At 35.3% G+C, this 288,358-nt stretch overlaps 1 pseudogene; it reads right to left on the bottom strand.

Annotated features, from left to right (window-relative positions):
• Positions 1-91,095: 91,095 nt before the first annotated feature.
• Positions 91,096-287,543, bottom strand: LOC100066802 (mitotic spindle assembly checkpoint protein MAD1-like; annotated as a pseudogene).
• Between the last annotated feature and the right edge of the window lie 815 nt (positions 287,544-288,358).

Genomic DNA, 288,358 nt, shown 5'->3' with positions numbered 1-288,358 from the left:
ACCAAATGGAGAGTTTTGAATTGAAAAGTATAACAATGTTGTGAGACATAGATAGTTACTTAGAAATAGTCTGAGCTCTTAGGGTATTATTTAATCTTTGATAGGTGAGTCCAGAGAGGCACTTAGTTTAAGATTATTTTTTTCCCCATTACTAAGGCAAGATCTTTTTAGTGCCCTAACTGATACTCCCTGAATTATGAGTTTTTCTACTCAGGGCTGTTGGAAAGAGGCACTACTTTTGACACATGAGCTCCCAGCAGTATTACCACATAATCATGTCTGATAGTTCTTTTCTCAGCCTTGGATAGTTTTCTCACATACATTTGATGATGAGTATTCAACTAAATGTCTAAATGGAACCCTCCACAGACCTTTGGAGTTCTCTCTCTTGCAGCTCTCTTCTCTCTGATGCTTAGTTCTGTGAATTCTTACCGTCTTGTCTTCCCTAGAATTCCATCCCAACTTCTTCAAACCAGAAAGACTGACAGAGTTTGCATGGTTGCTTCCTCCCTGGATCATGACTCAGAAACATTCTCCAGGAAATAATATGGTAATCATATGGCTCACCTCATTTGCTTTTCATCATTTAGGGATCATTCTCCTGCTGTCCAATTTCTTGAGTGCCATTATTTTATTTGTTTTGTCCCATATTTCACCTGTGTTATGAGGAAAAGTAAATCCATTTCCTGTAACTCCATTTTCACTGGAAGTTGAGACTCTTCTTTGATTTTAATCCATTGTGTATTTATATATTTCTAAACTGCTTTCTTGTAGACAGCCTATGGTTGTGTCTTAATTTACCTGCTATCTAACAATCTGTGCTTTTCATTGTAATATTCATAAAATTAATATTTAATGTAATAATCTATAAGTTTGGGTTATACTCTACTATCTTACTATTTACTTTCTATTTGTCCCATCTGCTCTTTGTAGAGTTTTCCTCCCTCTTTTCTGGTCTTCTAATGGATTTTTTTAAATGATTTTACTTTATATTCACTATTGGTTAATTATTTATATCCTTTATAATTTTAGGGGTATTTCTAGGTTTTGTAATATATTTAGCTTATCAAAATCTATTTTAAAATGATATTATACCACTCCACTTATAGTGAAAGAATCTGACCGTGGTACATTTTCATATCCCCTTCACGCTTTTGTGCTATTGTTGTAATATGTATCTGATCCACATGTGTTATAAACCTCTTGATACATTGTTTTTGAATTTGTTCAGTCATTTTTAAGAAGTATAAAACATTAGTAAAAACATATCCATATAATTTCCATTATCAGCACTCTTCATTCATTCATGTAGATTTAAATTAACATATGGTATCATTTTCCTTCTGCCTGAAGTATTTCCTTTCAAACTTCTTGTAGTGTCATTTTGCTGGCAATTAGTTCTTTCAGCTGCTGTTTGTCTTAAGAAAGTCCTTATGTCACACTCAATATTGAAAAATATTTCCTCTAGTTAAAGAATCCTAGATTAACTTTTTTCTTTCAATAGTTAAAGATGATCTTTCTTTTGTCTTCTGGTTTATACACTTTCTAACAGGCATTGTGCAGTCATTCTCAGCTTTGATCTTGTCTTCAGTACGCCCTGCTTGGTAATTTTTGCTGTTTTTAAAAATTTCTCCTTATCTTTGGTATTTAGGAATTTGATTTTTGTGTACTTTGATGTGGTTTTCTTTTATATTTATCCTGCTTGGTTTTGTTGAGCTTGTAGGATCTGTGGGCTTAAAATCTTCATCAAATTTGGAAATTATTTGTTTATAATTTCTTCAAATATATTTTTCTATCTTCCTCACATTCCTCTTCTGGGACTTTGATTGCATGTGTGCTACTCTGAAATACTGTTTCACAGTTCACAGATGCTCTATTTATGTTTTTTTCAGTCTTTTGTCTCTCTATATTTGACTTTAGATAGTTTATATTTCTTTAAACAATCTTTTCTTCTGTAGTCTCTATTCTGTCTTTTTGAATGCCAGTATACTTGTAATTTGGGATATTTTATTTTTAATCTCTAAAAATTCTATTTTTGTCTTTTATATTTCTTCCATTTCTCTCTTCATCAATCATGTTTTTCTTCTAGCTTCTTAAAGCTTTTAAGCATATAATATCCTTGTCTTCTATTCCATCATCTCTTGTCATTTTTGTGTTAATTCTAACTAAATGGTGTTTTTCTTTGTTGTGGATTTCATTTTTCTTCTACTTGCTTGTTTTTTTTTTAATTTTATTTTAGGCTGGACTTTCAGACAAATTCTCAGTCACTAGATTTTGGTAGAGTCCTGTAAACGGTGTTTGATTTTGTTCTTATGTTCAGATAAGTTTCTTGGAATTAGTTTAATCATTTCTAAGATTGTGTTTCTAATTTGTTAGCACAGGGCGAGAGTAGTCAAGAGGTAAGTTAGTCTTACTACTAAGTTGATATATTCCTGAAGATTCTGGCTATATATTTATTTGGTCTTTCCACTCTGACTTGTATAAACATAAACTATTCCCAGCTCTCTGTGACCTTCAATAATTGTTCTGTCTACTACTGATTGAACTCTGGAAATGTTTAAGCATATGGCTTCCTGTTCTATCTGAAAGTTACTGTGTGCCTGGCTTCATGGACTAGTACCCTACACTTGCATAGATTGACGTTAATTAAAATAATCAAAGAAACTCCTCTGAAAATGTCTTGAACTCTTTTCCTGATAGTCTTGTTCTCTCTGGCACTCTGCCCCCAAAATTCTGACTGTTCAAAATGTTCTATGTGAATCTCCGTCTTCTCACCTCAGACACAAGATCAACCTTGCTGTGGAAATCCCGTCCCTGCTTTGCAGTCTGAGGGGGTGTCTCTGCACCATACTCAAAGTTGGAAAGTGTGAGATCATAGAGCTCATCTTGTTTGATTCATAGCACTCATCTTGTTTGACCTCTCAGGGATCACAGCCCTTTTCTACCTTTTTTCCAATTTGTGAAAATAATTTTCTCATGTCATTTTGTTTAACTTTATTGCTATTTATGGAAATTGATGCTGGCTTTGTCTGAACCACAAATCTCCAGCAGACTAGGCAAAGCTTCTTTGCATTGTGGCTAGTTTCCAAAAGCAATAAGCAAGACAGGGAAAACTCCAATGGACAAGCATTCTTTAAGCCTCTTGGGTCATTTTTGCTACTATCCCATTGGCCTAAGTAAGTCATACGGTGAAGCTCAGAGTTAATGAATGAAGGGATTAAACAAGGGAATGGATAAAGAGAGCGGTGATTTATTAGGGGCCATTACTGTAATGATCAATCACACAAAATTTATCAGCAATTACAATAGCTGAATAACAAGTACCAGGGGCTATATTGATTTACTTCAGCAAAGAGATCACATCTGGAATGACAGCTGCAGTGGAAGACACCACCTGGTATATATACACTAATCCACTATCTTCTTCCAAGACCCATCTCTCTTTTGCATTCACTGAAAAGGTAAGTTAAATAAGGTTTTAATGAGAATTCCCATCCATGCATTTTCAAATTTTTGAGGGTGACAATAATCTCTGCAACACCACAAGGGGTATAGTTTTGCAATTGGCTTATCATTTTTACAAAAAATCGAGCTTCAAATCCTTTCAATATTTATTCCTACTACAACAACTCTCACTCCAAGTAACAGAGAACAATGTAGAGATTCTCTCATTTGCTGAGTGTAATTATTCTAACCATATACAAAGAAACTGGGAAAATAAAAATGGGATGATTCTGTGGACCCTCTGGCTCCGTTATACTACAGGCTTGGGTAAAAACCTACGTATCACCTAAACTCAATGAGTATCCATTCCCAGCAGTAAGCAGAATACAGTGGCAGACTGGGTTCAAAGCATCATCATTAGTTTTAGATTAGAGGTTGTTTGTCATAACCCATGGGCTACCTGATAGATGACCCTTTAGAGATGACTAGAAGAAAGATGGGGCACACATTTGTGATTTTATCATATGGCTCTTCTTCAAGCTTCATGGACTACTCTTTATTTCAGGAACTATGAGTCCACAAACAGTCTCAGATATTGGAACAGAAAGACCATGACAACTTTTGTTACAATGGCTCATGAGAGGCCTAGTTTCAACAGAACCAGATCTTTTTCATTGAGGTAAAGTATACACAACAAAATTTTACCACTTTGTCCATTTTTAAGTGTACCACTCAATGGTATTACGTACATTCACATCATTGTGCCACCATCACTACTAGAACTATCTATCTCCAGAACTTCTTTCATCTTTCCAAACTGTAACTCCATACCCTTAGACACTCCCCACAGCCCCTGTCAGCCACCAGTCTCTTTCCTTTCTCTATAAATTTGACTACTCTGGGTAACTCATATAAGCAAAGGCTTATCATCTTCTCAGGCATTTTTTGGGTATGACTCTTCCCTGGGTCTGTGCATGTGCTTTTTTTTTTCTTGATTCCCCATATGCATGGCTGCTTTTAAATGACTTAATTTCCCTAAGACTCTTACCCTTGTTTTTTCTCGGGGCCTTAGCTGTTGGATTCCTCAACAGTAATCTCTTGCCCCAGACATTTGCAGGTCTGTATTCCCCTAGCAGTGTCAGCTGCCCGCCCCCCCCACAGCTTCCTCTAGCCTGACATCTGAGCTGTGCCACTTTGACCATCCGAACTCTGAGTTAGGTGACATAGAGTCCAATCACAGGGGCAACAACCAGACAGGTAATCATGTTGCAAATTTCATCTGCTTTACTCTCTCTGGTTTCTGGAAGGGAGCTGGGGACTCTACTGCTGTTTCCCCCAAACCCAAATTCTGCCATACTGGGGAAAAGCTGGGATAGAGATGAATAAAACACCACGAAATTTCCTACCATTTTGAAGGAGGCTTTTTCTTCATTGGGCATACTCTTGGTTGCTGTAGATCTTTGACTGATTTGTAGCCAGTCTCAAGCCGTTTATTTAATGATTCATGCAGGAAGGAGGGCTTGGAACTTCCTAGCCTGCCATCTTGCTGATGTCACTGTTGAAAGACTTAGGTTTTAAATTGTCTCAATTACTTCTCCAAACTGCTGCTTATTATTGTAAACCATGGCATCTTTGCCCAAATAGTTAATACTGCTGCCATGTGCCTCAGCATCACTTCATTCAGCATCTTCCACTTTCACCAATAGACTACAAAGAACAGCCATTACAGTTAGCTTGAAGCATGCTTTGGTCTCCTGTCACCAACGTGTTTCTTAATACCTTGATGGAGGAAATGTCTTCAATCTCCTTTGGGAAAATATTTAAAGGATGATTAAAGATACAATGTAATAAATCTGCTCAACATTGTCTTCTTTGGATTTCTTTACATTACATCAATCGTTTTATGGCATCACAACTTAATTTTGTGTCACCCATGGTAGGATTTAAGTTTTAGTCAGCTGCTTCAGCTAGCACATTGTATCCAGAATATCTAGACTGTCACACAGACCTGTAAGTTTAGCTTGAATTATTATAAATTATGTTCATCATTCTCTGCTGTGACGCTATTGGAATCTGTCCCACAGATTTATCACAGTTCTTGCCTAGGTAAACTTGTGAAAACATTTCGTTCATTTTGACTTTGTAATTGGTCCTTAAAAATGCCTCTTGGATTTTATATGAGAGAAAATTAAACATGTTTTATTAATTCAGTTATGTTGGTTATCTGTCACTCTTAGTTGAACCTAATACAATTTACAAGAAAATTTCTGTATAAAACACACTGAAACTATTTGTATCAATTTCTCAAGTTATTACATTAAACTTTGAAAAACAATTTGTGACTTTTAAACATGGTTAAAAAATAAACTAAGGGGCTGGCACAGTGGCACAGCAGTTAAGTTTGCACGTTCTGCTTTGGTGGCCCAGGGTTCACTGGTTCGGATCCTGGGTGAGAACATGGCACCGCTTGTCGAGCCATGATGTGGTAGGTGTCCCACATATAAAGGAGAGGAAGGTGGGCATGAATGTTAGCTAAAAGCCAGTCTTCCTCAGCAAAAAGAGGAGGATTGGCAGCAGATGTTAGCTCAGGGCTAATTTTCCCCAAATAAATAAATAAATAAATAAAATAAACTACCCTAAAATGTGAATCTCATATTTAATATGATAGATTGTTTTGAATTCTTTAAAAAGTAAAGTGTCGGCAAAAATTGCAGTAAATATTATGAATTTGTCACTACTCTTTGACTTAAACCTATTCTGAAACTCAACACCATGCAATTAATTCATTATGCCTATTATTTTCAATCCTGTTGTTAATATATTCTTAAATTAATAGCCATAAATATTTTGATACCCTCTTAGAGTTTCATAATATTATTTGAATTCTGTTGTAGGAAAATAAAAGATAACTCTCAGGCTACCCTGGGTTACTGGAGTTCAATTGTCATCTAACCAATTATTCATTAGGGACAGGGACTCCAAGATGAAGGAAAACTATAGCTACTGTAAAATCCTAGCTCTGTACACCTTTACATTAACATTCTAACTGTAGATACATTATTATCCTTCCTATATGCACACAGACACACACACGCACCTCTTCATGTACACTTCTAGTTAGAATCTGTGTAGGTGTGTGTGCACCTATATTGGAGAATACATTTGGTAAACACCTTTTGTCATTTAGGCTGCATTTAAATGCTTTGGAAGAAGTTAAATTTCTCTTTGCATTGTAAGTTTTTATTCCTCTTGCCCCCTACCCAAGTTTTTGGTAAACACTTGCAGGCAGAGTCTATATTTTATTTCCCTTTCATTGTTTAAATGTCAAACACAGGATCTCGCTTTAAATAGACACTCAATAACATTTTATGGGAAAATTATAAAGAGTGCCATCATTTTGGTTTTTAATGATGATATATCAAATTCTTAGACCTGTGATCATTTCCTCTGTGTTCGAAAAGACTTTGTATTTATAACACTAGTATCTCTTTTACAACATATCTTCCTATAATTTGTCTTGTCTGAGCATTGAATTATGAACAGTGAGGACAAAATTAGCCATTTAGTGTCTATTCTGTAGACTGCTCTCTTCCTATATGACACCAAGTGTAGGTTAATCTCTCCTTCCTTATACACTTGGGTAGAAAAAATTTATATAACATGTGGTCAGCATATGGTGGAATACCTTCAATGTGTAGAGTATGTATATTTATCTAATGTAGAGTATGTATGTTTATTTAATAAGAATTTTCACTATTTGCAAACGTAGATTATTAGAAAACGTATCCTGTTGCTCATAAAAATGTTGACTCGCTGTATCTTCCAAACAAAGGTTTTAAGTAGAATCTTTCATGACATGAAGAAAATTCAAGTTCTTCTTCCAATAACATATGGTAGGTATCTCAAACTCTTTAAATATATGCCCATTTTCAATGACCAAGATCAACAAAAAATCTTTGAAATCATTTTATTAATATCTTAAATTTCACAATAAGTAACATGACTAAAAAATCATCAGTTTGAAAATACTTCTTCCACTTTTTCCAGATTTTAAAAACACTTTAAGAGGAATGTGTGCTTTATCCTCCACCCTTTGAATCTCTGCCTTAAAATGTTTGAAGGTCGCTGTCATATCTCTGGAAATCTTTTCTTCTCCAGGATAATATCTACTGTTCTTTCAATCATTCTTAAATATTGTAAGTATGATTTTTGTGTTAGGATTTGAACGTACGCTGTAAACAGCTTCTTTTCCTTATTTTGAGACTAAAGAAACTAAGAAGATACAGTTTGTATTCAAATTTACTCTGAAATCAACCACAAACTTGGTTTGGTCAAACTTGGTAATGGTCAAATATTACCATTTAAAGCCTGAATACTATGCAAGTATTGGGCTGTTCTACAAGTAATAACAATTCAAGCTGTGTGAATAAATGCAATATTTTTTAGAGAACGTGTAGAATGAGAAAAGAAAGCTGAGAACTGAGCCTTAAAGACTTGATAAAGAAGCCTGAAAGGGAACTCTGAAGGACAAGGTGAAATGGGAGCGCATCGTGTAAACAGAGTGGGAAGTTGTGTGTCAGACAGGAGGGTGTGTTTGGCCAAGTTTAACATTGTGATATAGACCCAGATAGACTTCCCATTTGAAGACTGTTTCTTAAGTCAAAACATTTTTCAAAATCATAGCTATGCATCTTTAGATGTACTCCAAAAGTTGGCATTTGTTGCCAAATTACCAATAAGTTAAACACCAAAAAAAAAGAAATAAAGGAAATAAAATCTGTGTCCATCTCTTTTTATCCCTAGCATTGCTATTCTCCCATCCACCCAGACTCAGACAGTATCCATTTACGTTTTACTGTCAGTTTTTGTTCTCTGACCAAAGCTTGTGCCCTTACTTCCATTTTAAAATATTCTAACAGATGGAGACCTTTCTATATTCCTTTCTTAATAGAAAAATAATATTCATATTTCTCTACTAATTATTCATGAACTATGAGCATTTCAATGATTTGTTAGAAAGCAAAGAAATAGGAACATTGTAAATAAGTCTTTAACAAGAAACACTTTCTTACTTCATTTATAGAATATGTATTGAATATGTTTAAATGTTTATAATTTTTAGACCACAATATACATAAACTTTTGCAACTGCAATTCTAGTGAAGAACTCTTCGCTCAATATTAAAGAGAAAAATCAAAACAGGATTCTTGATTTTCCCATAGTTAGTAAGTTCATTAAAATTTTATCTTTGGGTTCTTTAATTATTATTAATAATAATAATAACATACCATGGATTTGTCTAGCTGAACAGCTTTTAAAGACAAATTACTTACATTGACATTTAGAAACAGCTTCAAAAGCAACCATGGAGATCATTAAGTTCAGCCACTTCATTTTCCAGATAAGAAAAATGAGAATCTGGAAAATACAGTGCCCTGTGCCCACAGGTAACCAAGTCTTAAACCAGGCCTGGACATTAATCCTTGGACTCCAAATTTTGTTATTTTTTTCACTGCAACAGTAGCACTAATATTATAAACAAATTTGTGACTCTTTTTGTTACTAGAAAAATGTTCATTTGATGACTCAGCAAAACCCTAATTCTCTCCTCTTCCCTCCCCATTTTAGAGATGGACAAGTTGAGGTTTACAGAGAGAGGCTAACAATTCAGGGAACATGTAACAATAAAATAGAAATAAAAATGCATAAGGATTGCTTTCATTTTCTCGAGGATTTTTCATCAACAAAATGGTTTAAATTATAGATGAGCAAATTCAAAAGAAAGGAAGAATTTAAATGATGCACTTGTTCTTTTTTTCACCTGCTAACAGGTGCTAAAATCTGTTTGAATTCTCTGAATGGAGGTTTCTGGAGCCAAAGTCTTTTACCATAAAACCCAAGATCAAAAAGACTATGAAATATTGAGGCTGATTTAGTTTTCAAATGCAAAGCAGCAGCTGGATTAAAGCACAAGGCCAGTGGAAAAAGCTGGAGAGAAACAACTGACATCTTCTGTCATGGGCTGCGCTCCCAGACAATGAGCAGACTGATTGGATCATGGAAATGGGGGAAGTCATTATGTTCTTGTTCTAGGAAGTTTCATCTCAGGAAACTGATGTGTGGCAAGCTGCAGCAGGTCATTCTTTTACTCAGCAAAGAAAAAAGAGGTGATTGATACTGGGAGGACATAGGTAGAAAAAGAAGCATTTTGCCAAGATTATATTTACTCCTTAAATAACACCATTTACAAAAGTTTTTAGTTGACGAAAAGTTTTCTACAATACATATGTGTATATATATATGTATATATGTATAGATATACATAAATATATATATTTATATATATGAATGTATATGCATATATTTACATAAATATGAGTGTGTGTATTTATTTATAGGAAAGAAGAAAGGAAGCAAAGAAGGAAGGAATGTAGGAAATTCAGACAAAGACAGTCATTCCTATATTATCCTGACAGTCTCACTAATGTTATTTTTTAATATGTATTTTACTTTATAGATGAATGAAAATTCAAAAGAAGACCTAGTTTACATGTTCATAAACACGTATAAAGTTATGGGAAGCAGCAAATAGAACGCTGTATGAGCTGACTCTGAAAACGTAAAACACCAGGTAATTCAAACAAAGAATGCTTTAAAAATATGGAGATTGATACACTCTCAACTTTGATGAAAGTCCAACATAAGAAAAATCTGTTAAAGGATAATTTCATTGTGTGGCAAAACAGTTGATAAATGCATCCTCTGTTATGCAATTTGATGTCCCTTATCTAGTGATAATCATTGTATTGATTGCTAAGAGGATTCTTTTTTCTCTCAAAACAGGAAAAACCCAACCAGCTATGGAATGTATTAGAGAACAAGCTACATGTTGCTAGTTGAAAAATAAAAAAGAAAAGAATTTTCAGCTGCTCCAGGTAATTGCAGACTTAGATGTTGTTCTTGTTTTCTCCGGTCTTGGCTCTTCTCATTTAAAATGAGAAGACAGGGTCAGGCCCAGTGGCACAGCGGTTAAGTTCTCACCTTCTGATTCTTGGAGTCCCAGGGTTCACCGGTTCGGATCCCGGGTGCAGACATGGCATCGCTTGGCCAAAGCCATGCTGTGGTAGGCATCCCATGTATAAAGTAGAGGAAGATGGGCATGGATGTTAGCTTGGGGCCAGCATTCCTCAGGAAAAAGAGGAGGGTTGGCAGTAGTTAGCTCAGGGCTAATCTTCCTCAAAAAAAAAAAAAAAAAATGAGAGGACAAAAGTATGGCCAGTGCTGGGGCTGGCCTAGTGGCATAGCAGTTAAATTCACTTGCTCTGCTTCGGCAGCCCAGAGTTCACCGGTTCAGATCCCAGGCACAGACCTATGCACTGGTTATCAAGTCATGCTGTGACAGGTGTCCCACATAAAAAAAAAAAAAAAAAAAAAAACAGAGGAAGATGGGCACAGATGTTAGCTCAGGGCCAATCTTCCTCAGCATAAAGAGGAAGATTGGTGGCAGATGTTAGCTCAGGGCTAATGTTTGTCAAAAAAGAAAAAAAAAAAGCATGGAGTATTAACTCTAAGGAAGTAGTATAAGTTTAGTAGTATAAGTTTAATATATGAGAAATATTATGATAGGCTTATAGAGCAAGGAGGAAGAAGACTGGCCTCAGAGAACAGCTAACATCTTAAGGGGTATATATGAGAGTAGGGTAAGTATTAATTATTATTATTGGCATTGATTAAAAATATGGAGTCTAGGGGCTGGCCTGGTGGCATAGTGGTTAAGTTCACACGCTCAGCTTTGATGGCCCTGGGTTTGCAGGTTCAAATGCCAGGTGTGGACCTAGCGCCACTTGTCAAGCCATGCTGTGGCGGCATCCCACATAAAACAGAGGAAGATGGGCACAGATGTTAGCTCAGCAAGTCTTCCTCAAGCAAAAAGAGGAAGATTGGTGGCAGGTGTTAGCTCAGGGCTGATCTTCCTCAAAAAAAAAAAAAAAGAAAGAAATGAGTTAGAAAACATCACTAATGGAGACAGAGAAATTAAAAAAAAACCTTAAGGGGCTATTATGAACAATTGTATGCCAATAAATTGGACAATCTAGAAATGAATAAATGCCTAGAAACATATAACTCTCCAAGACTGAATCATGAAGAAATAGAAACCCTGAACTGACCAATAACAAAAAAGATGATTGAATAAGTAATCAAACACTTCCCAACAAAGAAAAATCTGGGAGCAGATGGCTTCACAAGTGAATTCTACTAAATATACAAAGAAGAATTAATGCCAACTTCTTAAACTCTTCTAACGAGAGAAGAAGAGGGAACCCTTCCAAACTCATTTCATGAGGCCATCACCACCCTGACACGAAAGCCAGACAAAAATATCTCCAGAAAAACAAGACGCAGGCCAATATCCCTGATGAATGTAAATGAAAAAATCTTCAATGAAATATTAGCAAAACAAATTCAATAGCACATTAAAAGGATTATGCACCATGACCAAGTGGAATTTATCTCTTGGACGCAAAGACGGTTCAACATATACTAATCAATCAATGTGATACACCTTATTAACATAATGAAAGGATAAAACTCAGAGGATTGTCTCTAAAGATACAGAAAAAATGTCTGACAATATTCAACACCCTTTCATAATACAAACTCTCAACAAATTAGGTATAGGAGGAACTTACCACTATACAATAAAGACCATATATAAAAAGCCTACACCTAACATAATACCCAAGGGGGAAAAACTGAAAGCTTTTCATCTAAGATCTGGAATAACTCAAAGAGGCCCACTTTATAGCTTAATATGTTCTAGAAGTCCTAGCTAGTGAAATTAGGTAAGAAAAAGACATAAAAGTTGTCCAAACTAGAAATGAAGAAGTAAAATTACCTATTTACATATGATATGATCTCATATGTAGAAAATCCTAACGAGTCCACAAAAAAACTGTTAAAACTAAAACACAAGTTCAGTAAAATTGTAGGATACAAAGTCAACGTACAAAAATCAGTTGCATCTCTATATACCATCAATGAACTATTTGAAAAGGAATTTAAGAAAACAATCCCATTTACAACTGGTTCAAAAGGAATAAAATATTTAGGAATAAACCAAGGAGGTGAAAGATGTGTACATTGAAATATATAAAATAGTGACAAAAGAAAGCAGACACAAATAAATGGAAAGACATTCCATGTTCATGGTTTGGAAAAAATAATATCGTTAAAATGTTCTTACTACCCAAAGGGATCACTTTGACCACTACAGATTCAATGCAATCCCTATCAAAATTTCACTGGAATTTTTTTACAAAAATAGAACAAACAACCGTAAAATTCATATGGAACCTCAAAGGCCCCAAATAGCCAAAGCAATCTTGAGAAAAAAGAACAAAGCTGGAGGCATCACACTTCCTGATTTCACAATATATTACAAAGCTACAGCAATCAAAGTAGTATAGTACTGGAATGAAAACACTCTATATAGACTAATAGAACAGAATAGAGAGCCCAGAAATAAACCTACACATATGGTCAACCAATCTTTGACAAGGGTGCTAAGAATCCATAATGGGGAAAGTATACTCTCTGCAGTAAATTGTATTAAGAAAACTGGATACACACGTGCAGAAGGGTGAAATTGGACCGTTATCTTACATCATACATAAAAATCAACCCAAAAGGGTTGAAACACTTAAACATAAGACCTGAAACCATAAAACTCCTAGACATTGATCTTTCCAATGATTTCTTAGATATGACAACAAAAGCATAGTCAACGAAGCGAAAATAGACAAGTGGGACTCCATCAAACTAAAAACTTCTGAATAGCAAAGGAAACAATCAAGACAATGAAAAGGCAGTCTATGAAATGTCAGAAAATATTTGCAAACCATATCTGATGAAAGGTTAGTATCCATAATATATAAGGAACTCCTACAGCTCAATAGCAAAGAAACAAATAACCTGATTATAAAAAATGGACAAAAGACTGAATAGACACTTCTCCAAAGACATACAATGGCTAAGAGGTATATGAAAACATGCTCAACATCACTAACCACCAGGGAAATGCAATTCAAAACCACAATGAACTATCACTTTACACCAGTTAGGCTGGCTCTTATCAAAAACACAAACAATAACAAGTTTTGGCAAGGATGTGGAGAAAAGGAGACCATTGTACACTGCTGGTGGGAACGTAAACTGGTGCAGCCACTATGGAAAACAGTATGGAGGTTCCCCTGAAAGTTAAAAATAGAACTACCATATGATCCAGCAATCCCACTTTGGGGTATATATCCATAGGAAGCTAATTAAAGCAGAATGTCAAAGAGATATCTGCACTCCCATGCTCATTGTAGCATTATTCACAATGGCCAAGAGAAGGAAGCAACTTAAATGTCTCTCTTCAGATAAATGGATTAAAGAAAAAGTAGTACATATATTCAGTGAAACATTATTGAGTCTTTAAAAAGAAGGAAATCCTACCATTTGTGACAACATAAGCGAACCTGGGAGATATTATGTCAAGTGAAATAAGCCAGACACAGAAGGACAAATATTATGTGATATCACTTCCATGAGGAATCTAAACTAGTCAAACTCACAGTAGCAGAGAGTAGAATGCTGGTTGCCAGGGACTGGCGGAAAGGGGAATGAGGAGGTACTAGTCAAAGGGTACACAATTTCAGTTATAAAAGCTGACAGTCCTACAGATTTACTGTGCAGCACAGAGCCTATAGTTAACAATACTGTATCGTATACGTAAAAATTTGCTAAGAGGGTAGATGTTATGTTAATTGTTCTTATCACACACACAACAATACTAACAAATAAAGAGGGTGGGAGGAAACTTTTGGAGGTGATAGATCTCTTTATAGCATAGATTTTGGTGATAGTTTCATGGACGTATACTTATCTCCAAGCTCATCAAGTCGTAGACATTAAACTAATACAGCTTTTTGTATGTCAATCATACCTCAATAAATGATTTAAAAAAAAAAGAAATATTATGTGAGCCACAATTGTGAGCCACCTATATAATTTTAATGTTTTTATTAGCCATGTTAAAAAAGTAAAACGAAACAGGTAAAAACAAATGCAGTAATATATTTTATTTAAATAAATATATCCATAATATTATCATTTTAACCTCTGATAAATATAAAAGTTGTGAAGATATTTGACATGCTCTTATACGAGGCATTCAGAATTTGGTATATATTTTACACTAACAGCACGTTCTAGTAGGGGGCAGCCACATTTTTCTGTGCTCAATAGCCTCGTGTGGGTAATGGTTACAGTTTGGGGTAGCACGGTTCTGACCACTGATGATAAAGCACAAAAAGAAATAGAGACAGTCCCGGTCTTCAAAGAGGATGACACAGAAAATAAATACACATGAAGAAACTGAAACCGGATAACATGGTGCCCAGTAACCAGAAGAGCAGACATAGCTGTTTCTTTGGCTTTGACGAGGAATCTCTGACAAGGTGACCAGCACTTATATTGAGAATTGAATAATGAAAAAGTGCCTATATAAAAAATTTCTGGGATGAAAAGACGCAATCAAATATATATGTAGTGCAATGCTCCTGAGGGGGGAAAAAAGGCATTTACTACTTTGAAAAACAAGGGGAAAAAGAAAGATCAGCGTGGTTGATATGTGCTGGATGAAATGGATGAGGGGAGGAAAAATAGTAAAGGCCAGTTCAATAGGGCCTTAGCACTTGAGGTGAGATGTTTGGCTTTTATTCTCTTTGCCGTGAGAGTCATCAGAGGGACATAGGCTGAGGGATGTAATTTAGGAAAGAAACACTGGCTGCCTAATAATGAATGGGCTACAGCGTGGGGAGTGGGAAAGTAGAAGTGGAGGGCTTACACAACAGAAATTTATTTTCCCACTATTCTGGAGGCTAGAAGTCTAACATCAAGGTGTTGGCAACTTGGTTTCTTCTGAGGGCTTCTTTCCTTGGTCCATAGAAGGCCATCTTCTTATGGTGTCTTCACATGGTCTTCCCTCTGTGTCTCTGCCCTAATGTCCTCTTCTTGTAAGGACAACGGTCATAGTTGGTTAGAGACCACCCATACGACCTCATTTTATTCAAATACTTCTCTAAAAGGCCTGTCTCCAAATACAGTCACATTCTTAGGTACTGGAGTTAGGGTTTCAACACATGGATTTGGAGGGGGCTCGCAATTCAGCCCATAACAAGTATCAGTAAATATTTCAAAGGTGTCCTGTGGATCACAATTTGGCAGATATGGTATTCTGATAAGAAGAGATGTGATCCTGCTTTTCCAATCACATGGGCTCATTAACTGTCTCCCAAATATACTTTCTGATTAGTCACATATACCCCTTCTCATTCCTATCAACTTATCAAAATTCTGCCTATGTGTCAAGGCCTGACATGTCATATATCCTCTTCTTGGCGAAATTTGTTTTGAGATGTAAAATGTAACAGAAAAGGTTTACCAAAATCCCTAGCGCATTGCTTTAACTCTTCCAATTTTTCCTTCTTCTCTTTCATTTCTCGCCTCCCTTTTTCCCCCTTTCATTTCTACTTTCCCATTCTACTTCACCTATATTTTCTATTCCTGGGTTCATAAACATTACTTATCAATTATAAAATAGTTTGCCTAAAAAAACTAAAAATAATATAATTACTACGTGTCCCAACTTTTTATACCCAGCAAATGGCGAGAGAACAGTTTCGAGTTTCTGATTTTTAGGATATAGGTTTAATATAAGCCTTAAGGAGAGTTCTCACCTGCTTGTTTAACATAAAAAGAAGGAGAAGGAACAGGATATATATAGGAACAGATATATATATCTGCTTGATTCAGAGCATGGGGCTGCAAGTCAACTGAGAATAATTTGTTATCAACTCAACTACTAAATTCTTGACAGTTGACACACAGGTGAAATGAAAGAACAGTTATGGAGGTAATTAAAACTAATGAGGACTTATTTTTTGTAAGTGATGTTTAAAGTGGGAGTTAACCAGATCAGGTAATGGAACTGATTGATGTATTAATGGGCTGAATGAATCATTCATTTGTTCATCCAAAAATATTTAAGAAGAGAATTTTATGAGCTAGAAACTGGAGATAGAGCAGGGAACAAAAAGATAGAATTTTATCCTCATAGACTTTATATTTGATAGGAACCTGCAGATAAATTAATGAATAACAACATTGAAATTAAAGGTAATATTATTATGAAGGAAATAAGCAAGTTGATTATATATATAAAGGATTATTTGGTGGCAGATATTCTAGACAGATTAATCAGAAACTGCTCTGTAAGCAGGTGACATTTATTTGATTTCAAGGATCAAAAAATGAGCATCATGAAGATTCTGAAGAATACAACTATTTAAACAATTCTATAGACACTGCTTCTATATGCTTATGAATCAATTAGATATTTTCCATAGGGAGAAAGAAATTTGCCTCTATTAGACATGACCACAGTATGCAGTGCAACCAAAAAGCCACAAAATCTCAGCAGCATACAATAATAAGCTTTTGCTTAACTCAGAAATTTGTGACAGTCGAGTGTCCATGAAACTCAGTCGGACTTGGTTAGAAGAGGTAGGCTCTGCTCCACATGTGTTTCATCCTCCTGGGACCAGCACGCTAGGCAAGGCACGTTCTTAGGATGACCATGACAGGGGAGCAAGTTGGTAAACAAACACTCACAAGCACATTTCCAGCTTATGCCCAATCATGTGTAACAACATCCAGTTGTCCAAAGTCCCTGAATTTGTCGAGCTCAACGTCTAGGATCGAATTGGTGCACTCCTCCTATGGAGGTGAGAGAATGATGTGAATATTTCTGAACAATAATCTACCCTAACACATCAAGGAGAATAAAGATAAAATTTTAGGGCATCCAATAGCACTCAAAGGCAGACCATATGTACCTTTCATCCTACCTTACTATTTTTCTGTTATTTTACTACACAAGGTGAATGCATGCAGGCATTGTCCTCATGAGAAATAGTGACACCATGTGAAGCCATAGGCACCTTTGTGGCTAGAGTTTGGGTACATAGGACTATCCCAATAGGACTATCCCTTGTTCACAGTCCTGAACAGAGCGCAAGACCACAGCATTTTTCCTCGATCAATGTGAGGATTGATGGGCTTCAGCTAAATGAGTCCTTCTAGCTTCCTCAAAATTTCAAGTTTGTAACAAGGTTCATGTTAATACTAAGAATTTCCCTAGCCATTTATCCTGGCTTAGTTATTATCCAGTCTCCATTTAGTGATAAGAAACTAACACTTGATTGACAACTGTTCTTAAGTATCCCTGGATCTGAACAGAGAAATGGCTGACTTTATGTGATATTTTCATATTACATAAAATTTGTAAGTTAATTTGTAACATTGTAAACAGTTAAAAGCTGGAATAAATAATTGCAAATATTATTTTTTACAGTTGTGAGGCAGTTAGTCTCAGGCATAAATTCTAAAGTTTCATTCAAAATAAGTTTATGGCTTTAAAATAGTTAATTAATGATATATTTTAGTGAAGATGATGTACAACTTCAAATATTAAATGGTTGGCATTCTGTTTTTTAAGGCTACAAATTTCAGCGGAGGCGTTTGTAATCCAATTTTACTCAACACCCAAGACTCAAGTTCAATATCTTCAAAATAAGGCTACATTGCTAGATTAGTAGAACTTATAAGAATATTGTTAAGGTAATTTTTAGCTCTCAAGTCTACTTCTTGCAAGTGCCGTTGTAGGGATCCAGAACTAAAGGTAGACAATTGTAGTACCAAATCCTGCCACAAGAGGGTAGTCTTCCCACAGGAAAATTTTAATGGTTTTCTTGTCCTTATATCAGCATTACACTATTAAAATTCAAATTTTAGAAACCATGTCGATTGAAGTTAGAATTTATGACCTACAATTTTTATAACCACAAGTATTTAAAGCTGTTTTGTTATGATATAATATAGATTAAAAGGAAATAAGTAGGGATCAACCATGATACATTAGTAATCATAACACACTCTTAGTAGCAAGGATCTCCTGTTTAAATAAGTAATATTTTTCCAAGTATAATCATTTTGCAAATAAAAGTATATTTGTGGAATTTTTGAAGGAAAAGCAGAGAATCTCTATTCACACATGGATTCTGTTAGTTTTGGTAAATTATCCTCTCATCTCTACAGAACAAACCTACAAATTTTCTTTTATTTTTGCACTAATTTACAACATGATTGGTTTTGCTTTTCTATTCTAATGAAGTACTTGATTGAAAATATTTACCAAGATCTGTACCAAGAGAAAATTTTTATTCCTCTGTTGTGTTTAAATTTGGGCAGTCCAGTGTATGAAAGCTCTATTGCAGTATAAAATGGGAGACATGAATTCTCATCCCAGGTCTATTACTAATTAACCAAGCAGTATAATTTGTGGAAACCAATGTATTCTTACTGACTCCCTCAGTTGCTTCATCTGTAAAATGAAGAACTTGAATACCTATGCTTGGAAATGTTTCCTTGACTTTTTTTCCTCTAACATTGGTATGTCCTTTTTACACTTGGAAGAAAATCACAGAGAGCAAGAGTTAATTCATGCTGTACCTGATTCAGCTGTATTCTAGCATTGCTTTGATAAGGATATTGTTTCTCTGTGGAGCAGATTTAAATGCCAACTGATTTCAAACCAATAGTGTTTAAAAGCTCCTTGGTTTATCTTATTTTTTCACTGCTCTTTAAAGTTCTCACTCAAATCATGAAAGGACACAGGAGCAGGACTTTAGATAAAAGTAAAACGAGAGCTTGATAACTGCCTTCTTTTTGGCTAAAAAACCAAGTCCACGAATTGTATGTAGTAAGAAGAGTGGAGAAAACTCTGTCATAATCTATAATGTCAGCCCCCAGATGTACTCAAATTCTCCAGTCAGCACACCAAGCAATGACTTTCTCTTTATGAAAAGTAAGGGGACTGCATGTGGGGACAATCTAGTTGTGACATCCAACACCCCGTATTGCTGAGGATCAAGGCCACAGGTTCAGAGGCTGTCTTCTTCTTCAGCAAGTGTCATATTAACAAAAAACGATGAGAAAAACAACCTTTCCAGCTCTAGGGACATGATTTTTCAGTCAGGGATGCACAAATAGCTGGGCTTCTTGACTGGAGCTTCAAAATAGTGTCTCAAAATCAATTCTAATTAGCAATAAAAGAGCTATTTACCTGGAAATTATGTTGGTACACAGGTGTGTTGCTGCTGGAAAAAACCATTCCACCACTCAACTCAACAAAGTGCATATGTTCATCTTGTTTGACTTGGTTTATGATTATAGGCAGTCGTGCTGCCAAATAAATTGTTTTCGAAATGTTAACTACCTTATGAAGAAGAGCGGCTTGCTATCTTTTTTGTGTATGGCTTTGCTTCATTCATTAGATACCTTCTGTCCTCTAAATTTTTCCAAAGACAAAACTAAACACAATCTCAATTCCTCGCTCCCTGTGAAGACAGAAGGTGGTGAATCTGAGCATAAAAATGGGGCAAAGGGACCCCTATTTTCAAGATAGAAATTTAGCTTCTCTGTTCTCCCCATGACTCTTTCTGCCTAAGGCTAAGGAGGCAGAGAAAACAAAGGGAACAGAAGGAATATAGGGAAGTGCACCAGGCAGGTGGCTAAAGCAATTCTAAGATACCCCATGGATCCAGAGGACCAGAAATAGATGCTCCTGACCAGAGATTTATATAGCTTTGCCTCACTGACCGTAACAATGTAGTGTATGGAAATTATTGCAATAGCTTTTTGTTATTGTCCTCATCAGCAGACAAAGGACTAAATAAATCATGCAAGGAAGGAAACTATTACTACCTGGTCCTAACTATACGGCAGGTGCTCTGTCAGAGCCTCAAGAGAACTCAGACAGGCTGACGCTGTTCTCTCCATTGTTCAAGTGAGGAAACAAAGAGAACTTGAGGAATTTGTCAAAGTTCACACATCTCATTAGTGCCAGAGCATAAATTTAAACCCAAGTATGTGTGCTTCAAAGGCCGAGTATCTAAAATAGTTTTCTAAGAACTCTAAGTTGCTTCTCAAAAACAAAAAACCAGCCAATCCTCACTGACCTGTTCTCACCTTTTCCATAACACGTTTCTTTGTCTAGAAGTCTTCAGTGGAGTTTTCCTTTCGTTACTGAAAAGAATAATGAATTCTTTGTCAGGGAAGCACATTCCTGAATCAGGCCACCTCGTTTCAATGAGATCTCTCCCTCAGAAATATATTCCCTCTCTTTTTCTTGCCAGGGAAGGTAAAAAATGCTTCATGAATATTCAGAAAGAGAGATGTTCTGATAGCTGCTATCACTCACCTATAAGGCAATATTGTATGAAAATAGACTTTTCAGTGCTCTGAAAATAACTGAAACTGTGGAACTGCCATTGAAAGGCCACTAATACATCGAATTGGTATTCAGAATGCCTGTAGGCCCAGGTCAGTTCTCATGAATGTATAATATCATATTTCAAATCAGCCTTGATTAAAATTCTCTGATTTCAACCATAGACCTTTATCAAAAACTTGAAAAGATATTTTAATAACAAACTTTAAAAGGAGCTGTGGTCATAATAGCAAAAATCTAACATTTTCCAAATCCGCTTGATATTGTCCTCTTCCCAAAGCAATAGAAAGTAATTGTAACAAACAAATAAAAATGAAGCCATTCAGAAGACATACTCAAATGACTAAACGAGCATGCATCAGAGGAAATGAGAATGAACACCATCAGCCCTGACCACTTCCGTTTGCTTAGGGCATCAGAGGGGTGTTCTTCTTCAGTGACACTTGGCATTTCATTTGAACGGTTGTGCAAAATGCCATTAACATTGCAAGAAAGTGGAATAAATACATTTTCTTAAAAATATTTCATTATTTTTAATGAATGCTGCATATGTTGTAAATAGAACAGACTTCGAAAACATTGTGTTCAATTCCGAACATAGTTCAGAAGGAGTTCAACATTAAAGCATTGTCAATGTTTCTCCAACGAAGGTTATCTTTGCTCAAAAGTTTGGAACTAATGAGGCTCCTTTCTGATTTCCAATAAACAACTATTACCACACAACTTCATCTCTTGAAACAGTTTGGTTCAAAAAAGAGCATTGGTTTGACTATTCCAAACATATTCATTAAATTACAAATCACTATCTTGTAAAGCACTAATTTTACACTATAACTAAATTTTCACTATTACACTATCAGTAAATTATTATTACTCAAGTGTTTAGGGATGTACACACACACACATAAACAACACACACACACACAAATACATGAATTTGGCATTTACCATTACAAATGGCCTGAGGTACAGCCTATCTTCCATCTGAGGAAGTGGAGACTTTTTGTAATAGGCGGGGGGGCGGACCGTCTAATTTTCTGTTAAAAGAAATATGAGGAAGACGCCTTAGCAAAAAATAGAGAAAGTAGTTAAGAACATTGTTTCCTCATCCAGTGGGTCTCAACCTTCACTTCAGTCAAAATCTGAGGAAATTTTTAAAATACTGGGTCCTGGGTTCCACCCGAAGAAATTCTTGTATAAATTGCCTGTACAATGTTCTGGGGTTTTAAAAAATCTCAGGTGATTCTATTATGCAGCCAACCTTGAGGACCACTGCCTGAGCCTTGTGTTGTGTGGCAATCGAGAGTCCCTGTTTCCTCCCACAGCTCTCATGCTCATGGATTCAAGAGGCTGCAGCTGGAGACCATCTCAGACTTTCCCAAAAGTACAGTCAGTAGCTGGGGGGCCACCACCCTCCAAAGATCCAAAATATCTGACTGTCCCCACTGACATCTGTCCTGGCGTCTCTCATCCCTTTATTTTCCATCTCAGGATTTAACTGATTTCTGACATAGAATTCACCGCAAATTCTGGTTGTTTTATCCATCTGCCTGTTCATTTGATTGAGTGTTCTCCCTCATGATACAATGTAATGTATGAGAGCAAGAACTTTTCTCTTTCAATTTCTAGCACCTTAGCACATTGCCAAGCTCACAGCAGGCCTCCAATAAAGATATTTTGGTTGCATAAACAAAAAATAATTAGATGAAAGAGTTGTAGAGTAAGAGACAGTAGGTAGATGGGTGGTCTTCCCAGAAGAGCATGGGCTCCTAAGTTCCTTCCCACAGATGCACTTCTGAAATAGAGGTGTGCAACAGTGACAGAAAGTAGTTGTTGCTAGGGTAGACCCCGACGAAATCTACTGCTCCTACAGCTGGGACCTTACCTTACCTTATGGAACTGGAAGGATTATGTTTTAGATTTAATATGTGTCCTTTTAATGTACTCCAATTTAAGGAGCAGGTTTTGAGGCTATTACTTTTGCTTTAGGAAAATTCATGAAGAAGAATCAACCCTGTAGGTCAAACACTACGATCAAGACATTATCCTTTACCATTTCCCACTGGCTGTGGAGAACAGGCTCAGGATTTTCAATAGACTCTCTCAATGGATCAAATTCTAGCAGTTATAATCTAACGCTATTATAGATATTTTTCTGGGAATTTTAAAGAACAAAAATTTCCACAGTGGAGCTATTTTTCTGTTATCCCAAAGCATAATATATAAACAGAGTTTTAAGAGAAAATATATATATTATTAAGCAGTAGGTGGTATAGGTCTGTTGTATGAGTGTGTCTGTGTGAGTGTAACATATATAATTTTGTTTTATTTGCTTTCTGTGTATGATATATACATATGTGTGTATATAAAATAGTATATGTGTATTTTTGTGTGTGTGTTTATATATATATAAAATTGACTCTGATATGGGAATTTTTATGTTATATGTTAATTCGTATTATACAAATGAGGAAACTGAGCTTAAAACTATTTAAATATATTGTTTAATGCCACTTAGCAAACAAAGACAAGAATCAGAATATTTGCTAAGAACTCCAATTATAGTCTCCTTACAGTATTGTATAGTTTCTTGTTCTCAAGATTTGTAAAGGGTAATGATCCAAATATATTTCATCAAGAGCATATCAAATCCTTCATTGACAGGCAACGGAGACATACAAAATTTTACTGCATAGCAGTCAAAATAGTCCAACTTCCAAGAAATAAATCCAGATGAACAGAATAATTTTAATAATTTTAAATTACTAAAAATAGTAATAGTTTAATCTTATTGGTATAAAGGAATACCCACAAGCAAAAAAATAGTTTAAATTCTCATAAGGTATTTATATGTGGCATCTCTATTGTATTAGTATGAATTTTTTCATTATAATAGAATATACAAAATTAAGTAAACCAAGGATTTTATTCTCTCTAAAGAAAGCTTATGCTACTATGTTAATGATGCCTCACAGTGGCAAACGATATATGGAACCTAATGACTTCCTGGAAAAAGATTACTTATATTTTCTTAATTGCTGTTTTTGCAGTTTGGTGTTATGTTTGTTACTCTTAATGAAAAAAAATTGGCAATGAACAGAGATGGCTAAAATGATAGTGGAAGGTCCAGGAGTGATGAAGGAGTTACTACCCCAAATTGAAATATTTTCTCGTAATAGTAGAGCATCCTTTTGGATAAAATATTATTCTGTAAGTGGGAAAAACATAAATATGATATTAATACTTTGGAAATTGTGGTTTATTCTCTTACAAATAATAGAGGAATACAAATATATCATAACAATAGACTGAAATGTAAATGTATGCTTCAAGTTACTTAGAAACGGCTGCCCTTGCAGGAAGTATACACTCCATATTTCCGCAAAGAAGTAGAGCAATTTGGGGAAAAGTATCTTAATGGCAGCATCCTTAGGAAAATTTACTTAGTGCACCATACCCATAATGATCATACCCAGAATCTCGATGGCAGGATGTTTGACATATAATTTAACGTAAATTGTAGAATATTTATATCCAAAATACAGCACAGAGTAAATAAATGTCTTAGGATACATTTCCTGCTTCACAGGTGCTGTCTTTACTCATCCCTGTCACATATTCTTCACTTAGCAATTCAAGCTGGGCCTCAGTGATGGAACCCACCAGACAAGGTGTGTCTCTAGGGCAGAGAGTAGAGATCTGGTAGTTTGAATGCTGATTTCATTAAGGTAGACAGTCAAGCTGTCTTCTTAAAATCCACAGAGCCTAGCCTCAAATAATGTGAAAATTTTTATATGTAGAAAAGTTATTTAAAAAATTTTAATTTTTGAATAAACTTCAAAAGCCTACTGCTGACCCTATTGATCAAAATATGCTAAGATGTTGACAAAATTCTATTTAATTTTCTGTAACCATGTTATTTTTCTTAGCTGATTAACTGCTAGCTTAGGTCTCATATGCTAACGTGAACAGCACAGTGCATTTAGTTGAATCAAATCTGATATGTACATTTATATACATTTGATATGCAAAACCTTATGATTAAATCTCTTCAAGTGTTAGAGTATTGGTGGTGGATTCAGAACACTGTATATTCTTTAGTCATGATGAATAACAAAGAATATAATTTTGATGTCTGATTGCTTGCATTTCTTTCTAACATACCCTGTTATTTCTCAAAAGAGATAAGGCAAATAAAGCAAGGAAAATAGGATAGTAATAACATTTTACATGAAGAAAATTAGTCAATCAATCATAGGAATAAGAGGTTTCATAACACCTATTAGGTCATCCTGTCAACCCCTGAGGGCCGGTGCAGATTGTGGCTGAAATCTCCTGTCTGGTTCTTTATCAAAAATAGTCCCCAAAAATGTCAAATAGAAGAGTATTTCTTCTGATGTATTAATGCTCAGTGCCCAGTATAAATGCTATTAACATTCATTGCAGCAGAACTTTCACTGTTATCATGGTCAGAGATCATTTTAAAATGTTTTTGTATGACTGCTAATAAAGAAATCAGTAGTTCTAAAGGCATTTATTAGTTGAAGAAAAATTCTGCACATTGAAAACACAAAGGTTTGTTAAAATACATCTTTTGTCTGTTTATTCATTTCTTTAAAGACACATTTCAGACTCTACAGGCCTCATTCCACTGGAACTTTGGGAAAAAAAGCATTAATAATAAATAGTAATTAAAAACACAAAAATGAAAAATACAAAATTGAAAATCTGTGGGCAAAACAATGAATCTCTAAAGGCCAAATTGAGTCATAGTAAAACAAAGGGGGTAAAAAACTTGGAGCCCAAAGGCCTAATGCTCTCAAATACAGGTTTTCTGAATTGGCCTCCAACGAGAGGACCTCGCTGGGATTTAGGACAGAAACCTTTCGTTGGCTCAGACAGGAAACTCTTATGTTGCATGACTATGTTCCCCAGGATGCGTGACTCTCTCATTTTCCCATTTTCACACCATTAAGTATGATATGGTTCCTGAATACTACTATGATTCACTTGTGAACCTCTTAGCTTTTTGTCTTTTAAAAATTCCGCTTCTACTACTTGTCACATTTTACTTGCAGTTTTAAGATGAGATAATTTCATGTTAATTTCAAGTATCTGTTTCATCTTAATATAACTGCTGTAATTTTGCTGATTTTTTAAAACCACACAATTTCCATATTCATCTGAATTTTTTAACTGATGTATACTTTAATTAGCGTAAATGTTCTTTCAAAGTAATATCTGAATAAAATATGACTGTGTGTGGTTTATCATATGAAGTTACATAGATAGCCACAGAGTAAAATAGTCATGGGTGATAGCAATTGATTACTTATAAAATAAGGTGAAAAATCAAAGTAGTCAACATTCGGTTTCAGACTTTTTTGTGAAACATCAGCCATGATAGAGGCGCAACGTTGCAGATGAAGTAGGGTAGGGAGCATGGAACTGTGATGCAGTGACTCAATACAGATGGTAGGGTAGGGTGCAGACCACTGTGTACCTGCGTGACTCCTGCTCAGACTAATGACATGCCAGACATGTCACCTAAGGCTGTGGGCCTTTCCTCCTGGTGCCATCTACCCTCCACCTGAGCCATATCTGTAAGGAAACTGTAGGCTTTGTTGCCAGAGGAATAGAGGAGGCACTGGGAAGCTGCTACCATTCCCTTACATATATGTCTCTCTATTAAAGCAATAGCCTAAAGTTAATTTTACTTCCCTAGGCTCCAAAATTATTTTTCAAAACTGCTGTGCAAAAAGGTACACCGTGTATATGTGTGTGTGTGTATATATATATATTTATTTATTTATTTATATTTATATTTTTTTCATTGAGTTTAAATAGTTGCAAATAGAAATGGATTCCATTTTGTGGAATACAGAATTTATACAATTTTGTGAACTCTTTACAAAAAACAATACAGAATTGTAAATACAAAAATAGATATGAAAGAATATAAAGAATGAGACAGAAATCAAAACAAATTACACATTTAAAAAACTGGTAACACAAATATTGAAATATCCAGAAAAACAAACCATTTTTTTAAATTTACTGTCCGATACTTATCTATAATATTTTCTGTTGTTGGCAGCATACTTTTTGATTGTGTCTTCGTATGACAATGATTTTGTCAACTTTCTGCAGAGGAAAACATAGGCAATCAATCTGGCTTTTAACATAGTTGGTTGAAATTTATTTGTATTGTTTTGTTTGGGATACATAATATCTATGACTTTACAAAGATGTATATTTACTATTTGTAGCTGCACAGGTTTTACCCTAGACACTGTAAAATACTAAAATTTCTTTTTGGGCAATTCCCAAGGAAAAAAATTTAAAGATGTTATAGCGTATTTCTAATTGTCAAAACTGCATTATCAAATATATTTCTGAGAGGAGAGCATTTCTGTTTAAAATAGGCATCAATAAGAACACTCTACTAATTGTATACATCTAATGACTGGAAGAATTATTCTCAGACCATTTCTGGCTCTGGACTTCTTAAACGTTGTTTCTCCTCCATTATCCACATATTTCAAGTGCTGGATGCCATTGGACATGCTCCTATCACAACATGAACTCTGGCCTTGTAGTGATAATGATGAGTTGTCACAGTGAGTGGTGAGAATATACATGGAAGCGATTTTTACACAAGAACAGCTAGCAATAATAGCCCTACACAAACTGAGTTTGCATTGTATAAATTTATCTCACTAAACCCAAACTAAATGTATCACCAACTGAATTTCCCCTTTGGATCAAAAAATTCCCAGGGCCACTTTAAAATCATATATGGAAGGAATGTGATGGAGGGTAAGTCGAACTGGAATGTGACAGAGGTCTTAACTGATTGCGGTTAAAGTAACTTGTTTTTGAAAATTTAATAAGAACATATGGCCTCATAAACATGTTGTTAGAGCCGTTCTCAGGCTTGGAAAAAGCCTGTGTAAACGAAGGGCCCTGAACTTAAGCTTCATTAGCTCCACAGAAAACTCTGCCTCCAACTGCAAAGATTATGGTGTTTAGCATATTGTATATATTGACACTTTTATGCAGGAATTTAACATCTCTCTTTTAAATGTATCCAAAGAAATCTAAATATGATGATTCAACGGTACCATCATTCATTGTAAAATATATGAACAAGGTTTTCTTTAAGAGACTACATTTAGAGTGTTTGTTTTTCTCTTTGAACTATTTTTTTCCCTTTTTTCCAAGAAATGTTTTATCCTAAAGAAATATATTTAATGTTGGATGTTACTTTATTGAATGTCCTCCAATATCTCTCCAACAATGACAGTGTGGTGGTATACAAAAATGTATGTATTTAAGCTTTTGTTTATTTTTAATCTTCTGTTTCTGTAAGTTCCTATGTTTATAAACTATTATGAGGGGCCAGCCCAGTGGCGTAGTGGTTAAGTTCGTGTGCTCCACTTTGGCAGCCCAGGGTTCATGAGTTCGGATCCTGGGCGTGGACCTACTCACTGGTCATCAAGCCATGCAGTGGCGGCATCCCACATACAAAAAATAGAGGAAGATTGGCATAGGTGCTAGCTCAGGGACAATCTTTCTCAGACAAAAAGAGAAGGATTGGCAATAGATATTAGCTCAGGGCCAATTTTCCTCATAAAAAAAAAGTATTATGAAAGTTTTTTCTAGAATGGATAATTATTCCAATTATTATTTGCACATGATTGAGTAAAAGAACACAAATACATTACATATTTGATACATATTAAATTTTTATAAATGTATCTTTTAAAGAGATAGATTTTTTCATGAATTAATGAATTACTTTTTCATTAAAATTACTTTTATTTTTAGAAGGAGACACTGTTCAGCTTCCAATCGTTTCCTACTTTTCCTTTTTACAGATGTAGGAACCAAGAAATCTTCATAATGAATGTAAGATGAGCATAGGAGTTTGGTTATAGCAATATCAATTCAACTTTTTCTGAGTTATATGCTACATATCACACTGTGATCTATTATTTAATTACTTGATATATTTCATCAATTAGATTCTCTTTCAATTTCACTAAAATCATCCTAACCTTAAAGATAGTCTGTTTTACAGCTATTCAAATCATGTACCTAAGTAAACAAACAATGAAAAACTTTCTAAATAAGTGCTACTGATTATTAGTTATTAATTATACCAGTTACTTAGTTAAAGGCAACATTTTACGGAGCTAAAGTTATCAACATAACTCTCATAAAATTGGAAATGGCATATTTTAAGAATTTTAGGATATATTATTTTACAATATTTTAGGGATAAAAAAGGTAGTCATTAAAACTAAACTCACCACCCTTCTTGTCTCACTCTGTGATACATCTGAATTCTAATATCCAAAATGATCCCACTTCAAGTGGCGGGATTTTCCTTTTACAGAAATGCATATAAACAAGGGAAAGACATTAAACTTTAATGCCAGTTCAGCATACCTTCACTAAAGGATCTTCTCAGACATCAAATTTTATACTACACATTATTTGATGACCTTGACCTTTTTATACCCTGAGGTGGAAGATTTGGGACGGGTGAGGAATACGTCTGTCTTATTATTATTTTTTTAAAGGCAATTGTAAAACATTAGGTGGGAAAGAAGAACTGGTATAAATTCAGATTGCAAGCATATTCTCAAGCAGAACAATTTTAGGAAAGGGTACACATCAAAATTGCAAATCTGGGATGGAAACTGTTTCCTCACTCCTCTTAGGAGTTCCTTCTCACCCATTTTGAACACTTATATCTTATTTCCTTTGTGCTGTTTATTTAGAGAATAAGCTGCAGCCAAGAAACTCTGAACTCTGAGTCATCTCTCTCCCAAATCCTCAAACCCAAATGACTCATTTGGCTTTGGCCTCACTAAATATATATGTATGAGCATAACTACTAATGCAGTATATCATTACTGGGGGAAAAAATCCCCATTTATAAGTGAATTAGTTTAGTATTCATTTTCAATCACTGTAAAAATGTATGTAAACATATGGCCATTTGTTCAACCAAAACACTGGAACAGTGCTTCTCGAACTTTAATGTGCATACAAATCACTTGGATGTCTTGTTAAAATTCAGATTGTAATTCCAAAGGTCCATAGTGGGACCAGAGATTCTGCAATTCTAAGAAACACTCAGATGGTGCTGACATCCTGCTCGTCCATGGACTAACTACACTGTTAGTAACAAGACCACATTTAAATATGCAAATATATGTATATAGCTGCTACTGGGAGTCTGGGTCCATGTATATGACAAGTCTTTTTATTGTGAAATAAGGAGAACTAGTATATGGTTTTATGAAATTTTGCTACCTACATACCACTTGCAGAGAGAGTAAGACAGACTTTAATCTAGATCTAATGATGAGACTAAGATCTAATGAGAGAGTTGAAATGACAAAAAGATTTGTATATTCCACTTCTCCACCCAGGCTGATAGCTAACAGTGGTTCTCTTGCAACTTCATATCAAATCAATTTCCCTATATAATTGATTCCTTAATGGTTCTTTCAAACTAGATTATATTTTGAAGACAATTTTTATAGATTAAAAAATGATTATCAACCCTATCAGATCTAACACCCTTATTTTTGTAACAAGTATGTTATAATGCTCATCCTATCCTTATTTTTCTAATATACATTTTAAAAAATCATAGATAATAAAGTCAACCCTCAGACACAATTGAAATAATTAATATATTGTCCTAATGTAAATAAGTGAAAGCTTTGTATATGTATGTATAGTTTCGGATTGTAAATGCTCAAGCTGAATGCTGGGCGGTGGAAGGTGTAATGAAGTAGGCAGCTATTTACATTTATATGTATGCTCATCTTCCCTAGTGGAAAAGCTACTGATGAAGTTCTATTGTATTATCAGATCGAATAACATGAGAAAGCAGCATTGCTATCAGTGGTATGATTTTCTGAAAAGTGTAAAGTTTTGATTTTTCAAATGAAATAAGATACAGTCTTTATCTTGATTTACATGGAAGCTACATTTTTGGAAAAAAATCATTGTATCCTAAAGCTATTTTTTTTAAAAAAAACAGCTTATATAGTAGCCATTTTAGTTAAATATAAAACTATTGGGGTCTTGGCTCATATAATTAAAAACATATTTCTTTATCTACTTGAATATAAGAGGGACATCTGAGTGGACATTAAATTCGGAACTATTCTTTTTTGTTCCTTGTATCTAGCATCCCTGACATCTAACCAATGAGTGTCAATATCACCTACTATTTTTCGTGACAATCAAGAAAAATATTTCCTACAATTTTCTAAAACACTGTGGGGTGGTACCACTCCACTGAATCACTGGATTAAGAATATTTTTTGAATGAGAAAGTAAACATGGCATATACTATATTTCATTTAGTTTTATAATACTTCTTTCACTCACCAAGCAATCTGGTCCCTACGTTGTATTAGTTTTCTATTATTTTATAACAACTATTACAAAATTAGTGGCTTAAAATAACACCTATTTATTAGCTCACAGTTGTATAGTTCAGAAGTCTAGCATGACGTAGGGTTCTCTGCTCGGGGTCTGACAAGGCTGAAATCAAGGGCTCGCCTAGTTGTGTTCTTATCTCCAGGCTTGACCAAGGAAGAGTCCACTGCCAACTATGTTCAGATCATTGGCAGAATCCAGTTCATTGTGGCTACAGGACTGAAATCCTCTGTCAACCAGGGGCCACTCTCTTCTCTTAGAAGTGGCCAGCATACTCTCTATCTTCAAAGTCAATAACATAACAGAACATCAAGTCCTTCTTGTGTTATGAAACTCTTTGACTTTCCTTCTGCAACCAGTTGGAGAAAACAATTTGCTTTCAAAGGGCTCAGATGATTAGGTTAGGACCACCTAGGTAATCTCTGTTTTTTAAAGTCAACTCTGACATATAATATAACCTAGTTATGAAAGTCATTAAGTCAGGAAACATCATAGAATTCTGCCTACCGCATAAAGTCATGAATTTACTGAGTCTCTGTTCACTAGCGTCATCGAAGACCTTTCCATTTCCAGATTCAAAAGTTCTCTTTCTTGAAAACATGTTTGCTTAACAAGTTTATATCATCTATATTGAGTCTCTTTCCTCTCAACTTGTGCATGGCTTTTTGTTTGTTTATTTCACCTAATTTTTATTTTATTCTCAGCCATTTTCTTTCGTTGGATCTTTATTCTCTACCTGTTTACCTCATGAAGATTGGTTTTTCCTAAGTATGTTCACCATTCTTTCTCAATCTCTTTCTTATCTTTCTTTCCTTCTCTCACATCACATTTATTTCCATGCATTAGACAACTAGGTTTGAAAATTCTTCTCTGTTCTTAAGTGTTCTTTCAAGTCCCAACTGGACGTCTTTGCCCGAATGGTTCATTGTTGTGTTACACTTAGCATGACTGAAACAGAGCTCTTTTACTCCTGGGAACTGAACCACGTTACTGCTTGAGATTCACTAAAATATAGTATTTACCATCTAAGGCTCTGAAGCCAGAATTCCTTGGTCCAATCTTGGCTTTGCTTCTTATCAAATGCATTATCTTGAAAAAATTATTTGACCTCTCTTTATCTCAGTTTCCTAAACTAAAAAATTGGAATTAAAATTTAAGTTCTTTAGCTTACCAAATGTGAATGCTATGTCATACTCCAATGTCAATTTTAATCAAATTTTGCCAATACTAGAAAAAACATGATTCCTAAAAATATTCACTCTATCCTCACTAATACTGCTGCCAATACTTCTTGATTTTCTACTGCAATTGTATTTCTAAAACATTCTATAGAATTCCTATCTCTTTCTTATTCTTTCTCCAAGTGATTCTTCTGATCACAAATGAGATGATAGAGTTTTATGTGTTCATTCATTAGTTCATTCATCCATTATTCATTCATTTGTTTTGCTTGAAGCAGAAATGAGGTCATACTATTTCCCTGTTTACAACTTTTCATAAGGCATCATTACCTGCAGATGTTAGGTACATGTCTTATGGCATTCATAATTACCAAATTTAAGTCAAAAGATTTTATATCAATCCTGAATTGGAAATCCAATTTCCAACTATTCTGAGTAGGAGAGATCTTTCAACATCACATTCAAAATCTATAGTAATAATCCTCCAGAGTTGAGTGACTGCTGGTTGTGGCATGCACTGTCCAGTTTGACAAAGTCCTTACTGAGTCAGCTTTCTGTTTGGGGATCAATCATCTGAATGCTTTTGGAGGAATTTGAGTTTTTAATTCTTGTCTACTAAAAATATATAAAGGCATTATTAACATGACAATCTAAATACTTGGCAATTTGGCCACAATCACCTTTCTAATCTCATTGCCTGTCATTTCCTACCTAGCTCTAACAGCCAAACCCATTGGTATTACTCCATTTTATTCCCTGGATGATAGCATTTTAAAGTTATATGAGCCTTGGTTCACTCAATAGTCTCTACCTGAAATCTCTTTTTTAACCTGAACTCTTTTTTCAACTGTGGGGGACTGGCATTGGCCACCCCAAGATATGTCTCTTTGGCATGAGGATTATTTGGGACTGGTTACTTTTAATAAACTGCAGACAGGAAAGGAACTCTGAGAATCAGAGTTTACTTACCCTTTGTTAAGAGACATTTACATTGTAGAGGAAATCTCCATCTGTAAAGGTATCTCCCTCTTTGTACCAGAAGAAGGGGAGGATGACCTTATCTCTAGAAACTCTTAATCAATGCCAAAGGCAAAGACTTAAATCTGCATTTATTTACTGTACTTGTGTGGTAATCTCTCATAATCAACTCCCCCTCCACCCCCAACATCCTCCTTTGTCCTTAGCTGAAGATGATATTTAAGGTGGGGGCTTCAGCCATTTTGGTGAGTTGCTCAGCTTGTCTGAGCCTCTCCCATGTATACATGTTAGAAAGCTTTGTTTAATTTTCTCCTGTTATTCTGTCTCATGTGAATTTAATTTGTTCCCCGGCCAGAAGAACCCACAGTGGGTAGAGGAAATGTCTCCTCCTCTACACAACCTATTCATTTTCTCAGGTTCTGCTTGAATAGAATCTACTCCAAGAAAATAGAATTCTCTCCTCTATGGTCCACAACATTTTATGTATTTCTATTTTATAACATATGTCCTATTTTCTAATTATTTGCATGGATATCCATCTTTCTATAAAGAGTATGAATTTACTCACAGGAATATATCTTCTTACTTATACAATCCTGGCTTGGTATTTGGAATATAGTAGATTGTTAATAAATGTAGTGAATAATTTTTCAGTTTTTAGAGTAACAATACATAATTTCAGAAGCTGAATGAAAATTTATTGACTTATGTTCTTCTAGTGTTTGGGGGATGTGGAGGTAGTTAGAAAAAGGTAATACGTGAAGTAGATAGAAGATTTTCACAACTGCTATCTTTCTACATTGTCCACAAATTAGAAAGTCTTTTAGAGTTGAATTACCAATTTTTTTAAACATAAATAAACAGGGAAGAGAAGATTGTAACTGATTTTTAATTATTGTGATTAGGTCTTTAGATTGTTTCTGCTTTGCTAACTTGCGCTAATAAAAGGAAGTGAGAATTGAATAGAAACAGAAAAAAGAAAAGCAAAGAAAGGCGTTCTCTAGTTGAGAATTTTCTGGGAGTGTTAGGCAAAGTCAGTAAAGCCTAAAGTTCTGGAGAGAACAATTGAGATGGCAGGTTTCTACTCTTGGTATCTCACATATCTTGAATACACCCAATAAAGATTTGTCATTGATTAGTTGAAGTTAAAGAGAGGATTGAAACAAGTCTAACACGTACACATCGAGTAACGATTTTAATGATTTTTTAAAAAAATTCATTCCTTCTGGAAGTTGAACCTTTAAAATTATCAGCACATTTGCTATCTCCTAAGGCAAGCCAATTTTGTAAGAAACCATTGTGAAGCACGATTATAAGCAACATCTTTTCTGCTGAAGAAATGTGTAAATAAGATTGTCTCAGTTTCTCATGTTAAGAAGTACTTTGTAACAGAAAGCGGCAATTCCAACACTTTGTTCCTAAATCATGTCACAAAATAATGTTGTAAAACGCTTTTTAGAACTCATATAAAAATATGATCTCCAATTTAGGTCACATTTTAAAAGATAACTTCATTAGAGGCATATTTTAATTCCTCATTACGTATCTTAGGAAAAATAAGTTTTCTTGTATAAACTGAAGAACATCCTTAAAAAGAATAAGCCTGCAGTTTCTGAACATGTGTGACACAGCACCAAAAGACTAAAGAACACTCATTTTCTGCAGACTAGGCTAGCAATATGTTTTCAAGATTAATTTTTAAGTCATATCTCTTCATTGTTTTAAGCAATTTTAATCCAAATAAAAGGAAATATCTCCATAACATAAATATATAAGTTAAAGGCAGTATCATTCACAGAGCTAAACATGGTTGAATAGTAATTCTAACAATAAAAGAGTTCATTCCTTTTTCATTGTTATAATGACCCTATTTTAAGAGAAAATGGAATATATAATATTATATGCATAGTTATAGTTTTAAATTTGGACTGTCCATGATAATTCACGATGCTTGGTTGCCATATCCACAGCAGTAAATTTTAGCAGCTGGTGTAACCAAGAGGAAAAAAGTTCATCACGAGACTAAAGAAAATTCTAAATCTATATACCTGTTTTTGCAAGCTATTTGCAAGGATTATGAAAATAAATCTGTACACATAATGACTGATTTTAGATTATTTACACCACATTAATTTAGACAATCAGCTTAGCAAATAAAAATTCCCTGCTCCTCCCTACTCCCTTTTCAATCCAGTAAGGTTTATCTTCAGGCTGGTTCCCATTTGCTGTCTGTGCCCTTGAAATCTACCTCTCAAGCCTCTTCCTACAGTTGCTACAGCTTGGATTTCCCAGACAGAACTTACATTAGCCTTCCAGGGCCTAATTCATAAAATATTTCTAACACTGCAGATTAGTTCTGAGCCATTTTACAGCTTTGGAAAGTCTATACCATAAAGAATGCTCCCTTTCATTCCAAAGCCATTTGCATTTTATTTGTGCCTCAAAGGAGGAACAATCCAAACTGATTAGAATCCGCAGACACTGTGCATAATGAAAAATTAATTGCATCAATCTTTTCACTGTAGTGGTCTTAACAACTCATTTTCAACTGGTCATTTTTCCACCTGCTCACCAGGGCCCAGGCAGCTGAGGCAAGCATATCTCTGACATTTACAGAATACCAATGAAGCTAAGGTCACCAGTACATCATGCAAGTGGGAGCTGAGAATTCTGAAAGAGATGTAAGCTGTTTGGATGAGCTAGAACTATTATGTGACAGTGGAGGGCAAATACATGCTATGACAACCCATCCAGGCACGGTTTGAATTAACAAAACAGAAAGGAAAGGAGAAAGTCTAAATCACCAACAGGAGAGGTTAGAGCAGTGCTACCTCATTGGAGATTGAGCGTTAGGTGCTGCTGACAGTGGTGATAAATCAACAATTGCATGCTAGCATCGTTGTAGGCGATTTGATATGGCAGGTGGCAACAGCAGTCCAATGCGTATACATCAAAATGGGGTGTTTGCTTTTGAAATAGCGCTGTAACTCACTATACTTTGCAAAACTACTCATTTCAGTTATTTTTTTGACAATATTCTTCATGTTGTTATTGATAAAGATTTACAGCAAATCCTTCCTCAATCAGTGTATGAGGTTTTATAATTTAAACAAACTCTTACACCTACAGGTTTTGAATAATTTTCCAAGTGTTTCTTATAGTTTTCTGGGTCTTCATACCACAATAAACACTGTGTCTTCTGGATTTTCTCGATTTTAACATCAAAATAAAGATATTGCAAACAAATAAGCAAGTTCAAGGCAACATCCAAGATCAGCTTAATTTCAGATGATGACTACGGTTCCCTAGGACATTGCTATTCAAAGTGTGGTCCACAGACCAATCACCCAAGAGCTAGACAGAAATGAAGAATCTTGGGCCCAGCCTCAGATTTTCTAAATTACAATTTGCATTTTAACAAGATCCCCAGGTGCTTTAAAGCAGTGCTTCTCAAACTTTAATGTGGTAATATATAACTGGAGGGACTGCTAACCCCAGATTCCAGGGCACACCTCCAGACATTGTGACTCAGTAGGTCTAGGTTGGGGCCCAGTAATTTGCATATATCACAAGCTCCCAGGTGATGCTGATATGCTGGGTTTATAGAAAACACTGTCTATTGCACTTCCTTAAGAAAAGCTAAGGACAAAATTAAATAAAAATCTCACTTTGGTTATTTTTCTTCACTGTTCAGAATATGTCACAGTAATGACATTTCATTTGTCAAAATGTGTCATAATAATAAAAGACATAGAGCATCCTTGACCCTTCTTAGTAATCTTTCGGGTCTCAGTGGATATCTACCTAATATGGAAAAACATCAGACAAGGAATTTTAAATTACACAGAAAGGCTTTCAGATCTTAACTTTTAGGCCTTCATGCTAATGAGGAGAGGAAAACATCCCTGTGACTTACATTACCCTGGTATGGGGGGACAGTGAAAGGAAATCTCAGGGAAGGGGACCCCAGCCAGCCCCATAGCCCTGACTGGTTCTCCAAGGAAAAGCTTGTGGGAAGATGGTATATGTGTCTATAAAAGAGAGGACTTTAACCTTGATGGAGGAGGATTTTAGTTATAAAGTATGAAAAATCTGACATAAAAGGTTGACCTAAAGAGCTATATTATTTTGGGAAATCTTGTCCTTCCACATAGTGGAGTTTTATCCCAAGTAAATGAAGATATATACATGTGTGGTTATTTCAAAAATATCTAGACCAGCGCCTAGACATAATTATCTCTCCCTGATACCTCTCCAACTGGTGTGGAAGTGTTTGTAACATTTAAAGAATCACTGCTCAGAAAGGAACATTTCCAATGTGGGGGACAGGAATTGGCCACCCCAAGATATGTCTCTTTGGCATGAGGATTATTTTAGGCTGGTTACTTTTAAAAACTGCAGACAGGAAGGAGGCTCTGAGGAGTAAAATTTACTTACCTTTTGTTAAGAAACATTTACATTGTAAAGGAAATCTCCATCTGCAAAGGTGTCTCCCTCTCTGGACAGGAAGAAGGGGGGTTGACCTTATCTCTAGAAACTCATCAATGCATAATAATCTTATTCCTGTTTACTGTGCTTGTCTAGTAACCTCCTGTAACTGACTCCCTCCACACCCAACATCCTCCTTTGTCTTTAGCTGAAGATGATATTTAAGGTGGGGGGGGGGTGGCGCTTCAGCCATTTTGGCAAGTTCCTCAGCTTGCCTGAGCCTCTCCCATGTATGCATGTTATAAAGCTTTGTTTAATTTTCTCCTGTTGTTCTGTCTCATGTGAATTTAATTTGTTCTTCAGCCAGAAGAACCCAGAGAGGGTAGAGGAAATGTCTTCCTCTCCTACACCAATTACATACTCTATTTACAACTTCGCTATGACTCCCCATGACTCTTGTACTCCTTTATACTTCCTTTCAAGAATTTTTCAGATCTCTAGTCATCAATTTTATGCAAAAGACAATTCTGGTTCTTATGTAAATAATTCATCATATATGAAAAAGAATTAGATTACATGGTAAATACAAATCATCCAAGGTATTCTTTGTCTACAGAGTCATTTTCATTACTTTATTTTTGACATACAATTGGTAGTGATTACAATGACTCCAGTATTCCCTACACTATTTACAGGGATGAGTGGTACAATATTAATCATGCTATAGAAAATGCACATTACTTTGCTAGCCAGAAACCTGACTTATACATTGTTTATCAATAATTTTATCAGAAAATGCATATCCCTATTAGGGTACAAGGGAGATTTTACATCCCTGAATATTTTTATTTGTGTGCTGATAAAGTAAAACTTTCAAAAAAGTAAAATCATGATGCTCCTACCAATAAGGAGTTTTTTAGCCCATTAATTAATAAGGAAAGCATAAGAGGTTAAAACAGGTTCAAAGCAGAATCTGTAGAACATGTATAGAGGCAATTAGGAATTCTGGTAGGAATTTGCTAATAGGTGAAAAATCGGTTCATAGGCCGAAGGGCAATAAAATATATTATTTGGAATAATCTTTTTCCAGGGCTAAAAGAAAATTACATCTCTTGCAGACAAAGTGTATTTATATTTTTACAGACAAGAATCTTTTGCATTACTATCAGCAACTTATGGAGATATAAAATAGCCCAGAAGAAGACAATCAAACAAGCATACACCTATAGAATCAGATAATCCTAGAGAATTTGCTAGACAGCCCCCAGTAAGCTTATTTTCCCATTTCTAAGTATTCCACAACAATTCCTAAAAATGCTAAGTATATTTAGGAAATACTAAAAAAAAGTGTTCATTGTTTCACACAAACACTCAAATTTCAACTGACAAATAGAAGTGGCAAGCAACAGGGTATGTTGGAGTATATGAGGAAGCCGTTTGGTGTAAACCTAATTTGGCCTGACTTTGTTTTTCCAAAAGGGCCTGACTGTGGCCACTGAGCATGCATTGTATATCTGCTTTGAACATTTCCTATGGCAAGAACAAGTGCCCTTAAGATAAAGGTGCAACTTCACCCGCATTGGCATTTCCTTAAGGATAAGCATTTTTCCTTAGGCTAGGAACTGATTGCTGAGCTCACCTTTGACCACCCAGCTCACCTGTGACCACCCAGCTCGAGACAACAAACCTGCCACCCTGCTGTGTCCACCGAGACAGCAGACCTACCTGCTGTGTCCATCAATCGCTGTGCTGGCAGAACAGTATCATGACTATTGTAAAAGGGACATTTCAATCATATGTGAAATATCCTCTTTGGGGATATATAAACACTCTATATACCCCACTTCTTCGGTGCCCTTTTTTCCTTTGGGAAAAAAGGCCCCAGGCCATGATCCACACATTTTAGCTCAGAATAAACTCACCCAAATTTTCATTTATAGATGGATTATGGATTATTTTCGTCAACAAATACAACTCTAGATTCAAAAATTATATGGAGTTGAATCAAAGGAAAGGATTAAAAAAGGTCTTTTAAAAAATAAACACTTTATATGGGATTCTCTATTACAAGAATAAACTTTAATATCTAAATGTGTTTCGTTCCTTGAGAATTGCCTATCCAGAGTGAGCTTTCCTCTGAGGAAAGTACATACTCTCTCTTTCTAGCTTGGAATTAAACACCTTAATGTTGCTAAGGGTGTATAAATGAGGGTTTTTAGAACAACTTAACAAGAATTTATCTAGTTGTGATATCCCTGTAAGTGTTGTAAAAATTTGTGAGGAAAAATCTTTTAAGTATCTATTTGCAAAAGACAAAATATACTGATATTACTTATTTCTTTTATGAGATTCCAAATATGGCTTTTTACTAAGCAATTATAGCCCTTTTCCACTCATTTTAGAAATAAAACTGGAATAGTAATACATATCACCAAGTAGAAAATCTATCATTTACGTTCATTAACAGCACAAGTCCTCAATTTTTGTTTCCCGTTGTTGTTGTTGTTGCTGTCGTTGGCGTGGGGGCAGAAGCCTGCCGTAAGACTGTGCACATGCACTTCTGCACTTCCGCAGCCCTTCTAACTGACCTGGCCTCTTTGAGGGAGTGAAGCAGGGTCAGATGAAAATATGTAGAGTTTTTGTTGTTTCTTTTTTTCCCTGTGCACCAGGTCATATAATACAGGTACAAAGACCATTGTTATTCTGCCCCCTCCCCCCCGACCCTGAATTTCTGAGCCAATGTCTCTTGAGTTGTCTATTTCATCAGGCTAAAAAGAAGAGCCATTTGCAAAGCTGTAGGGTTAAAGAAATCCTCTTCTCATTCAAAGGAGGCGTAGAGACTGATTATAGGTAAAAGAGTCCTGTCTCAGAAAATTCAAGATGGAGTGATTGTGAAGTACTTTAATCTATTTGCGTGAAAACGTCATCTCCATAGCTTCTACCTAGTTATATTCATTCATTCATTCTTTCATTCATTTAAATACTTTGCAGTATAGTACTGGGGTAATCTATGAGGTATTGCCTTTGAGAAACCCAGAAGGAATGGAATTCAGAGCACAGTGGAGAAATTACTCTTAGAGAGAAAATGGCATTTCTTTCATGATAGAAAACCAGGTGGGAGTTGATGGTGTACATTCATAAATCTGCTAACAAAAAGCCTAGAGAAGTCCCTCTTGACAGTTTATGTTTGCTCTGGGCAGTGGGAGACATTGTCCTTGTTCAAAACAAAAGGGATAAGAAAAGTTTAGGAGTAAAACAGGGTTGTCTATAGCAATCCTTGCCTCCTCTGGCCTTGCTTATAGGCTGGGACTGTCAATTCTACTTTATATCACTACAAGTTTCCTCATCCCACTCTTCAAATGCACTTTTCCCAAAGACATCCCCCTGGGCTGTTCAGTAGACAGAAAAGTCTCAATATACAGAACAAATATTTAGGCAGTCATTCTTGACAGGCATGTAAAAAGAGTTCTGATTTTATACTCAATCAGGAGCCTATACATTTCCCCCTGTATTTCATGATCACTCCAGCCTCTTCTGTGCATAGTACTGTGTCACGGAAGTGAGAGAATTCCCCCCTCCTTTTCCTTAAGGTTCTTATGGCTGGTCAAATAATTAAAAAGGTAGGCTAGCAGGAGAAAATCAAACAAAGTTTAATAGCACGTATACATGGGAGAAACTCAGGAGAAACTGAATAACTCAACCAACTGGCCCAGGCTGCCTGTTTAAGTATCTTCAGCTACAGACAAGGAGGACGTTTTGGCTAGTGCTTTGGGGCTTTAAAGGGCAGGAAGGCAACCCACATGGAAATGGAAAAGCAAATGTTTGGTAAATAGAACTTTGATAAGAATCGACTTAGCAAGGATCCTCCCAGTCTACCGAAAACCAGAATTACCTATGGTGATGGCCTGTCCTGGGGACAGGCCTTTATTTTAAATTTCTTTTAGGCAGTTATGGGAGAAAGGTTGAATGTTCTTCCTGAGTCTGAGCCTTTATTATCTCCAGCTCAAAATATTCCACATACCAGAGTGGCGCATGTTGGGTGGCCTGCCCTGAACCCCATCAACTGTCAACCTATAAAAGTCAGAAAACTGGGGCCGGCCCCGTGGCCGAGTGGTCAATTTCTTGCGCTCTGCTTTGGTGTCCCAGGGTTTTGCTGGTTCACATCCTGGACGTGGACATGGCACCACTCATTAGGCCACGCTGAGGCAGCGTCTCACATGCCACAACTGGAAGGACCCACAACTAAAATACACAACCATGTACTGGGGGGCTTTGGGGAGAAAAAGCAGAAAAAAATTGGCAAAATTGTTAGCTCTGGTGCCAATTAAAAAAAAAAGTCAGACAACAATTTAAAAGTCAGAGTATTTATTTGGGATCAAAGAATTGCAATTTGAGGAGCACAGATTCAGAAAGAAACTCAAATAATGTCCTAGTTACAGGAGAGAGGCTCAGAGATTTTATGGGAAAAAAAGGAAAAAGATGAGGTAAGATGTTTTTAAGAAGAGTTTGTTGGTGCTGACAAGCTAAGCTGCTCTTGACTATACATGATTGGTTATTGATTCTATCTTTAGAAAGTCCACAATTGTCAGTCTCATGATCAGGATGTCTGTTCTTCTGACTTCTCAAGCAATTGCTTGTAAAACAATTGCCATTTTGGCCCAGTCCATTGTTCAAAGAACAAGGCAAGCAAGGCAGTTCCCCTGGAATGGCCGCTCCGCTCTCTTTTCAAATGGCTCCACTTACATCAATTTGTCACAGTACTTACGTAAATTAAAACAAAACACCATAAAAGAACAAAAACTCCTTTGCCAAATAATTTGGTGGGAGAGGCACAAAATTGATGAGTTTAGTTGAAGTTTATTTCTTTTTCACTCTTTTCATTAAAAAACAATCAGCAACTTGACAGAAAAATCCTTTTAAATATTGCATATACTATTCCCCATCAAAGTTTGAAATGTCAACCATGGTGAAAATGTTAGGATTGAGGTAAGTGAAGAGCTTGACAAAGTCTTACAAATTTTACCCCTCCTCTCTGCTCACAGCTGATTCTGTTATACCCTTCTCCCATCCTCTTTTAAAAATTGTTGTTTTAAACCTAAAATATGTTTTGAAGGCCAATTAGATTAAGACGCTGTGGTCTTACTATTAAGTTATTTAAAGGACATAAGCATGTCCAGATCTTTTGTTGCGTTGCATCACTGTTGTTAGATACACATAATTAGGTTCTTAACATATTTCATGAAGCCCTTGATAATGTGTATGCGCTATTCACTGTAGTCACATAGATTGCCAAAACACACATTCACACAATAGACACTAATGGTTGCAAAGGAACCATAAAATCTATTGAGTAATAAATCTACCTTCTAAGTGTATTTCACACACTGCCTAACTATGGAAACCTTTGATAAAACACAAATGTGTCTGATTGCCCAAATTATGGATTATGTGAAAAGTACCGCTTTAAAGCTCCTAGAATGGTTGTTTTCAGTATTCTAAAAACAAAATAGTTCTGCCTTAATTCTACTTGGTGCTTTAAATATAGCTTGAATGGTGTGCTTAATTCTATACATCATATTTTAAGAACATTGTAGAAAGTGAGTGTGCCCAGCTGATGGTGATTAGGATGGTGAATGTTCTAAAACTATGTTATTGAAAAATAGTTTAAGAAACTGGGGCAATAAGCCTTTGAAAGAGAAAACTTGAAGTCCTGTCATTTGAGAGGAAGTAGACACACTTAATGCAGCTGCAAAAGGCAGAAATGCAATCATGGATGAAAATTAAATGGAAACAGATGTTTTCAGCCTCAGCATAATGGAAGCCTTTCCTCAATTTGAAATTTTCAGAGATAAATTGAGTAGGTCAGTGCTGCCACTGTAAGCGGCCAAGCAGAGCTAATGATGAATCTTTTTTTTTTCTTTTTTTGCTTCCCTAATTGCTACCTGTTCTCTAGACTCAACATGGACATTCTCTTCTCCAGAAAAGTCTCGCCTGGTCTCCCACTTGAGTTGGATCCTTGTCTTAAGTGTTTAATTGGAATAGTATTTTACATTCTTTATTATATTTACCATACTGTCTGGATTTTTATATGCTTCACCCAGCGGTCCACAGTTCTTTAATACCAGCATCTGATATAGTAGTAGATATGGAATCACATTCAGTGAAAAGATTCCTGCATTTTGATCTCTAAGAGCACATCAAATAATTATTGAGGACCTGCAATGAACCACCTGATGTGTCAAGTAGGAAGAGCTTCTTCTCTTTGGGGTCTCATAAAGTATGTGTTGATAAGTGGTAAAATCACATATGCTGGCCAGTTGAGCACACATGGCACCATCTCTCTGGTGACTGAAGAAGAGATTGCTTCACATGACAAGAGAAGAAAGTTAACAGTCTTCACAAATCAGTTGCCATAGTCTCAGTAAAGTGATTGATCTTTAAAATGTACTAGGTAAACACTGCCGCCTTTCAAATGTCCGCAGCACTTTTGAATAGCCTTTTGAAATATGCTCATTCTGGATAACACTAGCCTCCTCCTGGGGATAACACACGCCTTTTCCACCTCAAGCATCATAATCCTGCTTTTTGATGTACCTGCCAACTTGGATGTTCAACAGACTTCAAAATAAACTCTCAAAACTCTCTCTCCTATGGTCTCTCCATTTTATTAAAGGCTACCACTTCTAGAAGTCTTTCTTGACTCCTCTCTTGCTTCTATTTCTTGCATTTGATCTGCTAGCAAGTCCTGTCAGCACTATCTCCGCATGTTAGGGGTCTATCCTCCTTTATTATTTGCCATTGCCATTGCAGATCAAGCCACCATCGCCTCTCACTTGTTTTAACTTCCATGGCCTCAGATTGAACTTGAATTCTCATATCCTTTTAATCTTATTTTCTAGCTAGCTAAAAAATCGATCCCTTTGACAATTTCCCATTGAATTTTTTTTTTTTCTTCTTCTTCTTCCCAAAGCATCCCCAGTATATAGTTGTATATTCTGATTATAAGTGCCTCTGGTTGTGCTATGTGAGATGCTGCCTCAGCACGGCCTGATGAGCAATGCCACGTCCATACCCAGGATCTGAACCAGTGAAACCCTGGGCCTCTGAAGCAGAGCACGCGAACATGAGGACTGAGCCACGGGGCCAGTCCCTCCCATTGGATTTTTGATAGAAATCTACATTTGTTTACCTAACCAAAATACTCTGCATAATACGACCCATGCCTACCATACTTCAGATTGCTTGAAATTAATGAAACATATATTTCAAGACTTTGCAATTGCACTAGCCACTTGAACCTAAATTTATCATAATTTAGTATCCTTTTAAAAAAATAGGGCTCCCAGAAGTGTATAAGCTTTGAAGAACCTTCTCTAGTTAAGTTTCTTCTCATCATTTAGTCTCACCTAAATATTTACCTTTTGGGAAAGAAGTAATTCTGCATTTCATATGTTCTTCTCACATTCCTTCCTCTCATGTCTCCATATTACTAAACATAGTCTATAATTGCTTGATTTAATTGTTAGCATATAAGTTTTCTTGTTTTGCTCATTAAATTGTAAGTTCTGAGATGGCAGGGGCAACGTCTGCCTTATGCATTCCTCTTGCTCCATCACGTAAAATACAGCAATCTGTAAATTTTGCTAAATAAATTAATGAACGAAAGATAAGTCAATGTATGTAAGATTTTGTATGTGAGACTTTAAGTTTATAACAAATGCCCCCAACCCTCTTATCTTTCTGAATCTTTAAAGACTGTAAGAAAAGAAATAAGTAACTTCATATTAGTTAACAGTATTTGAAAAGACTGATCATCTATATGCACTATATGCAAGCAATATGCAAGCAAAGGATACACTTGTCCATCTTTTGATAACTAAATTATTCAATATTCTAAAAACATGATTGCTTAGAGTTTAACTCCGTGGTCTAAGTATGTCTTAAGTAGTATGAGAACAAATTAACACACGATGGAGAAAGCATTCAACCAAACACCAAAGCTGTACTGGAAAAGGCATATGTTTCACCCACGAAGTAACTGTGTAAGAATTGTGGTTTTACTTCTCTGTCACTAACACAGACTTAACTTTGAGGTCCAATTCTGCCCTGTGAGAGAAACTTAACCTCAATAAATTCAAGTTTTTTCTTCTTGCAAGTTGGAGTTAGTGCTAAGGTATGTAGTGCTCTTGTGTTTGGGGGCTATCTGGTCATCTGTCCATGATGGTCTCCTCTGAGCAGAATACCACCCTATCTTGTCCTGTCCACTCACCTACGCGGTGTTTGGCTGTCAGTATATGAGGTCACAGCTGCATTTCTCTTTCTTCTCTTCACAAGCCCTCTCCAGGTTTGGCTCTGTTCGAGTATCACCAAGTCTCACTTAGGCACAAGGGAAAACATTGACTAGTCCCCTTTGGTCTGCTTAGTGGATATGTCCATGTGGTTTCCCACTGTTATATTGCACATGGGTCATGATGGTAAATGTGAACTCTCCCTTTGCAGCCCTTTAGATATTTCTTCTAGTCTCCTTTCTCACTATTTGTAGGAGAACCAGAAGAATCTACTGGACAAGTCTTTCTCTATTCTCAAATCTCAAATCTCTCTGGTGGTATTCTACTGCAGAAAACACAGTGTACACAATTGTTGTTTTCCCTCTGCTTGCCCCTTCCACAAGTGCAGAGAATTTTTACTAGTCTTTGAATAGAGCACTATTTATTTACTGATTGCATTTTCTCTATATCCTCTGGGGAAAACTTTTTAAAGCCTCAAATATGGGAATTACGGATACTAAAAAAAATTTAAATGTGTACTTTATGCTACAGGCTTCAAGAATTTGAAATACAAACACCAATATTTAACTGTTCCACAGTTCTGCATTTATTCTGAAGCATCCTCATTCTGAGGCATGAAAACATAATATCCAATTACCCAACTAAGCAAAACATTGTCAAGAAATATCAACAGGAAAAAAGGGTTAATATGTGGTCTGCTACAAAAATGACTCAACTCTTTAGAAAAAAGTTACTAATTTAATTGTTTATATGTAATCCTTATGTTAACAACAGAATGGATCCTCTCTTTCTCTTTCTCTCTCTCAATCTCTCTAAAACGGTACTAGTCACCCAGCAGAACTCTCCTAATGCAAATGAATCGTTACTTTGTATAACAAGCATTAAAAGAAGCCTTAAAGACTTTTTTGAGCACCAGGACTCTGAAAAGAAATAATTTTAGTCCTAAGATGTACAAATCTAAATTTTATTAATTTTCTCTCGAATAATTATATTTTATTTTAGAACATTTTAAATATCAGATCTGTGGCCTATTCTAACTGGCAAACTAGAACTAATGCTTGGCTAGAGAAAGCCACTAAGTAGAAATGACTTAATCTTTCACATACATTGACACTGTGGAAACAGGCCAGATTGGCAGGAGGAAAGATTACATCAATTTCTCAAGCTATTCATTCATCTACAACTTGGAATGCTGCTTCTCTCAGCTATGCTGATTGTTTTGTTTCCAAACCTCTCTGACTATCCAAGTTTTTGGTCCTTTGCTTTCCAGCCTCATGTCTAAACAATTTCTCAAGTTTCCTCCTAAGGAGAAAATTCAATATTTCTGATCTGAAAACCTCATTTTGGGGAACATTTATTGTATACTTATTTATTAGCTATACATTATATATATGAGAAAACCCCTTTTCTCCTTTTATCATTTTTAAGGAAGAAACTGGGCATTCACATCAAAAGTTCTAGGAGTGAGTCAAAGGAGCAAAATAAGAGCAGAGGTACGCCAGCTTCTGAAAATGGAACCGTACATCTGTGCACCATATGTCTATCCGAAATATGCCAATTGTATGTCATGAAAGAAGAAGGGAGACAAAACCTGGCTAAGCCAGTGAAAAACTGTCTTGACCGGTGAAAATCACCTTGTCTGAGTAGAAAGATCCACTCAAGAAGCTGGACCAACATTGAGCAAAATCAGAGAATTAATTTGTCATGATCTTATGTTAATAATTCAGCTAACCTTTTTTTAGCCAACATTGCAAAGTTTGGAGATGTACAAATAAAGCAATGTTTTCTAGGGGGATATGGATATAAAGTTTTCAGCTTATTAATGATAATTTTAGATTTCATTATCAGTTTTTCCCAAATGAATTGACATATGAACTTTGTACCTAAAAAGTTTTAATCAAAATAAATTATTTTGATTATTTTTTTCCTATAAATTATGTATATTCCTAATTTGGAAAAGTATGTCATATAACAAATACTTTATTAATATTGCTTTGTTGGCCAATACATCAGCTTCACAAGGATAAAACACTCAAAATATACATCCTGAACCAAAAATACTTGGTCACTCCTTCACATTTAAAATAAAATCTTAAAAAAGAATGAAAAAGATGGGATAGAAAGCTAAAGATAAATTATCACCTCTCTGGTTTTGTCTTTTATGTTTCACAATTTCTTGTGACCAACTTATTTACACAGACTATTTCTATCTCTATCTCCACAGGATACTTGCCTACTACAACTAAATTTTGAAGTCTTTACCAATGGACAATTAACATAAGAAATTTGGTTTATGTTTTAGATGTGTAGATCAAACAGGAATAAGAGAAATGGCATCAATTTACTATTAAAAATAATGACAGTTCCAAAATGTGAATGGATATGCGATACAATATTGAAAAAAGAATTTCTCTATTGCAGCAATAAAAATTTATTAAAATTTTTACAAAATTCTCCTAGTCACATTTGCAAGAAACTTATAAGGTACATTAAAATAACCACAACAAGAAATATGTGAGATTATGGTAAGAAGAAACATCAAATTTTCTCAAGAATGTTAAAATAATTGAAATAAAAGAAATACACATGTTCATCAATGGGAAAGTTCAATATTGGAAAGATATTTATTTTCCACAAATTAATCTATCCATTCAATGATGTGCTAAGCAAAATCCTAATACGTTTTCTTCTGGAAAATTGTTCTTGGTTTTAAAACTCTTAAGAAAAACTAAATGCATATTAAAAAAGAATTGAGAAAATATTTGTCTTATCAGATAGGAATGTATATTTGTTATTTAATTAAAATAGTTGGTGCGTTGGTGCAAGTAGACTCTTGGACCAATGGAAGGGAATAAAGAATTCAGAAATAGACCCATGCATGTAAGGTCCCCAATGATCCTCATATCTTGTTAGTGATGTCCTTGTGTAGTTCCCTCCAAATTGAATAACAGTGACCTTAGTATCCTACAGGAAATTAAGGAAATGTTGTGTGACTTCTGACTCTAAGTCATAAAAGACATTGGGGCTTATGAACTGTTCTTTCTTGGATCACTCATTTTGGGAGAAGTCAGAGCCATGTCTTGGGGACACACAGGCAGCCCAACATAAAGGTTCATATGATGAGGAACTGAGGCTTCATGCTAATAGCCAGCACTAATTGACAGCAACGTGAATGAGCCGTCTTGGAAACAGATCCTCCAGTCCCAGGCAAGCCTTCAGATGAGTGCAGCCTCAGCTGACATCTTGACTGTAACTTCATAGGAGACTCCAAGCCAGAGCCACCCAACTATGCTGCTCTCAAAGTTATGGACCAGAGAAGCTGCAAGATAATAAATGACCGTGGTTATTTTAAGCTACTAAGTTTTGAGGTAATTTCTTAAAGAGTAATCAATAGCTAATACAGTTTTCTGTACCTGCAAATAGGATGCAGCCATAAAAAAATTAATGCATAACAAATTACACAGCCTCAAATGCCACATGACAACTTCTGTGATTATCACAGTATTCTATTGGTAACATAATTCAGACCCATTCAATATAAAGGGAGAACACACAAATGCATGAGGAGCAGGAGGTAAGGCTCACTGGGGACCATCTTGGAGGTTGGCGACCACAAGCACTACCGTTTAAAATTAGATACACATATAGGGTTGATCATAACATTGAATTGTTGGCCCAGTAACTTACTGGAACCATTCTTGGCCAATCTTGTGTGTGCATGTCTGTGTAATTTAATTACATTTTTAAAATTAATGCTAAGTCCATGTCCCATTCGTTTTTCCTCCAAAGGCATGTACTTTTACATAGTTTATTTAAACACACACACACACACACACACACACACACACACACACACACAAGATATGTTTTACTCTGTTTACTTATTTTCTGTACTCAAATGCTCAAAGTTATTGATTGAAGATACATTCATTTATATTTGTTTTATTTATATACATATAAACATATATGTGTATATATATACAAATATATAAACATGTTTATATACGAATATATTTCCTTCCTCCTGAATTCCAAATATGCTATATGTTATTTATTATCCCCCATTTATGGGAATTTGTTTTGTTGATAAATACTTGCCATAATAAACAGTACAATGATAAATATTCATAGGCAAATCTCTTTATACCTGTAAGAGATCTTCCCTGGTGTACATACTTAGAAATGTAATTTCTGGGTTTCAGTCTGTGTATATACACAAACATTTCCTTACATATTTAAAAAAGTCTCTCCAGAATGTCCGTACTAATATACACTTTCACCAGTACTGTTGAAGCTTCCTGCTGCCCCACACCCTTGCCAATAATTAGTATCAGACTTATACATTTGTTTTTACCAATTATGTGTAGAGAATAGTATTTCATTATTATTTGAATTTTTTTATATTTATTACCAATAAAGCTGAACGTCTCCTCCTATGCTTGTTTGATATTTGGGTTTGTTCTCTATTATTATTATTATTTATTTTTTTTAAAGAAAGAGGACTATTCCTTTTTTTTTTTTTTAGATTTTTTATTTTTTTCCTTTTTCTCCCCAAAGCCCCCCAGTACATAGTTGTATATTCTTCGTTGTGTGTCCATCTAGTTGTGGCATGTGGGACGCTGCCTCAGCGTGGTTTGATGAGCAGTGTCATGTCCGCGCCCAGGATTCGAACCAACGAAACACTGGGCCGCCTGCAGCGGAGCGCGCGAACTTAACCGCTCGGCCACGGGGCCAGCCCCTGTACTCTATTGTTTTTTTAATTTTGTCTTTCCTTATTTTTCTTTTGAGTATTTTTACATGTATTAAATACTTCTTATACATTCTCAATAGCAATCCTTTGTTGATTTGGTATGTTGTGAACACTCTTGCCCATTGTATCCACTCTTAACTTTGAACTTTAAAGCATTTGATAAATGTTAACACGTTTATGAGTAAAAATATATGTCACAAACCTAGAAATACATGATAAACTGACGTCATTGATGACCCCAGTTAATGGCCACTCTTTATCCCTGCTTTCTCTTCCTGCAAATATGTGATCTCCCCACATTTTGACTTTGGTTATGACTTATTGTTCTAAGTCAATCACTTTTGGGCTGTTTGTTGCACAGCAATAACTCATAGAAAGTATATGAATCAGTGTTCAATGGGGAAGGAAAACCCACCATGAGTTATGAGATTAGGGATTTATTTAAAAATTTGACCTCATAGAACTGCCAGAGGAGCTAGAGTTCAAAGTTTCAGAAAGGAAGTTGAGTAAGAGGAGTCACCAACCAGATAATCTTGAAAACCTGGCACATCTGACCACTGAAATGAGACTGTTAAGAAAAGCCTCTTGGAGTGCTGTCCGTGAGGTGCTGCCTCTGTGGGCCCACAACTGAACATCTGGTGGAGGACCAAGACCAGTGTTGATCAATCGAGTCAGCAGTTTGGAAGAAGAGCTGTATGTGGGTGGAGGAATCTGAAGACAAATTTTGTGTCTGTATGTTACCACACCCAACTATGACAACCTTCAGAGAGTAGTAGTTGCTCCTTCATATCCATCTTCTAAAAACTCACCAAACATCTCCTTTTGGTTAACTCTAACATATTAATTTGACAAAATTTCAAAAAGTACTGTCCACTGTAATCAACTTGATTTTCATAAACACCTCTTTCAACACATTTAACGTTTAAATAAAAATAGCAAAATCATGCCTCTCCCTAATATGTAGTTACCAACTCTCATACACCTGTAAGCACACAAACCCTCCCCTCAAAAGATGTTTCGGAAGCTCCACATGCCACTTTATCAATCTTTGAATGATGGTTCATTTTCTTCCAGTTAAGTGGAACTCCCTTTTTGACATTCTTTAACTAAAAGAGTGATCAATCTTATGTTTGATACTAGTGAAACAAGAGATGGGGGTGGGGAGTGGCGGAGGAGGAAAAGAAAACACAATTGGTTAACATCAAAGTAAAGAAGAAATGCTGATATATCCCCAAATTCATTTCTCTAGTTGTTTATTTGGTCACAGGTGAAGTGATGTTGATAATGTCTTTCATTAGCTATTGCATATTCCTTTGTCTCTCAGCAATTGCCTTGGTTGGTCATGGTTGCTTGGGTAGTGTGATAAATTATACCATCATTCCTGAAGTGTCAGTGCCATTTGCAGTCTTGACTCTTTTGAGATTTTGAGTGATCAATCTACTTTTATCACACAATTTGAGTATACTGAGGAACACCCCAGACCACTGTGAGACTAATCTGAGTTAAAACTCCATTATTTCTTCTGCCCTCCGTAGGCATCTAGTCTGACTAGTAGACCACAATGGTGTTTGAGGTTACCAAGAATTAGCGTCACATCAGAGCCAATGCCTAGTAACCCCTCCAAAGTTTGGTTATTTTCACATTGGCAGGGCAGAGTTATCCCGGTAAGTGACCACAAGTCATTTTAGGGAAGACTAGAAGGAAGATCTAAAATTTGCCAGTATATCAAGATGCCTTCTCAGAAGGACATATCTTTTTCTAAATAGAGACAATGGGTCTGTGAACCGGCTTAGTTCTGAGAATTGTTTAAGCGATTCTATAGTGATTCATATCGGACTTCTGTTCAACTGCCCTGAGCTTTTCCGCGTGTAGAAATCAATAAAATTTTAGTAGGTTGCCCACCTATTGCAGTCCAGGACATCACGAACAATTAGCCAATGCAAATAATCTCTGTGAACTCACTCTGGCAATCACATGCACCATGTCTCTAGTGAGTAAATGCTACCTCTTGGCCCTTGCCCATTTCAGTGGCAGTATTTCTCACTGCTGTTCCTGAGCTGCAGAGAATAGCTGTTATAGGTCTGCTAAAGGATGCCATTTTTCCATTTCCAACGTATTTCTCAAAGTTTGTGTCAACAGTGTTCTATGCAACTTCCTATAGGATGTAATTAGGAAGAGAATAAGCACATCTTTACTTATGTAATGTTTTTGTGAGGAAGATTGGCTCTGAGCTAACATCTGTTGCCAGTCTTCATCTTTTTGTTTGAGGAAAGCTATCGCTGAACTAACATCTGTGCCAATCTTCCTCTATTTTGGGTGGGATGCCACCACAGTGTTGCTTGCTGAACGGTGCCAGGTCGGTGCCCAGGATCCGAACCTGTGAATCCGAGGCCACTGAAGTGGAGAACGTGAAGTTAACGACCACGCCAATGGACTGCACCAAGAATAAGTAAATCTTACACAATAAATCCACTCCAGCTTTCAATCTCTCTTTGCCTTTGTATTGATTCCTCTACAATGTACCAAGAATCTCGGGCATGCCAACAGAATTTGTATCCTGGTTTCAGAGCAAGCAACCAACCCATGAGAGTCTTTTCCAGCCAGTTAAGAGAATGGAAGTTTTATGGCTAGATCTATGGGAAACTGACAAATGAATCCACCACCAAGAATCAGGTCTGTATTTTGGGATTGCAATTGGTCCACACAGTCAGCGATCAGGAAGGGGAGCTGGATGTGAAGCAGATGAAGTGAGGAGAACCTGAAAATTGCCAGGTTCCTCTGCATTTGTTTGTCTCCACATCTAACCTCATTGACCTTTAGAGAACACCAGCTACTCCTTCACTCATGACTTCCAACTTCTAAGCAATTTCTTCCTTCAGCCAACTTAACTTGGAACTGCATAGGAAAATGCATTCTGGGGAACACAGTTCCAGCCTAATCAAGTTGACATAGTACAAATCACCTCAGAAGGTAACTTTCTTAACCTCAAAAAATCCATATATAATAAATCCAGGCCAAATAGCATATTTAACAGAGATACATTACAAGTATTCCCTTTGATATTGAAAAGGCAAGGAAGACTATAATCACCACTATTATTCAATGTAAAAATCCTGATCAATGCCACCAAAGAAAAAGAAAAAAAATATATAGCAAATGGATGAGGCAAGAAAACCTTATGAAATGATCATTTACATAGAAAGCCTTAGAGATCAATAAGATCATTAATGTTTTTGATGAATACTAGACCAAGATACATAAATCAATAACCTTTTTATCACTACAGTAGCTAATTAAAAATATAATAGGAAATCCATATTATCCGAAACTGCCAAAAAAAAAAAACCCACTATAAAGAACCTAGACACAACCCTAACCAAAATCCATATAACATTGGCTACCGTAAAAAATTACTACAAACTTGGCGGCTTAAAAGAACACACATTTATTCTCTTACATTTGGAGAGGTCAGAAGTCGAAAATCAGTTTCACTGAGCAGAAATCAAGATCTCAGGAGGACTGAGATCCCTCCCCAGACTTTAGGGAAGATTAGGTTTCTTGACTCTTCGGCTTCCAGTGGCCGCTGGCATTCCTTGACTCCTGGCACATCTTTCCAGTCTCTGCCTCCAGGGTCACACTGTCTTCTCTTCTGTCAAATTTTCTTTTGCTTTTCTCACCTAAGAACATTTGCGGTTACCTTTAGGCCTCACACAGATAATCCAGCATAATTTCCCCATTTATATAAGGTAACATTCACAGGTTCCAGGCATTAGAACGTAGACACCTTGGAGATGTTTAGACAGTTTTTAAAAATGTTAATGTACATATTGGAAGTCTCAAATAAATAAGGATAACATGTTTTTGGATGAAATCACTATATATTACCAAGACATCAATTTTCCTTAAATCATTCTATGCCACTCTGTGATTCAAATCAAAACCTAAGCTACAATTTATTTTTGCAATTGTGCAAACTGATTCTAAAATTTCTTTAGAATAATAAAGATTCACAAGTATCCAGGAAAATTCATAAAAAGATATTCACAGTTCAGGGAATGCTTCTGTACAGATATTAAGATGAATTGCAAATTAATGTCAGTATAATGATGTGCTGCTAGAGACAGTGGAATCAAGTAAATTAAAAGAACAGAATAAACAATATACAAAGAGATGCATATGCCATAATTGTTATTTGATAGAAATCTTAACAAAACGGTTAAAAATTATGGACTTTTAAATAGTCTTGTGAAAACTAGAATAGTATATGGATAAAAACAAAATTAAAACCCTAACTTACTTCATAGCAAAATATAAACTCCAGGAGGGTAAAAGACATAACCCTGAAGAATTATGAACTAGGAAAGAAAATGAAGAAGAATGAGTTTTGACACTGGAATAGGAAAGGATTTCTTTCTTTCTTTTTGGTGAGGAAGATTGGCCCTGAGCTAACATCTGTACCAATCTTTCTCTATTTTATATGTGGGATGCCACCACAGCATGACTTGCTGAGCAGTGTGTAGGTCTGTACCTGGGATCTCAACCAGTGAACCCCAGGCCACCCAAGCAGAGCGCACAAACTTAACCACTACACCACCAGGCCAGCCCCAGGAAAGAATTTCTTAAAGATGATGCAAAGAACAAAATCCAAAAGGGGAAATTTGATTATATCACAATCAAAGATAACTCTTTAATGATTTGTACATCTATCTATATAGTACCTGTATTAATACACAGGAAAATATTTGGAAGGATAAATAACAAACTTTTAACAGAACTGGTTTTCAGAGTACAGTTTTTGTGAAGATTTTACTGACTTCTCAAATACAATATTTGAATTTCTTTTATGGAACATTGATTCATATATTACTTGTTTGATTAAAAATACATAAACGAAAAACAATTACCAACAAAAAAATGTCTGGAAGGCTCACCTATTATTTGTGGTCTCAGAATTACAGACTAATTTTATTTTTTTCTTCATACTTTCCTTTATTTTTCATGTTTCTGCAATGAACATGCATCATTTTATAACGAAATGAAAAACAAAAATTAATTTAATTTCAATATAAAAGAATGCCTAACTTTTATTTTTCATTGTCTCATTTATTTATTTTACTGAAAATTAAATACAAAGGTAGTTTTTGTAGTTCTAGAAATTAATATCATTCTCTGTCAAATCATGGCTGACCAGTTTAAAATGATCTCTGATCTGTTGTAAAATATGAACCAAACCTCGCATACTACTAGAACAAATTCTTTTTTCAGGAGGCAGGGTATAAAGAACATAACATAATAATATTTTGCAAGGGAAAAATTTCCAGGAAACCACTGACACCCGATTTTAAGTTGCTTTTACAAATTTTATATGATCACAAATAAAACTTTAGAAAATATCTACCATATTGTGTATCAATTTTCATTACAGCAACAGAGTTGCTAGTCGAATAGGAAACTTCTCAGTAGGAAAATAATATAAAGCTATTTTTACATTAATGATAACAATAATAACCTATTGTTTTGAATGAAATCTCTTAGTTCCTCTGCTCCATGGCAGAACTGTATCAAACTAGCGAACTCATATTAGACTCAATGAGATAATCGTGTCTTAGGCGTTCAATATTCACAGTTAGTTTTAAATGCTTATATATATTTTATAAAACAGTTTTATTCTCCAAGAGGTAACATGAGTCACTGACTGAGAACTAGTTAGTGTTAAACCTAGAATGTGAGTTAATGCTCATCTCATACAATCTGTTCATTTTTATAGATGAGGAAAAGGTTGAGTTAAAGTCTTCTTTAGGTCATAAAAGCAGAGGGCTTTGATTCTTCATAAAGTGCTGTTCTCACTCTAATCACAGTACTTCCTTTTTCCATCTTGATTGTTTCCAGAAATGCAGGATCTGAACTTTCACAACTGTTATCCCTTTCTCAATTTATTTGAAACTCGCTAGAGAACAAACATGATGGCTATTTGACAATTGCACCCTTGAAGAAGGTGATGTCTCTCGTGACAATAGAGATTTGCTTCTTTTCAAACCATGGAGCCCAAGGGCTATGATAGTGTGGAGCCCAATAAATGAAAGACTGATGATGAAATGATTTAATACAGACCATGTAAAGTGTCAATTATTAAATGGTTCATACCCAGTGATAAGGGACAAGGAGAGAGAAATTACCACTTCAGTGACACGTAAGAAAATATGTTCAGCAGAGATGAGACACCTGAATTATCAAGTTGGATATGACCTTATTAGAAGAGTAAGAATCACGGGAAAAGACAGAAACAGAAAAAGCCCTGCTCTGTGCTGAATGACAGTGTGAGAGGTTATCCTGGGGTTTCCTGACAGATTTAGTCACACAGCTCATTCTTGAGCAGAATTTGCGTCCTATAGAGTTCTTTCTTTAAGACACTATTTTTCAATTCTCAGTATACTTAATATTGATTCTTAATAGTATTTAAACTAAGATTATAATTTTTCAAATTAGAAATGAAAATAGACAGCATATAAGCAAATTATATTCTCAATAGTTCGTATAATCCAATAATTAATACTGTTTAGCTATATAATAAATAATCTTATCTGTATTTAGTGCTATTGATAATTTCCATGATCTTTTTATAATATGTTTGGATTTGATTATCATATAAAATAAACTATTCCAACTGGCTTTTCCCTCCTGTTTCATGTTAATGCCTGGCCCTATTTTTCTGGAATATGATTAAATTCTTCTAGGGGAGGAGAAAAAAGTGAAGATATCAGTGTACATGTCACAATAAAATATAATAGTTAGCATTCTATCATTGTCTTCAAATTTTGATTGGTATGAATGCTGGACATTAAAAAACAAAACCTTCCCCTCATTTCTCAAATAGTGTTTTCATAATGGTTAAATTAACATATACTACTTCAGTTAGAGATGATTTATAACACAGAGGGAAAACTGGTTTCAACCATTTCAAAGGCCTTAGTCTATTTTATATCAAATATATGAAAATGTATCCATATTTCACTTTACAGTTTTCCTTCCATAATATTTTGAAAGAACTTTTCTTATTTTGCTTTAAAAATTATTTAGCCCAAAGTAAGTCATTTAATAGCAATTGCTTGCTTTTATTACAATTAACATACATTCTACGAATTCTTGTGAATCAAGAAAAATAGCTTTCAAATTGAAAAAATAAATATATAATCTTTGTTATAAAACAAAACATACTCTTATCATGCCATCAGTAATTGCACTTCTTGGTATTTACCCAAAAAACCTGAAAACTCATGTCCACACAAAAACCTGCACATGTATTTTATAGCAGCTTTATTCATAATTGTCAAAACCCAGAAGCAACCAAGACGTCTTTCAGTAGGTATGTAAATAAATGGTGGTACATTCAGACAATGGGATATTATTCAGTGCTAAAAAAAAAAAGAGAGCTATCAAGCCGTGAAAGGACATGGAGGAAACTCAAACGCCTATTACTAAGTGGAAGAAGCCAACACGAAAAGGCTATGTACTCTGTGATTCCAACTAGATGCCATTCTGGAGAAGGCAAACTATGGAGACAGTAAATATATCAGTGGTTGTCAGGGCTTGGGGAGAGAGAGGGATAGACAGGCAGAGCACAGAGGACTTTTGGGCAGCGGAAATACTCTCTATGGTATTATAATGATGCATGCAGGTCGTTATACATGTGTCCAAACCGATAAAACATGCTACACCAAGGTGAACCCTAATGTGTAGACTTTGAACATCAGTGATGTGTCAGTGCAGGTTCATCAGTTGTAACAAATGTACCCCTCTGATGCAGGATGCCCATAGTGGGGGAGGTTGTGTGTGCACGCAGGCAGGGCATATGGGAACTCTCTGTACTTTCCACTCACTTGTGCTATAAGCTCAAAACTGACTTAAAGAATAAAATTATTAATTAAAGAATATATCATTGAAACCTTATGAATACAACATTTTACAATTAATGAAGTTAACATGATGTTATTTTCATATATACTCAATTAAAATTTTTAGTTTTTCAATAAACTTTTATTGAAGTTTAAAATATATACAAAAAATACACATTATGGTATATTTTGATAAGTTTGTATGATATTAACACATCGAATTTTAAGATATAGAATGTCCAATATTAGCTTTACTTCCCTTGTATATTTAAGGGTCTCTCTCCTGCATTCCTGCTGCTGGGCTCCTTTGGGGAAAAAAGGCATGTCATGGTCATCTATGAATTCCTAGAGCTGGCATTTACAGGCACATAGTAAATAATTATTGAAAATGTAAGAATGAACAAACATAAAAAAACATTAATTACAACAATCTCTTCTTAGACAATTGTCCTAGATAGGCTAGTATTAATTCTTACTTATTGTTGATAAATCTTTATAATAGAGTATCAGTGGAATATCAAGGAAAAAAGTGGTATATGAAGAAATATTTTGTCATTGGCATTATTTAGAATTACCATGTGCAACCTCTCTACTCTCATTGCCTGAAACAGGGGAGAACCACATCCACTGCCCACAACCCCTTGTTATGTCCCACTGGAGATGACCTACCATATTCCATATTTGAGTTTCATTATGACAGTAGAACACTACAACTTAAAGCTTTCTTCATGACAAGTCAATCTCAAGGTAAGTTGGGAAAAATTTAAAAATTATGGTTAACATACAAAAAGATCAGAAAAAGTTATGAAAGTAGTGATTGTGTTATTATAGTATTTTGGCTAGTCTTTCCGACAAATGTAAGCGTTTATCTCTCTTGCTCTCTATCTTCCTCTTTCTCTCTCTTCCTCACTCTCTCTCGTTGTAGTTTATAAATGTTCCTTAGTGTAAGCCTGGACTTAACCAAAACATGCGATGTTCTCCCACTCAAGAAAAATATTCTTCCTAAATTGGGTTATGAAATCAATAAAGATCAATGGTGATTGTTATCAATAAGCTCATCCTGTTATATTTTATGCTAGATTTTATCTATCTATCATCAATCTACCTATCTATCTATCTATCTACTTGGTAATAACACGCAATCTTTACTACTTTTTATTTTTATTTATTATTTACTTCATATATTATTGATATTTAAGGGATGAAACTTGAAGTGTAGATTTGAGAAAGGGACGTATTTGCAGGTAATCTAGTTGAAATCACCTTTCACATGACAATGCTGGTTGTTTTCTGTTCGGAATGATTTTCTTTTAAGAATAATTTATGGCCCTAGTGGCCGAAGTACTGTGCATATGAAAAACTTTCTTGAATGTCATCCCAGCAGCTTTAATCAATCATTTAATTTTGTTATTTATAGATTTATAAAGCTCATAGTCATGGTTCTTTGTTCTTTCTATGAAGAACCTAAAAGAATCAAGGCGCTATCAGTAAAGTACCCTAGAGTAGTGTCTAAGAGTGTAGTGAAATGAACCAGACATGACTCGGTTTAAATTCTGGCTCTTCCACTTATTACTCAGTGTTTTTGAAAAACTTATCTTAGTTATGTATACCTTAATTTGTAAAAAATATGCAAAATAATGATAATATTAGAATGCACTTCAGGATTATTCTGAGAATTAAATCAGTTGATATTTGTAAGATGCTTATTTTAATGTCTGGTACGTAAAAAATGTTCTCTCAGTCTTCGTTATATATTATTTATGTGTTTTGTACTGAGGCTGTTATTAGACATTTTGACAGTGTGTAAAGAAGGAAGTTCAGTAGCTGATTCAAGGGAGTACAAAGGAGAGAAAATTATGCCTGAATGCCTCTGGTTTTTCAGCCAGCATGACATGAGGGCATCGTCAAAAGCTGCCATACCCTAATCAATGTCTAAAGCCATCATCAAACTATTTCCTTGGATCAAATAAATGGAGACCCAAGACATACAAAATCCTCCCTACAAATGACAATCGAGGACAATTATAACAATAAGCCTACTTTTTCTACAAAAATTTTAGCAAAGTTACATTAATCCTCACTTCCATTTTCGTCTTACTTCTGTTCACACTCGAAGACAAAAGTATGAAAAAGGTTTCCCTTCCTGTCTATCAGTTTAGTACAGTCTCATAATTCAGCAATAATTTAAGTAAATTAGCTAATAGAAACTAGGTAATGAGGATGATAGTCCTTTCAACTTCCACTCGTATTTTTTTTCTTACTCTGTTTTTTGCCCCATGTTTGAAGCATTTTTTTTTTTTAAAGTGCTTCCAACCTGAGAGCAGAAATGACAACATGGTGTGTTGGAAGCAATTAATGCCTGTCTAGAGAGCACAGTGAAACATGAGTACCTTCAGTGTAACCCAGGTGAGCATTAATCAGTACCTCTGCGCAGCCTGAAGTGACTTTTTGTGATAATAAAAAAGGAATTTTTCTCCAAAATGTATGTCAAAAATGTGTGTTGCAAGTATTTCTCTGGAAAGAACCAGTTTTGATGAAAGCATTTTCTTTTTATATGAAATGAAACATTTTCTGATTTGACACACAGCATGTCAGTTCTGGGGTGGTTAGGAAAATACACCACTTATAACAAAAGATGAGTGGCGGGGGTAAATTATATCAAAGCCCGTTACACAAAGAGAATGTTCTTCAAAGCTAGGTATTACCACATATATACATAAGGGTTATCAAAAACCCATTAAATTCCACCCTTTTAGGTTTTCCAGCTGAGATTAATTTCCCAACATAACATCCCCCTTTCACAGAAAACCATCCTTTCTCAGAAACCCTTGTTCTCATGGGACCTTTCTACCATTTCCCTGATAGCCAGGGGCTAACCAGCAATCCTTCACGATCTTGTAAGGCATTTCATTTAAATTTATATTGAGAAATTTATAGTCTTATTAACTTGTCTTCCCCTGAGATTCATTTTGCCGTGTTTCATTGGTATGTCATTTTAAATAGGTGCCATTTAAAAGCTTGCCCCATATTTTTACGGGCTACACTACAATCAAATGAGGTTAAATCAAGACTTGAATGCTTCCATGTGCATAGCCAAAGAAGATATGTTTCAATACTTTGGGTTTGTATTACTTATTCCCACGTGCTGCTTGAAGTTCTTGAGATTGCTCAATATGTGTAACTCTAAGTCTTGTAATAAAGATAATGATTATAAACGGTTAATGATTGTGCCCATATTAAAAAACAACACAGTCAACGACTTAATAATTTAATGTTTTAGCAAGTATTTTTTCATCTCAATATGGTCTACTTGATCACTGAAACAGTGTTTCTTGATCCTGGCAGTGAGTTGAGGCATTTCTTTCCTCTTTTCCGAAGCCAGATGTTTCCTTGGAAATCTGAAGATCCAGCAAAGAGCCGTAGTTCACCTCAGTTATAATAGAGTCTTGAAACCTCCAAATCTACATGTTCTTGCACAGATTCTCTTTTCTTTATATTCTGGTGAAAAAGATTAAGCCATTTTGGAACAACTGATATTTCTCAAATCTGACATGCTGGGAGTTTCTCTCTATGAGGACTTTTGCAAGCAGTTCAAAAAACATCCATTTACAATAGGGACCCTTAGCCAGTCATCCTCAGTAACAAAACTGCTTAGATGATGGTGATAATGATTGCATTCGTTTCCTAGAGCTGCTGTAACAAAGTACTGCTAACTGGGTGGCTTAAACCAGCAGAGATTTATTGTCTTATGGTTCTGGAAGCTAGAAGTTCAAAATCAAAATGTCAGCAAGCTCATGCTTTCTCCTGTGACTCTAGAAAAGAATCCTTCTTTGCCTCTTCTTAGTTTCTGGAGGTGGCCAGTGACTCATAGCTCTCCATAACTTGTAGCCACATAAATCCAACCCTCCAATTTCTCCCCCTCTTTCTCTTCCCATCTCCCTCCCTTTCTTGCTCTCTTTTTCTCTCTTTTTGTTTTCATTGAATCTTCCCAGGTTATCAGGAGTGTAATGTCAGTAGAAAAGGTTATATGAGAGAAAAGAAACAACTTATAAGAAAAAATTGGTGTAGGCAAAAGATGTGATAACTTGGAAATAAAAGATTAAATAAATTTTGACATCAAGTAACTATATAATATTGAGCACAACAATTAATCACCTTGGGACTGTTTTTTCATTTATAAAATAAAAAAAGGGTTATTTAATTATTGGATATATAAAGCACGTATACTTCCAGAAGATGTATTAACATGATGCCAGAGGAAAAATAATGTTTATTTGAAAATTGCTTTCAAATTGCTAGCTATTAAGCTGCTTTAATAAATTTCATATGTGTGTTCTTAAGTGATTGCCTGTTTTGTTTTTGACCCAAAAATATTTATCAAAATGAACATTAGAAGATAAAAGCCAGAAAATTGTGGAAAGAGTGGTGATCCTCAAACTAAAAAGTGTTATCTTTAAAGTATATGTAAATTAAATATTAGAGGATAACTCACTTGTTCTAGATCCTATTATTCCAGTCATTTGGAATGTCTGTAACCATGTGAAAATGTCTAAGACCATTTTAAATGTAGTTTAAAGGTTTATTTACTTGTATTTTTGAAAATGCAATCAGTTTCCCCAAACTTATCTGGTACGAATATTTGCAATTTTTTGAGTAAATATGCGTGTAAAAAGAGCACTCAATGGGACTATATAGACCATTAGGGGAACATATGTATTGAGGGCCTACTACACATGAAGATCTCCGTTAGGGGATTTGCATGCACAATCTTACTCAGCCTTTATCAAAGCTCCATAAGTGGTATGAGATTATTCCTAATATATAGGTGGAGAAACTGAGGCTTAATGAGTTTAGCAAGTTAATAAAATTACATAGTGTAAAGAGGATTAAAGTGAACTGCAAATTCTGGCATATCTGAATCCAAAGCTAATTTTGTTTCCTCAGTATGAATGTGCCACCCCAGACAACAGTCGAAATGAATGAACCATCGTTCTTGCCCTCAAGCCATTTGTAATGCCCTTTGTGAAAGTTATACGTGTAAAAGAGTTACTACTTTTCACATTTCTCCACATTATAATGCTACCATCCTACTCCAAGTCACCATCCCCTCCATGTGAACTGTTATATTAGGCTACTAAGCAGTGTTTCCTGATCAACTCTGTTCCTCTCCAATCCATTCCTTTCAGAAACAGCCACAGTGATATTTTTAAAAATATGAGTATGATCACTGCAGTTCCCTGTTTTAAAATCCTGTAATGACTGCTCAGTGCTCTTAGAATAAAAGGCTACATGATATGATCAGGCTTTTCTCTCCAATCTTGGTGTACATCTTACTCACACCACTTAAGCTGCACAAACTTTCTAGAGCTCAGTGCTTTCACACACACTAGTTTTCACATGGACAGTTCATTGAGAATCTATATATATTCCAGCCCTCAGCTTAAATGGCATTTGTGCAGACTAGGTTATTCTTATCCTTTACAACACCTCTAATTCTTGGCTAATTTTGTGTTTAATATCTATTTGTCTCCCTAAATAGTAGTCCCCTCATTAGTAAACTCATGAGTTGTGTCTGTTTTTTTTTTTTTTTAACTGCAGTACCCACTGTACTTGGAATAAAGCCGGTGCTCATTCACCCAACAAATTTTGTTGAATATCCACTCTGTGCCAGGCATAATTTTAGATACTGGGAATATACTAGTGAACAAAATGAAGAAAAATTCTTGTATTCATAAGCATTCATTACAGTGTAAAAGAAAGATAGTACATAATAAACATAATAGTAACATATACATACATATATACATAAACATAATAATATATAAATGTGTGGTATTCTAGAAGTTGATGAACATTACAAGAGATAATGATGTAGCTCATAGTAGGTAGTTGAATTCAGAGAAGTTATTTTCACTTTAGTTTAGGGACGAGGATAATGGGGATTGTGAGTTTAGGAGAAGGGTTGCAGTGCTAAATAGATGGATAGGGTTGGCGTCATTGAGAAGGACGTAAAAGTGCTCGATAAATATTTTTTCAAAGAATGCATGAACCTTAAGAAAGTACAGTTTCCAAATGCTCCAAAAGATGCACAATAATGTCATGAGAATTTGTGGAAAAATAAATATATCAATAAGGGGTAAACTACGAAGGGTTTTATAAAGGATGTGAGACGTAGGTGTTGAAGAATGTATAGGTTTGAGGGATTGAGATTGAACATGAATTATTAGGAAAGCCTTTCAGCAAAAAGAAATGTCACAGGCAAACATAAGAAAGTACAGAAATACTCAAGGACTAGTAAGTTTGAATGGTATAAAAGCGAGCACAGGAAAATACTCATAATACTTGCTGAAAAGGCACATTAGTACTTGATTGTTGAGAGCCTGAATACTATAAAAAGACCAAGCTTAATACTATAAGCAGTGAGAACAATTAGGCAGTTATTTGGGAGTGTTTATTTGTATGGCATGTCAGTAAAGATTGGAGATCCTTAATGCCATTTAAGAAACTATTTAAATAATCGAACAAAAAGGCAATAACAATTTAGATCAGGGTGATGGCAATTTAATACAAAGCAGAATTTCCAGGCTTCAGCAATTATTAAGACATACATGGTGACAAAATTTTAAAAAGTTAAGATATGACTTCTAAATATTAATCCCAGGTGATTGTAATAAGGAAGATGCCAGTTACTAAGAGTGGAGTGGGGATAAAGATCTTGTGTGTGGGAAAATAATGAATTTTGTTCTGATTATATTAAACATGACGTGCCATTGTATTTTGGGGTCATCATCTTCAGCATCCTATGAAACCCAATCATAGAACTTGAGGAAAGGATTATGATATGTACGTTTGTTAATTACCTTTAACTATGATCTCTAGGCAACTATAGGACTGATGAAATATCTCAGAGAGAAAATGTAAAGAGAAGAATAAAGACTTAAAATGAAACCCTAAAGAACACAAATTGGATTTGGAAATGAATGCAATAGCAAGGAGGAAGAGATGTCAGAGATGAATATGAAAAAGTAGTCCAAGAAATAGGAAAATTAGAAATGTGTAAACTATTAAACCCAAGGAATGCAATGATGTTAAAAATGAGACAGTTTAAATGCTACAGAAAAAGATAAGAGCTAAAGAATGGTCATTGGTAATCTAGAGAGAATAAAGATACTGATTACTTTGAGAGGAGTATTTGTTGAAATATGGAATGGAGTGGTAAGAATAGCCTTTTGTGGAGCCAGCCCCATGACGGAGTGGTTAAGTTTGGTTTGCTCTGCTTCAGTGGCTCAGGTTCGTGGGTTCAGATCCCAGACTTAAACCACATATCAGTCATGTTGTGGTGGCAACCCACATATAGAATAAAGGAAGATTGGCAGAGATGTTAGCTCAGGGCTAATTTTCCTCAGGAAAAAAAAAAATCACCTTTTGTGGTGTATTAAGGACTGTCTGGGTTAATATTTGAGAAGAAAGTAGAAATAAGGACTGCAGACATCCTTTAAAGAACTTTGAAAACTGCATAAACACAAGAGATAATTATGTAGCTCATAGTAGCTAGCTGAATTCAGAGAAGTTATTTTCAAATTAGTTTAGGGAAGACATTGTATTTATGAGGACAGAGGAAGTAAAGGATAGAGAGAGAAAAAAGAGAAGAAAGTAATTTTCTAGAGAAGAAAAGAAATAATAGAAATGAATGGATTGAATGGATTACCTAAAGAAAGAAATAATGGAAATGAATGGATTACCTAACATCAGGTGTGAGAGGTCACACCTGAGAGGAAAAGAAGACAAAAAGAGGAGAATGGAAGAGAAGTTTAAAGACGAAACTTAGATAAAGCATTACAATAGGAAGTCAAGAAGACATGAGACAGGATTGGCTACAGACTGATGTGTCCAGGAATGAAAGGGCACTGAAGACCAAACACCACCAAGAAACCAGGGAGACAATCAAGGGTCAGTAATTATTGAATCAAGCAATGAACAGAGGACAATGTAAACATATATTTGGCATTGAGTAGGTTTGGCAAGTGGTAACAAAGATCTGATAATAGGAAATAAAGTTCATTGCACTTTCTAGTCAACTGAAGAGTGGAAGAAGTAGACAGGACCTCAGTCCCAGAGAAACTGGTTCCACAGACACCACTCACACTAGTGAACATCATAGGGGTCCATTTTCTAAAACTGGAGTGAAAAATGACCAGAACAAGGCTAGAATTGATTGACTGGAAACTGCAAGTTAGAAAACAGGAAGCATTGATTCTCACTTGTTTTTAAAACTCCTCGTACTTTGAGACACTTCTTTCCCTCGTGTGATAACAGGATTTTCCATCATGTCAATGATACAATCTAGAGCTACAATTTGTGATAAGGTAGTTACAGTTATGTTTGCAGAGATAGGTGAGACTCAGAAGAGAATCAATGGGTTTATTATGCCAAGCAACAGTGCAAATTTGACTGGTTCCTGATCCAAAGATTATGGGGTTTGTTTTTTTTTTTAATTTTGTAGCAATAACCAGCAGCTTGACAATAGAAGCAGAGAAAAAAGATAGTACTAATTTCTTAAGTCTGATCATTATCAAGGGAGCATGACAGAAGTTAACATGGAAATGTAGTACTAATTTATTGATGATGACATCTTTGAGTAGGCTAACCATGGGGGGTTTTCTTGGTATCTATATCAAAGAGATGAGGAAAAAAATGATGGAATAATAGAGGTCATCCACTGATGGACTGGGAATGTTGAGATTTAAGAGTAGGCAAAAGATTTAAGCCTGAAGGGAGTAATTTGAGAAATAGAAAAGACAAAAATAGGAAATAGTTCAAAGTGAAGATTTCCAGAATGTAAGATCGTGGTGGTAGAGAATGTCTCAGATATGATAGATTCCAATGTTATCAATCATTCAATCATTCAACACACTTAAATTCACCCCTACTATTAAATTCCAGGCATTCTTCTATATATTGGGTATAAAGCAATGTATAGAACAGAAAAAGTCTCTGTACTCATGGAGGTTAAATTCTAAGGTGGAAAGATTGACAACTAAAGGAAACAAGCATAGAGATTGGGTGATGATAAATTCTATGGAGAAAAATAGTATGGACTAAGAGCCAAGGAGTCAGAATGGAGTTGGAGATTACTATTTCATGGTGGCTGAAGAGAGAAGGCCTTGCTGATATGCGAATAATGATGAGAAACCTGAAAACATGGAAGAGCGAACTGTTCTGAGAGAATATTTCAGAGGGAGGGAAGAGTATGTTCCAAGGCCTAAGGCAGGACCTACTTGATGTGTTCTAGGAACTGGAGTAGAGTAAATCAGAGGAATAGAAGCGGGAGAGAAGTTCAGAGGGCTAGCTCAGAAGAGGCCTTGTCAGCCACTTAAGACTAATGCTTCTTTGCCCAGTAAAATTTCTCTACTTTGGAGAGTTTTGAGAAGATGGCTGAAATAATCTGACTTTCACTTTAGAGTCTGTTGCTTTTATGGGAAGAAATAAGAGTATAAGAAGGGAAAACAGCTGGAAAGTTATTATAATAATCTGAGTGAAAGATAATAGTGCTTTGGACCATGGTGGGTATGGTGAGAAGACAGATATAATTTGAAACTTGAGCTAAAAGGATTTGCTGATGGATTTTACCAGAGGTTTGAAAGAAAGAGTAGTTAAGGATAACGCCAAGGTTTGGGGGTGGGCATTTGAAGGAAAGCAATATCCATATACTGAGTCTTTCAAAATTAAAACTCTAATCCCAGATTTAATTTTGAAAATTTCCTTGTGGATTAGTAACTTTCATATTTAATTAGCATCATTTTAGTTAAATTTCAAGAGGGAGTAGGGATAAATAAGCATGTCCTCTCTGCTTAATGAAAGCTCCAATAATTCGTTTTCTACATGCCATCTACCTGGGACGTGTGTGGAATTTATCTGGTTTACTCAATTAATGCAAACAACAAAATTAATTATGCAAAATTTTCTAAGAAACAAATTAATATTGGGTTTTATTCAAGTTATTTTAATTATCCTTGTCTAAATATGTCTTATGATAATGTTTAAAGCCATTTTTTCAAGGCACCTTTTTAAAACTTATCTCCCAGTTTTATTTTGCTTAAATTTTTACCTCTAAGGTACACTGGAGGGAGAACAGAAGAGGAAGAGGAAGTCAATAAACAAATAAAAGAAATAAAAGTTTAAGGAAGGATTAAGGACACGCCTTTTGCACACATATAAAAGTGTATATTCAGTGGCAGTTCTCATTTAGTATCTGACCTAGTATTGATAGGGCTACTTTTATATACAATAAAAGAACAGAAGAAAACTGCATTTCAAACTGTGTGTCCTACAGTGATGGATGACTATGTGTGCTCCAGCACTTCAGGGATGGATTAAGCTATTGAAAAAGCACTCAACATTGGCTAAAGAACAGCAATATACGTGAAATTCTACAGTTAATGCATCATTAAATAATTTGCTGCAACTGATTTATTGGTGCAATATACTACACTGTGTCAAACAGTGCAATATAATAAATGATATCAAAAAATACACTCCCAAAACTTTTGTTGTAATCGGTCTTTTGAGTTTAGCTTAGCACTTATCTGAGTACTGAAGGCATCCTATTTTCCCCTTGATAATATCCACAGTCTAATGGCTTTTGGCTATTGGCCTACATTTGCTGAATCCTGTAGTCTCAAGAAAATTATCTGATTTACAGTAGAAGACTAAGAAAAATTTCCAGTATCACTGAAGGCAATAGCAATTGGTAGACTTTTCCTAGTTAGTGTATTAAAAAAAGGGATCTAACTTTTGTTGTGAGAACACTAAAGTCTAAGGAAACTGACCTTTAACTTGTAAATTCTTATTGATTAAATGACAATTAGCCTTTGTTGCCATAACAAGCCACCCAAATCATTGTAGCTTATTAAACTCAAGATTCTGTGGGTTAGCAATTTGGACTATGGTCAGCTAGGCAGTACTCTGCTCATCAAAGTGCTTTGTTTCTGGATGTTGGACGACTCTTGGCTGGGGGGATGGGGCAGGAGGATGAGGGGAGGGTAACTAAGCCATAAGTCTCTCAACATCCAGCATGCTTGCCCAGGGTTGTTTACATGAAGACAGTTACAGGGTCCCCAAGGTAGAAACCAAAGACAATCCTCATGCACAAGACCTTTTGAGTTTGCCTACATCATGCTTATTAATTTGGCATCAGCCAAAGCAAGTCATGGGAGGGCACTCAAAGTTACATGGCAAGGCCATCTGAGTACAGGAAGGGTATATGAGTTTGCTAGAGCTGTCATAACAAAGCACCACAGACTGGGTGGTTTAATCAAAAGAAATTTATTTCCTTACAGTTCTGGAGTCCAAAAATCTAAGATCAAGTTGTCAGCAGGGCTGGTTTCTTCGGATGCCCTCTCTCTTTGGCTAATACATGGCCATCTTCCAGTGTCTCCCCTGGTGTTCCTTCTGTGTCCAAGTCTCCTCTTATCAGGACAGCAGTCACATTAGTTTAGGGTCCTTCTATTTACCTCATTTTATCTTAATTACCTATTTAAAGGCCTTTTCTTGAAATACAATGACATTCTGAGATAGTGGAAGTAAGGACTTCAACATATGAATTTGGGGGTACACAAGTCAGCCTTTAACACAAGGAAAGAAGCTGTGGCAACTTTTTTCCAGTTTACGATTTATCGATCACTAATTGATCTAGGAAAACATATATGTATAGCAGACAAGTGCTTATGAGGACGTCGAGTTTCTGACTTGAGAATATGTCTGTAACAACAGAATATTTCTAATGTTAGAGATGAAATTTTAGGTTAAGGCAGGGATTCTCAAACACAGCACAATTGATATTTTGACCAAATAATTCTTCGTTGTCTTATGCAATATAGAATGTTTACTAGCATCCTTGGTTTCTACCTACTAGATGCCAGTAGCACTATTTTATCAGTCGTGACAAACAAAAATGTCTCCAGACATTGACAAATGTTCTCAAGGAGGTAAAAATTTCCCCCAGTTGAGAATTACTGGGTTAAGAGATAGATTCTAAGCAGGGGAAAAGTCATTTCTTAAACTGACGTTTAAGTTAATAAGAAAGAGGAAGACATGAAATTTTAGCATCTGCTATAATATTTTTCTAAACATAAGTTTATTTATCAGATTTTATATTTTCTACCTTCTAGAACAGAATGATGAAACTGAGAAGATACACATTTTGAACCAAATAGAAGACCCTCACTAAGATGTAGGTTAGAACGCCACGATGAAATTTCCTTAGAGCACTGACTCCAAAACAAAGGTTATCTTCAATGGTTTAAGCATTTTCTTTTCGCTTGTTCAGGAAAAGAAGAACAAAAATATCAATGAGACATTAAAGTATGAGAACATGTTTTAAAATAAGTAAATGAAAACATAAAAAAACCTCTTTTGACAACAAGTATAAATGAGTTGATCTAGTAAAAGGAAAATAGTTTATTTAACTCAAGAAATAAAATCTAATGATATAAGACTCACAATAACACATCTTCATCTGCACTGCATAGATGATGAGCAAAATAAATTATGCAAATACAAACAAAAATGGAGGAGGCAATATTAATCTCAGGCATAGTAGATTAAAATAAAAATCAGTTGATTATACAACAAAAGTGATTTAATATAAAAGCGTAAATTAAAATAGAAACAGATTAATATAAACCTTTATATGTAAAATCACACATTAATATATGCAATTCAATCAATGTGGAATGTATCAAAACTTAGTTTTACTCTGAGCTTTTATCATTATCGCCAGAAGTCAATAACAGATAAGTAGATGAAAATTTCTTAAGTATAGAATATTTGGATAATCTAAATAACATATTGAATTGTGTTTGTATGTATATAAGTCAAGATTTGGTTACAGATATCTGAAAGTTAGGTGGAATTTTTCATCCTAAAATTAATGTATCTTTTCTTAATGCCTATAAAACATTATATATTTATCCCATAATAGATGAAAACCACACAGGATTTAGTTAGTCTCCGATCACAGTTTATTGATTTGGAAACTCATTACTGAAGAGTTTTAAAAACAAACATTTAGTGTAATATGAGTCTTATGAAGACAAAGTGAAAAAAATGAATAATCTTGCAATAGCTCTGAAGACAACAATAAGCCAAAAATAAATAAATAAAATTCTGCAAAGAATCTCAGCTAACTAGAATATAAATGGACCTGGAGCAGGGGAAATACTTTACCTCTGATCTTACTAAGGCTCATACTACAAAAAGTTGTATTAATTTTCAATTCTACCATAAATATATAAGAACGTTTTGTCCTGCATCCTTTTTGTTCCACTGTCACCATATGTGTTAAATCTTTCCTTGACTCCTTACTCCTTGTTATGTACATTTGGCTGTAACTTCACTAAAAACTTTTATCTGTTGCATTCTATTGTGATGGTAAAATATTTCAAAATACTAACCACAATATTATCCTCAGTCCTTGTATTTATCAAATGCCTTCACTTGGGTACTAAAGATTCCTCAGACTGATTTCCCAGTCTAAACAGCCAGATATGAATTATTATTCACTGCTCTGTGAGGCAAAGACAATTATGAGTCAGGAAAAAGGGAAAGAATTTCCTGATAATTAAAATTTAAAAGATGTGCACCTACGTATTGAACTTAAATATTTGTCTGCATAATTGATCAGCACTTTTTCCACTCTGTTCAGACCCTATTGACTATAGGAGGGAGTTAAAGGAGGGACTGCATAACAGGAGCAGTATGTTCAAGAGAATAAAAGACTCTTCACCAGCAGACACAGACTGTTGATAGCACTCAAGAATTCTATGAAACCAGAGTTCTCGTCCACTGTCTTTCTCCATTAAGGATCAACATTTAACAACAGCCAGTGTGTTACCTGGTTATTTGCTTTTTAGGTGTCACAGACAATCTGAGACATTCAAAATCATCTGAGAATTAAAGATTGGGACCTATAAACCCAGAGAGATTTTGGTGATTTGGAAAGGATCCTACACTCAACTAAGTTGACTAGTTGGAATATAGGCAGAAAACACGTGGAGCACATTTCCGGTATTATGTATGTTAGTCTCTGCTCATGTGTGAATTACCCGTGGTTTACTTGTGATTTAGATTACCTTTCTTATCTAAAGATGCTTTAAATCAGATTTGGCTCGATAGACACCTCATTGAGTTCATAAATGTCAAGTATCTCCTGACTAAGTATTTTATAGTGAGATCTATAATATTTAGACACTAGTTGTAAGTTAATCAAAGCTGGTATTTAATTGTGGAAGTCTGAGAATAATTCTAAATTCTTGGCCCAGGAATGTATCAGACGACTTCATCACAGGTATGTAACAGGGAATTGTGCATAAATCACCAGCTCCTACACCACCACAAGGATTTATTGTGAAACTAAAAGGAATTGAAATATAAAGTACCTAGATGACTGACTAACACATCCTCATAAGAGTTACTACTACTATTATCAATTCTAATTAGCAATAAAGTAACATCTTTTAAATGCACTGATTAATATCAACTAGTAATGCTAGTAGAGAATAACAAAATAATAGTGGCATGATTTGAAAATAAATTACTAGCAACCAAAGCAGAAAAAGTGAAATAGTTTCCCTCCTAGGTAGTGGTCTGAGCTATCTGGGATTGAAATTTCCCTTACATTTCCAACTGGCTATTTTGGGGCACACAGAGCCATCCTTGACTCCCATAGACGTGAGGTGTGGTGCCAGCATTCATCCAAGAAAAGATAGATCAGAGTGCCACCCCTACCTCTTGTTAAAGGAGAATTTGAGGAAAATGTCCCTTTCTGGACACCACTCCTTTCAGGAATTGAACATTAGTTAATTCAAGGCAAATTTGTGACATGATCGTTTAAGTCTTCACTTTGTTTTTCATAATTCTCCCTTCCCAAATTTAGCCCCTTTCACCTCCACGTTTGTGGAAGCTAAGAACTTTATGCTCACGAGCACCTTTAGTTCTTAACTTTCTGATAACTCTTTACCTCACAAATTAAACCAAAGAACTAATGTCCTGATATAAAGAACACTTAAAATTCACAAGAAGAAAATCTCAAAATTTTAAAAAGCATGTAAACAGATAGAACCCATTAAAATAAGTACAAACATAATCCCATGGCATACAGTTCTTCATACTTGAAAAAATTAAAATTTAAATAATAAAAGATGTTGCCATTTTTCACCTATCAATTGGCAAAAGAAAAGATAAAAAGGGCCATAATACTCAGTTCAGAATATCTGGGGAAAGAAATGCTCACACATTGAAGACAGGATTTTTTTAATAGAACAATTTGGCCATTTCTATAAAAGAATATGTTTGATATAATTTCAATTTTTAGAATACATCCTACACATATATTTATGAATTAACAAAAATATGTGTAAATGATGTGCTTTGAAACATTGTGTATATAGAAAGAAAAATAATAGGAGATAACAGAAATGACTTCAAAAGGAGGTAGATGAAAGAGTTAGTATTATATCCATAAAATCGAGTGATATGAAGCATTAAAGAGAATAAGGTATAATTAATTATATTAATATAAGTATATGTCCAAAGTATGTCTTTAAGTGATAAAAGAATTTTCAATGCAGACGTCCTGATAACATTCATATAGTGCTTACCACAAGATGAAAGAGCTAGTGGGGGAAGTGTGGCTGGGGTCATTTTTCAATACATAGTTTTTTTTAATTTTTGAAATAGTTACATAACATTTATTACTTGTACAATAATAAAATTTATAAGGTAATAATCCCATTAGTGCTGATAAATATAATATTAGGTACTCATTTAATGTCCATAAATTTGAAAGCAACATCTAGACGAAAAGATTCCTCATGCATCAAGGCATTTGAGTAGGTGTCATAATCTTAGAAAGGTATCTTTGGCAATATAATATGGATATTATAGAAATTATCTTGACACTGAAGGAATATACTTTTATTTTTAAACAAAATGGAGGAGTCGGTACCTTCTTCAAAGGCCTTGATCCTATGGAAAACTGAGCCTTCAGATGGGGCAGTGTGGTCTAAACCATGGTTTTAATAAAAACGTTTATGGAAAACATGCATACAATTTCTGGGAGATCTTTGAAAATTCAGGTTCCTGGGACCCAATCCAGACCTGTTGAATTCATAGATGACATTGAGGAAATTATATTTTAATAGCTCCACAGTACAGAATAAAGTTTGAGAACTTGTGTTTTAAACTTTGTAGACTTGAGCACTAAGGGAAAGGAAGAAATGGAAAAGACTTGCATAAGTCTTTATAATTATTGCACAGTTCTAAAAAGTAACAATTGGGAAAAATTTAAAGTACTATTTCTTTACTGACTCTAGCCACTTATTAATTAAAATTAAGAAATAAGTCTTCGTAAAATACACTCATTTTAGTGGGATTTCTTTAACAGTTCACTATTTATAATTTTCTTGGTTGTGGTATAATTGAGGTTTTAGATTTGTTGTTCACAACCATAGAATTCTTTGATTTTATGAGAGAGACTTGTATATACATATTTAATATGGATGGCATGATTCCATCATTGTTGGTTGGCAAGATCTTTAAGTATATGCATTTCAATGTTCTTTTACATTAGGCTTAGTAATTTTCATCACTCTTTGTTTCTTTCCCTAAATGATACTCTGTGATTTTGTTATACAGTGATCAGTTTATAAATCATGTCTAAGAATCAACAATACTTGATAAAAATGATGAAACCATAGTTCTGTTTCATATAATCACGTTTTGGAATCCTGTTTTCCACATTCCTTTTTGTTCGTTCTCATGTGTTATCTAACTTCAGGATCTCGAGCATATTAGGCTTTTAGTCTTAAAAGTAATTGAAGGAATTTATTTTTGCCAACATAAAAGCTTTTGGTCCAATTTACTCATTTTGCATAATTTTATTGAAAAGCTGTTCTCCAATTCTGCCAGTCTCAATCACTTTTGTTTAAAGCATCTGGTGTAACAGCTGTTGAAGCCTGTCTTTTGCTTCCTCCTTCCTTTTTCTCCTTGTCCCCTCTGTTTCTATCATATCCCCTGATCATCGTGCCTCAATATCTTTATCTTTTATCCTAAAATGACTCTTCTAAAACACTCTCAAGGACTACTCCTATTTGAATCAGACTGGTATTTTTTTCTTCAAGAAATTATCATGATTCAATCACCAGTCTTAAAAAGAGAGTTATGGTCTACACTTTAAATGATTATATATGCAATTGTATATATGTGTGTATAATGATATATATAAAATATGTTTATATAAAAATGTACGTAATATACTTTATATAAATATACCCAATAAAAATATAAAGTCAAAGGCAGGTTAACCAATTGATGTCACCTAATATTTTAGAAAAGTGTCATGAAATTTTGACTGCATTCCTAGGAATTTTGAACTACTATATTCTTTATCATCCCCAACTCCATATTTTGCAATTTAACATTAAAATATTATGAGAGTTATTGTGAATTGGATATAATATGTAGTACTTCTATTCCAAGAACTGTTGAGTACTATTTGAGGATGATTATAAATATATATATTAAAAACAGTAAAGTTAGGTATATATATTTCTGTGACTCTATATAATTGTACCTTGATTTTCTACACATATAGCTTGAGTTGGGTTGTTATCACTTTCCTCATCTCATAGTATTCTAGCATTCATAGAAATCCAATTGACAGAGATAGTGTTGTTTAGAGAAAAACGCTTTGTTTTGAATCTTCCATCTATTTTTTTTTTTAATCAATTAGGTCATTCCTATTGGTCTTTGCCATTGCTTGCCTAAAGCCAGTAAATGAACTTTAGGTAGTTGCTAATGGCAAAAACATGACCGCTGAATTTGAACATTTTAATACCAAAGATATTTGATTGTATTCCCTTGCTCCTCTTCATCCTGCCAGGTCAGTAATTTACACAAAAAGTGTGTCTTGTTTTTGTCAATGGTTACTATTTGGGTTTAAAATAATTCATCAGCTATGCAGAAGAGAGTACTAAACATACAGCAAAGTTTTTACACACAGCAATGTCAAACGACATGGCTGGTGCAGCAAGAATCATGTGTGTGTCTGTGTTTATGTTGGCAGAGAAACAATTTCTTTCTAACGTGACTGATATTTATCAGTTCCTCTAATTATCCATGAAAATGTTACTGACATGATATACCAAGTCTAACACTTCTCACGAGTATGTGAGAATGAAGGCATGCAGATGTTACAACATACAACAGATACAGCTTGACAGGAAATGCTAGAATGCTACAAGTCAGCTGAAAACAGGTTAAAGCTTCAACAAATACACTACTCTTAACAAAAGCACTGTCTGTAAATGCAGCAAATAATTAGCAGCTGGCTTTTCAAAAGGCAGACTCAGGCAAGGGAGCTCTTGGGCACACAAGCAAACAGCCCATAGGTAGCTCCATTTTATCAGGTTAATTGACAAAATTGTTTCTAATTAAATTAATTAAAGATGGGTTGGATTCCCCCCAAGGTGTGTCTGTAAAAGGATTGAATATGCTGTTGAAGGCAGTTACTTGAACTCCTGTTTGTGTTTCGTGGAGTCAATATCTGTTTTCAATAACTGGGTTTGGAAAGAAAACATAAATCCAGGAATGTTTGTTGCTGTTTGTTTCTTTTCTTTTCTTTTCTTTTTTCTTCACAGTTTTTTTCAGTCCACTCTAGAACTAAGACATGTCTCTAGATAACACTGAAATTTAAAATTTACATGTTAACACATACGAATATGTTACATATGTCAATTGAAGTAGGTCTATGAGCTTTGTGGACTTGATGTCTATGAATTGCACTACCCATGAGCAGTCCTGAAGGACCATGGCATGATTTTACATTGTAATACTGCAGAGATGACTACCTGAATCAGTCACCTAGCTAATGTACAGAGCCAAATAAATCACTAAGGAGGCATTGACTTACACACTATATGCAAGCAGCATGTGAAATGCAAGAAGTAAAAGGTGACCCAAAATTGGTGTCTTCCCTGCTTTCAAGACTTCACTGCCTAGAGGAAACCATCCTCGTTGTATCTCTGCCATTGTCTTTTAAGCGTTACCATTATGTAAAATGTGCTTTAAAAAGAAAGCTTCTTGTTTGTGGTGGTGATGGAAGTGAAGAGATTTCCAAGGAAACGATGATGTATTTGAAGGTCTTAGAATATATTCCTAGTAACTATTAGCGTTATGCTGTATTATTATCACTATATTCAATTATCAGTTTATTGGGGTGGTTTACAAACTATTTTATTATGAAGCCAAGAGGGTGGGGTTGAAGGGAGGAGGTCAGTAGTTGGGGGACAGACAGAGGAAAAGGTTGAGAAAATACTAAAAATAATTCACGACCTGGAAGAATTTCAGAGAGTGTGCAGATTTCTATGGCGGCCTTTTACTCAGTGTCCAAGCTAGCTTACCTATGTCTTCGTGTATGGTTAGTGTTTTATATATTTATATGTATATATATATATATATATATATATACACACACACATATAGATATTATATATATGAACGCAATTTATTTTCTTTATTCTGTAGTCGCCATGCTGTACATTACATCCTCAGAATTTGTTAGTCTTATTAATAAGAACTTCGTAATCTTACCCAATTTTCAAAACCTCTCTCTCATGGCATCACAGCCTATAAACCACTACAGCAAAAATACTCAGATGAGTTAAAACAAGCATAGAGAACCAGAGAGCTAAACCCCGTGCTTCTAATTTGCCTTGCCAAGTTACCCGCTGGGATCTGCGGAACATGGATGGGAAATCATTGGCTTAAAAAACTCCGGAATGAGATTGTAGAGCTCATCTTTTGCAACTTCTCCAGACCTTGTGTATCATGACTCTTCATGTTTAATGTAATCCACCCTCTTTTGTTCTGACCCATGCGCCCTATATCTCCTTCACATGTAACCACTGGCAATATTACCATTAACATAACAGCCTTTTTTCATTAATTAAAGAGAGTTATAGAATTTCATTAAAGAGATGCGTTACCATTATGTAAAATATACTTTAAAAATTAGATTATAATTTGATATGTAATTTTTTATTTATAAATGTTTGCCAAGAGGAAATTAAGAATGGTGGCAACCACATGCAATTTTAAAAGCATATTTTTTTCACCATGCCTTTTTCCTATGACAAGAGAGAAATGGTGTGCACCATAGAGCCAGAAGACATGAAAAGCAGAAAAAGTATCTAAAATCCTTCTGTCTCTATTTTCTATGTATACTCTTTTCTGCTGGACATATCTTGGTTAAGAATAAAGTAAAATCTTAGAAAACCTTAAAAGAATGTTTGTTGATCACTTATCATGTGCTAGGGAAATAGCAGTCAAAAAATAATCCTGTCTTAAGGCAATTTGAGTTTAGCAGAGGAGACAGTCAATAAACAAAAATAGCAAATTAAATATTATATTAGATCTCTAATCGCATTTTGGGAAAAACACACAAGGAGTATATGAAGTAAGAAGGTTGAGGGCTTGTGGTAGTGATGAGGATTATTTTAGGCTGGTTACTTTTAAAAACTGCAGACAGGAAGGAGGCTCTGAGGAGTGGAATTTGTTTGCCCTTTGCACATTTGCGTTTGTGAAGGAAGTCTCCATCTATGGGTGTGTCTCGCTCTCTGCACCAGGAGGAAGGGGGGATGACCTTATCTCTAGAAACTCTTAATGGGGAGGGCAGGGACTTAAGTCTTGTTTATTGTGCTTGTTTGGTAACCTCATGTAGCTGACTGCCCCCACCACCAACATCCTCCGGGAAGCACAGTACATCCTGACTTAATCTGGTCTGACTCTCATCTAAAAGTTGTAAGACCACCCAATAACCAGACCTTACCTGCACTGATGCCATTTTAATGAACTTTTTTTTAACATATTCCTTCTTTTGTTTTGTAAAGAGATAACTCACATACCTATGCCTTAAGTTTAGCCCTACTCTCAACCCATGTTTGCAGTAGCAGCTCTGACTGCCCATGGGTCCTGTCTCCATGCAGCAGCAACTCTGACTGCCCATAGGTCCTGTCCTCATGCCAGCAGCAGCTCTTACTGCCCATGGGTCCTGTCCCCATGCTATTCCACACTATTCTCTAAATAAAAGAGCATTACTGCCAGATCTTGAGAGTCCAAGATATCTTTCTTTCGACTCTTCAGCTTGCCGACCACGCATCAGTAGGAAGCTGATTATTGCACTAAATAGGGTGATTATGGTAGAACATACTGAGACTGAAAAGATACATTATTAGATTATAATTTTGATATGGTTTATCTGTATAAAATAACAAAGAAAAGGTAGACTATGTAAAGTTGATCTCTAATCCAATATTAATGGAACTATTATGTATTCCTTGGATTTTACTATACCAGGTTTAATGTTCTACCTGGTTTTAGAGGAGACTTCTAAATGATGTTTCTTGTTATCTATCTATCATCTATCATCTATCTATCTATCTATCTATCTATCTATCTATATATATATCTTAAAGCTGGATAAAATTCAAATACAGCTTCCCATTATAAATGGAATATATCCAGCACTCCACTCAGGACAATGCATTTTAACTAAGACATACATAGTGAGCCAACGCAACCATCTGTCTACATAGCAAAATCTGTGTTGGTCAAAAGAGCATTCCCTAAATAATGATTTAAAGCCTAAAATAAAATACTTCACACCAGGAAAGAAATAACAGCTTAGATCTTATTTTAAGAAATTTTTTTTTTTTTTTTTTACTGCTAAAAGACATATCCTAGTTTATTGTTTTTCTTTTTGGAATCATCTTTCTATACCTATAGTCAAATTCAAGCACTAGATTGCCTTATAAATATTAATTTATAGTTAATTAGTCTTTTTATTTGAAAGAGTGCTGCAAATGTCTGGTCCGTCAAAGCATGCATACTAATTATAAGTAAATGCACCTTCACAATCTTCATAAGGAAATGATAGTTTAATCTTAGGACTGTCACTTCTTATTGGGATGGATGATGTCTGGCAGTTCAATGTCAAAACGAGTTGTCAGAAGGGACTATTTCAAAGGCTCTTAGGTTCTTAATTGACAAAACAATAAAACAGAGAGACAATCCACAGTTCAATGAATAGCCCCGTTTATACGGAGTTTTCAGTTCTTCATTCTACACAGTTAGCAACTTTGTACTCGAATAGAGGGAATCCTAAATTATAGGCCAGGATTTGGGTCAAACCTCTGAAGTTCCTAAGGGCACATGCTAATGCAAACTTGCTTACATTTGAATTGTTTTAATTACCATGTAGCTTGGATGTAACTGCAGTTTGCTTATAATGTTTTTTGTTTCATTGTAGCTTTTCTTGCACTTCCATAGTGTTGTAAAATATTTACAAAAATATCTGGTAGATAAAAGTGGCTATCTGCTCAATTTTGAATCTTACCATACACTACTAGGCACAGCCAGGGTGGAGAGTTCCCTTCCTTCAATTATTACGAGATTTCCGAAAGGTACTAGGGAGAGCTCTGGAGGAAGATTAAGAAAAACATTTTAGCCTACAAACTAGTAACGTCTTTAGACTTACAAAGGCAACACCAGAATGTGCTAGGCATTATAATAACTGTTTTATATGTATATTAATTCATTCAATCCTCACAGCAAAATTGTAAGGAATGTACTATTATTCTTAATTTTTAAATGATAATATTGCTGCTTGGAAAGTTTACACTCATTGTAAATCACAGAATATGAAAGTAGAAACTACATATTTCTATGTAAGTTAGCTTGTCACAGGATCCCAGAGTCTTAAACACAGAGCTATATTGATTTTAAATGTTAAATTATGTATCTTTCTTTTTAGAGAATTTCTGGCATTCTTTCTCTTCAAAGAGCCACTAAATTTTGGAAATTCTTCAAATGAGAAGCAAACTTTTCTATATAAAGTATAAAATTAGTAAGGATGTTTGGAAATTTCATAAAATAAATCAATAGCTACATGTACATGTGAAATTTCAACTGAAATTTCCAACCCACTCTTTCCCTGATGTGATGTGCCCCCCTTCTCCTACATTTTCACTCTTCTGGGGCCACTCTTCCTCACTCAATTTGCTCCAGTCACACTGGTCTGCTTCTGCTTCCTGAAAAAGACCAGGTATGTTTTTTACCTTATGATCTGGGCTGGAGAGCTTGGTTTACCTGTCTAGCTCCTCTCTTTATGTCTCCACCTGTCTCTGTGCTCTCTCAATGGTTCCCATGCCCTCTGGCTTCTGGTGGGTTCAGCCAATGAGGGTCATCAAGAGAGGATCAGGAGGAGGAGAGAGGGAGAGGCCCACTTGTTTTCACCCAGGCTCTTTCGCTGTGGGATCACTGCAAGTGGGCTGAGTTCTTCAACCAAAGTCTTCCAGAGCTCCTGTGAGGCCATGATCTTTCTACATTTCTACATCGCTTACTTTGTCTTCCCTTCACTGCTGTCTTATCCCCTCACTGTGTTACTAGCCCTGGGATCCTGCACTCTTCCTGGGGCTTCCCTATATCCTGTCCACACACTTTGTAAATAGTCCCTTTATTAAAATCCTCTCCAGTTACCCCTTTTCAATGAACTGTGTATTCTCTGCTAGGACTTTGATTGATTCAGAGCACATGCACTTACTATTCTGTTTGCCAGGAACAATATCCACTTTCTCTCAGATATCCACATGGCTAATCATTTATTCCCTTCAAGTTGTCTCTGAAATGTCACTTTCTCAATGAGGTCTATCCTGACATTTTTATTTAAAATCACAATCCTTACCCCATCCCAACACTCAGATTCCACTTACCTAAATTTTCTGCCTTATAACAATCATCACCTTATAATGATCTACCTAATTTGTGTGTTTATTATGCTTTCTGACTTTGCTCATCATTAACATATAACAACCATGAGAGGAAGAATGCTTTCTATTTAGTTAATTTATGTACTGCAAGCTCTAGCAATGTGCCTGGCGCGTAGTAAGCAATCAATAAATATTCGCTGAATGGATTTAAAAACTTAATGTAGAGGAAGTAAGTTTGACAAAGGAGACAGCATGGTATGGTGCTAAGAACATAGTCTTTGAAATCGGATATACCTTTTTTCAAACCACAGCTCAGCCATCTGCTAGCTCTGTGAAGTTAATTTAATCCTGCTGAAATTCAATCTCCTTCTCTCTAATATAGGCTAATAATACCTTGCAGAGCTCTTGTGAGGTTACAGGATACCCAGTATTCTATACCTGTAAATATCACTCCTTTGCTATATCTTATTTAGTGGTGTTATATTCTTCCCATATTACATTAAATCTAAAGAGTTGGAGCACATGATTAAATACAAGTAGGATGGCTAAAAATGCTTGTATCACTCTACTTCTTCTCACCCTGATAGTCTTCACTCTCCTCTTCATGTTGTGTGCCTTCCACACATTAGGGAAATAATTTATCACTATATGAGCTCCATTGACAAAGAGTAAATATTCCAAGGTACACTTACTAGATTTCTCTCTCAAAAACTGACAGAATATCTTCCATATAATGTCATATCATAGGAAAGAACTTGAGGGACTATGGACCTAGTAATTCACCTAATTTTCTTGATAGTAAAAGAGGGAAGCTAAGGAATTAGGAATCAGATTAAAATTTTTTAAAAAACTTGCTCTGAAAAATCAAGTAAAAATTTACTGAGGCCCTTAGCTCACTAATGTTTTATCTGTTTTGACTATTAGTTTCTGGGATGTAAATTCAAATCTCATTCTTGTCAAATAGATAAGAACTTTATTTTATATAGTGATATTTTATTTCCCTGATTAATGCAATCAAATATGAGTTTTGATAGACAATTATGATTTTTTTACCCTTTTTCAAATGTATCCCTAGTCTAAATATTTTTTGTGAACCAGGCAAATCTACAATGTCAAATGGACCTCTTTGCTCTGATGTCCTATAAGCTCCTCAAACTGAAAACATCCCAAATTGAATTAACCTTTTTCTCCCACAAACCTACTCATCTTCTTTTATTGTTTAACTGAATTGCTTAACTATTCAAACAGTTGCTAAAGCCAAGAGTCTAAGAGTCATCCTTGCTCCCTCTTTTCTGGCTCAGTCTTCTACATTGATTCATATATCCATCAGCAAATATTTATTGAGCACCTTCCAGACCCTATGATACATCAAATATTCCTGTCCTCATGAAACTTAAATTCTAGTGAAGTAAAAAGCTCATAAATATGCAAATCCATCAACAAGCAATATAATTTCAGATGGTGATAACTCCAAAGAAGAAAATAAGAGTGCTATTATAGAATACGAACAGAGAGTGGGTGAGGAACTACTGAGGAAAGATCTCTCTGAGAAGATGACATCTAAAATGAAATGATCATTGTCAGGTGAAGTGAGCCATGCAAAGATCAGGGGACAGGAACTATTCTGGGAAAGAAAAGAGTTTCTGTACATCTACGTGTCTAGACACATTCATGGAACGGAAAGAAAATTAGTACTTCTGAATCTCTATGAGTGATGGAGAGCATATTATATGAAGCCTGATATACTAGTAGGGACAGAGTGAACTGAAGATTTTGTAAATTACATCAAGATTTTGGCTTTTATTCTCAGTGTGAGGGTAAAATATCCAGGGAGTCACATCCATTTTCCCTATAATTAACATTTTACATTAGTATAGTATATTGTTACAATTAAAGGACCAATATTAATACATTATTATTAATTAAAGTCTATGATTCTATTCTGGTTTCCTTACCCTTTACCTAAAATCATTTTTCAGTACCAAGATTCCATCAAGGATACCACATTACACTTAGTCAACATGACTCAAAGCTAAGACTCTCTTGACTGTGACAATTTCTCAAACTTTTCTTGTTTTTGATGACCTTGATAATTTTGAGGAGTATGTTCAAGTATTTTGCAGAATATCCCTTTATTGGGACTTGTCTGATGGTTTTCTCATAATTAAACTGGTTATAGATTTTGAGGAGGAAGACCACATAGGAAAAGTGTCATCCTGATGATATTAGATCAAGAATACATACCATCAACATGACTTGTCGCTGTTGATATTGACCTTATACCTGGCTGAGGTGATTATATGCTTTACACCTCTTGATGGCCAGCAATGGCACTCTCTTCCCTTGCTACAGCAGTGAACTACATAGGCATGCTTCCTGCCTACACAGAGCTTACTGCAGTCAAAAACCACAGAGGGCTTATTACAACATGTTGCCTCAAATAGATTGCAGTTTGGAAGCCAAACACAAGTTAAACATCATTGCTCAACTTTTATGTATACTTGACCCTAAAACGTCATATTGCATTGAAAAGTGCTTATTTGTTCTGTGGTTGAGAAAGGACACATGCTTAGAAACATCTTAATAGTTCCTTATTGGAATTAGCTTTATTATAAATAAATTTTTAAGTTCAAAATAGAATTTTTAATTCATTTGTAGAAAATAACTTACGTGCCTTTTAAATTTTTCTTGCTTTGGAATACAAACTAATATCCATCAAAATAAAATAAAACAAAATATTTTATAACAGAGAATTAGGATAGTTCAAGGATGTAACTAAGTGAATAAATCAGCAGACTTCTATTTGTTTGATGTAGCAGACAATTACATTATTACACTTCATAGGATAAACCTAGTTAACAAATCATGCACATTGTTCCCTCATTTCTATTCAGAGGATCACACAGTTAGACTATATTCTTTGATAAGTATTTCCATTTGCAGACTCAGAAATCAGAATTGTACTTTTCTCTGTTCATTTCTCTCCCCTCCCTAATGCTATTTAGATTAATAAGATAAACACCATTCTAAGTTATTTGCACTTGGCCAAGGTAAAGTACGTGGAATGAAATTTTATTCTTTCCATCCAATACAGTTCTTACTGAAAAGAGAAAAAAAAGAGTAAAACGTGGAAAACAGGAAAAAATAGACATGTTAGGATGCTACTCTAATTCATATTACTTTTACATTCACTTTATTCTCATATACTAGAAAAACAAATGTTTGTAATGTTGTATCATGTCTTAAATTCTATCTTATTTTGCAACTGTCCTGAGTTCCTTCTTTATTTATGTAAATATCACGTGCAGACTAATTTTATTTTTAAGCCTGCAGCCCTACATCTTTTTGTCTGAGTAGGCCATTAATATTTTTAACTATTTTTGTGTTTCATTTACTCATGGTGTTTTTTCAAGCTTTAGCCTTATTCTTATAACTAATGTAGATTACTTTCAATGCACTAGAATTGTTCTAAACATGTCATCTATAATTTTCAGTCATCCCAGTTAGCTGCCAAATAGAAAAAATAAGTAAAAGGGATGAAAATATTAACTTCTCATATATTATATTATTGTGGTGTGAGTGAAATAGACTGATCACAAAACCTTGGGTCTAGTGTAAAGAAGTTTGAAATTGGACAGAACTGAGTTTGGTTACTGGCTCTACCTCTTATTACCTGTGCTCTGCCCTCGACAAGGTAATCTTTCTTAACTTCAGTTTAAAATATAGAAAAGAGAGATGGATAGTTTTTATAACAATAAAATTTAAAAAATACATGAACTGTTTTTTGAATAATATCCAGAATATTAATCTGTGTGCTTTTCTCTTCCTCTTGGTCTCACTTAAGAAAAAAATGGACCTCATGTACCTCTTCTCTTTCCACTTTGTATAGTTGGATTTGAGCCATCTATTACAAAGGTGGACACAAGGCATGTGGATATGGCACTAGTCAAAAAGATTCACATGCATGTTTTTAAGAAGAGTAGAAATTAGATCAATGTTCATTTGAGGAAGTAATAGAAAAGAAGGAGAAAGAATACCACAGCCTTGCAAATTCAGATTCTATGGAACTAGAGAGAAAAAAACTGAGCCCTTTAACTTTGGTGAGCAAGATGGGTGGAAGACCAGAAGTGGATGGATAGGTCAAAATACCAGGAATCTGTATGGAATAAAACTCAGGGCCAATATGCACATTTTGTTACTGTCCTCTGGCCAGCGCCCACCCTACTGCCCACTGCTTGGAGTAATGAATGCCTCATTGAATCTGGGAGATTCTGTTTATTGCATTAATAATTTAATGACCCCTCAAGCCAAGAGAATAGAGGTTGAGAGGACTTGGACATTCTTTTCTGTGATAGTATGCAAAGGAAAAGCTTAGCCCCAAAAGATGGGAACAAGGCAGAATCCATTTGAACTTGTTGTAATCTAGGCTGTAGCAGAATAGGGATGTGCTTCTCAAATGATCCGTAAGAAAAGGCCAATTTTCTTTTTCCAATTTGTCAAAAACTGACAACTTGTAAAATACAGTAAAAACAAATTGCAATTATGCCCTTATAGCCAGAAGTAGACATTATTGTAGGTTTTAAAGTATCAAGATACACATTGTTCCCAGTGTGGCATTTAAAAACTATGTAGTAAAAAGAAAATAACCATGTATTTATCTAAAAGAATAATAGAAATATTTGTTTATCAATTTGTTAGCAAAGTGAATTCAAACTAGTAAAATCCAGTATTATTTTCTTGGGAGCACTCTGGTACCATTAATTGTGATATAACAAATTATCAAGGAATTTTATTACATAATTTTCAGGGCTAATGAACTATCATACAGGCATAAGACATATTGTGTAGATTTTTGAAAGAGATTTAAAAGGACTGGTTGAAAGATGTATAAGGTTAATTTTTAGCCTCATAAAAAGTAGCATAAAATTAGCAAAAGTTCCCCATTGTAATAAGAGTTTTGAATGGTTTCTTCTTACTGAAAATTATAAATCTATTTTAGAAATGAAAAATTTTCCAATATGTAGACTTCTGAGGAAATAGCTTTCAAATAGATAGAGGAGCTTAATCTCCCTTCTCATTGTATTAGCAGATTTGTAGGTACACATGATTTTTGTCATATCATGTCATAAGAAGGTGATTCATAACCACCGAGATGCAATATTTCCCCAGTTTAGGTCAATTTTGCAGGAGGCATTTTTAGTTCATTTCAAGGTTATCACTTGAGTAAATGAAAACATCTTGCCAGTTTATTCCCTCTCCTATTTTATGTGCTTTCCTCGAAAAACAAAATAATTCTGTGTGGACTGTTCCTTATTAAATTACATTTGCCTTGCTGGATTGTAAGGGAGCTTGTAACAATTCAGGATTTGTGAAGTATACTTGATTAACAGATGTGCGCTTTTATTGAGGAATGTGCTTGGGTGTTTTGATCAGCAAAGGTTTAGAAATATCAGGGAAAAGGCTCTTTTAGAAACATAGCTGACTGTTAGGTGGAACTGAAGTTTACTCTCAGGATTTAGAACTCATGAGTGCACTGATATATTTACTAAGTAGAGTAAGATAAATTGTAGAAACGTCAAAATTGGGTTGACTTCTGAGTTTGACATCCTGACACATTTTGGGTTTTTAGTAGTTCGTACTTGAAGGTGAGTCAACAGACATATCAGGTAAATTATACCATATTTGTTCATGGAGACCCCTGAGGAAAATCTGTTGTTTTTACTGTGATGTACTGGGTAGCACGAGTCTATTTAAGAATGGATAGAAATATGCTGTTAGACTTTATATTTTAATCTCTTAGTATGTCTTATAAATAGTGCTAATTTTTTTCTTCTTTGTTGACACTCCTTAGCTAAGAAGGAGAAGCTAATTTTTAGAGCTAACTCTGAAACAAGAATACTCCACTATGTGTTTCATTCCCCTTGAGCCAGAATAATGTGTACATTTGCTCTGACTGTGATTTTTTTTTGTTAGGTAAATGCTTCCTTATAATGATTTTAAACCTTTAAGATGCTGACAACCTGGAAGAAATGGATAAAGTGCTAGAAACATATAACCTTCTAAGACTGAATCTTGAAGAAATAGAAAATCTGAACAGACCTATTACTAGTAAGGAGATTTAGTAATCAGTAATCAGTAACAAAAAACCTCCAAACAAACAAAAGTCTAGGGCCAGAAGTCTTCACGGGTGAATTCTACCAAAGATTCAAAGAATTAATACCTGTCCTTCTTAAACTCTTCCAAAAAGTAGAAGAGAAAGAAACACGTTAAAACTCATTTTATGAGGCAAGCACTACCCTGGTACCAAAACCAGACAAGGATGTCACAAGAAAAGAACATTATAAGCCAATATTCCTGATGAACATAAATGCAGAATTCTCAATATTATCAAACCAATTTCAACAATGCATTAAAAGGGTCATACACCATGATCAAGTGAGATTTATTCCAGGGATGCAAGGATGGTTCAACATCTGCAAATCAATCAATGTGATACATCGCATTAATAAAATGAAGGATAAAAATCACCTGATCATCTCAATAGATACAGAAAAAGCATTTGACAAAATTCAACATCTGTTTGTGATAAAAACTCTCAACAAAGTGAGTATAAAGGGAACATACCTCAACATAGTAAAGGCCATATATGACAATCCCACATCTAACAGCATACTCAAGGGTGAAAACCTGAGAGCTTTTCCTTAAGAACAGGAGCAAGACAAGGATACCCACTCTCACTACTCTTATTCAACATGGTATCGGAAGTCCTAGCCAGAGCAATTAGGGAAGGAAAAGAAATAAAAGGAATCCAAGTTGGAAAGGAAGAAGTAAAATTGTTACTATTTACGAATCACATGATATTGTACATAGAAAATCCTAAAGACTCCAGCAAAAAAATGGTAGAACTCATAAGCAAATTCAGTAAAGTTGCAGGATACAGAATCAATATACAAAAATCTGTTCTGTCTTTATGCTCTAATAAAAAACTATCAAAAAGAGCAATTAAGAAAATAATCCCATTTACAACTGCATCAAGAAGAATAAAAAACCGAGGGATAAATTTAACCAAGGAGGTGAATTGCTTGTACACTGAAAACTATAAGACATTGATGGAAGAAACTGAACAAGAGACATATAAATGGAAATATATCCCACGCTTATGGATTATGACAATTAATATTGTTAAAACGTCTGTACTACCCAAAGCAACCTACCAATGCAATGCCATCCCTATCAAAAGAAATCATAAGAACAAAGTTGGAGACATCATGCTCCCCATTTTCAAACCATGTTACAAAACTATAGTAATCAAAACAGTATGGTTTTGTCATAAAAACAGACACACAGATCATGGAACAGAATAGAGAGCCCAGAAATAAACCCACATGTATATGATCCATTAATTTATGACAAAGGAGCCAAGAATACACAGTGGAAAAAGGACAGTCTCTTCAATAAATGGTGCTTGGAAAACCAGACACTACATGCAAAAGAATGAAACTGGAAAACTATTTTATACAATACACAAAAAATAACTCAAAATAGATTAAACACTTGAATGTAAAACCTGAAAGCAGAAAACTCCTAGAACAAACAGAGATGACAAAATCCCTGGCGTCGGTCTTTGTGACATTTTTTAGGACTTGACCCCAAAAGCAAAGGCAACCAAAGTAAAAATAAACACATTGGACTACATCAAATTAAAACCTTCTGCAGAGCAAAGGAAAACATCAACAAAATGAAAAGGCAACCCACAAAATGGGAGAAAATATTTTCAAATCATGTAAGGGGCTAATATCCAAAATATATGAAAACTCATACAACTCAATAGCAAACAAATAATCCAATTAAAAAATGAGCAGAGGATCTGAATAGAGATTTTTCCAAAGAAGACATACAGATACCAAACAGGTGCATGAAAAGGTGCTCAACATCACTAATCCTCAGGGAAATGCAGACCAAATCTACAATGAGGTACCACCTGACACCTGTTGGAATCAAAAAGATAAGAATTAAGTGTTGGTGAGGATGTGGATAAAAGGGAACCCTTGTGCACTGTTGATGAGAATGTAAATTGGCAAGATCGCTATGGACAACAGTATGGAAGTTCCTCAAAAAATTGGTCCTGGGCACCTGTTCTCGCCATCTCTCACCTTCCTGTTGTCTGCCCCAGAGATCTGTGATTCTCTTAACTTTCATTGCTGGGGAGAAAAGGCAGTTAACACCATTTTCCAAGTTGCTAATTTTAAGTCACAGCATCAAAAATAGACATATCTGTATCTCCTATCTCACCACAAGCACCTTTTAGATTCCCAAACACCCACTGGATGGCAGCCAGAAGAGGGTGGCAACACGAGCTGCTTGTTTCAGGAGCCCATGGCTGTGAGCTCTTCCACATGCAGTGTGCCATACAAGCATCTTCAGGAAGGTGGAAGGGAGCCATTCAGAGACAAAGGTAGGGAGCCGGACCAATATGTGTGCCCCCAGGAGGGAGGCAACACAGGGTCAGGGTAAGGAACAGAGGCAGGAATGCTGCTCCTTCTCTACTGTGGACTCCTGCCAAGTCAACCTCTCTCGGCCTCCATTTTCTCACCTTTTTCAGCAGCAGGACCCGTTTCTGAAGTCTCAGGCCAGGTCCTCGTGGGTCTTCCGCTTCTTCCTCCCCTCCAGCAGCTGACTGCAGACCTGGTAGACTTCCTCCTGGAGCTGCTGCCTAAACTTCTCCAGGCCCGGGGGGGCTGCTGGTGCTGCAGCTGCTCCCTTCCTTCAGGGCAAGCTCTCTCTGCTGCAGTTGGACAATGAAACTGGAAAGGTCTTCAGGGTCCTAATGTTCAAGCCTGTGATCTGCTCCCGTCCCTTCCAGCTTTGCAGCTTCTCCAGTAGTCTTCTCCAGCTCCAGGTCAATGAGATTTCCCTGCATCTTCTCCTAACACCCCTGCAGGCCCTCCAGTTCTTCCCTGAGCAGCCTGTCGGTCTCTCACATCTCCGCAGGTTCTCCTCCCTCAGATGCTTCAGCTCCCTCTCCCTCTCGGGCAGCTGCACCAGCTCAGTCTTCATGTTCTTCACAATGGCAGCATCCTGTTCCTGCAAGGACAGCTTCTGCTTCAAATCCTTAATCCTCTGTTCCTGGTTTGCCCTCACTTCTTGACTGGCTTGGAGTTCCTGAATTTTTGATTAGCTTCCTGGCATTTTTTTTTGTGCTGCAAGTCCATCTGCTCCTCCAGCTCCTGCTTGTCAGACTCCAGGCTCTTCACCTGCATCTCCGCATTCATCACATTCCACTGTGATTCCCATATCTTCCCCTTTGACAAACTAATGGTTTCTTAGGCTTCAGCTGAGTGGTCCTCCTTCTCTTGCAGCTTCTTGCTGGCAGCATCCAGCTGCTGCTTAAACAACCTGCTGTGCTCTGCCTGCTTCTTCTTAATATCCTCCATCTGAGCCTCCTGCTCCTGAAGCTGCAGAATGCACATCAAGGGCTCTTGGTTGCAGTAAACCTCATGTTCTTAGCTCCTAGCACTGGTGCTAGCCACTTGCTCCAGCCCCACTTAAGCCCTCTTGTGACTCAGCTCCATCTGCATCTTTTCCAGCTCTGTCTGGGTGAGGTGAGACTGAATGGATCTGTTCTGCTGGTTCCTCCAACTGCATGCTCTGCTGGTACTGCATCTGCAGAGAAACTTGCACAGAGATGGAAACACCCAATCCAGACCCTCCCTCTACTCACTCAGAAATGAAGCTGTTCAAAGACCTCAGGATGGTTAGGATGGTGGTGTTTTCCCCTAGGTCTTCTGTGGCCCCTTCCTTCTTACTGCCCCAGGTCCTTCCTCCCTGTGTCCTTCCTCCTATCCTGCTCTCCTTCCCCGCTTCCTTCCTTCCATCTTTTCCTCCTTTCCTTCTCCCTTTTTTCCTTTTTGTCCTATACTAGAGATAACATTGTCATACTGATTTTCCATTCTCAGTTCTTCCTTTCATCAAGCCCCATGAAGAGGGCTTATAACATGCTGCTAATTTTCTCTTTCTTAATCTGGGTACTAGTTACATTTGTGAAAATTCACGAAAGTATAAAATTATCATTTGTTACTTTTCTCTATGTAAAATTTTAATCAGATATTTTTTAAATGGGCTATATATTATCTCTATTGAACATTGAAGCTTCACCTACTTTTTGATACTAATTCTAGAATTCCCTCACCACCTCTTTATAACACATCTGTTATTTCTGAAGGCCAAGTTTATGTTTACTCATTCTCTTCAATGACTGTATTCTCAAATGTTATCCTTCTTATACTCCACTATTGATTTTGTTGTGGGTATTGCTGTAGTTGTTATTTAAGTCTTTATTAACAAGTTTTTACAGTTTAACATTGAAAATATCTTTTAAAGTTACATTGCAAAATAAAAATGAAGTTCTCGAAAAATTGCACCTTGTTCAACTTGATGGTGTATGAGAACATGTGAAAATCTTTAAAGGTGCCTTAAAAAAATCCAGACATAAAAAAAATTATCAAAAAGGGACATTGTTACATAAATACAACAACAACAAAACTCCTCCTGCTATATAGATAATGCAGACAGTTCTAATTATCTAGTCCAGGAGCATATAGCGAGGACTTAGAAAGTTTTCAGTTCCATTCCTTAGTTCATCTTTCTTTCTTCCTTCTTCCCTCCCCTCCTCCCTCTCTCTCTTTTCTTTCTTTCTTTCTTTCAAAATACAGGAACTGGAATCAGATTCAGGTTAGATGTTTTTGGCAAGAATACTTCATAGGGGTTTGTGTACTTCCATTAGGAAAAACAAGTTAGCTAGTTGTCCATGTTTTTATGGTTGCTAGAGGCTGTTGATTATCATTGCCTAAATTCAAGATTTCATTAGGGGTTTGAAAAATGGTCTTTTCTATGATGTTTTCTTTGTTAGCTGCAATATTTTCGTACAGAGAAACATCTCAATAATTATTTGGTTATTTGTGATATAATTGTCAAGATAAATGTCTGATAATTTTCTTTCATTCACTAGTTTTCAAATAGCAAGTTAGTTCTAGATATCTTCCAAAAATGATGAATGGGAATTTAAAAAAATTATTTTTGTATCTTGATAAACTCATGAAGTTAGACATATTGTGTTTCAATATATTGTAGCGGTTGTTCTTGTTAATGCTCAAATTTTTCCACCTTTGCCCTGTGGGAGCCTTCAATGGAGTTTATGATGCAACTCCAGCAGTCTTTGATAGCATCCTTGCTTTCACATATGGCAACATATTCTGTATGTTTCTGAGATTCACCAATTGTAGGAATTTAGTGACTTTTGTTTTATCTATCAATCTATCTGGATTGATATATATGGATATATACATCATATATTACTATATGTATTAATATTATTTTGCTAAAACATTTGAGACTAAATTGAAGAAATCACGATCCTTTATAATCTAAATACTTCATCATGCATCTCTTAGGAACAAGAATATTATCTTGTAACCACACTAGAAATATCAGATTTAAAGTAATGATAAAATACTATCTAAAATATATCCCATATTCAACATTTGCCAATTCAATTATCCTAATTTGTCCTGCATAGCAAGGTTTTACCAATCTAGGATCCAATCCAGAATAATATATTGCATTTAGTTGTTATATCTAAGAAATATTACATTTTAAAGATATGCATCATGAGTTCAAAACAATATTTCCAATTCAAATTTAGGATTTCAGGGGTTGTTTTTGTTTTTGTTTTTCACCTAGTATCTTAAATCTTCCATCTGTAGAATTTGTCTTCTACCTGGAAAATTTGGCTCCCAAGAACAACAAAAGGATTACTCATTTGCATTCACTTTTTTCTTTTGATGGCAAGTGATTTTAATTTTCTTATTTTGTCATATTTTATTTTACTTATTATTTTAAGATTACTCAAACCAACTGAAAAGTTTCAAAGCTAATAACCTTTACAAATTTATACATTTTCAATATTTTCTGACATCTGAGCTGTATCTCCCTTAGCTCAAATCTTATTGCCGTAATCTCATGTCAATTACTTCTAGTTGAATAACAAAACTGGATGAAGTTAGAGTTGCTAGGCCAGCATTAGATCAGTAATCCCTTGCACAGCCTCAGAGCAGATGTATTTTGCTCGTCTGGTGGATCTGATGCTAATGTCTTTTTGCCCTCTTGTGAATTAAGGTAGTGCTTCTTAAGCCTGACATGTATACAAATCATCTAGGAATCTTGTTAAGATGCAGATTCTGATTTAGTACATCTGAGTGGGGCCTGAGTGTTCTGTATCTCTAACAAGATCCTAGGAGACGCTGATGATGCTGGTGCCTGGATCACACTTTGAGTAGCAAGAGTTTAGGGTTTTCTGGGCTAAAGAATTTTTTCAGATGATTGATGTGCTACATTTTTTCTCTTTGTCATCTTATAATTTAGAGTTTTGCGGATGTCGGGGTAGGTAATTGAAGATGTAGCAGTATCAAAGTAGAGGTGGCTGTTTTCTCTGGCTTTCATTTTCTCGATTTTCCTCTTCTTCTTTATTGATAACCTCCCCATGCTGTCATTGGTAAAGAGGCTGTCTGCCGAGTGGTTGAATGCAGCCCTAGTGTATGTTCTAACTAGTCTACTTCCTTTACCTTAACCATGGTTGTCAGCACTGTCCGTCACTGTCCAGGGAAGCTTAGTGTATCATGATTGAGGGTCATAGTGACTACATGTCTAGTAAGATGACAATCACCACCATGTGCAGTAAGAATGGCATTATTGGATTGTTTTCCAGGAGCAGTCTTTGAAGATTTTATTTTTTTCTTTTTCTCCCCAAAGCCCCCTGGTACATAGTTGTATATTCTTAGTTGTGGATCTTTCTAGTTGTGGCATGTGGGACACCGCCTCAGCGTGGCTTGATGAGTGGTGCCATGTCCGCGCCCAGGGTTGGAACTGGCGAAACACTGGGTCGCCTGCAGCGGAGCGCAGGAACTTAATCACTCGGCCACGGGGCCGGCCCCTCCAGGAGCAGTCTTTGAATTTACCTTTTCTTCATTTTCTCTCTGTTGGTGGTGCTGTTGGTAATTTGGGATGGTTAACAGCCATGATGGTTGTGATCTGCTGCATATTCACTGCCTTGAACTAGAGCACCACCTGTAACATCAGCTGCTGCTGTTCCTCATCCCCTTCAACGACAGCAAACTACATCATTTCTCTACCTCTTATACCACAAAGTTGCTTCCTGATTTACCTTCTTTATGATAATGTTCTGCACAAAAATAACCTCCACAACGTCATTCATTTGCTTATATCTTAAGTATTTTCTTATAGTAGATGCCACTAGAAGATGTCATGAATTTGAGGTCACAATGGCTGCTTCCTCTGCACCTCACCTCTGCCTGTGGTGCCAGGCTTGGTTTTCTGAAATTGGAGGATACCCAGTGGTGACTGGCAACTGGGTTCCTTCCTCACTGCTCAGCTACTGAGATGATGACTAAGACCTGCTGCCACGCCTCCAGTTCTGCTTTACGGCAATGTGGACCAGCCCAGTGATGGTGGATCTGCTAAGGACTTTATGGACTCACTCTTCACTCTCAGACCGATCAGACTCAACCTTAGTTTTCTTATCTGCAGCAACAGGATAATCATACCTCCTTCACAGGAGAAGTAAAGAAAATATATGCAAAGCTCATAACAGAAAGCAAACACAAAGTAATTGCCAGAAAAAGAGACAATTTTTAAAAATATTTACTGAAAATTTTCATGAATTTAGACAGACAGGGTTATGACTTTAGATAAATTACTTAATACCTAGTGGTCACTTTCCTTATTTATAAAATACTCAAAAAACAAATCATGCTTTGCAAAGTAAAGCTGATATTAACACTGTCCTTTAGTAATCAGGGTCTCTAGATATGTGAAGGAAAGTTAATAAAGACAAAGATGGTTATGACTGGCATCTCTTGGAAAACTTTATTTCCTCTAAGAGCCTAGGATTACAAGGAAGAAAGACATAAAAATTTTGTAGTTTTTTAGAAATATATATATTTGTGAAGAAGATTGGCTCTGAGCTAACATCTGTTACCAGTCCTCCTCTATTTTATGTGGGGTGCTGCGAAGCATGCCCTGACCAGCACTGCTAGGTCCATGCCCGGGGTCTGAATCCACAAACCCCGGGCTGCCAAAATGGAGCACAAGAACTCGACCAACATGCCGCTGGGCTGACCTCGAGAAATTTTTTTTTAAGAAATATTTTCCTCCAGTGCAATATTTCACAACCTTGTCTCAAATTCAGTTGTCTCTCATATCGCAAAGTTTTACATGTCAAGAGAGATAATTGAGAACAGTTTTAGGTGAGATACAAAGAGTGTGCCAACTTTGCCCTACAATTTGGAGGTGTTTATCCTTATGGTTTTGCCCTTGTTTCTTTTCATTTTTAGCTCTAGTACCTTGCAATATTTAACACCCTCCACATGCATGTAGAAAGACATCCCTTCTAATGGAAGTGGAACAAAGGAGAAAAAGATGAATGTAAGTGAAGGGAAGTTTATATGTGGATGTTGAGAAATTTGTAAGCGTTCTTGTGCTTATTCTCTTCTATTTCTCTGATGACTTTGGGATATAAGGTCATCTGTGATGAGTGAAGTGCCAATAGTCCAGAGAAGATTTTAAGATAATATATATCACTTTTGAATATACAGAGAGAGGCTATATGAACAACTTGTGGCATCGAACATCCTGGACCTTGCTTGATGACAATGGCATAAACAATTGCTGTAGAAACATCTGACAGGTGAAAATATCTCCAATGATAAGATTTAAGCTTCCTCCCTAGTAAAGTTCATTCGGTGGTAATAGACTTTGGGAAAGTTTCAATGTTTATGATAAAGGTGAGTTGAAAAGTTTAAAATAAATCATCAATGTGTAGAGCAACTGGTTAAAAAAAAGTTGATACCTAGGTAGTGCCCAATGATAGAGGTAGTTTCAAAAATGATTAAAAGAGTGTTCCATTAAAGGTGTCCACAGCTACATGATCCCTGTGAGGTGAGTGTTCATGTGGCTAAGCCCATGTTCCTGCCATCAGAGAAAATATGACTGAAAAAAGAAGTTCTAAAAGTGATCATAGAAAAATACATTTTTCTTCCTTCAGAAGAATGTTTTTGAGGTGCTGCTTTTTGATAATGAATGATGCTGCTTTCAGTAAAAGCGCCCTCCTGTGGTCTTCTAAGCTTAGCCCCTTCAGTTGTCTTGCCATAAGTGACATGGATAAACTTTTATCTCTTTCAGCTTAATTACATTTGATCTCCTCTGAATTCTGATAGAAAGGCTCATACTTATCCAAGATCTGGCAATATTTCCTAGGTTTCTTTTTAGGGGAGTGAGAAGGCCACATTAAATTTGGAAGAATTTTGGGAAAAGAAAAATGCTCACCTTCTTGTTTGCATTGTTGAATTAGACTTTTAACTGATCTCCATGGTTCCAGCAACCTCTTCTTTCCGTTCTGTCCATCAAAGCAATCTTTGCAATTTGCATATTTGACCATGGCAGTCCCCAGCTAAACAAACAAACAAATGAAAAAACACAGAATGTTTTAATGGCTCTCTATGGCCAGTGAGTAGCATCCATAATACTCAGAATCTTTGTTCTATTATTTCTGACTTTTTTCTCACCACTCCTTCCTACACTCTCTCTCTCTGTGGCCACATACAACTATAATTCCCCAAACACACTTTCAACTTCATTTTTCCACGTAATTGTTCATTCTGTCCCAACTTGCCGGAATGCCTTTTCATATCCTCACAATACGCACACACTGTCACAGATTAGCAAACTGTGGCTCTGTCCTTGAATGAGTCAGGCAAGTTCATCTTTCTGTCGCCTATAGTTGTACTTATTAAACCTTGTGATTACAATTGACGCTATGTTCATGTTTCTCCCTCCTCCTGCTCATTAGACTGCGTGCTTTTTGAGGGCAGAGACTGTGGCTTAGTAATGACTATGGGGTTCAAAACATAAAAAATTATTTTGTTTGAAGAATTAGGAAAACACATGGCCTGTCTGCTTCTTTTTATTAAAAGTACAATCAGCCAAATTCTTTTTCTGCATTTCCACAAACATCCCACAGACCTCTAAGATCATAGCTATTGATATGACAAAGGTTTTCGTTTCCCTGGGAAACTCCTTTACAATTCAGTGTTCATGTTGCCCTTTTGAAATATTTATTTCTACAAAGTATGATAGTCAAGTATTCTCATTCTTATTTTGAAATTTATTTTTCAGAATCAGAGTCAATAATATAGAGTCGCTTCTTTTGGTTTCTCCCATTTTTTGCTTGATAAAGAAAGAGAGTAAATAATTCACAGATATCTGAAGGAAAGTTAAATACTTGTTAAAAATTATCACCTGGACTGCTTGTGTTGGGTGTCAGACTAGTTAGAGATCTTGTGCTTCGTTGCTCTGGACAGATGTCATTGAGAATTCATTGGTGTATTTAAATCTTTTGTAATATGCTTGATAAAATAACATATAAATGGGGAGAATGAAGACATGGACAAATTTCAAGTGACTAACCAGAGAGCCAAGCCTTACATTCTCCAAACACTCATTATCCCCAAACTTGAAAGTAAATCAATGAATCAAGATGATGCATGAGTGAAAAAGAATAATACTGGGACTGCCACCAAAGTTTCCTTTGTAAAAGAAAAAAAAAGACCAAACAGCCATGTATAGCAGCACTGACAACATTAGAATTTCCTTCTTTTGTCACTTCTAAGTATATTTATTGTAGTTTGGTTTGGCTCCAGTCCTCCTCCCCTTGTTTTCACTTTGAGTTTGGGCCAGGCTTTTTAGCTCCAGGGAAGCTAGTTGAGGTATTGAAATAGCACTTTCATTTAAACACTGCTAATTGCAGCCAGAATCACTAGTTCATAGACCATGGAAATTAATGATGGAAAAGACTTGTTAGAGCATCTCTTCCATCTGATTCCAATAATACAGGATTATTTTTTACATTATGTCCTGGAGTATTCTGCCTGGTTAATTTTAAGTGACTGAAATAATGGGGCTTTCACCATTTCCCTTGGGAGAGAGCTGTGTAGCCTAATAAACTTAGGACATCGATCTGAAGATCAGCCTAGATTTTCTTTTTACTTCATTTCATGCCATTACTCCTAGTTATACACCCTTGGGTCACCCTAAACAATTCCTTTTCCTTCTCCATTCAATACAGCAAATTTCCTGGCTACCATCCTACAAAGAACTCCAAAGATGGTTTTATTTTCATTTATGGAGAAGGATATGGTCTTGGGTAGTGGTGAAGCAAAATGCAGCTATTCATTATTTCATAAATCATTCTTGTCCAAAAGAAGACAAGTATAGACTTTACAAAAAATTAATTTAAAAAACCGCAAGAATATGACTGCTTGCATTATATCTGTGCATTCTATTCATCAGCTTTAAACGTATATTGAATGTAAAATTCTGTCAAAATGTTTTCCATGACCTTTGAATATACCATTTCTATTCAGATTATTGACTCTTCGAAATCTTGACACTGAAATCTGATTTTGGACTGAATTTTTCTCCTCCATTGTAATGTTCACTTGATCTCTTAATGTGAACCTGCTATTTTTATTTATTCATTTAAAATATACTGGAACATGGTTTTTAATAAGTATTTGAATTGATTTTTCATTGTGTTACTTAGAGTATATCTGATTTTGTATTATAAAGTGATAAAGTAGTCAATAATATACTGTATCATTTAGATTTATGATTGAGGGGAAAATATTTGGTTTCTATTTATAAATGATAGATAATAAAAAGAAACCATTATTATTATAAATGATGTATAATAAAAGGAAAATGTTGTTGCTGTTATTGCAGATTTATTAGCATGGTTGATAAATTTATGGAGTCTGAAAAATAGCATATGTTAAAATCTTGTAACAAATTATCTTTCTGTGTATTTTATATGGCACTGATTCTAAATGAAACAGTTATGAGCTAGTTACACACTACTCACATTGTAATAGGCAATAAGGATAATAATCATCATTATTTTTTGCAACATGAACCTATTTAAAATAATATAGTCTAGGAGAATAAGTTATTCACCCATATTAAGTAAAATAAATGGTCCTGCTGACCGAAATGAGGCAATGGAAGCAATTTATTATAATCAGACTTTTCATGGGAATTCAGCTTAAAAAGTTTCAATATATTTCAATGACAGATAAAATTTCAAAGAAATTTTAAAAGATTTACATGTAATTCCTATTCTCAAATTATGTACACAAGAGAAGAATTTAAGAGTAAATAAATTAAATTTCTAAATCTTCTGCAGATAAACATTTTTCTTGTATCTTTTTATTTTCAAATTCAATGAGATGTCATTCTGACTCTTTAAGACTAGATCCACTCATTTCATTAACTCAGAGATAAGAAAATTTCTTTTTGTAATGTCTCTCCATATTGTGTTTTCTTGTTCAACACAGAGTTTTCTGCTTCATATGTTTTTTTCATAAATTTTAATCCTTTAGGTGGGGGTCAAATTAAAATATCTTTACTGTACTGATACAACAAAGTTTGAAATAGGCAAATAAATACAGAATTAAGAATTCTCACACTATCTCCTAGTTCCACACTCTGATGGGGAAAAGTCTACATTTTTTATGATTGGTTTCAACAAAGTTTCAGTTTTGCTTTTCTTACTTTGAAAATAAGCTTGGTTTATCTCATAATTGAAATATTACATCAAGACATAAACTAAAACCTGTAGTATGTATTTAGAGAAGCATAAATTTATCTCACATAAAGGGTAAAATAATGTACGTCCACTCTTGCCCATGAGAGGGAGAAATAAAAGCACTCAGTCTTGTAGGCATTTTTTTTTTATGGTGTAGGGATTCAGATGTTTGATGTATTCAGGAACTCAATAGACTTTAACAAAATTGTCTTTACAGTATCACTGATAAGTTTGGATAGTAATTTCCAGGCTCCTTTTAATAGAAAGTGCAGCACATGGAAGACTGTTTAGTAGAGAAAGACAGGAAAAGGAGGGGAAGAGATTAGCAATTGGATGACTAAAGAGTCAGAGGGAGGAGAAGTAAAAAAGGAAATATTTTGAAATGCCAAGGAGCTTGGCAAAGTCACTGAGACACTAAGATTTATATAAATATAATATTTTTTCTCTACCCTAAAAAGTAAACTAGTCATTCAATGTAAATATACAACCATTTTAGTTATTCTCTCAAAAATCTTTGTTAAGTGTCTCTCTGTTCCAAATTAAGTTTATGTAAGTTTTAAGATTTGAGCAGATTTTTCTAAGAGTCTGATCCCTCCTGGGATGGAATGTTCTAGTCTCAGACCTGTGGTGATAAATGACTGGTCTAAGAGTCCTGGTCATCCATCAGGTTGCCATGTTGATAGGACCCAGCTTAGAAAGCCTCCCACAGTCATGCCTGCATTATCCCACTATTATCTGAATCCAAGGCTCTTCTCTTCCTAATTTTAAAAAGTTGTAGAGAATAATTTCCAGCTAAAGGTAGAATTTTGAAAATAACTGTGCAGCTACTTTAGCTATAGCTATAGAATTGCCAGGAGTATCGTCAAGGTAACACTCTTGTGGTAAACAAAACTGTTCTGTCAAGGAGCAGTTCGTATGTCTGATAGTCAAAGGTCATAGTAGTGAGCATACTAAATAAATACTCATAAGATAGGGTTGAAATATATTTGAACGATTCTGGACATGGCTATGAATCGCTCTTTTAGTATCTATTACATATATGTTATATGAACTGTTGGTGTTTTCCTGAGGAGATTAAGGATAACCATAGAATACAAGCTTAAACTCTCCTGCAGTCCATTCGGGGAAAAAAAAAAATCAAGTGGTTTGTTGAATGCTCCTGAATCTATTTATCTACCTCTATTGCTGCACGAATACTGACTTCTATTTTTAGGTACTGTAAGAAATAAGACAAGAAGCAAGGTCTTCAGAGACTCATTAGAACCATTAGAAAAATGCTTCTAGCAGCTCCTATCAAAACAGCAGAAATAAATAACCTTTGTTCCTGCGACGTGGATTCACCCTGTTTCTGCAGCCCCATTTCCGGATGATGTATTACAGTCATTATAGTCACCTCTGTAGGACACTGTGTACACAAAGTGTGAGAGCCTCGCCTCACAGTTCAGGGTATTTCCTGATATATGAACCATCTGTCCTTGTCAGATTGGCCAAGGTGAAAGAATAAACTTTAAATATGAACCACTTCTAGGCAACACGAATACAGGAAAAGAAAATATTTTGTCTTACTTTCTCTTGCCATAAAGTAAAGGAACATACACTGCAAGAGAAAAAGGAGTAAAGGATAAAATGCCTTAAAAAGAAATATTACTTGTTTCATTTTCAAAAAATTACTATTTAACAGAGACGTCCCGTAAAATCAAAATGCCGAAATCTGCTATTTGAAGGAAGTTGCACTTCATAATAAAGAAAAATGTTCTAGAGATCTGTATCAGAAAGGATTAAGACATTCTGTGTCAATGGTGGAAAAGCTGAAGGAATGTCCCACTTCTTTCTTTGTTCAATGTAGTATTACCTGTGTGACTTAAGTAAGTTTATGAATGTTTGCTAATGAAGGGGTATTATTGCACATTTTTCTTTGAGGAATTCCAGGAAATTCTAGCAGAACCGAATATGGTATTTTAGATTGTATTTTACTATTTATATGTAAAACATAAAGTATGTTTACATTTTAAAAACCAGTTACTAATTTGTTATTGTTATTTGTTATTTAACCTTCTAGTTGTTGTTGAGGGAAGCTGTGACTGTATCAGCTTGAGTCTTTCTGTCCCAGAACAGTAATCCTAAAGAAATGCCTAGAAGTACTTTTGCCAGATTTTTACTATTCTCACGAATCCTTTTTCCTTTGTTTTGCATATCTTGTTGGAGTAAATAATAGTAACAGGTATGCATTTGTCCTTCTAGATTGTCATTTAACTTGTCCATGTCATCAACGAAGGGTAGTGGTTTAAGTCAGTGTCCAGCAAGGAAACCAAAACAATACTAAGTAATTCAATAAAGGGCACTTAGGAAAGAGATTTAAATGCAAGCATGCCTAGAAGTGCTAACAGTGGTTCATGAGGACTCCAGAGGTTAGCAAACACAGCAAGCAGCAACCATCTGAGGGATGGAAGGACAAAAGAAGAGACGAGGTGACCTTAAGGCCAGGATCTGTGACCGCTCAGCGGAAGCACAGGGAATCTGCTGGGGGGAGCTGGGACTACGGATGAGAAAGAGTCACACTGCTCAAGGTGCCACTAATGCAGAGAGTAATACAAAAGTATTGGATTTTGCTTTTGCTCCTAAAACAGTATTTGAAACATATATTTTCCTTTTCCTTTCATTTTGAGCCTACTCAATTTGGAGATCTTTTAGTTTTTTTGGCCAAAATATTTGTCTTTGTCCTTATATGAGGTATTTGTTACAAGGAAATGATCACTTGCTGCCATTAGCATTTTCAGAGAAAACTTTGGAAATTCTATTCCTAGGATTTATTTTTCTAGAACCATTTGTTAACGTATTGTAGAATAAAGTAATTTTGGAATGCCTGTTGAAGTGAGAGGCAAAGAATTCAAGAATGGGAAAAGATAACTAAGAATAATTACTTATATAGCTTCCCTTAAAACAACTCTCAAGAGCTAATCCCATGGTTTTAGCCACACGTACCTACTAATTACAGAAACTGACTTTTCATAAATGTAGACTTGAAAAATATGTCAGACTGGCTTAATCTGAATTAATCAAGCATCATCATTTAAAACTTTCCACATATTTCATATATTTATACAAGCATGAGTTCATTCAGGCTATCATATAGTTTACTTTAAATATATGCTTCATTTTATCAGCACTAAAAAAATAAACAGAAATGAACTAAAAAAATTAGAAAATGGAATTGGAAATTAAAACAAGACTGAGTGCAGGTATAAAATAGATTTAAATAAAATATATTAAGGCTATATATTGATGTATATAACATTAGATTATCATATATATTCTATTACATATAGAAAAATGTTAAATGAAGTTAATTTTCGTGCTTTTATTCTTTGAAGAAATCTTGATACGAAGCCAGGTTACTTAATATTTCACATAACAATTTCTTCTCAGAATTGTGTATCACTAATATTTTGCATCTCATATCTATTAGTCAATGAGAGTCATATTGATGCGGGATCGGTGAGCCGAGGAGTCGAAAGAAAGATTTCTTAGACTCTCAAGATCTGGCAGTAGTGCTCTTTTATTTAGAGAATAGTGTGGAATAGCATGGTGACAGGACCCATGGGCAGGCAGAGCTTCTGCTGCTGCCGCTGCTGCTGCCCCCGCTGGCATGGGGACAGGACCCATGGGCAGGCAGAGCTGGTGCGTGGGGACAGGACCCACGGGCGGTCAGAGCTCCTGCTGCTGCCCCCGCTGGCATGGGGACAGGTCCCATGGGCAGGCAGAGCTAGTGTGTGGGGACAAGACCCACAGGCAGTCAGAGCTCCTGCTGCTGCCCCTGCTGGCATGGGGACAGGACCCATGGGCAGGCAGAGCTCCTGCTGCTGCCCCCGCTGGCATGGGGACAGGACCCATGGGCAGGCAGAGCTCCTGCTGCTGCCCCCGCTGGCATGGGGACAGGACCCCTGGGCAGGCAGAGCTGGTGTGTGGGGACAAGACCCACGGGCAGTCAGAGCTCCTGCTGCTGCCCCGAGTTGAGGGTTAGGGCTAATTTTATAAGGCAAGGGTACGTGACTTATTTTTACTGGAGAAAAGAAAAGATGATGTAAAAAGTCATTAAATGATTTCAGTGCAGATGGGGTCTGGTTATTGTGCGGTCATATAACTTTAGATACGAATCTGGCCATATAGATCGGCATGTAGGTGAGGATGCCCTGGGCTTCTCTCCCTGGGGCGGTCCTAATTCATACCATAAAAAAAAGTCCACTGGGTCGTATAGTTTGGCATGTAGGCCAGGTCACCTTGGGCTTCTCTAGCTGGGGCAGCCTTATTCCACATCAATATCACTTATTTTATACTTTCTGAGACTTCCAGGAAGCCCAGAGCTATATTTGAGATTTGTTTGTAGTAAATACGTTTAGCTTATCTGCAGATAGAAACTCAGCAGTCTCTTTTACGTGGTACATTTTTTAATCCTTGTTTTAATGTGTTTCTGCCTATATTTTATTATTACAAGTTTTTAAGGCCTTTTTAGATTACATAGTATGGAAAGAAAAAAATATTTATATAAGGCTTAAGAGCAATGTCCCCAAGATGGTCAGTCCTGGAGGTTTATAAGAAGCACTCATATAATGTTAATTAGTCCTTTAATAGCTTTCTCTTCAGTACCTATCACTTCATACTGTGTGCTTCATCCATTATTGTAATTATTTGTACACCTCACTACAATAACATTGGTATTCTATCTTTTTCTTTAGATTTAAAATAAGGAAGAAAATAAGTTTTTACTAATTTTCAAAAATATATACATTAAAATGATAAGGAACAGAAATACACTGATACTCAGGTTTATAATAATGACAATAATAATAACACTTGCATAATTTCTGTCTTAATAGAAATTGCAGGGCTTCCCTCCTCTTCACACTAAAGACTATAATGGCACAAATCAAATAAAAGGGGTCTTTTAGTATCAAACCTGTCAAAAACAGTGACACGTTTTAATTTGTTGCCATTGTTGTCAAATCAGATTTGAATCCTTGTCTGAGTATCTTTCTTCTCCAAGGTGTATAACCTCAACCTAATCTATCACCTACCCTTCTCTTTCAAACACCCTTAAACTGAAGTTCTCTGAAATAGTTGTATAAGTTCGCAAGGTTACCACTTGCGTTTTACTTTGATAGTTAATGTAAGTATCTGGATGAAGAACCTGACATAATCTGTACTAATCAAGCTTGCTTTGGTTCCAATAGCACAACAGGAGGCTATTGGAAATGCCCCCACCCCATCCCTGTGCAGGATAATTAAGCTGAGATTGGTTTGAATTCTTTTATAATTATCCCTCTCACCATGCAGTTGGGCTTGAGAAGTTAATTACAACCATTTTCATGCCTATAATGCAGAAATGATCTCTTCGTTACGTACAGATTTGACAAGTCTTTAGAAGGATGTTAGATGATGGTGCCTGCTATATATATTCCCTCCCCTTGACAGTAGCTGAATGTCTATGAGGCATTTTTTAATGTTTTAGAAAGTATTTTAAGAATTTCTACATGAGCACAGAGAAGAATCAGGTGAAACTATTCAAGGACTTGAGGTTCACAACAAAGATTCTTAACATGAGGCAAGAAGTCTTTCCAAATTGTCCTAGGTGTTATAACTGAATGTATAGCAATTTGCTGTTTTGAAATAGCTATATTTGGTCTACTACGAAATGAAGGAAAACTTATTTTAACAACTTTCTTCTCTCTGTAAAGTTGCATTGAAATTTACTATAAGAAAATCTCTAAAGTCATCTGAAATTTCTATTGCAAAATATATATGAAAATGATTGAACAATACTCATAATTATAAAACTGCATTGTTTTCAGGATAGAACAAAAGTCATAATTTCAATGTGTTTTAAAGGGACCACAACATTGTGGTGTGCTAGTTTGACATTGTATTTGAACAATGTTTCTGGATTTTGACAATGATTTTTATTGGGTATACTATATTTCTATGTAAGAATTTGTAAAATCTATGTAGATTGGAAATCAAACAGAATGGATTAAGATTAAAATATAGGTCACCAATTCATATAATTTTAAATGACAATATTATTGCCGTGAAATTATCAATTTTTGAAGGCTCTCTGCCAAACATCTAGAAATTTTCTTTGCAATATCACACCCCCCAAAACTAAGAATTCATAATATAATAGGGGTTTTTCAAGGTCCTGTTGTGCTCACTTTATTTCTCTTGAACCGTGGAATGTCTACTTATAACCTTGTAATTAAATCAGAATTGTCCTTAAGTATACACAGTATGTCAATATACTGATTTTTTCTTAGAAAAAAACCTCAACTATCTAGAAGTGTCTAGGAAAGAAAACTTCACAATTTCAACTTTTGACCAGAGATCTCATGGTTACTTTGAAGTGCTCGTGATGTCAATTTAATTTTGCCATAAATGAATATGGAGAAGGGTAATCACCATTCAAAATACAACATTCATGTATTTCGAGGATTGTGTTTAGGCCACATATTAACCCCATTTTATCCAAACAGTATAACTGCACTTCATTCAAAATTGACTTACTAATCATTTTCCTTAAAACCTGAATGATATCTCAGATTCACAAAGACCTACCAAAAGTGATCCACATTTCTAAAAAATTTGTGATGATCAGCTGTCTAAAATATTTGGGCAATGACTGGTTTATATGTGCCTAAGCTTGAATAAAACTGGTGGCTGAATCTAAAAAGACAAAGATTTACAAGTAAGGTAGTTGTTCTATAGTAATAGAAACAGGAGTCATGGTGATGACATAGTAGTAATAGAAATAGTTCAAAATGGGGAAAATGAAAAGCATGTAGTAGTCTTTGCTTCATAGCATTTCTGAGATTCAGCCAGGCATATGTCACCAAGTCTCTCTGCTTAGGAGCATGAATTGTGTGTAGAGTAGGACCAGGTCTGCTCCCAAGGATTGGTATTCCTTGATTCTCTGCTCCACTTTCTGAGCACTTGGCTCTGAAAGTCATCCGTGCTTATTTTAAGAAATGGCCTGTGTTTACAGGTGAGTAGCATTCCTAGACTGTTTCCTGCCCATAGAAGTATAGAGACCCAGAAATTTTAATACGTCTTTCATTTTTTTCCTTCCAAGCTAGTAGTGCTTTGGACAGTACAAAACTCTTAAAAAATCTGAAGATTTTCCATTAATCTTACTCAGGTTTTCATCATTAGACACATGCTGTACACACAACTAACTTCAAGGCATGCTGCTCTGTACCTTTGAGCTCTCAGTCAAACTACTGAGGATCAAGGCCCATATGAGTTTTAGAAGCACTTTGGTTTGGACAAGAATGTCTAAGAGGCATTGCCTTAAATCTTTCTGATAGATTACGGGAGAGTCTTAGAGCTCAACCATGGATATAATCTTTACCCTCAATTTCATTACTGTCCTGAGGCAATTTCTTACTTTGAAAACATTTTGCTAGCTAAAGAGTTGAAAGGGGAAATAATTTTATTTTCCAACCAAGCAAGTCCTTAGGTAGAAATATTTCCTCTAAATTTTCCTTTAAACTGGAGAGTTCCTTCAATACATTTTTCTTCTCCCAAAGTTCATAGACAGTTAAAAGAGGCATTGGCACTTTCTACATTCTGCTGGAAATCTTCATAGCTGCTTTTACAAGTGAATTAGATGTGTTTTCCTTTTTTTTAATTGAACTAACATTGGTTTATAACATTATACAAATTTCATGCGTACAACACTATAATTTGAATTCTATATAGATGATAGCTTACAACCAGAATCTAGTTTCTGTCACTGCAGCATTGACCCTTTTTACCCATTTTGTCGTCCACTCACTCCCCTTCCTTTCTGGAAGCCACCAATCTGTTCTCTGTATTTACATGACTGTTTTTGTTTTGTTTGTTTTATATTCCACATGAATGAAATCATATGATATTTATCTTTCTCTGTCTAACTTACTTCACTTAACATTAATATCCTTAAGGTCCATCTGTGTTGTCACAAATGGAAAGATTTTGTCTTTTTTATGGCTGAGTACTATTCCTTTGTGTATATATATATATATATATATATATATATATATATATACCACATCTTTTTTATCCATTTATCTGTCGATGGGCACTTACATTTTCCCATATCTTGGCTATTGTGAATAATGCTGAAATGAATTGATGGGTACATATATATTTTTGAATTAATGTATTCACATGCTTTAGACAAATACTCAGAAGTGGAATAGCTGGACCATATGATAGTTCTATTCTTAATTTTTTGAGGAAAATTCCATACTGTTTTCTATAATGGCTGCACCAATTTACATTCCCACCAGCAGTGTATAAGGGTTCCCTTTTCTCCACACCCTCTCCAAAGTTTGTTATTTCTTGTCTTTTTGATAATAGCCAGTCTAACAGGCATGAAATGATACGTCATTAGGTTTTGCTTTGCATTTCCCTAATAACTGGTGATGGTAAACATCTTTTCATGTGCCTAATGGCCATCTGTGTGACTTGTTTGGAAAAATGTCTATTCAGATCCTCTGCTCATTTTTCAGTTGAGTTGTTTGTTTTGTTATTGAGTTATATGAGTTCTTTATATGTTTTATATACTATACTGTTATCAGATATGTGATTTTCAAATATCTTCTACCATTCAGGATGTGGTCTTTTTGGTTTTTTTTGATGTTTTTCTTTGCTGTGCAGAAGATTTTAGTTTGTTGACGTTCCATTTGTTTATTTTTGCTTTTGTTTACCTTGCCTGAGGAGATATATCCTAAAGATATTGCTGAGACAGATGTCAAAGTACATACTGCCTGTGTTTTCTTCTAGGAGTTTTATGGTTTCTGGTATTACATTCAAGTTTGTAATCCACTTTGAGTTAATTTTGTGTATGGTGTGAGATAGAAGTCTAGTTTCATTCTTTTGCTTGTGTCTGTCCAGTTTTCTCAACACCATTTATTGAAGAGACTTTACTTTCTCCATTATGTGGTCTTGGCTCCTTTGTTGTAAATTAGTTGTCCATATATGTATAGGTTTATTTCTGGGCTCTCAATTCCATTCCATTGATCTTTGTGTCTATTTTTCTGCCAATACTATGCTGTTTTCTTTACTATAGCTTTGTAGTATAATTTGAAATGAGGGCATGTGATTCCTCCAGCTTTGTACTTTTTTGTCAGGATTGCTTTGGCTATTTGTGGTCTTTTTTTGGTTCCATACAAATTTTAGGATTTTATGTTCTGTTTCTATGAAGAATGTCATTGGGATTTTTGTTAAGGATTGCATTGAATGTGTATATTGCTTTAGGTAACATGCATATTTTAACTGTGTTAATTCTTCCAATCCACGAGCACAGAATATCTTTCCATTTCTTTGTGTCTTCTTCAATTTCTTTCAATGATATCTTAGAGTTTTCATGGTACAGGTCTTTCACTTCCTTGGTTAAATTTATTCCTAGGTTTTTTACTTTTTTTGTTGCAGTTGTAAATAGGATTGTTTTCTTAATTTCTATTTTACTTTGTTTTTAGTGTATAAACGTGTAAGAGATTTTTATGTATTGATTTTGTACTCTACAACCTTACTGTGTTTATTTATTATTTCTAATAGTTTTTTGGTGGAGTCCTCAGGGTTTTCTCCATATAAAACTATGTCATCTACAAATAGTGACAGTTTTACTTCTTCATTTCCAATTTGGATGCTTTTTATTTCTTTTTCTTGCCTAATTTTTCTGACTAGAACTTTCAGTATAATGTTGAATAAGAATAGCAGGAGTAGGCATACTTGTCTTGTTCCTGATCTTAGAAAGATAGCTTTTAGTTTTTACCATTAAGTATGATATTAGCTGTGGTTTTGTCATATATGGCCTTTATTATATGTGGCCTTTATTATGTTGAAGTACATTCTTTCTATACCCATTTTATTGAGAGATTTTTATCATAAGAGGATGTTGAATTTTGTCAAATGCTTTTTCTGTATCTATTGAGATGATTACATGATTTTTATTCTTCATTTTGTTAATGTGGTGTATCACCTTGATTAATTTGCAGATGTTGAACCATCCTTGCATCCCTGGAATGAATCTCACTTGATCACATTGTATGATCCTTTTAATGTATGTTGTATTCAGTTTACTAATATTTTGTAGAGGATTTTTGCATCTATGTTCAACTGAGATATTGGCCTGTAATTTTCTTTTTTATGTTGTCCTTGTCTACTTTTAGTGTCAAGGTAATGTTGGCCTTGTAAAGTGAATTGGGAAGCATTCCTTTCTCTTCAGTATTTTGAAAGAGTTGAGAAGGATAGCTGTTGAATCTTCTTTGAATGTTTGGTAGAATTCACCAGTGAAGCAGTGTGGGCCTGGACTTTTGATTTTGGGGAGGTTTTGATTAGTTTCTATATCCTTACTAGTGACTGGTATATTCAGATTCTCTATGTCTTCTTGATTCAGTTTTGTAAGGTTGTATGATTCTAAGAATTCATGCATTTCTTCTAGGTTGTCCAATTTACGGGAGTATAGCTGTTCACAGTAGCCTCTTATAATCCTTCATATTTCTATGGTATCTAATGTAACTTCTCTTTCTTTCTTGATGTAATTTCAATCTTCTTATATTTATTGAGACTTGTTTTATGTTCCAAAATATGGTCTATCTTTGCGAATGTTTCATGTGCACTTGAGAAGAATTTGTATTCTACTGCTTTTGGATGGAATGTTCTGTATGTATCTATTATGTCCATTTAGTCTATTGTTTCATGTAAGGCTGATATTTTCTTGTTGCCTTTCTCTCTAGATGATCTATCCATTGATGTAAGTGGGGTGTTGCTATTACTATATTACTATAAGGGATGTTTCTTACTATTATTGCTTTGCTGTCAATTTTTCCCTTTAGGTCAGTTAATAATTGCTTTATGTTTTTTGGTACTCCTGTGTTAGGTGCGTATATGTTAATAAACGTTATGTCTCCTTGATTGATTGCCCTCTTTATCATTATATAATTTCTATCTTTATCTCTTGTTACCTTTGTTGTCTTGAAGTCTATCTTGCCTGTGATAAATATGGCTATACCTGCTTTCTTTTGGCTGCCATTTGCTTGGAGTATCATTGTCCATCCTTTCACTTTGAGCCTGTTTGTCTTTAGAGCTGAGATGGGACTACTGGAGGCTTGTTTTTTAATCCATCCAGCCACTCTGTCTTTTGATTGGTGAATTAAAGCTATTTACACTTAGGGTGATTATTGATATATGAGGACTTAGAACTGCCATTTTATCTTTTGTTTTCTGGTGGCTCTACATGTCTGTTGCTTCTTTTTGCTTTTGTTTCCATCTGCCATTTTAGTTTGGTGGTTTGCTATGATTTTTTTCTCAGTTTCCTCTTTGTTTTGTTTGTGTCTCTGGTCTAGCTTTTTGTTTTGTGGTTACCATGAGATTCGTATAAAGTGTCTCATAGATAATACAGTCCCTTTTCTGCTGATAGCATTTTATCTTCATTTGCCTATACAGGTTTCATCCTTTTCCCCTTCCCCTTTTATGTTTTCGTTTTCATAAATTATCCCTTTTTATGTTATGAGTTTGTTATCAATTGAAGTAGCTATAGTTATTTTTAATACTTTTTTCCCTTTAACCTTTATGCTGTAATTGTTTAACAATGTATTCTGATATACAGTTGCAATTTTCTGACTATGTTTATCTACTTATCACCTTACTCAAAGTTTTGCGTATTTTTGCCTTTTCATTTCAGGTGGAAGAGCTGTTTTCAACATTTCTTGTAAGGCAGGTCTAGTGGTGATGAACCCTCTTAGTTTTGGTTTGTTTCAGAAAGACTTTATTTCTCCTTCATATCTGAAAGATAACTTGACTGGATAGAATATTCTTAGCTTACAGTTTGTAACTTTCAATACTCTGAGTATGTCATTTCACTCTCTCCTGGCCTATAGAATTTCTGCTGATGGCCTAATGGGGATTCCTTTGTAAGTTACTGGGTTTTTTTTTCCCTGACAGCCTTTAAAATTCTTTCTTTATCATTGAATTTTCAGACTTGTAATACATTGTCTTGGAGAAGGTCTTTTTGCATTGAGATGATTAGGAGTTCTATTAGCTTCATGAATTTGTATATCTATTTCCTTTCCCAAGTTTGGGAAGTTCTTAGCTATTATATCTTTAAATAAGCTCTCCACTCCCTTCTCTCTCTCTCTTCTCCTTGAGGGATACCATTATCCTTATGTTGCTTTTTCTGCTAGAGTCAGATAGTACTTGTAGAGTTTTTTAATTTTTTAAAAAATCTTAGTTCTCTCTCCCCTTCTACCTGAATCATTTCTAGATTTCTATTTTTGAGTCCATTAATTCTCTTTTTCATATCGTTCTGGTCTGATCTACTTTCAATGCATTATAATATATCCTTCATCTCATTTATTAAGTTCTTCAACTCTAAAATTTCTGTTTGGTTCTGTTTCAGAATTTCAGTCTCTTTGGTAAAGTATTCCTTCTGTTTATTAATTTTGCTCCTGAGCTCATGGGACTGCCTTTCTAAGTTTTCTTGTGGCTCATTGAGTTTCTGCATGACAGCTATTTTGAATTTTCTCTTTGTTAGATCACGGTCTTCCCTGTCTTTAAGTATGGTTTATAGAGAATTGTTTTTGTGTATGTGATACTGTGTTACTGTGGTTTTCATGGTGTGTGCTGAATCATTCCTCTGCTAGTGCATTTGAAGTAGTGAACAGCTTTTTTATTTATGTAAATCTTTGTTTATTTTGAATCTAACAATTCAACACACGGTAAATAGAGGACTTTCTTTTGTTTTTCAGTAGGTGGCTCTATAGCACAAGTTTTTTGTTTCTCTTACCAGAGCTGCCTCTAACTAGATTTGAGAAATTACTATCCACTCTCCATTACCTCTGCCAGAGGCATCGCTGGTGCCCTCTTTGTCACTGCTTGTGTCTCTGGGGTCACTGGTAGCTTGTTGCTACTGGTGTCACTGTAGTCACTGGCATTGGCAGTTGGGGCACTGGAAACGTGGGCACCTCTACCATGTCAGGGATTGCCTAATTATGGCCACTACTGCCACAGCAGGGGGAGAGGGATGATGTGGGAAGCCAGAGTTGCAGGAGCCTCCAACACCTACAGGTTTGTTGAATTCATGGGTACCACTGCTGTGGGCAGAGGGGCTGGAGTTTTGGGCACCACTGAGGGTGAAGGGACCAGGATCATGGGCCTCATAGTCACTACTGCCTGGTTCCCTGTGGCCATGGGTACCACTGTGGCCAAAAGGATGGAGTAGTGTGCACTCCCTCTGCTGCTGCTACCAGGTTTCCTGGGGTTTTGGGCTCAGTGGCCATGGCCAGGGGACTAGGATCACAGCCACCACCTCCACTGTTCCCCCTGTTATGCCTCTGTGTGTTCCAATCCACCCAACCTCAGATGTACAGATATGCGGATCTCTCCAGCACCCTGGGGTGTTGGGCAGAGGAATCTTTGTGAGTTATGGATGTTTTTCTAGTTGCAGATTGAAGGGATAGACAAAGGGAGCATCTCACACCACCATGATGCTTACTGACAACCCTAATTAGGTATATTTTTGAATTTCCCACATTACTATAGGCAACAGTGTTGCCAAATAGCCTGCCACGTTATAACGTGTGTCAGTCACCCTTTCTCAGTATTCAATAATTTCCTCACTGCCTTTTAAGCTTCCAATAACAGTGTCCTTGTTGCTCTCAGGACTTTTCTACCTTCCAGTCTAAAACAAATACCAAATATTTTAGGTTTGGTACAATTTTTAAGAAAGGGCATAATTGATAATGTAACAATAAATATCAGAGACACCACTTCATCCTATGGCTTTAATTCACATGCCACCTCCATGTGCCCATAGCCTGTAGCAAAAAATAAATAGATTTTTGTTGTTGAAATACTGTCATTTGCCCTAAATTCTCTAACCAGTAGTTTAACTTTTGCTAGAGACTCTCCAGCCTCTGGCTAGTGCTAACTTGTAAATTCTTCCTATTACTTTCAGAAGCTATCTTAATTTTCTTCTTCAAAACCTTTCCCGAAAGATAGATTGCAAATGAGGGTAAAATAAAATAAGTATAAACACATAAGGAATATTTTTATATTACAAACATTTAAAAACATTGTATCTATCAATTTCCGTATATATATACATATATTCCCATTCTATTTGATTATAGCTTAGGTTATTATTATTTGGAAATAAATCATGTTTCATTAATTATTCAAATCAGGATTCTTTTATATGTTGAGCCTATTCTATATCAAAGCACTAAAGGAAGCAGAAGATTGGCCTACTCATTACTTGAGAATTTTCCCCCTTAACGCATTAAACTCTAGGACTCCATGTCTAACTACAGATTTCCACCCTCCCCCCAGTTCCTGAAACTACTCTGTGATCTCATTAATCCATGAAACATTGTATCCTGGCCTAACTACACCATCATGACCTTAATTTTTCCTTGTCATGGTTAGATATGACAACCGATTATTTCAAACTTTATCCCTCCAATCTTCTAAATTTCCTCTTCTCTTTCCTTTTTTATGATGGAGTTTGAAGAAACCTCAAATTATGACATTATAATTTAATTATTTGTGTTTTTAAAACTTTAAAAATATTTAATACATCACAGTAAAGTGAGAGCTGCATCTTAATGTTATTTCTTCCCTTCTATTCTCCCATTTTTTCTACAACTTTAATTTTAAATTGAATAGGTTTTAATCCAAACTATAGTTGAGACTCATACCAAAATTTCCAGTTGCTAGCTAAACACCTGTATTTTTAAAGCTATATCAAGTTTAATACGTAAAAGAGAGCATGGAAATCTTTTCTCAGTAAGTGATGGATAGCCTTCATTTTACAGTCTATGTAAAAGTGGCTTTATTATTGCAATCATTCAGGTTCAAACACTTGGAATCTTCTTTGAAGTCAGACTAACTCTTTCAAATATTGACTTTACATCAATTTAACACTTGCCAAATTTTTTAAATAGAATTCATTAGTTTTCTTTCAATAATACATAATTATTATAATTACCATTATCATTATTAATACTGTTATTAAATCAACATAGGCTCATGATAAAAAATATATGAAGCACAGAAAAACATACACACATAAAGACTTCAGTCCCAACTTCTTCAATCCCACTATCCAGTAATAATCATTGATGACTCTTGCTAGTATGTTCGTTCGTGATATTTCTACATATATACAAGAATATATGCTTATATATTTATATTATGTATGCATATTTGCAATCATATGTGTATATACATATTTATAAAAGTAGAAATGCACTATAATAACATTCTGCAATTTGCTCTTTTCATTTAATGTTTGGTATTCATAATTTAGTTTTGGTGCATTTCCAAAAATTGATATGACATAGTTTAGTCCCTAATTGACGAATATCTCAATATTTCTAGTTTGTATTATACACAGTGATCAACCAAGGCCTTGGTAGAGACATGTTTGTGAACACATATGTTTTCTTATATTAAAACCCTAGGAGGAAAACTGCTGGTGTATACATTTAAAGGTGAATAGATAACACCAAATTGTCTTCTCAACAGGTGAAATCACTTTACGCTGTCAAAATAATGCATAAGAGTACCTGTGTCTACATAAGCTCTCAGTGATGGATATCATCCAAACCTTTAACTCTTGACAATCTAAAAGAGTAAGAAAAACTAGAGCTTTGATTTAATTTGCATTTCTTTATGAAGGAAATTTATAATCTTTCCATATGGTTATTATTCATGAACATCTCTTTTGCTGTGAACCATATGTTTATGTTCTCAGTTCAAATTTCTCAATTACATTTTAGGCTGTTTTTTACTGATTTCTGAAGTTCATTGCATATTAAGGAAATTAGCTCTTTATATTATATACAATATAAATATATATTTATATTAAATATATATGAATATTATATTTTATATAAATATAATATATATATAAACTCATTATAAGTAATGAGAATATAGTATGACTTTAACTTTATTTATGACCTATTATCTCTTTTTCTCCTCCATAACTTCTCTATTCCATGATAATTCTAATGTACCTGCTTATCGCTTTCTTTGGCTTTTGCTCAGAGCTGTTATGATTATTCTTAACATTTGAATCTCAATTAAATCTGAATGTATTTTATATAAGGAGTGAGGTAAAGAATGTGTTTTATTTTTTGACAAAATTTATAGGTAGAATACAACACCATTTATTGAATAATCTATCATCATTGCACTAATTTAAAAGATTTCATATGAACTAAATTTGTCTATGACTGTATTCTGCCTTTTTTGATCACTGTATCTGTACCTATTGCATTTCCAAATTGTTTTAATTATTGCTTAATTGCATTTTAATATTTCCCATCTTTTTTTTGAAATTTTCTGTTTGTATTGTTTAATTTTCTAAGTGAGTCTTTGTAACTTTTTCTATGTTCATCCCTTCCCATTACTCACTACCAAGATCCTACTGGTATTTTGATTCTAGTTGCATTGAGTTCACAGACTAAATTGAAATATAGGTTAAACAACATATTTAAATTACGAGGACTTCCTCTCCAAGAACAAGGCATGGTTTTCTATGTTTTTGAATCATTCTTTTATGAAATGGAATATCTATCTCTATCTCTATATTTCCTCTTATTCTTAGGAAAATTATTTTCCCAAAATGACTTTCTTTGACTCATTCAGATGAATATATCCTTTTCTTTCCATAATTTTATACATTTTTATATTTTGCCACATATTTTCTTATTTGAGTTATTCCTATACATGTTTTATATTGAATTTCATTCTTATATTCCTTAAGTGAAATATTTGTATCAGAGCTATATCTAGTATATCTTTGTAGCCACTATAGAATATTCCATTATAATTTATTCAAAGTAGGGCTCTTCAATATTTAATGCTAAATAAATTGAGGTAATTATACATTAAAATCCCAGACAGGATTATGGCAATATCTAACTCATTGCCTTTTATCTAGACTCTTTTTTTTCAGTGAGGAAGATTGGCCCTGAGCTAACACCTGTTGCCAATGCTCTTCCTTTTGCTTGAGGAAGATTGGCCCTGAGCTAACATTTGTGCCAATCTTCCTCTATTTTGTATGTGGGTTGCCGCCATAGCACTGGTTGATAAGTTGTGTAGGTCTACACCCAGGATCCAAACCCACTAACCCTGGGCCGCTGAAGCAGAGTGCACTGAACTTAACCACTATGCCACCAGGCCAGCCCCTATATCTATATTCTTTATCTTTCCACCAGTGAGCTACTTATCTTTATAGGGAAAGGCTGACCTTCACACAGTTAACACAACAATTCTCGCCCCTCAAGCGTCTTCTGTCTGGCAACCCTGTCTTTTCTCTCCTTCCTGCCTCTCTGTCTTGTCTTCGTTTTAGTGACTTGATAGACAATTCTCTTTCAGAACACAGACAATTGGTCTCTATCCTTATCACTAGCCAAACATTGCTTATGTGTATACAGTGACTTTGTAATCCAAAATAATAGATTCCATTGTCATTTTTCCTTTTGCATCAGTACTTATCTGTTAAGTCAGAACCAACACAAAGTCCTTGAATTTCCTTTTTTTCAGTTTTTTATTCTATAAAAATTAATATTCATTGGCTCAATTCTTATAATGTTTTATTAGTTAAATTAGTCCTCCCTCAATTAAGCTATATTGCATCTCATAATATTTTGGTGTATAGTTTAGTCTTTCTGATTTCTTGAGATCAATGTCTACATCATTTATTTTGGGTTTTATTTTCTCTTTAATAATAAGGCATGTATGGTTAAATTTTCAGAGTGAAATTTTAGAAGTGTCCCAAGAATTTTAGTGTGAAATCATTTTATTGCTTTCTGCATAATTGATCATTTCAATCTTATATCTTCTTTTTTCTAGAGGTTATAAATATTTCTTAATTTCAAGTTGCTATCTAGTACTTCTAAGCACCATCCATTCTCGATTCCTCTTGTTGTGGTTGGCCATAAAGCAGTTATTTTTGGACCTTGGAATGAGGGCCTACTACACGGGCACTCATTTTATGGTTAGAAAGACTTGTATTTGGTCTAATGCTCAACTGTTACTGTCTTGAAATTCTTAACTTTGAACAAGAGACCCTGAGATTTCAGTTGAGGGGCTTATTACCTCAATTTGAATTAGAACTGTACCTATCTTGTTGAATTCCTCTTTTTGTTCTCTGAACTAAGTGATTCTTATTCCATCTTTGGAGAGGAGTGTAGTGTCAGCGCCCAGCCCCTTCCCATTAGGTTGTCTTATTGCATGCAAACATCTATGCATTCCATAATCCCAGTATATAGCACTAATTGACAATTAACTGGTGTAGGATATCAATGAAACATTCTAAAATCCTTTTGCTTCCTTGTTTTTTGTTAAAACACGCAAATATTCAAACATATTTCAGTTGCTCTATAATTATTAATATTAGTTAAGTTGTTTCTAAAATCTTACAATTTCCTTATGCAAATTAATGTTTCATAAATGTTGTTGAGTCTCTTGCGTAACCTGGTTGACCTACCATTTGATTTTTAAGGTTTGCTAACTATCAATCGTGTAACAAACATGTAGTTATAAGTGCTTGGGTGCAATTTAATATTTTGATTATATCAATTTACTATATATTAACTTGCCTAATTAGTCACTTTGGTTTAAAAGTCACTTTATCAGAAACCTCTGGCTGGTCCCACAGAACCATTTATATTAAAGGAAATGTAATGCTGGAATATATCGTGAATACAAATTAAGTATGAAGATAAATTACTGCATATCTCTTCATATTTGTTTGTTCTCTCTGAAAAGTGTTTGCTCTTTGCAACAAATTTACAAGGCAAAAAAGCCTAAAAATAATTAGAAATATACTCTGAGTGTCCACTATTTAGGCTATCTGCAAACCCCTAAAATAAGGAAAGAAATATGTTGCAATGAGATCTCAAAATTGTAAGTTACATAGTAAGTAATCTTTGAATTACTTGGGAATATGAAGTATAATTATCAAGTAATTTGTAGGAACATGTAATTCTCTTGTAATTATAGAGCTATTACAGATGCCCTACAAAATAGGACGCTAGTACAGCCTTACCAATCTAGAATCATTGCCTTATTTTAACATTCACTGACTGCGATATTCATGAATGAAACATCTGACTTCTAAGTGAAAAGCTCCAGATGCATTATGTACAATAGCCATTCTTTCAATCAAAAGTACGGTTTATTCTCATCATATGTAAAAAGAGATCCCTCCCACCATTGACTATAAAATCATTCTGAATTGCTATTCCCCATCTGTAATTATTATATGAAAAAAGACATAAATATACAAAAATGGTTTACAATCTTTTATTTAGTCTTACCTTTCTCAAACAAACTCTGCTTTGTGTGCACTCTTACAACTCTCTCTTATCAAAGAATATTTGGAACTGAGTGTTCCAGTATATCTTGGCAGAAATCTGCAAATAAATGAATATGTTTTCAGTAAGTGCTTTCAGTAGAAATGATAATAATGTAACAAGAAGAGTGTAAATTATAGCACTTTGAAATTTTTAAAAATGTAGATGAAAGGTTTCTGTCAGATTTATTTTTGTGTGTGTTCTACCTTTTCTCTGAGAATATAGCTTGTTGTAGTCCCTCGCATTATGTGATGGACGCAGCTCTAATTCTTCATTTCACGTGGCCCTATGTCTTATACTTCATTTCTATGTCTGGGCATTAAAACTAAAAGATTTCGGTTGCTGATACTGGAAGCCACCAGAACCACTCATGTTCTCATTACTGTGATTCTCAATTCTCTCTTTTTTGGCCAATAAGGATTTCATTTATTTTTCTATGGGCTTAGCTAGATATTTCAAAGGTGATCAGGTCATGGAATCTACCACATTGCTGGAAATAGAAGCCTCTATATTGATCCTCTACATTTAAATGGTATACAAAAACAAGTACATGGATTATGGTTTAAAAAAATCCTCAACCTCCATGATTCTTGATCAATAATCACTGCTTAACTGGATTCTTTTAAAACTTTGCTCAGATCTTCATTATGTGACCATAACATAGGGCATCTGATAAAAATGTATTTTTTGTTTCTTTCCAACAATCAAATTTTATTTCAGAACCTCCACTAGAATCTTTTTCCATCATTAATGTATGTTTTTATATTTTATTGAAATATATTTGAAATATAACATTGTGTAAATTTAAGGTGTACAACATGTTGATTTGATACATTTATATATTGTAACATGATTGCCGTTGTAGCGATAGTTAGATAATGATAGTTAATCTCTAGCACAACACTTCATTTCCATTTCTTTTTTGTGGTGGTAATAATTAAAATCTAGTCTCTTAGCAAGTTTGATGATTATAACACAATGTTGTTGTCTATATTCACTGTATTGTGTATTAGATCTCCAGGACTTATGTTTACTGGTTGTAAGTTTGTACCCTTAAACAACATTTCTGCTAGAGTTTTGAAGAACTGGTTCCAAAAATAAATAACGAAGAGCTATTATTTACCTTGAAGAGTTGAAGAACAATTAGTGAATGGTACTTTCAATATTCCTTGCTTAAATTGTAGTGCCCTAAAGAGTTGATTTGTACTCTACATTCATTTAAGTAACAGCAAGTTCTTTGAGTTATTTTATAGCATTTCTCAATGAACGCTCTCTTATTTTAATTATTATTGTCGTTATTTTTTGAATTTCAGTTCATATGATGTAAGATCAGTGAAGTAAACTGCAACACCTGACATTTTTCAAGTTAAAAAATAATCATAAATATGGAATTTTTGAAACAGATACAACAATAACAAAGATATGTTATTTGTCCCTGTAGTTCCACAAGATTAAAGAAAGTGAGGACTAATGAATTGTTCAGTAACATGGATCAGTGGCAATGCTAGATATTGTACATGCCCTTCTAACTCCCGTTCATTTTTCTTTCTACCATATCAAGCTGCTTCAAATCTTTAGTTTTACTTAAAGTTAGATTTTATTTATTTTATTTAAAGGTAAGTTTTAGATTATTTTTGCCCATTGATAAGAAAAACAGAAGACTTAGAAGTAGAGGGATAGAAACATTCTGGGACGATATTTTAGCCAGCCCCAAACGAATTATCATCCTGACCATGTTCTATCCTTTTTGATTTTGCCAAATATTTAGAATTTATTAAAATTAAGTTTACATTGGAAAGTGTCAGAATTTAGTTACCTTTTCCCTTTTAGGAAGACTAAGGCTTTACACATCCGATATGCAAAGTCAGATCAGATATCATTCAAATTAGTTATTTTTAGGAAAATGATACACTAAGGATATAAGAATAATGGAAAGGAAAATACTTAAGTCTTGAAATGGCAGGATATTAGGTGTTTGACTCGCATTACTTTGTACTATGATTTCCTTTCAATTACACTAAAATATAAAGTGGCAAATTATATTTAACATAATTTATAGTATTTGAAAATAATTGTTTAAAATTTATGTACAGATTATTTATATTTCATTTAATTTTTTCCAGAGTCTGTACATTTTCATTTAAAGTTGATAGAACATTAATTGTCATATTCAAATTAACACCCTAATGAATTGGGGGGTGTGTTACAGTGAAAATAAAGATGCCTGGATTCTAGCTCTCATTCTGAAAGCATGCATGTGAATTTTGAGAAGCTATTTAACCTAGTCTTTCTCTCAGTTCTGCAAAACAACTCCCATGCCCGCACCAAAACATTTGAAAAATGACAAAATTGTACTAAATGACCTATAGGGTCCCAGGTCTAATGTGCTATGATTTTAATGCATGTGCATGTAATACATTTCTACACAGCTAAGGTGCATTGGTATTCAGTGTGCTACAAGATTCCCACTTCTTATTTATAAGACGTAGATTCAGGGTAATGTACTGTGGCAGGAAATACATAATAAATACATGAATGAATAATGCAGAGTCCTCGATCCTTAACCCTTGCCAACATCTCTCATTAATTGAATGGCTAATTTTGAAGTAAGCAACAAATACAGTATCTGGTTCATATAATTTAACTTTTAAATGAAGAGGCTCCTACTGAGAACTTAAAATATAACAATTGATTATGTGAAACAAATCATTATGCCCACAACCTTCAAATCTTATTCTTTTTTTTATCCTGATATGTTTATTTAGGGGAAATTCTAGACCATATTTGTGTCCCTTCCCAACCCAGAGCTTTACTACATATTCCCAGCGATTACACAAACCATAAACAGAACAAAAGGGAGTTCCTATTAGTGAAGCACATAAATGTCCTCCCAAAGTGCAGTAAGAAAGTAAACAAAACAAATTTGTATAAAGAATATAGTCTCAGAGGTTAATAGTTAAGAAACATGTCCTTTTCTTTGATGTACAAGCAAGTGAAAAACATGGACAAATGCCTTAATACTGGCTATTTACAGATTTGGTGATTTACTTTCTCGGTTTAGGCAGACTATGAAATTTAAATTCTCAGCTGAGCCTCATGAGTTATGGCTTCACACTTTATTTCTCCCTTTATTTCATGCACGAAAATAAAATCTATAAAGCAAAGCCTCATTATTTCATAGAGAAAGTATTCACTGTGTATGCCATGGTGATACCACTCTTAGCATCTCTGGTTAAATGTGTTAAATGCACGTTCATCAGAGAACAGAGCGTGACTGTTTACTTTGATCTCCCCACTGAAATATTCATCCAGAAAAAAAATTGAAACAGTTTCCCTGAAAAGAACTTGTTCCCACTTTAAAACTGTTGTATTTTTTTGCTGAATTGTAAGAATTTTATATATAAACTAAATAAAATTCCTTTATTAGATAAATATTTTATCATTTTTTTTCATAGTTTGCTGTTTGTCTACTCATTTTCTCACTGTTGTCTTTTCTATAATAAACTTTTTATCTTGGAACAGTTTTAGACTTATAGAAAAATTGCAAAGATAGAATAGAGAGTTCAAACATACACTGCACCCAATTTCCCCTATTATTAACACCCTATATAAGTATGGTATATTTGTTAGAATACATGAACCAATATTGATACATTATTATTAACTAAAATCCATACTTGATTCAGATTTCCTTAGTTTTTATCTAGTATCTTTTTTCTGTTTAAGGATCCCCTCAAGGATACCACACTGCACTGAGCTACCATGTCTCAAAGCTAGGGTTCCTCCTGCCTGTGACAGTTCCTCAGACTTTTCTTGGTTTTGTTGACATTCATAGTTTTGAGGAGTCTCGTCAGGGATTTCGTGGAACACACTCAGTTGGGATTTGTCTAATGATTTTCTCATGATTTACCTTGTTATGGAATTTTGGAAGGAAGACCACAGTGAAAAAGCGCCATTCTCAATCCCTCATTTCCAGAGTACGTGCTAGCAATATGATTTATCACTGCTGCTATTGACCTTGATCACTTGGCTGAGGTGGTATTTGTTAGGTTTCTCCACTATAAAGTTACTCGTTTCCCCTCCTGCCATTTGGAAGGAAGTCACTATGTGCAGCTCACACTTATGGAGCAGACACTAATGATGGTACATTATCTATACAAATTATTTGGAGTTCTCCTCCACTGAAGATTTGTTTCTGTTCCTCCCATTTATCTTATTGCAGTAAATACATATAAATGTTACCTTTTTAACTGGACACTTCAGTGGCATCAAGTACATTTGCATTACTATGCAACCATCATCACCATTCTTCTCCAAAACTTTTTCATCTTCCCAACCTAACCTGTATACTCATTAAACACTGACTCTCACTTCTTTCCCCCCAGCCCCTGGCAACCACCATTCTGCTTTCTCTCTCTATGAATTTGACTACTCCAACGACCTCATACAAATGGGATCATACAATATTTGTCCTTTTGTGACTAGCTTATTTCACTTAGTATAATATCTTCAAGTTTAATCCACACTGTAGCATGTGTCAGAATTTCCTTCCTTTTAAGACTGTGTAATATTTCATTGAATGTATATGCCACATTTTGCTTATCCATTCACCTGTCAATGACAGGTTGCTTCCATCTTTTGGTCATTGTGAATAATGCTGCTATATACATGGGTGCGCAAATATCTGTGTGAATCCCTTCTTTTGATTCTTTTATGTATATACCCACAAATAGCTGGAGAAGCTGGAATAGCTGTTAATGCTATGTTAATTCTTTTTGAGAAACCGCCATACCATTTTCCATAGTGGCTGCCCAATTTTATGTTTCCACCAACAGTACACAAAGGTTCCAGTTTGGCCACATTCTCAGCAATATTGGCTTTCTTTTTTAAATAATAGCTCTCCTAAAGGATGCGAATTGGTATCCCATTGTGGTTTTGATTTGTATTTCACTCATTTCCCTAATGATTAGTTGTGTTGAGTATCCTTTCATGTTCTTATTGGCCCTCTGTATATTTTCTTTGGAGAAATGTCTTTTTAAGTCCTTAGCCATGTCTTAATTGAGTTTTTTTGTTTTTTGTTATTCTTCTCATTGAGTTGTGGGAGTTCTTTATATATGCTAGATATTAATCCCTTATCATATATATGATTTGAAAATATTTTCTTCCATTTGGTGGGTTGACTTTTCACATGTGGATACTTTCCTTTGATGCACAAAATTTTTAAAATTTTGATGAAGTCAGTTTATCTATTTTTTTCTTTTGTTGTCTGTGCTTTTGATGTGATAGCCAAGAAATCATTACCAAATCCAATGTTGTAACACATTGCACCTATATTATCTGCTAAGAGTTTTATAGTTTTAACTCTTACATTTATGACTTTGATCTGTTTTGAGGTAATTTTTGTATATGGTGTAAGCTAAAGATCTAATTTTATTCTTTTGCATGTGGATATCTAGTTTTCCCTATACTATTTATTGAAAAGACTGTCTTTTCCCCATTAAATAGGCTTGACACCCTTTTCAAAAATCATTTGGCCATATATGTGAGAGTTTATTTCTGGCTTCTCTATTCCATTTGTCTATATGTCTGTCTTTATGCCAGTGCCACACTGTTTTGGTTACTATGGCTTTGTAGTAAGTTTGAAATCAGGAAGTTTGAGACCTCTAACTTTGTTGTTTTTTAAGTTTGTTTTAGCTTGTGGGACTCCTTGAGATTCCACATGAATTTTAGGATGGATTTTTCTATTTCTATAAAAAATGTTGGTATTTTGATAGGTATTGCATTGAATCTGTATATCACTTTGGGTAGCATTGACATCTTATTAACAATATTATGCATTCCAATCCATAAACACTAAATGTCTTTCCATTTATTTGTGTTTTCTTTCGACAATGTTTTGTAGTTTTCTATGTGCAAATCTTTTGCCTTCTTGGTTGTTTATTCCTAAGTATTTTATTTTTTTTGATGCTACTGTAAAGGAGATTGTTTTCTTACTTTCCTTTTCAGGAATGTTTGTTGTTAGTGCAAAAACATGCAACTGACTTGGCTGAAGTCACCCACTAACAAGTGCCAGAGTTTCAGCTGGCCCTAGACATGGAGCATCATGCTCTACACTGCACTGTTCCCTCCATCCTCTGGTCATTTCTGTATGACGACTGAAACAAGAAAACAGAGTGGCCTTGTTTGACCTCAGCTGGGCATGTGCACTTCTGGTGACTCAAAATTTTCCAAGATCTCCAAGAATTACCACAAAAGCACCATGAAGATTGATTCTGAAGTGACAAATAAACTTGGAAAGTAGATGAATTCACAAATCTTCAAATAATTAGACTGTACTCTACATGCATCTGTTTTGAAAAAAGAGGTTGTTTAATTTTTAAAATTCCACTTGGCCATTAGCACCACACTAGTACCCTCATTTTTTAAAAAAGATATTCACTGAATTCTTATATAAATCAGGCTGTTCTCTAGGTTTTAGATATATAGAGATGAAGAAGTTACAGCTTCTGATTTCTGACAGCTAATGATTTAATATGAGAGAAAGGTATATAAAGAATAACCACACAATGCCATGAGTACATGCTTCAGTTAGAATGATTTCGGTTAAAAAAACTTAAACTCAGCTCAAGTGGATTTGAACAATAAAGGAATTTATCGCTTTACATCAGTGAAAATTTCCTGACAGAGTTTAATCTTAAAGCTTGACTTGCTCATATATCTGCTTCCATTTCTTGTTAGTTGCTTACTTCTACCTTCTGTTGTGTCTCAGCTCAAATCTCAGGATAGTTTCCTTTTGGTACCAAAGTTTCTAGGGCAACTGAAGTCTCATATCTGCACACCTGACTGTGCAAAAGCAAGAATAAGAAAGCTTTCTTCCCTCATCCTTTGAACTAAAAGTCTTTAGCTGCAATTTGATGACTCCATCACAGCAATTACTGTTGCCAGAGTATTGAGATTGCTCCAAATGAATTATGCAAATAAGGACTCATCCCAAGAGATAAAGATGGGGTTATTTACATCCAACACAATAGTATAACATATTGTGTGAGGATGGAGTCATGCTAAGCACAATCACCAAGTGCACACTAGTAATATATTATAGAAATGGGTATAAAGTAATTTGGGAAGACAGAGGAGTACAAATAATTGTGCTTTCAAAAACTTACATTTTTCATACAAAAATTTTGCACTGACAGTAAGGATGTCACCTACAAGGTTAAACCTACCAAATGGAAGAGAAGAAAGACATTGTATATGGGAAGAAACTTTGTGATGGTCACTGCCAAATTTGTATTGTTATAATACGATGTGGAAATAAAATAGCAGAAATCTTCATACCTTATCCAGGCAGCTGTCTATAAAGGCACCAGAAACATTGTAGAGATTTTAAAACTTCACATTAAGTATTTTGTTCTATTCTGGCTTTGATTTGTTTCTTATTAAGTTCAGATATAATATTAAGGATCATGCCCTGTATCTCAGTGAAATGCAATGTGCATGTTAGGATAATCTGTAAGATAGAGTAGGAGAATATACCTAAAATATTGTCAAGTCTAGCTCATTTAGCCATTCATCTTGTTGCTTGGATGAACTAGAGATATATTAGAAGGTGATGAAAACTAATATACTTGAAGGAGTTGTTGTAAAAATTTAAACAGAAAGAATAGGGACAATATAAGGGTATAATTATGAAATATAACCAGATTCCAGTAGCCTATTTCCGGACAGTGAGAACATTACAGACTATAATAAGCCTAATAGAACTTTTTATTTCATTCTTTCCAGTTCATTTTCTTTATTGAGTTCACAATCACACAGGCAACTACTTTTTTTTTATTAACTAACGGATACATTTGGCATTTTATACTACTATAATCCACCCCAAGATTCGAAGATAGACTGTTGTTTTAAGACCAGCAAATTTTAACTGTTTAGCAATCCATAGCGGCAGTTTTAAGACCAAAGTAACAGGAATAGCAGAGGATATTCATTTACTATTACATATAATGTAACAGTATCTTAACTTTTCTCAGAAAAACTTTAAAATATTAAGAGACCAACAGGAAATCTTTAAACATAAAATTTTCAGAACAACTTTCTTGAGATCAATACTTCAGTTTCAAAATCACAATCAAAGTGGAACGTTTGTTGGAATTTTCTACTTTTGAGTTTTTCACGTATTTTATTAGGAAAATTTTCAAACATAAAGTTTGAAAGTATTTTACACTGAACACTAATATAAGCATCACCTAGAGTCAAGCATTAACATTTTACTAGACTTACTTTGTACAACGTATCTATCCACTTATCCATCTCTATTTCCATATGTTATTCTATTTTTCTTTTTTGAGATATTTCAAAGTCACAGACATCCATACAGGTTACCCTGCAAATTTCAACATACATATCATTAACCAGATTTTACTATTTGTTTAAAATTATTTCTAGGTAAAAGCTATATACAGTGAAATGCATAAACGTAAGTGTACCATTTGATAAGTTTTGATAAATGAATACACCTGTGCAAACCAAACCCCTATCAAGGTATAGAACATTACCATTAACCCAGAACATCCTCTCATGCTCTTTCCTTAAAATCAGCAAGGAATAAAGGTACATGGGACAAAGTTCAAGAGAAACCAGGTGCAAGCTTGCAGGTATCTCTCCCAGTGGAGTCATATAGATGTGTAGTGATTTGTGACAATACGTGTGAAGCGTTGCCAGTCAGGCAAGCTCACTCAAGCTTGGTGTCCGGGGATTTCACTGGGGATCAGTAATGTAGGCATGAAGCACCTGCATGACTGATCTCAGCTATTTAGACTACAGACCCCCAGGGCAAAGACATGCATTCAGCACATATCACCTTGTAAGAATAAACTTCTTAATCAAATTTGTGCCACACGGCCCAAGGTGTCAGGCATGCAAAATCACTCTTCTCAGGCAGAATTTTCCAAGGGCTGGGAGCTTCCAGGAACCAGCCAAAGGCCAGCCCTGAAGACAAACATTTGTAAGAAATGTGCAGGGTTTGAGCAACCCAGGCCTGTAAAGTAATCCTTTCTCATACATTTTTCCACTGGATTGCTTTGGTGTTTTTGTCAAAAATGAAATGACCAGTATAAGTATGGATCTATTTCTGGACATCATATTCTGTTCTGTTGCTCTATTTGTCATGCTTTATGACAGTACCACACTATTTTGACTCCTGTAGCTTTTGTAGTATGCCTTATTGTAAGTCATTTAACTGTATTTTTCTTTTTCAAGATTTCTTTGATTATAAGGGTTTGCATTTCTAAATAAATTTGAAAATCACTTGTACATTTTTCCATGTAGTCATTTTTTATGATTTCTGCTGTGATTTCCCAACTGTTCATTCATTCCAAATATGTTTTCTTTTATATCATTCAGCATACTTCTTCTAAAATTTGTATGCTAATTTCAACATCTGGGTTATGTTGGTGTCAGTCTCTGTTGATTATCTTTTCTCTTGAGAATGGAAAACATATTCTTTTTTCTTCATATTTTGAAGTAATTTAGGATGCACACTGGAGATTGTTAATGTAATGTTTTAGAGATTATGGATTTTCTAATGTTCTTCTGAAGTTGTTTCTGTTCCATTTAGTCTGAAATTTACTGGGTTGAAATCACACTGCAAAATCTGCCTTTGAATGGCAGCTCAAGTCTTGGTTAGGTTATTTTATCCTAAGATGAAATGCTTGGAGTCTATCCCACAAAGTCATTATTCTAGAAACCTGGACATAGTTTATAACCTCAATTTGGAGGTGTTCTCCCTTTCTTACTTTTTCTTGTACAATATGTGCCCTCACTTAGTAACAGCTGTGGCTGTCTTAAACTCTTCCCTCTGGTCTAGCTTTTAAATCAGGAACATTATGCGTTTTCTACTGGGTTTTCAGCCACCATGCATGGCGTAGTCTTATACTGCCTTCAATCTAATAGCCAGAGTAAATGAGAGACTCTATCAGCATCATTTCATTCTTCCTAGTGTAGACTACCCCCTGGCATCTTCCCATTTTGGGTCATTTACAGTGCTTTTGGGTAGTCTTTCTTTTCTTTTTAACATTTTATCCAGAGTTATATTTATTGTCTACAGAAGATCATTCAGATAGGAGCTAACTTGGCCATTGCCAGAAACAGAACTTCCTTTGGAATTTAGAATCACAGATGGTGAATAATCTGTTTAGAATGCTAAAAATTGTAGCAACAATCTCCATAGATGTCTTGGAAGTAACATTGCATAGTCTGTATTACTGAGGTCTGAATCATATTCCAGTAAATCTTGTTCTTAAAAAAGATAGTTTAATAGTTTTTCATGCATTTGATGCCCAATCTCACTCAAAACTCTACTAAAATAAAAATAAATGATTAAATTGCATAATCACGCACAAATACAAAGAGAAAGGGGAAACAGCAGAAAACAGTTTGCAACACAATTTTGAAAAATAGAAAGTTGAAGGTTTAAAGGTAACTGAAAAAAAAGAAGCCTACATATTGAGACACTAATGAACCGAAAAAATGAACTGAGGCAGCTTAAAACTTTCAGACATTGCAGACCCCAAGTAACTCTATGAGTATGAGACAATGGTGGAGCTGAAATGGAGAGGTTACTTAAAACCATTTATAAAATTAAATTTGACTGTTCTCTATCCTCTCCCTTACCCATTCAGCTAACTGGATACTTCTAATCCTCAAGAAAGAGAAAAGCAGCTTAATTTCTGGGGAAAAAATTTGTACCAAATAATTTTTAAACACTAGGATATTAGACACAATGTACATAAAGAAGAGGAGTCCTAAAAACGAAAAAGTTAGATTGAGCAAAAGCCTACAGATTCAAAGGAGAGAAATTTAGTTTTCTTACCATGCTTAGCTCTCAGAAAGCTAGAATGCAGGTGAGCTAACATTGAGGATCAGATTATCAAATCAGACTCATACAAATCAAAGATTTTACCAATATCAAAATTTGCTAAATAATTTAAATTATAAAAGCAGTTAAAAAGCTCAGACAAGGCAGTGAGATGTCTGGGATATCAAGAGTAGCACCCTAAGTTCTTCTCCTTTGGTCTATGACACACAGGTTCAGAACAGAAAACAACCGCCGTGTGAGATTCACAGGCTCACTCACAGAGGGAACATGAAAATTAACACAAATCTCCATATTTTGTCCCAGATATGTAATCCATGGGACATCCTCCAGAGAGCAATGCTTCATTGTTCCTTGGTTATTATTTACTATAGGTAATCTTGAGCTAGGGGCATTCTGCTAAGGACATTTCATAGTTAAAATCGCCTACTCCTAGCAAATATAATTAGTCTGTTTACTGAGAGTTCAGATTGACATGGAGAATAGACCAGGTCACTTGCCTTTCTTTCTTCCCTCCAGGCCTTCAGTAAACGAAGTCAATAGATTGCAGGCCTGCTGCTTTTATAGGGTTTTCTCAATGACTTGGCCAGTCACATCCTCCACAGGGGAGACACAAGTTCAAAAGCCCAACCTATGCCCATAAGCTTCTAACCATTTTCAAAGAGGTTTATCTTAAATATGAATGGAGGTTTCCAGATCATCAGACATTTGAGACAGCCTCTAACATAAGACACCAAACGCAAACAATCAAAAAGAAAATCTGAACTGAATGTAAACAGAGGCAATCAAGGGGTCAGAAAAAAAAAGGCTTAGAAAAATATCAGAGATAAATGGAAATATTTAAACTGAGAAATGACGCTGGGGTGTAATAAAAAATAAATGTTCATAAAAATAAGAAATAGTTCTTAAAAATAAAAGCATTATTACTGAAATTTTTAAAAAATCAATAGAAGAATTAGAAGATACAGTTTAGGAAATTGTTCAAAAGGCAGAACAAAAAGGAAAAATACTAGAAAATATCACATAAAATCTACTGATCCAATTCAATAGGATACCCAGAAATTAAGAACATAGGAAAAAGAGGGATGGCAATAATTAAGTAAACAACACAAGAATTTTTCGCCAAAACATAAATATAAATCACCCAGACAGCCAAGAGAATGAATGAAAAGAATCCTTCATCATAATTCCTTAAACATTTTCTTAAATGTTTAGAATACTAGGATTAATGAATAGATCTTAAAAGCTCCCCAGAGGGTATAGATTAACAAATATAAAGGACTGGTGTCATAAATCAGGAGATTAATATGTCATAGGGTAGAATAATAGCATTCTCAGATACTCAAGTACAATAAACTAAGTTTACATTAAGAAACTACATAACTAGAGTATATAATCCATGTAAAGGAAGGCATCAACTAAAACAGCTAAAAAATATGAAATCCAGAAATTTGCATCCAATCAGGATGGAGATAAAGGAATTTCAAGGACGATGATGAGGGAAGTCCTTGGATGAAAAACAGTAGTAAGCCTAGAAACTCCAGGGCAAACTGGAGTTAGATGATGAAAGTTTTCAAGGTTGGGGTGGGGCTGTGGAGAATATCTGAGGAAATAACCCTATGAAAAGCAATTAGGTAAAAGACACTGATAAATAGGTGGAAAAATAAGAAAGCAAAAAGAAAAGCATCAAATAACTTCAGAAGAAACGTCACATTTTAAAGAAATGAAATGAAAACATAGTATACTATGTGACTATTGTTTGAATCAGTATTTACATAGTCACAAAATTTATTAAAATATCCATTTTGCTCACAATATTGACTAAACCAAATTGGAAAATATAATTAGACAATAGTGATATTGGACGTTGCAAGGCGTGTGTGTGTGTGTGTGTGTGTGTGGTGTATTTGTGTGTGTGATGTGTTCCCTGATCTCTTTCTATACCTCTCTTAACTCATATACAAGTTTGAGTTAGTTGTTCCTTCAAGTACATATGATTTTCTTCACCACAGTTCCTTTATCAGCAGTTGTTACACCATATTGTAGTTACATATTTATATGTCTATCTCCCTCAGGAAGTTGTAAGCCCTTTGAAGGGCAGACCTTGTTAATTATCTTTGTATCTTCCACATGTACCAGATTATCTTTGGACAATGGACCTGGATCAATATCCAAAGAATATGTGGATGAATGAACATATTACTGCTTTCTGATTACGTTTACCTCTAACTTCGAAACAAAAATGAAATTACATTCTGCAGCTTAAAATATTACCTATAATGAAATACTTGCAATTAACATTCACTTCGGAATGGTGTAGTGAATTTGCACATTCTTAAAGGTAATAAAGATGTGGACAATTAAAAAATGCTGACTAAAACTGACCTTGAAATTATAAAAAGAAAATTAAAATGTTTAATATTTTCTTTTAAAAAGATTCTAATACTGTCTTCCCTCTTTCCTCCCCAAAAGAAAGATAGATAGATGATAGATACATAGATAGATAGATACATAGGTAAATAGAAAGAAAGAAACAAACAATAAAGCAAATTTGGGAAAGTTTGAAAGCACATTGCTTCTCCCTTTTGATCCATAGCTCCATCTATTGAAACATATCCACATTCTGATCTCACTTTCTCATTTTTCCTGAGAAAATGAATTGATATAGTGGAGACAGTCAATGAGCTGTTCAGGAAGACATATTATTAATTTTCTTAAATGAAACCGCTAAAGCTAATAAGATCAATCATTTTATATAAAGTAACTTTATTCTTTCTCCTAGTCATTAAAGTTATATCAAGAAAGAAAAATGAAATAGGCTAAATTAATAGAACAAACACTGTTTAGAAGAGAATCCTATAAAATGGGTTTTATCTTATTTGCATATAGGATATTGTCACAAATTGGGTTCTCCAGAAGCAGATGCCGAGGTGGACAGTGATGTGGAAAAATTTTTCATTAGATTCAAATCTGGTGAAAAGAAGGATATAAAATCAATCAAAAGCAAAATGAAAAAAATAATTTAAATTTGCATTATGATAAAAATTAAATTTGATCCATTTCATTCATTCCATGCTATGTTCTTTTTGAAAGCTCATAGTTTTAAAATTAAATATGAAAGTATTTTTGTGAAAACATAGTTTATCTTAGTGTTAAATTTAACCAAGTAATTTAAAATAAATAAATAACAAATAAATATTTATTATTATAGAATGCAATATTTATAGCTCACACTGCTCATTAACAATTTTAGTCATTATAATTAATAACACAATTTGGTTGAGAGGATTAATAAGTCATAAATCTATGTAATAGGCATTTTTTAATATATGTATCAAAAAGTAAAGAGAGTTTTACTTCATACATGAACCTAATAAATGTCCTTGAGTTTAACAGATGTATACAATTAGAACAACAGCAATAAAAACCCTATCAAGAACACCATAATTTGTTCTGATAACATAATTAAAGTTTTTAGAGTAGAAATAGGAGCTCAAACTTTTCAATTATGCTCACAGATAATTTACTTCCTACATTGTGTCAGTGTTTTTGCTTTAGGACCTGAGGGCTGTGACTAACTCTTGTTAATACATAAGAAGTGGCACACAAGAGACACCTTTAAACTCATCTTTGCATAACTTATATTTTAGTTGGCTTCATTCCTTACATTTTGTTTTCCTCTTCCTGAAATCATGTCTTCCTTTGCTCCTGGGTTTTTTCCAAGTGCGTTCTGCAGCTGTTGGTTCAATTCATGATAAACAATTGATTACACAGATCATAGAACAAGTTAATCAGTCTGGGCCCTTGGTAATGAAAAATGAAGCTCAAGCAAGTTAATATATCAGTCTTAAGTAGAGAAGATATCTAAAACTAATTAAACACTGGTCCCAGTGACAGTGATTTAAGCTCTACTCCTGAAACCTTTATACTCCCCAGAACCACAGTTTTCATAATGGCAATGTCAAATTGCAATTTCATCTTTTGAATCAGTATAATTGAGCACTATGAGACAAACACTACCTTACTAAAGCAACCTTGAAATCAAAGTTTATAACAAGTACAGAATATCATATATGGACTCACGTTATCTGACCCAATATTTCTCCTTGCCCTCTGTACCTAATTACTAATGAGTAATTTCCCTTGGGATGATGAGTTCTAGAAAATACTCAAGCCAGTTGTAGGGAATGTTTGGTACCTGTTCTCTCAGTTATTATTATGAGAAAAACAAAACTTTGATAGAAGCCCAAAGTAGATTTAGACATCTTTAATGTATAACTTCCAGGAAAGCTGGGGAAGTGAATATTTAACTTTACCTATAGTGGAGGCAGAGAAGGAAAAAAGAGCTTGGAAATTTGCATTGAGTTAACTAGATATTAGCGTCGGCTACAGGCAGAATTATTTCTATAATAAATTATTTGTTTTAAGACACCTAAACCTAACTCAATGACTATATAGAGATACTAGGAATCCAAGGTTAAAAATTCAACTCAAACTAAACCTTGAAGCCAAGTCATGGAAAGTCTTTCAGTATATTATCTCTGCTCTGGTTTGATTTATTTTCTTTCTTCTTCATACGTTTTATATCCTTCTACTCTTCTTCCTACAGGGCAGGGCAGGCCAGATACTGGTCACTTTATAGTTACATGGAGATAGTGAATATCTCGGTACAAATTTTAAATTCTGAAGACATAGAATCTGCTAAGCCCACTTATGAGTCAAAATGTTTAAATCCAATCAGCTGTGGCTAGGGTCAAGAAGATATGCTAACATGGTGGTCAGGGCTACAGACCTGTTGGATTGGGGGTTATTTTCCTGTGTTTGGGTTTACTAGTAATAATTTTCCATACGCCTCTCCTCTAAGTTCAGAATCAATTGAGAAATCAAACAGTGAGTCAAAGAGAAGGATATCAGTGGCCAGCCTGGTGGCGCAGTGGTTAAGTGTGCACATTCCACTTCGGCAGCCCAGGGTTCGGTAGTTCAGATCCCAGGTGTGGATATGACACTGCTTGGCAAGCCATGCTGTGGCAGGCATCCCACATATAAAGTAGAGGAAGATGGGCATGGATGTTAGCTCTGGGCCAGTCTTCCTCAGAAAAAAAATAAAGAAAAACAGAAGGATATCAAAGTATTAGTATTAATACCAACAAATTAATATGAATAAAGACTGGATTGGAAATTTTGACTTAGATATAGGCCATAGTAAAGTATTCTTATAATCTCATAAATTATTAAATTATTGAACTTTGGACAATCCAAGCAAAGGAGATTTTGCATCTATAGACAAGACATACTCTACTTAGAATCATTATCTCCCATGCTTCGAGTTCCAAAACTCAGAACAAATAGAAAAATGGGCTTCCAGATTTACCTCTAGAAGGGGTCAAAATGTGAAGTACAAATCTTACAGAAGAAATAACAGCTGAACCACCAGTTTTTCAGGTGGAAAGATAGGAGACAGAAAAAGAGCAAGAGGGGAAAGAAAAGAAAGAGAGGGTGAGATTTTCTGAATCTTAATTGGATAAGTAATTCTTCTTTCCTGGGAGTGGAGTAAGAAAATGTAAAGAATTGTAAGGCATATTCTTTCCAGAACAAATGCTGGGCCAGACAAGACTGACTAACTTTACAAGAAAAAAAAAAAGTTTCCCCTATAACCAAAGAAAATAAAATCAGGTAAGACCAAGTTCAGACTGGCTAAAGCCCATGAAGTTGATTGTCAAGAGTCTGTGAGTGGTACAACGAACAGATATGCAGAAAGTAACTGGTCAGCTTCAACAGTGTTGGCCAAGGGAGAAGCGCGTCCTCTGGTACCTCATAGGGTACCAGTCAACGCATTTGGCACATTTTTTCACTCGTGACAAGCTCAGAGATCATTTTTCTATTGAAGTAAAAGTTCTATAGCCCTATGAGTGACAAATTAAAAACAATAACATTTTTCGAAGACGATTAAAGTAATACGTGTTTGAAGTTAGGAAGTTGTGGTAACAATAAAACCAGAAATGAAAGAGTAGCTTTAAGAGACAGAAAGAAGAAATTTTAAGACAAACAAAATTAATATAGTTTTAAAACAAAAGCTATATTAATCTTTCAGATTTGGAACAAAAAAATTTCAAGTTCACGTACAAAATCCTCCATAGAATATCTTCAAAATAACATTCCCCACTATTAATCATTTTTAGTTTGCTTCTTTCCCAAGGAGTTTGTCATGTAATTAAATTATCAAATTTCTCAGGACTTTTAGGTTTCTAGGAGTTGTACTTCATATGTTAAAACTGGAAATTTGAACTTTAGGAGAGTGGAGATAATTTAAAAATAGAAGGAAGGAGGAGAAGAGGTTTTTTCTTGGAAATCATTTGGACATGAATGAATGAATAATTATTAGAACAAGAACTAGGATCAATCATGTCACATTCATCTAGTGACTGTCAATCCGCATTAAGAATGTCTCCAATATAGTTTGTTATCTGAATGTTGATTCAGCATTTATGTGTAACCCTGATCCCACATCAATTCTGTTAAAGCAGAATTGATTTTGGATTTGCCTTTATATAAAAGAAGCATGAGATTACTTTCACTGAATAATCCTGCTTTTCCACAAGTTATCCTGAGCTCAAGGCAAGTCTCTTATTAAAACCATGACAAATCTTAGAGCAGTCAATTTTTCATTTTTAAGATTTTACTTTAATTAAAATTGAAAATGAGCCTTTTTTTCTTTAGATTTGTTTGTTTGTTTGATTGTTTATTACCTAACTACAACATAGAGTTAAGTATAAAATTTCTCAGGCAAAGATGAGATTCATTTCATCTTTTCTTACTTTCAACTTCTAAGGTTTAAATTCAGGACTATACCTGAAGAAATGCAAATTTACCTAGTAGCTAAATAAAGTGTGCATTCAGTCCTACTATCCCCGAAATACCCAAATCACACAGTATATGAAGTTAAAAGAAAATGGTAAATTGAAAAAAAATGCAACATATGTAACAAAGCTTAATGAGTTTAACATATATACAGAATTCATAAAGTAATAAAAAAGAATCAACACACTGATTGAAAATTGGAAAAAGGAACTAAACAGACAATTCACTAGAGAAATAACAATTGCAGCTAAAGTATTGAGCTCTTTCTATGGAACAAGAGCTGTGCTAATCACTTAACCTGAATTGTCTCATAGAATCCTCAAATAATCTATTGTTACTACAGTGGTCCCCCCTTATCCACAGGGAATATATTCCAAGACCCTCAGGGAATGCCTGAAACTGAGGATAGTACCAAATTCTATATACACTATGTTTTTTTCTGTACACACATATCTATGATAAAGTTTAACTTATAAATTAAATACAGTAGGAGATCAACAATAGTACTAAAATAGAACAATTATAACAACATACTGTAATAAAAGTTACATGAATGTGGTCTCTCTATCTCAAAATATCTTATTGTACTGTTTTCACCTTTCTTCTTGTCACCATGTCAGGTCACACAGCGCCTGCATGATGAGATGAAGCAAGGTGAATGATGGAGGCATTGCGACATAGTGTTATTTTCTGGCTGCGGCTGACCATGGGTAACTGAAACCTCAAAAAGCAAAACTGTGGATAAGGGAGGGCTACTGTACAAATAATAATATATGATACATCATTATTGGCATTATGACCATCGCTAATACTCATAATAGTATAATTCACAAAAATGCAAAGTCAATAAATTTTGGCAATTAAAAAAAATTTTTAAATAATTCTATTTTTTTCACACATCCAATTGGTAAAAGAAACAAATAATCAAAGCTTATTTAGAGATAAATTCTTCTCATGAGGAAATATTCTTTCATATTCATTGTTTTTGGAAATATACAAACTTCCTGGAGTCCAATTTGAACAAATAGTAGGAGATGGCCCAGAGTGTGCATATAACGCTCATAAAATAATTCGTCAAAGCAAGGGACTACGTTGGAGGCGAAAATACAGTACCTATGAAAATGTTAAAGCTGAGATATTCACATATTTTTAACACGGAAAATATGAGACAAGATTTCCTTGATTTAGCAGAATCTTTCCTGAGTTTATGAAATATGTCAGTATCTTGAAAATGTTTTACTGATTAAAACATCATGATCAACAGAAAAGTCAATTAGCCATAAAATGAAAGTTTGAGGAATATTGCTGCCAATTTTATAAAGAAATAATTAGACCATGAAATATAGAGAGACGAATAATAATAATTAGACCATATTTGAAAAAAAAGCATTTTTTCGAAAAATATCTGTAATATAGTTAGTATTAGAGAAATCTATGGCTAAGAAAATGATTACAGTACATGACTATGTACCAAGAATAATCATTTTTCTTATATTTTTGAATGATCAGAAAATAAATATGAAGAATTATTATAAATTTTGCTTTCATATAAATAAGAATGTATGATAGTACCATTTTTGAAAAGATTTTAATGTTTTAGAAGTAATTTTGGGGGTTGGCTCTGTGGCTGAGTGGTTAAGTTCGTGCGCTCCACTGCGGTGGCCCAGGGTTCGGATCCTGGGCGCAGACGTGGCACTGCTCTTCAGGCCACGTTGAGGCAGCGTCCTACATCCCACAACTAGAAGGACCTGCAACTGAGATATACAACTATGTACGGGGGGTTGGGAAGGTAAAGCAGAAAAACAAAAAAAGAAGATTGGCAATGGTTGTTAGCTCAGCTGCCAATCTTTAAAAAAAAAAAAGTAATTTTGGATACAAGTGTTTTATAAGTATGCTGAAATAATAAAACAATCATTGATAACTAAAATAAATATTTTTAAAATAGCATTTTAATTATTTTAAATGCTATCTTTCACTATCAAAATTATCTTGGATTGGATGATTAATGACATGGCATATCACTTCACCCAATAACAGTGACATGCTCCTGTCAGTCTGGGATGAATTAGACTGCAGGATTGATGCATGCAGTGTGATATGAGGAATAAACAACGAAGATTTGTAAAATTATGTAAACAACTGTGATAGTTCTTTTACAAGTGTGTTTAAAAACATGTGAATATATAAACTAGATATTGGATAGCACACTTTATAAATAATTTATTCTTTTTGAGTCACCCTATTCTAGGAGAGTAATAAAAGTCCATTGGCCAAGAGAAAACATTAATTATTCAGGCCTATAAATTACAACAGATTATCCCAGAATGAGATTGAGGTCAGTTATATAACAATAATAACTTGCATCTATAGGACATTCTACAATTGACACATTTTACCTACACCCTCCTTGATTTGACTCTCACAGCTCTGTAGAAGGCAGAGCATGTTTGACTCATCTTCTTTTACAGAAAAAGAAATTGAGGTGAAGTTTAAATGACTTGATCGCGATCAACTTAGAGCTGGATTTTAGCTTAGATCTTTTTTCCAAATTCACTGACTATGACTTTACAACACATAATTTCTCATTATTCCCTAACAGTTAATAGGAGAAGTTTTCAAAATTTCTAACACCTAAGTTATAGTTTTTGAACTTGTGATTGATGGTTTCATCACGCAGGCAGTAATTTCCCACTAAAACACGGATGAGTAACAACTGCAATTAAGTTTCTTTTTATGGTCTCTTGAGATTCCCTAGATGTCTCCTTTTATTAGTATATTTACAGCTGCTTAAAACACTTACAATAATGGGATCTTTTGAGAATTCTATGTCATTGGGATTGACGTAAGAAAAAATGTTTTCAAGCTTGACAATTATGATTTATGTGATGTCATTACCATTCTATGTAAAACCAAGTTAATAAATAGCAAGACTATTGTTATCAAGACCAAGTATTGTTTACGAATGTCCTGTCCTTTATTTATCTTCTTTCCGACTTTAGGGAAACTCAAGCTACACCTGCAGAGTCAGCTCAGTCGTGGTCTCCAGGACCAATCTGATCATCTGCAGAAAGGATTTAGCAACACCCAACATTCTGGGACTGGATTTTAAAGTATTATGTCTAACATCATATAGCCCTGCTTACAGTTTGCCTTGTGTGTGTGACTTATGTCTGATTTTGTAGTTTTCACTTCATTTGCCTGTTCTGGATCTACTCATTGTTTTTGTGGATTTTTCCCCTTTGCAACCTGTCTAGTTTTTCAGAATCCCCTTAAATGTTTTTTTTTGGAGGAAGATTAGCCCTGAGCTAACATCTGCTACCAATCCTCTATTTTGGCTGAGGAAGACTGGCCCTGAGCTAACATCCGTGCCCATCTTCCTCTACTTTATATGTGAGATCCCTGCCGCAGCACGGCATGCCAAGTGGTGCCGTGTCTGCACCTGGGATCCGAACCAGTGAACCCTGGGCTGCAAAGCGGAACGTGCACATTTAACCACTGTGCCACCCGGCTGGACCCCAGAATCCCCTTGCCTTTTGAAGTTACCCTTCAAGACGGTTATGTTTTAGTTCTGGGATATACATATGTAAAGGAATAAAGATGATATGTGCTCGTGTGAAGTATGTGTAATGTAAACCATCCAAACGATAGAGATATTAGTATAAGTCTACATTTCAATAATGAAAGCAGAAGAAATTGTTCATCATCTAACTTATTCTCTGTCTTTGCTGTTAAAATAATATAGTTACCTGCTGGGTATTGTTGTACGTGCTTCACAGAGAGTAGATATTTTAGTATTCACAATAACCTGACAAGGTAAGTGCTATTATTCTGAATTTACGGAAAAGAACTGAGGTGTAAAAGAGAAAGCATCCTAATAAGTTGGAGAACTGTGATTCAGAGCCAAGAAGTCTGACTCCAGAGCCAACACATCTCTTAATCCCTATTCTATATAAATCCTAACCTGAAAGCACCTCCTTCTCTTCCATATGAAGTGTTTTCTATCAGTGAGTATCAAAATTAGTACTCATTGCCATGGAGTCTATTTGTGCCTACATATATTCTATAGGTCATCCTTCCTTCTCCTCAATCAGAAGATTATTAATTTATTCCTTAGTTTATTAATTTGTATTTTCCCCTGGCTGAAGCCTGCAACTAATCAGATCTACCTTCTTTTTTTTTATACTGGTAAATTTGCATTTATGATATGACCCTTCTTTTAAGAGCATCACAATCTTTTTAACAATATGACCTAAATTAAACATAACAAAACCACTTGATAAACAAATTAGAAACTTATCTGCATACAGCCTTATTCAGGTTTAAGTATAAATTATGATTATTTTCCCTTTATTGCTGTGTTTGGATAACATTGTTTTACAAATTATGGGTACATTCTATCCTATTATATATTAAATAACTTTTCTAATATCTTTTCATTTTTTTCCTGGCTTCTATCAAGACTACCTTGAATGATGATTTCTGAACATTGAAGAAATCTGCACTGTGCATGCAGAAGTCATGTTCTATCCATAGCATATCATTGCAATCTATAATTACTCATTATGACACCTTCATTATCAAACGTGATTTCAGTGGAGGGTGTTGTGTTGGGACACTTGACATCCTCTGTTGCTTCTGAAGGTCAGTCTACTTGGTTTTTGACAGAAGACCTTATGACATGTATTCGAAAGTTTACTGCACATAATTGTATCTTTGATAACTAAGAATCAGCAATAGTCATATCTGGTATTTTCCATGATGCTATGCTATGATGCCTTCAGAAGATACTGAGTGGCTCTGGGCTCAGCTTTTAATTTCATTCAAAATCAGGGCATTTGAGCTCCTTTAACATCAGTTTCTCCTCAGAATTTATTGAGATCTCTAGACTTTTTTGCATTTCCTCAGCATTGTGGTTTAGTCTCCTGTTCAAGAATCCTAACTGTTCTAATTTGCATCATCTTTTCCTATTTCCTCTCTCTTTTCTTTTCACTCTAATTTTCTATTCCCCTATTTACGAATTCACTTAGAATTTGATAGACAACCTTAGAGCTGGTGCCTGTCACTCAACATTTAATAAAGTAGGAATGACGACCAGGCTGTGAAGAAGTTCCAGGGGTAGGAACTCGACAAAATTACCAGGTCAGTGATTTAACTGTATTCTCTGCTTCTCTTAACTCTTCTCACCTTACTACAGATGATGCATAAGCCAACCGGCCACTGCCTTGATTTGGAAACTTTCTTGTTCATGACTCCAACCACTGGTTTTGCTCTATAAGTAGTGAGACTGCATAGTGTAGTGGTTGGATCTTTCAGCTCTGGAGAAAAGCTTCTTGAGTTTGAAGCTCAATTTTGCCACTCATTGTGTGACTTCAGAAAAATTTTCTTTGTCTCAGTTTCCCAAATCTATAAACTGGGGATGATGTTTAGGATAATGTTAGCTAACTTACAGTGTTCAAGATTAAATAATTTAACCATGGTAAGGAGTCAGAACTATCATTAGCACAGTAAGGATTATGTAAGTATCAGGAATTATTGATAGCTCCATATTTATTCCTCAGTCTCCTTTGCTGCATATTCTCTGTCCTCCATCTAAATATTAGCCATATTACACAGTTATATAGGTACACTGTTCCTCTTCTTTATCTATACACTCTTACGTAGAGAAGTTCATTAAGTTCCCTGAGTTCAAATAACATCTATGTGTTTATGACTCTCAATGCTGTTTTTAATGCTCTGTACCACAGTTTGTAAGAGATTATTATCTTTAATCTGTCCAAGGATCCTTCTCCTTCTCCAGCCTTTCCCCTTCCCCAACAAGAAGCAACTACATAATTGCATTTCCTATGCATTTTGTGTGTTTTACAAAATGCTTATGTACATGTATTTCTAAGTAAGCTGTATTGTGTTATACATCTCATTGTTTCTTACTTTTTTCCTGCTAAATACTATGCTTTAAGAGCTATGCTTATTGCTTTTTGTACAGCTGATTTGTTGCTTCTAGTTGCTCCAATGCTTGTATCTACCACTTGCATCCGCCACATTTTTACCTATTTCCTCTCCCAGTGAAGAACACCCATGTTACCTCCCACTCACTGATGCTCTGAGTAAAGCTGCAGTGAACATGTAGGCATATGTCTCTTTGTGGATCTCTGAAATAATTTATCTGGAATATTTAGCAAAAGAATTGCTGAGACACTGCTCCTCAAATATCACTATTATTTACATTTGCAAGAGCAATGCCTGTTGCAGACAGCATCTGATAATATCCAACTTTTCAACTTCTGGCAGTCTAGTAGTTATAAAGTGATTTTTAGTCTTAATTGACAATTTATGGTTGTTAAAGAGTTTGAGAATATCTAGATATGATTCTATGTCTTTTTTTAAGGCAGAATAAAAATCCTAAATATAAAACTATCATTAAAGAAAAGGACAATGCTCCGGCATAATGGGAATTTGAACTGTGGCACTAGATATTTAATAATACCTTAGGTGTACAGTGTAATATTGGTTGTGAAAAATTCTGCAAGTCTATTGTTCTCAAGAAGTATCACACACTGTTCCCATTGCCACAAGTCCCAGTTGCCAGTAGGAAAATGTGATTATTTCAGTGAAGATGGATGCATGTGTAGACATTCTCTGCAACTTAACTTATATTTCTTCATCTTCTGCACTTCAATAGTACAGATATAGAAGTATATATTCCATCCAACTCAACAAATTAGATAATATTTCAAACTTCTATAAAACACAATTAATTTCTCAGTAACTCTTTTCCTTCCTGTTGATTGCAAAAAGAGAAGAAAATCTTAAACACTGTTCATTTTCAAATAGAAATATGTCATGAGTTATTGTCTAAAGGAAAATATAATCTGAAAGAAACTAACTGCTTGAGATATTCACTTAAATTCAAATGGCATAGATACTGCTGATCCTATAAATTCCTTTCTTTTTTTCCTTACTACAAGTTCTGCGCTAATTCTTATTTTTCTCCCCAAAATTGTTTTCCAGCTATTTGAAATAGTTTCCATCCTATGCCAGGAAGCTTAGCAATAAGAAAGATTTATAAAATAAAATTAGCTTTCAATTCAGATTCAAGCATATAAACAAATCAGTTTTTTCCTAAAACGTATTATCTATATAAATTCCCAACACATTCCTTGTTGTCTCAACTCGCAGGATAATATAAAATTTTTCTTTTCTCTGACAATTTTAACTCCCCAGGTTATTTCATTAAAGCCTCATGACTTTATATACCATCTATCTGCTAAATAATCTCAAATTTATATCTCCAGTTCCAATTGGTTCCCAAGCCTTCAGACTCATACATCCGACTGCTACTTCCACATATTCACTTTCACATATAACTGGCTTCTCAAATGTAAAACAAAAAAGAAAAGTCTTGAATTCCTCCTTGCAACTCTGAAAATCCTCCAGTCTTCCACATGTCAGAAATTGTCATTATCATCACCAATTTGCTCTGGCAAGAAATTCTAAGAGTCCTCCTTGACTCTCCTCTTTCCCTCACCTACTTCATTCTGTCTTCAGGGAGCTAATTCTGCAGTGCTGAATGAAGCATGGGAGCGAGTCATGCAAAGATTCTAGAAAGAGCAAGTCCACAGGCAATGATTTTTTTTTTTTTTTATGTTTTGTCTACGAACATTTGGTATTGTATTTGTCACGCAGTATGAAAACAATAAACAATTGTCAAATGAACGTATTAGTTGATCAATCAAACAAAATATGAAAATATTTTCTTAGCTTATTTCAAACTAAGCCTTTGAAACCATGAAACTTCTAGAAGAAAACATAGGCAGTACGCTCTTTGACATTGGTCTGAGCAGCATTTTTTCAAATACCATGCCTTACCAGGCAAGAGAAACAATAGAAAAAATAAACAAATGGGACTCCATCAAACTAAAATCTTCTGCGCAGCAAAGGAAACCATCAACCAAATGAAAAGACAACTTAACAATTGGGAGAAGATATTTGCAAACCATATATCTGATATGGAGTTAATATCCAAAATATGCAAAGAACTTGTACAACTCAACAACAAAAAAACTGAGAACCCAATTAAACAATTGGCAAAAGATCTGAATACAGATTTCTCCAAAGAGGATATACGGATGGCCAAGAGGCATATGAAAAGATGTTCAACGTCATTAACTATCAGGGAAATGTAAATCAAAACCACAGTGAGATATCATCTCACCTGGTCAGAATGGCTATAATTAACAAGACAGGAAACAACAAGTGTGGAGAGGATGTGGAGGGAAGGGAACCCTGCTACACTGCTCGTAGGAGTGTAAACGGTGTAGCCACTATGGAAAGCAGTATGGAGTTTCCTCAGAAAATTAAGAATAGAGCTACCATATGATCCAGCTATTCCACTGCTGGGTATTTATCCAAAGAACTTGAAAACACAAATGCATAAAGATATAGGCACCTCTATGTTCATTGCATCATTATTCACAACAGCCAAGACTTGGAAGCAACCTATGTGCCCATCAAGGGTGGAATGGATAAAGAAGATGTGGTATATATACACAATGGAATACTACTCAGCCATAAGAAATGATGAAATCCAGTCATTTATGACAACATGGATGGGCCTTGAGGGTATTTTGCTGAGTGAAGTAAGTTAGAGAGAGAAAGTCAAATACCATATGATCTCACTCATGAGTGGAAGATGACAGCAACAACAAACAGACACATAGCAACGGAGATTGGATTGGTGTTACCAGAGGTATGGGAGGGAGGGTGGAGGGAGAAAGGGGTGATAAGGCTTATGGATGAGGTGACGGATTCTAATAGGTCTTTGGGTGGTGAACATGATGTAATCTACATAGAACTAGAAATATATTACAATGTACACCTGAAAGTTATAATCCACCATTACTGTAATAAAAGTAAATACATAGAAATAAAAAACAAAATAAAATAAATTTAAAAAATGCTTTCCTCTTGTTGGCTTAAAACATCATCAAGAAAACCTTTTTTTAAAATTAATTTGGTGATTAATTTATTTCTGGTTTAGTACCATAAAAGTGCTCTCTAGTTGCACTATGTAAATATATTCAGGCTTCTTCGTGACAGGAACTGTGTCACTCATTCTACTCTATACCCAGGAGGGAATATCTGCAATTAACATGTAACATGTAACATGTTCAATAGATGCTTATTGAATAAATTAACGGGCCAATGAATTACACTTAGGTTTATTTAAAGCTTTTGTTCACAATTATACTTTAGTTTAAATTATACTTTTATTTGGATAAATAATCATAATAAACAGAAAGAACATGAAATAAGAGAACAGAAAAGAATTTTAGGACTATATAATTCAACCTTCTCACATTAGAGACAAGAAAACAGAGTTTCATGGAATTTGTTTCTTTCCTAAGTATTCATATTTAGTTATTTTCAGACCAGAAGCAAAGTCAGGCCTGCTAATTTCTAGATAAGAGTTCTTGCTAACATTTTCCCAAATAATTTTTTTTTGCCAAAGTTTAAAACAAAGAAGTATTAATATTCAGGAATCTCTTCTGAATATTTGAAAATAAAGATCAACATGTAAACTGCAGTGGGGGTGATTTGTTTGAAGCTACTGAGATGCTAATTGTCTGAAATTATTATTGCCTATATTCATTATATTGAAAATGAATGCAGAAGATAAAAATGGATATAAAATTGAGCATCTGGGAGGATAGTAATGAATGTTAGACAGCTGAAAATAAATGAGTGCTTCAATGACCAAACTGATGCATTTTCATAGTGTGTACTAAAAAATATCACATTAACAATTAAATAACATGGTTGTAACCAATATATAACAAAAGAGTTAAATGGTTAAATGTGGGAAACAGAATGTAGGATGTAGCTTTTAGAATTTATCATTGTTTTTCACATCCATAGCTCTAGGACTGGGAACAGTAAGAAGACAAAGAAAGGGACCATAATGCACTCAAAAGAGTAATCTTCCTGTTAGACTTCTGCTTAGAATTTATTGCTTCCAGAACTGCATCTAATTTTTACCTCTCAAAACAATGGTGCCAACATATATAGCATGGATCTTAGTGCTGAGGAAAAACAAAATTATTCTCCGGAATGCGATAATTGGGACAGACGGAAACCTATGATTGTCAAAATGGGAAAAGCTAATCAGAATTAGATGGGACTGTTGACCAACCATGGTGGTTCTGAATTTAAACCTAGAAAACTAAGATGTAATAAATAGTTACTTGCAAGTGGGGTAATATTTAGAGATACCTTGACATAATTTCTCTTTTGCATTTTCCTGAATGTGACATTTTTCCTACTCCAAGAAAAATTTGGGGCTGGGGTTGAGATGATGGGGGATTTGGATCATCATAGAGATATAAAATGAAAAAATATTAATTGTCACACTCCAACATTCTATATATGATTTTGCTGTAAGGTAACATGGTTGAAAGATAGGTTTTGTAGAGAGCAAGAGAAAGCAAGAGTTGTCTGAGTTCCTTTAAACAACACAAATCAGAGCAGAGGAACTCAAATAACAGCATTTGTGATAGATAGATAGATATGGAAATAGTTAAATAGAAAGATGAATAAATGGATGGATGGATGGTTGGATAGATAGATGATAGGTAGATAGATAGATAGATAGATGAATAAGTACATGGATAGACTTTCAAGTCTTCCTCTAACAGTATTGTTATTGTGTAGTTTAGTAAAAGGTTGTTGAAAGAACATGAGTTGGTACGTCTGAGAGACCTGGATTCAAAGGTCAGTTCTGGACACTTAGTTGATTACTATTGGCAAATTGCTTGACCTCTTAGAGACTCACTTTTCTCATCTGAAAAATGGGGTTAAATGATAGTACGTAGCTCACAGAGTCATTGTGAAAAGCAAACTGTTCGAGATAGCTACTTACTTGACTAGTAGCCTTAGAGATGTTCTTTAAAATAAGTTTGAGTTAAAAGTGAAATTATAAATTTTATTTATAAATTCTTAACTTTACAGTTAACTCAGCCACTGTTCTATTGTATGTACTAAATTAAAACAGAGAAAGTTTTCAATGTTATATCATTCATCTTCAAAATAATCCTATGAAGAAGGTGTTCTTAACTCCTATTTTACAGATCAGAAAATCAAGTCTCTAAGAGGTTAAATAACTTGTCAAATATTATTTAGTTAAGAATAGAAGAGAGACAGAGAGAAACAGAAAGACAAAGACAGAAAGAGAAAAAAAACAGGCTACCTTTAAAGGTACTGGAATGGAGCCTATATAACTGGACAACTTTTTAGATAATCTGTACTTCGAGGTAATTAAATTTTAGCATTGGAAAAGAAGTTTAAAACAATCTTTTCCACTATTTTTTTCAATGAAAAAAGTCAAGTCCAGGTGCAATAAGAATTTGAAAGACATACATATTTATTTCCAAGTTATTTAACTATATCACTCAGCTTCCTAGCTATGAAATAAAATTGTATTGTAATTGAATTTTATATAATTTCTGCAGATGGAAACATACATCCATATATAGATAAATTACATGGAGTCACCATAGCAAATGAAGTAAATGCAAAATTGAAAAACATGCAGGAAATCCATTTTCTTAGAAATAGATAATTCCTATTTGTTTAAGTTTTACTTAGCACTTACCCTATACAACACATACTTTGCTAGCCATTGGGAATAAAGAAAGAAATGATATATTATCTGACTTTTACCTCTTATTCCGGGAAGATAAAGAGCGTTCATTAAGAATAACAATCTTAAAAAGCAGTTCATCTTAAAAAAGGAAAAGAACAAAGCCTACCTTTTGGGGAATTTATTTTAATTTTTATTTTTTTCGGATGTACATCATATTTCAAATTCTGTATACATTACATCATGTTCACCACCCGAACACTAACTATAGTGCATCCCCTCACATGTGACCCTAATCACCCCTTTTGCCCTCCCCCGTCCCTCCTTCCCCAATGGTAACCACCAGTCCAATCTCCAATGTTATGTGGGGTTTTTTTGTCATTTTTATCTTCTACTTATGAGTGAGATCATATGGTGTTTGACTTTCTCCCTCTGACTTATTTCACTCAGCATAATACCCTAAAGGTCCATCCATGTTGTCACAAATGGCCGGATTTCGTCATTTCTTATGGCTGAGTAGTAGTCCATCGTGTATAAATACCACATCTTCTTTATCCATTCATCCCTTGATGGGCACCTAGGTTGCTTCCAATTCTTGGCTATTGCGTATAATGCCGCAATGAACATAGGGGTGCAAGTATCTTTATGCCTTTGTGTTTTCAAGTTCTTTAGATAAATACCCAGCAGTGGAATAGCTGGATCATATGGTAGATCTGTCCTTAATTTTCTGAGGATACTCCAAACTGCTTTCCATAGTGGCTGCACCAGTTTGCACTGCCACCAGCAGTGAACAAGGGTTCCCTTCTCTCCACACCCTCTCCTACATTTGTTGTTTCCTGTCTTGTTAATTATAGCCATTCTGACCGGAGTGAGGTGATACCTCATTATAGTTTTGATTTGCATTTCCCTGATAGCTAATGATGTTGAGCATCTTTTCATATGCCTGTTGGTCATCTGTATATGTTCTTTGGAGAAATCTCTGTTCAGATCTTTTGCCCATTTTCTAATTGGATTGTTGGTTTTTTTGTTGTTGAGCTGTATGAGTTCTTTGTATATTTTGGATATTAACCCCTTATCTGATATGTGGTTTGCAAATATCTTCTCCCAATTGTTAGGTTGTCTTCTCATTTAGTTGATGGTTTCCTTTGCTGTGCAGAAGCCTTTTAGTTTGATGTAGTCCCATTTGTTCATTTTTTCTTTTGTTTCCCTTGCCTTGGCAGACATGGGACTTGAAAATATGCTGCTCAGACCAATGTCATAGAGCGTACTGCCTATGTTTTCTTCTAGAAGTCTCATGGTTTTGGTCTTACATTCAAGTCTTTAATCCATTTTGAGTTGATTTTTGTGCATGGTGTAAGGGAATTGTGTACTTTCATTCTTTTGCATGTGGCTGTCCAGTTTTCCCAACACCGTTTATTGAAGAGACTCTCCTTTCTCCATCGTATGCTCTTGGCTCCCTTGTCGAATATTAGCTGTCCATAAACGTGTGGGTTTACTTCTGGGCTCTCAACTTTGTTCCATTGATCTGTGTGTCTGTTTTTGTGCCAGTACCATGCTGTTTTGGTTACTATGGCTTTGTAGTATAATTTGAAATCGGGGAGTGTGATACCTCCAGCTTTGTTCTTTTTTCTCAGGAATCCTTCGGCTATTCGGGGTCTTTTGTTGTTCCATATAAATTTTAGGATTCTTTGTTCTATTTCTGTAAAAAACGTTGTTGGAACTTTGATAGGGTTTGCGTTGAATCTATAGGTTGCTTTAGGAAGTATGGACATTTTAACAATGTTAATTCTTCCAATCCAAGAGCACGGAATATCTTTCCATTTCTTTGTGTCTTCTTCGATTTCTTTCAACAATGTTTTATAGATTTTGGTCTTTCACCTCTTTGGTTAAGTTTATCCCTAGGTATTTTATTCTTTTTGTTGCAATTGTAAATGGGATTGTATTCTTAATTTCTCTTTCTGCTACTTTGTTGTTAGTGTATAGAAACGCAACGGATTTTTGTACATTGATTTTGTATCCCACAACTTGACTGTATTCCTTTATTATTTCTAAAAGTTTTTTAGTGGACTCTTTAGGGTTTTCTAGATATAAAATCATGTCATCTGCAAAGAGTGACAGTTTCACTTCTTCTTTTCCAATATGGATCCCTTTTATTTCTTTTTCTTGCCTGATGGCTCTGGCTAGGACTTCCAATACTATGTTAAATAAGAGTGGTGACAGTGGGCATCCTTGTCTGGTTCCTGTTCTTAGAGGGATAGCTTTCAGTTTTTCTCTATTGAGAATGATATTTGCTGTGGGTTTGTCATATATGGCCTTTATTATGTTGAGGTATTTTCCTTCTATACCCAATTTATTTAGAGTTTTTATCATAAATTGATGCTGTATCTTGTCAAATGCTTTCTCTGCATCTATTGAGATGATCATGTGATTTTTATTCTTCATTTTGTTAATGTGGTGTATCACGTTGATAGATTTGCGGATGTTGAACCATCCCTGCATCCCCGGAATGAAACCCACTTGATCATGATGTAAGATCTTTTTAATGTATTGTTGTATTGGATTTGCTAGTATTTTGTTGAGGATTTTTGCATCAATCTTCATCAGTGATATTGGCCTGTAATTTTCTTTTTTTGTGTTGTCCGTGTCTGGTTTTGGTATCTGGATAATGTTTGCTTCGTAGAAGGAGTTAGGAAGCCTCCCCTCCTCTTCAATTTTTTGGAAGAGTTTGACAAGGATAGGTATTAAGACTTCTTTGAATGTTTGGTAGAATTCACCAGGGAAGTCATCTTGTCCTGGACTTTTATTTTTTGGGAGGTTTTTAATTGCTGTTTTGATCTCCTTACTGGTGATCGGTCTATTCAAATTTTCTACATCTTCTTGGTACAGTTTTGGAAGGTTGTATGTTTCTAAGAATTTATCCATTTCTTCTAGATTATCCAATTTGTTGGCGTATAGCTTTTCATAGTATTCTCTTATTATCTTTTGTATTCCTGAGGTGTCCGTTGTAATCTCTCCTCTTTCCGTTCTGATTTTATTTATTTGAGCCTTCTCTCTTTTTTTCTTGGTGAGTCTAGCTAAGGGTTTGTCAATTTTGTTTATCTTTTTGTAGAACCAGCTCTTGATTTCATTAATTTTTTCTATTGTTTTTTTAGTCTCTATTTCGTTTATTTCTGCTCTGATTTTTATTATTTCCTTCTTTCTGCTGATTTGGGGCTTTGTTTGTTGTTCTTTTTCCAGTACCTTTAGGTGCACTTTTAGATTGTCTGTCTGGGATTTTTCTTCCTTGTTGAGGTATGCCTGAATTCCTATAAACTTCCCTTGTAGAACCGCTTTTGCCATATCCCACAGATTTTGGCATGTCGTGTTTTCATTTGTCTCCAGGATTTTTTTTTTTCTTATTTGATTTCTTCATTGACCCAATCATTGTTGAGTAGCATTTTGTTCAATCTCCACATTTTTGTGGCTTTTCTGGTTTTCTTTCTGTGGTTGATTTCCAGTTTCATACCTTTGTGGTCAGAAAAGATGCATGGTATTATTTCGATCTTCTTAAATTTATTGAGACTTATTTTGTGGCCTAATATGTGATCAATCCTGGAGAATGTTCCATGGGCATTTGAAAAGAATGTGTATTCTGTGGTTTTTGGATGGAATGTTCTGTATATATCTACTAAGTCCATCTGGTCTAATGTGTCCTTTAAGGTGGGTGTTTCCTTATTGATCTTCTGTTTGGATGATCTATCCATTGGTGTAAGTGGAGTGTTAAAGTCCCCTGCTATTATTGTGTTACTGTCTATTTCTCCTCGTATGTCTGTTAATAATTGCTTTATATATTTAGGTGCTCCTATGTTGGGTGCATAGATATTTACAAGTGTTATATTTTCTTGTTGGATTGTTCCCTTTATCATTATATAGTGCCCATCTTTGTCTCTTATTACAGTTTTTGATTTAAAGTCTATTTTGTCTGATAAAAGCATTGCTACCCCCACTTTCTTTTCTTTGCCATTTGCGTGGAATATCTTCTTCCATCCTTTCACTTTCACTTTGTGAATGTCTGTAGGTCTGAAGTGTGTCTCTTTTATGCAGAATATAGGTGGATCTTGTTTTTTTATCCAGTTGGCCACCCTATGGCATTTGATTGGAACATTTAATTAGGGGAATTTTTAAAATCAATCTCCAAAGTTATGAGGTTCTTCTCTCCACATATAAACCAAATCAAATGTTCCTAATCCATGTTAAAAAGCAGAACAAATATTTTGAGAATGATTTCCTACATTCAGTAGAATCTTTGAAGCGCAAGGTGTTTTGCTATAAATTAATTTATTGAGCCTTTTATTATGGCAGATGTTACATGAAATTATTCCCAGGCTGTTAGTGTTTAGAGGTAACTAGCCATCACAGCCTCAAGATTTGAGGCTAAGGACAGGCCATGTCAGGAGAACAATAGAACAAGAGATGCTAGTTAGTTGAAGGGCACCAGCTTCTACAGGCTATTGTAAGAGTAATAGAAAAATCATTCAACATAGCTGTGGCTTTTGATTTCTCTTTCCAGGGATTTAGACCAAAAGAAAGAGTTGGGAAACTTTCACATTAAACATGTTCCTTATTGTCATAATTATTTATATTTTATACAGATAAGCATTTTGGTTTTACATTGTATTAAACGTTAGTATGTTCCATCATTTTTAATCATTTACAACTGTCTTTTGTGACAATTATCAATATAGTATCATTTATACATTAATACAGATGATCAATCTTAGAAAACACACTGATGTAAAGTTTCATTTCAATCAGAGATTATAGATTAAAAATTGTAATAAACTGAAACCCCCAATTCATTACAACTCACTCTAGAGTAGAGCTTATTACAAGTTTGCAAGATCATGTCCATGACTCAACAGATGAAATATTTAAATAATTTTACCCTATGAAATTTTTACTATGAGGTATTTCTCAAAAATACTTTGTTTAGCAGATATTTAAAGAGTACATTTTATATGTCAGGCAATTTTGTAGGAATTTTAGCAGTAAGACTGATAAAATATCCCCAAAATAAACTGATAATTATATAATACACCAGGGAGTGAGAAGTCCAACAGAGAAAAGTAAGGCCAAGAAGGGGTGTAGTGTCACTGTCTTATATAATAAAATCAGGAAGGCCCAGATGGTAAGATAACATCTGAGCAAAGGCCTGAAAGAAGTATGGGGAAAATCATGTGGAATCGGAGGCAGAGCATTTCAGGCAAAAGAGCCCTAAGGCTGGAGGCCAAAGTAGCTTGGGAAGAGAAAGTAAGGAAAAATGTTTGGAAGGAGAACAGAGAGGGAGTAGGGGAAGGTGATGACGTTTACATCATTGTAGGCCAAATAAGGCTTTGGATTTTGTTCTGAGTGAAGTGGGTTTTTAGTAAAGAAATGATATGCTCAGACACATATTTTAGAAGGACCACCTTAGCTGTGTTGTGGAGCAGTCTATGAAGAGAAGGACTAGATTCCGGGAAGGCAATCAGAGGCTTTTGCAGCAATTCTGTTGAGATATGGTGCTTTTTTGAACTAAGATGATAACTTCATAACTGAAGCCAGTAAAGTTACTGGTTGATTTCCTGTGGGGCATTGTGAGTACAGACAACAATTTAAGGAATTTATGATAAAGGTGGGGATATAAATGGAACAATAGTTGGAGTGCGATGTTTTTTCTTTTCTTTCTTAAAAAAAGAGATATAAGAGACTATCTCTATGATCTTGGGAAATCATTCTATAGAGAAAGGGGAAAAACGATGATTCAAGGGTAGTGGTGACGGTGCAATATCCTTGTGGAGAGAAGATAGGATAGAATCCAGGGCAGGAAGGAAAGACTGATCTCATACAGGAACAAGGACAGTACACTCACTGAAGTAAGAGTGAAGAATATGGATTCAGAGGCAGGTAGCATGATAGTTTTAGTATGTCTTTATGCATGATTTCTTTTTTAATACTTTCTGTTTTCTGGAAGAAATAAGAAGCAACATCATTAGCTGAGAGTAAAGGATAGATGTGTTGGAAATGTGATGAGAAGAAAAGTGTGACATAGTCATATAAAGAGAAGGAAATTTAACAACTAGGGAGATGAGATCAACTTGCTAGGCACCACTAACATTCTACTTATGATTACTGATTATGATTAAAGTGAGATGAGTTGGCATCATTGTGAGTTTTTCTCCAGTCACATTTAGCTTTAGAATTCAGGAGAAAAGCACATAGAGATGGTTTTGGCCAGTCAGAGATTAGTCTCGTAAGTATGAGAGAAGGAGAGAGGAAATAGGAATAAAATTATCTGCAAGGAAGTAATTATACTAATGGGTCATGGAATTTAAGCCAAGTAAACATGAACATGAACACAAGGGAGTGTGGGATATTAAAATGTTGTTAGGTCAATGGATAGAAGGTCCCAGTAGAGTCAAAGAAAATTTGGAGTTGAAGTTCAAGGAGAGAGGTAGAAAAATAGCAAGGGTGTTCAAGAATGAAATGCTTGCACATGAGATTACAAACAGGATGTAGTTATTTTTAATTACAAAGTTATAGTGGAAATTGAAGTTATTAATAATTATGACAAGAATAGCATTCTAGAGAGTTAGAGTAAACTAGATTTTGAAATAGTCAAAGACAGAGACCAAGTGCCTTTGGGATCCTGTGGTTGTTGCTATAAGGAGCAATAGTAGATAATATGATCTCATGGCCTATGCTTCAAGGCTGGGATTTTTACGGACAAGAGACAGTAATATTCTAGAAGCAACAATGATGCATATTGGAAACTACCACATCATCTCCAGGCCCAGTGACACGAAGGAAGTGGGATAGCAACCACATTTGAAAGGACCAAAGAGAAATTAGTGTCTCCAAGAGAGAAGCAGATTTCAGTTAGATCAAGAAGTGGAAATGGAAGACAATGTTTAGAAAGGAAGGTGGAGATAAAGGAAATTTTATTTATGTCAGATGATAAGTTCCACAGGACAGAGAAAAAGGTTTTATAGACTTAGGTATGAGTTGGGGATGGGGTTAGATTGGGCGTATCAGTCTGGTGGAGCTGAGAGCCCAACTGGTAAGAGTTGACCATGTAGATGGCCCAAGTCTGCTTGTGAGGAGTGACGGATGAAGAATGTGGGGTATGATGAAATTCATTTGCAGGTGTCTGGGGAAAATCACGATGTTGAAGATGTGTGTGTTCAGGAAAAAGAATAAGTGGGAAGGTTTCCAGCAGCCTGGAGCACTCCAAGGCCAGTTTTTCACTCCTGCCCAATAGCAATATTTATATTTCTTTATAGATTCATTGTTGTCTTGCAAGCATTGACCTGTTCTGTCAAACTAGACAACTCCTTGAAGACAGAACTTAGTCTTACATTTCTTTAATATGCTCTCACTGTGCCAACTCCAAAGTGCTCAGTACATAATAACTTGGTAGACGCAAGCACATGACATGGTAGATTATTTCAGTGGCAATACATTTTCTTTATCCTAAAACAAAAATGCTTTTGGACTCATACATATACTTTACCAAACAGAATATTGATGACCTACATAAACTGGAAAGGAAGCCATCATGTAATATCAGAGGAGCCACATCATTTGCACATGCTATGTTGGTATAAGACCACATAACTTCCCCAAAGTGAAAAAATAAGCCTAAGGTATTGTACGTAAGTAAAATACCATCAATCTCTTCCAGGAATGACCTACCTTTTCGATTATAGAGAAAACAAGGAAAGAAAACTTGTTTTTTGCCCATGGTGGGGACAATCTTCTCATTCCAAAGGAAAAGACTTTCAGTCCCTACCTTCCTGTCTTGTAATCACACATCTTCCACAGCCTTTCCCTAAACAGACATGAGAAAGATACAAAAGAACTGTAATATGATTCTTTGAAAGAGGAAGGGCAGGACTTGAGTGTTGTCCTTAAAGGGACTAGGAAAAAGGAGAAAAGAGAAATGCACATCTATATAAAATTAAAGCAAGATTGACAGTAGCCAATTGATTTTCAAGTCCATTAACACTCATGCTTATAAAGAATAGAAGAAATGTCTGTTAACTCAACATTGCCCTAACCCATCTGGCCATGAAAGTTCTTTCTCACTCAACATAGTTTGAAGGGTGATGTACAAAAATAATGGAAGAGAGTACTCTTCCATAGAAAGCAAATATTGAGCACCTTATTATATTTATCAGATGCAACTGCTTCTCTCATAGGAACACATGGCAAGAAAACCCAAAGGTAAATAAAAGGAAGAGGACTATCTACATGACTGTATGTCAATTGTTGCTCACTTGTCTCTGTCTCTTTTAAACAATGTTCCCCACTGAGGCACCAGCGAGGAGCCTCCCAGCATTACTAACTTGCCAACCTCCCTTCTAATTCACTTCTAATTGACCTCTAATTGCTGACCTCCCTCTATTTGACTTTCTGTCCATAGGACTTCACTGACAATGAAGTCACAGATTTGCATAATGTATAAATGTTTATTTTTCTTGTTTTTTACACAGAGTAAACAAACACATGTGTGAATTATTCTAAATCAATTAAACTTTCCACTTGCCAGTGAAGGTAGAAAAGGTCATACTCAAATAAGGTCCAATTGACATTTTCTTGCTGGATAAAGGGGTTATCAAAGATTAAAATTAATTTCCCTAAACAGTGGGGTGAGTAACTATAAACAATATCAACTGTTTTACTCAAGAAATTACAATGACATTTCAATAAATATCTTCTCTCTCCTATTAGTGGAGGAGGTAGGGGAAGGGAGAATCAGTAGTCGCATTTTTGGAGTGCTAAAGCAAAGACATTTTAAACTGCATGAAACTAAACAATCAAAAATGATCAAAGCCTTTTGTAATATCCATTCCTAATATAGGACAACTATAGCTACATCAGGTATTAACCTTGTGAAGATAAATTTTAGATGACATGATTTGATATACACAAGATTATGTAAAAGTAAGTGTTGTTAAAATTAGATTCTCTGAATAGAAAAATAAGCGTTGATCTAATTGGTGAAATTAGTGATTTGAATTAGTTATGAGTCTTAATCAAGGAAATGTAAAAGTGTATCTTTCAAGTAATTAGTAATCTAAACTTCTAATTCATTATTATCTAATAAAAGTTTTAATCAGTCGATAGAAAAAATTCTGTTGATTAGAACAATTGCCTTTGTAAATAGGTGGCTCTAAAATGCTTGAAAATTCTCAACCATTTTTAATCCCAGTCCTACTCTTATAATGTTTAAAATATACCTTTTTTCAGCCAATTCCACTACTCAATATTTTCCTTAAAAACACGTTCTCAATCACTTCAAGTAAGCTAGGCTATCTTTCTTTGTTTCATGACTCTTGGGCCCCCTTTGCTGTTGTTAATGTAAAGCATCCAAAAACATGCCCTTTTATCTTCTATGATCTCTTTCCGTGCTCCCCTCTTCCACTCTTTCTGGACATTCCCTTTCCTTTGCGTCTTGTGTTTCCGTATAGTTAAACATAGATTCCGGTCAGCAGATCTTCCTCAGAGCAGGACATTGTCTTAGAAGAAGGCTTGAGCTATTTGATTTTTGAGTGTTCAGAGGACCATTTCTCCAGTTTTCTTCCATCCACCATTTCTGCAGTTTTCTTGCACTTATGCAATTGAAGTCTGAGGAACTCTGTATCCCATTTTCAGCTTTTCCTGAATTTTTTTGCCAATTGGAGAATCCTTCAATTTGTGATTGAGTGACTTTGGAAACTTGATTTATTGTTTCTCCAGGTCTCAGGCTCATCAGAACTCTACCCACCCTCTGCTTCCTCACACACAGTTGGCCATGCCACAGGGATGTTTTCAGTGTTAGTAAACATGCCTGCTCATGGTTGGGGGCTCATGGAGACATATTATCATTTAGTCTTGCTGTAGATTTTTTTTTTTTTTTTGGTCTTTATTTTCTGTCCTGGTTGCTAGGTATGGCAGATTATATATTTTCAAAAGTGGTCACAACAATATCTACCATCCCACATGTACTTCCAGAACCTTGTCATTTACCATCAGATGTAGAATCTACTATATTCACTTCCTTCCTAATGAACTTTAGTGAGATGTTGTGACTGCCTTAATTAATAACATATGATCTAAATGATGCTATATGACTTCTACGTCAAGATCATAAAAGACAATATGAGGGAATGACCATGTGGATGAGTGGTCAAGTTCACATGCTCCACTTCGGTGGCCCAAGGTTTCTCTGGTTCAAACCCTGGGTGTAGACCTAGCTCCTCAAGCCATGCTGAGGTGGCATCCCACATAGCAGAACCAGAAGGACCTGCAACTAGAATATACGACTATGTACTGGGCGGGGGGGGGGGGGGGGGGCAGGGGGGGGCTTTGGGGAGAAGAAGGAAAACAAAGAAGAGATTGGCAACAGATGTTAGCTCAGGTGCCAATCTTTAAAAAAATAAAAACAAAATAAAACAAAGGTAATATGAATTCTTCCTTGCTCATGTTTTCTCTCTTTCTCTAAATTCTTCTCTCTCTCTCTCTCCCTCAGTGTTTGTCCTTGGAAAATAATCAGCATGCCGTGGGAAATCCCACACTTGAGAAGACATCTTTAGGTGTTACAACTGACACCCCAGTTGAAGGCTCAGCTGATAGCCAACCTCAACTGCTAAACATGTAAGTGAAGTGAGCAAACTTTCAGATGATTCCAGCTCCCAGTGTTTCAGCTTCCCCAGCAGACACTGAGTGAAACAGAAATGAAATTTTCCTGCCAATTCCTGCCTAAATTGCAGATTCAAGAGAGGGAAAAAAAAAATATTGTTGTTTTAAGTCACTAAGTCCTGGAGAAGCTTGTTACATAGCACTAAATAACTGAAATACGTTTTTTGCTGTTGTAGGTGGTAGACTTGGGAAGATTAAAAATTACCCAGTAACCTCAGAAGTGCTTAAAGTTAATGTAGTCCAATGTATAAATCTTATTTAATAGCTAGTACTTTTTGTGCTCTCTTTAACTTTCAATCTGGTTAATGATCTAATACTAGAAAGGTCATTTCATTTGTTTATGAAGTCTGTGAACAATTTATTAGTTTAAACAGAAGCACAGGGTACAAAATATCAACAACTTATATCCATTCTGAACTGGTAAAATAAAATAAAATAGGATGACATCAACAACATGGTGGAGTGAGCTGTTCCCTTTATATTTCCCCCTTTGAACTACAACTAAATGGACATTCATTGACCTTTGGAGGAAACCCACACAGCACAATAGGAGGTCTGAGAGACCCACAAAGCTATATATCTGAAAGTGGATTGGTTGGCCCTCTGAGGAGTGGTGGAGACAGGTGAGTACTCCCTGCCCTTTCTTGGAAGCCCTGTGTATGTGCATAAACACTTTCCATCCTGGCACAAGCTCCCACAGTACCACTGCACCCAGAAAGTAGGAATGAGCCCCGGGCTGACTGTAGGAAGAGGAGGCAGCAGCCCTTAGCCCACTCGTGATCACTTTCCCAGTGGTGGGGGAGCCAATGGTCCCTCTGAGGCCCTGAGAAGTGGCCCTGGATTGTCCCTGTGAGGAAGCCCTGACCACAAAGCACAGCAGCTGGCAGGACCACAAGAAGAGGCAGGGGCAGATCTATGCACCAGGGCAAGTGCACTCATGGCCTGTGCAAGTGCCCAAAGTACTGCTGAGCCCTGAAAGTTGGAAGGCACCCCAGGGCAACTGTAGTGAGAGGCAGCAGCAGCCCTTAACCTGCTCAAGATCAATTTCCCAGTGGTCAGGGAGCCCACAGTGCCCCTGTGGCCCCAAAGAGTGGCCCTGGCTTGGACCCTGCAAAGAAGCCTCGTCCAGCAAGCACTGTCTACACACATGCCCAAATGCTGTCCAAGCCAGTGAAAGCACCCATACTACCTCCACAACTTTCAGCAGATGGGGTGGGATCAGAAACTCTACTCCTGCTTCCTCCTAACAGTAGCAGGTGGAATCTGTGACTTAATACTACCACAAATGTGCTGACAAAATAAGATTAGTTCTTCAAACACCATGAAGCAACAATTCAGACCAGAGGAAAATAACAATTCTCCAGAGGCCAATCCTGAAGGCATAGAAATTTACAATCTAAACAACAGAGAATTAAATATAGTTGTTAAAAAGAAACTTAATGAGCTACAAGAAAACTCAGAAAGGCAGTTAAATGAGCTCTGCAATAAAATTAAAGAGAAGAAGGAATGCTTCACCAAAGAGATTGAAACTATTAAAAAGAGCCAAGTAGAAATTCTGGATATGAAGAACACAGTTAATGAAGTAAAAAATAATCTAGAATCCTTAAAAAATAGAGCTTATGTTATGGAGGAAAGAATTAGTGAGTTAGAGGATAGAAATATAGAAATGTTACAGACAGAGGAGGAAAGGGAGCTAAGATTTTTAAAAAACGAAGGAATTCTTCAAGAAATATCCAACTCAATTAGGAAAAGCAACATAAAGATTATAGGTATTCCAGAGAGAGAAGAGAGGGAGAAAGGAGCAGACAACTTGTTCAAAAAAATAATTGCTGGGAACTTCTCAAACCTGGAAATGGGTCCAGATTTACAGATAAATAAAGCTAATAGAACACCCAACTTCATCAGTGCTAAAAGACCTTCTCCAAGGTATATAATAGTAAAAATGGCAAAAGTTAATGATAAATATTAGGAGCAGCAAGGCAGGAGTAAATAACCTACAAAGGAAACTTGATCAGGCTTTCACTGGATTTCTTGGCAGAAACCCTACAGGCTAGGAGAGAATGGAATGATATATTCAAAATACTGAAAGACAAAAACTTTCAGCCAAGAATACTCTATCCAGTGAAACTTTCCTTCACAATACAATGGAGACAAAAGCTTTCCCAGATAAACAAAAGCTGAGGGAGTATGTCACCACTACACCTCCCCTACAAGAAATGATCAGGGAGGCTTTCATAGCAGAAAAAAAAGGAAAAGGTCTACAAAGTTTTGATCAAGAGGTAAATAAACAGACAAAATCAGAAAACTTCAGCTCTATATCAGAACAGGGAAGCAAATACTCAATTATAACTTAAAAGTGAAAAGGAAGGACAGCATCAAAAGTAACTATAAATACTTCAATTTAGTCACACACTCACAACACTGAACAGAATAATTTGTGACAACAATAACTCAGAAGGGGAAGAGGAAAGGGATGGAACCTGCTTAAACCAATGGAGATAAGAGGATATGAGAAAATGCACTATTTCATCTATGAGATCTTTCATACAAACCTCACAGTAACCACTCAACAAAAACTCAGAGCAGAGCCACAGTTCATAAAAAGAGAGAAAACCTCCTCAGAAAACGACCAAAATAAAATGGCAGTCAGAAATACAAAGGAAGAGAAACAATGGAAACATACAAAAACAAGAGATAAAATAGCAGTATGAAGCCTTAATATATCAATGAACAGTTTAAGTGTAAATGAATTGAATTCTCCAATCAAAAGACACAGAGTAGATGGATGGATTAAAATACAAGATGTAACAATATGCTGCCTCCAGTAAACACATCTCAGCTATAAAGACAAACATAGGCTCAGAGTGAAGGGATGGAAGATGATACTCCAAGCTAATGGCAAACAGAAGAAAGCAAGTGTTGTCATACTTACCTCAGACAAAGAAGATCTTAAGTTAAAAAAGACAATGAGAGACAAAGAGGGACAGTACATAATGATAAAAGGGACATTCTACCAAGAGGACATAAACTTATAAATATATATACACCTAACATAGGAGCATCAACACACATAGAGCAGACCTAAAAGGAGACCTAAAGGGAGAAATTAAAAGCAACACAATAATGTGGGGGACCTCGATACCCCACTTACATCAAGGGACAGATCATCCAGACAGAAAGTCAACAAGAAAATGGTGGATTTAAGTAAAACACTTGATCAGATGGACTTAATAGATATATATACAGCATTCCATCCAAAAACAGCAGAAAACACCTTCTTCTCTACTGCATGAAAATAATTCTCAAAGATAGACCATATGGTGGGAAATATGGAAAGCCTCCATAAATTTGAGAAGATTGAAATCATATCAAGCATTTTTTCTAACCACAATTCTATGAAGCTAGAAATCAACTACAAGATAAAAACTGGGAAAGTCAGAAATATGTGGCGATTAAACAACATATTACTGAACAACCATTGGATTAATGAAGAAATCAAAGGAGAAATTAAAAAATACCTGGAGACAAGTGAAAATGAAAATACAACATACCAACTCTTATGGGATGCAGCAAAATTGGTCAGAAGAGAGAAATTTATAGCAATACAGGTCCACCTCAACAAGCAAGAAAAATCTCAAATAAGTAATCTTAAAACACACCTAAGATAACTAGAAAAAGAACAAACAAAGTCCAAATTCAGTAGAATGAGGAAAATAATAAAAATCAGAGTAGCGGGGCTGGCCTGGTGGTGCAGCAGTTAAGTTCATATGTTCTGCTTCAGTGGCCCAGAGTTCGCAGGTTCAGATCCTGGGTGCGGACATGGCACCACTTGGCAAGCCATGCTGTGGGAGGTATCCCACATATAAAGTAGAGGAAGATGGGCACAGATGTTAGCTCAAGGCTAGTCTTCCTCATCAAAAAAAAGAGGAAGATTGGTGGCAGATGTCAGCTCAGGGCTAATCTTCCTCAAAAAAAAAAAAAAAAATCAGAGCAGAAATAAATGAAGTAAAGAGTGAAAAAAGTAGAAAGGATGAATGAAACTAAGAGCTGGTTCTTTAAGAAGATAAACAAAATTGACAAACTCTTAGCCAGACTCACCAAGAAAAAAAGAGAAGAACCTCAAATAAATAAAATTAGAAATGAAAGAGGGGAAATTACAACAGATACTGTAGAAATATAAAGGATTATAAGAGAATACTATGAAAAACTATATGCCCACAAATTGGATAACCTAGAAGAATTGGATAAATTCTTAGACTCATACAACCTCCCAAAACTGAATCAAGAAGAAATAGAGAATCTGAATAGACCAATCACAAGTAAAGAGGTTGAAATAGTAATCAAAAACTCCCAAAAAACAAAAGTCCAGGACCAGATGGCTTCTCTGGACAATTCTACCAAACTTTCAAAGAAAATTTAATACCTATCCTTCTCAAACTATTACAAAAAGTTAAAGAAGATGGAACACTTCTTAACTCATTCTATATGGCCAACATTACCCAGATACCAAACCAAATAAGGACAACACAAAGAAGGAAAATGATGGGCCAATAAAGCTGATGAACATAGATGTAAAAATCCTCAACAAAATATTGGCAAACCCAATACAGTAATACATTAAAAGGATCATATTCCATGATCAAGTGGATTTATTCCAGGGACACAGGGATGGATCAACATCCACAAATCAATCGATGTGATACACCAAATTAACAAAATGAGGAATAAGCATCGCGTGATCATCTCAAGAGATGCAGAGAAAGCATTTGACAAGATTCAACATCCATTTATGATTAACACAAAAAACCTCTCAATAAAATGAGTATAAAAGGAAAGTACCTCAATGTAATGAAGGCCATAAATGACAAATCCACAGCCGACATCCTACTCAATGGGGAAAAACTAAAAGCCATTCCTCTGAGAACAGAAACAAGACAAGGGGGCCCACTCTCACCACTCCTATTCAACATAATGCTGGAAGTTTGGGCCAGAACAATTAGATAAGAAAAATAAATAAAAGGAATCTAAATTGTAAAGGAAGAAGTGAAACTCTTGCTGTTTACAGAAGACATGATTCTACATATAAAAGACCCTAAAGAATCCATCAGAAAACTATTAGAAATAATCAACAACTACAGCAAAGTGGCAGGGTACAAAATCAACTTACAAAAATCAGCTGCATTTCTATACACTAACAATGAGCTAACAGAAAGAGAAGTCAAGAGTACAATTCCGGGGGCCAGCTTGGTGGTACAGTGGTTAAGTTCGCTACCCTGTGGTAGCATCCCACATAAAAAAGAGGAAGATTAGCACAGATGATAGCTCAGGGCCAATCTTCCTCACCAAAAAAGAATAAAATCCCATTTACAATCACAACAAAAAGAATAAAATATCTAGGAACAAACTTAACCAAAGAGGTGAAAGACGTATACACTGAAAACTATAAGACATGATTGAAAGAAATTGAAGAAGAAATAAAGGAAGGGAAATATATTCCATGCTCATGGGCTGGAAGCATAAACATAGTTAAAATGTACATACTACCTGCAATCCTAATGACATTCTTCATGGAAATAGAATAAAGAATCCTAAAATTTAGATGGAACAAAAGACCTCGAATAGCCAAAGCAATCCTGAGAAAAAAGAACAAAGCTGGCAGCATCAAAATATATGACTTTAAAATATACTACAAACAGCATGATACTGGCATGAAAACAGACACACAGATCAATGGAACAGAACTGGAAGCCAAGAAATAAAACCACACTTATATGGACAGTTAATCTTTGACAAAAGAGCCAAGAATATAAAATGGAGAAAGGAAAGTCTCTTCAATAAATGGTGTTGGAAAAACTGCATATGGACAGCCATATGGAAAAGAGTGAAAGTAGATTATTATCTTGTACCATACACAAAAATTAACTCAAGATGGATTAAAGACTCAAATGTAAGTCAGTCCTGAACCATAAAAATCCTAGGAGAAAATATAGGCAGTACACTATTTGGCAGTGGTCTTAGCAGCATCTTTTCAAATACCATGGCTACTCAGGCAAGGAAAACAAAAGAAAAAATTAACAAATGGGACTACATCAGACTAAAAAGCTTCTGCAAGGCAAATGAAACCATGAACAAAATGAAAAGACTACCCACCAACTGAGAGAAAATATTTGCAAATCGTATATCCAACCAGTGATTAATTTCCAAAATACATAAAGAACTTATAAAGCTCAACAACAAAAAAAACAAACAACCCAGTCTAAAAGTGGGCAGAGGATATGAACAGAAATTTTCCCAAAGATGATATATAAATGGCCAACAGGCACGTGAAAAGAAGTTCAACATCACTAATCATTAGTGAGATGCAAATCAAAACTGCAAAGAGATATCACATTACACTGATCAGCATGGCTACAATTAGCAAGACATAAAATAACAAATATTGGAGAAGATGTGGAGAAAAGGGAGCCCTCATACACTGCTGGTAGGAACACCAAGTGGTGTAGCCAATAAGGAAAACAGTATGGAGATTTCTCAAAAATTAAAAATAGAAATGCCATATGACACAGCTATTCCACTACCAGGTATTTATCCAAAGAAATTGAAATCAATGATCCAAAGAGATTTATGCACCCTTATGTTCATTGCAGCATTATTCACAATAGCCAAGATGTGGTAGCAACCCAAGTGCCCTTCTATGGATGAATGGATAAAAAAGAGTTGGTATATATATATGGTTGTATATATATATATATATATATATATATATATATATATATATACTACTCAGCCATAAAAAAGACAAAATTGTCCCATTTACAACAACATGGATGGTCCTTGTGGTTATGATGTTAAGCAAAATAAGACAGACAAAGACAAATACTGCATGATTTAACTCATATGTGGAAGATAAACAAATACATGGATAAAGAGAAGAGATTAGTGGTTACCAGAGGGGCAGAGGGCTGGGAGTGGGAGAAAGGGGTAAAGTGGCATATATATATAGTGACAGACAAAAATTAGACCACTGACGGTGAGCACGATGAAGTCTTTTCAGAAATTGATAAATAATAATTTATACCTGAAATTATACAATGTTATAAACCATTATGATCTCAACCAAAATTATTGAAAAAAGAAAACTAATTGGAATGTGAATAATAAAGATTATAATAATATATATGAAAAAATATGAAGATTACTTTCATTTAAATGGCAAATGTAATTTTATCCATTAAACTATTTAGGAATATTTGAAATATTTTGCTTTATTTAAGATTATTGCAAACAGAAAATATAAAAACATTTTTCTGGAACATTCTGGAAGTTTACCAATTGATCAATTCAATATTTGCTGAGTTCCAAATATCTATGTTTCAGTTACAGAGATTCATCTTTGTACAAATTCTTGTGGATTTATTATGCTAGAACTGCCATTCCTGAGGCTGAAAAAACAATTGAATTAAAATAAAATAGTTAAGATTAAAAATAAATGAATAAAATAAGTAGGTACACAGTAACAAAATTTGCAGAATTAGATCATAGTGAGATGTTCTTAGATATATATGGTTATATCACTAGTAAATATGCAAGTTTTATATTTGCATATTTATAAAATAGAAAATATATTTTATATTTATATTTGACTCAAAGTTTCAATCAAATGATTTAGAAATTCGGATTTGAGACATGGTATAAATTGATATTGAATGGGTTTATTTGCAAAATTCCACATACATATTGGTCCAGATGAGACTGAGAATATAAAAAGAATAAGATAATTTTATACTAGTATGTCCATTGTGGCAATAATATAACTAAAAAGAAAGACATTTTTGTAAAATTCGTGTGTTAAGAGTGCGATACATTTGATATGAGACTATTGACATTTATATTAGATTTATCTTAAAAATTAAAGTTTTTAAAAACATATTTTGAGAAATTAAAAAATATTTCTTCAATTGGAAATGAATGTAATAAAGGATAGCATGGTTTGGAATTTAATAAAAATGTTATTTAATTTAGTTTCCAAAGTTGACAAGTAAAAAGTACTTTCTATTAGATTTTTCAGAGTGTGTTCTGATTTTTCAGTTTTATTGCATAGAAGAATTCATTAAAAGAAAATAACTGAGAAATATTAAGAATTGGGTGATATAGTGTTTGTGGTAGGTCAAATGTCTTTTTACTAATACTTTTAATGTTCTTAAAGAAAAGATGTAATTAAATGTAAGAGGAGAGAAAGAGAGAGTGAGAGACTGAAAGATGAAAAAAAATTTTATTTTGAATAGGCCAAAACAAATGTAAACAGTATCACAGTAACATAGCAAAACAAAGAAAGCAATTGCTTTCTGCTGAAAAAAGTTTGAACTTTTAGATATAAAGAAGAAATTTTTATGAGGAAAATATGTAAGGACAATATAAGCATCAAGAAACCAAAAAGTTGGCTGTGTCAGAGAGCCCTGAAGAAAAAGATCTTGTGAGTGACAACGGAGCTTATAAAGTCATTGTTTGGTTTTAGCTGTGGATAAACTGATCCAAGTGACTTTAACGATGTTCCTTCCTGCTTATTGTTTGTACATAATATATATATATTTTTCTTATTAAGAATTAGGAGCAGGGATTGTGAATATTGTTTTCAGGTCCATGTGGGACTCACATAAATTTGAAGAAATATAAACCCAAGTTTGTATTTATCATATTCTATGTTATGGAAACTTTCAAAAAAAGCAACTTCTACATATCTAATATCAGAAAGTAAAATCCATTGAAAAGTTTAAGTTGAAATTTTAAATGTCTTCTAACTTTTGACATTTGTCTTAGCCAAACTTTCTTACAAAAGAAAGCCTGATTCAAAGGCTTCCATATGGATATTTCTTTGCAATGCAATTGGCAATGCTATGCCAAAGAAGCAGGAAGAAGGACAAAAGTGATGTGAGGCAGAGAAAGAGGACAAAAAAATAGAGAGGAGTACATTAATGAGCTAGTCACAGCTTTTTATCAAGTGCTATTGTTTATTCCATCACTGTCTTCTGAGAAAACATAGAGTTTTCTGCTGGAGGGAAGAAGAAGAAATGATCAATTGGCTCCCTCCCACCCCTTTCTTATTACTGGTCAAAATCTACCCCATCAGTCATAGTTGCCCACACTTGTGCGTTATCTTACTATGACAGTGTTTAGGCACAGCAGATGATCTTGCCTTTTCAGTTGGTACCACATGCAGGGCTCCTTGATCTGTAGCAACTTGGCACTACAAACACAGGAAGAGCATTAGCTGTTCCTAGGATGACACTTGATATTGATTCAATATCCTTATCTTACCAAGTGAAACAAGTTTGGTACACACACACACACACACACACGCATACACACACACGGGAAATTAAAAAAAAAAAAAGGAAGCATCTGTTGATGAAAGTAAAATGCTTTATCTATTTCCTTCACTTAAAGGAGTACATTCCAAATCTAACTATTTTCAACTTTCACATTGTTCTCACTTTCTCTTCTCCCAAATAAGTTCATCATGAATGTTTTTGAAGAATTCCTCTTTGGTAACAAAGTAATCCATAGCCAAAACATATAATTTGGATTATGATGTTGTGTGGCAAAAAATAAAATTGAAATAGATTTGGCATGAGACAGACATCACATTCTGCTTCCTAGTGATTTCAAACTCTACCTCTTGGAAAATAACATGCAAGCACTTTAAGCCACCATGATTAGTAAAACGGGCTTCCAGTGTGCTATTGGCAGATGTCACGTCATTTTTTAAAAGTAACAATTCATGCCTTTCTCCATAAATATCAAAATGTTTCAAAGTTCTTTATTTATAAAGCCAAATTCTTAGTTTTTGAATGAAAAAACTTAAGTTCAGCTTCTGATTATAAGGAATATTCTCACAATAGCTCATAATACTATTCATTATATGTAACTAAATGAAATAAGAGCCATCAACCCCTAGAAACTAATTGTATTCAAATATATATAAGGTTTTCGTTTGTTGAATTTTTTTTTTTGAGTTTGTAAAGTATTTTCTCATGGAAACAATGTTATTAATGGTCATCAGTCCTCAAACTAGCTAACTAAACTCTAAAGAAGACTTAAATGGAGAAGCGTACTATGTTCATGGACCAAAGAGTCAACATTGGTAAGATGTCAGTTCTTCCCAAACTGACATGTGAATTCAAAACAAACTCAATAAAAATCACACCAAGCTCATTTTGTAGAGATGGACAAGCTCATTCTAAAATTCGCATGCAAAGGAAAATGACCTCAGTGGCCAAAAATATTTTGAATGGTAGAAAAATCTGAATGAGAGATTACAAGGCTCACAATAACACTACAGTAATCAAACCAATAAAGATAGACAAACAGATCCTGTAGACATATAGAACCAAATAGGAGGTCCAGACACAGAGCCACTCACATATGATCAATTGTTTTTTAACAAAAGCACCAAAGTAATTCAATGGACAATGGATAGTTTTCTTAACACTCTGTTTTTCCTGGAACAATTAGAAATCCATATCCAAGAAATGTATCTTCTTCATATCATACAAAAAATTACTCAAAATGGATCATAGACATAAAATGTAATAGCTAAAATTATTTTAAAAAGCCTAGAAGAAAATATAGGAAAAAACATTTATGACCTTGTATTAAACAAACATTTTTAAGATATTACAAAAAAACCTGAACCAAACAACATAAAATAATAGATAATTGTAATTTTGCAAGATTTAAATCTTCTGCTCTACAAAAGACAATGTTAAGGAATGAAAAGTCAATCCAAAAACTGAGAGAGATATTTGCAAAATTTATATGTGATAAACAGCATGCGTAAAGATTTATTTCAATTCTGTAACAAAATGACAAGCAACCTAATTAAAAATGTGCTAAAGTATTGAGCAGACATTTCACCAAAGAAGATATAAGAATGTTCAATAAGCACATGAAACTTTGCACATCATTATCTATCAGGGATATGTAAATTAAAACCACCATGTAGCACCACTGTGTATTCATCGTAATGGCTAAAATTAAAAAGACTGACAATAACAAATGTTGATGAGGATATTAAGGAAACTAAACTCTCCTATTTTGGGGGTGGGAATGCAGAATGGCACAGACACTTTGAAACAATGTGTCAGTTTATTATCAAGTTAAACATACGCTTGACACATGACATAGCAATCCCATTACTAGATGTTTATCTTTGCAAAATGAAAACATTGGTCCATATTAAGATTTGTATGTGAATGTTCTTAGCAACTTCATCCATTATAGCCCCAAACAGAAAACAACTCAAAAGCCCGTCAACTGGTGAATGGATACATGTATTGAGGATTGCTCAGCAATAAAAAATAACTACCTATAGTCACAATACTGTGGATGAATCTCAAAGTGAAATGCTAAATGAAAGAACCCAAATACAAAACATTATTTACTATATGAGCTCACTTGTGGAAAATTCTACAAAAGGCAAAACCACAGTGACAGCAACCAATAGTTACAACAACATGGATGAATTTCAAAAGCATCATACTAAGTGAGAGGAGTCAGATATAAAGACTGCATACCCTCTGAGCCCGCTTATGAGAAATTCTAGAAAAGGCAAAACCGTAGTAACAGAAAGCAAATGTGTCATTGCTAGGTGGCAAAGGTAGGGAAAGAGTTTGAAAAAAAAGATACGTGTGGGGACACTTTTGGATAATGGAAATGTGCTATATCATGATTTTGGTGATAATTAACATAGCTACACACATTTGCTGTAATACGTCAAATTAGTGATTTTGTTATATGTAAATTTTACCTCAATAAAACTGACTTTACAAAATCAACAATAGTAGCCAACTCTAGAGGGAGAGCATAATTTGGGCCAGGAATCTACAACAAACTGAAATTATTTATTTTTTTTTCCTAAATTTAAGCATTTTAATTAATCATATGTTTAACGTCTCTTTCCATCTTCTATATCTAAATTCTATATCTATATCTAAATAAGACTATTGCCCCAAATATAGTTTTTATACTTCAGTTGGTATAGAAGTAATTTTACATGGAATGTAAATTCTTAAAGGTTAATAGTTATATATTTTTCTTAATTAATTATAACAAGTGACAGTTTCCCATTTATGATAATTACAAAATTGCCCTTTGTTTAAATAGAATCAGAGGAGTCGGGCTCCAGGCTGAAATTACTATGGTTGATTACAAAGTCTCTCCCTGGCAAAACACATGGGGGAGAGTTGTCCTCCCCGCTGCAGACTTGGTGTGCACAGCGCCTTGCAGCCTCTGAAGAGGGTTGTAGTCAAAGACTCAGCCCCTCCTCCCCGGGGAAGCCACGAATTTACTGCCATCTGCACTCTTACTTTAGGTGCCTCCATTTGATGCCCACTTCTTGGGAGCTCTCGGTCAAGGCCTCTGCTGAGACATCCTTATCAGACGTCCATGAATACAATTTTCTCCACTACAAAGTACTTTTCCACTCCTTACTTTTTCCTTCTCTCCCTTTTCCTGGATCTTGAGTCCGTAAAACGTTGGGAGTCTTTTGTTCCAGTTTCTCTCTGCAGTCAGATGACTCCTGGAGGAGGGGTCACAAAACATTGGAGGAGCTGACATATTTTTTCTAGCCTCTTGGTTACTGACTGCAGTAAGTGAATAAAGGCTTGACTTATTTCGGTTAGCTTGTTGCCTTAATTCACCAACTTGATATCTGGCAGCTGAGCTGCCTCACGCCTTATCTCCCTCACTTTCTCCCCACCCCACCCTCTTTCTCTTGCTTTCTCTGTTTCAGCTCTTGACAAAACCTAATTTAATATAATTAAAAAATAAATACTATTAAAGGATATATGCAGATTCATAAACATTATAGACGTATAAACCAAATGGTTAAATTTGGGAACAATGCTTTATTTTCCATCACAAAGATTCCCATTGTACTTCTGGTGGTATCATGTAATAAAACGGGAGTAATAGTCATCTAAACACTTTCTTAAAGTGTATTTTTTAATGTTTGGAGTTACCTCCAATCTAAAGCAATTATAGAATAGAAAATGAGAGTTTCTTTTTTAATAAAAAGTACCATTATAAAAAGTAAATGTGCATAGAGTAAACTGCCCCTCCCCAAACCATATTTGTAAGAAAGTGCAAATATATTTCTGTTCCTACTTTTATTAATCCTGCTCTAGTTTTCTAAACCTTTACCCCAAACGACGTCAAAGTTTATTATAGCCCTTTTTTAAGTTCCTCCCAATAATATCACAGAAAAAGCAGTTAGCAGATATTTATTTTATCCATTCCCCCTTTATATATAACTTAGATATTTTGAAAGAAACCATTACTGTTAATTGTAAGAACATTCTAACCCCATTTAGAAATATGCGAATAAGAAAAGTATTAAAATATAGCTATTAGAATGATTCTCTTTAATTGAAAGGTCACAAAAATTCTTGCTGATACTGAAACAGCTGCTGAATGGTCAGCAAGTATTTTTAAATTGCCAAATATAAGTAATTCATGCTGTGGCAATTATTTTGTGTTAACAAGATCTTTAGAGAAAACAAGAAAATAGAGTGTAAATTCACATTGATTTCTGTTCTTCCAGCCAGTCAATTGCTTAAAAAAACAAACTGGAATAACAGATTAAGTAGTTAAATATCTAATAAATTTGAGACAAGGAGCTATCTTGTAAGTTATGGTTATTGCATATTTTCACGTAGGACACCTGTAAAGGATTCAGCACTACTTTAATTTCTTTCAGAATCATTATGAAAAAAGTTTCTAATACTTGAAAATGTGGGATGAAAACTCTCTCTCATCAATATAGTTCCATATTTTTTAATGGATTTGTTGTTCCCTAGCTGTTTGACTTCTAGCAGCAATTGTAATATTTGTTTTCTAATTAAATTCTGACTTTTGAAATGATTTAAACAGATTTAATGTTAGAAAGCACTCTAGGGTTTTGCAAATGTTCAAAATCTTCCCATTCATTGGAAGATTTGTCCATTAACACCGAAAGCAAAATTTTACGAATTGTATAATTGGAAAAATTCTGATTACCCCATGAAATAATGCTGCCAAATTGTTAGAATTTTTGAAAGCTATATTTATTAAAAGAACATAGAAAAATATATTGGTTTGCATTGAGAATCTTTAAAATGTTCCTTAAGTTTAGCTGTATGGGTGTATTCCATAGACACATTCCTGGAATGATTTTTAAAAGTATCGATCTTGCCTGACAACCTGAGGAAGCTGAAAAGATTTAGAACCAAGCTGCTATTATCTAATAGTTAAAGCCATAAGATAAGACCAAACAACTGGAAGGATAAGAGTACTAGATAATAGCAAAGGCTCTGTGGATCATGTCTAGATGGTAGCTGGGAAAGTTGGCATGATTCTGCCTTCTCTTTTGATTAGAGGGAAGCATTTCGACAGACTTTGAGAGGAGACTTGCTTTCCTGCTGCTTGAGTATAAATACTCAAGTAATTTATACTCAAGTAATACTCGAGTGAATTTATACTCAAGTAATGCTTGAGTAATAAAGGTTTAATTGCAATCAACCAGATTTAAGGCTTAGACTATAGTGGTGAATTTGACTCTTCGTTCACAGTTTGCAGGCTTTTTAAAAAAATCATGTATAGGGGCCGGCCCGGTGGCGCAGCGGTTAAGTTCGCACATTCCGCTTCTCGGTGGCCCGGGGTTCGCTGGTTCGGATCCCGGGTGCGGACATGGCACTGCTTGGCAGCCATGCTGTGGTAGGCGTCCCACGTATAAACTAGAGAAAGATGGGCACGGATGCTAGCTCAGAGCCAGGCTTCCTCAGCAAAAAGAGGAGGACTGGCAGTAGTTAGCTGAGGGCTAATCTTCCTCCAAAAAAAAAAATAAAATAAATAAATCATGTATATGTTTTTGTAAAATCTATTTATTAACAGACTGTCAAACAGTTTGTATTGTGGGCTGTATATCAACAAATATCTAAGGGAGAAAACTTTGAATCAGCAGAAGTAGCCAAACGTAAATAAGAAAATATGAGCACTTGTGTCCAGTAACTTTATCTTCTGTACATGATTCAACGGAGGCCTAGATTCAAAGACCTAGAGCTTTCCTGCTTCTTTGCTTATATTAATCCTTTTATTTATTTATTATTTTTTACCAAGTGAGTTCTTTCTTTACATAACTATTCCTCAGGCGTTTTTTGTATATTTTTATTTTTTTCCATAAGTAACTAGTCAAGAGAATATAATTATCTTACAAGTTACTCTATTTATCCCTCCAAAAAATGTCTAGGCACCAAACAAATGGTATGAGGAAAAAAGAAATTTTTCTGTTAACTCTGTTAATCCCATCACTTAATTTCTATAACAAAACGGGCTTTAATAGTAACACCCATTATTGAGCATCTTTTAAATTCAATAAACACATCAATGTGCATACTTGCATTGTAGAATAGGGAGTTTTTCATCTATGGACCTGTTCGCTAATTCCACTTGTTCTAAATTTGTTATTAGGGCATTGTGATTGAATTTCTTATTAAATGAGAGTCTTTATCTTGCCTTTCAAGTTTTATTCTAGATCTAAAATCCTGAGTGGTCTGACACCAGTTTCTTCAATGACCTTAAAAATCCCCTGTAAAATGTGATTAAGCTAATTTGCTTATCTCAAGGCAATTCTTTGGATTCACATGGACAAGAAATATACCTTTGTTTACATTAACAAACTTATAAAATGTACGTTAGATAATCTTTCTGCAAGTAGATTTTAAGCCTACATCTCAACATTATCCTATAAACTCTCAAACGTTCTTAAATATTATACTATCAAAGACTTGACTGCTTCTTTGTTGAGAAGATTGTACTTAACTTCAAACACTTTTCTTTAGTTTTATTTAAATATTTTATGAGAGAAAAAGAGAGAGAGAGAACACTGCTAGCTGAATCTCAGCTGAGATTCCCAATATGCCCTTGGTTTTCCTGACAGCCTCAAGCAAGGTTCAAATCTATTCAATGAGCTAAACTAGTGTGAAAAATGAATGGCATCAACTCCAGCTATGGGTTAAAAGCTCACAGGAAAAGACAGACATTATCAAAAATGATAGTCATGTTCCTCTGCCAAGTGGATAGTAAAATTTGACAAAAACCAGTTAGTAAAATAATAGTTCATAACATGGCGTGCTTAGTAGACTATAAAACTACCAAAGGATCTTTAGAAATTGAACTTTCAGTTTGACGAAAGAGAGTATTGCCTCAATACCTACTGGCTTACAGGCTATCAAAATAACAAATATAATAGCAGCGTTGAAATCGATATCTAGGATTCGAAACCCAGCAAGAATTCACCTGGATAATAAATATATAACATTTAAGTCAAAGAAGCCTTTATTTTATACAAATATACTGCTGAAGGCATTTCACTTGCTGAAAAATATAGCACAGTCTTATATAATAGTAAATTATTTCAGATTTTATTTACAATGACTTTTATTTAAGCATAGACACTTGACTAACTTGGCAAATAGTTCGTAAACACTTGAGAATAAAGTTTTTACAAAAATAATCTGTCAAGGTGAAAACATTTTTTGCATTGAGTGATATAAACATATCAGCGCGTAACTAAATCATGAGAAGGATCAGAATGTAAGATCTGTGTGCCCAGTGTTGCTTCAAGCCCATGCACGCTCTGCTCCCTCAAAGTGGAACATAATTTTTCTTCCTGACTTAACACACACATAAACACATACGCATACACAGACTTGTCTTGATCCAGGAGCCAGTAACACTTTGGAGGTTAAAAGTTTTAGGCATAGTCTAGCAAAACTGTGGTAGAGAAAAGGGACAACCTAGTCAATACAGGAAACAGGAATAAGGATAGTGATATCAGCAGACGCAGGAACGCAGAGGCAGAGGGGACTAGGGCTCGCTGACTGTTGGCAGGTTGCTGTTTCTACCATATGATGTGAGTGCGCACCAAAAGGAGTGAGTCCAGCTGAGAATTGGATTACATAAGCCATTTGCAAGTGGAGAAGAGTACCATATATGGACCACACACATACACCTTTACACACACTCGATGATATATACTTTTCTATATCAAAAGAGATACAAACCATTGTGCCAGTGGTGTTCTAGATCTGACTCACATCAGCTTGTGAGAGACAATTTTAAAGGTTTAGGAATTTTGCCATCTGGTTGTTAAATTCAGTCATTTTTAAAAGTTAAATTATATAAACTGCCAGCAAAATAAACTGTAGTGAAAACAAAGTTAATAAAATATCAAAAGTCATAATTCCTTAATTATATTACTACATTTTACTATTATCTATGTCTTTAAGTTAATTGTATGTATTATATTTGTATGATTGGAGACTATAAAAATGTATGTTATTGTGCGTCTCTTCTGAATTCTTTGTAAGGTAGGGTCACATTTGTAGCTTCAAATTGACCAAAGTAGGATTATTCACACAATATAAATGAGTAAACATTAAAAATTAGGGGTTTTTTTTTAACAGCCAGTAATTAAACATTCCTAGTACATCACTGTGTGATGCCCTAAAATTAAATTTCAAAAGGGGTAATTTTCAACACAAGAATATAGTAGTTTTTTTAAACTCAGTTAACCTTTAATTTTATAGTGAAAGTTGAGTCAAATTTTAATCTTATTTCCTTATTTTTGATAGAACATACATCTCTGATAATAATATTAGAAATCAATTTCTAAGCCAATATGATAATCTTTACTTTATACCTAATGACAACCTCACTCAATTGATTTGTATCCACCTGATCCATGCATGTGACTGTAGATGCTCAATTTCTTTCATGTAGTAGAAAAGTCATAATTTAATGACACATTAGAGTAATAAGAATCCACACTATATTTGTATATTCCTATAACAGAAACTGCTACCATACGCAGAATAAATGAACCATATTCATAACTAACTGAGAGATTATGAGTGTAATGTTGAATCGTGAAAAAGAGGAACACCTCAAATTTCCTACCAGCTAAACCTTTCCAGGATACTTGTTCTTAAACTTTGGTATGAAGAAGAATCATCTACTAATTTTACTAAAATGGTAATGGCTAGGGCTCACCTCTAAGACTATACTGCAGTACGTATATGTGAAGCCGGCACCCTAAGTAATATAGGTGGTCCATGGACCTCATGTTTAGAAACACTTCTCTAGGAGGTAGTAATATTTAATTTCTGTTCTGAAAAATAAATGTGATGGGAATCACATTTTACAAATACTAGTTAGGATTTTCTCCAGGAAGCATCTCCAAATTGTTTAATATCTTTAGCCAGAAATTAAAATAAAATTTGATTTAAGTAAGTATTAAGCAATTTGAAATGTTTATGTTTACATTCTGATGTGGTTTGCACGTAACTTTTCTAAAAGTCTCTTTTGAAATTTTACCTACTTAAGAAGACCGTCCCATAAGTGAATGACATAAAAAATCCCAGTAAAGATTGTTTCCATATTAAAGCTGTCAGGGAAACATAAGGGCAGTCAGAGAGCTTGATTAATTAATACTTGCAACTGGGATCAAATCGTATAGGTCAGCTTCTCCAAATATTTCAGGGTTGATGAGAAATTAGGACGACTAATAAATGAAGAGTGAGTGACATTACATTAATGATGACTTTAAAGCTGCTGGGGTATTGAACTCATCAGTAGAGTTTATCCTTAATAAGAAAAACAGCAAAAAGGAATCCATGCAATTAGAAGTGGCAGGCTTGTAATAAAAACAACTTTTGATTAAAAACAGGCATAGGATATTTTATTTGAACTTAGGTACCTTGCTTGACAAATTAAAAGTACCATTATTAAAAAGTAGAGATAATTAGTATAGAAAAGTTATAAAAAAGACATGTTAAATATTTTAGAAATCCTTATGATAGTTCTTAAGTACTAGAAAAGCACTAGAAATCATTTGGAAACAAAGTACACATGAAATAAAAGGAGATGTTTAATACTAATTTGATTAAAGAAAACATCGGATGAAATAAAAGCTAACAATAAGAGTTGTTAAAGAATTATTGAATCTAAACCGTGTGACATGGCTTAAGAGTCATTTCATGATCTGATGAAATCTTCCCAAATCAGTCACACTTCTCACCATCATCTCTCCTTGGATCCCCTCCGCGCCCCCCCATAGACATTGTGCTCACGGATGTCTAACCATTCAGTTCCCCAAACTGGCTTATACTGTAAATCATTTTCCCCTCCTCTTTTTCTTTTATCTAACCAAATCTTAGTAATCGTTGGCTCTTAGTTTAGATGACGCTTCCTCTGAGAAGGCTTCCCTGAATTTCTTTCTGGGTTAAGAATATTTCTCTGTGCTTCCGTAGCACTGTGCATGTCCCATTGTAGTCTTTATCATCTTGCCTGAGCTGGCTAGTGCACTAGATTCTTGGAGGAAAAGAATCTGTCTCTCTTGGGTACCATTTCTTCAGCATCCAGCAGAGTTCTCAGAAAACATTTACTGAGTGCATGAATGGACTCAATAGTCTATTAAGCTTCCTCGCTTGGAATATTAAGGTATTTTACTTAGGAACTGATGCTGGAACCACTCATAGGAGATTTACCTACATGCACTCTTACTTCCTAAAATCTGTTGCAGAGCAGTCTCATAAAACAAAGCCCGTAGGCTGCCTACATCAAAATCATCTGAGACGTTGTTAAAATACCTAAGTCCTTGGATCCCACCCAATAACTTCTGAAATAGAATTTCTGGAAATACAATCATGATATTCCTACACACACTAAAATCAAGGAACCTTGCTGAGGGGAAAACATGGCAAGGTTGCATTTTTGTTGATTCTTGGATACAGAATTTTTTCTATACCATTACCTCACAAAAGTTTGGGGCATAAAATACTTCACTCATAGACACATAGCAGAGTTGTCTGCATAAAATATGTAAATGTAAATATTTTGCATATAATATGTAAATATAATGTAAAGATACCTAATAAAATTAATTGACCAGCAAATTCCGTCAAGTTGCGTAAAGCAATATTTCAGAAGGCAACAGAACAACAGCATAGAGACAATGTGCAGAGACACTAATTCATATACATCCTGACTGCATTGCCAGGTATGATTTGCCCACTTTTATACCAATCTGAAAGTTAGTAGAATGAGATAGTCTGCTAGTGAGCTAATCAGAATGGTTCACTTATATTAGCTTCAGACCCAATTATTGCAGGAAACTATGATGAGAGATTGTCACGTGTGAAACAACATCAGGATCAAGGCTCAGGGCCAGGTTTGACACCTTCAACAATACCTTTCTACTTGGTAAGAGAGGAAAACCACCCTCCCTGTCATCTTCACTTTAAAATACCACTGACTTTTCTCTGTTTCTTTGCAATTTTCCTTTAAATAACATCTCATTTAAACAGTGTCATATAAAAGCAATTCTTAGAATTATTTCACAAGTCTTAACTGTTGACTCGAGTAAGTTATTTGAGAAAGTGAATAGCTAGTAAATATCCATATAACGCCCTTACACCCTAGTTTGCCCGCGATGGTCTAATTTAATCCTATATTCCTAGTGTAATAATTAATCCTACCTCTTTCATTCTCAAAATCACCCCAGTGAACAATAAATTCTATGACAGTCAAATTTTAAACAGCCTTGGTAAGTGGCATGAACCCTGTAAAAGTTTTTGGAAAGAAAATGCAATCTTTCATTGGTAAGTTTCTTAGTTTGTATTACCTTTCGAAACAAAATCATCATATTACTAAATTACCAACAAAAAATTATTTTTGAACAACTATAGTCTCTGAGGATATCTGGAAACAATCATAAAAGAAAGTAACAGAAAATATCTGATATCCTATCTTGGGCTGGCTGTCAATCACATTTGAAATCATGTGCCCTTTGTCAGCTCCCTGTCTTACTTGCCTCGGCAGTGGAGATTGTATCCGGAGCAGTATATAGACTATTAGGTTAAGTAGCAAATTTCTAACTTGTGCCCATGTTGAAATAAAATAACTCTTCACCTCAGGTTTTAATATTAAGGCAACTTTCATAGTGGGAAACAGAAAACAAAATAAAGAAAAAATAATTCCAAGTATTGAAAGAAATTTCCAGGTAACACTCAGTCCAGTGGTCTTTTCCTGGCTAAGGCTAAAGAGAACTGTGTAGTCTCTGTCATAGTAACCTAAGAAGATAGTTTTTAGAAGTCATTTGCTAATATGTTGAATGTTTCACTTGTAGCCTTTGCCAGCATTCAAGGGAAGTCACTCCTTAAACGTTTGTACAGATATATAGACTGGATGGCAACTTCAATCATCTCCTCCAAAAGTTAGATTCCAGATTCTGCCAGGCGAAGTTGGAATTTAAGTGCTTTATTTGAAATACATTTCTTTTTATTTAGATAATAAAACACAAGTAACTTGCTCTTAAATGTAACTGTGTATAAATATTGAAAATTAATCATCCATCAATCTGCAATGATTGGCATTAGCTTAATAAAAATTAAACACTTGTCATCTGGTTTATGTATTGTGAAAATGTACTACTTCAAATTTTATCTTTTTAATACTTTTGCTAGGAAGAATTGATACTAAAATATAACACTGAGTATTATCTATCAATTTCCTTCTTGTACATATATACATATATACAAATAACTAATATTTATTGAGTCCTTTTGATGTGCCTGCAATTTTCCTAAGTACTCTATGGGAACTATCTCATTTAATCCTCAAACACTAAGAAGTAAGCATTATTACATTCCCCATTTTAGAGACATGTAAACTGGGACATGGAGAGCTTTATTGATCATCTCAGATCCGTCTAGCTATATCTGTGCTGGAACTTTGACACCAGAGCCTATACACTTAACAACTTTATTTTATTGGTTTCCATTGACATTTCTTTAACAAATGGTCAGCCAGCTTGTACTCTCCACTGATTATACCACTATTTGAATGAATCCATTTTGGCATCTAGTAGTCTAAGAATTATAGACTAGCTAATGGTATTTGTGTTAGGAATGGGATATATATGATCATTTACATTGTGTGAGCATACTCGTGAAATAAAGATGTTCATCTTTATAAATAAAAGGCATTGCTGTAAACCTTTATCCACTGCACACTACTCCTACCCCATCACTAAAAACTTCCTGATATTTTTCTTCTAAAGAGTATAAATACTGACCAGAGAGAAGGCGTGAGGGATATATCTGCTTATTATATCAGAAAGCTAGCAATAGAAAGCTAATTCATCTTAAGAAGAAATATCTGCAGCAGGAAGTCCAAACCCAAATGATGAACAGAATCAAGAACATAATGGACATTATGTTCCTGGTTATAGGCTGATAAATGTAAACCAGTATTTTATCTTTAATGATCAGGAGACAATAATGAATTGTGGAAAGTGTAGCAAATCAAAAATATATGTCCTGTCTAAAAGGTCAGATCAGACATGAAATGCAAAAACAATGATTTGACTGTTTCTAAAGGGAAATCAAATATCCAGATTACATGAAACATGATTTTTAAATGTTAGCCATAGATGTAGTTTAAGAACATTTGCAAGCGAAGTAAACAAATAAGCAAACAAAACAGTTGGTGATCCAAATTCAGTATATCCTGTCAGTTTAGCCTCTGGCCTACAGCATACATCATGTACCATAAGTAGATGGGCCAGCGAATCATTGCAGTTGCCATGATACTTGGTTCTTTTTCTGCCCTTGGCATATACCATTCCATAAGTGTATGAGGTAAAAGACTAATGTTCACTAAAGAAATACATAGCGAATACATTTTGGTGAATGCCTACTAAAATGGCTGTTTCTTAGGTTAGGCAAGATATTGGGGCTTAAAAATTATAGATACATTTTCTGACCAAGGATACTCAAAATCTAAGTAGAAAAACAGAAATGTAAGCAAATAATTACAGTGCAGTGTACATACTTCTTTTATAGCACTTACTATAGCACTAGGGGAACAGAAAGGAAGAAGTGACCATGTCTGACTGATTATCAGAAGGCTATGTTTTGGCTCTTGATTGAATCAATAGGAGATTTTAAGACAGAGAGATGGATCGGAATAGAATTATTGGCTAAGAGAATTAATGTGCTGTGATATTATGGTTCAAAGTGCCTGGAATCTTCAAACCAAGCCATTTATTTTTGCACAAGATTGTGAAACAATCAGAGAGAAATATCCACATACAACACTAAATAATATTAGAACCAACCTAGCTCAGAGTATCCTAACTACTAATTTACTTTGAAATGTTAGACATAAACACTACTTTCTCTTGCCATTAAACTTGGGTAATTACCACAAACTCTTATAAAGATTCTCATGATAAAGTTTAGGATAGGATTATTATAATTTTCTGGTCAGAAGGAACCTTATTGTTCATCTAGTTCGAATTCCACCCAGTGCATAAATTGTTTATGGAGTCGCTAAGAGTTTTTATACCTGCTTACACAATTTTAATGAAGAGAAGTTGTCTGCCTGTCTAGAGTTGGGTTTTCTTGTTGGATAACTCTAATTTCCAGAAAGCTTCACATTGCACTGAGTTCAAATCCGCCTCCATATAAGCACTACTTATTGATTTTAAGGTCTTTCTTCTAGAATAATAGAAAATAAGTTTTAAAATTTTCACATGGCGACTCTTAAAATATTTGAAAAGAGCTATCATCTTTTCCTCCTCATAGTCTATGTATAGCCAGTTCCCTCAAATATTGCTTATTTATTGTGGTTTCCAGAACTCCATGGATCAGTTATCTTTACTCAACAACATTAGTCTAAGGAGATCCTCTATCTCTTATAAATATTTGTGGCATGATCATGAATGGAAAAGGATAAGAGAATCTGAATGCATCAATGTGCAATTGTCCCCAAGATTACAAACAAAATGCAAACCATATGCTTTCTATATTAGACGTCTAGAGTGTCATCTAGGCAGAAGTATGTACTTCTGCATATTTCGTTTGGATTAATGTGCACCTAGAAAACTCCAGTCATTTACATTGCCCTTGTGTTTTCTATGTGTTACAAAGCTCTATCTTCATGAAAATTTGTATGAAAAATAAAAAAGTCTTTCTTAAAATCTTAGCTATTTACCGTAGTCCGTACCTACGAGGGCCAACCAATTTGTGGGATCCAATATTGTTACCCTGTTTGTCATAACACTTGCTTTATTACGGTTACCTCCCCACCTTTTTCTGCAAGTTTTTCTTTAATTTTTTTTCATTACAAGCCATTCCTCTGAATCCAAACAAAATAGTAGTTCTCAGTACTGTATTACTTATGTTCTTATAAGTGACTCACGAAAAGCAGTGTGCCAGAGGGATTGCATAGAACCTGATAGATTATACTTGAATAAAATTATGAAGCATTTTGTTAAATCACTCACATGTAATCACAGGATGGAATTAGCAGGTTAAATCGTGAAAACTACAGAAATCATAAAGAAACATCTCCATAAATATTTGGTGAAAAAAGGGACACCTTAAAAAGATAGAACTTTTGCTTATTGTGGAAAGGATAGCCACCATAAAAGTAAAAATAAATAATTACCCATGATTTGGATATAATTTGTTTATATCAGAGAGACTGGGCTAAATGCTGAAATATATGAGATGTGTTGAAACTGGGGGCAGATATAGCAAGGACACCATAGATAAAGTTCAAATAATTGATAGAATTGCAACAAAATATTGCTGAAAAATAGAGAATATTCAAGGAAAAAAATAGCATCAATGAAAGAAAGAAGTTTAGAAAGAAAGAGGGTGCTTCAGGACTCTAATAAATGGTAACTCTATTCACCTTCCAAGTTCAAAACCAATTGAGAGGTACACATTGGGATCAAGTAGATTGTAGTAGACTGTTACATGGTAGTTCCCAGTGAATGACACGTCTTAGTATTCACACCTGTATATGATCCCCTCCCGCATTGACCTCATACTTGGTAATGACTTGCTTTGAATGCAGCTTACATGAGTGACCTTTACTGAACCATATGCAGCAGAAGTACCAAACTAAGCCCAGTCAATCCACAGAATTATGTGAAAAAATAAATTTGTTCAAGCCACTAAATTTTTGGCGTGCTTATTATATAGCAATAAGCAATTGAAACAGTGATGTAGGTCAACAACAAGGCTGTTGGAGAAGATGGTTTAGGTATGCAGCCTAATGGGCTTCCTAAAACTGAAACCCAGAATCAGATAGTCTTAGACCCACCCATTCATGGAATATGCCTGGTAACTGAAAGTCCCTCCCCATAGGTGTTGAATTTGTGCCATAGACAATTTGCAGCATGAAGGAGCAGAACTGAATATGCCCCGTGCAGGCAGACACATTTTAAGAGGAAAAGAAGAGGGGCTTGGCCATGCAAACTCAATTTTCTCTCTCTACCCTAATCAGATCACACTCCTTTTTCCCAGGGGATTCAGGAAACAGAGCATAATGGAGGAAATAGAGACAAGAATGTCATCTTTATTGTTTCTCCACTTGGAAACAAGAGTAGGTGGAAAGGGCATTCTCAGTCCCCATCCACACCATTACCACCAACAGAGCCTATGTTTTCTCCTGTATACAGACTCCCTATGAGAAGGCCTCATCTTACAACCTGAATTTCTGATGAAATTTTATGATTCTCCAAGGTTCAGTATGTGTCATATATAAGGTGTTTCTCCCTCAGGGTTCAATTCAATGCCTGACATGGGACAGACCTGTTGCATGGAATGAATGAATAAAATCCACAAATTTTCTGGCATAACTATACTCACTGAATTCTCTCAGAATTATTTTAAGTATGGGGGAAATTCTCTATTGTGAATTTTAATGTACCTTATCTTGTATAGATAAATTAACAAAACAAAAATCCATATTAAGTGTTTATAGTTTCTGCTTAAGTCCTATATAAGTTTATTTTCAAAATCATCACCTCCAACCTCTGTGCTCTATGATGGGCTGTGCAGAATTTAATTACTATTAATTACTGTTATTATTTCCTGATGTTCCTTATCAGAATATTTCATTTTTATGCCAATTAGAGTATAATTATTAGGATAATGGACTCTACCAAAACCAATTATGCAATGAGACTAGATGGGACTTATCTCTAGTAATTGAGTCTCACAGTTTAAGATCAAAATAAGTGAATCAAAATGAAAATGTAGAATCATTAATCCCCCAGGCGTCAGCAATAAGGTTGAATTTGCTCTTCCATCCCAAATTAAGCTGATATTTTACAGTGTCACATCAGTGGATATATGGGCTCAGTTCAGCAGGAGTGAAACTATGTTCCTCCACTTACATTTCAGCCCCAGGCCACACATCTTCCACAAAACTGTTTTTTTCTTATCAGAGCTTTACATTTGATTCAGAACAATGATGTAAATATGTGGCAAATTGTCAATCACAAAGTTTACTGGGAACTTATTTAGTCCCTTTGAGAGACCTATAATTCACAGCATGCATTTCCCTTTCAAGGAAGGCAGAATGGACAGTCAGTTGCTTGATATTAGAGGGTTGCTCTGGGAAGGTCCCACTGCCTAATCTACAGAAATGATGATAAAAATCTGAATCGTAGAGATGCATTACTTTAACTTAGTTCACGCTACATACCTGACATAGTAACACTTCAGACTGTGTATGTTCGAAAAGGACCTGATATTGAGTTCCATAACAGGGAGGAGAAGAGAAGTTGAGGACAAAGCATGCTGGGGACACAACAGAAATGGACAATACCAAAAGGACACATTAATTTTATACACACACATGCACACACATATATGTTTCCTTGGAGAACAAATTTTGATACTGAGAGTGGTTCTAGAGGAGTAGAATCTCAAGAATGTGTTTTCTAAATTGGTTCTGGGTTTTTTGTAATTGGTTCTCTAATCAGTTTTAAAGGCATTGATGACTATTTCCAGTAGTAAAGAGAGCACGGATAGTTCATGGTGTGATGTGGAGTGGAGATAGGTAAAATATCACCTTTGGACACTCCTAATCAAATAGTTTTAAGAAGCCAGCTTCTGGGTGGCCATATATTTGTTAACTTAGAACGTTTTTGTCAAACTAACAAATATGATGAAATTGGCTGCTTGCTCCTAATCGCGCTTGACAAAGTGAGTAAAGATAAAGACAAATTCAAGGCTTCAAATTCCCTACTCAAGCATCATATAAATGACCTAAAAGTTTCCGTGTGTTCTCGGAAAATAATCCTTCTCTCCTGTAAGTGCAGAGTTTGGATTGCTATAACCCAAAACTAGAGTCTTAAATAGCAAGTGGCTGACTTGCAGTGCAAATTGAATTACCAACCTTGCAGGGTGTCTACTGTTAAAATGAAGGACTTGATTGGGAAGGAATGAAAGCCTGCAAACTGGAATGGGAACATGTGGGAAGATTCTGACGAAGCTGGGGACATTGAACCTCTAAATTCTGATGAGTCTTTTTGAACAATAGAAGTAGTCCTCCTACCTTTGTCTGAGGAGGTTAATCCTGCTTTACCTGAGAAACATGTAATGGCCTCCCCTGACGTAATTTTCTTGCAAGACCCTGCTGATTCTCCTCAGAACCCACCTTAATTACCTTTCTCTGCGTCTAGACCTATAGCTACACTCAAGTCCTAGAAGACCCTGAAAAGAGAGATAAATGTGTGAAACATGAAGAGATGTGCTACATTCTAAAAGAACTTCATGGTTTTTCCAATTTACATAGACAGAAATCTTCAGGATTTGTTTAGAAATGAATAATAAGGATGTGGGATAATCATGGAAGGAGCATAAAGTTGGATCAGGTTGAAATCATTGATATTGGCCAATTAAGCGACATTCTGGAGTCAGTGTTTCAGATTGGGGGTAGAAGAAGGTATCCAAAGGCTTAAGGAGATTGGAATGTTAGAGTGGCTTCATCATACAGGACCTACTCACTCACCCTGGTAGAAGGCCAGGGAAGATACAGAGGGCACAGCATTTACCATGACTTTGAGGAATAAATTTGTGAGGGGAGCCTCAACGTCCTTAAAGAGCTGCCTAGTTGATCTTCTCTTCAGGACAGAAATTACAACAGAAAGTGCCATCACTGAACTGAGATCCTTAAATGCAATGGGGATAATTGGATCCTTGGGTGGCAGGGACCAAGTGGTGGCACTTAGTCACCAAAGACAAGGTGATTGTGGTGACTGTAACGGAGCACGGCATCAAAGCAGGAATCAGAATAGTCTGACTACAGAGACCTATGGCATTGGCTAGTTGACTACAGTGCCCCCAGAAGCGAAATAAATAAATAGTCTACTACGTTCTTATGCAGTCAGTGTAAGGGGAAGAGCTCTAGGTCAAGTGAACAGAAGTCTAACTAGAATCATAGAAACAGAAAGTCATAACCCCTCAATCAGTTCTCATACTTGAGCTGGTTTACAGACCCAGAGCTCCTTGAATAAAGGGGAAGCAGAGAGGACGGACTCCACTACACTGTCAAAAATTTATGATGTTAATTTTTCTCCCAGCCTTCCCCAAAGGGCCCTGCATCCTTTTACCAGGGGGACTACATATTGAGGAAAAGGAAATAATAATACTTTTCAGGGATTATTGGACACTTGTTCTGAACTGACACTAATTCCGGGAGACACAAAATGCCGTTGTGGCCCATTAGTCAGACTAAGGGCTATGGTATGGAGGTCAGGTGATCAATGTAATTTTAGCTCAGGTCTATCTCACAGTGGGTCCAATGGGTCCCCAAAGCCTGGACCCCACAGGGCCCCACTCCTATGGTTATGTCTTCAGTTCCAGAATATATAATTGGAATAGACATAATCAGCAACTGGCAGAATCTCCACATTGATTTCCTGACTTGTGAAGTGAGGGCTATTATGGTAGGAAAGGTCAAATAGAAGTCACTAGATCTGCCTCTACCTAGGAAAATAACAAACTAAAAGCAATACACATTCCTGGAGGGACTGCAGAGATAAAGTGCCACCATCAAAGGCTTGAAGGATGCAGAGTGGTGATTCCCACCACATTCTCATTCAACTTGCCTATTTGGTCTGTGCAGCAAATGAATAGGTCTTGCAGAATGACCGTGAATTATTGTTAATGTAACCAAGTGATGACTTTAATTGCAAATACTGTACCAGATGCTGTTTCACTGCTTAAGAAAATTAACATGTAACATGGTACCTGGTATGTAGCAACTGATCTGACAAATGCTTTCCTCTTGATACTTGTCAATGAAACCACCAGAAGCAGTTTGCTTTGAGTTGGCAAGACCAGCCATACACCTTTACTGTCGTGCCTCAGGGTTATATCAACTGTCCAGCCCTATGTCATAATTTAGTCCACAGGAATCTTAATTGCCTTTCCCTTCCACAAGAAATCACCCTGACTCATTGCATTGCATTGCTGATTGACCTAATGAACAAGAAGTAGCAGTTAGTCTAGACTTATTGGCAAGGCATGTACATGCCAGAGGGTGGGAAATAAATCTGAGAAAAATTTAGGGGCCTTCCACCTCAGTGAAATTTCCGGGGTTCCAGGGATGTGAAGCATGTGGAGATATTCCTTCTAGGGTGAAGATAAGTTGTTGCATCTGGTCCCCCTACCACCAAAAGAGAGGCACAGCACCTAGGGTATCTCTTTGGGATTTGCAGGCCTTATATTCCTCATTTGGTTGTACTACTCCACATAGTAAGTGACTCAAACAGCCATTAGCTTTCAGTGGGGCCTAGAACAAGAGAAGGCTCTACAACAGGCCTGGTCTGCTGTGCAAGCTACTCTACCTTTTTGGCCATGTTATTCAGTAGATTCAGTGATACTTGAAATGTGAGTGGCAGAGAGAGATGCTGTTTTTAGCCTTTGGCGGGCTCTTATATGTTAATCACAGCACAGACCCTTACAATTTTAGAGCAAAGCCCTGCCATCCCCTGTGGATAGCTACTCTTTTTTCAAAAAATAACTTTTTGCTTGGTAGTGGGCCTTGGAAGCACTAAATGTTTAACCATGGGCCACCAAGTTACCATGCAACCTGAGCTGCCCACGATGAACTGGGTGTTGTCTGATCCACCAAGCCATAAAATCGGGTGTCCGTAGCAGCACCCGTCATCAAATGGAAGTGGTATATACATGATCCAGGCTCAGGCAAGCCTTGCAGAAACAGATTAGAGTACTGGGAGGATTTCTGTTCACCACTGTCCCTCATGGGTATCTCAGAGAGGAGCTGTAGTGCTATAGAGGTCCACTTATACGTGATACATGTATACAGCATAGAACCATCTGTAAACTAGACCTGTTTTCTCTTTCTCAGTCAATTGATTGTAGAAAACTCACTAATAAATCCAGAGATGCAGGCTGGGAGAGAGATGGGAATATAGCAGGGGTGAAACATGAGGAATGGTCCAAATGCCCACGGGCCTCACTCCTTCCATGAAGGATGGTGGTGAACAGAAATCCTCCCAGTGGGCAGAACTTTGAGCAGTGTGTCTCGTTATTTATTTTGCTTGGAACAAGAAATAGTCAGAGGCTTGACTGTATACTAATTCATGGGATGTGGCCGGGGATTTGGTTGGATGGTTAAGTCTTTGGCCTAAAGACTAGGCCAACGCATGTATTCCAGCTGATAACTAAAAAGCAGTGGTGAACTGAAACAAGAGTCAAAAGAAAAAAAATCGCTTAAACGAAAAAACAAAGTGAAACAAAAAACAGCAATAAAACATCTATAGTTGTTATTATAAACATGTATTACATACTTAACATATGCTAAACACCTCACTGGTTTTTTTACTTGCCTTAACTCAACATATCTATGAGTTAGCCCTTCATTGTGTCTTCTAAAACAGCAGAAGTTCTGTACATTGTTTTTAATTATAGGGAGACAGGCCTCATAAATCATCTATTTTCCTCACAGATGGGTAAAACTTGCTTACATATCAAAATGTTTTATGCTTTCTCCCCACCATCCTGTCTCCAAATCACCTACTACAAATGCTCACATGGTAGGAGGGCCAAGTAATTATGTTGTGGGGCCCACACTCCATCAAAAATCACTCACAAGCAAAAGGAAGGAGAACTGTGATGACATCTACAGTGATTCTTGTTTCTTTCTTTCTCTGTTTGTAAATAAAGGACCATATTTGTAGCTCAGCTTTGACTACTGGTGATTACCGACTACCCACTTGCTTTCACACTAAATGATATTAATTGTTAGTAGAAACTTTATGACTCCAGTGTACAAAACAAAAAAACGAGAGAGAGAGATACTGATTTATGGAAATTTGGTCAAAATTTACAAAATGGATTTTCTTATGTCTTTTGGTAGAAATTGAAACCAACTCAATAATAATGGATCTCATTCAGAGATACACTCAACTTCCCAAAATTATATATTAATTGATTTTAAGATGTTTTGATTTGTTATAGGTAATGAATTTTCTGTAGAATAAATAAATAGCCTAAATCTACTTAGCGATAGATTTATAGTCATCTTTAATAGAGACAATTGTGTAAATTTAAAGTTTCCAAATTAAAGTTTAAGAAGAGAGAAAAGAATAAAGATTCCTACAGCTAATATACTCTTCCATGACATTCTGGCATGAAGAAATGCCTGAAGCCACACACAGCTCTTCCGTCTATGGTACATCTTTCTTCTAAGGGAATACAGATTCAAATACCATAATCTTCATATATATTTAAGTTAGAAAGTGAGTTTTTGCTATTCTCCATAGGAAATAAAACTACAATTTATAATAGTCATATTGCAAATAATCATCTCAGGATTTCATTTTCAGTTGCTTCCAAAGATTACCATATGAAGTGATAAGGATGTACTGAATTTCATTAGCTATAGTACCCAACTATACTTAAAAAAAGTTTGTACTTTCGAGGTTTTGAATAACCTATTCAACAATTTGTATTTTTTATTTACTATGTGCCATATCTGAAAAAATATGACAATATTTCTCTCCTCAAGAAGCTCACAAATGTAAAGACACCATTATAAGATATATAAGATATATTTTTATTGTAATTCTCAAGTCTCAGATCAGAGGCTAAAACTTTATGAAGTCAAAGAGGGAAGCAATTGGAGTGTCCAACCTGAAAATGTACTAGAATTAGTGTAGAACACTCAAAGACCAATGCAGGTTTGAAAATCCTCATTGGAACAAAATTGTTGCAAGAAAGCATCAGCGAAATCTCTCAGGTGACTTGCATTATGCAGTATTGTCCACTTAAGACCAGAAAGGAAAAAAACATAGCCTTATTTCTATTTAATGATGTTGGATTTTACTAAGGCAGCTTCTTAGGGATATACATGAGATTGAAATGACCCATGTGGGTGACAATTAGAAGTGAAGAGCTAATAGGACATTTTGCTCAATAAAGATGACATACCTATGGATACATCATCTGCTTCAATGACTTAACAACAATGATGTAATTTGATTTATCAGCAGTAATTAGTCTGTTATTTCATGAAGAATGTGCAATTATTTCATATGCCATTGACAATACAAATGAGAATTTGAACTACCATTTACTACGCACCTAGAGTATGACAGATTCCGGACTAAGCACCATACATGGATGAGCTCCTGTAAGTGTTGCAACACCACTATGAGGTGGGCATATGCTATCATTATCCTCTTTGTTGGAATCAGGAAATCTATGTTTAGCAAAGTTAAGTAACTTGGTCAAAGTCTCAGGGTTGCAAAATGCTGGGCTAAATACCAGAGTCTGTGGTGTGTTCCTATAATGTATTTGTTTTATAAATACAGGAACGTATGCAGAAGCGTTTAAATAGGAATATCTTACCTTTAATTCTCTGTCCATTTTTCTATCAGTGAACACTGAGCTAATGGAATTTAGATCATGAGATCTACTGTTAGTCTTAAACACTTCAGTTTAGGCATTCATCTATAATTTTAGCAGTGGAATCTGTTAAGATTTCAGGCTCAGGAGACAGACTCTGGATTCAAACGCCAGCTCCTAAAACTACCAGCGTTATTTTGGTCAAATTACTACAGTATTTTGCACTTCAGTTTCTCCTCTAATAAATGAGAATAATATAGTATCTACCTCATAAATTTGAGGTGATGATTTATTAAGTAGAGTATTGGACATAAGAATTAAGGAAATTTTTGCTATTACAATTCTGTGTAAGAAAGGAGAAATAGGAAAATATATTTGCTTGTATATTCATAAAGAAACAGTAAAAGAATGAAAATAAAAACTAATAAAAATATCTATCTACGGGGAAGGTAAAAGTGAGACTTTTGATTATAAATTTTTATATACTTTTTAAAAAAACTAATACAGCATTTTTCTTCTGCTTTTTTTGGTGAGAAAGATTGGCCTTGAGCTAACATCTGTTGCCAATCTTCTTCTTTCTTTTTTTTCTTTTCTCCCCAAAGCCCCAGTACACAGTTGTATATCCTAGTTGTAAGTCATTCTATTTCTTCTATGTGGGATGCCGCCTCAGCATGGCCTGCTGAGCAGTCTCTAGGTCTGTGCCCAGGATCCAAACCTGTGAACTCCGGGCCACTGAAGCAGAGCATGCAAACTTAACCACTTGGCCGTGGAAGTGGCTCGCTATATAGCTTTGATTGTTCATCATTATTAGAGTCTTTGGTGAATGTATTTCTCTGATGCTATCAAACCTAATTTTTCTCTTTCCTACACTATGCTGTATTATTCTCAGTCCAGACAAATTTTTACATAAACTGTTAAGTTTTATGTGTAACATTTATTAGAATAAAAAGTATTTAATAGAACATAAATGGTAAGGTCATGTGAGACATATAGTTTGAATTCACAAATAATAAACAAAGAATGGAGAAAAAAATGAGTTTAATACAACAAAACTGGGAAAGGATATGAGATTTATAGTTCATTAAAAGTTCAGTGAGAGCTCACAGAATCATATCAAAAAAAGTCAGTGGAAGATATTGAAAAGGAATTTTGCAAGTAGGATCAGGGAAAACAAAGCTATTGTACTCTGGTATTAAAGATTCATATCTACTTTGCTGTTATAATGTTTTATCCAGTCCTTCCCATTAGGTTGCTTTATTCAAAGACTGTGGAAAGAATCTTCAATGGCATTGAGAAATGGCAAATTTACTTAAGGCGCAGCTAAATTCTTCTGTGAAGTAGGATCTTGACTTTCATGAGAAGCAAGGAACCTGAATTAGGTGGCTAAATATTAACAAAAAAGAACAATACGGTAAATGCCATTGAAAAAGAGATAGGTGAAGAGTGAGGAGGCAGCTAAAACCAAGCTCAAGTGCACTGATGTGCGTCTGCACATTTGTGGAAAACAACTGCTGCCAAGTTCTCCCTCCCCTCAAAGGAACAAGCCAAAGTAAACCAACCTAAAGGAAGAGAGATTTTAGCTAGACGTAGACATAACAAAATAAAACATCTTTTTGATTATCATCATAATAAGACGTCGTTTCTGCAAGAGTTTGAGAAGGCAGCATGCAGCCACAAGTTTATTCAAGATAGCTCAGTCACCAACTAGCTTCAGGCTACAGGTTAGGTCATATGATCTCCTAGGTTTCTACTGACTCTTATTCTATGACCCAGAAAATCAGTAGCAAATAGCAAATCTCTCCAGTATTCCAACAGTTTATCTTGTTTCACATACACATACCCCTGTCATATAAGACTGTGTGTTTTTTGTTTGTTTGTTTGTACTTTTTTTGAGGAAGATTAGCCCGGAGCTAACATCTGCTGCCAATCCTACTCTTTTTGCTGAGGAAGACTGGCCCTGAGCTAACATTTGTGCCCATCTTCCTCTACTTTGTATGTGGGATGCCTGCCACAGCATGGCTTGACAAGCAGTGTGCAGGTCCACACCCTGGATCCAAACCCACAAACCCTGGACCGCCAAAGTGGAACGTGCAAACTTAATCGCTGACCATTAACCGACCATCGCAAACTTAACCGACCATTGGGCCAGTCCAAGGCTGTGTTTTAGTTAGACTTCACTATACAACTTTCCTACTAAACCATCTTTCCAATTAATTTGGAAATGTTAATCAAAATTAACACATGAACTTTATTCTCTAATCAAATAAAATATTATAATAATGAATCCCTAGTCACTCTCATAGACATAAAAATCATCTAAGTTTTCTTTCTTCACCCTCAACAAACCCAGACAGAGCTCCGAAAGTCAAATGACTGTCTTACTCTTATATTCAGTTTTCTTCTGTTTCTGCCATACCTCTGCTAGCCAGTAGCAATTACTGGAAAAAATTAAAACTATTAAAATGATATTCTTGTCAAAGCAGTTTCAGAAAATTGCCACAGAACAATGCAGTGATCTTTCAAATTCACCCACTTTCTCTGCCCTCCCCTTCTCCAAGTGATCTGCCAACAATTATACTTTAATAAATACATCATAAGATCAACCATGAGCCTCTTAGGGTATGTGACATACAATGTGGACTGTTTCCTTCTGAAATGATATTTGATATCCTAATTTTGCTTCAGAGAGAAGAAAATAAGAAATAGAAACCAAAAGTAAAGGCAATGCTGATTAAAAAGTCTCGTTTTTCCCTCCAAGCTAGAATACAATATTTGCTCTGATTTATTCTAATCTACTTGATCACAGATAAGCTGATTTTACGACATATTCACTTTTTAGGAGTATTTCTGCTTTACTAATAGCTGTTTTCATTGTCTACCATACTGACACATTTTACAGCTCCAGGAGGCACATTTTCCATTGTGTTCTATACTGTGTAGTGCATATTTTGCTTAAAAGGATAATGGCTAATTTTGATAGATAATTGATTTTATTCTAAATGGCACGCTATTGTTGTACTGACAGTACCATATGTTCTCATTAGTCAAAATTCTCAACTGCCAACTCTATAAATGCATTAAATTTTGGAAAGCAATGCTTGGACAAGTTTTAGCAACATGGCACACACAGGTGACACACACAGTGCCCATATTCCATTACGACAAACAGAAATGCTAGATAAATTACAACAATTAAGGAAAAAGCCTAATTCAAAAGAAATGGATAACCTCAAGTACTAACTTAAGAGACCAAATAAAGCCAGAGCTTTAAGACAAAGGTGACTTTGTGGTCCCCTATGAGGGATTCAGATCAAGACAAGATCTAGGAGTAGGCATCTGGATTTCCAATACTCACTGTAAGATATAAAACCTGTTAGTGAGCCCACATGAGGTCCACCATCCAAAACCAAGCAATGTAATGCTCTCCTAATTCAGGATCCAAAATGAAGAGCATCTCTTTCCATCAACATGAACCAACTTTAAGGAAGCTTGCAGTGTGACTGTGATTTCAGACAAAAAGTGATTTTTAGGAAATCAAGGCCCCCGTTATGCCCATATATGGGATGGTTTCTGAACTCACATAGTGTGCATTGTGATAATATTTCTAGTAAAAGAGAGTTGGAGAGAAATTGAAACTTCATCTCTAGGAGAATAGCTAAATAACAATGTTACACATGTGCTTTGGGGTGCTAGCTTAGAAAGAAAAACTAGTTTGTGTAGAGCACCTTGGGTAGATACTAAAATATACTTTAAATGAAAAAGTCAAGAAACAAAGTGAGATTTATAACATGATGCAATTTACAAAAATAAAATTTCATTCAAAATGTCACAGATAGATTTTATAAGGATGAGTTCATAGCACAGGACAAATATCAAATTTATTAACATTGATGCTTATGGTGGAGAAGAAATGTGAGTTTGGATCTGGAATATAAGGGAGAATAAAGAAATATAAATGGTCCCAAAATAAGTGAGGGCCCAATTACAACATTATGGAGAACAACAAATAACACAAGTCTATAAAACTAGTGCCCACTAAATAATACAATAAAACAAAACATAGACTTCTAAACAGTTCATGGGGTATGAATGAAATGTGGCAATTATAAATATATATAGAATTAAGCAACAACTAAAGCATTATATATGAGCCTTGTGGGATTCTACCTAAGAGCTAATAGGGCAGGAGGCCCACTTTTAGTATGACAGCATGAGGAGCTCTGCAGACCCACCCACTCAGCAAACCTGGTGAAACTGCTTTTTAAAACACACATTTAAAGTTTCTGAAAATGGTCCTAAGGGCATACAGCAAATGAAGAACCATTTATTCAAGGAAACCTAATAAAATTCTTTAATAAAATAAAATATCTGTGGCCTTTGAACCAAGAGCTGCTCTCTCCTTCCCTGTTCCAACTCAGTGAGATGGAAACTCCACTCCAGGTGGGTGCAGCCAAGAACACAAGCTCCTTCTCCCCCTAGCTCTGAGTTGGAGGGCTATCTTCCTGGGAAGAGCAGGGTGTCAGCATTTCTCAGACAGCTCCTAGCTACACATTGCTGAAACTAGGTTCTAAGCAAGTGTGGCCAAGAGGTGAGGGCTCCCTTTCACCCAGACACCACACATGGGGTGCAATGCTGCTAAAAATACTGAGGCCCTGACCATCTCTGCCCCAGATCATAGGGCGGAATGTTCTACACCAGGAGAGGCAAGCCAAAGAAACCTTAAGCTGCTGTCCCTCTCTACCAAGTAAACCAAGATGACATCATTCAGAAGCAATCTCACTGTTGTTCCTGCCCCCAACATCAGAGCCATTGTTCAGAGATTTTGCCCCAGGGAGATGTAGGCCATAAAAAAGAGAGCTCCAAATCTTTCTCCTTAAGAAATCATTTCATTTGCAAATGAGTGTGAAATTAAAGACTAAGAGTTCTCTCAAAAACAGTGAAGGGGCTGCTCAGGTTCTGTAGTGGTTAAGTTCACACACTCCTCTTTGGCAGCCCGGGGTTCATGGGTTTGGATCCCAGGCATAGACCTAAATACCACTCCTCAAGCCATACTGTGGTGGCATCCCACATACAAAAAAAAAGAGGAAGATCAGCACAGATGTTAGCTCAGGGACAACATTTCTTACAAAAATAAAAACAATAAAACAGTGGAGATCATAGTGAAAGGCAATTGGGAGGAGACTAATACATTCATGGGAGAAATACAGTCTGAATAGTTTGCCAGAGACAACTGGGGGAAGAGACAACTGGAAAGAGGCCTTCTGGGACCAGAACACATCTCAAACACTAACCTAGGAAACTAAACTTTCGAAAAGAGGCCAAATTTGATTGGATTAGTCTGTGGAAAAATTTATGCCCCAGGGTATTTTTGAATAAAAATAAAGCAATTAGCTAGCAATTAGTGAAGCTCAACAGCTAGGTGTGGTCAGGGAAAGAGATAAAGAGCCCTGCTAAGAACTACTGCCATGCTAGAGGGAATGTAGGCACATCCATCACTGTGCGCCCTGAGGAGACTCCACTCATCAAGAAAGGAATGGATAAGCTAATGTTAATACACACACACAAGGAAATAATATTTGATAGTTAAAATTAATGAACTGGCAATGCAAATCAATCTCAGAAGTATAATGTTGAGTGAAAAAGAAGGATATGCGCATAAAGAAAGAGTATAAAAAATGTCAACTCTATGAGTAAACTTCTATTTCCTTAAAAAATGACATGAAGAAAATATGAAACTAATTTTTTTATAGAATGTCTTATTTCTATTTAAATGTTAATAACTGTTAATTTAAATTATCAATAAATAGTTTTCCATTATTTTCTGTACTTCTCTTCAGCTTTGAAATGTTGCACAATGATTTAATGCTTAAATCATTTTAGCATTGTGGGGACCTGGAATTGGCCATCCCAAGATATGTCTCTTTGGCATCAGGATTATTTGAGGCTGATTGCTTTTGATAAACTGGGACAGGGAAGGAGGCTCTGAGGAATGGAACTTGCCCTTTGTTAGGACACATTTACATTTGTAAGGTAAATCTCTATCTGTAAAAGTTGCCTCCCTCTCTGTACCAGGAAGAAGAAAGGAGATGACCTTCTCTCTAGAAACTCTTAATCAATACCAAAGGCAAAGACTTAAAATCTGCATTTTATTGTGCTTGTCTGGTAACCTCCTGTAACTGACTTCCCTCCCCCTCCCAACTTTGGCATTTAAGGATTAAGCATCTTTCCTTAGGCTAAGAACTGATTGCCGAGCTCACCTGTGACCACCCAGCTCAAGACAATAGACTTGCCTCCGGCTACGCCCTCTGAGACAGCAGACCACTACCTGCTGTGTCCATCAAGCGCTGTGCTGACAGGGCAATCTTGTGACTATTGTGGGAGGGACATTTCAATCACATGTGAAACACCCTGTCTGGGGGTATATAACCACTCTGTGCACCCCACTTCTTCAGTGCCCTTTCTTCCTTCGGGAAGAAAAGCCCCGGGTCATGGTTCCTCATAAAGCTTTGTTTAATTTTCTCTTGCTATTCTGTCTCATGTGAATTTAATTCATTCTCCAGCCAGAAGAATCCACATTTGGGGAGAGGAAATGTCTTCCTCCCCTACAGGTTATATGCATATGAATATTTCTATCTGTTTATTTCAGCTTCCCACCATTCCATTTAACATACACTTATATTCCTCTTGCTCTCTCTCTCTCTCCATTTCTCTCTCTCTCTCTCTCTCCATTTCTCTCTCTCTCTCTCTCTCCCTCTCTCCCTCTTTCTCAATCTTTTGGGGGTAGGGTATTCTATTACACTTTAGTTTTCTGGTTTACTCTTGTTTCTCTGGCACTAAATTTTAATGCTCTCTATGAGGCCTTCTTCATACTCACACTTGGGCAATTGTAGCCACTCCTGTAACTTCATTTATTATCTACATGATCCTTCTTAAGCATACACATTTATTACAAAAATAAAACAACATACATAGAGAGAGATAGAGCATAGATGTATTTTGTATTTCAAACTGCTAAGCTGTTATATTTCTTGGATATATCAAACACCCAACATGTCCAAAACTGAGCTAACTTATGCTCTTCTCCTATCCCCATCTAACTCCACAAACCTGCTCCTCTCACAATTTCTAGCTCTGCTAAGTACACCACTACCTGTCCAAACAAAGAACCAGCTACTTTTCTCTATCTCCACCATCATCATCTGGGTCCAGGCCACCATAATCTCTTACCTAGACTTTCTGCTATCTCTCTACTTGGTTTTCCTCTTCCTAGTTTTCACTTATTCAATATAATCTCCTTTAATTAGAGTGCATGCCTCTTCTAATGTGAAAAGTGAATCATGTCACTGCCTCTTTACATTTCAATGCTTTCAAGTTTCCTTGGGAATAATATTCAAATTCTTCACTATAACTTTGCAGGACTCTTTTTGATTGTGCCTATGTCTTTAGACTCACCTCTTGTCACTTCACTTCTCTACTTTAATCTCCAGCAATACTTGCCTTTTAATTTTTGAATCTAACTAATCCTTTTTGGCCTCACAGACTTTATATATGCTGGCAGCTTTACTTGGAATACTTTCCCATTTCTCTTCTTAGAAACAACTCTGCTAGATAGCTCCTAAGCATCCTTCAGGCACAATTGAATGACCATTTTTTTCTAGGATGCTTTCCTTGTCCTTCCAGGCTAGAGGAGGTTCTATTGTGTTCACTCCTCTTGTCTATCCCATATTTCCCCAATTGCAGCACTTAACGATTTTTAATTTGCCTTCTTGAATGCACTTTAATCTCCGTAAAAGCAGGTGCTATATTTATCCTGCTCACCATTATACATCTAGTACCTAAAACCTTATGTAGTCCATAGATCATACCTAGTAACCACTTTTTTGGATAAACAAATGCATGATTTAAGTTAAGGAATACACTGTGGTGTATGCTTCTGGATAGTTAAGCACGAGTGAAACAATATTCGTCTATTAAAAAATCATGAATGATCAAAAGAGTTGGATATATATATAGTTACATTTTACTTTATTCACATATTTTCTATAAATTTATTGACAGATAAATGAGATGTTTTTTACCCAAGGCACTCCATACATCTAGAATCTAGAATCTTCTCTCTGTGCTTTTTTGGTTTAGTATTTCCCATCTTTGTATTTTTTCAGTTTCTTTTGCTCAGTTAGGTTTCATTTGGTAAAGCAATGACATTCTGAAGTATGAAAATACATTTAGATAAACATAGAGTGACAAAAATAATTCTTTAATATGTAGTACCCTTCCAATAAATATAAGTGAGATGGACTAATGAAATTGACTTCTCAATGTCTAGTACAATTATTGGAGATAGCAAATGAGTTTTAATTTGCATGCCATTTTTGACAGATTGTTAGAAGCTGTCTTATACTCATTTGGGAGAAGGGAAAGTGAAATAACATGTGATAATTAGAAAGGAAAATATCATGATTAATTATCGATGTCAATGAGGAGGATGGGAAAGGGGAGTGATGCCACGTCTGCCACATATGGCCATCATGAGATTGCACAATTATTCGGTAGAGAAACAAAAATGTAGGCAAAAGACCTAGGTAGCATGCATACAAGGGGTAGAAATTTGGTCTAATGGTAGTTTTAAAAACTTATATGCAACAAACACAAGTTATATACACACACTCACACACATGCACACACTCACACACAGACACATAAAAGCCAATCATTAATCTACGATATTATAATATTATTGAGGTAACTTATTAAGATTTAATTGGAAAAATTTTAGTAATTTTTCCAAAACTGATGTTTATAAACGGGTTAAAAACATGATCATTATATATTTTAGAGTATGTTCCGTTTATAAAAGCTTAAATAGAAATATTTTATGAATTTATATATAAATAGTATATTAATTATATTTGAATAATTTAAAATTCAGAAAGAGTCTAAATATAGTTCAGCATTTGACTTTGCTAAGCAATCTAAAGGCATATTGTATTGTATTTTAGTAAAAATTTGATTGTAGAGATTTGAATTTATTAAAATCAATTTTACTTCTTTTTACTTATAGTAGTTACATAACTTCAACTGTATTCTCCTTTTATGAAAACAAACAGAAATATTTATAGAATTTATTAAAATAAATCCTCTACTAATACTTTACCTAATCATCTTTCATGATTAGTAATTGAATGTAATACAATTGGATTTTGAAATATATATAATTCATACTTTTAATTGAGAGGATTAAGCTTTTCCCAGTTAGTGATCTTTTCCTGTAATTAAAGTTGACTGACATTTTACTAGATGGTAGGCATCATAAACAGAGATAATATCACGTTGGATGATTTTTTCCTCATCACTAATTTCTCATTTCTCAGCATAGAGTATATTGCCTGGCAAATAGTTTGTAAAAAATTTCAAAGGATATTTTACAGAATGTGTATATAACAAAATTAATAAATGTGGACTTATACTCACAATGAATGATAGTCTTGATGTTTTTTAGAGAACAAAAGCATGACTTCTTCATTTTAATAACTAGGAAACTGAGGTCAGAGGAGATTAATACAAACGGTTAGGAATGGCAGATGCAGGGCTGTAATTCTGATATTTTCTGTTCTCCAAGTAAAAGGTACTTCACACTATATAATAATGTTTTTAAATAAGTGTCTCTATAAAGAAATTACTTATATTTGGCTAATTGTTTGTAAGGAATTCACTCATAAATGATATAGTCTGTTACCACAATGTACCCACTTACGTAGCTATAACTTAGGTACATAACAGCTCTTACCTGAATTCTCAAGAGATTTGGTTGAGCCCCGGGGGTGGCAACTGGCCCGTGACGTTTGTTTGACTGGTTTTCATTCAGTCACTCCACAAGGTGGCAGTGTAACATTATTACAAATAATACCCCTCATGTGTACTTGTAAAAAATAAATAAATATTTTTTTCACACACATTGTGAGTTGTGTTTTTTTTTTTTTCCATATAAGATATGTTTAGGTTAAGCAAATTCTGAGTGAATATTGGATTTCACAAATTGTGCAAACAAGACAAAACAAGCTAGTTTGAGATGCCTGAATGATGCAGATGGATAAGGCTTATTAAATATTGTGTCAATGTCTTAAAGAGAAATCTAACTTTACTGAAATAGGAAGGAAACATCATGTATATATAATCAGGGAACTTAATGGATTTTATTTCTTGTCTTACAGAAACACACTATGCGGAAAGTGATGATTCAGCAGAATATATACTTGCCCAAACCAAAGTAGTGATCTGATTTTAAATTTTAATTCCAGATATGTCCAAGTATTTTTGTTTATTAAAAATAGGAAAAATCACTTAAAAAGATTGCAAATATAAATTGATATCACTAGTAGATGCTTCTTTTTTGAACTATAATCTTTTAAATAAGGATCACTAGAGTTGTATCAAATCAGTAAATGGAAGGGTTTTTTTGGTTTATTTGCTTTGTTTGTTTTATTTTCCAAGCTAAGTCTCAAATAGAATTCAATATGGTAAGTGAATTTTCATAAGTGTGGAAAGTGTTATCTCATCAACAGGTGATTTGTAGTAGTTTTCATAAAGTGACTGCGGCCATGCTCCAGAATCCATGATGTTCAAAAGATTTACTATTAAGTAGAAATGGGAATAGAGAAACGCAAGCTGTGAAGCTTGCAACACTGAAAGGTCATGATTTTGGCAGAGAATTTGTGATGTTTTATTTTTTCTTCTTATTTCTGATAAGTTGAAATACGTTTAATTCATATGTGCTATAGGCAAGAAAATGTCTAGAGAGAAGCATGTTTATTTTCATATCTTCACAGAGTAATCTCCAACCTAATGAATATATAAGATAAGAACAATTCTGTTGGGCATCTTCTTTCTTTGCTTCCTCCTTTTTCTAAATCTTATTTTTGTCTTAATCAGTTGTTGCCTACTGAAAAATAAAGTTCATAAAATGTGAAATACTAAAGTCTCCTGAATTCAGTCTCTTTCTACAATTATTTTTACTTTTTATGGTAATAAATACCTCTCCTTTCTTTGGAGAAACTGTTTCTCTCCATTTAAATCACATTTTTCTGAAGGACTTCCAGACATAATGCTCTGACAACCTAGCTACAGGTTTGAGCCAGTAGCACAGACCTGGTCAACAATATTACCCCATGCTTATGATCAGAAGAATGAATTTACAGATAGACTCGTGACCCAACCCAGGCCAATCACAGTTCTTCCCTCTGATGTGGTTTATTAGAGCTTGGAAAGAGAGAGAGAGAAAGAGAGAGAGAGGGAAAGTCCAACCGCAGTAGGAAAGAATTTAGCCAGGCAGAGAAAAGAAGATGATACCGACCCTGATATCAGTTTTCCCACATTAAACCCAGTATATATGGGGTTAAAACCAGAAGACGCATTCCCTGCTTACTCTCTGGCTTCCTGGCTCCAGAATCCACTATCCTCCACGGAGACAGACACCGTCAAGGACAAGCACCTGGATTATCTCGCCCCACAAAGAGATACAGGCTGGTGGAAAAGCTGCTGACCAGCAAGGTGATGAGCTCCCTCCTCTCTGCAAGTCATCTCAAGGCCAAAGACAGGCTGGTGGGAAAGCTCCGACCAGCAAGGCCATATGCTCCCCCTCCCCTACCTAAAATCCCAAATAAAAACCCTTCCTTTTAGCTTTTCGGGGAGTTTGGGATTTCAGCATTAGCTGCCCTCTCTCCTTGCTCAGCGCTGTGCAAAAATAAAATTCCTACTTTCTTCCAACACACCCAGTGTCAGAGATTGCCATGCTGCGCAACGGGTAAGCAAACTCACTTCAGGTTCAGTAACAAAGAGAAAGACTGGGGAGGGGTGGAGAATCTTGACAGTACTTTATAATTTCTGCTTACCTTCTGTTAATTTTGAGTCACCACGGGATCTTTCCAATAAATACCATTTTCTACTTCATTTAGTCTATTTGGATTTCTGTCACTTGCAACCAAAATAATTTTGACTGGAGCAGCTATTTTTCAAGGTATTTCTTTTCAACACATAGCATCTTTCAAATATTTGCAGACGATATTTAAAAAAACACTTTCCTTGATCATCTAGAGAAATATAGTAGATAAATCACAAGAAATAGAACATAGTCTAAAATACATAATGATCATGTTTTAGGCCCTTTATAAATATCAGATTTGGAAGGAAAATTACAAGTCAAAGAAAAATATACTATAAAATAAATAAATACATTGAGTTGTAATTTAGACATGATTTTAACTTAATAAAGGGTTGTGTTTTTCTTAATTCAATTTTCAACATCACATCCACCTTTCCCACACCCTGTATTATTATCCCATCTCAAACATGCAGGGGGAAAAAAATCAGTGAGTGAGGAAGGAAAGAGGTGGAAAGGTGGAGACTTGTAAAATAAAAATCAGAAGCCTAGTGGGGATGATCATGAGAGAAACCTCAAGGAAATGTCAGATTTTGTTTGTACATGGAGTTGAGGAGAATAATCAAATCAATGACTGTGGATCAAACCAAAATGCACGAAGAGCTCAATGTGGAACATGAGAAATGGCATCGTAGAAAGGATTAAAAGCTGGGAACTAGTAGAGACAAACAAATTAAAGAAATATGAGAGTTTACTAAGGAAAATTGGGTAGTATTTACTTCATTATTATAGACGACATCTTCTTTGGCTAAGGCACATTTTGGTTTATCATTCTTCAGTTTTGCTTTTACTCTGTTGCATTCTTTGTTTTGTTTGTTCTGACATACTTTTAAGTATCAAAGTGCATCTACCTGATTACATTTGAGGATTTTCCTAAGTGTCACCAATTAAATGAGCAAACAAAAAAAGATGAAAAACAAGATTTAGATCTAGATAATTTTGTGGAACAAAAAAACTATACGTCGTCTCTTACATCTAAAATTCTGATAGCAGTGTATAAAGTTGCTTTAAAACAACATCTTTATCTTATAACAAAGAATGTGGCAAAAATAATTAAGTGACTTTTAAATAATGGAGAGCAGTGAAGGGTACTTGTATATTTTGAATTACAAAGTTGGGGCTATTGATAAGAAACAAAATCAATGACAGTGCCATGGTTATTAATTTTTCAAGAGAAACAGAATGTTCTCTTCAGAAAAATAATGTCAGAGTAAAAGGACGAAAACTTCATCAAAAGTCTGCATTGTACTAGTGTTCAGTTCTACATTTCCAGCGCCTCACTGCCAATTAAGAAAAGGCAATGAGATAAAAATTCCATCAAACTATGGAGGATTAGTTTTGCCACCTGTGTGAAAGATAAATATTTTTAGGCCATATTGATGGGCATTCATAATGAGAGAAAAACAATTCTTCAACTTTCTCCCCAAATTTATTCTCCCTAGTTTCATTAAACAAACTTACTGAGTCAGAAAACCTAGTTGATTTCTGCCTGATACATGTCCTACATAATGAATTTCTATTGTAATTATTCAGAAAACCTCAATTCTCTGTTAGTGTTTCTTTTTTACTTTCAGTTCAAGCCGCTATCATGTATCCTATTCTTTATATTATTCTCTTTAGTAAGTATGAATGTTGATGATATTTCTTGATTCAATAGTATATATTTTGAACATATTTAATCTGGAAAAGTTAAAAAACAAATAAATCCAAGTTTTTGTTGTGTTTTGTTTTGCAAATGTGATAATTTGACTAAAAGAATGTAGTATTATTTTTCTGGAATAGAATATATTACTCATACTTTACTTTCATAAAAAATAGAAAATAGTGAAGCTATTCACAAGAAGACCTAGAATATTATATTCGGGTCACCATGCTAAAATACAAAAAAAGTCCTTCAGGAAGAGTTGCTATTGCCCAATGCATGTTTAACAATGGGGGTACACTTGTGGCAGAAAACCAAACATCATAGAAATGTTTTTGAGTAATGGGAGGCTGGGAGTGGAGATGATAGAAAAGATTGTTATTCAGGCATCAATTAGCACAAATTTCTTTCTCCCAGTCACGGCCAGAGAGAAGAACTATAAAGTAGTCTCAGAAAGAATTTCGTACAACTTACTCACTCGCACAGCATTTCAACAGATCCCATTGAGGAAAACTATAACTTTAGCAGTATTTTTATTTTTTATGCAGATTGTGTAATGGTTATTAGAATTCAGAATTACTTATGATTAGTTAAGGAAAAATATTAAAGACAATTTTATTTTTAGAGAGACTGAAATCTGTACAGCATCATGGAGCCCAGAAAGGAGCCATATTTGTTAATATATTTCACCATGAAATATTATAGGCTATTTCAGGGAAAGTAAGCCTGAACCATTTCCCTAAAGACTTCCAGTTAGAATTTAGGGGGCCGACCCATGGCTGAGTAGTTAAATTCACATGCTCCGCTTCAGTGGCCCAGGGTTTCACTGGTTCGGATCCTGGGCATGGACATGGCACCGCTTATCAGGCCACACTGAGGCAGTGTCCCACATGGCACAACTAGAAGGACCCACAAGTAAAATGTACAACTATGTACTGAGGGGGTTTGGGGAGAAAAAGCAGAAAGCAAAAAAAAAAGATTGGCAAAAGTCGTTAGCTCAGGTGCCAAACTTTAAAAAAAAAATTTAAGACTTCCAATTAAGAACTATATAATCCCTTATTAAATATCGATAGTGGTCATATAAGCATGCAATAATTATAAATGTATATTCTCTGAAGTCATTTTAATAATATAAAACTATGATATATCTATTAAATATAAAAATTATTATGTAGGAAAGAATATGTAGTAAATTCTTTCTTTTCTTTAAACTATATTTTTCTCAACAAATTATGTTATTGTAAAGCTATACCTTATTAAATCTTCCATGCAGATATTATTAATAAATGGCACCTAAATCTAGTAGACTCAATGATCATAGATAGTGACTTAAACGTGACCTTAAATTTTGTAAAGACTTAAGTATTTTATTTAAGGCTGATTTTAGTTTACCATACATTAAATAAACCTCTTTTAGGAAATAGACCTAACTGTGGAACTGTTTTAAAACAATAGTTTATTTTAAATGACTAAAGGAACAACAGAATGCTTTTATCTTGGAGTCTATGAGACTTGTCTTATTGAAAAGATAGGCATAATCTATAATTAGTATACAATATATAATTATTTAGGTAAGTTTTATGAAAATGAATGATTTCAGAGAGTTGATATTAGTTTCTTTTACAAAATGAATTAAATATTTTCTTTGTCAATTTTTATACCACTACTTTATTGCATATCATAGTTTTAAAAATTTTATTCTACTCATAGTGCTAAGTTTAATACTAGGCTAATATAAGACTAAACTGTCACAGATTAGGAAATACTGAAGCTGGTACTAATAAGATAATATTATATGTACCACATCAGAAAATGTAAAAACAAACAAACAAAAAGGCAAGAAGCTTAAATTGCTGAAATTCCCAACTTCTCCAAGTTAGAAAATCAACATTTTCATGTGAGTTTCCTTTATATGAACTTAAAAAAAATGTATTGGAAACCTCAACGTTTTAACGCTGACATCTGTTGAAAGTGTACCTTAATTAAGCTCATGACATTCCCAATAGAGCCGTAAATAGAAATGCTATCCTATAACTATTTTCAAGTTCATATATTTAAGAAGACATAGAATTGTATTTTAGCTCTGTGATTTCAGCTAAAGCCTTAGAGAGATGGATGGCTACATGCTGTTCTGAGGCCTGACTACCAAGTCTTCTGTTTCACATTCTGAGTGATATTTCCAAGAGTTACCAGAAGAGAGCATCCACATCACAGAGACACATGTGGCTAAATGAATAAGGCACAGAAGGTCGACCACTCGGCTTGAGCCACCTCTTTTTGGGAAAACGACGATGAACTTCCTGTGATCGTGCTCAAATGGCTTAGGAAATGACTGGAGGGTGGTTGATATTCCAAGATTCAAGCATCTGGTGTTCAGATAAACCCAATTTAACTGTGTCCTAGGTCTACAAATTTGTTGTCAAAACAATTTAGGCTAAGCAGTATAGTCAAATACTTATTCCAGGGCACAACAGTCTGCTAATGTAATTACTGAATGGGTTCTAAGAAGGAGAAAATTAAATTAAGAGAAATTGTTTTGCATAGAGGTGATTTATAGCCTACTTTACTCTCCAAACTAGTGAGAAGTGTGAAATTCAAGACCTCTAGAATATGATTTTAGTAGTAAAATGGCAAAAAATTTTAATAGGAAGAAATGAAAAAAAACATCAAATTAAAAGCAGAAACCATATTCACCTATTACTTTTTACAGTGGTATTTGAAAAATCATATTTCTTAGTCTAGTAAATAAAAAGTCCATTATTTTTCAAGTATAGCAGACTATATCAGTGTCTCTTTTGTGATGGAATATAATTTTAACTTTTTGTTTATGTACAATATTTGTATATAGATGATGTGATTTTTCCCATTATGTCTTCATTTCCAAGTCTTGATTATTTACACTCCTCTGTGCTTCCAAGTCCATGAAATTAGTCTTTGGTACTTGAATCAGAACAGAATATTCTCTCATATGTCTCATCTAAATTAGGTCAGGTTATCTCATCATAACTGCCTGCTAAACTATAACTATATTAAATACATAAATCAAAAAATGATTAACCATAAGTTGCAACATTTTCAGCCTTAAAGAATATTAGAGAGACTGTTGGAGGAGTTACTTTTACATACTTTTCAGTGATGGAATTTTAAAAGAAAAAGTCTTACTTACAAAAATGTTAGATCTATAAATGATTTTATAATCGAGTAGGTAAATTATTTGGAAAATTATTTTTCTCATTCTATTATACTGTCAATCTAAATCAATCCTTTTTTCTCTCCTCTGTTCCTTCCTACTTTCCCTGTGTATAGCAGAGTGGAACCCTGCTTGGTCTTTCTGTGCCATCCTCTCACCTTCCAGGGCTATTTGAGGGTTTACACGACCAGTTTTTTCGGAAGTGGGTGGCCAGTTCCTTCTTCCTAGTCTGTCTTAGTCTGTAAGCTCCACTGGAAACTGTCCACCATAGGTGACCCTGCTAAGAGTGAACTACTGGTGGCATAGATTTCAGCAACACGCAGCTGCCACGGTATGACAACCAACAGACAGGTGATGTGGTTCTCTGACCAGGAAATGGATCTGGGGCCGCAGTGGTGAGAGCTTCCAGTCTTAAGCCACAAGACCACCAGGCGTGGCTGCGAAGGATTTAGAGATGGGTTATTCAAATTTGAATCCTTCTCAGATCCTTGGTGGGAGTATGAAACTTGCCCCACCTGTGGAGATGATCATAGCAATACATAACATCTCAGGTTGCTTTAAGGTTTAGATGAGTAAATATACAAACACTTTGTATCTTATAAATTGTTACCTAGATATTAATTGTAAATATGAATTTCTTGTGTTGTCTATAAAAATGCCAGCAAAACTTAGTGAAATTTGTTTTTAGCCTGTAAAATACTAAAAGGCACCATGTTATCATCCACATACTCTTGTTTTCCCATACAAAATCTAGAGGATGTAGAGAAAGAAACAGGCTTTTTAAAAAAAAAATCCAGGTGCTTTAGTAATTATGTGTATATTATTCAAAGTGTTGAGTTATTGTCACATACACATAATAATTATTAATGCATATAAAGTATTCTTAAAAAGTCTACATCTTTCCCTACATCCTCTAAATGGGGAAAATAAAATATTTTCCCTGTAGAACCAGGGCAAGAAATAAAAATTGACTCAAATTAAAATGTTAGAGCACAGAGGCCAGGCAAAATCATATGGATTACACTAAGAAGCAAAAGAAAAGATACGAAACAACTTGGTCTGCAGTAAAAAATATCCATAGAGGATAGTGTAAGTAGGTTATCTTGATAGCACATCCTACTTTCCCACACCACTTGAGAGACATCTAAGTTTCTTAGCTTCACTTTCAAGGGATTGAATCTACACGTTCACACCTTAGTTCTTAGGACATCCCTACACAGAACGTATCATCAGCTAAAATTCTTATCATAACCAAATATACATTGGACACACACTCCTTTAGTGTGTGCTTATTTTAGAACTCTGTTAGTTTCTCATTGCTGATACAACAAATTACTATAAACTTAGTGGCTTAAACAACATAAATTTACTATCTTACCATTCTGAAGGTCAGAAGTCAGCAAGGAGTCTCAACGACTGAAAAAGAAAGGTGTCCGCCAGGCTGTGTTCCTTCTGGAAGGTCGATGGGGGAATTCACTAACTTGCCTTCCCAGCTTCTTGAGACTGCCTGCATCTTGGCTTGTGACCCCTTTCTCCGTATTCAAAGTCAGCAGTATGGGGTCTTCCAGTCTCTCTGACTCTGACTTCACAATTCTACTTTAAATGATCTTTGTGATCACACTGTATTCACTGGGACAATCCACAGAATAACTACCTTATTTTACAGTTACCTGGTTAGTAACCTTAATTCTCTCTTGCCAGGTAACATAATACATTTACAGGTTTAGGATTAGGACTTGGCCATTTTGGGGTGGTCATCATTCTGCCTACCACAGATCCTAATCCAAACTAATCTCTGACATTTCTAAACTCAGAGCAATATTTTCTGTAGCAATTGCTTATTACCTAACCATGAATAGTTTTATCATATTATTTGAATTATTTGTTTATCTCAGCCTTCTGGACAGCAATCTTAATATGTTAGATTTCTTCATCTTCTTTTCATGACTTGACACACTAAAGGGCCAGTCTAGCACCCCAAATTCAAGAATACTTTCAATTTCCCTCTTAGAATTTCTTTCAAAAATCTGAAATAATGACATTCACTTTAATCAATTGAGATATTGCACCTCAGGAAACTCAGGTTGTTTTTTGATGCTTCTTAAGAATCCACACATGTCCTTTGATGACTCCCCAGGAATTCTTAACAAACCAGAGGACCAGTGCTGATAGGATGGCCTTAGGCAGAGAGAATTTATTCTGAAGCCGGATCTGTCAGACTTGGTTGCAAAGTAAGGCAGGTTCTTTGCAAAGTACCCAGGCACTAGAAAGCAAGTGAGAAAGGAACAGGGCTTGCTGATACCCACTTCTGCTCCTGCTGGCTCTCTTATTGCCCAAGTGCTCTTGCCGAGATTGTCCCTAATGTCGGTAGTTGAATTAAGAGGCAGACCTACGTGCACATGGAGATAGTCCATCTGGAGGAAAACCTGAGTGTGGAACCAAACCTGTGCCAAAGTAAATGTTGCATCTAAATGGTCCTCCTCACGTACTGCCACTGCTGAGATAGGCCCAGCCACACACTGAGCAAGACTGACAGGGAATGCAAATTACCCTCGTTCATTTGTTAAGTAAGAATAGAGTGTTCATATGTGTCTTGCTTACAACGACATTTCCTAATTCACTTTCCCTGGAGGGTCTATATGCTCATGCAGATTTAAAATTGAAAGCAATAATATTTCCCTGTTTTAATGTATGATTTTTCATTTTTTGAGGGATTTAAAAGCTCACAAATATCATAGCGTAAATATTTATCTTTAGCAAATATTGATTTCTGCTGTTTCCCTTTGTCCCTCACACATGTTTTCTCTCTCTAGATACTCAGAATAGTTTGCAGTTTATGAACTTAAACTTCCATTGTGAAAGTGTAGGTTACTAACCATTTTGTTACTACAAATTATAAGATTCTAAACTCTTATTCATGTCATCATATCCTGATATCCACGGAATCTATAGGTGTGATATTGCTAAATAGAGGGAGAACTGTATAAAAGCGGGTTCATTCAGTTTGGCTCATTCTTCAAGGAAATGACATAAATGTCTGCTAGACAAAGTAGAAGTGCAGATTTGACGCTTGGCTTAGTTTATGAGTATTAAAAAAGATTATCTTGGGCCAGCCGGTGGCTCCGCGATTAAGATAGCACGTTCCGCTTCTCAGCATCCTGGGGTTCGTATCCGGGTGCGGACATGACACTGCTTGACAAAAGCCATCCTGTGGTAGGTGTCCCACATATAAAGTAGGAGAAGATGGGCATGGATGTTAGCTCAGGGCCAGTCTTCCTCAGCAAAAAGAGGAGGATCGGCAGTAGTTAGCTCAGGGCTAATCTTCCTCAAAAAAAAAAGATTATCTTTATATAACTCTTTTGTTAATATTTTTCCTTTATTCAACAAAGGAGGAAGTAAAAAGTAAAGGCAAAAATACACTGATTTTTATGCACTTTGGCAGCCAACATCAATAACATGCAGTTCTTTGAAAGTTTATATGGGTTTTTATTTATTTACTTATACAAATGTGTATTTATTTCTTTGATAAATGCAACCCCTTTGACCCCAGCTGAGTGAAAGCATGCTTTAACCAAGACTTGATTGATAGGCATCAGGAGTTTACATGAGGTCCAGAATAATAGCGCTGGTTGCTGTGTACCCTTTAATGTAATCTTGTATTGTGCTTTTCTTTACGGTGTCATGCATATGTTTATACATAAATACAAAGAATAAATATATCCTTATGATTCTTTGGAACACTGCTATTTCAGCATTTCATTTCACCTTTGCGTTATTATTTTATCGGACAGATGCTCTGCTGCATCAGTGGCAGCAGAGAGTCCTGTCCTGAAGGACTAGATGTTGAGAGGTAGCAGACAAGACACCAAATATCCGAAATTCTGTCATGTAGAATGAAGTGTAGACTTCTCCCTCTAATACTTAATGAGTGCTTACTATCCTGGGGGTATTTCTTGGGCTATATGTGCATTGTGTTATATAAGTCTAACTCAAAAATGGGTGTAGACTGTGTTAGTTTCCTATTGCCATGGTAACAAATTACCACAAACTTAGTGACTTAAAGCAACTCAACTTTATTTTCTTACTTCTTCTCTTTATTCTCTTCTGGAAGTCAGAAGTCTGAAGTCAGTTTCACTGGGCTAAAAGCACTTTCTTGGCAGGGCTGTTTCCTAGAGGAGGCTGTGAGGGGTTAGTCCATTTCCTTACATTTTTTGACTTCTCACAGCTGCTATTATTCCTTGGCTTGTGGCCCCTTCCTCCTTCTTCACAGTACATCACTCCAATCTCTGCCTCTGCCATCACATTGCCTTTTCATCTTCTGTAGTCAAAGCTCCCTCTGTCTCCCTTTTATAAGAAATTGTGATTACATTAGGGTCCACAGGGATAATGCAGGATAATCTCCCCATCCCAAGATGCTTACTTATTTTATCCTACTTACTTATAAACTTAACCACATGTGCAAGGTTCCTTTTGCCAAATAAAGAAACATTTACAGCTTCTGAGGGTTAGGACATAGATATTTCTGGGGCACAATTTTCAGCCTAAGTACTGTTATTTTTCCCCTTCTGAAGATTTAAAAAAGAGGGCACAGTTAATTAACTTGATCAAGGTCTCATATGTTAAAAGGTAGAGAATTATGACTCAACTCTACTCTGATTCCAAACCTATATTCTTAACCACAATACTCTTACTAGAATAGTAGGAAGATCCTTTCCATATCACTGGAAATTTCCAGTGGAAGATGTATTAAGAACTGTCAAGGATGCTATAGATACAATTTCTTTATATTCATAAGATTCTTGGGGCCGGCCAGGTGGCCAACTGGTTAAATTTGCGTGCTCCGCTTCGGTGGCCCAGGGTTTAGCCTGTTGGGATCCTAGGCATGGACATGGCACCGCTCATCAGGCCATGCTGAGGCGGTGTCCCACATAGGGCAACCAGAGGCACTCACAACTAGAATATACAACTATGTACTGGGGGGATTTGGGAAGAAGAATTAAAAAGAAAAATCTGAAGCAGGAAAAAAAAAAGATTCTCTATAATAGGGTTTACAGACTTCTGGCTTCCAAGAGTAATATTTGTGACTAATAAGAGGTAAGGATTCTTAACAGAGGAAAATCTATTTTTGATATTATCATAATTTTATAAAGGATGTTATTTCAATACTTATTAGAAATAAAGCATGTGCACCGGACAGCTTCTAAAAATGTTTTAGCTCTTGGTTTTGGCTTCCATCATGATGTCATTAGAAACAAACATTAGATAGGCCCATGCGCTCCTTATTCTTTGCTCAATGGAAAGATGAAAACAATGTCAAAACACAAAACGAGTGTATTATACTTCTGGGTTAGTAACAACCAATCCAGGGAAAATAGGTAAGCCGGTTTTGTATGTACATTCAAACTCAGTATTTTAAGATTCACTATTTTTCTTAAGAAAGAAACATTGTATGCATTCAGAATCAGACACTTGAAATAAATTTTATTTTTATTTGCAGTAATAATTGGTTAAGCCCACTGTTTCAGACTGGGTTCCCTAGAGGCAAAACTGAAATATAAATTTGTCACACATGGTTTATTGAAGAGAATAGTCTCAAGAAAAAGGGAGAAAGATAAAGATGTGTTTCAGAGATTGTAGCTGTGGCCTGATCCCAGAGGGAACTGTAGGGCATGAATTGCACACAAAGTTGGTCCCTTGAGGCAATAGAGTCTGGCTTGCTGTAACCTTTGTGAGTCAGTCATTGGCGGCAGGCTGTGTCTGAGGCTGGAGAGAGAGGTAGGAAACTTACCTGAAAACCTGACTCCCCTTCAGCACTCAGCCAAGAGCCAGGCTCCAGAAAAGGACTCAGCTCTAAGCTGTTAAGATCTGATGCTCACAATAACTTGGCTAGGCACCAAAACTGTCCCCTATATCCTAGTGCCACAATCCTGAAATAGCTTTTTTATTAAAAAATTTGTGTCTTTGGAAAACCACTTAATTATTATACATTCTCCCCCTCCCCTCCCCCAAACACTGTAAACATCTCTCATTTCCATAATGACTTATGGCTATGTCTACATAATTAAATCAGCCTGGCTAAAAAGGGTAAAGTTAATTAATTAGTTAATTAATTAAAATAATTCAGTCTATCAAATTGTTTGGCTTCATATTATTGACAAATGTCCACTAATAAATTGTATCTGTACAAACAGTTGGTGGGTAACTGAAATGCTAGTACTGTATATTTAAATATCATCCTACTTTGCTTCATAAGATTGGACTACAAGATATTGGATACGGGAAGCAATCATTTGTGGTTTCGAAATACCAATTATTGTATATTGAATATGTACTAGCAGTCTTTATTACCAATATTAATCATGTAAAATTATGACCTGTCAAAAAACTGCAGTCACTTCCTGACCCACTTCACAAAAAATGGTTATTAACGCTTACTCCAAGAAGAAACAATGTCTTAAACAAACAGCTGTTACATCCAACGATGAAACTTGAAATAACTTTTACCAAGTAAGTTTGTTGAATAAATAATAATTTTCCTACTAAGTTAATTTCTCAGTAATCCATGACCTCAAAGAAAACAGAAGTGGCACTTCAACTACTTGCTATGCATCTGAAGAAAAACTATGGCAACGAGTTCACCATATTTGTAATTAGCAGTCTGTAAAAGATTTCAAAAGATTTCTTATAAACAGAAAGCCGTGACATTTTCACATTCCAGGCCACCAAGGGCACAGGCATTATTTGATATATTGTTAGGAAAAAGTCTCTGCACTTAAATGTGAAATATAATATTTGGCTGATAAGCTGCCATAGCCTTGCTAGAGTAGGAAATGAAGAAATGAAAGGAGAAAGGTTCTTTCAGAGGTCACAAAAATACTGCATTACCAATTTACTAAGCTTCATCAGTGAAGTAGATATGACCAATGAGAGCTCCTGGAGAAATCTTACAGACTTTGCCATCTAAATTTATGTATAATGTTCTGCAAATATATACCGACAAAGCCAAACACATTCCTCAAGCTTTTCTTCTTGTCCTCGTCTCAATTGCACTTTCCCTTTAAATATTTCCTTCTTCATTGTAAACACATGGGCACAACTGCCAACCCGATACTCTTCAGTTCTCCAAAAATCCATTATTTCTTTTCTTTTTCCATTCCCAGACCAGATTTGGTAGCAAAGATAAGTAGGAAGGAGAAGCAGAAACATCCTCAAAGTCGCCACGGGGTCAGAAAAGCAAAAGTGCTTCAAATTTAATTCCACTTTTGAGACAATACTTCCCAATCTTTTGCAAAGAAATTGTAAATTTTTCTTCCTAGTTTTCCAAGACTGCAGTCATTTGTGTGAATGAATCAAATATAAATGCACATATATTATATAAAGAAGCTGCATATAGAAGTTTACATAAATCAATTAAGAAAATTACATGTTGCAATGATTTATATAACCTTAATATAATTAAATTGAGCTTTGGATTCTCATCCAAGTAACAATATCCATTAACAGTCTCCCATTTTACTAAATCCTTGTGACACTCCTAACATTTCAGCTGTCCGAGACCATAACTGCTGGAGTATACATATTTTACACATCTAATTTTCAATACTATGAAGCCAATCAGTATATTAAGTACTGATTACATTTATTTACTCTCCTTTTTCTAAGTCAGAAAACAACTCTGATCCCTAAATATCTTACCTAATCTGGCCGTAGCTCAATATCTTTGTCTACAAAATGGAGAAAACATCTAAATCTCAGAGTGTTGAAGAGGAAAGTCAAACACAATACCTAGAAAGAGAGAAATACTGGATAAAAATTGTCCTTAGCTAAAACTTAGCTTAAAACTGTGTATTTTGCAACTAAATCAAAGCAAGAATTAAAGTAGCCTCATATTCACTCCCTATAAACTTTTGTCACTGATACTACTCTCCCCAGTTTGCTGCAGCTTTAAAACATTTATTTGTGCACTTTAAGACTTTCCACTGTAGGATGTAACTATTTCATATTATAGTGGAAGAAAGTTTACTTCTCTTCGCTTTATCTTCCCAAACCATTCTCCAGGGAAAGAAATGACTAATAAGATTGTTTGTGTTTAGAGGACATTGATTAGATGATAATTACTAATGGACAGGGTCACCATTCTTTAAAAGGGTCATTTGCCTACATGTGGTTTTCTTCCAATTCCACATTTCCAGTCTTCAGAGAAGTAAACAAACTCAAATATTTGACTATGGTAATTTTTCCAACTCTTGCTATATGTGTGTACATGTGATGACCCTTGGTAGATGTTTTTCATAGCCTGGAGCCATACAAAGCATGACAAAAAGACTTGGATTTGGAGATAAGTGGGCGGACATTCTTCCATCGCTCACCTCAACCAGGTGCTCCCATGAATCTTTACCCAAGTTCTGCACTTGGGTTTATCAGGCTCTAGCTCAGTGCTGAGTTAATTGCCGTGTGTCAATCATTTATAGCTCCCTTAGGATCCAACTCAAGGAGACAGGAGTGGGAGAGGGAACACCAAAAAGAAGTAAAGATGATTAAAAAAGAAGAATTTGGATAAAATACCATAAAAATGCAATTTAAGAACTATTCTTACTCCTAACATATGTGTATGGCTTCAATGTCCACATCTTCTATTAGTTACAGTTTGATGGCAGGTAACAAGGGCCAAATTTGCTAATTAATGTGAAAGGGGTTTAATACGGAAAATTAGGTTCTTGCTGAACCATTATAAGGCACAGAGAAGCAGGCTCTAGTCTAGCCTTCCAGAAATGATCCCTAGAAGAATCCACAGAACTGATTCACAGGCTGCAATTTCTGCCATGATCAGGAAGTTGAAGACTCAGGGAGTCTCTGCTTGAACTTCTGGGTATAGATCACACCACCACCTCTTCCATGATCCAGGAATCAGGAGGTCAACCCTGAAAACATTGGCCTGAGGTCCACACTGCTTCAGCCATAATCCATGATGACAAATGGGGTCCTTGTGCTTTGCCCCTCACCACCCATGTAATCTATCAATACCGAACTCGTTGCCACTACTGCTGGTAAAACAAACAAACACATCACAACAAATCAAAACACTTCCTCCACGATAAAGCTTTCTAACAAAAACATTGCCTCTCCTCCCCACCTAGTAGCATGCACAGGATGTAAACGAGTATGCTACTTCTTGCTCACCAGCTCCAAACATCAGGATGTCATCAATTGATTGTACTAGTGTAAACTGCCCCAAGATGGTGAGACCATCAAATTTTTTCCAGACTAATTTATGGCATCAAGTGAAATAGATGTTGTATTTCTGAGGAAAAATGGTGAAAGTATACTGCTTCCCTCTCAGTTGCAAACAGGCAGGTTTTGTTTTGCATGGAGTAGCAGTACAAAGAAAAGAATGCATTCATCATATCTACAGCCACACATTAGATATGACCACCAGTGAAAAGACCATGTCTCTAAGGAGCAGCTACCATTGGTGTCACCACCTGACCACATTTCCTGTAATCTACATTTCATTCTTTAGGTGCCACTTGTCCTGTGTATGACAAACAAGTAATTTACATGAAGATGTCATAGAGAGCATCACCCCTGCATCTCTCAGCTCTCTGATAATAACATTAATCTCTCTGATGGCCCTAGTGATTTTCCTTTCAGTTTATTCTTTCTATGGGGAGAAGAACTTCAGGGGCTTCTTCTTGGCTCCTCCTACTATAATACACCTCATTCACTGAATAAGAAAAACAATGCGAAATTCTGCCTATGCTAAATGTACATATGCCAACTATACACCCAGGAATATAGGATACATTCTTGGAACCACTCTCCTCACTACACTTTGAGACAGACTCAGGCCCAAACGTCTTTTATCTCCTGATCTCCATAAGCCCCCAGTCAAAATGGTGGGCCGCATTGGCATTATGGATGCTTAGAGATTAGTGTAAGTCTAATGTCAGCATCTGTGGACACCTAAAAGGTCTTGTGTAGATATTTTCCTCTCCCCAGTACAAATCTTCCCTTTAAAACTGGCTGCAGAACTCTTTGGGGAAGGTTAGGAGGAAGAAGTTTCCTTCTGAGTTGACAGTCCTTTCTATGTGTACTCAGACTCTCCTTCATTCAAGGTCTTAGGTCTGTGAACTGACTAATGTCTCAGAACTTGGAAAGTGGCCATGAATCTACAACAGAGATTTACTTCAAGACTCTGCTCACTAGACCTAGTGGTTTTTGAGGTTTTGGGGGATTTTTTTTTTTTTTTTTAATATAGCTCAAGTTCCATCTTAAGGGCTGCTGCTATATTTTACCGGCAAAGACTGATCAATTAACTACTGCCAACGATCCATGTGGATTAAACTATTATGATGCCCACTCTGGTTGCATGAGCATTACAACCTTGCCGTGGGTTTTAAATGCTACTACTTTTCTGCTTAAGCACTTTGCATGCTGAATTGTTTGTTCACCTAGAAAATGAAAGATATTCTTGTCTTTATTTTTAAGTTAAAGATATGTTTATACACTAGTACATCTGTTAGTCAGTTTATATAAGCAATAAAGACAATGAGTGCATTTCAGACCAGAAAAGATAGATACACAAGAGACTGTGAGAGATACGACGTGCTTCAAAAAGAAAGGGAATGCCGAGAGAACCCTGACTCAATCATTTACATGAAAGATGTATAAGTGAAAGTCAAGAGTACTCCAATTACAGAGTCAAATAACATAAAACTTTAGTAACTAGCAAAGCAAACTTGAACCACACTAAGAACAGACATCTTCCTAACGCTGCTGCTGCAGGGAAGGTGCAAAGGTCTGTAGCTTAGTTTCTGCAGTAATTAGTTCTCTTACAGTGGTAAACAGGATGTTGATGTTTAATAAGCTGAAGTGGTGGCAACGACTGTAGAAACAATGCATGTCTTGCAAGGCACAAACTTCTGGAAATTAACCAAGTGACCTCTAGTGACAGCCGAGAGAGTATTCTGACTACTTCACGAAAATCTGTGACCTTCTCCCATAATACACTATATTTTTAAAGACCTTCATCTCTAGAAACTTCAAGGCATGCTGTTCAGTGTTCATTGGAGCTTGTAATTATGTTACCTTGTCGCCTTTAGTTTGCCAGACCCTGACTTACATAACTGTTAAACAATATCTTATTAAAAAAGGAGGATTTGATATTCCTGAAGACAATAGGAAGCAATCAAGAGACATCTGATAAAGAATAAAAACACGATCCAATTTGTGCATTAATAAAAATCCTTTTGTCAGAGTGTGGTAGGATGGATGCCAAGTGGACGCAAAAGGTCTAAATATATGGAATTAGTTAAATGCTAATGAGGGTAATCTAAGTAACAAAGTCCTGAGAAAGAAGGGATAGATTTGAAAAATATTTACTAGATGGATTTAGTAGATTTAATGAGTGATTGAAATGATGGCATTTTGAAGAGAGGAAACTAGAATGATTATATTTACCCTCTTAAATAACTAGAATGATGGTGGTGGCATTTATAAAGATTGGTAATATGATAAGCTTAAAGAGAACCCTCTCCTTAATTTGTTCTTTTCCCCTACTACAACCTCCATTGTTTCCATTCATATATATAGAAATTAATTTAGTGAGTGGGAAATTAATTACATGGACCAAAAACTTTACTGAGGGAGGAGCCAAGTGAAAAGGAATCAGAGTTTAGCAGAGAATAAAATGGCTTTTGCCTAGAACATTGTCACTTGGAATAGTTTTGAGCCTCTTGGAGAAATGGTGTGGGCAAAGGCCCAGGAGAATCTATAAGCCTTGAGGACAAGAAGAGGTATTTCATGGACTCTGATGGCCCATTGAGGCACAGGGTTTGGAGAAGAAGATTCATCTCACCATACCTCACTAGTATATTATACCGTTTATGCCAAGAGAACTGAAACATTTGGTAGAATGGGAGAAAGCATCATACTAACTATACTGTCAATTTCATAGTGGGCAAGGGCGACTATGATTTTCCAAACAGCATTTCCCAAGAAGAATGATCACACATGCTCATGGTTGCTGCCAGCGATAGGATAACTTGTAAAGATTTGTGAAGAGTCTCTTGATCTGCTTTCAGAAAATACTTAGGGTGTAGGACTGATATTGAATGTGTAAAAATCTGGAAAAAATTAAGTCTAAGGGAAGATGAGTTCAGATTTGACATGTGATATTAAAATAAAGCATATGTATCTGAAGAGATCTCTCGTAGGTGTGAGGACATATGATATGGATCTGATTTTTATGATACTGGTTTGGGGTAACAACATAGAATCAAATACTTTGGAGAACAAATGATGACAGTTGAAACTACATGTAGAGGTCATTCCATAGGGAGAGTATAGAGGAACAAAAAATAACAGATCCAAGATGGAACTCTGAAGAACACTATCACCACAATTTCTAAAAGTAGACATTTTTAATCTATCTTTTTATATCACTTTAATTAAATTCAGAATTTCTTAAATTACTTGAAGATTTCTTTTCTTTACAAACATCAGTTAAGTTTTTAGCTCCCCTATGTTTGGTATTTTAATCATGTACGAAGTTAATTTGCAACAACTCTCCCAAATATATCTTAGGGAATATTTCTGGGACCCAGGAAATCAGAGATTTAGTGCCTCCTGGAAGGTGTAGATGTGGGAAAGTACTCACTTAAAATAGAAATGTGGGTGGATACATTGTGATCTGTCTTTCTCTCTCCTCATTTATTTCTCCTCCTTTTGTTCCCTGCCCTCTCCCCACACACATGAAAGGATGCTCATCACACTTAATCTGTGTCTTTGGGGGATTTAAAGAGTTCCAGGAGCCTACACTGGCTTTATATGCAAGATTCCCAAATTACAGGAAAGGCTTTCCCACATCAGTTGATAGATCCCTAAAATTAATTTAGCATAAGACAAAATCTTTTATTTTTTAAGTAGAGATAGGCTTCCTACAAGTATCTCTGGAGGTAGGAGCTCAGGACTCAATCACGTAGTAATGTGCAAAGACTGATATTACAATGCAGCGTTGACTCAAGGAAGTTTGCCAAAGAATAACCAAAGAAGCTGTTTTGACATACTTCAAAATTATACAGTTATTTCTAGATATGTTGTTACTCATTGGCACTTCCGAGCGGTATTAGAACATCTGAGAAATTGGCGGCTTTCTCAATTAACCGTTCTTTATAAAGTCCACTAACGATTTAGAACTACCCTAGATATTAGGCAGAACTTTAGTCTGTGAATTGAAGCAGTTTATTTAAACTTACTTAAGTCCTGAGAAATGTTTGAAGGATTCATTTGGCATTCTTGAGGAATATTTCGGAGATAATCTTCAACCTAAATAATGTTTTGCAGTGCAGGAAATCCGTATTTGGATTTCTTTTTGTGGGTGGCCAAACATACCTAGTATATTTGGAGAAGTCTTTATCCAATTTCACATCCCAAAAGGTCAGCCTTGAAAATGACCAAAGTCTGCTCAGATTCATTTCCTCTCTGCCCCGCTGTGGTTAAGAACTCAGTCCCTGGGGTCAGATGGACCACAGTTGAATCCTGGCTTCATCAACTATTAGTCGAATTCACTTGGGAAAGCTGCTTTACCTTTCTAAGCCTATTTCCTAACCTGTAAAGTGGGAAGAAAGCTTGTATCTCAAATGGCCTCAGTGAAGATTGAAACAGACAAGATAGTCAAACTCTTGGCACATATGAAATATTCAATAAGTATTAACTATCGTTGTCAACAATACTTCCTATTTTACTTTTATTTTCTACTTTCACAGTTTACTACAAGGACACTTTCACAGGTGGCATGACTGTGAATCTGAGCACAAGGAAAAAAGAAAAATCTTTAAACAAAGGGAAGAAGCCAACTAAGACAAATATTAACACAAAAATATGGAAATATGTAACTTGCAAAAATGTCACTTTCTTTTATTGAAAATTAGGCACATTTGGAATTATCCCTATTATGACTTTTACACCAAAGGATAGAAATAGTCAACGATGTCAGGAAACTAACATTTGGCAACCAATGATATCAAATTGACGTAATTATACTTTAAAATATTCTATTATTCATATGTGTTAATATGAAAATCTTATACTAATATACTTCTTTTCCCACATAAATGCCTATTTCTACTATTTGGAAAAGAAATAATGCAATATTCTGTTTATATTTAATATCTTAAGTTTAATTTCAAGCCCTACAGTGGAGAGCTTTAAAACTAAGATAGAAAACTTTCACTTTCCTGTTTCTATTTTTGGGTGAACAAAAGTGGTATATTTTTAGTACATCTTATTTGAGCAAACTCCTCTGCAGGCTATTGATAAACTAGTGTACAGTGGTCTTAAGCACAAAGATAGTTTGAAAGAATTTATTTTCTTAATGTTCTGTGGTCCTTTGACACAGTTTGGTATAATCTAAGAAATAGCCACTATTTAGCCTCTTTCATGAAAGCTGTAGTCTCTGTGCAAATGGTTTATAAAGTTAGTCAGAAATCACTCTTCTGATAGAAACTGTCATATTCTAGAAGGAATCTAACATGGGGGAAGCTTTATATTCTCTTTTACTTGCAACTCCTCCATAAGAGCAGCCAAACCCATCATAAAGCACTTTGTCTATGCCCATCAAATGAGCAGTCTAGAAGAAGTCATAACCTTGGCAAATCTGCCCCTTTTTCGTTCTGCACTGTGTCTTCAACTCGGATTTTATGTTTTCCTCTAAGGATCAACCATAACTTCTCTTTCTTCACTTCGTTTTCTTTTTCATTATTTAGAACTCATTTACTATGGCTTTGCTGTTGGCCCAGAAGCATGTGGAGGGGATTTTGCCTACTCAAGAGGGTTAAGTGCAGACGACATTCTTCCTCTGTTTGAGAACTCCAAGATGAGGAAAACTCAGGAACTTCTGATGTCTTTTACATAGTTTCTGTCCAGGATTTCTTGTTTTACTTGACCTTATTTTACTTTCATTTTTCAGTATCTTTGTTCTATGATAACCATCTTAATTCCATTAACCTCTTTCTTGGTTTCTGCCAATCCGAGAATGTTTTGTTCATACCACCAGAAATGATGACTTATCTTTATCTGATTGTGTAATGATTCTTTCATGTTTATCTTGTCTGTTATACTCTTCTTTTCTCCTCATCATGTGCTTCTCTTACTCACTAGTTATCCTAATATAAGCGATGATGCTACTACAACTGCTTCTCTCCTGGCCCCGAGTCCTTCAGCATCGTTATCACCACACTAACTTTCCCTTCAAGAAAAATCATCATGAAGTAAAATTTTTAAGACATGCTGTTAAAATCAATTTAGTGAAAGCAAGGTTATGGCTCTAATAATTTTCTCAATATTTTGTTAATATCTCAGCTTGCCACTTTTACGTAAAACACACGAATCTATATTTTGTGAAAGAAGCAACATTGACTTTGTAGTAACTTTGAACAACTGACTCAATTTCTTTCTGCCTCTGATTTTGTGTCTCCCACATGGGATAATATAAGCCTGCTTAAGAAACAGCATTGACATTATTTAAATTCAATTATGTAAAAAAATTGAAAGAGTTCAGAGACAAATTGAGCTAGCTTGTTTCATTGATTTGAAAGGAAATTTCCAGAAACTGGCCAAAGTAAACACTTCACTGAAACCTGTAATTAGATCAATATTATTTTACCATTAGTGAACTACTGCTTAAATGTAAAGATTTATATTATATCCTCCAAGTCACATTTGTTCTTTTTTGGGTTTGATATGAGAAAAATTACCTCATTCATCAATTGAAAAGAGTTTATATCCTTAATTTTAATGATGATTATTATGTTAAAGTACAGAAAAAAATTAGGGAAATCTATAAAAATAGCTTTCCATTTCCTTGCCTTTAACTATGTAACAACCTCAGTAATAACTTACTGCATATTTATTTTATTATAATTATAAAGTTTGATTTTAATGTATAAACTGTGAAGGAAACCAAAAAGCATTTGCAATCTCGCCAAATGTCACTGAATATTTATGATAGGAAATTAGAAGTCACATTAATTTCTCTCTCTATGCTGATTCTATCTGCAGTAATAACATGAATAACGCTCTTGAACTGAATTCTTTTATTAACTCTTACAATAATGACTAAAAATAACTGGCTCAATTTGAGTTTTCCACTAAACTGAGTACTCGTTTGTTTGTTTTTTATTTATTCATTCATTTATTCACCAGTGACTTATTGGACTCTGACCATAAGCCAAACATTGAGATAGAAAATGGGAACAGGAAAATACGTGGATGTTATTCCTACACTCAAATCACTCATATTCTGTTGGGTCAACATAAACATAGGCAAAAATCATACTGCGATAAATATTCTAATACCAGTATGAGAGCAACATTATAATGTATGTCAAAGAAGAAGTATCATAGAGAAGCTGATATTTGTCTTGGACTGTAATAAGTAAGTAGAATTTTACCAGACAGAAAAGACTAATATCACAAGTCAAAGTAATAGCACAGAAGTCTAAAAGGATATGGTAGATTTGAATACTGTAAGTACTGGCACCCACAACATGCATGGTGGGGTTAGTAAAAGATAAAGAAGACGTGTTGAAGAGCTATAATCAGTTAAAGATGCCTAAAATATAAATTACTCATTGGTGGATCTAGACAATTAGACTGAAAAGGTCGTCAGGAGTCAAATCTTGTGTGTACTGTACGCTCTCCTGAGATTTGGACAATATCTTATAGAGTTCGCATCTTCAGCAAAACAAAATCTAAATTTTTTAAACATGCTGTTCAATTCCTTTAACTGATTATAGCTCTTCAACACGTCTGTGCCTTTACACTTCCTGATTACTATGGTTGGAACACATTTTTCTTTCTCTCTCTGGCCCTCCTTTACTTGGCTAGTTCCTACTGTCTTCAAATCTCAGCTACATGTCACACTCTCCAGGAAATGCTGAGTACTTCCAGTAGATTGTTAGGTTTTCCTGTTAAGTACACAATAATGATATTTGTGTCAAATTCAGGAAGAATTATATTTACATCTTTTTCCTCTTCTATGAGACAATGGGCTATTGAGGACAAGGACTACGACTGATATCAAAAAATGCTCTACAGTAGGGAAACCTGAGCTATCACCTTAACCAAGTGAGTAGGGTTAACGTGACCAGTAATAGGTGCATAGACATCATGCATCCCATGGTGGGATGAGCTGAGAAGGGCAAATCACTTCTTTGGTACTCTTAGAAAAATGTATTACCCAATCTAATCATGAAAAACCATTGGGCAAACCCAAACTGAGAGATATTCTGCAAAATAACTTATCTTCAAAATGTCAAGGTCATGGAAAATAGGGAAAGACTGAGAAGTTGTCACAGATTGGAGGAGACTAATGAGGCATGACAACTACAGAAAATGTGGAACCCTGGATTGGAACCTGGAACAGAAAAAACTGTGTATATTTAGTGGGAAAATTGATGAAAATCTGAATAAAGTCTGTAGCCTAGTTAATAGCATTGTACCAATGTTAATTTCTTACTTATGATAATTGTGCTATGATTATGTTAGATGATAACGGTGGGGAAAGCTGGCTGAAGGGTTTATTGGAATTCTCTGTACTATTTTTGCAATTTGTAAGTCTAAAATTATATCACAATTAAAAGATGAAAGGAGCTCTTAAATATTTGCTAAATGAATAAGATATTGAGGTGTGGTGTTTTGGACTAGAAATCACTATTTCCTGTTGTATATTTCTAAATAGTATTTGCTGAATGCCTAGTCTATAACTTGCACTGTTAGGCGCTCAGAAATCTCTTAATATCAGATGAATAACAACCACTAAACCTTTATTTCAATGGGCTATTACAAAAAAAATAATTTTCAATGAAATGTAGTTTAATATAGTGCCAGTATATAATAACCCATTTGCACACATTTTAATTACCCAGTGAATTTTATGTGTCCAGGTGCTACATATATAGTATTACTTTAGCAATCTTTGTTAATATCAAATTAATAAATATTGCGTAATGCTATGTAGCAACAAAGAAGCCATGATACCGTGAAAAGATTCCATTTCTCCAGAAGAAGCTATATTGGGTAGCTTTTGGAGATAAAAGGATAAATTTTCTCATGAATGTGAGTCATGAAAGTTCTCAAAAACTCATTTAGTATAATCAAACCATAGCGCAGGAAGCAAACCAAAGATGGAGTTTCTGTGTTCAAGACATTATTTTTTAAAGCAATAATCCAAAATATACCACAGGGATGCAGGGTTTTTGGAAACTATCATCAAAAGAGAGCAAAAACTGTATCTTGTGATATGTAGCAAATCAAAACTTCAGATTAAAAATACACTTGTAAAACGTCTGTAAACATTGTAAAGTTCAGATTTATTACTGATTCCGTCTTTTTCTAGACTACGTGAGTATTTTGGGATTTTGTGACTAAAACATGTATATCCCAGCTTGTGGAAGCTAAAGGTCACTTTTTGTGTTGTTTCATTTTCACAGACTTGCTGACAAATAAAATATTGTACACAGATCTAAATATTCCATTAGACGTGACAGAAAAAAAGGTTAACATAAGCAATTTAGAAGTGAAAAAAGGTTGAAATCATCAAGATCTTTTTTCTATATGTCATAAATTGTAAAGGCCAATGTATGTTTTAGCTCCTGCTTTCAACTTCTGCTTCTCTTAAGGTTTTAAATTTCTCTCGTTTATTTTTTTAAACCACACCACTCACTTAAAATCTGGTATTTGTCTACAATCTAAAATTTACTCAAATTAGGGTCCCTTCTATTAATGAGGAACAGAACTTGGGGGACAGAGTTTTCCGTGGGCACTCCCTGTGTCAGTAGATGACTCCACTGTGGAAAGGGCTCAATGTCTCTAGAAGCAACCTCTCAAAGTGGAAGACTGCGAAGCTTCCGTGAGGGTCAAATCTCCTTTCTACATAACTCTTTGTTTGAATATCATAATTTTTGTCTCTCTTCAACTATCCTTATTTCCTGTTTTAAATTTGATTTGATAGTAGTAAGGACACTTAATGTTAGATTTACTCTCTTAACAAATTTTAAATATATAAGACATTGTTGACTACAGGTACAATGTTGTACAGCAGATCTTTAGAGACTATTTATCTTGCCTAATTGAAATTTTATGCCCATTGATTGGTTAATTCTCCATTTCCCCGTCTCCCCAGGCCCTGGAAATCACCATGCCATTCGTTGAGTCTATGAATTTAGCTACATTTTTAAATACTTCATATCTTTTTAGATACTTCATATAAGTGAACTCATGCAGTATTTGTCTTTCTTTCACTAGCTTCTTTCACTTAGCAAAATGTCCTGAAGGTTTACCCATATTGTCACATTTTGCAGAATTTCCTTCTTTGTTTTTTAAGGTTGAACAGTATTCCATTGTACGTATATACCACATTTTCTTTGTCCGTTCATCTGTCAATGGTCATTTAAGTTGATTACACATCTTGGTTATTGTGAATAGTGTTGCAGTGAACATGGAAGTGCTAATATCTCTTCAAAATCCTGATTTCAATGCTTTCGGAGAAATATCCAGAAGAGTGATTGCTAGAACATATGTTAGTTCTATTGTTAATTTTTTGAGGAACTTCCGTACTATTTTCCACAGAAGCTACACCAATTTGCATTCCCACCAATGGTGTGCAAGTGTTCCAATTTCTCCATAACCTCACCAACACTTGTTACCTTTTTTTTTTTGATAATAGCCATCCTGACAGATGTGAGATAATATCTCATTGTGGTTTTGATTTGTATCTCTCTGATGATTAGTGATGTTGAACATTTTTCATATATGTCCCTCTTTCATAACCGTTAATTCGTTCAACTTATATAAACTCATGTTGATGTTTCATTTAATGCTTCCCGTGTTTTATTTTTCTAAACACTTTGATTTATTTTTTAAGCCAAACTTTTGAGGCACACCTAAAGTCTAAGTACTACTTCTGGCTCTGAAACTGCCATTACCAGGCTTCACACATTTGTATTTATACTTTCTGCATAATAGAAATAATATCTTTTAATTAAATATGGTTAGAAAAATATGTTCATTTTGCCATATCCACCCATAATCATTACAGATACTTGTAAACCTTGGAAAGAGATTCATTAGAAAATGAGAAGCTAAAAAGTCCCTAATTAGCATATATTCTTAAAATATAGGATTTTGCAATATTCTTAACTAATAAGCATTCTTGATGTTTTTTAACTTTTTCAAATGAATTGCAAATGTGACCATCTAACCTATTCTGAATTGAGGCAAAGAACTGACACAATTTTAGAATCAGAAATACATCATTAAAATTTGAAATATCACTTATTTATTAGATTCTTCTTTTCTTTTTTTGCAAGGGAAGATTCACCCCAAGCTAACATCTGTTGCCTATCTTCCTCCTTTTTTCTTCCTTTCCTCCCTACCAAGGCTCCAGCACACAATTGTGTATAGTTGTAAATTCTTCTGGTTCTATGTGAGCCACTACCACAGCATCGCTACTGACAAATGAGTGGTGTGCTTGCATGCCCAGGAACCAAACCTGGGAAGCTGAACTGGAGCATGCTGAACTTTAACCACTAGGCCATCAGGGCTGGCTCATTAGATTCTTCATTAAGAAGGTATAATTGTGCCTTTATAAGTTTTACCTCGTCATCAGTCACATGTTATGTTTCTTTCACAATAATTACAATTTATTATGTAAAACAAAATAAATACCTCCTTTCCTAATATTTTTCAATAACAGAAGATACTTTCTTGTTCTCTAACTTGAAAATAAAAGTGAGAAAGTGAAATACTGGCTCATATTTTTTTCACCAGCTCCAAAGCGTTTTCTACTCACTGTCCACTGGATCACAGAACAAGGTTTTTAACAAAACCATTACAAAATACTAGCTTTAATTATTTTATGAAACTACCTAACAAAATATAATGATAATCATCTAATAAGGGTAATTTATGTAAATCCTAATCTGTGGTATGTATGATCTTCCTAAAATAAGAAAAACCGGAGAAATATTAAAGCTCTAAAGACTTTTTGCTTTTTTCTCCAATTTTATTTGGTTATTGGCTTATTTTAAGTTTAAAGGAACTCATCATAAATATGTACTTTATATTCTAGATTAATTAAAAAGCAACTTTGAAATCATGCTGTCCTGAAGTGGGGTTGAATAAGAAAGTAATTAGTTTAATTATATGCACTGATAAAATAATTTAGATAAAGCCTAGATTCAATTGTTACCTGCTCTCTACTTCCTCAAGTAACTTCTTATGGTAACATTTTAATATACAATTGTCCACAATGTATAAATAACAATTCCTGTATACACTTCATACATATGAAAATCTTCTTTTAACAATATTCAAAGCATTACCGACAAGAGACAGCATCTTTTAACCAAAAAATAAGACAGACACCAATATGCAACTCGGAAGAAAAACTTTCAGATTGAAAAACACAGGACATCTTCAGGTGTTTATTCTAAGCAACAGGAGTTTTTCCAAGGCCACAACTCTCTTGCAACATAGTACAACCATCTTTGCCTAAGAAGCTTCTGTCTCCCTATGTTTCCTGCATTTTCTACCTTCCTCATTTTCTGTGTCATGTGATAGAGGCCCACAGTTGCAATACACCAAATCAAAAAATTACCTAATTTCTAATTTTTAATATGAATTCAAAACATGTGTGCCATTATCTGGGGTAAGCTTTTGTTTTCAGTAGAAAGCAACTGTGATAAACAGGAAATACTTGAAGAACCTGCTAATTCTCAAAGCTCAGGAAAAAAGTGGGCTTGATTCAACAAAATTCTATACGACAGAGGTTGTCTTCAATTACGATTTTCTTTTCCTTTTCCTTCAGTGTACATTTCTGAAAAGAAACACTTTTAGTATCTACTTGATGCTGTGAAGGGCACTAAAACTTGAGAAGATTGTAACTATGTCTATTTCACTGGTATGCTGATATTTCTTCATATCTGGTTTCTATTTTCCATCTTCTAATAAGCCGAAAAAAACTGATTGAGGGGCTGGCCCCGTGGTCAAGTGGTTAAGTTCCTACACTCCGCTTCAGTAGCCTGAAGGTTTGCTGTTTCAGATCCTGGGCGTGGACCTACACACTGCCCATCACGCCATGCTGTGGTGGCGTGCCACGTTGAAGATGTAGAAGGACCTACAACTAGGATATACAACTATGTACTGGGGCTCTGGGGAGAAAGAAAAAAAGAGGACGAGTGGTAACAGATGTTAGCTCAGGGCCAATCTCCCTCACCAAAAATCATACTTAAAAAAAAAAAAACAAAAAACTAAGAGTTAGAGTGCTTTAGGAGCTACAAATACAAGAAAAGAAGAGAAAATTTTAAAACTCTAATTTGCAAATATATTGCTATTTTCTAAATAAAGCTACTTTTATTTAAGGCAAACATTTTGTCAAATAGAAAGAGAAAACACATTTATACACTTCTATTTTGCTTCTCTAAATGAAATGCTTAGGATTGTCAAAGAGTGCTAAATAGTGTGTATATTTTCATTATCACAAAAGAAATTTTAGAGGTAAAAAGGTAACACACATACACGCACACACACACACACCCCCTCTGACCAGGACTTCAAAGTTTGCAAATGTTTACATCTCTATATCTTCCAATGATTTGTTCTGCTTTCCTTGCTGAATGAGAGAAATTCATGCAGAACACTTGATGCAAATACCACTCTCTCTTTTTTTCTGTTTTTCCTGTGGTGCTATATGCCATGGAAGTTAACCTTCCATATCTGACATCTTACATATAAAAAGCATATGAACTTCTACAATGTCTAAGAGGAAAACAGTGTCCAAGTCCTTAACTAGGTCATGGAAGCAGTCAGTGAGTTGCTGCAGGTTTTGACAGCTGTTCCTGGCTGCAGCTCTGCTGTGTGCATAGGGGCTGCACCTCTCTCCGGATGCCAAGTAGCAGAGCAGCAGGGTGCTGATGGCAGTTAGCACTGTGACTGTCAGCCAGCTTGGTACATTTCCCCAACTGAAGGCTACTGCCTTCAAAAGTTAGCTTTGGGTACTGCTTTCTCTTATGTTTACAAGAAAACCACAGCCAAATGCCTCGCCTGCCCATCTGTGCCATATTAGACATCTGGATAAACTTGGCCCTTGTATGCACATCAACGTGATGCCTTGCAGATTTGTTTGGTCAACTTTCACAGACCGCTGGTTAAGATAAGGTTCTCAAAGAAAAGTCTCCTTACCTGTATTTCTAAGAAGTCCTTTGTCTTTGGATTTATGACTCATAAATTGGATACATTACAAGAGCTTACCCAGCAGGTTTATAGCATGGAGCTTTTGGAAGGTCTATTCATCCTGAAAATTCCCTTGGATACTCAATTTTCTGATATTTAACTACCTTTCCTTTGCCATTACATTAATCGTTGTAAACAGTATCTAATTGTCCTAATTTTCTAAAGCTGTTTACAAATTACACAACAGAATTTCACGTGGAAATTCTTGAGGATAAGACTTATGCCTCCAAGCCATTTTATGAAATCTAACTAGGAAGCATTTAAAAAAACATGTATAAATATTTACATAAATATTTTCAATTCAGTGCTGTCTTGTCCCTTATCTTTTCTAGCTACAATCCCCTTCCCAACCCATTCTCCAGCACCAGCCATCAGTGCCATTATCGTTACTTAGTACAACTTCTCCCCTAAAGGTCAACAATGACTTCCCACCTGCTAGTTCTCATCCAATTCAGAAGCACTTAACATGGTTGACCACACCTTCTTTTTTGCAGCAATATTTTTCTATTAGCTTCTATGACATTTGAAACAGCTGGTTTTCATCTTACCTTTCCTAATCTTTCTTAGTCTATTTTCCTAGCTCCTTTCCTTCCTTCGCACTTAGAAGTTGGCATTTTCAATGTTCTGTTTCCATCTTCTTTGCTATCTTATTCTGTTCTTGGCTTTCTCTCACCTTTGTCTGAATTTCACACACTGCATAATTTGTCTCCAATCCTTAGACACCTAAACTCAAGTACTGATGAACTACTTACTAACCATTTCATGTAGTATATGCACCATGACTTCCTCATTGTTTAAAAATATTTTTGTATAATACTTCAGCATATAATGTGTATTCTGTTAATTTTTAGATCTCTTCTTCCCTTCTGTGTTAGTTTACTATTGCTGCTGAAACAAACTACTGTAAATTTAGTCATACAAAAATCTTACAGTTCGTAGTTCAGAAGTATGAAACGGGTCTCACTGGAATAAAATCAAAGCTTCAGCAGGGCAGTATTCCTTTCCGCAAGACTTATGGGAGAACTGATTCCTCATCCTTTTCAGAATCTGCAGTCCACACACATTCCTGGGAGTGTGACCTCTTCCTCCATCTTTAAGATAAGCAACAGCAGGTCTAATCCTTCTGACATCACATCACTCCCACTTCCTCTTCTCCCTCCTTTTACTATTTTTAGGAACCTCATGATAACATTGGACCCACCCAGATCACCCAGGACAATTTCCCTATTGAAGACCAGCTGATTAGCAACTCTAATTCTCTCTACAGCCTTATTCCCCTTTGCTTGTAATTTAACGTATTCACAGGTTCTCAGGATTAGGACAGGCATCTTGCTGGAGAGTATTTCTCTTCTTATCACATTTCATCATCTTTTTTGCCTAGACTATTACGTCAGCATAAAATTTTCTTAATCTATTCCTTCAAAATGTAGTCAAAGAATATTTGGAACTTCATCTCTGAATTTTGGGATTTGGATGATTTTGGGGGGGGGAATTCAATTTTTAAGACAGTTCTGAACCTTTGTGTTAGATTGAGTGTGGCACTGGTGCTGGTAATGAATACAAAATGAAGAAGGTTCTGTATGGAGGGAACATGAGCACTGCTGGTAATGCTTATAAAACAAACTAGATGATGTATCAAGGGAATAAAAGGGGAAAAAATTAAAGTTCCTGACTTCAATGCGAACTTCCATATTATAGGCTATTTTTTCATAGTTTTGATGCTCAGCATAATCATCAACACACAGCTTAAATGAAATTAGATATTATAGTGACACTGCGTTCATTAGATGTATACATTATGCATATGTGTGAGGGAGGATTATGTTCAACTCAAAAAATGTTCATTTAGAGCTTACTCTGTTTAAAGCTTGCTAACCGTCTCAAAGGATGCCAAGGTGATAACAGCCACTGCTCTGACATCCAGAGGGAGGAGAGAGAGACAAAGCAAGGGAATCCCAACACCCAAGGGAGCAAATAAGGAAAGCAGCTGCTCTACAAACATAACGCTCTTCTTAGAAGAGTAAAATATATGACAATGCTTTCTGCCTTCAATCTTCCCAAGTCTCCCACAGGAAGAGAAACAGAATTCCTGCATGAATACCTTAGACTCATCATCTGGTTCATCTTGCACTTTGTTCCATTCTTATCTTGTATTCTGGTTCTATTAGCCAGGATGTTCCTTGGTTTGGGGATTAAGGTCCCACATTGGTTTTTTTGAGTTCTGAGATGACGTGTCAACCCTTAAATTTTGATCTTCGTAATTGTTCACCCTGCCATTCATAGCTTGTCTGCAGAAATCTTATCCCCTAGAGTGATGTCTACTGTTTGACCTCTCAGTTCAGACATTTGATCACTAAGATTTCTGTGCACATTTTGTTACTGCCCTCTCCTGATTGTATGCCTTGCCCTGATGAGATTGTTTTTATTCCTGAGTATCCACCATCTCTGCCAGCAAAGCCCTGATTCTGACTGGGAATATTTCTAGTACATTATGTTTGTTTCTTTTCTCTACAGAAAGTAACTTTTCATATTAACAGGACTCCTTGTACCAAGTATTCACATAGCACATTTAACATTACTGCAGAAGATAGGAATTTGTTAGTAGAAACAAGGAATTCTAGCTTTGCACTTCCTGCCTTTTCTCCTTATAGCATCCCCTTCCAAATTTAGTTATTGCATTATTCAGGGTTCTCCAGAGAAACAGAACTAATAGAAGATACCTATTTATCTATATCTATATCTATATCTATATCTATATCTATATCTATATCTAATCTTTAATAGGAATTGGCTCACTAGACTATGGAGGTAGAGAAGTACCAAGATCTGCTATCTGCAAGCTGGAAAACTGAGAAAGCAGATTGTGTAATTCAGTCCAAGTCCAAAAACCTGAGAACCAGGGGATACTATGGTGTAAGTCTGAACCCAAAGGCTCAAGAACTGGAGGACAGATGGCATAAATCCTAGTCTGAGTTTAATGGCCTGAGAACCAGGAATGAAGATTGATATCTCCACTCAAGCAGAGAGAGAAATTTTCTTCTGCCTTTCTCTTCTATTCAGACTCTCAATGGATTGGATGATGCCCACTGACATTGCTGACAGTGATCTTCTTTACTCAGTCTGCTGACTTAAATGCTAATCTCTTTCCGAGTCATCCTCATGGAGACACCCAGAAATAATATTTTACCAGCTCTCCAAGCATCACTTACTCCAGTCAAATTGGTAAATAAAATTAACCATCACAGTTATACATGTTAGATTTATTAGTGACTTTTTTTTAATCATAGGGCTAATAAAATCTGTGCAAGAAATTATGTAGTTATTAGAGATCGAAGCTCTTTGCAAGATACTCACAGATCCCATTTCCTCTTGAGCTACTGTGATATTTCTTTCCTTACCTTTTTACCAAAGCTCCTGAAGAGAATTGTCATTACTCACTGTTTCCAATGTTTCCCTTCCCATTCTGTCTTGAACCCATTCCCATTGGAGTTTGAAACCCCTCACTCCTCTGAAACTTTATCATAGTTCTTACCATAGTCATCAATGATTGCCACCTTCCTAGACCTAATGGCCAATTTTCAGATCTTATTTTATTTCACCTATCAGCAGCATTTTACATAGCCAATCACTGCTTCTTCCTTGCCACATTTTTCTTCATCTGACTTTTAATCTTGGTTCTATGGTACTTCAGTGGCTGCTGCTTCTCTTTTGTCTTTTGATAATTCTTCCTCTGTTCCCTAAACTCAAAGCATTGGGGTTTTCTATCCTCATTTGCTCTATTTGTACTATCTATATGCCAACCTCTTCAGTATTAATATCTCTATGCTAGACCTTTCTCCTGAATTTGGGGAGAGTCTCATATGAATGTGTCATAGATATTTTAAACTTAACACAGAAAAACGAAATTGAATTCTTGATCTTTGCCCACAATCCTCCTACTTCAGTCTTTCTCATTTCAGTTAATGGCAAATTTATCTTGAAAATTACCTAAACCAAAAGAACTTGGAGCCATTCTTGATTGTTTTCTTTTTCTCTCACACCACATCTAATGCTTCTCTAAATCCTGTTGGATATATCTCATCACTTCTATTGCTGAGATCTAATCTAGGTTACGATCTTCTCTTGTCTGGATTATTGAATATCCTCTTAACTCATCTTACCACTTCTGCCCTTGTCCTTCCATCTATTTTTAATATAGCATTTAAAAATAAAGTCATATTTTTCCTGATAAAAAGTAAGTCATATTTTTGTCCTCCTTTCTTCAAAACACTTTAACGGCTTTTTTTTTTTTTAATCATATTAAGAGTGAAAGCCGAAATCCTAATAAAGCGTTACAAGGCCTTGCAGGATCCGGGTCCAGTTCGTCCCCTATACAATCCCCTCGTTCACTCGGTTCCAGCTACACTGATTTCTTTTTGTTCTTTCAAACCCTTGAGTTTCTCCTTCTCAGAACCTTTTCACTTGCTCTTTTTTGTTTTCCTGGGAAGATTAGCCCTCAGCTAACATCTGTGCCAATCTTCCTCCATGTGGGTTGCCACCACAGCATGGCTGATGAGTGGTTTATGTTCAGGCCTGGGGTCCAAATCTGCAAACCCATCCCGCTGAAGTGGAGCATGCTGAACTTAACCACTGCGCCATGGGGCCAGCATTCTGTTTGCTCTTTCTCTTCCTGAAATTCCCCAGTGCCTTCCACAAGTACCAGTCAAGCTGTTGGTTTGCAAACTGTCCCTGTACACAGAGGGCAAGGCGAGACCAAATAAGGAGGCAGACTGCTCCACATTGGCAGATGACAGGGTAGGCAAGGGAATTTACATATGAGACTTTTTGGGTGGCCACAAGATGAGCAGATCTCAACACCTGCCCACTAGAATCTTAGACGATTATACAGAGGCCATAACTGGGTTCAGTCACATATACTGTCTAGATGCTCTCAAAAACATATTGTTCTCTCAAGGCTGCATCCTTGAAAATGGCTCCAGATGTGGCAACAGTGGGCAGAACATTCATCCCAAGGACAGGGGAGGGATGAGGAGCCTTCTGTGGCCCAGGTCCAGCTCGAGGGTCAACCAGCAGTCATGTCCTTTTGATGACCTCTTCCAACAAAGGCTCTTTCCACCACGTTTGTTCTTTATGAGCCTCTATACACAAAAAAAGAAATGATGAAATTTATACTTATCTTACTTAAATATTTAAAAATCTCTCATTATCTTATAATGTCGTTTTGTCTAACACACTATAAATCTGTGGCTTTAGTAAGCTGTATTATTTATCACCTCTCATTTCTTACTTTTTGTGTTTAGTGTGATAAACAGAAGAACTGGACTTGCATAGTGATGATGAACATGGCTGCTGAGGTAAGAATCCTGAGTTCGACTCCTTGATCTCTGCTACTCAACAGTTGTGATACCTTGGGCAGGATATTTTTACTGTCTGTACTTCAATTTCCCTACCTGAAAAATAAAGAAAATAATATACCTACCTTATAAAGTTATTGAAGTTAGTAAATGAGATAAAACACATAAATAACTTAGAGTCATGTCTGTCAGTTAAATAAGCATTACGTGTGGGTATATATTCACCAACCATTTTGACTGAGTGGAGGAATCACACTCATGTGTCCAATCTGGATTATAACTCGGATTGAGTCATTTTATATCTAAGTGACTCCAGGCTGATTTCTTAAATTCTGTGAGCCTCATTTTCCGCATTCAAAAGTGGAGGTGGCATAACCCTCTCTGCTTATTTACTGAAGTGATTATGAGCAACAAATTTGTGAGAAAGCTTTGAAATCCTATGATTACCTTTTTTTATTAAATCAGTCATTAATTCTACTTCCATAGATATGTGTTGTATTACTTATATAAGATTCAACGTGACTACTGTGAAACCCAGACATACTATTTTCAGTAACATTGGTCACTTATCAAATTCAATACTGAGTGTGCAAAGCTTTGTTGAGTACCACACAGATGTAAAGACGTGGTAGTCCTTGACCTCAAGGATTCTACAATCTAATTGGGTTGGAGAGACAAATGTATAGTAAAGGAATAAAAATGCAGGGTACAAATGATAAGTACTAATTGGGATGAAGCTTTAAGCATTTCCAGGAAAAAAACACATTTTATTCATTGGATACTAAACACAGTGACCAGCATAATTTATCCTTTCGTATTTAAATAAATGAATAAAAAATAACTGAATAGACTTGGAAACTATAAATATTGAAGCAATTCAAGGAGGCAAAGATCATTTCTCCTTTGATTTCTGGGAAATGTTTATGTTAGACATTCAATTTGATCTACACTGTAAGGATAGGATTTATGTTGGTTGAAAATAAATTATCAGGAGAAAAGTGTGAACCAAAGAAGAGGAGTAAGAAAGAATAGAGTTTATTAAGAAGTTAAACAGATGGAATGGAGAGGCAGTGATTAAAAAAAAAGAGAGAGAGTGCGACGGTGTCAAAGACTGTGTTTTTATCCTTGTTCTGCAAATTGGGTCAAGTTGAGCAAGTAGTTTGACCTCTAAGCTCAGTATATGAAGTTGGGAAGCAGTGGTTGAGGAACCCTAGTTCACACAGCTAATGTGAAAGGTGAGTGAAATACTATGCAAAAGAGATCATGAACTGTGAAGCCCAAAACAATTTTAATATTAGCAAAAAGTAAATTCGCCCTTAAAGTAAATATATATAGTTATGACATAAAAATGAAAAGATAGATTTGGACCAGATTTAATTAGTTTAGATTTTGGATGTGTCAAGAATTTATGTTTTTTAATGAAAATATGACTAAACTATTTTTGTTGTGGTGGTTGTTTAAGAATAATTAATCTAACTAAAGATTCTGGAAGATTTGAGTGAGGTAAAACAATCCTTGCAATATCTTGGTGTTAGAGGATGAATAGTTGTGGTGTTACTAGGCATGATGAATTGTTGAACTATGGAAAGGATAAAAGTCTGTAATATTTTAACACTGCTTTATATAGAAGGGTTGAGGAAACTGAATATTATTAGACAATGGTAATTTGTTTATGAGTGACTGAGAAAGTAAGCAAGACTAGAGTGAAGGTATTTTGAGATCTGGGGAAAAAGTCAAGTGAGATGATTTAGTTGTTTTAGAAAATTTAAGTTAAGATGACAGATGACTTCAAAGGAAATAATAAGCAGTACCTAAAGCAAGAAAAAGTCTGGCTTAATAGAAAGCTATGCCCATAAAATACTGAAGGTGTTGGTCAAAACATGATTTTAGGCTGAAGTTCATCTAGAAGGAGCTGTACTCGTCTACCTGCGTTTTCTTCATCATGACCCTTGTTACACTTCTCCTTTTGAAATTACTCTTTTCTCTGTGATCATGACAGTGTCAGATCCATTTTCTGTATTTCTCGTGACACCCTTTACATTTTGTCACAGATTCTATGAGCAAAACTGATAAGTATTAATTACAGAAATTCAGATGTTTTGGAATAGTTCTGTTTTATTGCTACCAAGAGAAATAGCAACAAAGGATCAAAAACATCCAGGGTACAATTGAATGTATCGAATCAATCCAGTACATCACAGAGTAAAATCAACAGCCCAAGGCTCTTTGACAATTAACACTACAAGCTTTAAAATTACAATTCACACCATGATCAAACAAAGCATATTGTATAATCAATCAAGTGTTCCAATATGATTATCAAAATACATGTCATGTCCTAAGCAAGTACAAGGTTTATCCAAATTAAATATGGCCATCTCAGATGATTTCTTGTCTTTTCTTTTTTAAAAAAATTTATTTCCACATTTGTTTTTCAAGTTGACAATATAGATTTCAAATGTGGAAACATTTTTTTTTGTTAAAAACAAAAGCAGATCAACAACAATTAGTGTAACAAACGCTTCAAACCTTTATTAAATCTCAAGTGCTTAGAAAATTGAAAACTCAACTCTGTTTGGATTTTTGTTTATTGCTGCTGTTTTCTTCACAGAGTCATATGCAAGGTCAACTTCCTAAACGTTCTCGATTGAAATCTTGACATTATTATGAGAGCTTAAACTGCAGTTTTTACAGAGAACCACTGCTCTAAATTCTGAGTGCATTAATAGAACAGACAGGAAATTGAGTCTTTAGGCAAAAGAGAAAAAATCAGGTTCCTTTTTTTTTATAATTGAAACCTTAATAATGATGATGATAATTACAAAGTGATGGTAATTTAAATACTCATTTGAGCTAGAACTTACAAGAATAACCCTTTGCAAAAATACCTTTATAATGATATTTTTAATTATGTAAATCAAAGGTCATAAAACTTCTTAAAGTACTTTTATTTAATTTAATAAACTATTTAGTTCATTTAATAATAATAAGATAGCTTACATTCACTACACAAGATTTTGAAAAGAATTTGAACATTTGCTTTTTGTTATAGGTTTTTCCCCAGAAAGCAAGTCAGACAAAGATTAGTGTACGAAGAGGCATACTGGGAAGTGCTCTTGGGATCAACAGCTGTGGAAGAAAGGAGAAAGAAGCAGGACGGGGCAAGGGGAGAAGTCAGGCTGCAATAGATTCAGAAGGGCTCAGGCAATCCAGTGGGTCTGAAGCTGGGATGGCCCTCCAGAAGTTTTCCTAGTTGAGCTAAGGGGTGGGCCCTTTTTATCCTGAGTCAAATAGTCATTGAAGGTAGGTTTTTCTGCAAACAGGGAATGACTTTTAGCAATGTGGGTCTCTTCTGCCACGGCCATGTGAAGGGGACTGATAGTAGAGTGCTGTCTGCTGGCAACACTCACAGCAGGTGGGAATGCATCTTCATCAAGAAGAGGGGATTAATCGGGAGGCACATTCACTGAAGCCCACATCTTGACTACTGTGATGTACATTTTTATGTAAGTTCTGGGAGCAGCTCCTTCCAGCAGCTTCTGGGGGCCTCTTTTCCTTGGGGAAACTGATAAGAGAAAGTCTGTGGGATGATCTACAGCACTGCTGCTGCAACTAGTCATGGAACCACAGCAGATATTCATTATTTCCCTCCTATTCTTTACATTCAGCACTCTCCTCACTCTCAGTGCGCACTTACGGTTTTAGAGGTGTGCCTGGTGGCAGGAAGCCGGCCTTCATCAGTGAGGGATCTGAGCATCTGGTCATTATGCTCCTTTTAGGCTGCTGCTGCTGCTGCATTTTTCCTTTTAGTGTCAAAATTGCTCAAGAGAGTAACCAAAATAGAACCCATTATATAACAGCAGGACTATCTCTCTCTGATGATTAGAGTCAATTACTCCAGCCAAGTTGGTGACTTCCTTTCTTGTCTGCTGGTTCCTTGGCATGAGGAATGTGAAGCCTGTAAATAACGGAAGCTTTGCTGTGCCCTCCTTTGGGAACTAGGGCTTCTAAAGTCACATAGCTCAAATTTGCAGGGTCCACTTCTGATTTTACCCCTAGATTCTTGGATCCAGTTATTCTACTTGTTAGGACACATTTTTTTTTTTCCTGCTTAACCTGTATACTGAATCCTGGAGAACTCCAGCCTCACAAAGTACTGCCCGTGTGTGGGTGCCACCTCTGTGCCTTCAATAGACTGCTCCATCTTCTATCAGGCCAGCAGCTTCTGAGTCATATGATATGTCAATCTGCCCAGTACATCCCATGATCTTGTACCCACTCTCATTCATTCTTTGCTTTGTTAGTCCCTTGGTCTAACATGACATTATATGGGCTTCTGTGCAAGTGGGTCAAAAAACTCTATATAATCCCTTGGATAATGGTGTCGATTGAGTTTTTGTGACCAGAAAAGGCAAACCCATACCTAGAATATGTGTAAACTCCTGTCAAAATTTCTTGCTGCTACCGTTTAGGAGCAGGGAATCCAATGTTGTCAATTTGCCATTGAGTAGCTAATGATGTCCTCAAGTGATGCTGCTATATCAGGGACATGGCACTGGTCTCTATTTCTGGCAGGTTGGACATTTGACAACAGCAGTAGCTATATTAGCCTTGATTAATGGAGCCTATGTTGTTTGGCCTGTGCATAATCCCAATCCAGCCATCATGGCTACTGCTTTAAGGCTCAGATTAGCAGGGTCCACTCCTGCTGCCACCCCTGGATTCTTGGACACAGGTATTTTACTTTTAATGACAGGTAGAATGCCCAATAATAGGAGCTGGGTGAAGTCAAATGTCTGAGGAATTACACTATCTGGTTGTTTCTCCTATCTTCCCTGATAGATGCTCTTTGGTCATGGTGCAATACAAAGATCTTCACACAATTTTCCCACTTGCATAAGTGTATCTACCTGCTGCTTCTCCAGACTGCTAATTTTTCAGTCATTTTCTCCCGGGGCCCATGAACAGCCAGCCAAACCATTTTCTTCACTGCTTATGAGTCCGTTATATTCTAATTTTGTCCTCTGTTCCTTCCTCACAAAATGGATGGCCAAATGACTGTCCAGAATTCTACGCTTTAAGAGACTTTTCCCTTACTACTGTCTTTAGGGCCACACTTGACTAGGGCTGTAGTACAGCCACCATTAGTTTGTTGTTTGCACTTGCATCCTAAGCTGATCCGTTTGTGAACTAGGCTTGGACTTTTCCTTTATCTGTGGACTAGCTGTAGGTGCTAACTGAAGAAGTGCTGGTGAAAAGTGACAAATAATATGGGAGTCTGAGCTACCTGCTCATGCAACTTGCTTGTGCCCTCTAGCCCTGTCCATGTTCAATCCTAGATTCACCACTTCCATTTTAAGACAGATGACTGAGAATTTCTTGACTTTGTGACTTCTGGATCATAAATCATCCTTAGGTGGTCAATTCTAGCCTCAACTCTCATGGTCATGTGTTACCTCATGGTCAATCTCATCACCTCTATCAGATCCCAATAGTACTCTGAAAGTGCTGTTTTTCAAAAGGAATAAAACTTTCCACTAAAAATGTCATGGCCTTCCTCCAGAACCCTAGGGTTTTCCCTTGTGATTCACCCTTCAAGACTGGCCTTCAATCCCAAATGGCGTTTTCCCCCTCTTGATACTTATAATACCATAAGAGCTGCTTGTATCATATCCCAGACCTGCTGCTGAGCACTTTCCTGCTATGGGCCCCCTCAAAGCTGAAAGCCTTTTGTGTTATCCAGTTTATGGTTTGGACAATATTCCCAGATGTGGAATAACGTACTCTTAGAATCTTAAGAGATACATTCTGTAGTGAGCTTCCTTTTTTGTGGATAGAGTCCTTTGTCAGGGATATCCCAACATGTCAGAGACCACTGAACCTCTAAGAATTTTTCAGATATGTCAGCTCCTAAATACTTGTGCCCTCTATCTTGCACCCTCTAGAGCACACGTGCTTACTCAGATCTCTAATGTACTAGCCATTTCTTGTTCATCTGTTCCAATTAGCATGATGCCATTGATAGAGTGAATCAATGTCATGTTTTGTAGGATTTCTAGGCTGTCCAATTATCTTTGGATTCTATTGTTACAGAAAATGGGAAACATAACATAATCCTGGGACATCCAAGTGAGTATAAATTGTCTCTGACCCTTTGTTTGTTTGATAGGAAAACAAACACACACACAAAATGGCCTCATCCGTATATCAGAGACCATGTTAATCGACTCTGGCAAAGACACTATATCTGTCACAGCAGATGCAATTGGATGAGGTTGCTGTAGGTCACAATTATCCTCCAAAATCCATCTTGTTTTTAAAGATGTTAGATTGCTGAATCAAATAGTGAGAATCACCACCCCTGCATCCTTTAGATTTTTAAGAGTGGTACCGAAATTCAGATTTTCCAGGCTTGTGTAGTATATCTACTGTTGCAAGCCCAGTTCTCTGATCATTTTAGTCCCTTCTTCCACTATCTGATTTGGCAATTTTGGCATTATTTTATCACCTAATATGAACCATAGCTTTTTGCATGCTTCCAGTGGCCATTTTAGCAGTATGTTGGCACTATCTTCCAGGTCTTTATCAGAGTTCTATATCTATATATCACAATTTCCCTTATGTAACCTATGTTTTATCACTTTTGACCCTTAAAATACAGCCCCATGTATGTTCTCCCAGCTTAGGCCAGTGCATGATGATTATATCCTACAGGTCCTTTGTGGACTATTTGCCTTCTTTCCTTATCAAAATCAGCACATCCACAGTCACCCCCAGTATATTGTGACTTAACTCTAGTTATTGTCCTCGTAGCCAAAAGTGGATCCTGGGTGGACTTCATGTTGTCTTGCAGAGGAGAGGCCTCTCTACCATCTCCAACAAACTGGGTAAGACAAAAGTTCTAAAGAGGGAGTAGAACGTCTATATACTCAAAGGATCCAAGAGGACTTGAGGATTTAAAATTTGGGAGTGCATCAATCCAGATGTCCCTATCACACTCTTTCTCTACCTCGGCCCTGATCTTAGTATAATGGACCTGCCAAATTCTTTGTGACTCTGAGACCTTTATGCTTAAGTCCTGGATCTTGTCTATAGTTTTTACACGCCCTCTTACAGCACAAAACAAAGACCTCTTTCTATACTACTAAGAAGGCCTTCTGAATTTCCTAGTTAGTGTTTCTTTGTCAATTCCTGACTCTGAGCCTTTAGTTATTCCATTCCAAAGTATCAACTGAGCTTAGCAACAGTAACCCAATTCCACTATTCTTATAGTTATTATATCCACCATATTTCCCAAGCTCCTGAAGATAGTACATTCTTTTCTACATGAAACCCATCCCAATTTACCACCAAAAAGAGATTTGACAATTGAACTGATGACTTGTGCTAGAGACTATCTGTATCTCACTTATAATCAATAATGGAGTTCCTATTGCTATCTATTGGCAGATGATCCAGCTTCAAAATTCCATCTACGTCTGTACTGGTTTGGGTCACTTCCAGAACCAATTGCTGTAGATTGGATTCCACTGTAAACAAACTATGAGATAGAGATTAGCAAGGAGGAATCACAATCTATGTAAAGAAAATAAATGAAGTATAACTGAAAAGAGGGAGAAGTTGGGCTGTGACACAATCTCAACGAAGACTTCAGCTGATCCTGTAGGGATTCTCACCTTAGGGTGATCCTTCAGATGTGTCCTGGCTTGTGATAAGTTCTCTATATCCTGGGTGGATGTAATCTCCTTGGAAAGGAGATGAATTTTGGTGACATGGCTCTCGTCAGCCACAATAATTGCAAAGAGCGTTAACAACTAACAATATTTGCCAGCAGCACTCCAAGCAGCAGGGGTAATTGGTCTCTGAGACCTGAAGGGAGATTTGCACACCACATCCCAATGCAAGTCTATAGTTCAAACTCCCAATGCCACTATACTGTTTAATTAGAATTAATCACATGTTGGAATCATCAGAGTTTAATCAAGTTTCTTTTTCTTCATCATCTTTCACTTCATCAAAGTCCATTCATTCCTCAACCTACTAAATGTGGTTTCTGCCCCAAATATTTGCCCTGACCTATTTCTGCATAGAGTGGTTGAAATGATTAAATAAAGTTGTGTGTTGAAAACCACACTGAAATTTTGAAAAATATGTGTAGAGATATATTATTGCTATTTATCTCTAACCAGATCTGTTCATATTCTTTGCTCTACTTGATTTTTCTCTTATAAACACATTTGACGTCTAATCTAATAAAAAGCACGCCTTGTTCATACAATTTTAGTTAGTTTGGAAGGGGCTTTGATGACTTAGAACTAATTCCCTCTTCTTCCAAGTGCACCCTAAGAAATATAAATACAATCAACATGATTTCCTTTTCATTCTGAGACTCCTTCACAATGAAAATGAGGGCACTGATTTTACTTTCGCGTGCATGAACCACTTTTGTCTTTGATTAGAAACCTGAATCTCCTCTTTGACCCCACAGGAATTGCTGTAAGTGGTGTACTTAGCATATTTGACACCTGGAGCAGATCATTTTTTTTAACACCACACTTCTCTATATAACAAAATTAGTTTCAGTAATAATCATGACATGAAATGAATAACAATAATGGCCAGAAAAGAAACTCTGACAGGCAAAATTTACTGTTATTGAACTTTATACATATAACTATTACAGTAAAATTATATATAATCTTTACAATTATATTAATGTATTTTTTAAAACAGAGAAAAATAAATGTGATTTTGGTTTATCCTAGTAATGAATAGTGACTACAGTTTCTGTTTTTGAGCTGTAACTTCTGGAAACTTGTCAATGAATTCATCAAAATTGATCTTCTTCACATAATTGTTTGATGGATAGTGTAGCCAGATTTGTCAAGCTAGCTTTGCTCAGAGTTGATCAAAGAATGCTTTTTATTAATTTTCATTTCAAAAAGTGTCTTTCACATGAGGAAGCAGATATACAAATAGTGTGGGAAAGTCTTAAACACAAAGATCTTTGGCAGAAATTTATAAAAATTCCATTCCACAGTGAATTTTAGCAATGTCAATTTTAAATCTTTGTTTCTTCAGGATCAATTATAGCAGCTTTCAAATGTCTCTGCAGGAAAAAATAATATATATATATAAAATATAAAAATGTATATATAGAGAGAGAGAGAAACTAAAAAGGAGGAAAAAATTTAAACAAATAAAAACTCGAAGTTGTCACATGTTGAATGACAGAATGGAATTAACTTATGTTCTTTTCCTTTGCCTTTAAACTCACTGTGCTGTAATTGTTTATTTTGAACTAATAGTTTAATACCTGAAATACGTAGCTCCACAAGAGGTGGAGACATGCTTTACTCCTGAAGTGAACTCAAACAACCCCAAATCTTAATGTATTTAGTTTCAAACAAGTACGTATAGTTGAGTCCACATGTGTCAAGGACAAACTGCAAAACTCAATTTAATCGCCACATAAAATACATTTAATAAAGAATAAATATTAAAAATGTGCTGTTGAAAATTGCAAATATGTATACATATAAGCATGTAAATATAAGTATATATGTAGAACTTGGCAATAATCGTAGCAATTGCTCAGTGGAGCATTTCATCACCAACATGGTTTAGAATTGCCAGCACATGCTGATAATAAAAAGTCAGCCAGTTTTAATTGGGGTTTGTTTTTTTGAAGGAAGATTAGCCCTGAGATAACTACTGCCAATCCTCCTCTTTTTGCTGAGGAAGACTGGCCCTGAGCTAACTTCCATGGCCATATTCCTCTACTTTATATGTGGGACGCCTACCACAGCATGGCTTTTGCCAAGTGGTGCCATGTCCACACCCAAGATTCGAACCGGCACCCCCAGCCCCAAGGAGAAGCAGAACATGCTAACTTAACCGCTGCGCCACCAGGCTGGCCCCAGTTTTAATTTGTTTTATTATTGTTTCTAAATTTCCCACAGGTTGTTGGGAGTGCTGGAGCAGACCACTCCTGTCACCCACCCTTGTAATCCCATTCATTACATTATTCTTTCCACATTTCGAAAACTTTGCTGCTGTTATCTTTAGGAGTGAGAACACAAAGAAGAATTCTTTCTCTTCTTTTTTCTGAGGAAAATTTGCCCTGAACTAACATCTGTTGCCAGTCTTCCTCTTTTTGCTTGAGGAAGACTGTCCCTGAGCTAATATCTGTGCCAATCTTGCTCTATTTTGTACGTGGGATGCCACCACAGCATGGCTGCTGACGAGTCATGTAGGTCCGTGCCCAGGAAGTGAACCTGGGCTGCCAAAATGGTGCCCGCCAAACCTAGCCACTAAGCCATGGGGCCAGCCCAAGGAAGAATTTTTAAAAGGCAATAATGTTTACTTAACTGATTTATTTTTAGTCACAAAAACAAAATTCTACCTATTTATAAGGGATAATTTACTTACTAATGATTCTATGACAATGTTTCTAAAATTGCGTTCAGATCATTTGAATAAGAATCATCTGTGGTCTGGTGGCCCTATGCAGACATCAAGTTCAAATTTCTGAAGTAGGTTCTGAAATGCTAATTTAAAGAGAGAGGAAAATGAGAAGAAAGAGAAAAGTTTCTGATTGTCCTGTAACATCATCTTTCCTCATTTTGTGAAGCCTTCCACATCTGAGCGTGAGAATTAGCTCTCCTTCCATCCTGAAACAATTTCTTCACTTCATTTCTGTTATTCACCTCTGTTCCTTTTTTCCTCCCTAGCCAATGACCTCTCCTTCTAGCCTCCTCTGCTGGCTCCATTCTTCTGCTAACCTATTTACTAGTGGAATAACTGCAGGCTCGATTTTGGGACATTTCTTCTCTCCGTAGACTAGCACAGGAAAACCTAGTACGTTCACCTCCAAGACTGCCTCTACACTGATCCTCCCACTCACAGGTGTATTCTTGCTTGTTTATTATTACACATCTCAAACTTAATATACCACAAACAATGTCATTAATTTTTCCACTCAAGTATGTTTTTATCCTCAGTCTTCCCACTTTCATAAATGACACCATCCATTGTTACTTATGGCCCTGAAATTAGGCATTATCCTTTATTTCTTCCTTTTTCTTATCTGTGATATTCAACCTATAATCAAATTGTTTTCACTGTATAAATATATTCCAAATCAATGTTTTTTACTCCTCTTTCCCTATCCTCCCAGTTTAAGCCATCTCTTTCTTGAACTTCTGCAATAGCTTCTACTTACCTTCTCTGTGAATCCATTATATAGAGAATACAGAATGGCCTTTAAAAATATAATCCTGTCATATGGAACCTCTGTGTAAAACTTTCTACCTGCCTCATATTGCCATAGAAAGCAACCTCCTTAGCATGGGCTATGGGACCCTTCCTAGTATAGTCCTGTCCATCTTTCACCCTCATTTTTTTTAATATTCCCCCTCTCTCACTAAGCTCCAGCTGCATGGGTCTTTCTGTGTTCCCAATATGCCAAGCTCATTCCATTCTTAGATATTTTTTATTGTTCTTTTCTGTATCTAGAATGTTTTCTCCCAGGTCTTTGCAGAGATGGCTCTTATCATCATTTAGAACTCAGTTCTGTTGTCTTCTCTTTGCAGAGGTCTTTACTACCCACCCTCTCTAAGGTGCTCCTGCCCTCCATCCAGGCATTCTCTCACAGTGCCTTGTGTTGTTACCTAACCACTCTGTAAAGTGTTCTCATGCTTCTGCTTGTTTATTCACATACTGTCACCACTCTCTCACACGCTCCCAAAACGCACATTCTTGCAGCTTCATGAATGGAGTGATTTGGGCGTCGTGTTTAATATAGTCTTACATACCCGCAAATAATTCTAAAGACCTTTTCTGCCCCTCACTCTCTCCTCCTACAGGGAAAGAAAGAGGAATGACTTAACTGATAGCTGAGTTTGAAAGAGGAACTGAGCAGGTGTTGTCCAGTTCATTCCTTTCTTTTCTTTTGAGATCTGGCTGCATGAATAGAGAATATGCTCTTGCCTGTGTTTGATCATCCATGAGCATCCTAACTCTCAGGTGATGTTTTTCAGTACAGCCTGTGACCTCATAGCAAGCTTGCCTAATTCATAAAAGCAATGTTAGCAACTGGCTATTTAAGCTCTGTTGCAGTGCATTGTGCTGGAGGAATATACAGTGAGTTTAATCAGAAATAATACGACTGTTGTATCCAAGGTGTTTATGTTTAGGCAGTAGGTGTTAGCAAAGAAGGGCTGCGTGTCATTTTTTCTTAGCAGTTTGTACTGGGATAATTGAACTATGTGAGTTTTTGTTTGTTTTGGGTTGAGGAAGGGGAAAGGGGAGGGTTGACTTTTAAGAGGCGTTAGCACTTAGGTTTTTAGGAAGCAGGGAATCTTGATCTTGGTGGATTTGGAAGGCTAATTGCAGCTTTGTTCACACAGAGATAGATATTTTATACAGCAATCCTTTTTAAAATGTTAGAGTCACGGTCACTCACGAAAGGGGTTTGTCCTCATTGGCCTTAGTGGATGACCGGCCAGGTATGGATTAGGCAGCTGCCCTTGAAGTATGGAAGCATAAGGCAGCCTGGTGTTTCAAGAGACTAAAGTGAGGATCAGATGTTAGCAGCCTTTCGTCTGCAGAACCATGTTGTACCTCTAGTGTATTTTTCAGGCAGGTCCACAGGCCAGGACTTCAGGCCTCAATGTGGGCTTAGTTCCATACTCGCGGCAGAGTATTAGCAAGGTTCAATCTTTAAATTGTTAGTGCATATCTAATTATGTGATGCTATATGAGCCAAACTGCATTCTTCTGTATATTTTAACTATCATCAGAAGGAGGAGAATTCTTGAATTTATGTTGCTTGTTCACAGGAATTTTAATAATCTCTCCCTACTATGCAGTCTCAAGCTGTCAGCTCTCTTAAAGCTGGAGTTCAAAAGTCTCAAAACATCACTAACACAGATTTCTATTAGTCAAAGCCACTCACAGGGGAGCCCATATTTAAGGGAAGGGAGGACAGACTCTACGACATATATAACGAAATATATATTCAGGAATGGGAGAAATTATTGGTAATTATTTTTTAAACCCATCCAATACAGTCACCCTGTGGCCACAGCAATTCATGCCCTTCCTACATGCAAATACATTCATCTCTTCCTCAAAAGTTTCATCCCATTATATTACCAACTTGAAGTCTAGGATTTTATCATTGGCGTCAAGACCAAATGTGAATGAAGCTCCTCAGGTGTAGCTCTTCTCCAATTGAGGATCTCTAAACAGACAAGTTATTGCCTCCAGTGGCAACAGAAGAGTGGGATTCATACAGCAGTTATTCCTATTTGAAAAGGAAGAAATAAGAAGTGCTGATCCATAGCTAGGCCCACGTTGGCTTAAGCTCATCCTGGAAGTACTTCCATGAGAATCTTGCCTCCACTCTCTATGCTCTTGGCTTTTTTCTCCCCAAGTCTTCCTTCTTTCTCATTAAGAAATGGCCCATGTTTTCAGCTGAAGAGCCTTTCAGGTGGCTTGCAAGTAGTTGCAGGTAGAACTTGGGGCTCAGAAGATTGTATTTGTTTCGTCTTTCTTTCTGGCCCTTTTAGTTCAAAGTGGACAACTTCTTTAAATTCTTTGAGGCATTTTGTCATATAGCAATTTCAAATTCACTCCTTTAGACAAAAATCTGCCACATAAATCTGTGGTAAGTTCTTGTTTATTTGGCGCTGTAAGACAGATGCTGTGGGAAAACATCCTTATGATTCTTAACAAACAATTTTGTCTAGCTAAGAGGGTCTACAGACCCTGCTTTGAATCTTTCAAAGTTCTTAACAAAAGTATCTTACAGGCACACTCTTGATATGATCTTTAACTTGAAAGGTATTTTTGCTAGTAACACTGTGAAGTTGCTGCTTATGTTAAGAATCATTTGCCATGTGGAGAGACTGAGAATGATGAAAGTTTTATTTTTCATTCAAGCTCTGGATTGAAAATAGTTCCTGATTTTAGTGCATTAGTCTCTTGCAACCCCTTATCATAGATGGTAAATAAAACCAATCAATACTTTCAATATTCTTCCCAGAAACCTTTTTAGTCAGATCTGCAATTTAAGTAAATCTTTTTCTATTTTCCAAGACCACAAGCAATGTTCTTGCTAATTAATCTTCAGATTACTATTTCTAGTCTCTGTTAGCAGCTTCACTATTGCCCTTCCAGCTTCCATCTATGGCTGCATCCCAAAGCCCATGTTCCATCTCTTAGGATTTTGTCACAGCAGCACTCCACTTCAAGTAATCAAGGTACCAATGTCAGCATCAGGTATCAATTGCTGAAGAGTCGACCACAATTTAAGCTAAAATCAAAGACTATCTATCACAGATATTTAACTTATTATCCCAACAATTTAAGAAACGGATTTTACTGTTTTGCCTAATTGAGTAAGGAAATCTGCCTGACTATAGGGTTGAATATTAAGAGTCCAAAATCTCTATAGGTAGAAAAGCTGACATTTTGTTCTCCATCTACTCATTTTGTTTGTCCTCTTGAAAATTAATTTAGAAATTAAGATGTCATTTGTTATCTCTCTCAAACCTCAACTTGAACCTCATTTTTTTCTCATTCAACTTGTGTATCCAACACACATAACAATGCATAGAATACATTAGGCTTTCAATAAATATTTGTTAAATGAAAGAACTCTGAATTCACACTAAAATATGAAGATTCCTTAGAGACATCCTCGAGAAAGAGGATTTACAATCTAGAGAACATGTTCCTCTCAACATACGCCAAATGTTGTCCTTTGACTTTCTCTGAAATTAAAGGGTGTACCCGTAAAACCAAATAATTCACTACATAAAATAAATTATATTATCTATGATATATGAATCTAGGTGTATTAATGTGAATCTATACTTATAGCACATTTCAAGATGTATTCGGTAAAACCTTATAACTACGAATTATAACTGCATCTCAAAATCAGAGCAGGATATGAAGTCTAGCAGAAATTCCATTGCTTCTTCTCTGGCAACATCAACTGCTAATTATCACTTCAAAACGTAACAAATGAAAATCAGAGCAGCTTGAAAACTTGTATTTTCTGTCAAAACAGCAACAGCATGTCACCATTGCTTCAGCCTTCTATATCCTGGAAAATACTAGTGTTTTTGTTTTTTTTTTTTTTTCAGATTACCTCCAATAACAGAAAGAGACATACACATATACTGAGATAACATTCAAATTAATTGTATCTAATTTATAAAGGAGAAAGAATTATACATTTTTTAGATGATTGGTTACTCAGAAAGAATAACAAATCTGTACATATGGAGTGTGAAAAGTAAAGCAAAGGGAATGTATTTGGCTCTGATAACAAACCAATAGACTTACCAGGAATTCCAGAGCATGTGGATTTGGTGGACAGCACTATTTTGAATTAAAATCAGTATGCAGTTTGGAATTTCATGTGATTACATATATATTCATAATTTCACTTTTTTTCTCTGAATATTTATTTATAATAGAATATGTGCAAGTTTAATAACACATGTCTTGTGAAACAAATCCTACTTTTCCTTTTTATGTGTATGCCCATTTTGTTTTATGACTATATCCACAGGCAGGAAGAGCTAGGATGGCCCCCAAGATTTTTACCTCATGGTGTAAACTGTCTTGTTTAATCTCCTCCTTTTGTATGTGTGTGGGACCTGTGGATATGATGCATGTGTCCCCCTTGATAAATTACATTATATGGGGAAGGTGAATGGATTTCCTGATCCAATTATCTCAAATCAGTTTGTCTTTGATTTAATCAAAAGGGTTTGGGGGTGGTCCTGATCTAATAAGGTAAAAGTTTTAAAAAGAGGTTTTATCTCTTCCTCGAGATAGAGAAATTCTCCTTTTGACCTTGAAGAAGCAGCTACCATGAGTTCTATAGCTCCAGGGAAATGAACTGTGCCAACAACCACCAGAGCTTTTAAGAGGACCCAGAATTTCAGAAAGGGACACAGCATGGAGTGACATCACCAAAAAGATGCCATAGGAGACCCCAGCCTTCATCCCCCCCACAAAGATAAACAATTAGACAGCTATCTGCAAACAGAAAGCTCTGGGAGAGCTCTGGAGTCCACCTAAGAAACTTCAGCAACACAGTGAAGCAAAACAACTGAGCACAATTGCACAAAAAGGGAAAAAAGACAGCTTCATTTTGCCTTCACCATCCCATCCCCCAGGCCAACACTGCACAATGCCAAGAGGAAAACAGAGAGAGCGGGCTGATGCATAGCTAGGTTTGGGGACTCCTGGACCTCAAAACAAGGTGCCTGAAAACTGTGTGTAAAATAGAAGCAAGAGAGCCCAGGGCTCATTCAACGCATCAGGTTGATGACCTCTTGGGCTTTTCGAAGTTACTTTTTTATTTGCAGGGAATGGGGAGGAGCACAAATTAAATTACTTCCTGATTATCATCTCTGTCTTACATAACAGGTAATAAATAGTTAACTTCCTTAGGAAAAAGAAAAATGAAGACATACTCCTCCAGTTAAAAAGAGTTCCCCTTTGGGGCTGGCCCAGTGGCACAGCGGTTAAGTACGTGTGCTCCACTTCAGTGGCCCAGGGTTCACTGGTTCAGATCCTAGGGGTGGACTTACGCACTGCTTATCAAGCCATGCTGTGGCAGGCGTCCCACATATAAAATAGAGGAAGATGGGCACAGATGTTAGCTCAGGGCCAATCTTCCTCAGCAAAAAGAGGAGGCTTGGTGGTGGATGTTAGCTCAGGGTTAATCTTCCTCAAAAAACAAAAAAAAAGAGTTTTCCTCTGGGAAACAAAGACCAGGATGAGTGACAAGCTTTGCCAAGCTTCTGGGGCACCACAGCAAGGTCCCACTTTGATTTCACTCTATTTAGACTGGCAAAGTGGAGATATTTAGAGATGTCTAAGAAGAATAAAGAAGAGCAGAGGCTACCAATAGAAGCCACACAGTGGGAACAGTTCACAATGATGTGCTGGGCTGACAAAACAGCAGATTTCACCACTGAAGAAATCAATGGCCACCACAGCTGCTGATACACGCTGAAGATTTCACCAGCTTTCGTCCCACAAGTATTTGCTTTTGTTGACCCAAGTGACTGAGTACCTCCCTGCTCCCTCCGTGTCCCTCCCCAAAAGCCCCCAAACTGCACCTGCATCATTTGGAGTCTAAGAAGGAGAAAGGATGAGAAAGTTTATGTAAAGAAATAATGGCCAAGAACTTCCCAAACCTGGGGAAAAATTTGGACATCCAAGTTCATGAAGCTAATAGCTCACCCAAAATTTCAATGCAAAACAATCTTCTCCAAGACACATTATAATAAAACCATCTAAAATCAAAGACAAAGAGAAAATGAAAAGCAGCAAGAGAAAAAAAATTTCTCCTACAATAGAACCCCCATAAGCCTATCAGTACATTTCTCAGCAGAGACCTAGCAGGCCAGGAGAGAATAACATATTCAAAGTGCTGAAAGAAAGAATCTGGCAACCAAGAATACTTTATCCTGCAAAGTCACCCTTCTAAAATGAAGGCAAGATAAAGACTTTCCCCAACAAACAAAAGCTGAGGGACTTCATAAGCACAAACCTGACGTATAAGAAATACTGAAAGAAGTTCTTCACGCTGAAATGAAAAGATTCTAATTAGTAAAATGAAAACATTAAAATGTACAGCACACTGGTAAAAGTAAGCATATAGTCAGATTCAGAATAGTCTAATATTGTATTATGGTGGTGTTTTAACTACTTAACTCTAATATAAAGGTTGAAGGACAAAAGTACTAAATATAACTGTAGCTACAATATCTGTTAATGGATATACAATATAAAAATACGTAAATTTTGACATCAAAAACATTAAAGTGAGGAGAGTATAAGGGTAACCAAGAAGAAATGAATAAATTTGTAGACACATACAACCTACAAGAATAAATCATGATGAAATAGAAAATCTGAACAGAAAAATAATGAGCAAGAAGAGTGAATTAGTAATCAAAAATCTCCCAACACAGAAATCCAGAAATCCTAGGACCAGCTGACTTAACTGGTGAATTCTACTAAATATTTAAAGAAGAATTAATGGCAATCCTTCTTAAACTCTTCCAAAAACCTAAAAGGAGAGAATCCTATCAAACTCATTTTACCAGGCCAGTATTATTATGATATCAAAGCCAGAAAAGGACACTATAAGAAAATCCCTGACAAAGATAGATGAGAAAATTCTTAACAAAATATTAGAAAATTGAATTCAACAATATATTAAAAGGATCATAATAAATGATTAAGTGAGATTTATCTCTGGGATGCAAGGATGATTCAACATATGCAAATCAATCAATGTGATACACCACATTAGTAAAAGGAAAGATAAGGAAATCATATGATCATCTCAATAGATACAGAAAAATAATTTGACAAAATACAATATCCTTTCATGATAAAATCACACAAATAATTGGGCATGGAAGGGACATACCTCACCACAATAATGGCCATATAGGACAATCCCACAGCTAACATCGTACTCAGCATTGAAAGGTTGAAAGCTTTTCCTCTAAGATCAGGAACAAGACAAGCATGCCCACTCTCTCCAATCCTATTCAATCTAGTACCAGAAGTTTTAGCCAGAGCACTCAGGCAAGAAAAAGAGATAAAAGGCATCATAACTGGAAAGGAAGAGGTAAAATTATCTTTGCAGCTGATATGATCTTATGTAGAGAAAATCCTAAAGAGTCCACCAAAAACTTTTAGAACTAATCAACAAATTCAATAAAGTTGCAGGATACAAAATCAATATACAAAAAACTTACATTTCTATACATGAACAGGGAAATATCTGAGAAAGAAATAAAGAAAATAATCCCATTTGCAATGGCATCAAAAACAGTAAATACTTAAAAATAAATTTAATCAAGGAAGTAAAAGATATGTACAAAGAAAACTACAAGACTTTGATGAAAGAAATTAAAGAAGAGACAAACAAATGGCAAGATATCCTATGTTCATGGGTCAGAATAATTAACATTGTTAAAATGGCCATACTACTCAAAGTCATCTACAGATTCAATTCAATCTCTATCAAAATTCTAATGGCATTTCTCACAGAAATAGAAAAAATAATCCCAAAATTAGTATGTAACCACAAAAGGCCTCAAATCCCCAAAGCAATACTGAGGAAGAAGAATAAAACCAGAGGCATCACCCTTCCTGATTTCAAACTACGCTATGCAGCTATAGTAAGAAAACAGTATGGTACTGGCATAAAAATAGACGCACAGACTAATGGAACAGAATAGAAAGCCCAGAAATAAACGTTTGTGTATATGTTTAACTAATATTTGATAAAGTATTCAAGAATACTCAATCAGGAAAGAATACTCTCTCCAATAAACGGTGTTGGAAAAATTGGATAACTACATGCAGAAGAAATTGGACCCCTATCTTACGCCACAAACAAAAATTAACTTGAAATGGATTAAAGACTTAAATATAAGACCTGATACCATAAAGCTCCTGTAAGAAAACTAGGGAGAAAGCTCCTCGACATATGTTTTGGCAATGATTTGAATATAACACCAAAAGCACAAGCAGCACAACCAAAAATTAATAACTGAGATTACATCAAACTAAAAAGCTTTGGCACAGCAAAAGAAACAATCAACAAGATGAAAAGACAACCTACAGAATAAGAGAAAATATTTATAAATCATATATCTGAAAAGGGGTTAATATACAAAATATATAAAGAAGATATACAACTCAATAACAAAAAATAAACCCAAGCAATCAAATTAAAAAATAGAGGAACTGAAGAGATATTTTTCCGAAGAAGACATACAAATGACAAACAGGTCCATGAAAAGGTGCTCAACATCACTAATCATTAGGGAAATGCAAATCAAAACCAAGATGAGATATCACCTTGTACCTGTTAGAATGACTATTATCTAAAAGACAAGAGATCGCAAGTATTGGGGAGGTTGTGGAAAAAAGAGAACTTTGTACACTATTGACTGGAATGTAAATGATGCAGCCACTATGGAAAACAGTATGGAATTTCCTCAAAAATTAAAAATAGAACTACCATATAATCCAGCAGTCCCAGTGCCTTTGGGTATAAATCCAAAGGAAATGAAAACAGGATCTCGAAGAGATGTCTGCACTCTCGTGTTCATTGCAGCATTTTTCACAGTAGCCAAGATATGGAAACAACCTAAATGTCCATCAACAGATAAATGTAAAAAGATGTGGTATATAAATGCAATGGAATATTAGTCACACCTGAGAAAGAGGAAATCCTGTCTTTTGTGACAACATGGATGGACCTTGAGGGCATTATGATAAGGGGGATAAGTCAGAGAGAAAGAGACAAATACTGCATGATATCAATTATATGTGGAATCTAAAAAAAAGCCAAACCCAGAGTAGAATTGTGGTTACTAGGAGTTGGCCAATGGGATAAACGGGGAGATGTTGGTCAAAGTGTATAAACTTCCAGTCATAAGATGAATAATTTCTTGGAATCTGATGTACGGCATGGCTATTGTAGTTGATAATACTGTATTATATACTTGAAACTTGCTAAGAAGTAAATCTTAAATGTTCTCACCATAAAAAAGAAATGGTAATTACGTGACATGTTGTAAGTGTTAGCTAATGTTTTGATGGTAACCAGTTTGCAATATATGTGTATCAAATCAACATGTTGTACACTTTAAACTTACATAAAGTTATATGCCAATTATGCCTCAATAAAAAATAATAAATTTGTTTTTTAAAAAAGAAAGGAACACAGCATGACTGGTAACCTAGATTACTGATAACCTAGTTTTAGAAGACCCTGTGCAGAGGACCCAGCTAAACTATCCTCAACTCCTGAGGCGTGGAAACAGTGAGATATTAAATGTACGTTGTTTTGAGCCACTGTTTGTGATACTTGTGTTACGTAGCAATGGAAATCCAATACAACCTGAAAGGAGGGACAGAAAGGAAATTAGACTTGTACGTACGTTGAACATTTAAGGTGCATACAAATCATGTGGGAATCTGGTCATGTCATTTTAAAATGAAGACTTTGATGGAGCAAATCTGGAGTGGAGCGTTTCTAAAAAGCCCCCATGAGAGGTGATACTGCTGGTCCAGAGACCACCCTTGCAGTGGTAAGGATTTAGACCATTCAACAAATTCAAGCCACACAATTTAAACTATTTGGGGTTCATGGCACAGTGCCTTACTTACTCAGAAGAGGAGTATGTATAGAAGAGTGCAAGCCCTAAATAAGCTATCAGGGCTTATGTAAAATACAGAGAAAATAAAACTAAATACATTAAATTTAAAAACAAAAGGGAGGAATATATTGAAGTAGAAGGATTCTATCAGAAAATCCAGCAGAGTAAAGCTACTGCAATTGAGTATACGCCTTAATTCTAAATTTCTATCTAATAATATTTTCATCAAAAGAGAAAAACATTTTCCTGGCTCTGAGTTTTTAATCTGTAAGTTTCATAGAACTAATTTGTTCTATGGTATAAATTAGAGTTCTGATTATTTTCATTGATTAAATTGATTAAGTTAATCATCAAATCCCATAGGCATATAATTTTTTAGGTCTAATTTAGGTTAGGCAGTCTCTGAAGCATATATTCACATACATCATGGAAGCTCTAGCATTCTGTGCCTCAGTCTTCTCCAGTTCAACACAGCTACAGAGATTAGTCTCCACAAGGGAAGAACAAGAAGGATCCAGGTTGCCAAATGGAGCTGGACACAGTCAAGAAGAAGATACACTTGACCCAGCCCCACATTGCCCTTCCAATATGTTTCAGAAAAATCCTAAAGATATAGGGGGAAATGTTTGGCTTTTCTTCAAGGCTGATTATTCCACCTGTGTTCACACCTTCATTTTTTTCCCCTTATTCCCACTGGTACCTTACTCCATCAGTAATCATAACTCTTGTTTACATTTTCAGCCCCACTTCTTTTTAAAAAACGTATTCGTTTCCCACTATGTGTGAACACATGGTCTTCTATTAAAAAAGAAAACAAAATCTTTCATTTGATCTTCCGTTTCCCCTCTAGTTTCTACCACGCCTTTCCCCTGCCCTTCAGTGCCCGTGCCCTGATGTGGGGCTGGAGAAGGAGAGTGCAGATTCTGTTACCTTCCTTACTTCCCTAGCACTTACTTGTGTTTCTTTTCAAGTAAAAGTTTATTTCCTCTCTGAGGCTCTATATCCATCCAAATGTACCTACAATGGTCCCCATAGATTTTTGATTCAGTATTTTATTTTTTTTCACAGCCATCTCTATCACTAGATTTTAAAATTCTTAAGAGTAAGAACACTTACTCCTTTTAGTTATCCACCCACCCAACATGTAGGTCAGTGCTTCCTACAAGGTGAACACCAAGCAAATGCTTTGAAAACAATGATTTTACAAAGATATATTTTCCATATGAATATTATTTATAAGCTTACTGCTGCCAAATTTTCACAAATTGGACACATTTTCATAATCAGCAACCAGATTGAGAAACAGAACCTTGCCAACATAGCAGAAGCTCCCGCATTCTATTTTCTAGTCGCAAATTCACCTCTCCATGGATAACAGTTATCATGACTTTTAATAGCATAGATTGGTTTCAACAAATTATGTACCTTGTAAAACTGGAATTATATTGTTTGTACTGTTCTGTATCTGACTTCTTTTACTCAACATTTGTTTGTAAAATTTATTCATATTGTTGCTTATAGTTATAAATTGTCCACATGTCCATATAACGCAAAATATTTATCTAATTAACTACTGATGGGCATTTAGGCATTTTCCAGTTTGGGGAAATAAATAATAGTGCTGATATAAACATTTTGGTATATGAATTTCAGTATATATATAAATATAATATATATGTTAAATACCTAGAAAAGGAATTGTTGGACCATAGTGCGTGCATGTGGTCAGCTTTAATAGACAAAGCCAACTATTTTCCAAAGTGGTTGTAACATAGAGTTAACAATATACATTCTTGACTTATTACAGTCTAGTACACATTGCTTTTACCCTTTCCCCAATACCACTAGAACTTTAAATCTTTAAACTCCATTTATCCATTTCTCATATTTCATGTTATTGCATGCATAATCATTCTACATATAATTTAAATTCCATGTGTTAGCTTTCTGTGCTGTGCATCAAACTGCCATACACGTAACAGCTTAAAACAAAACATATTTATTATCTCACAGTTTATAAGGGCCAGGAGTTCAGGCACAGCTTAGTTGAATCTGCTCAGAGTCTCATAAGGCTGCAAGGAAGCTATCAGACAACGGTATTCTCATCTGGAGGCTCAGCTGGGGAAAATCCACTTCCAAGCTCACTTAGGTTGTTGGTGGAATTCATTTCCTTGCAACAGAAGACTGAAGGCCCCAGCTTCTTGCTGGCTGTGGACAAGAGGCCACCTTCAGCTCCTAGAGGCCCCTCTAAGCTCCTAGAGCCTGATCATGGTTCCTGAAAACTGGCTGCTGTTTCTTGCCACGTACCCTTCTCCATCATGGTGGTTTACTTCATTAAGCCAACCAGGGGAGTCCCTAGAGCAAGTGTGCTAAGAAGACAGTCTTCTGTAACATGGCATATTGAGAGTGACATCCCATCCCTTTTCCAACTGCCTTCTTTATAAGCAAGTCAAAGATCCTGCAAGGGGAGGACATCATACAAGCACATGAATACTAGAAAGTGAGGATCTTTCGGGGTCTCCTTAGGGTCTGAGACATTCCACAAGAAAACAAATATCGTTTTGTATACTCCATAGTCAAGTTTATTTACACACAAATTTACCATTTTCATTGTTCTTCATTCCTTCCTGGATTTTCATACTTCTTGGTTTTTTTTTTTATTTTCCTCCAGGGGAATTACTTTTTATTGTTTATTTTTAATTGTTTTGTTTCTAGTTCTGGTTTGCTTATCAAATAATTCTCTCTGCATTTGTCTAAAACTACTTTAATTATTCTGCATTTTTAAGGCTGTTTTTTTGCTATAATATAGAATTCTAGAGCGGCAGTTATTTTCTTTCAGCAATTAAAAATGTCATTCTACCACCTTCAGGCTGCCATTATTTTGCCCAAGAAGTCAGTTTTCAGTCATATCACTTCTTTGAATGCAATATTTCTTTTTCTCTCACTGCTTTTGAACTTTTACTAAATATGTTTTATGTTCTGTTCTGTATTCCTATTATTTTTGCTCTGTATGCTTCAGTTGGATATTTCAAATTCAACCATTCTGTGTTGTGCTTTGTCCAATCTGCCGTTAAATTCGCTCATTATTTCAGACATTATATACTTCTTAGTTCTATAAGGTCCAGTTGATTTTATGTGAATTATTTGCTGGAATTATTATTCTTATCTGTTTTCTCATTTTCCTTTCCTGTTTTCTTCAACATTTAATAACTGTTATGTTAAAGCAGTTGTCCGCTAACTGAAATATCTGGATAAAATGGGAGTCTACTTCTACTGTCTGCCTTTTCTATAGATTGTAGGTCACATCTATTACCTTTTCTTATATCTAGTAATTTTGAATTGTATTCCAGCAATGCAAAAAAAAAATTGCAGGGGCTTCAGGTGATGACATCTCCTTTCAGAAAAGCATTCCCCTTTCCTCTTGTAGTCATATAGTTGAGGACTGACCACAGCAATCCTATCAGAAACTAATCTGGATTGAGACTGGGTATGGTTTTAGTAAGACCAGGTCTATCTCTGGTATACTCCTCTTCTTGGTGTGTGGCCATTCCAGGCTTCCGATTGAGAGCGTACAGGTCTCAGTCTCCACAGAAATGAAAGACTGTTGAATATCCAGCCCTGCCCATCATATCTGCACGTCCAGAGTCTAGACCACGTCTCCAGCCTCATATCCCAGACAACTATCCCAGAGAGCTTAAAATCTGGCAAACATCTGGAGGTAGCCAACCGCAGTTAATCTGAGGGGTACTCCCATCATGGCTGCTCTTTGCTTCCTAAACACGGTGAGACTCATGAGGTTTTCATTTTGCTTTGTTTTCTTTTTTTATGAACATTAAGTCCTAATTTTAAGCCTCACTTGCCAGTCACCTACACAGCACCATCAGCAGATACTCCCAGGAAAAAAACGACTGGACATCATTGCTTTCCATCAAATAATACTTTTGTCTCTGGAATTTTGGTTTCTCTAACATTTATTTCTTCCCACCTTTTCCTAGATACTTGATTATAGGCAAATAAATTCATTGATCTTACTATGCCTCAGCGTCCTCACCTGGATAATAGAAATAATAATACCTTTATTATTATAATAATATCTATTTTTCTTTGTGCATTCAAAGATAATGAAAAAGCATGAAAAGGACTTAAGACAGTGTCCGGCACATAGTGATTAGATAAAAATAATAGGCCTTTTTAACATTATCTATGAAATTTTTCATATAGCTTAATTTATTCACAACTGTTGGTAGAGTCACTTTGGGTTTCTAACCCCAAACACTGTAGAAAAATGTAAATCTTGATTAAAGTTAAAAGTAAATGAAATGTTATTTTGTAAGATATTATCAAATCCTGCAATGACATTAGTTTCTGGTTGCTTATTCTTTCTTTCTTTGTAATTAAGAAAATTTTCATTTTATTCAAATAGAGGAGATGTGGAAAATGTCTATCAGAAAAAAAACCGCTGCATTTCTCAATAACTCATAGAGTTGTAGGAAGGTAAAAGACATCACAAGAAGTCACTAAATGGAGCTACTTAGAAAACTTTTAAAGTAATACAATCTACGTGATAGGTATGTTTTGTGTTTTGTTCTTCACTTTCTTTTTTTCTTTTTTGAGGAAGATTAGCCCTGAGCTAACATCTGCTGCCAATCCTCCTCTCGTTGCTGAGGAAGACTGGCCCGAGCTAACATCCATGCCCATCTTCTTCTACTTTATATGTGGGATGCCTGCCACAGCATGGCTTGCCAAGCAGTGCCATGTCCGCACCTGGGATCCAAACTGGTGAACCCCAGGCCGCTGAAGCAGAACTTGCAAACTTAACCGCTGCTCCACTGGGCCGACCCCTGTTCTTCCCTTTTTTCCTTATGGAAGCCCAGCACGATGGCTGGAGGTGAAGCAGTGATCTTGCAACCACAAGCTGAAAGTCATGAGAAAAAAGACCATGTTCTAAGGGTGTCTTGGCTGAGAGACGAAGTTACTAAGCTCTTGTTGGCAATTACGGACTTACTGTAGTAGCCCTGACTGTCTACACCTATATATTGCTTGTGATAAAAATAAAATTGTTATTTGGTCAAGCTATTGCAAAGCTTGTTTTCCATTATATTCCAACAAGAGATTGGGAAAAAGAAGGCAGAAGGAATTTAAAATCCAGTCTGAAGAAGGCTAGAATGCTGAATACAAAAATGAATGCTATAGAAAAAGAAGGGTTATTAATGACAAATTTTGCCTGTTTAATTCTCCTTTTTTTCTCCTGTCTTTCACAGGCTCCAATATTTTTATCAATGCTACCTCAAATGTTAGAGATCTTGTAATTGTTATAGTGGGTTAAATAATTGTACACACATCTCAGTTATTATTTTGTTCAAATCTCTTCAGAGATATATTTAAAGATAGATTGATCGTCTATCCAGATGAAAAACTTGAAAGACATTTATATGTAATTTTTTCAGTAATAATTTCATTTTAATTACATTTATGTTTTCTTAAGCTCATCTAAAATAGCTTTGTATATCTTGTAAGCTCTACTTCTTGAAGGTAAGAAATTCATAATGTACTCAATATGAATTATATTATATATCACTGATGGGTGAATGTACATGATCTTGTTCTAATATATCAGGATTTTCCTACGTTCCACCTAGTTGTGAATTTAGGGATTTTTAAATCATGTTTCTATTTCCTTGGCCTTATTTGTCTGGATTGAAGAATGCTACAACAATATTTTATTTTTTTTTCATCAATCCACTCTATAAGCATTCCTCCCCACCAAAAATGTTAATTGCTGTCCTCAGTATCCGCTCTACTTTCAATAAACTTTTGTATAATTTATATAAACGAAAACTCATTGGTTTTCTGGGTGGAAATGTTGTAACATCGCACACGTTGGTCCAGTAGAGTCAGTTTTGTTTTCAGTACTATTACAGAGGTTGCCCAACATCTTCATTGTCCTTTTGTTCTCACTACTTTGCTGTGCCAGGTTCCTTAGGACAACAAATATAGAGTAAATCACTTATATAAATTTATGACATAGATCACAAAGATCATCATATAGTAGTTTTATTCCCAAGTGAATTATCTTGAATTATTTCATTCTTTGCTATATTAAATTTCTTTTGCGAATTTTCTGTCCCCTTATCCCTCACTTTTATTCACATGAGTTTGATACCCACTATTTTTCCAGGTAACCAAACAATGAGTATCAACTCCACTGAATAAACATAAGACCATTTTAGACATTTGAAACAAACTTTGCATTTCTAACATAAACCTTTTGTTCTAGAATAGTCACTTAACAGTTTTAATCACTTGATTTGCCACAGTTTACCATTCCAAAATTTTGTCTTTAATATAAAAGTAAAAAATGTAATGACTTTGTTATTAACAAGACTCATTGTAATATTTAAACTATTGAATAAATGTTAACCAACCTCTAGATAGCAGAATCTGACACTATAGAATGAGCTTTAATCAAATAAAAGATATACAGCAGTGGTAATAAGAGGAAAGTCAATGAATCCATTCTTAAACCACACAGGATTCTAAATTCCAACAGCTATTTTATCTATTTCACTTTTAGATAGAGCCAAATTTCCTGTACAAATATTTCTGTTCTATACATAGTGGAAACTCAAACTTTGGGCAATTAATATTCATCACAATGTTTTTCATTTCTTCATTTTCATCTAGTTTTCTACTGTGATGGTATTATAATAGTCACATTTAGATTATGAAATCTGAAGCTTTTGTTGTTAGAGTAAAAACATGGCATATTAAATCACATATTAACAGCATTGGAATTAAATTGATTCATTTTGGGCTTTTTAGAGGTGGCTAATATTTTACAGCTTAAATATATATTGCATTTTCCAGAATTTTAATTGCTTTTCAGATAAATGATTCACATCATTTAAAAAATAAATAAGTAAACGGGTTGGTAAACTGTATTGAGGTGCAGAAATTTCCAGCCAAATTATTAGGTACCATGTCTGTCACATAAGACACTGGCCTGCATGTTTTTATTCTTCAATCGTCTGTAGATAAAGAAGTTCAAAAACATTCATAAGGTCATCTGTTTCCATTGTTCCTTCCACTGCCATCCTTGCTTCCTTCCTTCCCCTTCCAGGGTGCTGATGTCAGAATCCAAGGAAGAGGAGCAATGAGGGGGAAAGTGTGCTGCTTGGAGGCATTGGAAGTGGTGTGCCTGACAGCAGAGGAAGCCAGTTAGTGGAAGTGGAGCAAGGATGGGGTGGGCAGAGAGGCTTTGAATGAATGGGAGATTAAGATAAATACATTAATTAAGGAAATAAGTAAAAATATTAAGGATCATGAGAGCTAGATTTCTCACTGTCTGAAAAGGGTTCACAAACATGTAGATGGCTAGTGTTACATATAGATGTATGTGTGTGTATATGTATACGTATGTACATATAGATGTGTGTGTGTATATATATACATCAATATGAGCATAGAATTTATTCACATAAATTCATATATATGTCTTCAAATATAGATAGCTAGATATATGCAAATTATACACATCTGGGCAAAGAGAATGTTGGAGTTTTTTTGTACTAGTCTTAGAAATTTTCTACTTTCATCTAGATTTGAAGCTATTTCAAAATAAAAAAGCACTTTCCAAAAATAAACTCCCTCAGAAAAGATTTTTTTTCATAGATCTCTAAAAAGTAAGTCCTTTTAAGAGAAAATCGTTGATATAAACCAAGAATTCCTAAAGCAAAATTGTATGAAGTGGCCAATGTTAATTTTCAAAAAATTATACTCAACAAGCAATTTTTGAATCTCCATCCTAATTCAACTCTAGGATTAACTTAGAGAAAGCTTGTGGGATTAAAAAAATCACAGTTTTCTAGTGAAATTCTTTAAATGTCACTTAAAATATTTTGAGTTTGGAAACAATACTATCTGATTCCTAAAGAAATTTCCTCTTGTCATGTCTACTCTTAGTGTTGAATAAAAACACCTAAGTTTATCTTCAAACATCATGAGGTGAGGACACATAATTCTATAGCATCTCAAGGGTGTACTTTTAAAAATCATTTTTAAGACTTTTAAACTTTGGCACCTACAATTCTCTGTTACACTACTTTTCACAAAAGACAATGTGAATAGAAAAAATTGCTTATCCCGAGAACTACGTTCATAGTACACAAGCAAGAAATATTTTTGATTGATTGGTTAAAATGATTTATTAAGCTTGCCCTTTTAAGATATAGCCAATTTGCTGAAATTGGCCAAATTTAACAATCGTAAGATCCATTCATGACATAATCAGTCTTCTATGGTTATTCTTTTATAAAACAGTTGCCCTTCTGTATCTGCAGGTTCCACATTGCAGATTCAATCAACCTCCAGTGGAAATGCCTGTGATGGGTACGTCTGTACTAAACATCTACAGAGGTTTTTTTCCTTGTCATTATTCCCTAAACAATACAGTATCACAACTATTGACATAGCATTTACATTGTATTAGATATTATAAATAATCTGGAGATGATTTAAAGTATACAAGAGGATGTGCATAGGTTATATGCAAATACTACACCATTTTATATGAGACCTGAGCAAATGCAGATTTTGGTACAAGTGGGCAGTTCTGGAGCAAACCCCCAACGGGTGTATGAAGAGATGACTGGATTTGGAGATTTAACCAAAGTAGAATCTTATTATTTCATAATAATAATAATAGGCATTGTCATTTATTTAAGGTCTATCATATTTGTAGGCACTTTACTTATATTATTTAATAGAATATTTGTAACATCTTAGAGAATGAAGAGCAAAGTCAATTAATATTTTGTGAATAACTACTATGTCAGGCAATATTCCAGACTTTAAATATGTTACTTTGTTTAATACTCATGTGAATCTGTTTGAGTAATAAGGAAACTGAATTTGACAGTCACATCACTAGTAAATATCAGTATGAGGAATTGAATTGATACATGATTTTAAAATTCATGCTCCTTTAATCATAATATGTTAAGTGTAACAATGTAATTTGCATTAATTAATTAAATGAAACAGATCAGTCTTGTCAGTCAGAAAGTGATGTCCATTAGTCCAAAATATGTATTAAGTACCTACAGATTTCAAAAAAATTTTCAAGTTGTGGGAAGTTTAAAAAATATTTAATGTATGGTTCCTAATCTTTTACTTACAAGATTATTAGGGAGATAAAACAGGAAACAAGAATATATTTAATATTAGACACTTTATGTCTTTAAGAGTGAAGACAGTAAATTCTGTAGGATTTAAATGCAAAGTATAGGTTTCTCATTGTTGTGGAGAAAGGAGAGTTTGATCTGTGCTCTTAGCTAATCCAACTGTTTCTTTCTCAGTATCACTTAGTTTAGAACAAATTTCAAAGTTCTAAAAGCACTGGGAAAGTTTCTCAAAGTCTAGCCATCCAAAAACAAGTATCAGAGCCCTCTGTGAAGACTTCTGCACTTCAAAGGAACAATTGTTGTCAAATATTAAGACAACATTTTCTCATTGATTAACAAAGGCACTGGTTCAAAGTATATACTCATCATCTGTTTGACTCTCTAGCTATTTCAGTCATCCATCATTCCAGGGGCTAGTTTACTCTTCTTTTCAGGTGTTCAGCTCTTTCATTAATGTGAGTCATATTTAAACCTATAGGATACAAATTGTTATCATTATTTACAATGAGCTGTTGACATTGAGCAACAGATTTTGACACTCTGAGATTTGCATACAGGACAATTTTGGAGTTGTGTCTCAAGAATACCCTTGAGAGAAGCAGGATTGGGCAAAGGGAGAAGATGAATTATAATGTAGTCTCAGTAAAGATCTCAGCCTAATCCCACACAGATCTCTGAAGCTAGCATGGCCTTCAGGGACTAACCTGGGAGTTACAATTCTCTTCATGGCTAGAGTAGTGAGTGTCTTAATCCTGAAGAAGAGCTCGGAGTATCTCACCACAGCATCCACTACAGTTGTGAATAGATTTAATCTAATATATGAATTTCCGAGGATCATTTGAAATTTAATTTTGTTAATCTTTAATAAATACTATATTTCCTCAATACTGTGATTTCTTTTTTTTTTTTTTCGGGGAGGAACATTGGCCCTGAGCTAACACCTTCCTCGGTTTTGCTTGAGGAAAATTTTTGCTGAGCTAACATCTGTGCCAACCTTCCTCTATTTTGTACATGGGACGCTGCCATGGCACGGCTTGATGAGTGGTGTGTAGGTCCACTCTGAGGATTCAAACCTGTGAACCCCAGGTTGCCAAAGCAGAGTGTGGAAACTTAACCACTACACCACCAAGCCAGCCCAAATACTGTGATTTTTTTTGATATATTAATGTTTCTGAGGTTAGGATATGTCTTATAATCAAGGTGTACCTTTAGTTTCTTTTTCTGAAAAGATTTGAAACACTTACTACACTTTACACAGTATTACACTTTACAAGAAGTTCCACCACAAAATGGAGAAAATAGAGCACATATCAAATGGTGAAAGTTTAGGTAATGCCTCACACCCATAGGAATATATCTGGCATTATGAGTTCCTTTCTGATACCTTGAAAGCAGATCAAGTATGTGACTGACATTCTACCTATGTATCCATGGAGAGATCTTTTGCTTTGTGGTCCTTCTGTACACCCCAGGGAACTGATCTTTAGTCCTGTTGACTCAAATCCTATCAGGTTGACCTGGACTCACCGTTTATTTTGTGTTGAATATATACTTTGTAGACTGTTACCTTCCACAAGTCTTCCCACAGCCTTCTTTATCTCCATTTATCTTCTCACTGCACAATTTTTATCATTTTTGCTTTTCTCCAATTACCAAACATAATCAGGTGCTTTTAGAATTCCCCAGGCTAGTACGTCACTTCTCTGAGAGCACATTTCTTTAATTGGGAGATATATCTTGAAATAGAGGTAGTAAGATTAATAATTTTCAAGAAGATTCATAAGAGAATCTCCATAAAATCATGCTGACTGACAGTGAAGTCTCCTTAATGCCAAAGAATGGGAAACTGCACTTGCCACATATTTGTACAAGAGTTCTTTAGAGAAAGCTGCAATATATTCTTCACATGGAATCAGATTAAAATAGTGTAGCACATCTGGAATCAGCATATGTTTTCTTAAATTTAACTTTCTAACCTTTCAGACAACCTATTTCTAGAATCCCACTTTTTTTTCCTTTATAAACCCACCTGTAGGGAACAAAAGACACTATGATCCTCCACTGCCCTCTCTAACTAAATGCTGTCAGGTGCTTATATAAGGACTAGTAACAGCATGAAGACTCTATTGAAGGGTTATCTCCATTTCTATAATCTATAAAAGGACAATCTTTACTTCTCTTCACAGAAAGCAATGACTAAATTTATTACAAAAATACTAATAGCATAATATTTCACGCTGTCCTTCAAATTCTGGTTTTAAATAATCATACAGTTTCAACACTGGTAACCAAAACAAACATCAGTCGTACACATTTTTTTAAATATATTTCCAAGTATTTATGCATCCCTCACTATAGATCAAATGGTTTGTGGTCTTTTGCTTATGTTAAAAAAAAATAGTTGAGATCACGTGTGGCTTATCTGATTCATTTCACTACGCTGAAGTCTATGGAGAATGAATGAGTCAATGCAAGACATAAATGATTGATTTAAGATGACCGAGTAAAGATTTGCGTATGCCTTTGAGAGGATTCACATTAGAAGAAGCTTTCAGTTCTGGGGTTCACATCTGAACGTAAGCATCCAGTGTGTCACAATAAGTTACAGTTGATCTGAACGTTTTATCAGTCCAGTGGCTCACCATATGACCTCAAATACTGGAAAGTGCATAAGCAACAGAGTGAACTTTGAGACTCAGAGAAATGGCAAGAAAAGTAATTTCTGGTGAGGGAGAAAAATGGAAGTTAAAAAAAAAATCCATGAAATATTTATGGAAGTTGCACATATCATTCTAATAAGAATGCAAATATTGTGAATGCTTTCTACTCATACAGTACTGACATTTACCAAATAGAATTCTATTATTTGACCTCCTTCTGTAAACATTGACATTGCACTCACATTTATAATAGATTTCTGTCTGTTTTACCGCAGTTGAATGTTTCCACCGGGAATGTTATTAGTTATTATGGCTGAAAATGCACCTGCACCAGCTGTGCGGCTAAGCATAAAGAAGGCAGCAGCCAAAATCCCGGAGTCTCTTTACAGACCTTTGCTGCATTACTGCCATGGATCCAACATCCATCCTGAAACAGCAGGGAAGAAAACTTCTTCCAACACTTCATTTCCATAGAAATGAGGATCTGACTTCTACTCTTGCTTTCCCTCGTAGCAGTGTCTACTGTTTCCTTCCCTGCATCCTAATCGCTATCATTTATCCATTAGCTGTAGACAGTCTCATGTTGCATTAGTAAAACTTTTGGAAAAAGAGAATGAAGTCAGTTGAGTCATAGGAACATAGAAATGTTAAGAAAAAGATCAATACAAGCAAGTTTATTTAAAAGCACAAAGAGAACAGGGGAAAGCAAGAGCTTATATTTTCTATTTTTTCCAACCATGGAATCATTAACACAAATTGCATTACTGAGATACTCTCTGAGATCAGAAATATTTTCTAAATAAGTTTCCTATTTAGATTAATCTCTTTAGTACTTATATCTTTATAATTCTGTGGATGGTGGTGATGGGGACAGGAGTCAGGTCAAATTAGAGTAAAAATGCTAAGAATAGTTTATGCAGTAGCTCAAGCTGAGGGAACTAGTAAAATGCCGACCCAAAATATGAATTAAAATGCATCTTTTATAGATATTGTCTCTCTGAATAAATAAGGATATTTATAGACACTAACAGATTTTTATTATATGATAAATTGGCCTATTTTTAAACAAAATAATTCCAAGTGGTTATTTTTGATATTATGCATCCAGTAGTCAATTTTATTGTACTTATTTATTTTTGTGTGAGTTTCTCAATCTCATATGGTAGGCTCAATCTTGACCTTGTTGACACTTCTATGGGTCTGATAATCGCCAGATAATTTTGTTGTTGTTATTTGTTGGAGGAGGTCATTGAGAGGATGTGGCCGCTGGTTGACCCATGAGCTGAATCCTGACAATCAGAGACTCCTCACTCTCTCCTCTGTCCTTGGAATGTGTGTTCTGCTTGCCTTCCATGAATTAGAGGCTGCCTCAAGGATGCAGCCTTGAGAGAGCAATGAGTTGTTGAGAACTTCTGGATAGTATATGTGACTGAACCCTGTTCAGGCCTCTATATAAACTTTTAAAATTCGGGTGGGCAGTGTAGAGATCCACTCATCTTGTGGCCACCCAAGATGAGCCTCATGTGTAAGTTCCCTTGCTTGTTAAAATTGCCACCGACAAACCTGGAGTGCTCTGCCTCTTTCTTCCATCTCTCCTTGACCTCGAAGTATGAGGGCCAGTTTCAGATTTCACCTGGCAATACCCACATTTACAAACCAACACTATTCCTGCTCACGGAATTATAATTTTTCTCGCTGGGTTTGGTTGTGTTGCCTCCAAACAATATATTCATGACCACTTGAAAATCAGTGGCAATAAATACATATATGTTAGTTTTTGGTCAAAAGCTTAATTAGTTAATATTATTTATTCAATAGTCTTCCATCTAGTTAATATGCTTTAAACACTAAGCTTAGGGTTGATGTTAGGCATTAGTGAAACAATCCCTGCTATTAAGAAATTACAAATACAGTAGGGATGGCAGATAAGCAAAAATGTACTTCCAAGTCACTCTGATACATGGGAAAGTGAGGGTACTTTTTTGTTTGTCAGCTGAAGGTCTGTGATTGGAGAGAAGGAAATTTCGTTAGAAGAAACAACAACATGTGCAAAAGCTCAGGTAGAGTTTGTGGCTAGAAAAACATAATAACAGTGACTAGATAATAAAAATATTTTATTTTCATCCTTACATAGAGCTTTCCATACTACATCATAAACTTTACACGTGGAATTCTGAAGAGTTTTCAAAAATAAATAAAGCTTTAAAAGATATGAAAGGCGATTATTCTAAGTCAGAAGAATAATGTGTATGTGTTCACACATGAATATATGTGTTTTATCTGATGGTGTTTAAAGAAATGTAAACAAGCAAAACCTAGTAACTTACTTCCCTAAAATTGTCTCAGAAGTCCTTTTGCCATCAAAAAAGCGAAATCAAGAGCGGGTGATTCCTCTCTCCTCCAGACATTTTCAGAACTAGAAATTTCCAAGCCCCCTAGTGTCTCTGCTTCTCTAGTCAATGCTTTCATTTGAAAGAAGAATCATGTTACTATGAAAAGAGCACTTGCTCTGGAGTCAGGTAGGGATGGGTCACATTATGTCCAGGCACTAATTATGTAATTCCAATCAAATTTAATTAAAACCCTTAGCTTCAATTTTTTTCACCTGTAAAAGGAGATGATACTACCATACATAGTTGTAAGAATTAAAGATGTGGTAAAGTGCTTTTCAAACACAGGAATGTATGAATCCTTATTATCATGATACTTATTTGCCTTGCTTTCACCTCAATAAAATACCTTTTAATGAAGATGTGGACAACTTAATACAATTTGAATAGGGATGTAGACTCCACTTGGATTGGCCCTATGCAGCATATTTCTCTGTTTTCTCTTTCACACTACTGTATAAAGTAATTGAATTATGAAACTGCAGTATTATTATTTATTAAACGCATATTCATTTGATATAAAAATGAAAATTGTAAAAACTAGGTATAATATTTCTGTAACTCAACAAATACAAAACCTAAATAAATTTTTATCAAATATAGAAAGAAAATTTAGAACAAAAGAGAGAGAAAATGGTTTAACTATCTTCATCAAGTAATTTCTTTATCAAATACTAAACAAATGTCAAAGCAATTCTCTAGATTAGATTCTTATAAGGGAAAATGTGAAGAATGAGAAAGAAACTATGATTACTACAGCTTTTGACAGAGGTGGAACTTCATATATTCTGGATATGTAACAGGAATTAAGTGTATGAATATAATTCAACCTAATATAGTTGCAATTAAAATTCTTCCAACTATTTACAGTCTTGGGAAAAGCAACTGATCACTGACTGAGAATTAAATTATTCTTAGATCATTTTCTACGTGGCACAACAGTTGCTGCACTCACTTTATTAATCAAAGCATTCCCATGTCAAAGAAACATTCTTATTACCTAGAAATTACTGTGGATGATAAGTAGCTCCATGCTGCTCAGAGCAGGAGAGGCAAAATTTTAGTAGAAAATAATGATATCAAATATAGATGGTCAAGATGAAAAATATCCTATGTGGTATGTTTAGTTGTCTTAAAAAATGTATTATGTTAACCGAACAATTAATGCCATCAACAGCAGAATTGGATCCTTGAATCAGAAAGAAAAAATATCAGATAGTCCAAAGATTAACTTGAATAAAATGAAAATTTTGTACCAATCTTGTTTTTCTAGTTATAATGGTTACTGTTTTCATAAAGACTAGGCCAGACATTATAGGAAAGCCTGTTCTTAGGGACCAATTGGATCACATTTCCAGAAACTCCAGTGGAATTTCCTATTGTGTATCTCAAGAATATTGTGTCTCCAACTATTGCTTTAATAATTAGTTCTACGACTGGGTATACTTTCACAAGGATTGTCATTACAATTACAATGAAATTGTAAATAGATCTATTTTGTATCAAAAATTGATAGTCTACTAAATAAAACCAAATCACAGTTTTGTTGTAGCATTAACTTTCAAATTACCCTATCAGGGAAAACTAGCTTATGCTGGCCCATTTGCCGTTGCAAGAACAACAACAATAAGAACAACAACATGCCAGCTGACTTGTTTGGAGAGTTTATTCTGTGCCGAATATGGTACAAAGCCCTATAAAATGTCAAATTTTACTTTATGCTCACAACACCCTTGAACTAGGTATAATTATTACATATGTATAGTAAATGAGAAAGGTGAAGGTTGGAGAAGTAATCTATTCTAGGTCATGGTCATCAGATGTTGGAGTCAGAATTCAAACTTGCATTTGTGTGGTATAAAGTACATGGGATTTAGTTCAGGAGAGAAGAATGATATAGAAAGCTCCAGTGTTCCAAATCTTGATTTTTCCATTCAGTAAATGATACATTTTATGGTAAAATTGAAACTACAATAAATTAAAATCAATTTATGTAGTTTAAGGCAGAAGATAAGATGAACTTGAATCTGAACAATGTTCTAAAACATGGATTCTACGTCTATCCTTAGCACTACGTAACTTGAGGGAGCATCATTTTGAAATCTCCAGGCCACTGTTTTCTTGTTTATGAAATAAGGGGATTAGATTGGCTGATATCTAAGGTCTTCCTGGATCTAAGATTCTATGTCTTATTATTTTCTCAGAATTGTCAAAGAAAGAACCATAGTATGGCCATGAAAGAGGGCTTGGGTGAGCTAGCTGGTCCTCGTAACCAATGTAATGGGAGTGACTGGAGGATTTTTCTCTAAATAATAACGTGGTAATTAATATCTGTTAATAACATAATATTCTTAAAAGATCACTCTGACTGGAGAGCAAAAGTGGCAGATATAGAATTGGCAACACTTGATTTTTAATAACATAGAGAAAAGGAAGGGAAGTGCTCAGGCTGGAACACCAGGGTGAATAGAAGTAACATTTACTGAAATGGCGAACATTGAAGGAGGGTGCTAAGTTCAGGAGGAACAAGAGTTTTGCTTCGGACATGTGCTATTAGATGACATGTATTAGGTAGTGGATTGGGAACTTGATTTGAACTATGCAATATATTGGGGTAATGAATAATAATATTTTTAAGGATTTAAAATATATTGCCAATTCCCCTTTAAAGAGTTTATACAATTTATCATGCCCACTAGCATTGTCTGAGAGTGCCTATGTTTCCACACTATTGCCAGGTGTGAATATTTTATATACACAAACTTCTTGCCAATTTACAGGCTAAAACAAGATGTCACCTTTCAAGGAAGAAGCATAATAGAAGATTGCTTTAGGAATCTTAATCTGTGGTGTAACTTTTGTCTGAAGATGTCATAACTGTCTATAAAAGGGTGAAATAATTAATAGAAATTACAAATTGTGAAGGTAACAAATGTTTGGGTTGCAAGACGTAGAAGCCTCAATTCTAGATTTGGTGAATTTGAGGTGATTGTGAAATTAAAATTACCTATCAGAGCAAGTACTGGTGACTTGATATATTAGCTATCAATTGCCACATTAGTTACTAATTGCTGCATAACAAATTACGAAAGGTTTAGAGGCATAAAATAACATACGTTTGTCATCTCACAATATCTGTAAGTGAGGAATCCGAGCAGGCTGGACTCAGAGTCTTACAAGACTTACCAGACTGCAATCAAGGGGTCAGCTGGGCTGTGTTCTTTCTGGAGCTCAGTGTCCTCTTTCAAGCTCCTGTAGTTCTTGGGGGAACTCTATTTCTTATGGTTGAAGGACTGAGGGCTTTGATTTTTTTTTTCACTGTCAGCCAGGGATGCCCTCAGCCCCTAGAAGCTACCTTCAGTTCTTTGCTATGTGGCCCTCTCACAACATGCAGCTTACTCCTTCAAGGCCAGTAGAAGAATCTCACTCTTTTCTGCTAAAACAGAGTCTTACATTATGTAACTTAATCTAGAGAATGATTATCACATTGCCTTCCCATACTCCATTGGTTAGAAGCACGTACACATTTTGCCCACACTTAAGGGGAGGAGATTACCTAAGAACAAGCTTCATTAGGGTCACCCTACAGTATACTTAACGCATCTAGCCTTCAGGTTACCAAAATAGACTGTTCTTGCAGTGAAAATAGTATCACTCTGTATTTTGGTTAGGATATGTGTGGCTACAAGTATCAGAATTCCTTTCTAAAAATAAATTAAAATTAGGGGGTTATTATCTCATAATGTAAGAAGAATAATGGTCTAGCAATTCCAACATTGATGTATGACTTAATGAAGTAGCTAATGATGGTGGTGATCATCTCTCCTCTATGCCATCCACAGCTTTCGTGCTCTCTCTCTCCTCATGGTCACAAATTGGGCTCAAACAGTTCCAGGCATCAGGTATAGACATCAAGCAATGCAGAGACAGAATGTCTTTCACTCACTTTTAGTGAGGAGGAACATTTCTCAGACATCTCAGATCCCATTGGCTAGGACTGGATTACATGACAAGCCCTAGCAGCAAGGGCATCTGGGAAAGCATGTGGCGTTTTCAGATTCTAGAGTTTTGGAAAAAAGTCTTCCATTGAAGATGGAGCATGAGAGCATGGCTGCGCGTGTAACAACAGACACTGTCTTCTGTATTTTTAAAAAGTCATTTTTTTAAAATAAAAAATAACACCTTTATCCAAAGCCTACATATAGATTTATTTAGTATATCCAGAATTTGTAGAACAAACTACATTATTCCTAAAAGACTCAAATTTTCATCTTATCAATAAGAAACATCTGTTTTATTTCAGTTTCAACTTTGACTCTCACAGAGAAGTCTGTTTCTAATCTTTTACATAATGGTTCCTCTGAGAGAAAGGAAATGCCAGTGAGATATTTCCCACACTTCTCATCCCCGAACTGACTAGAAACAAACTGCTGTCCTCAAGACTTCAAAGAGCCTCACAATTAGAAACCCTGATAAACAACTGCGTTTTAGATCTCTTTTCAATACCTTCCATACAATGTGTCCATTTCAGTTTCCCATCTAAGGAAAGCTTTGCATGCAAGATGACAGCATGTGCTTGGTTAAGATGATGCCTTGGCTCAGGTCAAACGGAACTCCCCCCTATTATTCCTCCTTAAAAGAAAAATGACATTTGAAATCCCAAGATAAGGCAACAAATTGGCCATAATTCAACAATGTCTGTGGTCCTATATGACATTTGGCACATTTGAAATCCTCAAACAAAATTGGAGTTTCAAATTACTTGACTATCTTCCTGCATCATGAAAATTGCTTCAAAAGACTTTCAGGCACTAATACATTTAGGATCCAATTACAGGCTTTCTGTAAACAAGTAATTTCCCTAAGTAGCTAATAAAGTTTTGTGTCTTCATTCATTGTACTATTGTTGATAGATGGCAAAGAAAATACAAGTATGTTAAAGGATTTTCTTTCTGGCAATTGAGTGTTTCAGAAATTCTGTTCTTTCTTTTGTAGTATAACTTGCAAACTATCATTGTTCATTTTCACTGACAAAAAAAAGAAATAGTTTCCCAGATGTGACAACAAAAATGAAAAATATTTAGAAAACAGGAGTTAGATAATTAAATAATTGAAATAACACATAATTTAAAATGATAGGAGTTGATAAGTAGGATAAATGTTACCCGAAGCTAACATACATTTCATCGTAGATGCCAAGCGGAGGAAATATATTTTTATTCATCAAAAAATACTTTTATATCACTTAATGTTTATTCCAGCCTTCTCACAAAGTGATGCTCTTGGTTTTCTTGTAGTCATTATTTTAATCTAAAATGAACTCTGGATGTTTCCAGAAGACAACTCATATTATGGAAAAAAAAAAATCGCTGAATTTCAAGTTAATTTTCTTGAAGTCCCTATTTAGTTAGATAATAACCCAAAAATACTATTAAATGTGACGTTGAATTCACATAACAAGATAAATTCTTACACACTTCATTTTCAGATGTGTTAAGTTATATCAAACTCTTTCAATGTCTGGAACAATTGCAATATCTTCCATGTTGAGGCTTGGATCATTCCAGCTAAAGTTGGTTTCTCTTTCCTCTCAAAAACCAATAGTACTTTAGCTATGTTCCTCTACAGACACTATTTTTTACATTGTATTATATTTACATTCCTGTCCTATCTACCTACTTGTGCATAAGATACCACCCTGTCTATCTCCTAGAGCCTCTGTCAAACCATTAATGTTAAATGATGTTCAATGACTACATGGATGGTTAAATGATATGTTGAATAAGTTATAAATATTTTTTTTTATGCGTGACACTTTCCTAATACCAAAGACAATTTATAGTTATAATGATGGACTTCAACTGTTAGGATAGTTATTGAATACACCTTCTGTTAACAGTCATGCTTTGAAAAAATACTTGACATAAAGTAAATGTAAGAAGATTTACAAAATAGATACACACAGTCTAACAGCTATATTGTTACACTACATCTTCAGGTGATACAAGCTATAAGAGTTTCTGAGAATGAACGTGGGTCAAGATGAAAGGAATGAGATGCTGTTTTAATTAAAAATAAATTCTTATTACGTGTCAGAAATGCTCTACATATTATCTCAGTAAATCAGCAAAATAACAGCAGTTAGGTCTTAATTCTGTCTTCTTCGTACTGATGATGAAACCTGCCCAAGTGCACACATCCAGAAAGCAACAGAAGAGAGATTCAAAGGCAGGCAGCTTCGAATCAGATACCATATGCTAAACCAAAATTTGACATGGAAAATTTGTAGAATGATAACCAAAATTGGGGTGGGAAGAAAGAAATTTAGAGCAAAAATAAAAGGACTACAAATGATTTCTTGAATCCAAGGATTGTAGGGAATCCAGCTCTAGGATGTCAATTGAGGTCCCAAGTAAATTTAGAAGCATAGAAGAGGCTTAATTAGGACATCCAATTCAGTTTGTTTTCCTAAAATAAGAGAGAAAAAGGATAGATGTTTTTTAGGATTGTATAAGGGCCCAATAGGTAATAACCAATCTTTCTCTTTCAAGTTCTGAACTGGACACAGAAATATTTTGATTAAAACCTCAGCTTTATTACTATAAATAGTTGAGTGGAGGTCACAGCTTTTGATCTGTGAACAAAGTGCTCGCTAATACGGCTCCTGAAATAGACAGCCTTACCACCATCCCCTCCGCCTGCCCCCGTTCACTCCCTCAGTAGGACACCGCAGGACCCCATGAAGCATCTCGGTCGATCACTTCAGCTTATCTCAGAGCAAAGAGCACACTAGACTGCACTCCCTCTGCAGGCAGGCAGATATAAAAAGAGAGGACAAACAGGCTGTGTCAGTATGCTCAGGTCCTTCGGATTTCACCTGACAAGTTGTTCCACCCTTGAGGAAGAGTGAGTAGCAGAGAGAAGGTGGAGATGTTTTTTGGGATGAATTTCCTCAAGATGGTAACATGAAGTCAGGGAAATAGAGGGTTCTCCTCAAAGGTTAAACCTCCAGAAATGGAGTTGACTGCATGGGAGGGGATACCAAACCAAGTAGAGCAGGCTAACAGGAATCTGGATAACATAGTCCCGGATATTCCAGAGATCAGAGTAAAGGCCGATGGCATCAGAGGGATATTCAGAATAGTTAAATTAGAAATAGGATGCATAAAGACTTGGATATGAAAGAAACTAAGGAAATGACTCTCAAAGAGATGAAAAATAACATTAGATAAAGTTATAAATAATCCCAATAAAAAAAGAAAAAGGAAATATAAATGTGCCTTGCCTTGCCTAGCCAATTTAATAATTTAAACTTTGTCATCCAGTTGGTCTCACTGTGTTATCAACAGATTACATCCGAGATTTTCTAGTGAGATGTTTTATTTTTAATTACAAAAGTAATTGATAATCATCGTAAAAATAATTAGAATGACAAAAGGAAAAAGGTTAACTCTTTTTGAGTGCTTATCCTATACAAAATTCTTTTAAGTGCTTTACATAGATTAACTATTATAATCATTAGAACAACTAAGGCAGGCACTATTACTATTATCGTTTTTAATGGAGAAAATGTGCCACAGAGATTCATTCATCTTATAATTTGTGAAGCCAGGATTTTGAAGTCAGGGACCCTAGCTTTCAACATTTAATAAAAGCTCTCCAAAGCTAATATCATCATAAATTCAACCACCTAGGTGTAACCAGTGTTAAGAGTTTGTTGTGATTCCTTGCAGAGTTTTTTCCAATATAAACACAGACATTCACACGTATTCCCTTTTTTTATAAAAATGCAATTATACTAAATATTGTTTTATGATTTTTTTCATACTTAAACTATATTGTTAATATTTTTCCATGTCATTATAGATTTTTCATCATTTTAAGGACAAATTTTGAATTTATCTTAATTGTTTAACCAAGCCTTATTATTGAACATTTAGTATGTTTTCCATTTTTCACTCTCATATAAAATACAAAAATTAACAATCTATACATACATTGTTGTAGAGATACGCCATCATTTATTTAAGATATTTTTTAGCTTATACATTTTAAGGCATTTTGACATATTTAATGACATTTTACCAAAGAAACAATTCTTTGAATTTACAAGAAGTAGACAATAAGATTGTCTGTTACTCCACATGCATTTCATTACTCATATATTAGAATTCTTAAACAAACATCTCATTTTAATTGGTACTTCTTTTATTTATAACACAGCTTAATACTATATCTTGATTGGCTCTGTGTTTATTTTCCAGTGAAATTTTTAGTAAAATATTTGACTCTTTTTACAATGTGGTATATATATATATATTTTTATTGATATTTAAGAACTATTTACACATTTTAAAGATGTAATATACAAATCAAATAATATTCCTAATTCATGAATGCCATTTCAAAATAGTTTACTTAAAGTTTTGCTATTTCAATGATCCAAAATAATTGTGGGAAAAGATAGTCACGATTTGTTTCTGGTTCTATGACACCTTAGGATAAAGACTCCAGAGCTGCTTCTAGAAAAGGCCATTCACAGAGTATTCAGGGGCACCAATCGTATAATGTTCTAGGTCAGAGGTTTCCTGAAGTTGAACATTATGACCTTTCCGAAAAAGGGCCTTTCTATCTCCAAGATTATTCAATTATCTACCAACATTTTCTCCTGGTATTTGTATGGTTTAATTTTTTCACAGTTAAATTGTTAATCCACCTAGAATATATTTTTCTTTGAAATATGGGATTTATTTTGATATTGTAAATAGACATTTAAGATCTTTCCTCAAAAAAATGAGTGTTTTTCCAATATTATCTTTTTCAATAATCCATTCTTTTATCTTTGATGTAAAATATTAACAACTCTGATAATTAAAATTTGACATTTATTAAGTAGCATTAGGTACGTTTAGGCCCATTTATCCCATTCATCAGTCATTTATCTTTGCAGAAGTATTACACTGTTCTGATTATGGAGACTTTTTAGTAATGCATTTTTATCTAATAAGATAATACACTCTTTTCCCCATCTCTTCCCTATCCAGACATTTTTCTAAAAAGAAAAAAAAAAAAAACCTTCTTTAGATTTCTGCAGAGTTAATCTGCAGAAATAATATAGAATCATTTGGTTGAAGTGCAAAGTATGTGTTTTTGTGTTCAATTTGCAGTGATCAATCAGCCATTTAGTAAGTAGCTATGGATTACCTTTTCTTTCCCAGGAACCACACGGTGGTCTGAGGATATACTAGTGGACAATTAGTTATGGGCTGTACCTTTATGGAGTGTCCAGGCTATTAGGGATGGCATGCCTTAAACAAGTCATGACAAAACAATGTGTTCAAAGTGAAATAAGAGGGACGTTGTTCCCCACATAAGACAGGAGTAATAATCTGCAGGTTCAGGGCAAGCTTCCGTGAGGAAGTGATGTTTAAGCTCTCACATGGAATATCAGTACACCTTAGTCAGGAAAGGCAGTAGAAGAAGCAAATTTGGTAAAAACATATTTTTACTTGTATGTTTGCTTATCTTCGATCTTCTCAAATTAGAGCGTAAACTCCACAAGGGCTGGGACTACGTTGTTCATCGATGTATGCCTGGCACAGAATGAAGAGGAGGAAGGGGAGGAGAGGCAGGAGAAGAAGGGAAAGGCCGTGCTGAAAAGACCAAAGACACAGAAGGACATTCTTTGCAGAATTTAAATAAATCGATTGTGTCTAGCGCACAAGAAGCAAGAAGAGAGGCAGATTATGAGGGATTTGAAGGCTATCTTAAAGAATAAATTTAACTCTAACAGCACTGAGAAAACATTGAGAAATATGAAGAAGCAGAGTGATATTCAGGGATTTTTCTCTTTAAAAGATCATTCGGGCTGCAGTCCTGAGTGTGGATTTGATGGACAGGAAGAGACTATACGGGAATGACTTACTTGTATTAGAAAGTAGCAGAGGCGATACGAGAAGCGGATAGAATAAGAATTCATGAAAGCTGTAGAAAGGCAGGATTGCATTCGAAGTTTTATGGGTTGAAAAACTGGGGGTAAACTGAGAAGTGAATAAGCTGACAAGTAAATTGTCATACATGTAAATTTGGAGTACTCATGACGTACCTAGGTAGAGATACCAAGAAAGCAATTAAATCTGAATCGACTTAAATTTAAATTAAGAAGGACATCTTTGTAACATATTAAGCAACTCTATGATTGTTCTTCACTTGTTAAATATTTTTTATTAGTGACTTAAAACATGAGTTAAGATAGGCTTACGAAACTTTCAGGTGACAAAAATCTCAGGCCAGTTAACTAGATCTAAAATGAAAATAGTAGTAGTATATTTTGTATACGATTGCTGTGAATATTGAATGAGATAACTGCTTAGCACTCTGTCTGTAAATTAGTAAGCACTCAATAAATGTCATGTTTGAAATAGCATGATTCAGAATCAAAATAATATTTTCAGGAGGAAAAAATGTGACAGAACTGAAGAGATGCAAGTTAATATAAATAACTACACACTTGTGCAACTGTTTCAAAAATCAACTTCAACAGCAAAATGGAGAAGTTTTGGAATCATATCAGTTCATGAGCAAAAGTTCCAGTGATTCCAGTTGACTAATAGGTCAATCTGATTCCACAATGTGTAGTATTGAAACAGCTTATGGTGAGCGAGGACTGTATGTCCTCCACTAGACATACCATTTGTGATAGATTTTCTTCAAAATTCAGTATCACACACAGGATTGCGCCCAGAGAACAACCAAGACAATGAAGGACTCAGAAACATTTCGTATGAGGAAGGTTTGAAACAACTAATCATTGTTTTGCTTGGAAAAAAATTCTAGGCAAATAAAAGAAACATGAGAAATAGTAACTAAATTAATCTACTTTTCTAGAAAAAATAATAATGATTGTGTGGAATTTAAAGAAATTATTTTTAAGGAAATCACTTATTCAATATAAAAATTAAATTTATAAAATCTCACTAAGATGTAAGCTTTCATTAGCGTAATTATGTGAATCAAGATACCCTTGCTGGAAGGTGGTCAGAGACTGAAGAGCATCTAAGACTTTTTATTAACAAAATTTACAAAATCACATCAATGATATGCTAAAAGAATATATGGCAACTGTAATTCCACAGTTGTTAGTTAGCACATGGTTAACTGTGTATATGTTTTACACGCTCATTGTAACATTGGGTATTCCACTCAAGGTGAATGCTGGAAGCTATATTTAGTTTAGTATACCTTATTTCACAAAACTCACATTCGGTCTCTCACAATTTGCTTAAAGCATATTTGTAACATTAGAGTGATTGCATATCTAAGAACCTGAGATCAAAATAATAGATATTAATTCATGTTATTACTTGAAGTTCTGGGATCAGATCTTGAATTCTGTCTTATTAGATTCTGTGTTTTATAAATTAAGGGCCTGTGGCTTCGAACCCTCAAAATAAATAACCAAGAAGAAAGATTTTAAGATACAAAAGAACTCTTGCCTCCATCTGTTCTATTTCTTTTTCAAGGGAAGGAGAGAGTTAAATCTCCAGAAAATAAACAACAAAAATATTTACCTCAACAATGGGCATTGTGATCAAACGATTTTAATAATAGTATCAAAAGTAACTAGACTTCTAACTTTTAAGTATATCTTAGTCACTTAATTAAGTTCTATATATGAGCTAATTAATGTATCCTCACAGCGACTGTCCATGGTTAAAGAAACTGAAGCACAGAAATATTGAGTCATTAATCCAAGGTCACACAGCAAGTAAGTACCTCAGCCAGGAATGACCTCAGTCAGTGTGGTTATAGAATTTTTATTTTGAACATATTCTTTATTCAATAGAATAATTAAAAATTTCACATGTCAAATTGTAAAGGATGAAACGGGTACAATAAATTTAAAGGAAAATGCTGTCAAATATCTCTACAAATAATGAGGGAAAAGAATAAGGACTAAAAATATGGCCACATATAACATAATAAGAAAAACTTCATTTTTTTTTTAAGTTTCAGTGATAAACAGAATCTTGCTCTAAATGTTCCTTAGAATTTCCTTGGAAGGATTTTAAGGGGAGGTTTGAAATAACTGCAAAATGTAGTCCTATCCCCACTTCCTATAGCAAGATATTTAAAGAGACCTTATCTCACCTACAGCTGGATGCATCTCAGAAAATTTAGCTATTTGGTACCAATTATGTTGTTGCCATTTTCCTTGACCTTCCACCAGATGGAAAGCATCAACTCTAGTAATTTTGCCTTGGAAATCCTAATGTTTGTTGTTTTGTTAGAGAGGAAATAGCATATTGTTACATCTTCTCCAACAGTGTCCTTATTATTAAATCAATGATGCTATTTTCCATAAAAAGGGTTCCACAAGAACATAACAATCTCATCAATAAAGCAGGCCCAGCTCATCTGGTGAACTGTTTCTTACACATCAGATGGTGCCAGATGCATTAAAGATACTGGTACTGGGCCACAACATTATTTTGACCAGATTATTTATATCACATTCACTCATCCAGTTCTTTCCCTGAATAAATATCATTATTTTGTTAGCCTTAGCACAATTAAAAATGCCTCTGGTAATTTAGTAATGATTTTTCCAAAAGGAAGTTAAATATTCAAATCAGATCCAAATCAAGGAAACAGACCAGGGCTACCTAGAAGTAACAAGATTCTCTTCATCTTGTCAGACTCAGTAGTATGATTCATTATAGACTAATATATTGCTATTAGTGGCTTGAGAAAGGTGAGACACTACCTTTAGAGAAGTATAGAATTTTTTCTTGATGAAATTCATCAGCTTGTAAAGCATGAGTACTCTTTAGCCAGATACTGTGACCTGTAATATAGAGGTTCAACTAGCGACGAACCAGTGTGGGAAGAGATTCATCAGTATGGGATTGTTTGCTTTTACTCCTGTTAGACAAAGAAGGAGACAGGTTCATTGTAGACAACACATACAGACGCACACTGCCGCCGCCACCACCACCATCACCATCTCCACCACCACCACCACCACCGCCACCACCACCACCACCACCATCACCATCACTGTGGCTTAAAAGTCATGTTGGATTCTTCAGAGTTAAAAACAGGATAATCATAAAATCATAAGAGAGACAATTTGGTTAGCATTTTTAAAGGCCATGTTTAGTATTTATAATGCTTTTCTATATTTGATCTTAAGCCATTGTTAACATATATCACATATTCCCAATTAAACTCACATAATTGTAAGCACTGAAGGATTATGCAACCTAAGCATTGTTATATAAATAAAAGCACAGGTGTTAAAGAAGTCTTTTTTTATCCTTTGCATTGTGTAACTTTAACTCAGTCACAATTACTTTGTCTACATAGCAGGAATATATTATTTTCATACTTGTAAAAATACCCTCCTGATTAGTTATATATATGAAATTAAATGTTTAATGTGTTCAAATTATGAGCAACTTTCTGAGTAGTTTTAGCAATATCAAACCAAGAACACGAATTAATTAACTATCAGCTAATATTTAGTGAGCACTTATGTGCTAGGAATTTTGCTTAGTATTTTATGTTAATATGTTACCTTATAGGAGTATGATTGTGCTCATTTTACTGTGAGTTACCACAGTACTATTATTGAGATAGAAAAAAAATAGGCATAAAGTATGTTTCTAGAACTTACTAGTTCTATATTTTTGTTAAGAGATATAAAAATAATGGTGCCAAAATGTTAGAAAATATTTGCTTTTTTAGAGGTACATCAATAGTTACTAACTCAAAATATTTGAAGATTAGTACGGACAGGAACAATATATTTTGAATTTGTAGGCAATATAAAAGCTGAGCTGAACTTAGCATATGGGTAGAATTTGTACA

This window comes from Equus caballus, chromosome 3, assembly GCF_041296265.1.
Source record: "Equus caballus isolate H_3958 breed thoroughbred chromosome 3, TB-T2T, whole genome shotgun sequence".
Taxonomy (NCBI): Eukaryota; Metazoa; Chordata; class Mammalia; order Perissodactyla; family Equidae; genus Equus; species Equus caballus.
Note: the sequence above shows the minus strand (reverse complement) of the source record. Positions and strands in the feature narration are given on the sequence as shown.